The 249964-nt window shown below is 42.4% G+C and overlaps 1 protein-coding gene across 1 annotated transcript; it reads left to right on the plus strand.

Annotated features, from left to right (window-relative positions):
- The first annotated feature begins 79319 nt into the window (after positions 1–79319).
- ubap2l (ubiquitin associated protein 2-like) lies at positions 79320–240643 on the plus strand. The gene is given in 30 exon segments (XM_060904950.1): positions 79320–79499; positions 83050–83182; positions 109197–109274; positions 113969–114079; positions 117257–117431; positions 126517–126612; positions 134341–134386; positions 150861–150967; positions 159528–159587; positions 159691–159743; positions 159828–159913; positions 165061–165241; positions 176181–176382; positions 176686–177002; positions 186470–186645; positions 189905–190025; positions 191474–191513; positions 195026–195218; positions 195300–195366; positions 198996–199329; positions 203319–203407; positions 203534–203587; positions 215368–215449; positions 219743–219963; positions 220080–220185; positions 221092–221229; positions 235199–235224; positions 235226–235267; positions 235383–235580; positions 238845–240643. Coding segments are annotated over 29 exon segments (3585 nt in total). The 5' UTR covers positions 79320–79499; positions 83050–83092; the 3' UTR covers positions 238941–240643.
- The last annotated feature ends 9321 nt before the right edge of the window (positions 240644–249964 follow it).

A 249964-nucleotide genomic window follows, 5' to 3' on the forward strand; every position in this document is an offset into this window, starting at 1 on the left:
CGAGGGCCTTTCTGTGCGGAGTTTGCATGTTCTCCCCGTGTCCGCGTGGGTTTCCTCCAGGTGCTCCGGTTTCCCCCACAGTCCAAAGACATGCAGGTTAGGTTAACTGGTGACTCTAAATTGAGCGTAGGTGTGAATGTGAGTGTGAATGGTTGTCTGTGTCTATGTGTCAGCCCTGTGATGACCTGGCGACTTGTCCAGGGTGTACCCCGCCTTTCGCCCGTAGTCAGCTGGGATAGGCTCCAGCTTGCCTGCAACCCTGTAGAAGGATAAAGCGGCTACAGATAATGTGATGTGATGTGACTATTACTTATTCTACTTTACTGTATCTGTAAATGTGATTACTCATATTTCAAGCAGTATTTCTCAAGCCCTAAATAAATGAAAAATATTTGAGATATTTTTCATGATCTGGCCCTCATTAGAAGCTAATTGAATATCCCTGGTCGAGACTATCCTGGTACTCAATCCAGAAGTGAAAATAAAAGGTTTCGCTGCAGATACTGACCACCATTCGCAACCATACATAAAACCATGTTCTAGGTGCTGGTTGCTAGATGGCACGGTGATGTGATTTGACCTTGATTCTGTTCCTGGCATCCTGGAATTGGAAAATGAAGAGGCGTGCTATGAAGTGTTTTCATTTCAAATCAAATTTTGCCCCTTGCATATTTGACAACGTAAAAAACAGCAATTTTAATAAATGTTGAATTGTGCCTAAATCAGCCCTAGATGCCACTAGAATGCATCACTTGAAGTCTCCAATTTCAAAATTTTCCAGGGGAGTATGCTCCCGGAGCTCCTTAGCAGCCTTTGACACCCTCCAGGCCGCGCCAGCCCTTACGGATATATCATCTCATTATCTCTAGCTGCTTTATCCTGTTCTACAGGGTCGCAGGCAAGCTGGAGCCTATCCCAGCTGACTACGGGCGAAAGGTGGGGTACACCCTGGACAAGTCGCCAGGTCATCACAGGGCCGACACATAGACACAGACAACCATTCACACTCACATTCACACCTACGGTCAATTTAGAGTCACCAGTTAACCTAACCTGCATGTCTTTGGACTGTGGGGGAAACCGGAACACCCGGAGGAAACCCACGCGGACACGGGGAGAACATGCAAACTCCGCACAGAAAGGCCCTCGCCAGCCACGGGGCTCGAACCTTCTTGCTGTGAGGCAACAGCGCTAACCACTACACCACCGTGCCACCCCAGCTTGGTGGAATGACACTGTAAAAGAGGCCCTAAAGGAAAAGAAAAGTTTGTATAAGAGCTGGGTGAAAAGCAGAAGAGATGAAGATTACATCAGCTACAGAATTGCAAGAAGGACTCGCAACCATTTAATCAAAACCTCCAAGGTAGAGGCTTGGAAGGAATACGGTGAAAAGTTGACAGTAATGTGTAGAAGTCAACCTAGAAATTTCTATAAACACGTCAAGGCCATGAGGATGTGAGAAGACACCTTCAATCCCACGATGGACAAGATGGACACCCTCTTTACAAGGAGAGCCAGATCAGTGAAAAATGGAAAGAGTATTTCCAAGACCTTTTGAACCCAGGTGGAAACCAGCATCAACAAAATGTATTTACACCAAGCTACCCTGACCATAACAAACCAACCATCATTGAATCAGAAGTAAGGCAAGCACTAAAGAAAAGCCCCAAAAACCTTGACACGGCGTCCCTGATTTCCATAAAGAACTTCAAATTTTGATTCGTCTGACCACAGAACAGTTTTCCACTTTGCCACAGTCCATTTTAAATGAGCCTTGGCCCAGAGATGTCTGTGCTTCTGGATCATGTTTAGATGCGGCTTCTTCTTTGAACTATAGAGTTTTAGCTGGCAACGGTGGATGGCACGGTGAATTGTGTTCACAGATAATGTTCTCTGGAAATATTCCTGAGTCCATTTTGTGATTTCCAATACAGAAGCATGCCTGTATGTGATGCAGTGCCGTCTAAGGGCCCGAAGATCACGGACACCCAGTATGGTTTTCCGGCTTTGACCCTTACGCACAGAGATTCTTCCAGATTCTCTGAATCTTTTGATGATATTATGCACTGTAGATGATGATATGTTCAAACTCTTTGCAATTTTACACTGTCGAACTCCTTTCTGATATTGCTCCACTATTTGTCGGCGCAGAATTAGGGGGATTGGTGATCCTCTTCCCATCTTTACTTCTGAGAGCCGCTGCCACTCCAAGATGCTCTTTTTATACCCAGTCATGTTAATGACCTATTGCCAATTGACCTAATGAGTTGCAATTTGGTCCTCCAGCCGTTCCTTTTTTGTACCTTTAACTTTTCCAGCCTCTTATTGCCCCTGTCCCAACTTTTTTGTGATGTGTTGCTGTCATGAAATTTCAAATGAGCCAATATTTGGCATGAAATTTCAAAATGTCTCACTTTTGACATTTGATATGTTGTCTATGTTCTATTGTGAATACAATATCAGTTTGAGATTTGTAAATTATTGCATTCCGTTTTTATTTACAATTTGTACTTTGTCCCAACTTTTTTGCAATTGGGGTTGTACGGTAGATATTCCTTTCTGAATACTCCTGGTGGTAGTATACGTTGGGCTTTGAGCTGGAGTAAGTGATTGGGCGTCAGTGGTTCCAAGTCATTGGGGTCATCTGAAACAGTTGTCAAAGGATGGCTGTTCAAAATGGATTCTACCTCACACCATTACAGTGACAAGACCCTCGTCATCCAAAGGTTGGTGGTTTGTGACAGACAACAAAATCCTTTTGACAATTTGGATTAGTCGGTCCCAAATGCCTCCATGATGGGCACCAGCGGGAGGACTGAATGTCTACTAGACACTTTTTTGTAAAAGACTACAAGGACTCTTGCCATTACCCATGAGCCTCGTGGTGCTGTAGCATCAGCCACCACAACGTCTCCCACACAGAAATTCCGCTTGACACGGGACCACTTCTGTCTTTCGTGCATGAGTGGAAGATACTCCTGTGTCCAGCACGTCCAGAAAATATCAGCAATGTATCTTGGAATCTACTCCACATTCCAAGACTTCAGCACTTCCCTCAACTCTTTTTTTAGCAGAGATCAAATTGGTTCCATTGTGTGACCCAAATTCTCTTAATTGACCTCTTCTTGAAATGAAGCACCTGAAAGCATTCACACAGGAGTCTGTGTCCCTGGAGTGCGCCACTTCCAAATGAACTGCCCTACTGGTGGGACAAGTGAAAAATCACACCATAGCGCTTTGCCATGCCCTACCCTCTTCTCATCTAACTCTGCCCAAAATAATTCACTCAGACATGTGAGAAAGGAGGAATGTCAGGGGCCAAATGGTCAACTGGCAGGTCAGCTATCTTTTGTTCACCTGCACATTGCCATCTGTAGGGCACGCACTCATTCATGATTTTCCTTGTCAGGGAATTTGCACAGGGAATCCAGTATTTCTTGCATAGGGTCAATAACATATGATTTCTTCCATTGTGCCCAACCTGCTGGTGGATATACCAAAGCTCATGCTTTGAAACATGATGTTCCTTAGGCAAGATGTTTTTGCTCTTCTGGCATAGCCTTTTTTTTTTGTAAATATATTTATTGCACATTTTTGATTTACAAACAGTGAACAACATAGAACAAGAAGGCACATACAAGAAAACAATAATAATAATAACAATAATAATGAAAAAAATAAAATTAAATAAATAAAACCGAGAAAAAAAAGTGTGTGTGTGTGTATATATATATATATATATATATATATATATATATATATATATATATATAAAACACACACACACACACACACACACACACACACACAGAGATACATATACATGTATGTAAAAGTCTAAATGTGTATACTAAATCAAGATAAAACTACAAGATAGATAAATCTTCAGTTCAGCTCATCATTCCAGCCATCTACTTCAATATCATTTTTCTCAAGGAAATTACAAAAAACCTTCCAGATTTTCCAAAACTTGTCAAGCTTATTTTTCGAGGTGTAGCTTATCTTTTCTAAAGCCAGGTAGAAAGACATCCCTGTTAACCATTGCGAAGTAGTACAAGGTTTATCCCTTTTCCATGAACAGGCTATACATCTTTTAGCTTCCAGAAAGCAAATATTGAGTAAGGATTTTTCATTTTTGGAGGATACAAAGTTGTCCAGGTAGATATTCAGTAAACATAACTTTGGTTTGAGAGTTACTTCTTTTCCAATGATTCGACTGGCCAGGTCCAACACTTTTTCCAAAAAGAGAGTATCAGAGGGCATTCCCACATGCAGTGGAATAAAGAGCCTTTTTGTTGCTTACATTTGATGCAAGTATCTGGGATATTGGGGATAAAACAGTGCAGCTTACTTGGGGTTATATACTGTCTGCTTATCCATTTGTATTGTAGTAATTTAGAATTTGTATTCACAGTTTGAGTTTGAGCTGTTAAACAAGCTCTGGCCCATTCTTCCTCTGTTAGATTTTCTTGCAAATCGGATCTCCATGATTGTAATTTGTTTTGTGATGACTCGTACCCCTTTTCCACCAAATCAGTTCCAGGGCTGGTTCGGGGCCAATGCTGGTGCTGGTTCACACTCGTTCAACTTCCGAGCCAGCTGAGAACCAGTTTGCTTTTCCATAGCTCGCGGGGCTAAGCGGAGCCACGTCGTTACGTCGCTGCATACGTCATTACGTCGCTGTATACGGAAGTTACGGTGCTATGTTTGCATAAACCTTGGCGCGAATATCAAAGCAAAAACAACACGGAAGAAGCAGCAGCGGCAACAACAACAACAACAACAATAATAATAAATTACTTCACGTTTGTACAGCTGCGGCTTCTCGTCGCTTAAAAATGGCGATCTTTCGCGGTCTTGTTATTGTTGTCGGTCTTAACAACTCCGCCCCCCCCCCCCCCCCCCCCCGCTGACGTAAGCGGTTCTTTCCTCTGGCCCCGTTCTGTTTCCTCTGGAAACAGAAAACCCGGTTCCAAACTAAGCACTGGCCCCGAACCAGCCCTGGAACTGCTTTGGTGGAAAAGGGGCATCTTTGGACTTACTTACAAACAAATTATAAAGAAAGAAAACCTGCCCCTTGGAGTCTGAAAATTTCATCAAAAAGTCTTCAAGAGCAGACAGTCGGGAAAGTTTCAAACTATTACACTGCCTGGCCAGTACAAAACTTCTCAATTGAAGATATTTAAAGAAGTGTTTTGAGGGTATTCCATACAAGGCCTTAAGTTCTTCGAAAGACATGAAAGTATGATTGTCTTTAAAGAGGTCAGCTATTTTAGCTACACCTCGACATGCCCAGGTTTTAAACCCGCTGTCTGCTCTTCCAGGCTGAAATTCATCATTACCAAAGATAGGAGAAAACTGTGACAACTTGGAAGTCTCTCCCAAGTAAACCAAAGCATTGTGCCAAATCATTACTGTATTTTTGAGGAAGGGGTTTTTGGTCTGTTTCAAAGGAATTCAAATTCAAAGGTATATTAATTGAGTGAGATTCTATTGAAACCCAAGCTGGGGGATGGTCTTCCACAAAATAAAATATTCCTGCTCTGATTTGAGCTGCCCAATAATACCACATAAGATCTGGTAGCTGTAATCCACCTCTATCGTAATAATAATAATAATAAGTTCAATTTATATAGCACCTTTCACAAACCCAAGGACGCTTTACAAAAGAGTTACCACCAAAAAAAATTAGGAAGAATAGTGTGAGGTAAAGAGAAAAGTTTTCAAGTTGGCTTTGAAGGAAGAGAGTGTGGAACAGTCACGAAGCGATTGTGGTAACGAATTCCAAAGTTTAGGAGCAGCAACACTAAATGATCTGCCACCCATAGATGCCAATTTAAAACGAGGAACAGTCAGAAGTCCACAGACAGAAGATCTGAGGGAGCAGGAGGGACAGTACAAATGAATTAACTCACAGAGATAGGAAGGAGCGAAACCATGAAGAGCTTTATAGGTTAACAGCAAAATTTTGTATTTGATCCAGGAGATAACTGGCAACCAATGCAGTTGCTGTAAAACAGGAGTGATGTGAGCAGTGCGCTTGGTGAGTGTGAGGATTCTTGCTGCTGAGTTTTGAATGTACTGCAGGCGATTGAGCAATGTGGCAGGGAGACCATAAAAGAGAGAATTGCAATAGTCAAGACGAGAAAAAATAAATGCATTGACCAACATATTGGCATCAGTTTCCAAAAGAAAAGGGCGGAGACGAGCAATATTGCGGAGGTGAAAGAAAGCATTCTTAGTAATTAGTTTAAGATGGGGTTCAAACGTAAGGGTGGAGTCAAAGATAACTCCAAGGTTTTTTATAACTTGGGAAGGATGAATAGACACACCATCAACATCAATAGTAAAACTGGAGAAATTCTGAACCTGTCTTTTGGTACCTACTAATAGAACCTCCGCTTTGTCAGCATTAAGTTTAAGGCAGTTCTTATACAGCCATTGCTTAAGGTCAGTGATGCAAGTCCTTAGCAGCTGAACAGAGGCTATGGAAGGGGTGATAGTGATGTAGATTTGAATATCATCAGCATAACAATGAAAGTTAAGGCCATGGTTACAAATAATCTGGCCTATAGGAGAAACATATAATATAAAAAGAAGGGGACCAAGGACAGAACCCTGAGGCACACCTTGAGCAACAGTAGCAGTGGATGATTTATGAACACCAATAGAAATAAACTGTTGCCTGTTTGCTAGATATGACTGAAACCAGGATAAAGCTAAGCCAGTAATACCAAAAGAAGATAGTCTGGAAATGAGTCTCTAATGATGTACGGTGTCAAAGGCGGCTGTGAGGTCCAAGAGAACAAGGACATTGAGATGACCAGCATCAGTTGAGAGCAGGAGGTCATTAACAACTCTCAAGAGAGCAGATTCAGTGCTATGCAGATTACGAAAGCCTGACTGAAAGGGTTCATAGAGATCATTTTGAGCAAGGAAAGTATGAAGCTGAGAGGCTACAACTCTCTCCATTACTTTAGCTAGGAAAGGGAGATTTGAAATGGGTCTGTAATTGGACAGTGAAAGAGAATCTAGACCACGTTTCTTTAGTATTGGTGTAACTGAAGCAATTTTGAGGAAGATGGGAACAGTGCCTAAAGCAAAACATTGATTAATCAAATGAGCAATATAAGGGGAGATAGCAGATACACAGGATTTAAGAAGTGCAGTGGGTGCAGGGTCCAACAAACATGAGGAGGAGGAGGACTTAGTTATAATTTCCGATACTTTAAAAGAATCAACAGGAGAGAACGCAGAGAGACAGCAGTCAGCTTTATGAGAAAGAGCTACTAGCAGGACAGAAGAATGAATTTCAGAATGAAAGTGTTGGTAAATACTGGCAATTTTATCATTGAAAAAATCCAAAAAAGCCCGACACTGAGCAGGATAACTGGGAGTGGTTGAGGAAGGAGGCTGAAGAAGTTTATTTATTGTATTAAAGTTTTGGGTCTATGATTGCCACTCTTAATGATGTTAGCATAGTAGGAGGATCGAGCAGCATTAAGAGCATCCTTATACTTTGTGATGTGTTCAGAGAAGAGGGAAAGATGAATAGTAAGGCCACTTTTCTTATAAAGGCGCTCTAGTCGCCTTCCCTTGGCCTTCAAGGCCCTAAGCTCAGAGGTGAACCAAGGAGAGGCGCGATTTGCGGAGACCTGTCTAGTTTTAAGGGGAGCGAAAGTGTTAAGTGCGTTAGATGTCATATTATTGTAAATAGCAACTGTATCATTGGGAGAGGAAACCTCAGCAAATTTACAAAAAGAAGAGAGGAGAGAGGCAGAGAAAGGATGCACATCAATAGAAGAAAGATTACAGAAAGAGACAGTAGAACGCAGAGGAAGTTTAGAAGGTGGCACACTGAGACAACACTCAATCAACCTGCGGTCAGTAAAACCTACATCAGAACCTGATACAGATACAATTTTTGTACCAGTAGAGCAAAGCAAGTCAAGTATATGTCCATGATTATGTGTGGGAAAGTCAACATGCTGAGTTAAACCAAAACATTCAAAGACAGTCAAGAGCTCCTCAGTAAAGGCGTCTGCATGCTCTTGCGACAAGGCTTTCGCAGATAGCTTTTCGCAGACAGTTGTAATTTATTGTTGAGCGGGGAGTATAGGCATGCGCGATGTTATTCACCGGCACAACGCAAGGGGGCGCGAAGTCGCTAGGAGTAGTTGGTGGGTGTGGTTAGTGGAGTGTTTATCCTCCGGTTACTTATAATGACTAGAAGTGGAGTCGTATAGATGTACGTACTTCCTCAATCAACCGCTCTTCATGCTGCTCCATCTTCGCTCGTGTTTTTAAAAATGCCGGTCGTGAAAACAAAAACCGGGAAAGTAGGGAAGCGGAAGTGCGTGTACAGCGGATGTAGAGTGGACCAATCAGAGCCCTCTTGTCTGCGACGCTGTCTGCGAGGCTTCTGCGGTGGTCACAATTTTTGGGAGGTGCGCGCAGAGCGTCTGCGAAGGTGGGGGGGCTACACAGACACTATCTGCGACACTGTCTACGAGGACTGGGTTGTCAGCATAAATTGGCCTTAAGGGAGCAACTAATATCAACATGAATGTTAAAGTCACCCAGAAGAATGACAGCAGTACAGACAGATGAGGCTACAGTTAGCAGTTCATTCAGTTCAGACAGAAAGAGAGATGGCGATGATTGATTTGGGAGGTCGATAGATTAAGAGCAGCAACATCGGTGTGGGAGTGGAGGTTTTCAAAGCCAGATATTCACAAGATGTAACATCATGAAAAACAATCTCTCTAAGTTTCAAACTACATCTGAAGACTGCAGATAGACCTCCACCCTTCCCTGTGAGACGGGGCTTTGAAAAATATGTGTATCCAGATGGAGAAGACATATTTAAATGTAAATAGTCCTCAGCCTGTTGCCATGTTTCCACCAGCAGAAGTATGTCCAGGGTCTTTTGGATAATCAGGTCATTAATGAGCGACGCTTTGTTGGTGATGGAGTGGGAGTTTAAAAGGCCAATCTTCGCAGGAAACACAGGTGACAATCCAGAGACAGCAGACCCTTGCAGTTTCCCAAGTGAGCGAAGAACACCATGATTAACTCCATGAGCATTCTTGTTGACCTTGGCAATCCAATTGTGAGTCCATATGATGGGTATGGAAGACTCCGTAGCATAATGAGCAGTTGGAGAGCGCAGAGAGCGATGAATATACCGAGGGTGGCGCGCGATTCCAATAGAGCGGCACAGATTAAATGCCGCAGAATCCAAGCGGTGCCGCGCACTAAGGCTTTTTAATTCCTCCGGTGAGTAGGTGTAAAACATGTGGGTAAAAGCCGGGCCACAAAACCAATACCCAGACTCACAGTCACGATCCAAAAACAGATGGACAGACACAGTCCAATGTAAGGTGCAAAGCCACCTAAGCCTAACACCGCTCATAAACGTAGCCAACACCAGCGGTTCCACACCCAGAGTACAGTGCAGGGAAGCAATTTGACTAACCAGCACATAAAACAGACAACAGCGTGGTGAAAGGTGGAAACTCACTCACCACAGCTGAAGTCAAGCGGGTGGAAAGAAAGCGGGGGCTCGCAGGCGGGTTAGCAACAGGTGATTGCAAAAAGATGGTGTCAAAACCAAGCAAGAAGAGTCCAAAATTAACCAAAAAGAGAAAAAATGGATAATATGTTGCCAAAAAATCAGAAGCACAGATTAAAGAGAAAAAAAAGAAGAAAGAAAAACACCGGGGAGAAGAGGCAGCAAACTTGTGCACTACGTACTCTCAACCGGAAACACGCAACCGGAAAAACCGTTGTCTCTTGTTCTACATGTAGAACAAGTCTTCCATGGTAGATATAACAATGTGAGCCTGAGCCTGGGACGCCTGTTGTTCCAAATGAAGGAGAAGAGCTTTTCAAGTGACCGAAAAAAGAAAGTGGGGGAGCAAGTGGAATAGATTGGAAAAGGTACAAATACTTTGGTAAAATTGACATTTTCAAGACATTGATACGCCCGATCATAGACATAGGTAATCTTGTCCACCTGTTTATGAGCTCTGTAACTCTATCTGTTATGGGATTGTAGTTCATTGGGACAATTTTGCCAATGGTAGGAGTAATCTTCACACCCAAATACACAAAGCCTTCCAATGAAACCAGAAAAGGAGTATGAATTGGAGGGTTGAGTCTCTCATTTCCATTCATAAATAATATTACTGATTTGGTGTTATTTATTTTGTAACCTGCAAAGACACCAAAAGTGTTTGTGAGAGAAAGTAAAGTAGGTAGAGTCTGTTTCAAGTTAGAACAAAACAGAATTACATCATCTGCATATAAAGCTATGCGATGTTCAATATTTCCTATCTTTATTCCATTCAGGTTGGTGTTTTTTCGAATTGCCATAGCAAGTGGCTCGATAGCAACCGGTGAATAACAGGGGTGAAAGGGGGCAACCCTCTTGTCCCCCGGTGCAGTTCAAAAGGTGTTGAAAATAACCCATTTGTTAAAACTACAGTCTGTGGAGCAGCATAAAGAAGTTGAATCCAACCAAGAAATTTCCCCCCTATACCAAACCTTTGCAGAGTCTCAAATAAATACAGCCACTCCACCCTGTCAAAGGCCTTCTCAGCATCCAACGACAGAATGGCAGTGTCTATACAGCCAGATTTATTAAACACTATATTAAGTACTCTACGGATATTGTGAAAGCCCTGCCTTCCCTGCACAAAGCTATTCTGGTCGGAGTGAACTATTTCCGGCAAACTCAGTTCAAGTCATCTATACTTTACAAAGAATTTTGAGATCATTATTAAGCAGTGAAATTGGTCTGTAAGACCCACACAGAGTGGGTGTCTTCCCCGGCTTCAACAACAAAGTAATTGCTGCTGTGTTGAGAGAAGAAGGAAGGTATCCACTATCCAAAGACTCCCGATACATCTCAAGCAGAGGTGGTATTAGTTTAGTTCTAAAGGTTTTATATATCTCGATGGGGATCCCGTCCGGCCCAGGGGCTTTCCTCCCCTTCATGCTACCTATAGCCGCAGACAATTCTTTGACCTCTAGGTCAAGCTCTAGAGAAGCCTGAGAGTCTTCCTTTAGGGGAACAAAGTCTAACACGTCAAGAAATTCCTTTTGTTTTTGAAAAGCTGAGGTTGAATAATCCAAACGGTATAAATTTTCATAGAAGCTTGAAAAAATCTTATTAATTTCTTTAGGGTCACTAGTTACCAAGCCTTCATCTGTTTGTATTGTATTTATTGCTCTTTCAGTTTCCATCTGTTTAATACGCCAAGCAAGGAGCTTACTTGCTTTCTCACCCTGTTCGTAACAGGACTGCTTCAGTTTCATCAAATTTTTAGTTGCCTTATTTGTAGATAAAACATTGTATTTAGCTCTTAGCTCATTAAGTTCCACAAATAAGTGTTGAGAAGGATTTGCAAAGTAGTTTGTTTCAGTATCCTTTATCTTTTTTTCCAGTTGTTCCATCTCCAATCTACACTGCTTATGTTTGAAGCTTGTGAAGCTTATCATCTGGCCCCTCAAAAAGGCCTTAAAAGCCTCCCAACGTATAGCAGCTGATGTCTGGTTTGTATTATATTCAAAATAGTAATCAATTTGTGTTCCAATAAACTCTATAAATTTTGGATCACCAAGCCAAAATGCCTCGAGACGCCATCTTGGGGAGTAATTCAAAGATTGGGGCATGTCCAGGATAAATGAAACCAAAGCATGATCTGAAATTATAATGCTATCATACCAGGAACGTGAGACAGTAGATACTAAGGAGGCAGAAACCAAAAAGTAATCAATTCTGGAGAATGTCAGACATGTACTAGAGTAGCAAGAGAAAGTTAGTTGGTCGGGATGATTCTCTCTCCAGATGTCAATTAAATTAAATTCTTTAATATACTGTAGCAACTCCTTTCTTGTCTGATTATGGGAAGAATCAATTCCAGTAGCTCTATCCATTCCAGGCTGTAGAGCACAAAGTCCCCACCTATGATAAAGTTGCCAGGTAAAATAGTCAAGGACAAAAACAGGTGTCTAAAAAAAGACAGATTATCTTCATTGGGCCCATATATATTAACCAAATTAAATCGAACTGAGAGAATTTCACACTGAATAATGAGGTATCTGCCTAATCGATCTTCATCCACACCAATAAGATGAAAAGGCACAGAATTGTGTATCAGTGTAATTACCCCACGTGACTGTGAACTGAACGAAGCTGAGAATACTCGACCAGGCCACCTCCTCCTCACTTTGATTACATCAGGGGTCAAGTGCGTCTCCTGGATAAAAACTATTTTAGCTTTTAACTGTTTGATCCTACACATAACCTCTTTTAGCTTGACAAGTTTGTTTAAACCCCTTACATTCCAAGATGTAAACTGAAGTTCAGATGACATGTTGTAGTGACAATTAAACTGACTGTAGTAAACTTGAAGTGACTGAAAACTAAAGACAAATCATAATAAAAAAATGAAATGAAAAATATGTGCCTTAGAACACTATGAACATAACTGAGTGTACATCCCCAACTAAGATACACCCATCCCTCCCACAGAACACGCATCCAAACCATGGAGCCTAACTGGTCCGCCTACGTCCACCGGGCAGCGAGGAACAGCATGCCCAACAACCGTAGCAGAGCCTCGCATGAAAAAACATTAATACAAGTACAACTACGTTTATAGCAACCAAACAGCTATTTTGCACGATTTAAACAGTGTTCAAAATAACTCCCTGTGAGGTCAGAGACCAAAGTTCAGTGACTTAAACATACCAGCCACACAATCAGGTCTCAGGTTGCCTCTTTTCCCGCGGATCCCGGGGTACAGTCTTTCAAACCTCGTACAAAATCCTTCGCTCCTGCTGCGGTATCAAAGATGTGTCGTCTCCCCTCAATGGTCACCAGGAGTTTAGCCAGGTGAATTATCCCATAGTGCAGAGACGGGATGGAGAGGGAAGCCAGCTCTTTCTTCACCGAGTTGAAGACTTTCCTCCGCCTGACCAGATCAGCAGAAATGTCGGAGAAAAACATGACTCTCTGGTTGTCGTAGAGTATTTCCCCCTTGTTCCTGGCAGCCGTCATGACCCGAGACTTGTCCGCGTAGTTTAGGAACTTCATGATTACCACTCTGGGACGCACACCAGAGCGGCCCCCTGCCTCAGCAGCATTAATGCTGGCTCTACCGATTCTGTGTGCCCTCTTTATCAAAACGGGTCGTGGAAAATTAAGCACTTCAGGAATCCACCTTTCCAGAAAGGCACACATATCAGACCCTTCTACCTTCTCTGGGAGACCAACCAGGCGAAGATTCGAGCGGCAGGCTCGGTTTTCCAAGTCGTCCACTTTTGAAACTAGCTCTTCAATAGCCGCCTTCATGGTGCTGGTCTGTGTTTTCAGTGATGCTACATCATCTTGATTGGTGCTAATTCTGTCCTCCGCTTCAGTAACACGTGATGACACTGCCTTCAGATCACTCTGTATTCCCTCAATAGCACTGAACAGGCCGTCAAACCTTAGTACAAATTCTCCTTTCATTGCACTAATGGCAATAAGAATTGGGTTTGAGCTATCCACCACAACTGAGTCTCCATTGCTAGCATTAGCATCTGCCATTCCCGAAACACCTGTAGCTTCTGCTTTAGATGATTTCTGAGTTTTTGCAGCTTGTTTCGGAGGCATTTAGGCCACGGGAGCTCCCACACATGTGCGTTCAGCACAGCACCATAACCCGGAAGTCTGGCATAGCCATTTTGCTCAGATGACTACCATCTTTTAAAATGCCATGGTCAAGCACTGGATCCAGCCTGAAGATGGAGCTTTTTTTTGTCTATGGTCTTTCCAATCCATAGGTTTGCCATTTCCCATGGGAATCCTTGATTTTGGCCAAAGTTCACAATGGCTTCTTCCGCATGTTCACGGTCCTAAACCGATAGTATTATAGGACCAGGTTTTAGCATCCTCATGGTCCCTTTCCCTTTCTGGACATGCTGGAAAAGCAATCTCTTCAAGCATCCATGCTACTAGATTTCTGAGTTTACTCCATGTTGAAAAGTAATTAAGTAGTATGGTAGTGGCAGCATCACAGTCACTTGTAACAATGGTATGTACCTCAATCAATTCTCTCCTCAACCCCGGGTCATTTGGAAGGATTGCAAGCTCAGATGGTGGCTTGGGCCAATATCGTGGTAAGTTTGTCAAGAATTTGGGTCCACTGATCCAGATGTTATTCTACAGAAACTCATCAACATTCAGTCCACATGAGGCATGATCTGCTGGGTTAATTTTGCCAGGAATGTTTCTCCATTGGTAGACATTGGATGCACCCCTAACGATGTTATGGTTTGCAACGAAAAGTGTGAAATTATCTGCTGTCATTTCTAATGTACTTCAAGGCTGTTGTACTGTCTGTCCAAAATAAAGACTGTTTCTGTCATGCTCTGCCCCAGACATCCACTCCGGAGATTACAGATCTCTCACACCAGCGCTGATCTGGATCCAGGACAGGAATTCCTTCTCACCTGCATTCACTTCCTGGTTTTCACAGCTGCTTATAAATACGCCATTCTCAGACTCATACTTTGCCAGAATGTCTTGTTTTGCTACTCTAGCCATTTCTGTGCCTCTCTGACTTCTCTTGGTTTTTCTCTCTAGCAATTTTCTCTTGTTCATGGTTTTTCCACTAGCGTATTTCTGGTTTATGGTTTTTTGCATGAAGGGTCTTTTCTTGTTCAGGGTTTTTTTGCGCTAGTGTTTTTGTCTTTGCCTGCCTCATGTTTTTGTCAAGTTGTTTGTTCTCATTTTGCTCTGACTATTTTTGCCATTTATTTTTGTCCTGTTTAACTTTTGCCACGCCCTTTCTTCCCTGTATTAAATCATCTTATTTATTAAATTACTGTCTGTTTTCTTTATTTGGATCCGAAGCTCACCATACCTCCACTCACCCTAAGAGTACGTTCTGGCCAACAGGGATCCAGCGGAACTCACCCATCTGAGAACGGCCATCCAGCAGCAAGGGACTCTCCTCGAGACCCACCAACAAGACCTACAACAAATTACCCAGAACCTCAGCACCCTGTCCAACGCACTCAACTTTCTCAACACACAGATGCAGCGCTGTCAAGCCATACCTACCCCTGCTCAGCCATCTCCTACTTCAGCTCCTGCCACCGCCTTTCTCCATGAACTGAGACTTCCAGCACCTCAGCCCTACAAGGGAGAACCAGGTACTTGCAGATTGTTTCTGCCTCAATGTTCATTGATCCTAGAGCTGCAACCTCTGGCCTTCCCCACAGCTCCTCACCGGCAAGGCCAGAGAGTGGGGAACAGCGGTCTGGGATGCCAATGCACCCTTTTGCTCCAGTTTCAAGGATTTCTCCAAGGAGATGAGGCGAACTTTTGACTGCTCTCTGTCTGGCCGGGAGGCAGCCAGAGAGCTCATGGAGCTACGGCAGGGGTCCCAGTCTACCTCGGATTACGCCATTGAGTTCCAGACATTGGTGGCTTTGTGCGGTTGGAACAAGAATGCCCAGATCGACGCATTCCTGCATGGCTTGTCCGACACCATCAAGGATGAATTGGTATCACAGGAACTGCCATCAGACCTCTCCAGCCTCATGGACCTCGACAAACACATTGACGCTTTGATCCAGCAACAGAGAAGAGGGAAGAACTGCCCCAGCTTCACCTCCTCTCCACCTCCCACTGCTTCCATCGAACCCATGCAGGTAGACCAGGTTTGGGTGTCGGCGGAGGAATGACATTGCTGGCGGAGCATGGGGGCCTGCTTCTACTGCAGTCAGCTAGGATACATCTGCCGAACCTGCCCACTAAAAGGACGAGCCCACCAGTGAATCAGGAGACCCTGGTGGGCAACGCTTGGAACCAGTCCCCCGCTAATCATCCATTACTTCCTGTCATCATTATCCGTGACAACCAGCATCACCACCTCCAGGCCCTCGTCGACTCAGGGGCGGACAGGAATCTGATCTGCTCCACCACTGCCAAGCATCTGGGAATCCCGCTACTTGCTCTCAACATCCATCTCACGGTCTTGAGGCTCAATGGCACTGGCTTGACCAGCATCACCCACCTTACCGCCCCACTCACCCTAAGGATTTCCGGTAACCACTCAGAAACCATTGAGCTTCATGTCATGAACAACTCCCACGTACCCATCGTCCTAGGATTACCATGGTTAATGCAGCACAACCCCCCACCTTAACTGGGCTGGCAACACCATCCTAGGCTGGAGCCAGTCCTGCCTAGCTTCCTGTCTGAACTCTGCTCTGCCTCCCACCAAACCACTGCAGCCTTCAGCCAGCAAGTTCCCTGACCTCTCTCACATGCCTTTGGAATATCTAGATCTCAAACTTATTTTCAGTAAGACCCAAGCAGTGTCCCTCCCTCCTCACAGACCCTATGACTGTGGAATCGACCTCCTACCCGGGACAGCGCCACCCAAAGGACAACTCTACTCTCTCCCGTCGAAAGGCAAGCCATGGAGAAGTACATCTCCAAATCTTTGGCAGCTGGGATCATCTGCCCTTCCTCCTCCCCAGCAAGGGTGGGATTCTTCCTCGTGGAAAAGGACAAGTTGCTCCACCCCTGCATTGACTATCGGGGTCTCAACGCCATCACGGTCAAGAACTGCTACCCACTACCACTCATAACCACGGCATTTGAACTACTCCAGAGAGCCATGGTATTCACCAACCTGGATCTACGCAATGCATACCATCTCATCAGGATCAGGGAGGAGGACGAGTGGAAGATGGCCTTTAACACCACCACTGGTCACTACAAGTACCTCGTGGTCCCTTTCGGCCTGACCAACACACCCGCAGACTTCCAGGCACTTAAGGGACTTCCTAAACATTTGTTTGTGTACCTGGATGACATCCTGATCATCTCCCACTCCCTGGAGGAGCATCAGGGTCACATCCGGCAGGTCCTCCAGTGCCCACTTGAGAACAAGTTGTTCGTCAAGGTGGAAAAGATCGAGTTCCAACAAGGCTCTGTCTCATTCCTGGGGTTCATCATCTCTCCAGCAAAGATCCAGATGGACCCCCTCAAGCTGGAGGCAGTCGCTGACTGGCCCACCCCATCTTCGAGACGAGAGCTCCAGCGCTTCCTGGGGTTCACCAACTTCTACAGGCGCTTCATCCGCAACTTCAGCACGGTGGCCGGACCTCTCTCAGCCCTGACCTCGACCAAGACCAAGTTCAAGTGGGGGGAGGAAGCACATAAAGCCTTTTCCAGTCTCAAACGCAGATTTACCACAACACCCATTTTCACCATACCCGATTCAACCAAGCAGTTTATCATCGAGGTCGACGCCTCCGAGTCAGGGGTCAGAACCATCCTATCCCAGAGGGCCAACGACAACAAGGTCCACCCATGCTCCTTCTCCCGCCGGCTATCCCCAGCCGAACGGAACTACGACATCAGCGACCGAGAACTACTGTCCGTGAAACTAGCCTTGGAGGAGTGGAGGCACTGGCTCGAGGGGTCCGATCTCCCTTTCCTAGTCTGGCCTGACCATAAAAACCTGGAGTACGTCAAGTCCGCCAAGCATCTCAATTCCCATCAAGCCTGTTGGTCTCTCTTTTTCTCCCAGTTCAACTTCACGGTCTCCTACCGCCCAGGCTCCAAAAACGGCAAACCCGATGCCCTGTCCAGAATGTTCTCTTTCCACCAAGAGGAGTCCAAGCCACCCGAGACCATCCTTCCTACATGCTGCCTGGTGGGAGCCGCTATGCTAGAGGTTGAGACGCTTGTGCAGAAGGCCCTGGTACAGGACCCTGGTGAAGGTAACTCCAACTACATTCCTCATAACCATCTGTTTGTTGCCTGTCCTGTGTGAACTCAGACGCTGCAGTAGGGTCATGGCTCCAAGCTGGCCTGTCATCTGGGAGCCGCCCGAACCCTGGTTCTCATCCAGCAGCGCTTTTGGTGGCCATCCATCAAGGAGGATGTCCAGGAGTTCGTAGCAGCCTGCAACACATGCTCCCTGAACAAGGCAGCCAATCGACCCCCTGCCGGCTTACTAAGACCCCTTCCAACTCCGCATCAACCTTGGTCTCATGTCGCCCTGGACTTCATCACAGGACTCCCCAACTCAGGTGGCAACACATACATCCTCACTGTTATTGCCCGTTTTTCTAAGACCGTCCGTTTCATTCCTCTGCCCAAGCTCCCATCAGCCAAAGAGACCGCAGAACTACTCGTCCACCATGTTTTCTGCCTACATGGTCTGCCTACCGACATAGTTTCTGACCAGGGTCCTCAGTTCACTGCACAGTTCTGGAGAGCCTTCTGCAAACTCATCGGGGCCACCTGTAGTCTCTCCTCAGGCTTCCACCCACAGACCAATGGCCAGGCAGAATGGGTGAACCAGGCTTCGGAGGTTGCACTCAGGTGCATGGTGTCCAGGGATGCCAGTTCTTGGAGCAAGTACCTACCCTGGATCGAATATGCACATAACACTCTCCCTTCCTCTACCACAAGTCTCTCTCCATTCCAGTGCTCACTAGGCTACCAATCACCACTGTTCCCCAGCCAAGAGGAGGAGGAGGTTGCTGCACCCTCAGCCCAGCTCTTTATACGCCGCTGCAGGAGGATGTGGGCATTGGCCCGGAGAAGACTCATTCGCTCTGCACTTGCGTCCAAGAGGCAGGCCGATAAACATCGCTCAACAAGTCATGATCTCCACGCGCCACCTGCCACTTAGGACTGTCTCTCGCAAGCTAGCACCCAGGTTCCTTGGACCCTTCCTCATCAAGAAGGTAATCAACCCATGTTCTGTTAGACTTGCATTACCACTCACCATGCGACATGTTCACCCTACCTTTCATGTATCTCAGCTTAAACCTCTGGTCTCTAGTTCTCAAATACACTGTTCTCAGACTCATACTTTGCTAGAACATCTCATTTTGCTACTCTAGCCATTTCTGTGCCTCTCTTACTTCTCATGGTTTTTCTCTCGCGATTTTCTCTTGTTCATGGTTTTTGCACTAGCGTATTTCTGGTTTATGGTTTTTTGCACTAAGGGTCTTTTCTTGTTCAGGGTTTTGTGTGAGCATGTTTGTCTTTGCCTGCCTCCTGTTTTTGTCAAGTTGTTTGTTCTCGTTTGGACCCTGTACAAGCTCACTATTGAGGGATGTTCTTTGATAAGATGCAGAGCAGTCGAAAACTACCTGCAAACTTCCTTTTTTGGGATGATGGACCCCATGGTGAGGTATGTACCAGCCCTGGTCATTCTGCAATACTAGTTGATCTTTGGGTACAAGCCCAGCATATCCACATTTCAAAATGGTGTCCATGAATAGCCTGTACACATCCTGGAAGGGCTTGTCTTTAATCAACTTCCTTTTTAAGGGACACTGCTCTTTGCTCTGCCATCTGTCTGTTTGGCATTTTGGGATCCCTTTTAAATGGCAGTGGCAACTGATAGTGTTCATCTTTAAGTTTTGCAGAGGTATCCATTATCTTCAGAAACTGCAGGTCTTCTTGAGACTTCTCAACCTTCTCATAGGTGTTCTCAGGGAAGTCATGATTGAATTGCCAGACCAGGAGCTCACTCACACTTTCTATTGAAATCTGCTTGGTGTAAACATCTGGCTTACCTTGCTTATTGAGACAAGTGTGCTCACCATGAAGGAGACCATTTGCTACCCAGCCCAGCAGGGTTTTAATTGCAAAAGGCCCATTGCCTTTGCTGTTTATTATCCTCCAAGGTTCCATAAGCTTGGGCACATTCATGCTGATTAGCAGGTCAATGTCAGTGTCAATACTCGGTAAACATACCTCTTTCAAATATGGCCATTTCTCCAAATCCTTTTGTTGTGTGATATGATCTTTACTGACCCACATTTTTTCCTGGGTGTAAACATCTGGCAACTCAGTTTTCCCCTTCCAGACTGCTTACTTCCAACCCTCTAATAACCAGGCTGTCAATGGGTTTCTCCTGGCCCATGGTGCGCAGAAAGATCTTGTGATGTCTCCCCTTTGCATTCAACCATCTACTGAGGTTTTCCATGCAAAATGTGGCAGAACTACCTGGATCAAGGTGTGTGCGCAAGTCTGAACAGTGTGATTCAAGTTACTTAACTTCACTTGAACAGGTACAATTGCCAGTGTGCAATCACTGGATCCAAAGCCTTTTCCCACTGAGCCCAGTCCACTGCTTACAGCCTTTTCAGACCTACTGGTACGGTTTTCCTTCAAGAGTTCACCATCAGGCTTCTGAATGTACAGGATGCTTGGATGTTTCTTAGAACACACCGTACAGGTGATGCATCTTTTACAACCTTTACTCATATTGCTCTTTACTAAACAGCCAAAGCAAATACCCTTCATCAACAATTCAACGTGCTCATTCTGAGACTTGGATAGCAATTCATCACATGAATCTAGGACATGTGCACCATTACAAATGGGACAAAGGTTTGAAGTAATTGACTTGTCATTCAGAGTTTGTTTTTTAACTTTTCCTGTTTGAGAATCTCAGTCCTGTCAAGTGTGTCTGGTACAGATTTTGGAACACATTCAAGGTAGGCTAAGCTCTTCCATGTCCTCCAGGTTCTGTGACAGATTACAGCATTCTTAAAGAAAGGGCGCATAACTGGATAATGCCTTTCCATCTTAAAGTTTAATGTTGCTCCAACTTAAAGTGCATATCCTGGACCTATTTATTTATTTATTTATTTATTTATTTATTTATTTTAATATGAAAGTACAAGTACGTCCCTTTACACACTCATCCAGAAAGGTAATTTTGCACAAGACCATCTGTCTACAGCAGAAAAAAATAAAACGCGTCTGGAAAAATCCCAAGGGAGTCTGGAGCCAGATTCGTGACGTCACCTGTGGAACCGCCAGCAGGCTGCGAGAGCTTGCATGGTTTCAGTGCACAGCCTGGGTAGACCAAGTTTAGCAGCTAGCGATTTTGCATTGAAATATGGAATTGTCACCTGAGCACAATGTTACTTCACCTTTGGATGAAGAATATAATGGAGATATCAGAATTGGTGCTTCATCTGTTTGGATTTGATGATGATTCAAGTAATAAAGACAATGGAGACAACACCGGGGATGTAAATAATATGGTCGTTTTCTCATAAACAAACCAGCACTGATGTAGGATTCAGAAGGAGGCGTCCCGCACGTGACGTCATGAAAATTAATGTTTGCCGGGAAATCCAAATGCCAAGTTTTTTCAGAGGCGGATGAATTCGCCTCAAATGGCTTGATTTTAACTGAATTTTTCTGGTATTGCACAAGGTAAAAAAATTGCACAAAATGCAACATATATTTGACCAAAGTTTAATATAAAATAGAATTACATTGATCTTGCTCCTGAATTTACCCGTGATATACACTTTAAGGTCTTCTCCATGTATGCACTAGTGAGCTTTATCACCAAAATGATACTCCAACAACCTTTTTGCCTCTTCATATCCCTCATGTGCATCCATGTGTAAACAACTCCTGACCAGTTCCAGTTTATCAGAAGTGTATTTTTCCAGGTAATGCAAGCGGTCTTTACTGCTGGCCTTATTTTCAATTCCATGTTTGAATGCGCATGCAGATGAAAGGTCTAAAGTTCAAAAGATTCTCCATCAAAACACAGGAATGTCCCTGGTGGGAAGTAAAGCTAGCCTTAGTTGTTGAACAATAATTTTTGAGGAGTCATTCAAGCCACTATTTGCATTTGAGTATATTGGTTGTGGTGTCGGTAGAAGTGGCTGCTGCTGCTGGTTGATGAGATGTTTCCTCTGCCCTGGATGGTTGAGAGAGCACAACGTTTTTTGTTTATGAGCTGCAAACAGCTGAAGAGGAGTTTTAGGAACCACACATATATTTGCATATTCAATTGATGTCTCTGGATTCAAATAAATTTATTTAGGCATTTTCCTTGTGCTTCCAGAGTAAGAATTCATGCCATCTTCAGGTGGCTTTGACTGAGAGACAGGTTTTGTTTCATAACCCTCTAGTTGTTTCTCATAATTCTCAATAACCTGGACTTTGGCATTTGCCACAGCTATGTCAGCATCCAAGGCACTCTGTTCCATTGCATTTTGCAGTTGCACTTTTTGCATTTCCAGAGCATGTTTCTTTGCAAGTCCAGTAACACGTCCCAGAATAGCTGCTTTTCAGCTTTTGCGCATGCTGATGACACTGAAGATGCACCAGATTTCAAAGAACATCCTGATCTGTTTGATTTCCTTGACATGTTTGAAATGTTGTCAAGGGGAGTAACAACAGGCAAAAAGCACACAAGACATAAGCTTACACCTTTAATGCAAAAAAAGAGACAAACGCTCACAAGACATAAGCACACACCCTTAATGAAAAGGGACAAAAGCTCAAAATCATTTTAATTTTATTATATACAATCTCAATATCACAATAGAAATATACTGCATATCATAGATATTGTATACAAATTTGCTCTAGGTGGATGCAGTGCCCAACTGCACTGAGAGTCTGCCAGTGAGCTTCGTTCAGCTACAAAGTCCTGGCAGAGGATCTGAAGGTGCTTCTGTAGCTCCACATGGCATTGTCAGTTGCACTTTTTGATGACCTGCCCTCTGGTATGCTGCAGTAACTGTGTGCTTATTAAAACATTGTCCTGACGGAATCCATCTACTGCAGTCCAGAAGGATGGGTATTGATGCCCGATAAGCTGCGAAAAGGAGGTATTCCAGCCCTCACAGGCATTGTCCGTCCCATCCTGTGCATTTAGATTGACTTGATACACATTCCAGATGGGTATGCCGAACCATGGTGGAATGTTCCAGATGCATAGTGGTGGTGGAGGAGCTCCAGGCTGCACGTGTCCTTGTTGAACATATCAAAAGTTTCCGGTAACATACATGGAATCGAAGTAATTGACTAACTCCTCCATCCCTTCTGATGTGTGCTCCCTCAGATATACCATACCATCCTGCACCTCGTCTTCTGGAAGAAAGGCCAGCCCATCCAGCATCCCACAGAAGTGCTTGATGTCTTCCCCAGTGCCTGAATCTTCCTCCACGTGCAATGAGACAGGTGGTAAAAGCACCCATGTTGTTACTTGAGGTCCAAGTTCCATGGCTACTGCCTGAATAACCATCAATTTGAAGTCAGTGATGACCACATGGGGGTCTGGGTAGACCTGCATGGCCTCCATCTTGTTGAGTACTGCTTGAAGCATCTGTTGGTAAATCGGTGTACTTTTCCCAGAAAGGAGCACATAGACACAGGAAATTGCAGACTCTCCAAGGTGGGCACAGATCACATAGAGTTGTTCAAAGACACATGGCATAGTTACCATCCATGAACCAAGTGTCAGCCTGGCCGAAGTGACTGAGTTGCTCCTCTGCAGCATAAACCACAACACACTGACACTGCCCAGGGAAAGGGTTGTAGATAAGGCATGGCCGTGTGTCTGCTCCACCAGTGGTAGTCCACTTGTCAGTGATGACCAGCTCTTGAGGAGTTGCTGGGTCCTTGGGTAGACATCCACGGTGCTGGCATTGAAGATCCCGCTTATATGTCTGGATCTTCCCAATGTTGGCACAGACTTCATTACTCGCTTCAAGGAGAGCCTGTGTGAGGATCTGGTTCAGCTGACTTCTTGACTGCTTGGACACTGCCTTCATGGTTGTACACAACTTGGTGACCTCAATTCTTGTTCTGTCTGCTGAATGGTTGAGGTTCACATGAGACAGAGAGTTCTGTGTCATCAGTTGGGAGTGCTCCCTTATACCCAGTTGTTCTCTACTGATTACACTGCCACCGGATCCAGTTCTTGTAGTTCCTCTTCAGGTACATGTAGCCATCCAGACAAAGGTTATCTCCCTTGTTGATTTTAATGATCTCTATGCTGATTGAGTTTAATGAGTGATTCTCAGACTGACATCCTTATATACTAACAGAACTGTAGCTCATCACTTGCAAGAGCTGCTCAAAGTACTCTTCACCTAGTAAATTAGGAACTGCTCAAATGACTCAATGTGTGAGATACCAAAGCTGTGTGTGTGTGTGTGTGTGTGTGTGTGTGTGTGTGTGTGTGTGAGATTCAAGAGGTGTGAAATGTGGTGTGATTGGTGAAGACAAATAAACACAGGTAACACCTCTAGAAGATTACCTGACTAAAACTTTGTACTTAAGTCTGATTCTAGAGGTGTGATGTGTGAAAACTTGACTTGGACATAATTTCAAAGTTTTATGTCAGTAATGCAGAGACTCAGATTGTTGGCGTGCCCGCGTCTAAGACGCACTTTTTCGAATAATGAACGCATTGTCAAGAGGGGCAGGGGTCAATATGGACGCGAGCATTTTATACCCTATTTGGAACGTTTCGTGGCGTATTACAGACCCTCCAGGATCTCGCGATGTTGCGATTTGCAACGTCAACGCAAATTCAACCAATCCCCGCGAATTCAGGGCGGTGTTGCAATTATATCCAATCACTGCAACTTTCTCGCAAATTTGACCAATCGTTGGCATCGTCTTGAGGTGATGTCGACAAACTACCTTCCGCCTTACTTCCAGTGTTGCCAGATTGAGCAGTTTCCCACCCAGTTGGGGGGTTTCAAGTGCATTTTGGCGGGTTTTGAACATATTTTGGGCTGGAAAACGTCAGCAGTATCTGGCAACACTGCTTACTTCCGTGTTTCCATTCAAAAGAAGCAGCATGTGCAAGTCAGTGTTTATGTAGGCTTAAATTCTGTTACTGAAAGTGTGTTATGTTTACAGTGAAGGACTGTGTGGACTTTATTTATTTATTTTTTTTACTTAATCCAAGAAATTAATGGATGCCAACATTTTTGCCAAAATGGTATTTTATTTTCCATTGTTTAGGCAGCTTCAGCATCATACTGTGAGATTCTGTTCAAATTGTTTTTTTTCCTTCTATGAAGCCTGAGCCATTTATTTTATTAGTTTATAATTGTTTAATTTAGTCTTCAGGTTAATAGTTAATAGTTGTTTTTAATAGTTTTTTATATTAATAGTTTTTTATATATATTTTTTTTTCTTACATGAAAGCTGAGGCATTTATATTATATTTTAAGGTAACTTCATGTTGTGCTGTGAGGTTCTCTGCACTTTAACTTTTGAACCAACAGGTGCATTTGGATAAGTAAAGCCTATTTTTCTGCATTTTTGTAGTCCTGGTAATCTTTTATATTGGTAAAGTTGTTTATAGGACCATTTCTCAGTGTCTGTTTTTTTTAATCAATAGTTTTTCAGTAATAACTTAATATTTAACATATCACTCAATTTTAATCACAAAGAGAAAATCGCAACAATTTCTCGCAACTTTCACTTCCCCCCGCAATGTAATCGCAACAAAAACCTAAAAAACACTGCAACTTTCATCGCAATTTTTTGGGAAAACCCCCGCAACATCAGACATTTTAGCCGCCACAATCACAAAAAAGGCCTGCAGAATCCTGGGGGGACTGGTATTACTTGACTTCATGGTCTCAATATCAAAAATCTTGCACAAATATGCAACTTCCAACATAATTATCTGGATATTCAACAGATTTTAGCATTCCAAGCGAGTAAAACCTGATCCAAGTCTTTCGCTAGGTGGCGTCTTACGGTCTATGTATGAATATTCGAGACAAGAAAACATGGATAAGAAAAAAAAAGAAAAATACATTATTTTGTCATTCTTCGGCAGAAAGAGAGTACATTCACCTGAAAAAACTGATCCTGATACCCAAGGTAATTAGTGATACTAGATTTACAACAACTACTGCAACATCAACTACTGCAACAGCAACCACTACTACTACCACTGGTGACTACTATTACTATAGACCTACACCAAACTGAGAACAAGTTAATAAAATAAATTAGAATTTACAAGGAGGAGATAATATAGATGTGATATATAGTGGCCTGTGGTTGAATTCCAAAATCTTGCCACTGATTAAACAATATCTCAATATATTTGGTTGAAGCATTGATTTTTGTCATCTACATTGCTTCATTTGGCTTCTAATACCAAAAAAAAAACAGAATTGAGAAGAAAAAAAACAGCCCCTGGACTGCCCCAGCTGTTCATTGGGCTCGCTTCGCTCACTAGGTTCGCTTCAACTGAAGGATAATCACTGGGCCCCCCTTGTAGAAATGGGCCCCTGTTTTTTTTCCCCAGGAGGGGCCCTGTGGGCCCCTTGACCTGCAAAACAATCTGAGTCTCTGGTAATGTTTGTTATTCTTAGTATTTATACAATAAATGTCTCTTTCCAATAAATAAATAAAATTACTTTTGTGAGCTTTTGTCTCTTATTAATAAGGGTGTGAGCTTATGTCACAGAATCAATGGTTGTATCACTATCCTTAGATGGTCACAGAATCAATGGTTGTATCCCAAGATGGCGGCGCCCTGTTCGGCTGCATGGGTTTGCAACAGTTACAGTTTTCTCAATCAAAATACGCCACCTAGTAAGTCAGTAATACCGCTCAGTAAGTTTATATATAGTCGCCAACACTTGCTGAAATTACGATCATCCAGTGATTTCGGCTTCGTAGACACAACTACTCGGGAATGTTTTGTGTAGCTTTAGAGTGCTGCGCCAGCAAGACCCAGGGGCCTACGGTGCAGCGGACTCCCGTAGCAGCACAAGCCGACGGAGGAGTAAGTGGAGGCGGTGTGACCGAAGACGGAAGCACAGTTGTCGGGGGGGCTTACAGCCAAGCTAAAAGCTAACCTTTATAAAACACCACTTCCATCCGTCTTCCTCGCTAACGTTCGCTCCCTGGAGAACAAAATGGATCATCTGTAGCTGGAATTAACATCAAAACGAGAGTTGAGGAACTGCTGCACTATAATTCTGACAGAGACATGGCTTAACTCATCAATCCCGGACAGTGTTGTTAGCATCGAGGGACTAGCTATGTTTTATGCCAACAAGAGCTGCGCACTAAGTGGTAAATCCTGAGTGGGTGGTTTATGTATTTATATCAATAACGTTGTAAAAATGCTAAGTTTGTCTCAAGCCATTGCTCACTGGACATTGAACTGCTCATTGTAAACTGTAGACCATTCTATCTGTCCAGGGAGTTTATAGTTTCCATCACTGCTGTGTACGTGTCCCCCAGTGCTAACAAAAAGCAGGCTATGAGTGTTCTCTACTAGACCATCAGTGAGTTGCAATCCGCTCACACTGAGGGCTTTTTCATTGTGGCTGGGGATTTTAACCAGGCCAACATGAAGACAGTTCTCCCTCATTTTCACCAGCATGTGGATTGTGCAACCAGGGGAGTGAACACATTAGACATGGCCTACACCAACATGAAGGATGCATTCAAAGCAGCCCCCCGCCCCCACCTTGGCTCTTCTAACCATTTATCTGTTATTCTGACCCCTGCTGATCAGAGGGAAACCTACAGTGAGGCAGGTGAGGGTGTGGTCTGCGGGGGCTATGGAGGCACTACAGGACTGTTTTGAATGCACGGACTGGGACATGTTCAAGGAAGCTGCTAATTATAATGATCAAACCAACATAGATGAGTATGCTATGTTTGTGTCAGCCTACGTCAATAAACGCATGGAGGATGTCAGCAACATAAAAAGCATCACCACCCGGGCCAACCAAAAGTCCTGGATGACTTATGAGGTACGCAAAATGCTAAAGGCACAGAACATAGGCTTCAAGTCTGGTGATGAGAAGGCACTGAGAACCGCGAGAGCTAGTTTGAACCGTGCCATCAGATTAGCAAAGCGTGCTTGTAGTCAAAAAATCCAGGACTTTTTCCATGACTCCACCAACACCAGGGATATGTGGAAAGGCATACAGGCTATCACAAACTACAGGATAGCCCCTCCTGAGTGTGATGATGCAGACTTCCTAAATAAACTCAATAACTTCTTTGGGAGGTTTGAGGCACTAAATAGCACTCCTGCAGTGAAAGCTCTTCCCCACCAAGATGAAAAGGCATTCTGTCTTGATACAGCGGAGATGCAGAAGACTCTGAGAAGAGTCAACACACGAAAGGCCCCGGAACCTGATAATATTCCTGGTCGGGTGCTCAGGGAATGTGCAGACCAGCTGGCTCATGTTCTGACCAGCTGGCTCATGTTCTAACAGACATCTTCAACACCTCACTGGATCAAGCCAAAGTCCCATCATGTTTCAAGACTGCCACCATCATCCCAGTTCCAAAAAAAACTCATATCGCATCACTCAATGACTACCGGCCTGTCGCACTCACTCCCATTATGATGAAGTGCTTTGAGAGGCTGGTAAAGGAGTACATCACCTCCAGGCTCCCTCCCACATTCAACCCCTTCCAATTTGCCTACCGGTCAAACTGCTCCACTCAAGACGCCATCTCCTCCACTCTTCACCTGAGCCTTGCACACCTGGAGGAGAACACACTTGTGCAGATGCTGTTCCTGGACTTCAGTTCAGCGTTCAATACCATCATTCCACAGCATCTGGTGAACAAACTGGGTCCCCTGGGCTTCAGCACCCCCCCTGTGCAACTGGCTGCTGGACTTCCTCACTGAAAGACCACAGTCAGTGCAGGTCGAACAGAACACCTCCAGTGTCATCACCCTCAGCACAGGCTCCCCCAGGGCTGTGTCCTGAGCCCTCTGCTGTTCACTCTGATGACAAACGACTGTGTCCCCAGGGCTACCAGCAACCGCATTGTGAAGTTTACGGATGACACAACAGTGGTGGGCCTCATCACGGATGACAATGACCTGGCCTATAGAGAGCAGGTGGAGCAGCTGGTAGGCTGGTGCAGGGAAAACAACCTGATCCTGAATGTGGACAAAACTTGAGAGATCATTGTTGACTTCAGGAAAAACCAACCCAGCCACGCTCAACTTCTCATCAACAACACGACCGTGGAGGTGGTCAATAGCATCAAGTTCCTGGGGGTGCACATCACAGACAACTTCACCTGGTCTGTGAACACCGCGTCACTGGTCAAGAAGGCACAGCAATGTCTGAACTTCCTGCGTAGGATGAGGACAGCCCACCTGCCCCCACCCATCCTCACTACATTCTACAGAAGCACCATAGAGAGCGTTCTAACCAGCTGCATCTTTGTGTGGTGTGGAGGCTGCAGTGCCTCTGACTGGAAGAGTGTGAGGAGAGCAGAGAAAATCATTGGGACTTCCCTCCATTCAGGACACTGCACCAAGGCGTTGCATGTCTCAAGCCAGAAACATTATCAGTGACTCCTCACACCCTCACTATAGACTGTTCTCCCCTCTGGCCTCTGGAAAGAGGTTCCGCAGCATTCGGTGCAGGACCACCAGGTTCTGTAACAGCTTTTTCCCCCCAGGTCACCAGACTGCTGAACTCCAAACCCAAACTCTAACCTTCTATTTATAATTTGAACATTCCTAATTCCACAGGTTACTTTATACCAGAGGTCACCAACCCGTCGATCGCGATCGACTGGTCGATCTCGGAGGCTTTCCCAGTCGATCTTGGGGGATGAGGAAAGAAATTGGAAGATTATACAGAAATACACTGCAGTATATCTGACTGGCATTCATATTACATGTCTTCCGATAGGCCCACTACAGCTTTCCCCCTCTGTGTCGCAGGGTTTTTAAAGGGGTTTTAGAGGTGCGGGCCGCCCCCCTTTCTGTAATTCCCTCCCCCGTTTAATTTCTGCCGCCCCTTTACAAAAGGAAGCATGATATTGCCTATAAAACCGTGAGGATATAACCTGGCTGTCAGTGTTACTGTAGCTCTTGAAGTGTTTCCGCGGAGTGGTGGATCAGACTCGAGCCTGGCATGAACCACTCCGACGCGCTATAATGACACCAATCTATCACCAGCCAATCAGGAGACTTAATCAAACGCATCCCCCGCCCACTCGTGTCCGCGTCTGAGACGTTGAATTTTCACAGAAGGAGGGAAGAAGTTGACTGAGGTAAGACTGTGTGATAAATTAACAAATGAATAAGAGAGGAATTTCAACATATAGGGCTCAAGTTTGTTACCGTTAAATAAGCATTGCTTGTACAGTAACGTTATGTTGTTACAACGCTGACCCAGTACCGAGTACCGACTGTAGCCGCTAACAAATGCTAATTAGCTTGCTGTCAAGTTTTTCCTTTGTCGAGCTTTAAGCGTAAGGTCATGGATGTTCCTACTGCTTGTTCCTGCCGTAATATGATACGTGATATGAACCTAACTATAAGGCACTCACTGACCATGTTCAGTCACAGCCATCACATTGACTTGAGTTGCGTGATGAACTGTAACCTCTGTAGCATGACAGCAGTCACTGGTAGTAGTATCACCGCAAGTTCATATTTGTCTTTATTGTGTAGGTATGGTTAAAGAAAATCAGTTCACGTTGAATTGAAGTTGTCATTTTGTCACTTAAGTTACAATTTGTGATGTATCACTGTTGTGTTGTAATTTCAGTTGACAATTTCCATTTTATGTTGCTGTGAAATTAATTAATTTAGTGTTACAATACAAACAAGACAGTGCAACTGATGTTAACAGTTCAGCTTTCTCATTACAATATTATTAGTTGATATTAATAACAATGTGAGTCATTGGTGGTTCATTCATTCTGCTCACTACAGATATAGGCCTATATATTTTTTGTGTATAGTTAATTTCCATTGTATGTTGTACTGAAATTAAGTCATTTAGTCAGCTCTCACAAGAAATTAAAAAGTTGGACCAGGATCTTAAATCTTATTCAGTTAAAATTAGGCTAAATAAAAAGCCTCAACTTGAAACAGTCTAGTCTGGATTTCTTTTTCTGTCAACGCTTCAAGGGGTAGATCTTGCTTGCCATCTAGGCAGAGGTTAGGGATCTCGGGCATAAAAAGGTTGGTGACCACTGCTTTATACTATTGCACTTTATAATATTTTTGCTGCTGTATAATTTAATACACTTCATATTTATTTCTGTGCTGAGCCAAATTGCAACAAAATTTTGCTTGGTGTACACTTGTTGCAAACTGAATGACAAAGGTTGTCCAAGTCTAAGTGGGAGAATCAGAAGGCTCTACATCAATTGCTATTGACAGACATGTTTGTAACAATTTCAGTTAGGAGACAGGCATGCAATTAATTTCCAAACAAAGTTGAATAAGCACACAACACAGAATATACAGTTCAGTAGTAGGTTCAAAGTGGTTGCGCTCAAAATTCAACAAATACAAAAAGGTATTTACGTAAAGGCGGGTTGCAGCACAAGTGAAGCACGCAGTCCAAAGAATTCTGATTCAAATCCAAGGTAGAGGTCTGCGCGGGTCGGATTTTTTAGTCCCGCTCGCACCCGCATTGTGCAGTCCCACTCCCGCCCGCAAAGAATTATGATTTTCAGTCCCGCTCCCGCCCGCGCCCACAAAAAAATTATGATTTTCAGTCCCGCTCCCGCCCGTGCCTGCCATATTTTGTCCCGCTCCCGCCCCCGCCCGCAAATCCCGCATGATGCAGACGTTCGCGTTATTTCTCAGGAAAGTTCTTGTCTTGACACAGCGTGATGGTGCCCCGCCCCCTACTTTGAGTGGATTTGAGCATAAATATCTACAGCTCACATTTGTTATTGTTTACCTTATTTCTGAATTCAGTATGTAGTATCTCTAATAATAATAATTAGTGCTGTCAAATGATTAAAATATTTAATCGCAAATCACACATTTTCATCACATGAGAAACCATTGTAATTCTCTGATCAACATTAAAAAAGTGAATGGTCTTTTTTTTTATTGCAAAGCAAAGCTAGTAAAAGAAGTGAATTGATTTCCTGCTTGCGTTAGTCTACAACTTTAATCAGAGAGACATGTTACACAGTGACGGTAGGCTTGACTCAATGCTATCCCAGAAATCCTTCCTGTAATATGCAAATTTGGCCGCCTCTGATTGGACAGCCAAATTTGCATATTACAGGTAGGATTTCTGGGATAGCATTGAGTCAAGCCTACCGTCACTGTGTAACCTGTCTCTCTGGTTAAAGTTGTAGACTAACGCAATAAGTAAATCAATTAACTCATGGTTTTCTTGCTAGCTGGGTGTGAATTGCGAGTCATTAGGGTGATCAATGGCAAGTTTAAGATGCTATTTCTCACTCAATCCGGCAATCTGACTTTCTCTGCAAATTTAGGCATCTTAAAATGTTTTTATTAATGCCAAATAAAATATCCAGCACAAATTATATATGATAGACATAAATTAATCTCATCTCATTATCTCTAGCCGCTTTATCCTTCTACAGGGTCGCAGGCAAGCTGGAGCCTATCCCAGCTGACTACGGGCGAAAGGCGGGGTACACCCTGGACAAGTCGCCAGGTCATCACAGGGCTGACACATAGACACAGACAACCATTCACACTCACATTCACACCTACGCTCAATTTAGAGTCACCAGTTAACCTAACCTGCATGTCTTTGGACTGTGGGGGAAACCGGAGCACCCGGAGGAAACCCACGCGGACACGGGGAGAACATGCAAACTCCACACAGAAAGGCCCTCGCCGGCCCCGGGGCTCGAACCCAGGACCTTCTTGCTGTGAGGCGACAGCGCTAACCACTACACCACCGTGCCGCCCCGACATAAATTAATAATTTATAAATTTTATTTCAAGCACGTTTTTAATTAGCGGGACTGCAGCTTATCACCGCTCCCACCCACGCCGCATATGTGCACTCCCGCCCGCGCGCGCATATGTGCACTTCCGGTCCTGCCCGTGCCCGCAATGAGCTTTCAAAATTTGTCCCGCGCCGCACTGCTTTGCGGCGGGTCCCGCGGGACTCCCGCGGGAGTGCAGGGCTCTAATCCAAGGTCCAGTTTCATTCAAACAAACAAATCCAATCTCCAGCCAGTTGTCTTAAGCACTTCAAAACCAAGTTTTTTTTTTTTACAAATGTAATGGTCAAACAAAGTCCGAAAACTTTAGGTGTTGTTTAGTTGTTATGCACTTATCTCAAACACTGTGTCTGGCTGTTACTCATACGTGTGTTCAATGATGACAGAAAGAGGGCAGCTGGTCAGGCAGGCAAGGCAAGGCAAGGCTGGAAAGAGGAGGCAAGCAGGTGGCACACAGTGGAGTAAAATCCAATTGTTTGTAGAGATCCACAAAAGGGTTATTTTCCAAAGGGCAAAATCAAAGTAATTTAAGAGTTAAGTCTAATTGTTCAAGCATAGCTTTGAAGCTTAATGTTCAAGCATATCCTGGAAGCGGTTTAAAAAAAAAAAAAACTATTGTTAACTAGCATCTTCCATTGTCTAACTGAGACCAGACTGAGCTCTTCTTCTTTCGATTATTGGCGTTTCACAATATTTAATTGTATATCGTCACCTACTGTACAGGAGTGTGTGAGTTGGTCAGGCCAAGTCATTAGCATGAGGAAGAAAAAAAAAGGGAATAGGAAAGTATACAAACTAAATTCTTCCCATTAGTCCAGTGTCTGTAAGATACATCATAAGGGCTTTAATTCTCTTTCCCTGCATTCCCTCCTCCTTCAGAATGTTATGAATGTCTCCTTCTTGTTCTAACCATTTTTCCCTATGATCGTTATACTTCTTACAGCTGAAGAGAATGTGTTCTACGTCTTCCTTGACCTGACACTCAGCACAAAGCCCATCAGTTTTCCCAAGTATTTGAAGTGTGGCGTTGAGACCAGTGTGTCCTAACCTTAACCTTGTGTAGGTCACTTCCTCTTTTCTGCTAAGTCCCATGGATGTTATTCTCCTCCCCCCAACTTGCTGTTGTATATTAAAGTACTGTCTACCCTTAGTGTCAGCCTCCCATTCATCTTGCCATCTAGTTATAATCTCTGACTTAATGATAGACTCAACTTCCCTTTTCCCAAGTGGAACATGAATTTCAACATTGTCATGGTCTAATGCTTCCTTGGCAGTTTTGTCTGCTATTTCATTGCCTTTGAGTCCTGTATGAGCTGGAACCTAACAAAATTGGACAGTAAGTCCTAGACTTCTAAGTTGAGCTAACAAATGTTTCGATTCAAGAAGCAAGTCATCCCTTGCTGTTTTACCTGATGAGAAGCTTTGTAGAACTGACAGTGAGTCTGTATATATAATTGATTTTAAGGGTTTGATTTCCTCAAGGCAACGTAGAGCAGTGATTCTTTCTTCTTCTTCTTCTTTGTTGTTTAATGGGCGGGTGGCGCACAACATTTTAGGCGCATTTCCGCCCCCTACTGTCTACTGCTTCTGAGATAGAGTTTCACTTTCCCCTTAATACTAATGAGTTACATGTGTGTGGTGTAGTGTGATGCTTATTCAGATTCTGTTCAATAAACCTGATTCTTTAAGAAAAGTTAAGTGTTTTCTGTCTGATACCTGTGAGGATGTTCTGAAGACTAAGTTCCTTTCGCTGAATCCTGAGTTCATGAATTATGTGTCTCCTTTGTAATGCATACCTGCTACAGTGAATTAAAACATGCTCAACTGACTCCTGCTCATTGCACTGCGCACAGAGGCCTGATGGGTGTTTTCCAATGAGATGGAGTGATTTATTTAACTGGGTGTGACCTATCCTAAGCCGGGTGATGATTCTCTCTTCCTTTGTGCCTCCCAACGCTACCCGTCCCCTTAAACCCACTGTTTCCTGCAAGGTAAACAAATGCCTCCCCTTAACTGCCCTTTCCCAGTATCCCTGCCATTCTTTAATGAAGTACTCTTTAATGATTGATTTACTTTCGGATCTACTTAAAGCTACGTTCATTAGAGGGCTGTCAGATACCACTGCCTGCTTAGCCAGCTGGTCAGCTTCTTCATTACCTCCTATACCCCTATGTGCTGGAACCCACATAAATGAGACCTTTGAGTTTCTTTTATGAAGCCTGTACAGGGTTTCAAAAATCTCAAACTATTAAATCCTGTCTGGTAGTAGACCTGAAAGATTTAATTGCCTTCAGTGAGGAGCTTGAGTCAGAGCATATCATCACCTCCATTACTTGGACACTTTCTAGCCACTGGAGAGCTGCTAGAATTGCCAATAATTCCACTGTAAACACAGCCAGATTATTTGATGTCTTCTGTTGTACTGAGATATGCAGAGATGGGATAACAAATGCGAATCCTGTGCTACCCAACTTGGGATGTTTTGAACCATCGGTGTACACTGGTACACAAGAGCCATAAAATATTCTTAGTCTTTCATCCACGACCTGCTTTACATCTGCAGGTGGTTTGCTTGACCTTACTTTATCTAGGATACTGAAGTCCACTGAAATCGTTGGAAACAGCCATGGAGGGGTAACAGATAATGCCACACTGGGGGAGAACTGCTTCTGGGTGAAGAGCATCGTTTCTGCTATGCTACCGCTTCTCCATGCAAAACACTCTTGCTTTGCCCTCTCACTCTCCCAACACGGCTGCAGGGTGCCAACTGTGGGGTGGAGAGAAACTGAGTGCCCTCTGAGGTTCACCCAATAGTCCATCAGTTGCCTCCGCCGCAACTCTAGGGGCATTTCTCCCACTTCCACCTGAAGTGCTGCTACTGAGGACGTCCTAAACGCCCCACAGCACAGTCTCAGGGCTTGCGCCTGGATCACCTCCAACTTCTTTAGGCTCGTTATTGCCGCTGAATCATACGCCACACATCCATAGTCCAGTACAGATCTAATTAGTACTATATAAATCTTTTTCAGGGCCGACCTGCTTGGCTCCCCAGTCCACCCCCAATAGACACCTCATCACATTTAGGATTCCCTTACATTTTGTGACCACATGCAATATATGAGTGTTCCATGTTAACCTAGAGTCCATCCACATACCTAAAAACTTAAACTCTTTAACTTGCTCTATTACTTGATCATACATTCTTAGTAGTATCTCGGTGTTCCTCTTCTTTGTGAAGAGCAAAACTTTAGTTTTTTCAATCGAGAACTTAAAGCCCCATGCGTATGACCACTTCTCCACTAAATGAATGGCCTCCTGCATTTTTGATACAATATGCTTGATATTCCGCCCCCGCTTCCATAGTGCCCCATCATCTGCAAATAGTGAGCAACCAATACCATCATCAACCTGTCTGAAAACTTCATTTATCATTATAGAGAATAAAATTGGGCTAATCACACTCCCTTGGGGAGTCCCATTCTCCACTGGATATTGCCCTGACAAGGCTCCTCCTACTCTAACTTGGATAAATCTTTCAAATAAAAAATCCTTAATCCAGTTAAATGTGCATCCTGATATGCCAAGTTCACTTAACCTGATCATAAGGCCTTCCTTCCATACCATATCATATGCCTTCTCTACGTCCAGGAACACGGCTACGACTGACTCCTTGTTTGCCTGGGCTTTTCGGACATCTGTCTCCAAACATATGACCGGGTCCATGGTCCCCCTCCCCTTTCTGAACCCACTTTGATGCACTGACATCTTTCCCTTACGCTCCACATAATACACTAACCGCTCTGTAATCATTCTCTCCATTACCTTTCCCATGTGTGATGTAAGCGTAATGGGTCTATAATTACTTGGGTTGGAGGGGTCCCTACCTGGCTTCCTGATAGGGACAATAACAGCCTCCTTCCAATTTGTGGGCAAGATGCCCATCTCCCACACCTTATTATAGAATTCAAGGATCTTCATCATGGCCCTTGGTCCCAGCTGTTTGAACATGCTATAGCAAATATTGTCTTTCCCAGGAGCCGAGTTACCAGACCTCCCTATCACTCTCTTTAGCTCATCCAGGGTGAACAAGGCATCCATAGTACCCCCATTTCCCTCCCTCCATCTAAACACGTCAGGGTAAGCTGCTTTCGTTTCCCCACGTCCCCGTTTACCCAACTCTGTCAGATTGTCAGAGCTATGTATTTTAATCAGGGCCTTGGCTATCATCTCAGCCTTCTCTTCATCATTCACTGCTACTTCATCTTGTAATTTAAGTACTGTACAGGGTACTGCCTCTCTTTATGAATCCCCTTCATACTTTTAATTGCTCCCCAAACCTCCCCAACCGCTGTTGATCTGCCCATCCCATCACACAATTTTCTCCAACTTTCCCTTTTTGCCTTTCTAACCACCCCTCGTGCGATAGCTCTTGCCTTTTTATACGCCATTAATTTATCAAAAGTTAAAGCATCTCTTAAAACACCCAGTGCTATATTCCTCTCTTTGATTGCCTTACTACATTCATCCGTCCACCATGGTACTGCCTTTCTATTCATTTTTCCACTACTTTTTGGGATACACTGCTCTGCCGCCTCAATTAAAATTGTTCTTATTTCATTATCAGTGGTTTCAATGTCCTCATTAACCTTTACTTTATCAATCTCCATTTCAATTATGTATTTAAAAACACTCCAATTTGCCTTACCAAGTATCCATCTATTCCCAATCCCCCCGTGTTGCCATCCCCCTTAATAAAATTCTGCATTCTACTGGAAAGTGGTCACTACCAACTGTTGTATCCTCCCTCACCTCCCATTCACAACGGCTTGCAATGTTCCTACTCACCATAGTTAGATCAAGAGCTGACGTGTTTCCAGTGTGTACATCTATCCTGGTTTCCCGCCCATCATTAAGACAGACCAGGCCCCTCTCCTCCATCAACTGTTTTTTTTTTTTTAACAACTTTATTGGGCTACTTACAAAAAATTACATCAATAAGAAATTAACATTTACAAAAATATAAGCAATAATAAAGAAAAAAAACAAAAACTAAAATTAAAGTTAGCCCAAAAGGGTGAGCACGAACGGGAACAAGTCCCATGCTGGGTGCAACCCTTGGCCTTACAAAAGCAGTAAAATTATATAAAAATTCAATTAATATGTCTAAAACTAGTTACAACCTGTGACAGGAACAAGTTGGCGCAAGCGTCCATGTACATGGCCAGTCCGGGTCAAAGAAAGTATCCAGGTGCTTAAACATTAATTTCTTGACACTTAAAGTGAAAGAGGCAGAGCTAGAAAAGGCAATGGAAGTATCCACTGTGCTACAGACATGGTTCCATAATTTAACAATACGGTTAAAAAAAATGCCTGGTAGGTACTTGTCTTACATAGCGGCGGCTTTAGATTAAAGGAATTACTGGCTCGTGTCCTCCCGTGCGATACAAAGGTGACAAAGTTGCTTACGTCTAGATCAATCTCTTTGTACAAGCATTTAAAGAAAAATACAAGATCTTTAAGTTGATGGTCTAGTGCTAGTGGCAAGATGTTTAAAGCCACCAGCCTGTCCTTGTATGACATCTCACCTATCTTAACTTGGAGACTCCACCTAGTGGCGCGCCGCTGGACGCGCTCCACTTGTCCTTTCAAGGTGACTTTATCTGGTGACCATACTTGAGTTGCATAGCTCAGTTGAGATTTAACAAGGGACAAGTAGAGTATGCGCCTGATCGCCCTATCTGTCAGCAGCGGGCAGGTCCGTATCAATAGGCCCAGCAGCTTATTTGCCTTTGCACAGATGGAATGAATATGAGAATTCCATGTTAGATCACTAGAGATGGTGACTCCGAGATCCTTTTCTTTGCGCACCTGTTCTAGCTGAAAGATACCCAGACGGTATTCATGTACCAGGTGGGATTTCTTGTGCGTAATACTAAGTGATTTGCATTTGGATGCATTAAAGCTGATGTTATTGCGTTTAGACCAATCCTGCATGTTCATTAGAGTCGACTGTAAAGATAGACAGTCATCGGTGGATTTCACTAGCCTGTAAACTTTAGTGTCATCCGCGTAGAGAGCCACCTTAACTCCGTCAAGGGCCTCCTCGGGGAGGTCGTTGATGAAGATCGTGAACAATAAAGGGCCAAGAAGGCTTCCTTGTGGCACACCGGAAGTGACAGGTGCCCACTCCGATGCTGCCCCATCAATGACGACTCTTTGTACCCTACCCGGCAGGTAGTCAGTAAGCCAAGCAAACAAATGACCAGAAATGCCGTATACCCTCAGCTTGGTGAGAAGGACAGAATGATCGACAGTGTCGAACGCTTTCGCAAAATCCAAATATATGACGTCCATTTGAATGTTTTTATCCAGAGTCTCCCCGATAGAATGCAGCACAGCCAGCAACTGCGTTACACATGAGCGGTTTTTCAAGAAACCGTGTTGGAGTGCCATTATTAAAAGCTTCACGTGATTGTATAACCGTGAGCCAACACAGCGTTCCAAGATTTTGCCAATAATTGAAAGAAGTGAAATTGGCCGATAATTTTCAACATGTTCCTTTGAGTCCTTTTTGTGAATAGGTGTTATGTCGGCCGATTTCCATTCACAAGGAATCTTGCCCTTTGCCAGCGAATAGTTAAAAAGTGTGCATAAACTTGGCACAATTTACTCGCTACACTCCTTTAACAGGCGCACTGGAATGCCATCTGGACCTTGGGCTTTAGAGATGTCGAGTGCATTCAAGCATTCCTTGACTTCATCGATCGACACTTCAACTTCTGAAATTTCCATATCCGTCTGTATAGGAATGTTGTTTACAGAATTTGATGGAGAGCGAAAAACTGAGCTAAAATACTGATTAAGTAGCTCCGCTTTTTGTCGGGGTTTTTCGCTCGATTTGCCATTGTAAGAAATGACAGAGTTAGCTCCCGATCTCCCGCCTAGGAAGGCTTTATTATAACTCCAAAACTGTTTTGGATTGTCCGTAAATGACGCTTGAATTTTAGACAGATACTCTTGGTGTTTTCTTTGTACTAGTGTCTTTATGTTTTGACTTAAAGTCCTGAGTTTCTGCTTGCGCTCAGCTGTTTTATTGAGGCGGTATTTGCGCAGCGCAGTGTATTTCTTGCGGATAAGATGATGTACTTCTGCATCAATCCAAGGAGGCGAATTAGTATCACGCACTGTTTTCATCGGGACATAATCCTTGACAGCCATCAGGAACAAGTCTTTCCATCCCGACCAATATTCATCAATATCATCAGATACGGCTATTTCAAAGGGTGTCCGAGCCAGAGCGGCCCGCAAAGCATCAAAGTCCGCCTTTTTAAAGTCGAAAACTTGTCACGCCGTACCCTTCGCTCTCTTGAATCTTAGTTTGATAGAAAATTCAATGACAATGATCTGAGGGGAAAGTACTCTCACGAGGGTGGAGTGTAGAAACGTTCTCAATTACTTCAGGCCAGTTGGTAAGAATCAGGTCCAGCTTATTACCAGATATATGCGTCAGGCCCGGGACAAATTGCTGGAAGTAACTGTCGCCCATTAATTCACAAAAAACATTATGATCCCTTCGGTATCCAGTATTAATCGGGGCTGTTTGGTCGCCAGACCAATCTAATTCAGGAAGATTGAAGTCTCCAACAAGGATTAGGCAGGTGGATTCGCCATTCTGCTGAAGGGAAGAGTTCAAAGTAAGAATAAGCTCAGGCTCCGTGTCAGGATGATAAAAACAGTAGAGCAAGACTGGTTTATCATGGCCGTTCCTCAGCTCAACAACAACAACTTCGATTCCTTCCTCCTCCAAATCATTACGTCTGCAAACTTGAATGTCGTTTTTAATCGCTACCAGCACACCACCGCCACGGCCGACCCTGTCCTGGCGAAAGATATTGAAGCCAGGTAGCATTTCACTATTGAAAAGAGAGTCATTTAGCCAGGTTTCAGTGAGAGCAATAACATCTAATCCCCTGCCATAAACAAGTCTCTGTAGGATCATAATTTTGCAGATTTTACTCGCACAATCGCTTTCGGAGTTTACCATTGCTTTCAAGCTTCTCGTGTTCAAATACAGAACATGGAGACTCTCACTCCAGTGACCAGGTCCAGGATTGGGATGGATGCCGACGAGTCGAGTTTCACATGGGTTGAAACGTGCGACTCGATTTAGGCCATATGGGATGGTGACATTGAAAAATTTTCTTCTAAAACCTACCAGAGACGGAGTGTTGTTATCACGTAAAACTTCCAGAGTATTACTGTTCTCTGGAGCAGATAGGAGGATCAAAAGTTGGAGCAGAGGAAAAGCCCGTCCGTCCGCCATGTTGAACATGCGCACTCAAATGCCCTGCCTTTCGCCTTCTTGCTGTCAATCCAAATTTCCCCTGTTGCAGACTGTTCCATATGGGGGGGGGGAATCCCAGGAAATCATCAAATCTCCACCACATTGATGGAAATGTTCCACCACATCCCCATTTAGCTCATTTCTAGTGCCCCCCCATAAAGTGCTGTGTGCGTTAAAATCACCACATAATACAATCTTACTACCCCCCATACCCTCTATGGCCAACAGCTTAATCAAATCCAGTGCTTTGCATGGGTTGTAATAATTAATAACACTTAGCTCACCTTCTCCTGTCCAGATTTCTATTGACACATACTCTTGGTTCTTTCCTATCCCAGCTTCCTTAAATGAGACAATCTCCCTTATAAATGAGGCACACCCACCTCCACCCCCCTCTGCTCGGTCACATCTAACACCCACATATCCTCTAATTCTAAAATCTAAATTTGCTCGCAACCATGTCTCCTGAACACACACCACCTCAGGTTTACTAGGCAAAACATCAATAAATTTCTTCAGTTCCTGCCCATTGGCCAGTAGACTCCTAGCATTCCACTGTAGGATAAAAACCATTACAAGGGCTATCAAGTACCTGACTTCTCCGCTCTAGTCTGATAATACAGCTCCTTGCTTGCATCCTCCCATGTCAAATCCTTCAGCCCTAGATTACACACTGCAGCTTTCACTATAATTTGTGTCCTCTCTGATTTGGACTTCACTTCCATTGTTGAGTTCAAGACCGCCACAATAAATGTCACTAATTTCTTCAAGTCAATTATGATCTCCTGATTTAGCCTATCCGGTTCCTTCCTAGGTCCTTGGCTGTTTCGGATTGCTTCCCCACACCCTCTGATTGGTCTTACCATTCTAGCTGCCGCCGCACATGTGATCTTCCGTTGAACTCTCACCTGTTGAATTTCCTTCTGCCTTTTTAATTCATCACAACCTCTAAACGCTACACTGTGATTCCCCCCCACAGTTGCAACACAGAGGCTTCTCTCGCGCACACTTAGAGTACTCATGATCTTCCCCGCATCTAGCGCACCTGCGTTTCCCATTGCACACTTTTGCCACATGGCCAAACCTTTGGCATTTATAGCACCTTACTGGCCCAGCCACATGTTCCCGCACCTTATAGCTTAGGAAACCCAAAAACACATTCTGTGGCAATATTTCATCCTCAAATTCCAGCAGGACGCCTTCACTGTCTCTTCTTTCTCCATCCCGAGTTACTTGCATACGCTTCACCCCTCTTATTCTCCCCCCTTGCAGGTTAGCCCTTATCTCCTCCATTGGCATTTCCACTGGGACTCCCCATATTACCCCTTTTTTAAATCGGCCCCTCACACCAACATAGCTAGCACTAACCACTTTTCATTGCTCTATGGACTTCAAACCAAATGCACGTTCACTTTGTTCCCTATCTCTGCATATGATCAGCAAATTCCCGTCATTTAAGACCACTCCTCGAATAATGTCCCCCACCTCTTTCCTTAGTACCTTTGTCAGTGTGACAGGATTCATAGTTTTGAGTCCTCCCTGCTCCTCAAATCTTAAGATGACCTTAAACTCAGTGTTTGTTTCCTCTCTGCCGTGTGTGCTTGTGTTTCTTACCTTCCCTACGCTACTCTCTGCCCCGAACCCTCCACTGCCTCGTACCTGTTCCACCTGGCTTCCTGCCTGTCTGAATTCCATTGCCTCTTCATTGCCACTTGTCTCGCCTCCCCCCCACTCTGGGTCATCCGCAAGACAGATTAGCTTATCAACCGCAGCAGCGGCGTTTTTCTTTCCTTTTTTCTCCATTGAGCTATCTGTAGCTCCATCCGCATTACTTTTCCTCTTCCCCATCGTTAGGCCAGTTTGGTGTCGCTGAATCATACGCCTCAGAAAATAAACTTGCAAAAGCCTCTCTCCCACTTCCTTGTTGAAAACAAGTTTAAACCTCGCGCTCCGCAGCCAATTTCCGGCCGACCAGTGATGGAGATTCTTCTTCGGTTGAATTCCACCGCGCATGCGCCAACTCTATAGCTCTTTACACACCTGCGCAGTATCCCTGCCCGGGGTGCACCAACACTCAGTGTTCACCTAGAGCAGTGATTATTCCAGTAAGTTCTATTGAGTAAATTGATAGGAAGTTTGTCAGTCTGTACCCATAGGACCTGTGGAACTTTGGAATGTAAATTCTTCTTCTTTGGGATTTTATGGCAGCTTGCATCCTGGGTGTTGCACTACTGCCATCTCCTGTATTGGAGTAGTTCCTACTTCTTCTTCTTTAAGGTTTTATGGCAGTTGGCAAACCAACTTAAAGGTGCATTACCGCCACCGACTGGGCTGGAGTGTAGAACAGGGGCTATAAGAAGGAAAAATCCCTGATATTCTTTTAGCTAATTCTGAATCTTTCAGAAATTTGATAATGTAACAATACATCTGACTTGATGCTCTCCCTAATAAACCAGGTAAAGTGAAAACGTGACGATTAACCATTCTGAGAGATTTATAAAGCTCATTTCTTTCACGCTCATATTTCTTACATTGAAGTATTACATGCTCTACTGATTCTGGATGGCTACAGTATTCACAATTTCTGGTTGGGTGTTTGCCTATTTTGTTAAGTCCTGTATGTCCAATTCTTAATCGGGTGATCATGATGTCTTCTCTCCAACTCCTGCCCCCTGTCCTTCCAGCATTCACCTGTTTTTCAATGTTGTATAGATGTGTTCCTGTTTCACTGCCATCCCAATACTCCTGCCAGACTGACTTTGCGTAGGACTTGATGTAAATCTTAGCCTCTGCCTTACTAATTGGGATTTGCAATTCTATATTTATATTATTTAGTGATTGCTTAGCCAGCTTGTCAACCTGTTCATTTCCCTCCACACCAAACATGTGCCGGTACCCACAGAAAACTAGTTGAAATGCCCTTTGAATGTATTTTATGCAGTTATAAAGATTTCATTGATTATATCTATTCTAAATGATATAATCAATGAAATCTGATTGAATACTTTCCAATATATTACCTGATTGAATACTTTCCAATGCTGAGTAACTATCTGAGATTATGACTGTTTTGTTTATTGCATTTTCTTTAACCCATTCCAGGGCCAATAATATTGCCACCAATTCTGTTGTATACACCGTCACATTGTTGGTCACTCTTTTCTTAATATTTACTCCTTTCTTTGGGATATACACTGCTGATCCAGCACACCCTTTTTTGGGGTCTTTAGAACCATCTGTAAATATACACATGTATTTAGAAAAATAAAAATCCAAATAATTTTGTACAATTTCCCTTACTGATATATCCTTTGATTTCTTTCTTATTTCCTGATGAATATTTAAATCTACTACTGGTAATGGGAATAACCATGGTGGGACTGGTGATAATGGGACTGTTGGGCAGTACTGTAGCTGATGTAAATCAATACTCTCTGCTTTAGCATCACTTATCCATCCAAAACTTACAAAATTAGATTTATAGTGTTCCCAACAGTCTTTTGTAATACTCTTAACAGGATGGTTGTCATAATATCCCTGAAGACTGACCGAATATGTCATCAGCAATTGTAGCCTTCTTATCCTTAATGGCATCTCCCCCATTTCCACCTGCATTGAAGACACTGGGGATGTTTTAAAAGTTCTATATGGGAAATAAAAGGACGCCATGTCAAAACAAACTTGGTCACAGATCTATTCAGTGTATATCTCATTTTTTCAATTTTAAAAAAAACATATCACAAATCCATCTGCCAAAAGAAGGGGAGCAATCACTTTTCCAATTTAAAAGAATAAGCCGACGTGCCAGAAGGGAGGAGTAGGCTATACAGTTCAGTTGCGGCTTTCTGAGGGAAATATCATTTATTGATACACCAAAGAGTCCAATGAAGGGGCATGGGTGAATGGTAGCTCCACAAACTGCTGAATAAACTTCAAAAATTGAAGACCAGAATGCCGTTAGGCTAGGACATGACCAAAACATGTGGTAGAGAGTGGCAGGTGCTTGTTTACACCTATATGGGATTAACATCAGGAAAGATTTTTGACAGCTTAACCTTGGACATCTCATCTCATTATCTCTAGCCACTTTATCCTGTTCTACAGGGTCACAGGCAAGCTGGAGCCTATCCCAGCTGACTATGGGCGAAAGGCGGGGTACACCATGGACAAGTCGCCAGGTCATCGCAGGGCTGACACATAGACACAGACAACCATTCACACTCATTCACACCTACGCTCAATTTAGAGTCACCAGTTAACCTAACCTGCATGTCTTTGGACTGTGGGGGAAACCGGAGCACCCGGAGGAAACCCACGCGGACACGGGGAGAACATGCAAACTCCACACAGAAAGGCCCTCGCCGGCCACAGGGCTCGAACCCGGACTTTCTTGATGTGAGGCAACAGCGCTAACCACTACACCACCGTGCCGCCCAACCTTGGACATATGGAGCCTATGTCCAATCTTAAATTGAATGAGCCTATGCCTTGCACAGATGGAGGAAGATTGAATTCTTTGAAGTATGTCGGACCAGTGTTCTTCAGTTATGTTTGTACCCATATCCTTTTCCCAGTGATCTTTTATTATCGATAATGAGGAACCCTCCATTTCGAATATTATAGTGTACAGCTGTGATATTGTACCTTTCACCTCAAGTGGAGTTTCAAGAATAGAATAAAGTGGTGACTTTGGTGGTATTGGGGGAAACCGAGTAAAATGATTCTTTATGAAATGTAAATATCTGAAAAAATTATGTGCAGGTAAAGAGAATTTTTCTCTGACCTGATCGAAAGACATGAAAATGCCATCCCTGTATAGCATCTCAATATTAAGAACCCTATTCTTCTGCCACAGACTAAATGCATCATCTAGAAGAGAGGCCGGAAACAAGTGGTTGGCTGTGACAGGGGAATAAACTGACATGGAGGCTAGCCCATAGTGTTTTCGGAACTGACACCAGATTTTCAGGGAATAGCATACTACTGGATTCTGACAGGCCTGAGGTGAAGGAAGGGGAATAGAGGAGCACAAAAGAGCTGAGAATGAAACAGGACAGCAGGAGCTAGATATCATAATGTTAAATAATAGCGGGCTACATACACTACCTTGTGAAGTTCTGTTTTCTGTTGTGTATACTTTGGAATATTCCACACCTACCCTTACATGTATCCTTCTATGAAATAAAAAATCCAGAATCCAATTATATGCCCTGCCACTTATTCCCAAATTTTCTAATTTAATTAATAAACCTTCTTTCCATAGCATATCATAGGCTTTCTCTATATCAAAAAATACCGCTACTACTACTTCCCTATTAGTCTGTGCTTTTCTGATATCTGATTCTAAACATAATACTGAGTCCATTGTATTACGGCCCTTACGGAATCCACTCTGATGTGGAGAAAAGAGATCATTGATTTCGAGAAAGTGATTTAATCTTACTGTGATTATTCGTTCCATGGATTTGCATAATTGTGAAATTAACGCAATTGGTCTATAACTAGCAGGGTCCGATGGATCTTTCCCTGGTTTTAGTACAGGCACTATTGCTGCATGTTTCCATGCTGTTGGAAGTTGACCAGAATCCCAGATCTTGTTAAATAGTTTTGTACTTTTTCCAGTGCATTATCCAACATTTTAGCAAACATTTTATAACATATCATATCTATCCCTGGAGTAGACTGTTTAGTGGAATTAATTGCTTTTTTCAACTCAAACATATTAATAGGTAAATCCAATGGATTTCCTGAACTCTCCTTCTTTTTTAAAACTGTTGGGTGACTTTCTAAAACTTTTACTTCTGTTTTTCTCAGCCTCCTTGGTGAGATTTTCTGAGCTGTGTACTTTCCTGAATGTCTGGGCGAAGAGTTCAGCCTTTTCTGAATTATTTATCGCCACTTTATCTCCATTGATTAATACTGGTAACTCATATTTCCCTCGAATCCCTCCCATTCTTCTTATCATACCCCGTACTTCCGATAATTGCACAGTCCTTCCGATACTATTGCAGTATTCTCTCCAAAAGGTTCGTGTTTGTTTCCTGATTGTTTTCCTAACAACTGCCTGTGATCTTTTATAATCTATTAGTGAATCTTGAGAATGGGATTTTTTGAGAAGTTTAAACGCTTTATTCCTTGCTTTTACCACTTTACTACATTCGTTATTCCACCACAGTACGTTCTTATTGCTTCTAATTCCTGTACTTTTAGGTATTGTTTCCTCAGCAGAACTTATTATTTCATTTACTAATGTATCGTTATGTTCATTTATATCCATTTCTTGAGCTTTTTCCAGCTTGAGACATCTTATTATACTGATCTTTTGAAAACCTTCCCAATTTGCATTTTCCATTTTCCACCTGGGAATTCTTTTCCTACTTTCACAGCACATCTCTGTTCCAACTTTAATCAGCACTAGATAATGATCACTTCCTATTGCTGATTGTTTAACCACCCTCCATGTACCCCTACCTGCTATTCTATTTGATACAAATGTTAGGTCCAGCACTGATTCTGTATTATTTGAACTATTATATCGTGTACCTTCCCCATTATTAATACACACTAAATTGTGATTATCTATAAACTCTTCTATAACAGAGCCATTGGTATCTGTGTTGTTACTTCCCCATAGTGAGTTATGTGAATAAAAATCCCCACACCATATTACATCGTTTTGTAGTGGTCACACAATACTTTCTAACATACTCTCATTTAATTTTTCACATGGGTTATAATAATTAATTACATTTATAGAACCTCTATTTGTCCATATCTTGATTATGATTGATTCATGATTATTATTTACAAGTATAATTCTATAACTTGTTCCATTGTGTATAAATATCCGTTACCATTCTCTCTATCCCTCCTAACTGCAGTATATTCTTTTATTATGTAATCCAATTCTGATTTCAACCATGTCTCTTGTACACAAATTATGTTGGGTTTCTCTCTAAGTTTATCAGTATATTTCTTGAATTCTTGACCATTAGCTATCAAGCTTCTACCATTCCATTGCAGTATTAAGATAATTAATATGAGCTGGATCCTGTCTGGGATGATTTTGCGTCTTCATTTAAGCAGTCTCTAATTGTTTCCCATAACAGACCCTTAACCCCTAAATATTTCTCAGCTGATTTCACAATTATTTTTATCTTTTCATTACGGCTCTGTGTCTGGGCTGAACAGTTTATAATCTCATCTCATCTCATTATCTGTAGCCGCTTTATCCTTCTACAGGGTCGCAGGCAAGCTGGATCCTATCCCAGCTGACTACGGGCAAAAGGCAGGGCACACCCTGGACAAGTCGCCAGGTCATCACAGGGCTGACACATAGACACAGACAACCATTCACACTCACATTCACACCTACGCTCAATTTAGAGTCACCAGTTAACCTAACCTGCATGTCTTTGGACTGTGGGGGAAACCGGAGCACCCGGAGGAAACCCAAGTGGACAACATGCAAACTGCGCACAGAAAGGCCCTCATTGGCCACGGGGCTCGAACCCGGACCTTCTTGCTGTGAAGCGACAGCGCTAACTACTACACCACCATGCCGCCACTTTGTGCTGTTTATGGCAGATATTATAAACTGTGGGCGGCACGGTGGTGTAGTGGTTAGCGCTGTCGCCTCACAGCAAGAAGGTCCTGGGTTCGAGCCCCGGGGCCGGCGAGGGCCTTTCTGTGCGGAGTTTGCATGTTCTCCCCGTGTCCGCGTGGGTTTCCTCCGGGTGCTCCGGTTTCCCCCACAGTCCAAAGACATGCAGGTTAGGTTAACTGGTGACTCTAAATTGACCATAGGTGTGAATGCGAATGTGAATGGTTGTCTGTGTCTATGTGTCAGCCCTGTGATGACCTGGCGACTTGTCCAGGGTGTACCCCGCCTTTCGCCCGTAGTCAGCTGGGATAGGCTCCAGCTTGCCTGCGACCCTGTAGAAGGATAAAGCGGCTACAGATAATGAGATGAGATGAGATTATAAACTGTTCAGCCCAGACACAGAGCCGTAATGAAAAGATAAAAATAATTGTGAAATCAGCTGAGAAATATTTAGGGGTTAAGGGTCTGTTATGGGAAACAATTAGAGACTGCTTAAATGAAGACGCAAAATCATCCCAGACAGGATCCAGCTCATATTAATTATCTTAATACTGCAATGGAATGGTAGAAGCTTGATAGCTAATGGTCATATTGAAAAATCCACTCTTTCCTCAAATTTGGTCAAACTTCACGGCCACCCTCTTACTACCTCCCATGTCATGTATACCACATTTTGGGAATTTTCGTCCATGGGGGGCGCTGTTTTTGGCCGACGCAATTGCTCCAAGACGGGTTTTTGGGACATAATTCCATAATGCTTTTCCTTCACACCACTACCTTGTGATAGTACGTTGCTGTTGTAGACACTTATTTCTCCAACTCATAATCGCTCATGTACAGCATAGCGCCACCTACTGACATGGGAAAAACCAAAAAATTTATTCTTCAAAAATCTATATCTCATCTTCTATTTACTCAATTGTCATCAAACTTCATACGCAAACTCTTCATAGCTCACCTGACATTTATCCCAAATTTTGTGCACTTTCGCTATTATTATTAGGCCCCGAGCACCGTGCAGTGCGAGACCCTATTGTTGCCATGTGTCCAATTCTGTGCTTTGTCGCCATTGTGGGAGTAATGTCTCTTGCCGAGGACGCTGTGGAAGGTATTTCGCGGGGACGCATGCCCCCGCCCCCCTTGGCCGCTGGCGCGAGGGCCCGTCGAGGCCGCTTGCGGCTTTAATTTTATTTATTCCCATTGTTTTCTCATGTTGTTCTTTGTTTTTCAAAATACTAACAGTTGTCCACTTCTCAATATTTTTGCACTATTTACCTCTCCAATTTCCTTATTCAGGCATTTTGTAATCTGAATTTGATTCCAGTCTTTAAAAGACATGCCTTCTTGTATTAGTTTTATAAACACTTTATATTCTTCCTTTCCACTCCTTCCCGCTAAATTAAATCTATAGTCAATGGAACCAGACTTATCCTTTTCTTTCTTTTTCTTTTGCACCAAATCCCACTCTTCATAGCTCCTACCATACTTCAATTCTCCTCTCTCACTTCCTGAGCTGTCACTTCCTTCTCCCATTTCCTATCCATTCACAGCCCAGCTGTTGCCAACCGCTCGAGGCTCAGGCTCTGGTGCATACATGTCAACCTATACGGAATGTCCGTATTTTATACGGATTTGATTCAATAAACGTAGTATACGGGCGTACAAATAAAGTTATACGGATTCTTTAAAAAAACTCCAATATTTATTTAGAGCTATAATCAATTCCCACGATGATAAAAGAGCGCATAACATTTACAAATGTACTGTACACCACAGAAAGCACAAACAGCCAGTAAAGAGTCTTATGAAATCGCACGTTATCTTGTGGTAGCGAGACTGCGCTGCACTTCTGATCATGCGCACACTGCATTGCGAGAATCCCGCCAACCGGGAAGTAACATTTTGTTTGAAAAGCGTATTTCCACCTGAGCAACTTTCAGTAGCAACTGAAAAGATTCTGAATGGGCACTCCGGCAAGATCAACACAGACACTTGCTGTGACATGCAGCCTCGTGAGGTACAGTATTGGTGCGGAGTGCTAAAAAAAGCTGTCATGGAGTACAATTTAGAACATTAGAGTGACACTTTGTGTTTTTGTCAAACATTGGAGCTTTGTATTCATTCTGAAGGTTTATTGTTATTAATATTGAATAAAAAGTAACTGGGATATATCATTGTTAATTGTCATTCAAATTTTAGGTGAATTATTTTAATTTGCATTTTATAAGGGAAATACGGATTTTGGAGGTTGGTTATACAGGTTTGATTGACCAAAGGTTGACATGTATGCTGGTGACATGCGTCAACGCATTCTTCCCCTCTCTCCTCATGCCCCTACTTCTTCTTCTTTTGGGGTTAATGATGGTTGGCAAGTCAGCTTAAAGGTGCATTACCACCACCTACTGGATTGGAGTGTGGAACAGAAGATTGGCAGGGGAAAAAAAAAACTAAATTTTCTCTATTACACCTGTTTCTTTTAAAAATGTTATTAGTTGGCCATATATATGTCCTAATGCCTTACTTCAGATGTTCTCTAGTGTGAAGTTAAGCTTTATTTCTTTAAGTACTTCACTTAGTTTCTTTCTCTCTTCTTTATAGGAGTCACATTCCACTACCACATGCTGCACTGATTCTGGCTGATTGCAATGTCTGCATAACCCAGTCGGATGTTTTCCTATTATATGAAGTGTCTTGTTGAGTGCTGTATGGCCTATTCTTAGACAGGTGATGATGGTTTCCTCTCTTCTGTTTCTCCCCACCTTTCTCCCAACACCCACATCCTTTTATATATTGTAGAAATGTCTTCCTGTATCAATGGTGTCCCAGTACTCCTGCCATACTTTTTCTGTTTGACTCTTAATGATGGTTTTAGCCTCAGCTTTACATAATGGAATTTGCAGATGAAGTGTTTGTGATTTCACTGATTGTTTTGCCAATATGTCTAAGTCCTCATTTCCTTCTACCCCTGCATGAGCAGGAACCCAAATGAAACATACACTTAAACCCATTCTGTGTATTCTGTATATGAGTTTTTTCTTCTCCGTGCTCTCGCGGAAGGCGGTCGCATTTCTCTGCCTCTCCCTTCCCTTATCTTTCCTGCTTCTGCTGTCTCGTTTGTCTAGTGTCTATACTTTTGAGAGACTCTCTCCGCACTGCTCTCCAAACTAAAAACCATGGAATTGATAAACTGGTCTCTTCACGCAATTGACACAATCTTCTTGACGAGAAGCCTGGGTTCAGGGGAACCAGCCTGTCCTGACGGAACGTTCACAGCTGGTTACACGATGGATGCGTGGGAGCGGTGGTGGGTCGTGTGCCTGGCGGTTCTTTCTGTGGAGGACATTGAAGACATCTACCTATTTGGAACCATGATTACAGGACTTTTGCTGATTGGATTAGGCATTGCCCTGGTTTATCGAGGGAAACAGAAAACGGTGACAACTGTCCAAAGCCCCATAAAGCTGCCCGACGTGATTGAAGCGGTGGGCAGAGCTGTCGGCACTCAGACTGTTGCTATTCAGAACTTGAACCGTAACATGGATAACATCATGGAGAAGTTTTCAGCTTTGCAGAGGAAAACGGATTCAGAGACCAGAATGAACAATCAGAGTAGTCGTGTAAAGGAATGCGTCTACTCACCCCAAGACCAAACAATCCCAATCTTATTTGCTTTTGGCTCCCTCATGCCCCTTTTCCACCAAAGCAGTTCCAGGGCTGGTTTGGGGCCAGTGCTTAGTTTGGAACTGGGTTTTCTGTTTCCACTGACAAAGAACTGGCTCTGGGGCCAGAAAAACCGGTTCCAGGCTAGCACCAACTCTCTACTGGGCCAGAGGAAAGAACCGCTTACGTCAGCGGGGGGGGGGGCGGAGTTGTTAAGACCAACAACAATAAGACCACGAAAGATCACCATTTTTAAGCGACGAGAAGCCGCAGCTGTACAAACGCGAAGTCATCCATTATTATTATTGTTGTTGTTGCTGCTGCTGCTTCTGTGTTGTTTTTGCTTCAATATTTGTGCCAAGGTTTATGCAAACGTAGCGACGTAACTGACGTATACAGCAACGTAATGACGTATACAGCGACATAACTGACGTATACAGCGACGTAATGACGTAGCTCCGCGAGCTATGGAAAAGCAAACTGGTTCTCAGCTGGCTCACAAGTTGAACGAGTTGTGAACCAGCACCGGCTCCGAACCAGCCCTGGAACTGATTTGGTGGAAAAGGGGTATCAGACAGCACTGGCCTTGGCCAAGGCCGTTGCTGGGGAAACAATTCCCCCCGGAGGTCACTGCTGTTAGACTCTCTCATATTCCTCCCCCCTCTTCCTGCGGTCACCACTACCATCATGGCTGCAGGAACGGACAGCTGCTTGCTTGCGCTGGGTTACCTCTATCTCCTCCCCTCCCCCCTTACCCCCACCCCGATCGCCCCCTTCCCCCCCCCCCAAGTCCCGAGTTTTCGTGTTGTAAAGTATACTTGTGTTGTTTTGTGCTTATGTGCTGAGGTGTTTTTTAATGTTCCCACACTGTACTCCTCACAGGAGCATAGTGTGGGGGTTGCTTTTTTTTCTCCTCCCCTCTCCTCATGTTACTCTGCATTTTTTTTTTCATCCCTGTCTTCCTGTCCTGTCTACTCCTCCTCTGTCAATTGTCTGTGTGTATGTAAGGACAGGTTGATGGTCAATTTCGCTGGTACTTGTGACTAGTGATAATAAAGGGTTCATTCATTCATATATATTTCATTTATGATATCTTGCCTGCCTGATTTCCCTGACCTGATGCACATGAGTGTGGATAAACTATCTGTTGCTATTAGTGTATTGTTTTGGTTGTTTTCCTCTATCCATAGTAATCCTAGCATTATGGCCACAAGCTCTACTCTGTATACTGAAAGATGGTCTGTTGTTCTCCTTTTTATAGCTGTGCCATATTGTGGGATATATATACACTGCAGTACCAGTGTGTCCAGATTCAGGGTTCTTTGATCCATCTGTAAATCACACTGTCTTATCTGCAAAGTGTTGTTGTATGTAGCTTTGGACAATGTAATAAGCAGGCACTAGCTTGGACTTTTCTTTCATTTCTTTTTGTAAGTTCAGATCAACAGATGGCATCACAAACAGCCAGGAAGGGATAGCTGAAATTGGAACTGTTTTGCTGTACTGGTGACTGTATAGACCTGCTTCACCTGCCTTGACATTACCAATCCATCCAAAACTGTAAAAGTTTAATTTGTGTTCCCAGCACTCCTGCAGGACGGCCTTTGTTGGGTGCAATTCATTGTGCCCCTGTAAGTTAACCCAGTATGCCAACATAAGCTTAACTCTCCTAATATGTAATGGCATTTCTCCCATTTCTACCTGCATGGCAGCTAGTGGAGAGGTTTTGAATGCCCCGCAGCATATTCTTAGGGCCTGTGCTTGCTCTACATCTAATTTTTTAAGGTTGCTTTTTGCTGCTGACATATAGGCTACACAACCATAATCTAATGTTGGTCTCATGAGTGCCCAGTAAATGTTTAGTAATGATGACCTTGCTGCCCCCCAGTCCCAGCTTGACAAGCAACGCAGAAGATTGATTTTCTTACATTTTTCTTTCGTTTGTTCTATATGCTGTCTCCACATGAGTTTCTCATCAAAAATAACCCCAAGAAATCTAACCACTCTGACTTGCTCAGGTGTTTGACCATATAGTTTCAGCAAAAATTATGTTTGCTGCTTAGAAAAGTATATTACCTGGGACTTTGATACTGACAGCTTTAACCCCCATTTCTTTGACCATTCCTCTACTGTTTTTATTGCTGTCTGCATTTTCTTCTGAATGTATCCTAAAGTTCTACCCTAATCCAGAGGGCCCTGTCATCTGCATACAGTGCTTTCCTAATACCATATTCCACCTGCTCAAAAATGTCATTGATCATTATGTTAAATAACACCGGACTACACACACTGCCTTGTGGAGTTCCATTTTCTATTAAATACATCTTTGAATACTCCGTGCCTACTCTTACTTCTATTGTTCTGCCAAATAGAAAGTCTAACACCCAGTTATATAACCTATACCTAATTTATTCAATTTAATAAGAAGTCCTTATTTCCACAACATGTATGCTTTTTCTACATCAAACAAGACAGCTACAACTATTTCTTTATTTGTCTGGGCTTTCCTGATTTCTGATTCCAAGCATAAGACAGAGTCCAATGTGTTTCTTCCTTTACAGAATCCACTTTGACAAGGTGTGAACAGGTGTTTACTTTCTATGAAATAATTAAGCCTCTCAGCTATCATCCGCACCATTGTTTTACCTAACTGCAATGTTAACACTATTGGTCTGTAGCTTGAAGGGTCATAAGGGTCTTTTCCAGGCTTTAAAATTGGCACAATGATAGACTGCTTCCAAGTTGTTGGAATTATTCCTATTTCCCAAACCATGTTAAATAGTCTCAAATCTACATCAAGTGAACTATTATCCATATGTTCCAGCATGCTATAACTAATACCATCTTTCCCTGGGGAAGTTTGCTTTACCTTCATGATAGCTCTATTTAACTCAAATAGACTGAAGGGTAAGTCTAGACTATCACCTAATGTAGTTTTCCTCACCTCAACACCTGGATTTAATGCCAGTGTATTATCCCTAGATTGTCTAGCAGTATTTGACAGATTCTCTGAGCTATGAATTTTAACAAACATTTGTGCCAATAGCTCTGCTTTGTCTATGTTTGTAACTGCTATTTTTTTTTTATTTTGGTTTAACACTGGTATTTCATACCTTCTTATACCACTCATTTGTCTGACCATTCCCCAGATATCTGACAACTGCGTTTCCATGCCTATGCTACTGCAGTAGTGTCTCCAATATGTACGTTTTATTACTCTAATAGTTCTTCAAACTATTGCTTGTACTCTTTTATACTGAATTAATATTTCTAATGAATGATGTTTCTTTAATTGTCTGAAGACTCCATTTCTTCTTTTGACAGCTTTTCTACAATTTTCATCCCTCCAGGGAACCATCCCATTCTCTCTGCCTCCTAGTGTTAGGATTGATGGAGGTGTGGTGAAGTTAGGATCCAAGAGCTGAACACAGACAGTAATCCAATAAATAATATGATTTAATTCAGGGAAGAAAGGGTGTGGCAAAAAGGTAAACAAACAGGACAAAAAACAAATGGCAAAAATAGTCCGGAAAAAATGAGACAAACAACTTGACAAAAACATGACAGGCAAAGACAAAAACGTTAGTGCAAAAAACATGAACAAGAAAAGACCCTTAGTGCAAGAAACCATGAACCAGAAGAATGCTAGTGCAAAAACCATGAACAAGAAAAAAAGTCACTACAGAGCAAAACCATGAGCCGCAAGAGAGACACAGAAACGGCTAGAGAAGCAAACAAGACGTTCTGGCAAAGTCTGACTCTGAGAACGGCTTATTTATACACAGCAGTGAAAACCAGGAAGTGAATACGGGTGAGAAGGGATTCCTGTCCCAGATCTGGATTGGTGCTGGCGTGAGAGATCCGTAATCTCCAGAGTGGATGTCCGGGGCAGGGCATGACGCCTAGTGCCTTTGGAGTTGTTTCCTCTGCTGTCTGTATGATTGCTGTCACCATTGTTAAACTCATGTACACCAGTAATATCCTCCCTAACCAGTTCTTCACATCTTATTATATTTAATATTTGAAATTTGTCCCAGCTGGCTTTTTTGAAATTCTACCTTGGTATCCCATTGATATTTCCTGACATACTTCTGTACCAACTTTGATCACTATAGGATAATGATCACTACTGACAGGTGTTTTATTAATCACTTCCTATGTTGTGATACCTGCTATTTCCTGCGATGTTAGTATGAGGTCGATTGAACTTTCTGTGTTTTGTATACAGTTATATCTTGTGCCTCTATCATCGTTAACACACACTAATCGTTTCTCATCAATAAAATCTTCTATACTTGAACCATTAGCATCTGTATCCCTACTACTCCACAGTGTACTATGAGCATTAAAGTCCCCACACCATATTACTTTACCCTGCAGCCTTCCACCAATAATACAACCCCAATTCCAAAAAAGTTGGGACAAAGTACAAATTGTAGAGTTGAGCTGGATACTCGGCTGAAACGAGTATCCGGTACGGATAAGCACTTTTGCCAAGTACGAGTATTATACGAGTAATACGAGTCAATATCTGTGCTCGGCCTGAATGAAAATCCTCACACAGCGTCACAGCGCCCCTCCCCTACATACACCGCTCTGCTCACTCACACAGAGAACAGCTCTCTGTCTCTTTCCGTTAATGTTTCGGGTTTCTTCAGCTTCAAGTTTGTTTTTATTTCAGTTTGTACTTACGTATAACCAGTAGAGTTCTGGTAAACATGGGTTCGTTCAGACGTGGTGCTTGGTAGAAAGTGACTCGCGTTGCGTCTCTGCCTGTCGGAGATTTTTTTTTCTTTTTTTAAACGTTGGTTAAAAACAGTTTTTTTGACTTCATGCATTGAGTGACACTTTCTTGCTGTAATTCATATAAAAATGAAGGTAGTAGTGGTATAAGTATTACAAATTAAGCTACACACTCTCTCTCTCTCTCTCTCTGCCGGTCGTCGGAGTTTTTTTTTTTTTAAACCATCAGTTGGTTCTAACCGGCGGCACGGTGGCGTAGTGGTTACCGCTGTCGCCTCACAGCAAGAAGGTCCGGGTTTGAGCCCCGTGGCCGGCGAGGGCCTTTCTGTGTGGAGTTTGCATGTTCTCCCCATGTCCGCGTGGGTTTCCTCCAGGTGCTCCGGTTTTCCCCACAGTCCAAAGACATGCAGGTTAGGTTAACTGGTGACTCTAAATTGACCGTAGGTGTGAATGTGAATGATTGTCTGTGTCTATGTGTCAGCCCTGTGATGACCTGGCGACTTGTCCAGGGTGTACCCCGCCTTTCACCCGTAGTCAGCTGGGATAGGCTCCAGCTCGCCTGCGACCCTGTAGAACAGGATAAAGCGGCTAGAGATAATGAGATGAGATGAGTTGGCTCTAACCACTTTTATTTTACTTCACGCACTGAGTGTCTGACACTTTCTAGGTAGTAGTGGTATAAATAATATTACAAATTAAGCTACACACACACACACACACACACACACACTCACATACACACCTGGTGTGGAAATAAAAAAAAAATAAAAAAGAACCAAAAAATTTTTTTTAAAAATCACACTGATCATAAAAAAATTAAAAGTTAAAAAAAGAAAGTTATGTTGAGTATAAAAACTCTTGTTCATTACATTTCATTTCATAATTGCAACCGCATGTGTTGTATTCATTGTTGCAAAACTTGTTCTGTAAATAGTTCGTTTGCTATCGTGATCAAAACCATTGATCTGAAGCTCAATGCTGATGCTGTCCTGTAAATAGTTTTCTAATCAGCAATAAATATAACAACTTCTGATCAACCCATATCAATTGCATGCTTAAAATAACATACTGGTTAAAGCCCCGCCCGTTTCAAGACAACCAGACCCACTTCCGGGTTATGCCCCGCCCACTTCCGGGTTAGGCCACGCCCACTCCGAGTACGGATACGGATAATTTATATGGTTAATGGATACAGATACAGATAATGCTGTACTCGCTCATTCCTAACAAATTGTAAATAAAAACGGAATGCAATAATTTATAAATCTCAAATATTGTATTCACAATAGAACATAGACAACATATCAAATGTCGAAAGTGAGACATTTTGAAATTTCATGCCAAATACTGGCTCATTTGAAATTTCATGACAGCAACACATCTCAAAAAAGTTGGGACAGGGGCAATAAGAGGCTGGAAAAGTTAAAGGTACAAAAAAGGAACAGCTGGAGGACCAAATTGCAACTCATTAGGTCAATTGGCAATAGGTCATTAACATGACTGGGTATAAAAAGAGCATCTTGGAGTGGCAGCGGCTCTCAGAAGTAAAGATGGGAAGAGGATCACCAATCCCCCTAATTCTGCACCGACAAATAGTGGAGCAATATCAGAAAGGAGTTCGACAGTGTAAAATTGCAAAGAGTTTGAACATATCATCTACAGTGCATATCATCATCAAAAGATTCAGAGAATCTGGAAGAATCTCTGTGCGTAAGGGTCAAGGCCGGAAAACCATACTGGGTGCCCGTGATCTTCAGGCTCTTAGACAGCACTGCATCACATACAGGCATGCTTCTGTATTGGAAATGACAAAATGGGCTCAGGAATATTTCCAGAGGACATTATCTGTGAACACAATTCACCGTGCCATCCGCCGTTGCCAGCTAAAACTCTATAGTTCAAAGAAGAAGCCGTATCTAAACATGATCCAGAAGCGCAGACGTCTTCTCTGGGCCAAGGCTCATTTAAAATGGACTGTGGCAAAGTGGAAAACCGTTCTGTGGTCAGACGAATCAAAATTTGAAGTTCTTTATGGAAATCAGGGACGCTGTGTCATTCGGACTAAAGAGGAGAAGGACGACCCAAGTTGTTATCAGCGCTCAGTTCAGAAGCCTGCATCTCTGATGGTATGGGGTTGCATTAGTGCGTGTGGCATGGGCAGCTTAAACATCTGGAAAGACACCATCAATGCTGAAAGGTATATCAAGGTTCTAGAGCAACATATGCTCCCATCCAGACGACGTCTCTTTCAGGGAAGACCTTGCATTTTCCAACATGACAATGCCAAACCATATACTGCATCAATTACAGCATCATGGCTGCGTAGAAGAAGGGTCCGGGTACTGAACTGGCCAGCCTGCAGTCCAGATCTTTCACCCATAGAAAACATTTGGCGCATCATAAAACGGAAGATACGACAAAAAAGACCTAAGACAGTTGAGCAACTAGAATCCTATATTAGACAAGAATGGGTTAACACTCCTATCCCTAAACTTGAGCAACTTGTCTCCTCAGTCCCCAGACGTTTACGGACTGTTGTAAAGAGAAAAGGGGATGTCTCACAGTGGTAAACATGGCCTTGTCCCAACTTTTTTGAGATGTGTTGTTGTCATGAAATTTAAAATCACCTAATTTTTCTCTTTAAATGATACATTTTCTCAGTTTAAACATTTGATATGTCATCTATGTTCTATTCTGAATAAAATATGGAATTTTGAAACTTCCACATCATTGCATTCCGTTTTTATTTACAATGTGTACTTTGTCCCAACTTTTTTGGAATCGGGGTTGTATTTAACATGTCTTTAGTCAACCTTTTACAGTACAAGGGTTATAATAATTAATGATTGAAATCTCCTCTTGTCCTATCCAGATCTTAACCATTATTAATTCATCTTCTTTCCCTTTATTGACTACATTGTACCTCATTCCATTCTGCACAAATGTTACCACCCCTCCACCTTTACCATATTTCCTGTCATTTCTAATAGCAGTGTATCCATGTAGAATAAAATCCCATTTTGGTTTCAGCCATGTTTCCTATATGTAGATTATGTGTGGTTTATCTTGTAAATTTATTAAGAAATGTTTAACCTCCTGACCATTAGCAATGAGACTTCTTGCATTCCACTGCAGAATGATCAGTGCCATGAATCACCAAGCCTTGGTGCCTGTGAACTAGGTGGGGCCTTCCCCACTTAGCATTTCCTCAACTGCTTCCCAACACAAACCCTTAACCCCAAGATATTTTTCTGCTAACTTCACTATTATTTTGATTTTCTCAGTTTTCTTGTCTGTGTCAGAGGGCACTGCTGGCCTGTTAGGACGGGACGGGATCCATCCCACTTGGGAAGGTGCTGCTCTCATTTCCTGCAGCATAGGTCATAGTCTCAGAACAGGCCTAGTTAATTTCTGACAATCCAGAGCCAAGGCCAGGGAGCAGACAAACAGGCTAAACCGACTGTCTGTTAGCTGCACAGAGTCATCACTCAGGGTCCACTACATCGAGACTGTGTCTGTTCCCTGAGCTCAACAAAAAGTAGAAATATTCAGAGAGTTTGTTCCAGTAACCTAATCAATATAAAATTAGATCATACTGACTGTACAGTTGCTGCCAGCACCTTTGATCTAAAGGTGGGGCTATTAAATATTAGATCTCTTAGATCTACAGAGCACATTACGCCAATTCTAAGGTCCCTTTACTGGCTTCCAGTAAGCTATAGAATTGACTTTAAAGTATTGCTGCTGGTGTACAAATCTCTAAATGGTACAGGGCCCAATTATCTCTCTGATATGTCGCAGCAGCCTAACCCAATCAGATCTACCAGATCGCAGCAGCAAAATTTACTGGTAAAACCTGTTGTTAAAACAAAGTGTGGTGAAGCAGCTTTTAGCTACTATGCAGTACAGCTATGGAACCAACTCCCAGAGGACATCAAAAATGCTCCTGCTGTTGGCAGCTTCAAATCTAGACTAAAGACCAAGCTGTTTTCAGATGCTTTCTGCTAAATTATTAATATTGTCATCTTTACATGTTTTAAACTTTACTTAACTTTTACAGTCTCTGCATGTTTTAAACTTTACTTAACTTTTATTCTATTTTATTCTGCTGGGTTTTTTTACTGAACTTTTACTTCATTTTATTATTTTATTTCTACTATTGTTTAATTTTTATTATTTTTTTCTATCTTCTTCCCCATTTATTTTATGTGATTTTATTTTCTATTGTTTACTGTTTTGCTTTTACTTCTGTAAAGCACATTGAACTGCCACTGTGTATGAAATGTGCTATATAAATAAACTTACCTTGCCTTGCCTCTTACATCTAAAGCGCTAATGGTTAATGAACTCATTACTGATCAGGAGTTTAATGTACTTTGTTGAACTGAAACATGGATTAAGCCAAATGAATATATAGTATTAAATAAAGCTAGTCCTCCTGGATACAGTTATATACACCAGCCTCGTCTAATTGGTAGAGGAGTCGCGGTTATTTATAATGATTATCTAGGTGTAACACAAAAACCTGGTTATAAATTTAATACATTTGAAGTTCTTCATACTCAATGTATGTAGCCTCGAAAAATAAGTCTACCTAGTTAATTCTGTTACTTATTATTTACAGGCCCCCGGGGCCATATTCTGAGTTTCTTTCTGAATTTGCAGATTTTATCTCAGATCTGGTTATTTCTTTAGACAAAGCTTTAGTTGTAGGAGATTTTAATATTCATTTCGATAACCCAGAAGACCCTTTGAAAACAGCGTTTGTTTCCATTTTAGATTCAGTAGGGATTAATCAGAATGTCATAGGATCGACCCATAATGGTGGTCACACCCTCAATCTAATACTAACAATCGGGTTAAACGTAGAAAATATAGTCACACTTCCACAGTCTGAAGTTATCTCAGATCATTGTCTCATCTCATTCAAAATATGTCTGAGTAATAATATATGCACCTCACCACGTTACTGTATTAAACGTACATTCACGTCAACTACTGCACAGAGTTTTATAAATCATCTCCCAGAGTTATCAACTTTGATTGGGTCACTGTCAGCCCCTGCAGAACTTGATCAGGCAACTGAATGCTTAGAGTCAACGTTCCGCCATACTTTAGATAATGTGGCTCCTCTTAAATGAAAAATGGTCAGAGACAAAAAATTAGCACCCTGGTATAATGATGACACTCGCACATTAAAACAGACCACTCGAAAAGTGGAATGTAAATGGTGTCAAACAAAATTGGTAGTGTTCAAATTAGTGTGGAAGGAGAGCTTCCTGAAGTATAGAAAAGCTCTTAGTGCTGCTAGATCAACATATCTCTCCTCCCTAATAGAAGATAACAAAAATAATCCTAGATTCCTATTTAATACTGTAGCAAAATTAACCAGGAATAAGTCCACTATAGACACATGCACACCTGTAGTATGTAGTAGCAACGACTTCATGAATTTTTTTTAATGACAAAATTGAGAATATCCAACAAAAAAATTCAAACTACTAATTTAAGGTCAGACAATGTAAGTGACCCTGTAGTTAACAATATAACTGTATCAGATCAGCAATTAGAATGTTTTACTCCCCTTAGAGAAACTGAATTACTTTAATTAATCTCAGCATCAAAAGCCTCAGATTGTGTACTAGATCCCTTACCTACACGTCTATTCAAACAGATAATACCTGAAGTAATTGAACCACTTCTAAAAATAATAAATTCTTCTCTTACGATCGGCTATGTACCCAAATCCTTTAAATTAGCAGTTATCAAACCCCTGATTAAAAAACCTGACCTTGATCCCTGTCAGCTGTCCAATTATCGGCCAATATCAAACCTCCCCTTTATCTCCAAGATCCTTGAAAAAGCTGTGGCACAGCAGTTATGCTTATATTTACACAGGAATAACATCCACGAAATGTATCAGTCAGGATTTAGACCTCATCATAGCACAGAGACAGCTCTGGTTAAAGTAGTAAACGACCTACTGTTGGCGTCTGATCAGGGCTGTGTCTCGCTGCTTGTGTTGCTTGACCTTAGTGCAGCATTTGATACCATTGATCATTCCATTCTTCTGGATAGACTAGAAAATGTTGTGGGAGTTAAGGGAACGGCCCTCTCCTGGCTCAGCTCTTATTTAACTGATTGCTGTCAGTTTGTTGATGTTGATATAAATAGTGATATTTCTAGACATACTGAGGTAAAGTTTGGTGTTCCACAAGGTTCTGTCTTGGGTCCACTGCTTTTTTCTCTATATATGTTACCTCTGGGTGATATTATTCATAAACATTGTATTAGTTTCCACTGTTATGCTGATGACACACAGTTGTATGTTTCTGCAAAACCTGATGAGAGACACCAGCTTAATAGAATTGAGGAATGTGTAAAGGACATTAGACACTGGATACTTTATTAATTTCCTTCTGCTTAACTCTGACAAGACTGAAGTACTTGTACTAGGACCACATGCAGCTAGAAGTAAGTTTTCTGATTCCACAGTAACTCTGGATGGCCTTTCTGTTCCTTCACGTGCAGCAGTAAAAGACCTCGGAGTGATTATTGAGCCCAGTCTTTCATTCGAAACTCACATTGATAGCATCACCCGGATAGCTTTCTTTCATCTCAGAAATATTGCTGAGATAAGAAATTTAATGTCACTACATGACGCAGAAAAACTAGTTCATGCTTTCGTTACCTCCAGGTTGGATTATTGTAATGCCTTACTGTCTGGATGTTCCAATAAGTTCATAAACAAGCTCCAGTTAGTTCAAAATGCAGCAGCAAGAGTCCTTACGAGAACTAGAAAATATGACCACATCACCCCTGTCTTATCCACACTGCACTGGCTCCCAATCAAATTTCGTATTGATTATAAAATACTACTATTGACCTTTAAAGCACTGAATGGTCTCGCACCACAGTACCTGAGTGAACTTCTGGTCCTCTATGACCCGCCACGCCTACTTAGATCAAAAGGTGCAGGCTATCTGCTGGTACCTCATATAGTGAAGGCTACATCAGGGGGCGGAGCCTTTTCTTACAAAGCCCCATAGTTATGGAACAGCCTTCCAAGTAGTGTTCGAGAATCAGACACAGTCTCAGCGTTTAAGTCTAGGCTGAAAACATATCTGTTTAGTCAAGCCTTGTGTTAATGGTGTTTATGAGGTAAAGGTGTAGATCTGGAGGGTCCTCAGACATAGAGTGTTTTGGTAAACTGGGATGTATGGATGCTGTCAGTCCCCCACTTGCTTGCTCACTTGAGCTTGTTGACGGTGTAGTGGCTGGCTGCTTTATGTCCCGGGGCTCCCTCATGCCTGTGTTACCTTCTGGCTCTCCCCTTTTAGTTATGCTGTCATAGTTAGTTGCCGGAGTCCTTGCTTGTACTCAGTGCAATATGTATACTGTTCCTACTTATTCAGGTGACATTGGGCATACCTAACAACCTGTGTTTTCCTTCTCCCCCCCCCCCCAAATCTGTCCCTCTGAGTTACAAGTCGGTCCTGGGATCGAGATGCTGACCTCTTCTGCTCCTCGGACCTGCCTGATCCATCCTGGCGCCCTGTGTCTGGTTGGAGTCTCATCGCATTGCTCCTGTGGAGGATGGCCCCATGTGGACAGTTGAAAGTCACACCTGGAGGACGCTCTGGACTCTTACAGTAATGCTTTTATTGCTGAGGACTACAGTTAACTTTAAGACTGCAGTTGTCATGAACAGTTTTGCACTCAAGTTTCCCTCAGTGAAGAGTTTATCACATCAACGAAACTGGCTTCATGTTAAAACTGTTAATGTTATAGTCATGTTGTCTGTTGTTGCCCAAATGAGGATGGGTTCCCTTTTGAGTCTGGTTCCTCTCGAGGTTTCTTCCTCATGTCGTCTGAGGGAGTTTTTCCTTGCCACCGTCACCACAGGCTTGCTCATTGGGGATAGATTAGGGATAAAGTTAGCTCATGTTTTAAGTCGTTCAAATTCTGTAAAGCTGCTTTGCGACAATGTTTACTGTTAAAAGCGCTGTACAAATAAACTTAACTTGACTTGTTTGTGCTGAGCAGTTTATCACCTCCACCATGAATAACACAAAATCATTTATCCTTACAATCAGCGTATCCTTCTTTATTTTATCATAGCCTTCACATGGTTTTGTTTTGTAGTTTTCTGTGTTACTTTGTTTTGGTTTCTCTGTCTGACCAGACACTCTCCTTACTGCTTCTGCATATGTTATCCCTTGTGAGAGTTTCACTTTTTGCACCTCTGCTGCTCTCTTAGTGGCTTCACATCCATGATAGGCTGAGCTATGCTCCCCTCCACAGTTATAGCACTTTAACTTGGCTCCACTTTCATACTTTCTGTATTCATATTCTCCTGCACATCTTCCACATCAGTGTTTTCCTTTGCTACATGCGAGTACACAGACACTTACAAATGTATGTGTGGCAGAAGACAGCTTAAGAATAGCAAACCAAGCGAAATCAAGAGACAGGACTCAAAGTTAGTGGACATGCTAGGGTCGGGTGATTGGCAAACAGAATATCAGAGGTAAACAGAGATCGAGGAAACGAGAAACACTAGCAAAGGCCAGAATGGTAGAAAGGCAGTCAGAGCAACAACAAGGCTTGGTATGATTGGTGAACCGGAACAATACTTCGCATTGAGCGATTGTGTGACTGGTGTTTATATGCAGGGGCAGGTGATGAGGAAATGGATGTCAGCTGTGTGTTAGATGGTGGGAGACAGAGGGCACTGTGTGTTCTGGGGGTTGTAGTTTGAGCTGTCCATGTTTGTAGTCAGCTCTTCACCAGCGGGTTTACTGACACTACGTGCCCATATTTCTTGCATTTGAAGCACATCAGTGGCGGGGAAACGTAAGGCTTAACATCATAGCACATATAACCTAAACATACTTTAGCTGGCAGCTTTTCCTTGTCAATTTTTATCATCAGGGCCGTTGACAGCTTTGGCTGGGCCCGGGACAAAATAATCTGAGTGGGCCCCCCCCCAAATAATCTGAGTGCCCCCCCCCCCCCACACACACACACACATACGCGCGCACGCACATTGCCACACAGCAACCACCCACACCCAACCCCTCTTTTCACAGTCTCCATTCACTCCAACCCTTAAATAACAGGTATTCCAAGCCCATTATAACAGTCAACCATTTTATTTCAACATTTCAACATACTTACAGTTTGAACATTTCCTTAGTCTGCAACTATTCAGGTGCGAAATGCAATGCGCCGGACTTTTGCTGTGGCAAAGTCGTCAATAAGGTCATTGAAGTCCAGCTTCTTTGCAAGTTCGCGCTCTATAGAGAGCATAGCCAGCCCATTGAGCCTCTCCTGTGACATGTTTGAGCGCAGGTAGTTGATAAACCAAAATGATTGTTTACGGGATGGAACTGGGCCTCAATGAGAACGGAGTTATGGCTTTCCCAAAATCTGAACATAGAAGCATCACCACTAGTGAGGTGTACAGTGAGTTTTTCAGTGTATTTTTTGTCTTGTTTTTCATAAACGTCCTTTCCGTACTCGATTTAAAATGTTACAAAAAAAAATTGACACCCTCCCAACCACGTAACATTAGCCTATCTGACCTGGGGGCTGACACGTTTATTACGGATAAACCAAAAGGATTACAACGTTCCCTGGATATAGAACTGGACCGAGAAGATTTCAAAATCTTAACGTGTAAGCGACAACAATAAAACAGAGGTTGTTTTATTCATTTAGGGCTTATTAGGCTACTTTCATTAATTGCGCTTTTCATACAGGCCTATCATTTTTCACTTGAGCAAGGGAATTGTTTGAAGAATATCCAGTATAAGCAAAAGTTTAATGTTTTGCAACAGACTAACCTCAAAACACCCCATTTATAGCCCATTCGTTACATTAAACGCTATCTAGCTGGCAATTTCACATGCCGTCGTATCTACACGGGATGATTTCCAACAAAATAAGGTTTAATTAACAAGAGGCAGCGTTCCACGGGCTTTCAGCTAACCGGAGTCCAGCTCAGCGCAGCTCAGCAAGCGTGCCTAAAACATTTGGATATGATTGCCACATACATATACACATACAAACAGCCACTCAAATCTCCACTGCCAAGCCTCTACCTCTCCAACGCCAGATCCATGTAAACAACACAGACGATTTGGAATTACCTTATTCTATTCTATAATCGGCTGGTCAGTGCTGTACTCAATACTTAAGTGACTTACCCATCCAGTGAGGATTATTTTGTTTACAAGATGCCACATCTGAGTCGCTGACAAATCCTGAATTTCTGTAAAGATAACTGTGCAGAGATTTATAAGCACGCAGTGCTTCACCACTGAACAGCGAGGGAAAGTTAATGAGGTAATTATACACGTCCGGGTATTCCACTGACAGTTCAAAATCCGGTCGTGAAAACTCCGTCCGGTAAGCCATAAGGGTCACTAATCCGTAGATCGTTTATTTTAGACATATATCTAGTTATCTGTTCATTAGAAAAATGAGCCGTGTAGTCCGTCGGTTGAAATTGATCCATTCTGTACACGAGTGCAGCAGTATTCAGCGGTGTTTTTGACCGACAAGATGGCGGTTGTGTACTTTCCGGTCATGTTACTGCAAGATCTCTATAGTGCCGTGTTATTTGGCGCCTTAATCAAAGACCAAACCATTTCTGCATTAGGGGTGGTACGTGGGTTCTTGAATCTATTTTCAAAGACAATAAAGGCAAAAGAACCAGAAATCATTCATTGAATGCAAATATAGCACATTTTTCTCCCCCAAATCAACACATTTTGAAATGAAACAGAATGATTAATGGCATCTTCATGAGGGACCAGTTCTGGGCCCCCCCTCATGCCTGGGCCCGGGACAAAATACCCGGTTGTCCCCCCCTGTCGACGGCCCTGTTTATCATTACTGCTAAACTATCACACTTCTCCCCATTTCTTGTCGTTATCAGTCATTTTGCCTCAATCACTTTTGTCCCTACTATATTCTCTTTAATCTGGTCCACTAACGCTGCTATGGGTACCCCTGAAATGACTCCTCGTACAAACTTCTTGTCCTTGACCAATGTGCCTTGCACTATTTTGTCTTCAATTTTATTCAGTTTGATAGTCCTCCCTTGCTGAGTACTATCTCTGCAAACAGTTAAAAGTGCTCCACTTTGTAGTATCTTGGCACTCTTCACATCACCTACCAGTTTGTTTATCGCTTTGGTTAGCTGAATCGGGTTCCACTCACCGAATAACGCTCCTTCTTGAGTTAGTTTAATTATCATTTTATACTCTTCAACTTGTTTCCCTGCAGTTACCATGCTTTGATCACTGTCAGTGTCTTCAGTACTCGAATTTTTCCCTAGTTGCTTACGCTTCCTTCGTTTCTGACTATTTTTAAAAGTTGCAGTACACCAACCTTTGTCTTTCCCACCACCCTCATTCATTCCTCCTAGCTCACTTCCTGATCCATCACTACCTTCTGCCATCCTCTGTCCATTCACAATCCAGTCGCATGCCGTGACTGCCCCTTCTCCAACTCTTCTCACGATAACTCCAAATCCATAGTTCCTACTTGTCAGGGTTGTCAAGTTTCCATATCAGTCCTGTTTTCATTCTTCTTTGCATTATAATGCAATCTCCCACAGTTTTTATTAATTTAAATCCGATTGTCTAGTCTTGTAGTCCTCAGGAACCTAAATAGCTCTTTTTTACCCTGCACATTGTCTCCACATTCCAATATATATTTACACTGAGTGCAGAATTATTAGGCAAGTTGTATTTTTGAGGATTAGTTTTATTATTGAACAACAACTATGTTCTCAATCAACCAAAAAGTCTCATAAATATCAAAGCTGAATATGTATGGAAGTTAGAGTGGGGCATTTTTAGTTTTGGCCATTTTAGGAGAATATGTATGTGTTCAGGTAACTTTCACTGTGCAGAATTATTAGGCAACTTAATAAAAACCAAATATGTAGCCATTTCACTTATTTATTTTCACCAGGTACACTGATATGACAACTCCAGATTTGCAAATAAACATATCTGACATTCAAACACAAAACAAAAACAAATCAGTGACCAATATAGCCACCCTTCTTCATGAGGACACTCAAAAGCCTTCCATCCATAGATTCAGTCAATTTCTTTATCTGTTCACGACCAACATTGTGTGCAGCAGCAACCACGGCCTCCCAGACGCTGTTCAGAGAGGTGTACTGTTTTCCCTCTTTGTAGACCTCACGTTTTATAATGGACCACAGGTTCTCTATGGGGTTTAGGTCAGGTGAACAAGGGGGCCATGTCATTATTTTTTCACCTTTCAGGCCTTTACTGGCTAGCCATGCAGTGGAGTATTTGGACGCATGAGATGGAGCGTGAAAATCATGTTCTTCTTGAAAGATGCTGACTTTTTCCTATACCACTGCTTGAAGAAGGTTTCTTCCAGGAACTGGCAGTAGGTCTGGGAGTTGAGTTTGAGTCCATCCTCAACTCGAAAAGGTCCAACAAGCTCATCTTTGATGATACCAGCCCACAGCAGTACTCCACCTCCACCTTGCTGGCGTCTGAGTCGGAGTGGAGCTCTGTGCCCATTACTGATCCAGCCACAGGCCCATTCATCTGGCCCATCAAGAGTCACTCTCATCTCATCAGACCACAGCACCTTAGAAAAATCAGTCTTAAGATATTTCTTGGCCCAGTCTTGACGTTTTATCTTGTGTGCCTTACTCAGTGGTGGTCGTTTTTCAGCCTTCCTTACCTTGGCCATGTCCCTCAGTATTGCACACCTTGTACTCTTTGACACTCCAGGAATGTTGCAACTCTGGAATATGGTAGAACTGGATGCTAATGGCTGCTTGTTAGCTTCACGCTTGATTTTCCGTAGATCATGTGCAGTTATTTTGCGCCTTTTTTTTTTTCCACACGCTTCTTTCGACCCTGTTGACTATTTGCAATGAAACGCTTGATTGTTCGGTGATCACATTTCAACATCTTCGCAATTTCAAGAGTGCTGCATCCGTCTGCAAGACATCTCACAATTTTATACTTTTCAAAGTCTGTCAGATCTCTCTTCTGACCCATTTTGCCAGAGGAAAAGAGGTTGCCTAATAATTATGCACACCTGATATAGGGTGTTGATGTCATTAGACCACACCCCCTCTCATTACACAGATGCACAGCACCTGATATACTTAATTGGTAGTAGGCTTTCAAGCCTAAACAGCTTGGAGTGGGACAACATGCATTAAAAGGATGTTGTGGTCAAAATACTCACTTGCCTAATAATTCTGCACTCAGTGTAATGCTATTTTCTACTCTTCCTACCTCCTGTAATTCATTCATAATTTCTTGTCTGGGTTGTGAATACTTCCTACATGATGTAAGAACATGTTCAACTGTTTCCCTCTTGCAACCACATGATTAAAATTTGCTACGTCATGAGCATCCACCATGATGGTGGATATACAAAGCAACTAGGATGACAGCCGTTGAAAGTGTGTCTGTAAACAGTGCTGAATTTTCTCAGTATTACCACGATTTGAACAGTCCAGCAAAGATTCAATACAAAGAGAATATAGATATGCGTGGTTTTGATCCATATTATTTAAAAAAGTCTGATTTTTCTGAGGATAAGACGCTTCTACTGACCAAGTACCCAGATCAGTTTGGAAATCTTAAATTTATGGAAGTTTTGAAATAATATTACTTTATTTCAGTTAAAATTAGCTGACCTGGTATTAATTTCTGAGCTTCAACCATGGTGTCTTGGATGTCTTGGAACTCCACAAGCGAGCTACCACATGCAGCTTCCGCAAATTCAGCTGTCTTCCTCCTCCTTTGAGCTCTTTAGTGTCATTCAACTGCTGCACAATCAAGTCTGACCTTGGCCGAAACATAGCCCATTTTCTGAGTGGGTGCCCAGTCTGGATTGTTTCTATCATACAATTTTGCTGGCACTCCTAGAAGCGAAATGGTAATACACATGTTAAAATTATAACAATAAACTAGTGAACCACGACAAGGGAATGCTCATTTTATAGCAAAATTCTAGCAACATGAAATAAAATTCTTCCATGATATTATTGAGAAAGATTTTGAATCTTACCTGAGATAAAATGATTACTGCAAACATGAGCTGTTTTGGTTTTAGCCTCCATTAGATCAGCCCTGCTGATGTTGTTCAGCTGTGTTCGTCTCCTCTCCGTACTAAGGCTCAGAGTTTCCTCACCCTTTTTACAAATCATGGACGGAACTCTAAAAAATGGGAACGTACCATGGCCACGAGTACTGTTGTGACCACAACTATATACAGCACAAAGATATGACATAGCTAAAAGAACACTTAAAGAAGTGGAAAAACAAAGATTTGCGCACATGTGGCTATATTTTGTATGGAATGTCGCTTGACCCCATATTATATCCACCAACATGGCCGACATCTGGGTTTCTATTTTGCTTTGACGTCACTTGCAAGTCAAGGATAGACTGAGCACATGGAGGACACCATCTTTTACCTGAACAGGTGACCTAAGGCTATGTCAAAATAAAAGTTCCAAGCTAAGTGCTAGTAAATCCATCCATTATCTCAGCTCATCTCATCTCATCTCATTATCTCTAGCCGCTTTATCCTGTTCTACAGGGTCCAGGCAAGCTGGAGCCTATCCCAGCTGACTACGGGCGAAAGGCGGGGTACACCCTGGACAAGTCGCCAGGTCATCACAGGGCTGACACATAGACACAGACAACCATTCACACTCACATTCACACCTACGCTCAATTTAGAGTCACCAGTTAACCTAACCTGCATGTCTTTGGACTGTGGGGGAAACCGGAGCACCCGGAGGAAACCCACGCGGACACGGGGAGAACATGCAAACTCCGCACAGAAAGGCCCTCGCCGGCCACGGGGCTCGAACCCGGACCTTCTTGCTGTGAGGCGACAGCGCTAACCACTACACCACCGTGCCGCCCCCATCCATTATCTGTAGCCGCTTATCCTGTACAGGGTCGCAGGCAAGCTGGAGCCTATCCCAGCTGACTATGGGCAAGAGGCAGGGTACACCCTGGACAAATCGCCAGGTCATTGCAGGGCTAACACACAGAGACAAACAACCATTCACACCTACGGTCAATTTAGAGCCACCAATTAACCTAATCTGCATGTCTTTGGACTGTGGGGGAAACTGCAGCACCCGGAGGAAACCCACGCAGACAACATGCAAACTCCACAAAGAAAGGCCCTCGTCAGCCGCTGGGCTTGAACCCAGGCCCTTCTTGCTGTGAGGCGACAGTGCTAACCACTACGCCACTGTGCCGCCATGCCAGTAAATCTTAAAGCAAAAATATGAGTCTCTAAACCAAAGCAAGTTTAAACTGAATTTGGCTCCTACAGTGATCACGTCATGAAAGGTTTGTTAATTCCTCTGATTTATTTATTTTGGATTCCCAAATCACTTTTCTTGCCATTTTCCATTATTTTATGATATTTTGAAGTTCAGGAGATTCTTGAGTCTTTAGATGTGTTTTTGTTTATTGTTTGATCATGGTTTCCATATTGTAAACAAATGTGTATATAATACACATAATACCCAGGTCTTTCAAAGGGTTTATGTAGATCTTTGTGAATTATTTACCTGGAAGAGAAGATCAGGGAGGATTGAGAATCAAGCAGCCGTGGTTTTCTTACACCCGATACTAAAACTTGTAGCATCCTCGCAAACATTGCAAAGACACATACAAAAAGCCCCAAAATTCCTACTTACCAGGGCATAATTGATGGAGGATTTATCTTGTAGTGTGTTTAACCCAGCCACATATAAAAAGTTGAACGCCTCCAGGTTTTCATCTCTTTGGCCATGTAAAATGATGTCTGCAGCATCAGGTAGTTTGAGATGTCAGGGAACTCAATGGATGAATGATTTTCCTTTTCCAACTCATAGGAAAACTCCTTCTTTGTTAATGTGTAAGGCTCTATCCCACTGAGTGGTTTCTATATCCACTTCTTTTAAGTGTACTTCTTGGTTTTAATAACTTGCTTGTTTGCTGTACACAAACATGACAATAAGTTCTTGTGTTAATGGACCAGACTCCACTTTTGGATCATTATTTTGGGTGACCAGACATCCCTGTTTTCCAGGGACAGTCCCTGTTCTTGGTGGTCTGTCCCCGGCTGGAGCTGTCCCCGGAAATGTCCCCATTTTTGACCATGACCAACAGACCCGGAGGAAAAAAAAACCCGCACAGATTGAAACATCTACCAGATTTCCGCGGACGCCTCGCGTATTGTTTTGTGGATTACTTTAAGATGGGCTCAAGGTGATAGCAGAGATGTTCTAGAACGGTGTTTCTCAACCACAGGGCCACTTTTTTTTAAGTTGAAACTAATTTTTACTCATAGTAGGGTACAATTGCTGGGTTGTATCCAACGTCACATCTGCCTCATTAAGCTGCAGTCACACTACCGCTCGCGCTGTTTTGTGATGGGTTATCAATGAAAATGAGGCATTTTGGCAGCGATGCATGGCAATATACAAGTGAGCTGGAAGTTGTGGTCACACAGCAGGTGAACACTTTACTGTTACACTTTTGCACACTTGAGTCTGGTGCAGCTTGAGCGGCCGCACTCACGGAGCACGTTGTGCGCACTTGGGACCATTATGGGAAACACTTGACACTGATTTGAGTGCAATCAGCACGTGCAGATACGGATGCTGTTTCCATGGAGGCTTTGCCAGGTATCATCATTGTCATGTTTGGTTTTAGCCATGTTTATAATGGTGTTTAAATACTCTGCTTTATGACTCTGCTGTTTTGCTTTTATTTTTGTAAATACCACGCCTGCTAATAAACACTCTTCCTCCGCTTGGCCCCATCTACTGCCATCTATCTTGTAGTGTCCTGATCCCCAGATCTTTAACCCAGCCATATATAAAAAGTTGTACTCCTCCATGCTCTTCCAGGTTTTCATCTGTCTGTCTGTGTAGAACGATGTCTGCAGCACCAGGTAGTTTGAGACGTCGGAGAACTCGACGGATGGATAATTTTCCAACTCATAGAAAAAAATCCTTCTTTGTAAATGTGTAAGGATCTATCCCATTGAGTGGTTTCTATATCCGCTTCTTTTGAGTGTACAGTACATATTGGCTTTAATAGCTTGTTTGTTTGCTGTACACAAACATGGCAATAAGTTCTTGTGTTAATCGACCAGACTCCACTTTTGGATCATTAATCCCTTTTGACTGAGAATGCCCTGCATGCATGGGTTTATGTTGGCTTCTGGCACATCCTTAATACAATACCTACAATTAAAAAATTTGTTTTTATTGTATTTATTTAATTTCTGGGCTCCCATCTGTAACAGGGAGTGATGTTGCATCCCATTAATACACTTTACAATAGATTATTAGATTCTAATAGAATAGATGAGCCAAAATAATTGGGGATCTTTTTTAATGGGCCCTGACTCATTACAAGTATGAACAGGTGGGTCTTACAGTAGAAAACGTTAAGAACCCCTGTTCCAGAACACTTCTGGTGATAGCCTTTCCAGTATTTTGATTGGTGGAGCTAAGGAACAACTTTTTAGTGGAGCACTAGAATCTTTGCCTCAACTAAAGTCACTTGACAGATCGCTTCATCTGTTCCTGGACAGGTGAACCATAGTCTTTTTTTGTAGTCCTAAGTGACATTGTTTTTCATCTATGTTATTTAGCCTTTAAATGTGTAAGCTACATTTTGCGATGTTGTATATGACATAACATTGCTTGTCACACTGTACTGAGAGGTAGCGGTTGACGTAACAAACTGTAGCCTACTGCAGCCATTGCTAGCAGGAGAAAGCTCAGTGCAGCACCAATCAGTCAGCTGAAGTTACTAGATGTAGCGTAGCTGTAACAGAAATCCAGCTGAGGTAAAATTGTAACAGTTCAATAGCATACGCTAACTCAGCAGCTCTCAGCCTTTTTTCAGTCATGGCACCCTTCAGAAGTAGGCAAATTCTCAAGGCACCCCCATATAAAATATACGCAGTCACGCTGACCCCGGCAGTGACATAAAACGGAAGATGCAACAAAAAAGACCCAAGACAGTTGAGCAACTAGAATCCTACATTAGACAAGAATGGGTTAACATTCCTATCCCTAAACTTGAGCAACTTGTCTCCTCAGTCCCCAGACGTTTACAGACTGTTGTAAAGAGAAAAGGGGATGTCTCACAGTGGTAAACATGGCCTTGTCCCAACTTTTTTGAGATGTGTTGTTGTCATGAAATTTAAAATCACCTAATTTTTCTCTTTAAATGATACATTTTCTCAGTTTAAACATTTGATATGTCATCTATGTTCTATTCTGAATAAAATATGGAACTTTGGAACTTCCACATCATTGCATTCCGTTTTTATTTACAATTTGTACTTTGTCCCAACTTTTTTGGAATTGGGGATGTACATATATATATATATATATATATATATATATATATATATATATATATATATATATATGGGTCTGTCTCAGAAACTGGGTACTGTGGGGTACCCCACAGTCAATAAACTATATGGTTTTGAATGGTGATGTTGGTTTTAATTTGAAATAAAATGATGAAAGAAATAATACAGATAAAACTAAATCTTTGATGTGAATATTCAGAATTTGGCAAAAATTCTGCAAATTTGTGGAAAAATGGCAGCTTGATCTGGGAAATGATAAATGGTTGACTACATCGCGTTCCCTTAAAAAGGTTGTAGTCCACTGAAAAGTTTACAGTTATCACTAATTGCATTTTAAGTTGTAACTTTATACACCTAAGGATTGGTGCGCTCACAGAATAATCATAATCGTAATACGTTGTAAAACATCATGCAAAATATTTGATCACTGTCATAACTCCATTTTCCGCATACCCAAAACCAATACGATCGTGTGTTTTGATCTAAACGGAAAGCCTCAGGGTCAAGTTCACGACCTCATCAAAAGTAGTAACTTAAAATCACTATGCCAAATAAAAATTTAGTTATAAATCTGTAATTTTGTTTTTTAAAACGAAAGCTGAAAGTTAGGTATAGAATATGTTTCTTACAGAATATGTTACGACGGTAGCTGGTCTTGTATGAATTTCTGAGCTATAAAATGAGTCGTGGTCTATTTTTTACCGTAGCGTGTTATTTGTGTGTGGGGAAGGACACGCATTAACAATTTGCATGTGTAGAATGGAATTTTCCACTCCAACAGTTAGAAGTTGATCGTGCTTCCATTTGCGGTCTTTCTGTTACGCGGGTGATCTGTTCGGACGTTATCACTGAAAAAGTGAGTTTTGACAGTTTTATTTTGTTTTAGTCTTGTAGTATAAGGCAATAAAATGTTTCTTTATCATCTTACTTTCATATTTCGTCGTGTTTGTGTATTTTTGGCCAATATTTTGCAACCATGGTCAATTTAGATCAAACTTTTGATAGAATCTACGGCCAGTCATTTTGCCCCGCCCCCGCCTTGCGTCCGGTGCGGTAGTGATGTCCCGTTGCTCGCGCGCCGCAGCAGAGACCCGCGCGACCTTCAGCCGGTACAGTCGCTGTTCTTTTACGACCGCTGTTATTCTCATCTTTCTGGTGTGTTCTTGATTTTTCCATTGTGTCCTATTTCGCCATATCAAATACCCAAAATGTATCATATTATTCATATTTAAGTGAATAATCAATTCAGCCATCATAACTTGGCACGGTGGTGTAGTGGTTAGCGCTGTTGCCTCACAGCAAGAAGGTCCAGTTTCAAGCCCTGTGGCCGGCGAGGGCCTTTCTGTGTGGAGTTTGCATGTTCTCCCCATGTCCCCAAAGACATGCAGGTTAGGTTAACTGGTGACTCTAAATTGAGCGTAGGTGTGAATGTGAGTGTGAATGGTTGTCTGTGTCTATGTGTCAGCCCTGTGATGACCTGGCGACTTGTCCAGGGTGTACCCCGCCTTTCGCCCATAGTCAGCTGGAATAGGCTCCAGCTTGCCTGCGACCCTGTAGAACAGGATAAAGCGGCTACAGATAATGAGATGAGATATACAGGTAGTCATCGACTTACGACTGCGTTTGGTTACGACTGACCGGTCATAAACCAATCTGGTCGTAAGTCGGCCATGTTAAATGAACGTAAGTACAACCCCAATTCCAAAAAAGTTGGGACAAAGTACAAATTGTAAATAAAAACGGAATGCAATGATGTGGAAGTTTCAAAATTTCATATTTTATTCAGAATAGAACATAGATGACATATCAAATGTTTAAACTGAGAAAATGTATCATTTAAAGAGAAAAATTAGGTGATTTTAAATTTCATGACAACAACACATCTCAAAAAAAAGTTGGGACAAGGCCATGTTTACCACTGTGAGACATCCCCTTTTCTCTTTACAACAGTCTGTAAACGTCTGGGGACTGAGGAGACAAGTTGCTCAAGTTTAGGGATAGGAATGTTAACCCATTCTTGTCTAATGTAGGATTCTAGTTGCTCAACTGTCTTGGGTCTTTTTTGTCGTATCTTCCGTTTTATGATGCGCCAAATGTTTTCTATGGGTGAAAGATCTGGACTGCAGGCTGGCCAGTTCAGTACCCGGACCCTTCTTCTACGCAGCCATGATGCTGTAATTGATGCAGTATGTGGTTTGGCATTGTCATGTTGGAAAATGCAAGGTCTTCCCTGAAAGAGACGTCGTCTGGATGGGAGCATATGTTGCTCTAGAACCTGGATATACCTTTCAGCATTGATGGTGTCTTTCCAGATGTGTAAGCTGCCCATGCCACACGCACTAATGCAACCCCATACCATCAGAGATGCAGGCTTCTGAACTGAGTGCTGATAACAACTCGGGTCGTCCTTCTCCTCTTTAGTCTGAATGACACGGCGTCCCTGATTTCCATAAAGAACTTCACATTTTGATTCGTCTGACCACAGAACAGTTTTCCACTTTGCCACAGTCCATTTTAAATGAGCCTTGGCCCAGAGAAGACGTCTGCGCTTCTGGATCATGTTTAGATACGGCTTCTTCTTTCAACTATAGAGTTTTAGCTGGCAACGGCGGATGGCACGGTGAATTGTGTTCACAGATAATGTTCTCTGGAAATATTCCTGAGCCCATTTTGTGATTTCCAATACAGAAGCATGCCTGTATGTGATGCAGTGGCGTCTAAGGGCCCGAAGATCACGGGCACCCAGTATGGTTTTCCGGCCTTGACCCTTACGCACAGAGATTCTTCCAGATTCTCTGAATCTTTTGATGATATTATGCACTGTAGATGATGATATGTTCAGACTCTTTGCAATTTTACACTGTCGAACTCCTTTCTGATATTGCTCCACTATTTGTCGGCACAGAATTAGGGGGATTGGTGATCCTCTTCCCATCTTTACTTCTGAGAGCCGCTGCCACTCCAAGATGCTCTTTTTATACCCAGTCATGTTAATGACCTATTGCCAATTGACCTAATGAGTTGCAATTTGGTCCTCCAGCTGTTCCTTTTTTGTACCTTTAACTTTTCCAGCCTCTTATTGCCCCTGTCCCAACTTTTTTGAGATGTGTTGCTGTCATGAAATTTCAAATGAGCCAATATTTGGCATGAAATTTCAAAATGTCTCACTTTCGACATTTGATATGTTGTCTATGTTCTATTGTGAATACAATATCAGTTTTTGAGATTTGTAAATTATTGCATTCCATTTTTATTTACAATTTGTACTTTGTCCCAACTTTTTTGGAATCGGGATTGTATATCATCTCATCTCATTATCTCTAGCCGCTTTATCCTGTTCTACAGGGTCGCAGGCGAGCTGAGCCTATCCCAGCTGACTACGGGTGAAAGGCGGGGTACACCCTGGACAAGTCGCCAGGTCATCACAGGGCTGACACATAGACACAGACAACCATTCACACTCACATTCACACCTACGCTCAATTTAGAGTCACCAGTTAACCTAACCTGCATGTCTTTGGACTGTGGGGGAAACCGGAGCACCCGGAGGAAACCCATGCGGACATGGGGAGAACATGCAAACTCCGCACAGAAAGGCCCTCGCCAGCCCTGGGGCTCGAACCCAGGACCTTCTTGCTGTGAGGCGACAGCGCTAACCACTACACCACCGTGCCGCCTTCCTAGATCATATTTTGTCAATTCAACCTCCTTCGCTACAGACAGATCAAAACCTTTAATGTTGTTATCTTAAATCTTTGGTGTGTTAGCACTGATCCACCTCGCCAGCTCTGTGCCGCTTTCTTGGAATAAATTGTGTCTGATGTTTAAAGTTATTTATCATGTCAGAAGGGCCACGTTTCAGTCACGTGGTCGAGGGTCTCTTGTGTTGAAGCTGCTGCGCTGTGCCGTGTCACGTGACTGCGCGAGCTGTGGCGCTGTGTCAGTGTGGGAACAGAAACAGGTAAAAATCCGCTTCATTGTCTGTGCGAGTCGGTTCGGCCTCGGATTTGGTTAAAGGGCGAATCGGTTTCGGATTTCGGAAATTTCTGGAGTTTATTTTTAGAGTGATTAGGAGGTAAACTCAGCAGTGGCCTCTTCTTTGGTCAGCGTTTTCGTAAAAATCTTCTGAGACCTCAGTTTGGTTTCTGGTCAGTACATCGCCTGTTGTTTATTTTTGTGATTTGCGGCCTTCGGGCCTGAGCGCAGCCTCGGTGTTGAGTTTGTAGGCGAAGCGGAAAACGTGCTTCAGTCACGGGGGGCGGTACTGTGTCAGTGCCGCGAAAGTAGCTCACGGCTAACGCGAGACCAACAGATTTCGATAACGTTTTGCTATGAGAATTTAGCCTCGATGTGGATTATTGCAGTGATAAAGCAAGCGTTTGTCTCTGATAGCGGCAGTCTCTCTCTCTCTCCTTGCTGTGCCGGTCGGCCATGAGGCTGAAGCCCCCTGCTGCTTTAGGTAGCTTCGCTTAGCTTAGCTTCGCTTAGCTTAGCTTGCCAGCCTACCTGTTCGCTTCGGGAGGATTTAAGTATTGCATAATACGTTGAAATCTTTGAAGACAAAGGAACGCATTTCAGCTAAGTGAAAAACAAGACTATTATCGTAATATCAATAATAATGACAATCTGGTTAGCAACATAACTAGAGTCTTGGCAACTTTAGGGGAGTTAATGATACAGGAAGCTAAGTGAATATTAGCCCGGTGTGTGCTGCCGAGCGGAAATCAAATATTCATGAATAATGGCGTCGCTTTGTAAATAATGTAAATAAAGCTGCTCGCTACTCCGGGCGTGTTGAGCAGTGTCCGGGCCTCCGAGGTTCCACTGAGCCCGGGTTTAAACTCCCGGGGAAAGTGCAGCACACAGGCTGAGGGAGATGACGTGAGCTAAGCTAGTTAGCTGGTTAGGCTTTAAGTGTGTAAGGTTAACGGGCTGTACAGGCAGGTTTGAGAAGTTGCAGGCAGTTCGGTGTCTCCTGAGGAAGTGAAGGAAAGCGATTCACCGGCTCACACTTCATTCAGTTCGGATTTTTATTTATTTATTTTGTAAACTCCTGAATATTATTATTATTGCCGTTATATGTGAATCATCTTATATAATCCATGTCGGAGAGTTCCATCCGCTTGTGTAGACATTAAAGGTCGTGGCTTGTCTTGGTTTGTGTTCATTAGCATCCGGGGCTGTTTTGTAATTAAAGACTGATTCATTAAATTAATCCCGGCGTCCATCTTTCGGCCTGTTGGCGCGTTTTAACCCGGGCGCGAGCGGAGGTCCAGTCCTAAACCCCTTCCTGTGTGGACATTAGTGCACTACGTGCGGTGTGGAATCCTTTTAAACCTTAGGGAGCCTACACCGGGATGAGGTGCCGGTTGGGTTGCAGCCACCTGTACAGTATGGCTGTTAGAAGCCGACCTGATTTTGTGTACATGAGTTTTTATAAAGCGTGTTGTATTGTGTACTTGGTAATGCGTTTTGTTTAGGCTCTGCGTGTTCCTCTGCAAATGTTTTTTTTTTCCTTCTAAATTTAATCAATTTTGTTCCCAAAAGATACTTATTGTGGTGCTTGATAACATCACTTACAATTACCCTGTCCACACTAGGGATTTTGTACCGATACGAAACTACTTTCGTACCGCAACACCTGTCCACACTAGCAACTATGGACCCTTTTCAGTCACGTGACCTTCGTAAACGCGACCGCCATTTTGGACATGTAGTGGACTTCGGTTTGAATGCGAGGAAGGCGACGAACATAAAAGAAAAAGGAGCGAGATGCAGAAAACGAGCAATTCCAGCGTTATGGACGTGACACTTGAACTCAAAATGGCAACAAATGACCCAGTGCATGTTTTATTGTCTCCCAGTATTTAAACAGGTGTTGCATATTTTAAGGCTGTACCATACTGGAGAAGTGATAGAACAAGAACAATTCCCATAGTACATCTAGGGCATGCCAGGAAACGCCAATAAAAGATGCGTTATGGATGTGACAGAAAAAGTATCACTTTTCTTGGGTGACTGTACATTTTTATCAAACTCTGTGAAATCGTAAACCTAATGTCGAAATGGAGATATCCGTTTGATAGAGGGGTCCAAGGTGAATATTAAAAAATCTTTGTTTAAAATATTTTGTATTTCATGCAGAGTTTCGGAAGGAAAAGTCAGCGTTATGGATGTGACGAAATTCCGTTATGGATGTGACGCGTCTGAAATAGACATGGCATATGTTTAGAAAATCAGCAATTTAACCACCATAACCCTTTGAAAAACTCTCTAAATATCAGCTAAAACTATCAAAGTTCTTAAATAATATTTAGGATGGCTATTGTTTTGCTGTTTTGTGGATTTTAGCATACATTTCTGTGGCTTGTGGCAATAATATAGAATTGTACATGATCAAAGTTGATTTTAGCTTGGGGTTTACATTATAAGAAAGAAAGACTGACAGTGACATATTAGGTTGGTTACAAATTGGTTCAACTTATTCACATCTGTAAAATACAGGCCTAGGTGATATCTCTGGGAGTGGTTTTGATGTATTACATGTTGCTTTAATTTTGCATGGTGAGGTTGACATTTACATGGAATTGCCCATTTACTAGTTTACTGTAATTATGATCTGGCAGCTATTTACACCGGATCCAGTGTAAATAGCTGCCGGAGCCAACGTCCGGCCGGGCCGCGAGCGAGCGCGCTCCGGAACCTCGGACGTTGGCTCCGGCGGCTATTTCCACTGGATCCGGTGTAAATAGCTGCCAGATCATAATTACAGTAAACTAGAATGGAATGTTAACAGCAATGTAATGCCTTTTCTGGCTAATTTTATTCGTCTTACCTCCAACAAAGTGGTCACTACACAAGCGCTGGTATGCCGCTATCCATCTTCTCCGTCGGTCAGCATCTACCGGGATCCGATAAAATGATAACCCTTGCCTTGTTTGTTGATGGTTACTACATCCAGGTGCACAACAACATAGTGGCATGATGGAAGTCTTGCTGAAAATAAACACTTTCTTTGCTGCCGTTCCTCAATGCTGGCTGTGGTAAACTACTGGTCGTACACGTCCAAAATGGCGGCCATGTTTGTCGTGACGTCACGTGAAAAGGGTCCATACCGGTACTGGAGCGGTATAACTGTATCGGTACGAAACCCACAAATGTATGGGTTTCGTATCGGTGCTGCAGTGTGGACAGATGAAGCGGTTCTGTATCGATACAAATATCATGCGCAAAGTCACACACCTCAATCGATGTCTTCGCTGAATAAAATAGTGAAGAACTGAGATTCGTTTTCTTTGTTTTTCTTTCTCAACTGCCTCGCACGTTTTATACGATTCGACTGAATAAATGACCACCAGAAATACAGACTGTACATTGACAACAAAAAGCACACACGTGTTGTTTCATCCGCCATATTCTCGGGAGGAAGTTACTCGGTAACCACGGAAACATTTCACGCACGCGCATTTCAACTACCGTGAAAGAAAACCGCAAACATTTCTCGCTAGTGTGGACAGATGCACTAAACTGTACCGGTATACTTTGTATCGATACAGTTATACCACTTTCATACCGGTATATATGTGAACACAGCAAATGTTGTGAAAGTAATGGAGTCTGCATGAAATGTCATCTGGAGTGTGTGTGTGTTTCCCTTTACTAATTCAAAACCTCTTCCTGTTTTTCTTTCCTTTACAGGTGTTTATTCCTTTGTAAATACTCTTATTTGTATATACTGTAAATGATGACATCGGTAGGAGGCAACCGGAACCGGGCTAACTGGGAGCAGACACAGACACAGAGCCAGTCACAGCACAAGCAGAGGCCTCAGGTAAGTGTGTGTAACTTTTTGATTTGTGCTCATGTCCCTTGTTGCCAAAACCTCTGTATAGAGATTAGGGTTGGGCGGTATTACGGTAAGAAGGTATCCCGAGGTATCCAAAAGTACCAACGGTATCGGTCTCATTACCGTCATTTAAAAAAAAAAATATAATATCTAAATAAATATGGAGTACATGAGGTCATAATATAAAATAATAAATTGAAGATCATCCCGAATAACTGTGTGATCGTATTTTCACTAATTCTGTCAATTTCCTAAAGAAGTTCTCATTGCGTGCAGGGTTGTTTGTCGTTACCATGGCAACCCTGCGTGACATTTGGAGTCTGACAGAAAGCTTCGCAAGAGACTGAGACCGCGGTTGAAAGATGGCAAGTCAAGATAACGAGTTAGTGGCAAAAAAAAAAAAACACAACATCGGCAGTGTGGCAGTATTTTGGTTTCAAACCAAACGAAAAAGAAGAGCCAGCAATAATGTAAATGACCGTGCAAAATCGAAAAAAATCTAATATGTCCCCTAAGGCACACCATAGCCTGGGGTACTCCACTTCCACGAGATCTCTCCAATGAGTTGTGTTTTGAGTAGGTTACATGAGTAACAACAAGGTAAAATAATATAACGTATGACATTTGGGATGTGGGTAATAAACGTTTGAAATGTCATCTACTGAAGAAACGGAAGAAAACATCGTAGCGTAAACTGTTCGGTTTCTGGTGGGAATTAGCAATGCGCTTGCTGTCTTTGTTGGGTGTGTTAAACCGTATGGATTTAAGTGGAATAATTGTAAGGAGTTATGTGATCAAGACAACGTTTTAAGCAAGGTAAGGCCATTTGATTATTAATTTCCCCGCCATGGCATGACGTGGGCCCATATGATTTTGCCTTGTGCAGCTATCACGCATTTGAATTAGGTTCGCCTCATTTGCGCTGAAGAATATGGTTTATCGCGCAGTCTAAACAGACTTGGGTGTTGGTTGATTCTTTTCTTTTTTTATTTCCCATGCTTGAAAGGGTATGATCCTGCTGATCGTGTACTTTTTTTTTTGATGGAGTAGGTGAAATAGTGCTGCAAATGGCGTTTCAACGCAGACATGTGTAAACGACAGTTGAATGCTATTTTCAAGATGAAGGAAGAGTTGCGTGATGCTTTGAAATATCTCTTAATCCATTCATCAATGCACAAAATTCGCTTTGCTGCTTAATCCATACCACAATGCACATAATTCGCTATGCTGCTTTTAAATAGTACATTTGAGGCATAGGCGCAGGTCTGGACAAGGTCCGCCGGTATAGGCGCACGTTACACAGTAGGCCGAAACAAAATATTATTTTTTTCTCGGTAATACCGTATACCCCGGGAAAACACAGACAGTTTAAAGGTATCAAAATTTGGATACCGCCCAACCCTAATAGAGATCTTGCAGTCACGTGACCGGAAAGTACACAGCCGCCATCTTGTCGGTAAAAAACACCGCTGAATACTGCTGCACTCGTGTACAGAATGGATCAATTTCAACCGACGGACTACACGGCTCATTTTTCTAATGAACAGATAACTAGATATATGTCTAAAATAAACGATCTACAGATTTGTGACCCTTATGGCTTTCCGGACGGAGTTTTCACGACCGGATTTTGAACTGCCAGCGGAATACCCGGACGTGTATAATTACCTCATTAACTTTCCCTCGCTGATCAGTGGTGAAGCACTGCGTGCTTATAAATCTCTGGACAGTTATCTTTACAGAAATTCAGGATTTGTCAGCGACTCAGATGTGGCATCTTGTAAACAAGAATCCTCACTGGACGGGTAAGTCACTTAAGTATTGAGTATAGCACTGACCAGCCGATTATAGAATAGAATAAGGTAATTCCAGCTGTAATTCCAAATCGTCCGTCTTGTTTACATGGATCTGGCGTTGGAGAGGTAGAGGCTTGGCAGTGGAGATTTGAGTAGCTGTTTTCTGAGCTTAGTCAACAGGCCGGTTCTGCAGCCTCGCTTTTGCTTCCGCTCCCGGCGCCGCCTCCTTCGCTTTGCTTCCGATAACAATCCACGGAGACCCCGCTGGTCTCGCTATCTCGTCCGGAATGTTGTGCATGCGATGGAAATCGCTACAAACCGTCATTTTCTGCTGGAAACCAATGTCCAGTAAGTCCATATGGTTGTAGTGGATATTGAAGTCCGGTACAGACGAACAACACGCAAAAATACACACAAAAAACATAAAAAACGTGCACAGGTAGGGAGAGCTTGTAGCCGCAGCCGTTGTAGTAGAATTGTGTATATAGTAGGTTTTTCCAGAAGAAAAGGTAGAAGTAGAACCAGAAGTAGAAGGCGGAAATATGGCGTTTGACCGACAAGATGGCGTCTGTCACAATCTGGATCGGCTGTGACGTCACATGCAAGTGCTCCATAGTGTGAGATTTCTCGTCTAAAGACAGTGCACTCTAGAAATCTTAAAAGACAACCAAATGCTGTTCTGAGAGAGTACGGAATACCCATAATGCACTAGCAACATCTGGAGGATCTGTATCCTGAAGATGAACGTTGTTGCATTTCCAGGATGTTTCGAAAAGACACGGCATCATACCCCTGCAGGAAGATTGACAGGTGTTGTGTGAATCACAGGTTGTGTTCCCTGGTGTTTATCTGTTAGGGTTTATATAGACTAGTCCACTAATAGATTCACAACTTGCTTTTGTCAGCTCAGATGAAGACTCCCAAACCTTTTGGCCAAACGACCTCAAATGGAGATTATATATTGTCTGTGAGGTCTTGATCACTGTACTTTTTTTAATAACTTCCAGAGTTGCTGTACTGCTGCTGTAATGTTTTATGATGTGTAAGATGTTAAAAACCAAAGCACTGGATTAGTGTTATGGGTAGCTAGTTCGGGCTGTGGTTGGATGTGAAGCAGAGGATTCTGGTTTAAATGTGAAATTCTCTAGATGGCACATCAGAGTCAAAACATCCCTGTCCATCGGGTTTCCAAGTCAGACTGGTTTAATGCACGGTGAAGTTAAGTACACCAAGAGCTCTGTCTCTTTAAATCTCTGTCATCATGATTGTTGGTATGAGCCATGTCTTAGATCTAAATTTCCTACTAATCTAGGAAATCCAGAAGGCTGGTACACAAAACGAAGCTTTGAGCAGGTTTGAAGGCGACGCAAGGAAAGGTTTTTCAAACTCAAACGCTTCCTGTAATGGTGATGATACACGGGGCGACTTTTTGGGCAATGTTGCCGAGCAATGTTGCTGGCAACGGGCAACTAGGTGAGACACAGGGCAACTTTTCAGGGCAACAACAGTTAGCAACAGCAGTTTACAGTTAGCTAAAAAAAGTCGATGTCTTAATTTTTGCTGTGACCATTTAATCAAGCTGTCTGTTGTTTTTTAGAGCTTTGGTGAGGTAAATTCCTCCATATAGAATATTAAAATAACTTACCGGCGTAAAAACAGATGAGGAGTCTCTCCATCTCTTCACTCCACTGACACTGAGCGGCCGCCATATTTGTTTGAAATTTCTGATCCGAACCTCACTGGAGGTCACATGACTCGATACTCGCGTTCTGATTGGCTTATCTCAAAAAGTTGCCAGAGATGGGGGTGTCGTGGCTCAGGTGGCTAAGGCGCCATACCATAAATCCGGGGACCCGGGTTCGATTCCGACCCGAGGTCATTTCCCGATCCCTCCCCGTCTCTCTCCCGCTCATTTCCTGTCCTGTCTCTACACTGTCCTATCCAATAAAGGTGAAAAAAGCCCAAAAAATATCTTTAAAAAAAAAAACGTTGCCAGAGATTATCAAAACCATTCAGAAAAAACAATGTTGCCCAATCTCAATAGAAAAGAGTCAAAACGCAATTGCCCAGCAACATTGCTCAGCAACATTGCCCAAAAAGTTGCCCCGTGTATCATCACCATAATAGGAATATTCACATGCAAAGTCCATCTTCATGGTGAGAATTGTAATGTTAATTTGTGGACTAAATTGTAACCCCCCCCCACACACACAGAGGTGGGGTTTACATTAGACCGTATGAGCGGATCATCAGATTAACGTTTTTAAAAACGATTCGCGTGCACACAGCAACGCCAAAACACGGATGCGCTAATCACATGACTAATTAGACGGCACGCAAGTTGAAATGTAATGTGTAAATTTCTCCTCAGCGGCTCGGCTCCGCAGGCATCCTGCGCTCCAAATCACTCCGCCCTGAACAGCGAGTGCCCTCTGGAGGGTGCGCACTCCAGCCCCGCACAGCTCACAGAGCGCGCGAGTGAAGCGCACGAGCAGTGATTCGGGACTGAGCCGCTGTGCGTGAGATCCCAGTGCATATCGGGCATGCGCAAGTCACTCACCACTTGCAAGTGGAAGGATGGCAAGCCTAAAGACAATCATAACTACACAATGGGCAGTATTTGCATCAGTATTTGCATCAGTATTTTCATACTTTTATACTCTTTAATGAAAGGTGATACAAGGCGGAAGTCTGCGCCGTTTTTCAGCAGTCGCGTCACATGACCAACGCCAGCGAATCAGGAGGGTGGATGTCACAGTGACGTTGTCCAATGATGACGCCAGCTAGAGCTCAGCACAGCGTATCTGCGTATTCTCAATGTTTACACAGCACCGGATCAGATACGAACTGGGTTGAATACGTGGACCCTGGCGGATTCCCGTTTCCCGGCGTTTTAATGTGAACGGACAGTGCATCCGCGAAGAAAACGAGACAGATACGGTCTAATGTAAACTTGGCCAGAGACTGCTGAAGTTGAACATGGCATTTCAGCTCCTGGGTCATTCGCAGCCTGGAGAACCATCACAGATGCTGCTGTAAATGTAGTGAACTCTATCTGTTGGTGAGGTGCAGGGTGTGCTCTGTTGTCAGACATGAGCTTCTGCGCTGTGCACTCTGTTTAGGAATTGGTGATTTCAGCTCCTCTCGGACATCCCTAGGAGTCCGTTTTTAAGAATTATGTCCCTAAATAGTGTAGTAATACAAATGTTTATTGCATATATCTCATTCTCATCTCATTATCTGTAGCCGCTTTATCCTGTTCTACAGGGTCGCAGGCAAGCTGGAGCCTATCCCAGCTGACTACGGGCGAAAGGCGGGGTACACCCTGGACAAGTCACCAGGTCATCACAGGGCTGACACATAGACACAGACAACCATTCACACTCACATTCACACCTACGCTCAATTTAGAGTCACCAGTTAACCTAACCTGCATGTCTTTGGACTGTGGGGGAAACCGGAGCACCCGGAGGAAACCCACGCGGACACGGGGAGAACATGCAAACTCCACACAGAAAGGCCCTCGCCGGCCACGGGGCTCGAACCCAGACCTTCTTGCTGTGAGGCGACAGCGCTAACCACTACACCACCGTGCCGCCCATTTATTGCATATATTTATTTGTTAATTGCTGGCATGCTCTTTGCTGCGGTTTATTGATGCTTAACTGTGCTAATTAAATGGTCTCAAACTGGTGATATCTGGAAAATTTTCGCTTTAGCTGTAAAGAGATAAATTTTTTTTTTTTTAAATACTGTTTGGCTAGTAAATTTAATAATCGTGAATCATGCTGTCTTCTAGCCTTGCAAGCCAGACTAAATGTGAATATTTAGTCTGGCCTCGCTCGTAGACATTTCTGAAGGGTGTAGGAGGAACAACCCGCTGTCTTTCAAACTGTCTCTGTGCGTATAGGCCAACGCTCTGACCAATCAGCGCAGCAGTGACTGTGACGTAGTCAGAGCGACAGAAAGCAGTGGGGGAGGCCTTGAAATAAATAATTTTTCAAAATGCGTATTAACTAATAAACAGGCTCTAGATATTAAGAAGTTTGGAGATAATGACCACAAGTTTGGAGTCTGTACCACATACTTAACTCTTAATTTTTTTTTCAAGGGTTTGCTTAAACTGTTTGAGAGTTTTTATTTAGTGGTGTTTGGTGAAATAATTTCCCTTAAATTTAAAATAACGGGAAAATAAGAAAAGTAATGTTTCAAAGCTGTTTATTAATTCTTCGTACTGCACAAACTAGCCCCATCCTTTTGGCTACGAGCGGAGCCAGCTGGTAGATCAGACTTTTGCCATAGCCGGTCGGCAAAACGGCGAAAACGTCCTTCTTGAAAAGGAATGAGCGGAGAGCCTCTTCCTGCTCATGTTTCAACCAAAACTCCAAGTCTAATTCTTCTAAAACTGATTCCAAAGCGGAGTCAAACGCGCGCTGTTCTCTAGCCGTAGCCATCTTTCCTGTAGCGTTTTCTCCAGCGTCGCGCAGCTTTGTCGTCACTCCTGCAAAAGCCCGCCCAAAGAATCCAAACAAAAACCTTGCGTTGTGATTGGCGGGCACGATTTGATGCCCGGGGTGTTTTGTTGATATGGTGCGAGGCTAGACCCACTCGCTAGGCAACAAGGCTGACGGCAAACAATCGATTAATCGTTGGTCGACCAAAAAAATATTAGCCGACCAAAATTCCATTGGTCGATTGGTCGCAGGGAAAAAAGCCGCGTCTTGTCAAAGGGCTGAAGGGCTTTTAATTTGACGGGCATGATAAAGGAAGTCGTGACACTAATTTACTGTTGGTGATTTTTTTTTTTTTTTTTTTTAACACGGGCAGACAGCATGTCTGGAAGGAGCTCTAAAATATGGGATCATTTCGAAAAGAACAAAGATGACCCAAAGAGGGTTACGTGCAGAGTTTGCAAAAAAACATTCGCCTTTCATTCTTCCACGACGAACATGCTTTACCACCTCAACCATGTAAGTAGCCTACTAGCCTAGCTAGCCTACCCCTTGTGTCTGTAAATCTGCACTGTTTCAGTTAGGCTAGGCCTATTTATTCGTTTATTTATGTTATTTTAGGCCTATTCATTGAGTTTTTATTTCATCAGGGCTGCCGTTGGTCTGTTTATTTGCACTAAGACTTTCAAAAAAGTGTTTCAGATTTGTCGATTGCCGGTTGTTAATTATCTAATTTTAATTTTAATATCTTCATTTTCAAAAGAAACGAAAATATATATTTTTTTTAATTAGTTTAAGGCTGTATTTTGTTTTATTTTGTTACAATCATCTTTCATGAACAGTGTGTGTGTGGCACGTGTTTTAAATAAATATTCATCAGAATATATAGAATATCTTTAAATACAGTTCCAGAAGAAATGTCTGCTTGCTAAGTCATAGCTAGCTTTGTCTTGCGTTTCCATTAACAGCCACTCAGCAGTTAGCTGTCTAGATTGTTCCTCAGAAAACATGATCTGTAACTTTTTTTTTTTCCCCCACTTTGTAGCTCAAACCCACATGGTGTAGCTCTGAGTATAGAGATACCAAACCATGACACATGTTTACTGTGATTTTTTTTTATATTTTATTTTGGTGCAGGCCCACCACTAACACAAGGCTGTAGTGTATATACAGCTCCCCTGTGTTTAGCCATGGTTTAAAATATGTAGTGTTGGTGTGTGTTTCTGTTCAGGGCCCTCTGAGTGAGGCGCTCTCGCTTCCTTCGAACTCTGCCGTGGTTCGATTCCAGTGAGAAAGTGTTTTGATCTGACTTGATCCAAACATGCCATGTGTCCTGGAGATATGAACAGAGGGAGGAAATGAACGCTGAACGTGACTGTAGAACACCAAAATGACGTCAGCAGGCTGACGTGATAACGGCCACATTAAGATTAAGGCCCAATCCCAATTCTAATTTCTACCCCTCCCCCTTCCCCTTGGCCCTTCCCCTTGAAACTGAGCTACAAGGGATAGGGCTTGAAATTCAACCCCTACGTATTGGGATAGCCCTTCAACGATCGCATACGTCATCGCGTACCTCCGTCAGCGTTTACGTTAGCAAAACGCGACCAAATGCGTCATTGGCTGCGACCAGCCGCTACAGTCAGAGCCAGAACCAGAAATCTCTGCTGGCAGGGTGTGATTTGTTAACTAACACCACTGAATGGGATATCTTTGGCGCTTCGTGCACCACATCCGACAGAATGAGGTGTCAGAACACTCATGTAAACAATAAAAGCGAGAATAACAGAACAAAACGTATGCAGTCAAGCAACCGAAAACAATACTCACTCCCAAAGCTTTTTAGCAGCAGCTTGGATTTCAGAAATCGCTGCTCATTCTCAGCTCGAAAGCGAATCAAGCGGCGTGTTTCCTCTGGATAACAACTTAAAACACGTAAATAATGGAGAAAATACATTTATGACAATCTTTCGCCGCGGGAACCGCCATCTTTCTGAAATCCGCATGAAATCTCGCTGAAATCCGCATGGCATTGTGGGAAATCACTCAAACCCCTTCGTTTGGAGTCAGCTCCAGGAAAATCTCCGTTTGGAGGGGTACAGAAGCCCTACCCCTTCCCCTACCCCTCCGCGTTAACTGGGATTGGGATACCCCTACCCCTTCACGTGAACGCGCAAAATGGAGGGGAAGGGCCAAGGGGTTGGTCCAAGGGGTGAAATGGGATTCGGCCTTAAACTTGTCCACTTTCACGTGTCCTGTCGTTTTAGTTGCATGTTTTTATAGAGACGAGTCATTCCACTACGCTGTAGAATGGAGGAGGCCAGGAAGTGTTGCATGCTAGCAGTAAATTCTTTATAAAGGGTGACTTCATGGTGGAAAATGGTTGCTTTTAAAATGCTTACCGACCATGTTAGTGGGGGTTATGTCAATAATGATGATCGTGTGGATTATTAGCTTGTTCAACCAATCACACTTGCATCTGGAGCAGTTACTGTCCAGTTTCATCACACATGGTTCCTCTTATGCTGGAAGAGTACCTACCCTGACGTAGGAGCTACAGCATTCTAAAAAACTTGGTCCTCAGTTCCTGCAGTAAAGACCCACAAAAAGGGGAACTTTCTCCAATAGTTTCATTCACAGAAAGTTCCTCTGCTCTGAAAGTGCCTCCAGCAGTCTGTTCTGTGTACTGAAATAATCAAGATTAGCTTAAGCTAGTGGTATACTTTTAAAGGACCACAGGTTGGTCTTGTGGTTAGCATGTCTGCCTCTCAACCAGGAGATCACAAGTTCTTCTCACGGTCAGGTCATACCGAAGACCATCATCATAAAAATGGTCCCTTCTGCCATCTGGTGAGGTGCTGCAGTACAGGTGTGAGGAGGGGGTCAAACTCTGTTACCAGAGGGCCATAGAAACCGAGCTCGGCACCACCTGATGCACCTTCAGGGCATGGTTGGCACCGGGAAGACCAGGTCTTGGCATGAGAGGGACTTTTGACTTTGATGCTTTTCATTTGGTTGTTTAAAGTTTGCCACTGATGTTGGCCCTGCCTCCTTCCTCCTGCTTGCAAAAATGTAGTAGAAGTGTCTTAGGTGAGCAGATTTTCTATTTGGTGGAGCTTATTTTATTTGTTTTAAACTTTCAGGGAAACAATGTTTTCATGTTGTGTCAACACAGCACACGCTATTTGAGGAATAATTTTCGGACATGAATCGCTGATCTTTTCCGAATCAGGAACACTCAGGTGTGTGTGCAGTATTGTAGTTGAGTCACTAAACCTAGAGTCCGAGTCCAGTCTCGAGTCCTCAGTGTTCAAGTCCGTGTTAAGTTCGAGTCATTTAAAGAAAATTTCAAGTTGAGTCTGAGAACAAGACTCCAACCGCACCATTTGATGGTGGCTGTTGCTGCCTTTATGTGAAACCATTGCTGTGTTCACATCAGGGCTTTGAACCGGTTCAAGGAACGAAAACGAAAACCGGGAACTTTTTCTATTTCACATGGAACAGAAACGAAACCAGAAACTTTATTATTTTTTATGTTCCGGAACAGAAACGCTTATTAAAAATAATGGTAACCGGTTAATATCGGTTTTTATTTCGTTCCTCAAAGTTTCCGTAGCCTACAAATAAAAGCCATTCTCCTCCTGCGCAAGTTTCTATGACCCGCTGGGGTTCACTTCCTGTGTGACGATCGCTGACTGAATGGAGAGAGCGGGAGGGTGGACTGCTATCATGTCTCCATTACTGAGTGTCTGAGCAAAGAAGAGCCTGAACGTTGCAACCTCCCTATTGGCTGTTTGTAAAAATGTATCAGTTGTTGCCCCTCCCACGGGAATCATCGCGGGCTCGAGAGACGAGACCTGACGAGTTAGTTCGTTGGTAGCAGAACAAAATGTCTGGACACAAATCGGGTTTTCAGAAAAGGAAAGAAAATAAACGGAGGGTTGAAAATACAAAAAAGGAGGCAGAAAATGCAAAACGAGTTTTAAGGTAGGACAAATGGTTAGTTTTCTGAGGCAGCCAGCCGTGGCTGCCTGCAGGCTTATTTATTATAGCCCATTTAGTTAAAATAGTTGATATAAAATGTTTATAGTTATAGTTATGTGATGGTTGTCCGGATTTAGACTGGTGTTTTTTTGGGGGGGGGGTTTGCGCGATGTTGCACCCGGGTCCAGATTAGGGCAGAACCGGCCCTGGCTACATTTCAGGTGTAGTTTGTTTTATGTATGTATGTACTTGCATAGATGTGTACTTGGTCTTCCAATATGGCGCCTAACAAAATCTCGCGGCGCGGTGACGTCATGCGGTAGCCCTCTATAGGGCCTGACTAGCCTTTGGTAACACACTAAACGAATTCTCTTTCATTTTTGGCACTTTTTCTGTTTGTGTAGATGGGAAGACATACTGAGAATCCAAATCGCCAACATTTGAAATAATAATAATTGTTTTGAATTATTTCTTGTCTTATTTAATGAAGGTTGTAATAGAATTAGCCTACATTTGGCTTAAGCTGGATGAGACAGAGACATCATTTTATAGCCATTTGTTAAACAGCTGACAGGGAACGTAATTAACCGTTCCGGGAACGAAATTTTTTTGTTCTAACCGGTTCGGGAACGTCTATTTAATGGTGGAACCCAAAACCGGAAACGTTAAAATTCCGTTTCTGTTCGGAACGAACCAATAGGAAAAAAATTCTGGTTCAAAGCCCTGGTTCAAATATATACCGGTACGAAAGTGCTATAACTGTATCGGTACAAAGTATACCGGTACAGTTTAGTGCATCTGTCCACACTAGCGAGAAATGTTTGCGGTTTTCTTTCACGGTAGTTGAAATGCGCGAAATGTTTCCGTGGTTACCGAGTAACTTCCTTCCGAGAATATGGCGGATGAAACAGCGTGTGTGTGCTTTTTGTTGTCAGTGTACAGTCTGTATTTCTGGTGGTCATTTATTCAGTCGAATCGTATAAAACGCGCGAGGCAGTTGAGAGAGAGAGAGAGAGAGAGAGAAAGAGAGAAACAAACAGAAAACGAATCTCCGTTCTTCACTATTTTATTCGGCGAAGACATCGATTGAGGTGTGTGACTTTGCGCTTACGCATTATATTTGTATCGATACAGAACCGCTTCATCTGTCCACACTACAGCGAAGCGCTACAGTACCGATACTGTACCAGTACGAAACCCATACATTTGTGGGTTTCGTACCGATACAGTTATACCGCTACAGTACCGGTATAGTTGCTAGTGGCAGATTCTACCATAACAGAGGCCAGTTAAGTCCCATCTCCTTAAATTGCTGAATTGATTATTTTGATCATTCTATTAAGTTTTTCTAGTGGCATTTGGGGTCTTGGACATTCACAGTAAATTTTAGGACAGTAGTCCTGGTAACTAACTAATAAAAGCCTGACGTAACAGACATGCTAAATGACAATAGAAACACATCGGTTTCTATCATCAAAATCTGACAGACAAGCTAACGTCTACCATCATATTCTGACAGACGCTCTAGATGACAATAGCAACAAAACTGTTTCTTACATTATTAATCTGACAAATTTAGTAATATTAAATACCTCATCATTCGAACCAAATAAAATATTGAAATAAAAAAGAGAAAATTTATTTTCAAAATTGAAATGTCAACAATAATTGTCAGAACAGTGACGATAGACACGACTGTGTCACTTTCGCAGGGAAATAACACATTGAAATGGCCTGTCGGCTGAAAGGGTCGCAAGTGGCCCCGATTTATCTCAACTAACGATAGTTTTCTGGAGGAAAACTTTAAATATGAATGCACAAATATATTCTCAATGTTTCTATCGTCAGGATAGCTGACTGAAAATCTTACCTTGATTTATTTGATGAAATCTAGCTGTCAGAACTCCAAGTCTTGCCCGGAAGTAAATGTCTGCCGTCACAAAAATCACGCGCAGTAGAATTTCCTCTTTGCGTCAGTCAACATGTGCGTGGCGAGGGCTTGAATTTTGCTATCGTCAGGTGCATTTGACTGACAGACTGACGATAGCATTTTTAAAAAAAAATAACTGTGGGCTTCTCTCGTGAACGAAATAGATTAACAGCGAAAAAACTATTTCAACTCTATCTGTTGACACCCAAAAAATGATAAAGCCTGCTTCCACACGATAACTACCAAAGATCCATAATGGCCGAGTCTATCGTCAGGTCATCTGACAGAAATTCACTGACGATAGCAACAGGGATAATGAAAGGGATTTTTAAAATGGGAGTTATGTCTGTCAGATATGTCAAAGAAATAGAACTTTTATTCTTTAAAAATCTTTTATTGATATACTCAGTGTATTTTTAAATGACGTGCTGTTTTAGAAGACCAAATACCATATTTTCAATCTTGAAAATATTACCTCACTGAAAAAAGGACAAGAAAAATTTATTTTGTGGGGAAGTGATTAATGGATCCAGTTACAGTAGAATCTGCCTAGTGTGGACAGGTGTTGCGGTACGAAAGTAGTTTCGTATCAGTACAAAATCCCTAGTGTGGACAGGGTACATGTCTGCTACTGTGTTGGACTTATGTTATTACTTGACTGCCCCATTTTAGTTAATAGACTACAGATAAAAAGCTTGTTCATTGCTCAGCAAGCCCTGCTATCAACAGGGCAAATAACATGAGAGAGGGTTAACAGGAGTTAGTTCATCGGTCAGCAAGCAAGCCCTGCTGTCAACAGAGCAATGACCATGGCGCGTCTCTTACTTCTCTGGGTGGAGTCTTGCCAAATGACGATTGAAGTTCGAGGTTGTCCCAGTCATCTCCTTGGTAGCTCTTCTACATATGGAACACAGCGGTGCGCCCCCTACACACACACCACACACACAAAAGTCTGTATAAGCAAAGCGGACAAACCTAGGGGCGTTCTCTCCAGGTGTTTTAGCACCATTAATGTCAGGCTACGTTTACATTAGACCGTATCTGTCTCGTTTTCTTCGCGGATGCACTGTCCGTTTACATTAAACCCCCTGGAAAAGCCAGGAAACGGGAATCCGCCAGCGTCCACGTATTCGATCCAGATCGTGTCAGCTCCGGTGCTGTGTAAACATTGAGATACGCGGATACGCTGTGCTGAGCTCTAGCTGGCGTCTCATTGGACAACGTCACTGTGACATCCACCTTCCTGATTCGCTGGCGTTGGTCATGTGACGCGACTGCTGAAAAACGGCGCGGACTTCCGCCTTGTATCACCTTTCATTAAAGAGTATAAAAGTATGAAAATACTGCAAATACTGATGCAAATACTGCCCATTGTGTAGTTATGATTGTCTTTAGGCTTGCCATCCTTCCACTTGCAAGTGGTAAGTGATCTGCGCTGGGATCTCACACACAGCGGCTCAGTCCCGAATCGTGGCTCGTGCACTTCACTCGCGCGCTGTGTGAGCTGCGCAGGGCCGGAGTGCGCACCCTCCAGAGGGCACTCGCTGTTCAGGGCGGAGTGATTTGGAGCTCAGGATGCCTGCGGAGCCGAGCGTATCCGTGTATTAGGCTTGCCATCCTTCTACTTGCAAGTGGTGAGCCTTGCGCATGCCCTAAATGCACTGGGATCATGTTACGCGCCATCTAAAGTCATGTGATTAGCGTATCCGCGTGTTGGCGTTGCTGTGTGCACGGCTAACGGTTTTAGTGTAAACGCGAATTGTTTTAAGAACGTTAATCTGATGATCCGCTGATTCGACGTAATGTAAACGTAGCCTTAGTTTGTTCCTGACCATGATGTATGAACCGGCGAGTGTGCATTCCCTTGCACAAAATTAGTATAAAAATTAATGTAGACATAAAGATCTTATGGCAAAAAAAGAAATCAGTCCTCCTAGCCTATTTACGAGTCCGAATGTAGTTATTGCACGAGTCCAAGTTTGAGTCATCAGCGCTCAAGTTCAAGTGAAGTCACAAGTCCTTAAAATAGGGCACGAGTCGGACTCCAGCACTACAAACCTGGGTGTACGGATGCATGGATTAAACGGAGTACAACCTAAAGCTATCATTCACCCTCAGTGTGTCCCTGTGCAGCTGAACATATCCACAGATGTCCAGCTTGAAAAAGTGTGACGAACCAGTTATACCTTGAGGTTAAGCCGCAGCTGCTCTCTTCCCAAAGCCACGCCTTTTCCCGTTCAACACTATTACAGCTCAGTGTCTAAAAGCCGTGCTCCTAAAGTTTCCATGTGGCTGGATTAACCATGGTTTCAAGAAGAGCGGCTGGATTAAATGCAGTGTTAAAACGACTGGTCACACTTTTTTTTTTTTTTTTTTTTCTGAGCAGTTTTGCCGGGTTTTTATCGCACATCCCTCAAACGTTTCCGGTTTGATTTGTTGCATCTCCTCCACGTCAAGGTTCAACATGTGTGCAGATATGAGAGACTTTTCTGCTCACCATGGTTGTAAAGAGTGACCGAGTTACTTCCTGTCAGCTTAGACATGTCTGCTGATTCTCCTCTGAGCTCAAATCAACAAGGTGGTGCTTCTGCGAACACATGATTAGCTGATTTAGAGAAATGGTGTCCAGATGTTCATGATCAACTGTAGTAATCCAGTGCAGGCGTTGTTGGGTAGTCACGAGCTCACTTGCTTAACTTGGTTCAGTGAATGTTATGGAGAAGGTTGTGTATAGACCCTTTTCAGTCACGTGACCTTCGTAAACGCGACCACCATTTTGGACATGTAGCGGACTTCGGCTCGAATTGGTTTGAATGCGAGGAAGGCGACAAACGGAGAACATACAAGAAAAAGGAGCGAGATGCAGAAAACACCTTCGCTATCCAGCGACGTAGGGCATTTACAGGGCGAGCAGAGGGAGAAATAACAGTAACGACACATTAGCAACGCCGTACAGAAATAACGGTTTATGGCACAGACCCTTTCGGTTCTCGCTCATCTAGCTGCTACAATGACTGCTTAGACTGCAACAATAATACCTAACACACATTTAAGTATCCGTCGTAAAGACGTGAAACTCGTCGAGTGACGAGTGCGTTCATTGATAAGCTAACACAATCTAAAAGTAGACATACCATCACACTGCCCTGGCGCTGTGTACAGTTTACCTTCTACGGTTTGTGCACTCACTATTTGCCATTACTTTCTCCAACCGTTGTTACAGATTACAGGGAACGGCCTGGATTTAAGAGACAAATACATGTTCCTCTTGTTTTGAACACTTATTTGTAGGCAGTGCTTAATTTGTAAAGTGGGAGGTCCCGGGGCGCAGAGGATGAGCGGCTCCGGTGCAGAAAAAAGGAGGGGGGGAGGGGGGGGCGCGGCGCTGCGCTTCTGGGCATGTTTTGTAATAACACTGCAAATTAAGTTCATCTGCAGATATTTTGTGGATGTCGTTTCATGAGAGAAATCACCAACAAGACAGATATCAAAATCAGACATTAACACTAAATAAACTTGCATTTTTTAATTTAATTATTTATTTATTTATTTTTTTTGTTACATAGTCAAAAGAGGTGTCGGATCACCGGATCCAGTGTAAATAGCTGCCGGAGCCAACGCCCGAGGTTCCGGAGCGCGCTCCGGCTTGCTCCCCCTCAAATTAAGCGCTGTTTGTAGGACACTGCCTCTGATCTGTCCTACAGTCTACCAACAGCAAAGGAACACAACGCTAGCTAATGTCGTTAGCTAATAGCTACTACAGAAGAACAAAGAGGTTACAATGGGTTATTTTAGCCTATTTGGTTACACACTCGCCGCCACAGAATGTTAACATCAATGTAATGCCTTTCCTGGCTAATTTTATTCGTCTTACCTCCAACAAAGTGGTCACTACACAAGCGCTGGTATGCCGAGGGCTGCCAATCTTTCCTGTTTATGGCCGCTATCCATCTTCTCCGTCGGGATCCGATAAAATGATAACCCTTGCCTTGTTTGTTGATGGTTACTACATCCAGGTGCACAACAATATAGTGGCATGATGGAAGTCTTGCTGAAAATAAACACTTTCTTTGCTGCCGTTCCTCAATGCTGGCTGTGGTAAACTACCGGTCGTACACGTCCAAAATGGCAGCCGCGTTTGTCGTGACATCACGTGAAAAGGGTCTATAGGTTGATGCAGCTGAAAGAGGTGTGATGGGGTAAACTTAAACATCCCAGTCTTTTCTCGTTTTTGTTTGTGTGCTGATGTGTCCTGATGTTTATGTACGTCTCGGTGTGTCGGATAGCAGTCCTCGAAAAAAATCTCCCAGCTTTACTTGCCCAATGGGAAGCAGCACCCGGAACATACTTGCCCGAAAAACAATTACACTTCCCAGAGCTTCATTTTATTTCGGAGAGGACAGAATGCAGCTGATTTATATAATATATATAAAACCCCGATTCCAAAAAAGTTGGGACAAAGTACAAATTGTAAATAAAAACGGAATGCAATGATGTGGAAGTTTCAAAGTTCCATATTTTATTCAGAATAGAACATAGATGACATATCAAATGTTTAAACTGAGAAAATGTATCATTTAAAGAGAAAAATTAGGTGATTTTAAATTTCATGACAACAACACATCTCAAAAAAGTTGGGACAAGGCCATGTTTACCACTGTGAGACATCCCCTTTTCTCTTTACAACAGTCTGTAAACGTCTGGGGACTGAGGAGACAAGTTGCTCAAGTTTAGGGACAGGAATGTTAACCCATTCTTGTCTAATGTAGGATTCTAGTTGCTCAACTGTCTTAGGTCTTTTTTGTCGTATCTTCCGTTTTATGATGCGCCAAATGTTTTCTATTTGTGAAAGATTTGGACTGCAGGCTGGCCAGTTCAGTACCCGGACCCTTCTTCTACGCAGCCATGATGCTGTAATTGATGCAGTATGTGGTTTGGCATTGTCATGTTGGAAAATGCAAGGTCTTCCCTGAAAGAGACGTCGTCTGGATGGGAGCATATGTTGCTCTAGAACCTGGATATACCTTTCAGCATTGATGGTGTCTTTCCAGATGTGTAAGCTGCCCATGCCACACGCACTAATGCAACCCCATACCATCAGAGATGCAGGCTTTTGAACTGAGCGCTGATAACAACTCGGGTCGTCCTTCTCCTCTTTAGTCCGAATGACACGGCGTCCCTGATTTCCATAAAGAACTTCACATTTTGATTCGTCTGACCACAGAACAGTTTTCCACTTTGCCACAGTCCATTTTAAATGAGCCTTGGCCCAGAGAAGACGTCTGCGCTTCTGGATCATGTTTAGATACGGCTTCTTCTTTGAACTATAGAGTTTTAGCTGGCAACGGCGGATGGCACGGTGAATTGTGTTCACAGATAATGTTCTCTGGAAATATTCCTGAGCCCATTTTGTGATTTCCAATACAGAAGCATGCCTGTATGTGATGCAGTGCCGTCTAAGGGCCCGAAGATCACGGGCACCCAGTATGGTTTTCTGGCCTTGACCCTTACGCACAGAGATTCTTCCAGATTCTCTGAATCTTTTGATGATATTATGCACTGTAGATGATGATATGTTCAAACTCTTTGCAGTTTTACACTGTTGAACTCCTTTCTGATATTGCTCCACTATTTGTCGGTGCAGAATTAGGGGGATTGGTGATCCTCTTCCCATCTTTACTTCTGAGAGCCGCTGCCACTCCAAGATGCTCTTTTTATACCCAGTCATGTTAATGACCTATTGCCAATTGACCTAATGAGTTGCAATTTGGTCCTCCAGCTGTTCCTTTTTTGTACCTTTAACTTTTCCAGCCTCTTATTGCCCCTGTCCCAACTTTTTTGAGATGTGTTGCTGTGATGAAATTTCAAATGAGCCAATATTTGGCATGAAGTTTCAAAATGTCTCACTTTCGATATTTGATATGTTGTCTATGTTCTATTGTGAATACAATATCAGTTTTTGAGATTTGTAAATTATTGCATTCCGTTTTTATTTACAATTTGTACTTTTGTCCCAACTTTTTTGGAATCGGGGTTGTAAATCAAATCACCATTTTTGTATTTTCTTTAATTTTCTGCTCAAAATATGAACATTACAAATGAGTAGTTCCTTCCTAATTAACAAAAATAGCTTAAGCCTTCAAGTTTCACAGAACCAAAACAAACTGGATGCACATTCTTTTGTTCAAATGAATAAACTGAAAAATAAAAACTGTATACCATTTGTTCATCATTTGTGCAAATTCTAGCAGCTTTCAAATAAACATAAAAGACATATTGACGTGTAAACCTTATGCTGCAAGGAGAAAAAAAGTGCAATCCTGTACGTCAGTGCGTTTAAGGTTTTGTGTAACACTTTGTTGTATGTCCGATTTTAAATATCCAAAATACCTCCACGCAACCGAAGATCTCTGGCCCTTCTTTTCAACGATGTCCTCCAGGGCAGCGCTCTGACTTTCCTGTTCAGAACTCCGGTCAGTCGGCTTCTCGCTCATTTTTATAATCGCTTTGTTTCACGCTTTGTTGGAGAAACGCCGCGCTCCTGCAAACTTCACCACAGCCATGCTGTGCGTTGCTGCTACACGTGTGTGTGTTTGTGTGTGCACGCAACCTAACTTGACGTGGCTCTCTTCCAACTGATTGGTTACGTGCGGTACTGTTTAGTTATGATTGGCTATTCGCGTGTCTGTCAAAACTTCGGACGAAGTAATTTTATTGAAGGCGTAGGCTTATCGTAGGCATATCGTACGTGTCTAATTTCTAATCGTAGAGATTTTATATCGTGAATAACATCGTAATCGTAAAATCGCCCAGCCCTACTTTCACTCCGGATAAAATTAAAATAAAGTCTTGCAGTATTGTTTGAAAGTCTAGAGCAAGATGTTTTATTTTACAAATAACACTTCAGATATTGTTTTAACAATAATAAGCATCGCTGTATAAATGATGGAGTGCAGATAGCTGTGTAAGTGAATGTCTCTGGGGTTGCTGAGACATGGACGAGTGGGAATAAGATCCAGCCCTCAGTTCAAGTCAAAGCCCTTTGAGTGTAAATGCTTTGGCTTTCACAACATTCTGTTCCCCAAAGCTGATGTCAGGAAAGTCTTTCCACACAGGTTTTCTTGCTTCTGTAGTTTTTAAAACTGTTCTTTTGTGTTGGGACTTTTCGGGCAAAAAAAAAAAAAGTATATTCCAACATATAGCCAACACTAGGCCACAAATCTGCACCATCACTCCAGTCATTTCAAGGAATTTTGCACGGATCAGAACCGATACAGGGCTCAACATGAGCACTTGCCCGACGGCTAGGGCTGGGCGATTTTACGATTACGATGTTATTCACGATATAAAATCTCTACGATTAGAAATTAGACACGTACAATATGCCTACGATAAGCCTACGCCTTCAATAAAATTACTTCGTCCGAAGTTTTGACAGACACGCGAATAGCCAATCATAACTAAACAGTACCGCACGTAACCAATCAGTTGGAAGAGAGCCACGTCAAGTTAGGTTGCGTGCGCACACAAACACACACACGTGTAGCAGCAACGCACAGCATGGCTGTGGTGAAGTTTGCAGGAGCGCGGCGTTTCTCCAACAAAGCGATTATAAAAATGAGCGAGAAGCCGACTGAGCGGAGTTCTGAACAGGAAAGTCAGAGCGCTGCCCTGGAGGGCATCGTTGAAAAGAAGGGCCAGAGATCTTCGGTTGCGTGGAGGTATTTTGGATATTTAAAATCGGACATACAACAAAGTGTTACACAAAACCTTAAACGCACTGACGTACAGGATTGCACTTTTTTCTCCTTGCAGCATAAGGTTTACACGTCAATATGTCTTTTATGTTTATTTGAAAGCTGCTAGAATTTGCACAAATGATTAACAATGGTGTATATAGTTTTTATTTTTCAGTTTCAATTTATTCATTTGAACAAAAAGAACAAAAGAATGTGCATCCAGTTTGTTTTGGTTCTGTGAAACTTGAAGGCTTGTTAAGCTATTTTTGTTAATTAGGAAGGAACTACTAATTTGTAATGTTCATATTTTGAGCAGAAAATTAAAGAAAATACAAAAATGGTGATTTGATTTATATCGTGATGTATATCGTTATCGAAAAATTTTGAAAAAATATATCGTGATATAATTTTTTCTCATATCGCCCAGCCCTACCGATGGCCCGGCGGTGTTTGTCTTTCGGGCCACTAAATTTGGCCAAACAGTGGCCCGGGCAGGCCAGTACGTTTTCGATACAAATTTTATTACTCATATTTTACTCAGAATTGTGAAGAAATTGTTCGTAAAATGCACCTTTTCGATACGAGGTCCGCCATCTTTGTTTTCGTCACGCTCCGTTCCACTCTGCAGCAGGAGTGTGTCGTCTTCGTGCATCTTCGGAAATGTTCGGCGCTGTTCGAAAGCGTCATTTTGGCGGGAAAATATCATCTTGTAGACGAAGACGGTTGCGGCAAGGAGACCATCAGAACGGTGAAATTCAAATAGAAATATGTTCAAACTCCACGCTCCCCAACCTGGCCAAAGGCCAGGTAAACAGTTTAAATACGATCGTGCATAAATTAACTATCAGGTGTTAACGAACGGCTTCATTTTGAACTCGGCAGCCAATCGGAGCGCGCGACGTCACGCTCGGTTTAAAACTTGCCAAATCGTAAAACAGCATTTCAACACACGCGCTTTAGCTTCAGATGGTGTAAAATCGTTCAGACTTTGTATATTAATATCAAAATTTCAGGATACACTGCCAAGAAATATGGCTACACGTGGATCAACTTTTAGTGATTGAAGTATAAATGTTGGTTGCTATGACTGAAATAGAACAGATAAAATAATGTGGTAAATTAGATCTGATCCCATATATTATATTTTTTTCAAATATCCAAAGATGATGATAATCTATCAAAATAGCCAAACTAGGTCTACATTAGTTAATTACAACAAAAATAATAATTATTCTGACCCTCCCTGGTACAACCAGACCATGCTAAACCCAGTATACCTCCAGTTGCTAGGGTATCTGCTGTTGCCATGGCAACAGTTTATGCAAATGAGCTGAATTTGCAAAAATTTACTACTAGTTTCCCCAAGGACATATATCCTGAAAATTTGGTGTTTATATCTTGTCTTATTAAAAAAAATGCAACATTTCACCCCTTTTTGGCTCACCTGAGCATACCTGTTAATTAGCTAATTAACAGGTAATTAGGGTTATAAATCACCCCCAAGCAGGTAAGGCTTTGCAAAAATCTCACTAGATTATTCCCCAAAGTCCACCCTTTCAGGAAATGTATGGTTTGTCAATGATTCTCATGATATTTTATTCAGGAATAAAACTTCTTCATGGGCAATAAAAATGCCCATTTAAATCCAGCATAAGGGTGAGTACGCCACCCTCCCCTCTCATCCAGACTTGGGACTGGCCTGTGTGTGTCTTGTGGCTATTAAATAAAGGTGTATTTAAAAAGTTCATTGTACTTCTATTTCTATAAGAATATCTACAGTGGTGAGAATTCAATATCTATAATGTTGAGAATATATGAGCCAAAGTTGAAACCATGACAAAAAAGGAAAATATGTCTCCATCACACAGGGTGGGGTACAGGCAAAGCTTATTCTATAAACAAGTTAGTTGCATGGTGAGGCAAAACGTAGCTTATTCTAAAACTTATACAAACAGTTCATGTAAAACAGTAATCAACAGCATGTGTTAAACGAACAAAGAACAAAGGAAATTTTTAAATGTAACTAAGAAATTGATAGAACAAGAAATGCAAACAATAAAATATCAATGTGAACAAAAAATAAAGATATAATAATGTTAGCAAAATATGAATAATCTTATTTTCATTAATTTCACCTTAAAATGCACGAATATGAATTGAAAAATCAAAATTTTCCAGGGGAGGACCCCCCTCTTTGTGCAAGCACCTGTGGTGCTTGCAGTGGCTGCCTGTGGCAGGCATGGTTCGGGCACTGTGCGCATTCAGGCCACCACATTTTCCATTTGGGCCAGTAACTTTTCAGTTCCACTGGCCCAATGGGCCACGAGTGGTAAATGCTTAAAGTGCTGATGACACGTTTTTGACATCTTTGGCGATGTTTTAGAACATAAAAAGTAATTCCCGATGATCCATATATTAATTCACGAAGGCGCCTATTTTACAAGTTATGATGATAAACGCGGCTATTTGGGCAAATTTGACGGGGCTGCAGCACCCAGGAGACGGAGGAGGAGGAGCTATATGACGTCAGCGAAAGAACCTTCCTCCTAACTTACCAGTTTATTGTTGATGCAACAGGTGTTCAGTTTGTCATTATTAGTATTTTTTTTATTTATATATAAATATAAATAAAAAATAATAAAATTAGTTATTATGCCTTCGCGTTGTGTTGCCGGCTTTTGCTCCAAAACCCACAAGGATGGGGTAAGTTTATTCAAGTTTCCCAGAGATCCCGAGCTGCATGCGAAGTGGGTGAAGCAAGTCAGGCGCACTCGTGACAAGTGGGAGCCCTCACCAACATCCGTCCTGTGCTCTGAACACTTCGATTTGGATTGTTTTGACACCCTTCCCAGCTTAAAGGAATCTCTTGGGTGTTCAGTTCATCACAAACGTGTGTTACTACCATCAGCAGTGCCTACACAGTGTTGCCAGATTGGGAGGTTTCCCGCCCAGTTGAGAGGTTTCAAGTGCATTTTGGTGGGTTTTGAACATATTTTGGGCTGGAAAACGTCAGCAGTATGTGTTGCCAGATACTGCTTAAGTTTTCCAGCCCAAAATATGTTCAAAACCCACCAAAATGCACTTGAAACCGCTCAACTGGGCGGGAAAAATCCCAATCTGGCAACACTGCCAGTATTCCGGAGGGGGTCTACTAGTAGCTATGCCGGATCCAAAGACAGTCCTCCTGTCAGAACATGTGTTGTGGAACGACATAAGATAAAGGTACGTAGAGCTATAGATTCTACATGATAATCATAAATGTAATCATAAAGTCGGCGTGATATCAGTCATGTATTTGCTTGTGAAAGCTTGCGGCTTTCATGTGACTGCCGCCTAGCAACGAGAGGCAAAGGGTAAAGAGGGTAGGCTATCATAGATTCTATTTGGAAGAGATCAACACAATTCTAGACTCCCAGAAGAGGAAGAGCTAGCACTAGAGAGTTCACCGGCGTTTTCATGCGCCATTTCCATTGAGTAGAACCAGAGTAGAACAGCCAGTGAAGCGCAGCGTGTTCTCCCGCTGACGTCACAACATGGCCGCGAGCCACGGACCCAGTTTTCTTGCGCTGTGCAATTAAAAGTTGGATATTCGTGTAACAGCTTCTTTTCATGTAATTATAACGGAAATCTAACGTTTGCCATGTTGTATAGTTTATTTAAGAAATTGCATACAGTCATGTTCGTGTCATCAGCACTTTTAATGTCTAGGCCTGTGATGATAAACTCTAATTTCCGTGTAGATCTATCCTTCGCTTCTTTTTGACTAAGATTGTCCAAGTAATCTGGTAGTAGAGCTTTTTTAGCTGTAGTTTTCTTCGGACGACAGCAACGGACACCGGACATCTCTGCTTGGCCATCTCCGCTTACTGAAGTATGTGAACTGCCAATCAGTGGGTCCTGTATGTATTTACAATTTTTATATGAGTTACAATCAATGGACGACACCCTTTGTCAGCTGTCCACCAATCACAGGCTCTTGTGCCACGATGGTGGTATTTTGATAAATATTTAGAAAATAAAAATTATATTATGAAACCATCAAAAACAAATTAAAAAATCGTAATATAAAAACATACTGGTTCGAGGTAAGGAACACTTTTTTTATTCAGTGATGTTGTTTATTATTAACGCCAATCGTGATTATAAAAGTTTCAAGTTTGACACCTGCCTGCTTCAACCATGCTGCTGGCACATGATGTCCTTGATACTTGTTGCCCTTAGCCAACTGGTATAATTCCATCGTTACTTGAGCCCAGCGCTCGAAACTAACGGTGTCCCGGCGTCCCGGGGACCATAAAAAATGTCATCGGGACACAAAATTATCATATCTGGGACAATCCCGGGACAATGGAAAAAAATAGATCTAGAAAAAAAGTTCTACATTAATATTATTTACAAAGCCGTAACACATACGTAGACATTCACCTAATTTGTCAATTTTAAAACGTTAACAGCGAAAAATACATAGTAGCTACACTTTCGATGCGCCTGCATCCGTAGGCTACAGAGCAGCGCATTCTGTTCTAGAATCTTCGGCCGGAGTCCGCATTATATGGACTTGGAATGGAATTGCTACCGCACACGCTGCGCCGACTCTTGCCAGAACAAAAATGCTGAAGTGGTTGAAGCGGACCGACCGCGGGGAAGAAACTGAAAGCCCAGACATAACGTCTCCGGGACCTTCAGGATCCAAAGTGTCCTCGCCTGGTCTGCAGGCAACGCTAGCAACTGAATGAACTGAATGAACACTGTTAGACACGTTATAAAATACAACAGGAATGATGTGGATGATATTGACGGAAGATACCGTTCAACAGAATAAGTGAGTTTTCTTGGTGTCTTTCTAGTTCAGAAAGTTTAGTCAGTCAGCAGCACAACTAGGCTCGGACCTGGCACTATGCTGATGTTGCTAACATTTGCACCCACGTTTCGGCAGCGAAAGTTCATAAAAATGGATAACGGTAATGGATAACGGAAAGTTCATAAAATGGATAACGGAAAGTTCATAAAAATGGATAACGGTAATGGATAATGGAAAGTTCATAAAATGGATAACGGAAAGTTCATAAAAATTGATAACGGTAATGGTGAAAATTATAAGTTGGCCTTATAAGTGCCAACAGATATTCAAGGTATAAGTAGATGAAATGAACATAAAAGGGGTCTTATTTTCAACTAAAGTGTACTGCAGATGTAGGGAGTTGAAACATTTTCTGAATGAGCTAGTTGGCCCCTTTAAATAAACGGGTATCTATTCATACAGTGAGATCGCCAAAGTTTAATAAACTGAAAATGCAATAACTGTAATTTTGAAGTAGATGATGTATAGGACATGTGTCGCTTGTGTCTTGTGACTTATTGTAAAAATGATATAAAGGGTTCAAAATCGCATAGTTACAAATATAATAGTAACTTCATATGATAATATTAACCACTGGTTATTTCAGAGAGGAAAAAACTGGGGACACTATTGCTTCCATTCGGGACAATACAACACAGAATTCGGGACCACTGGGGGACACAGAAAAAAAGTTAATTTCGAGCCCTGCTTGAGCCCCTCTGAGCTGAGCTTTTCTAGTACACTCGAACACACGCATACTTCGAATTATAACCAAAAACAAGGAAATTTCCATGATTTCCTCAAAATATTTGTACTTGTATATTTTGTGTTGAACTTTTTAATGCCTTTCCCGTGAAACGAGATGAGCTACTTTAGACTGGTTCCCTGCTCTCTTGGCGCCTGTGTTGCTTAGGTTGCCAGCACTAACATTTTTTTTGTCCTTCCCATTAGTTTTACTCGTCCTTGCACAGACTTTAGTCGTCTGGGATGATCGGACATGAGATTTTTCGAGTGTGGGATAGTTATCCTGGATTGCATGTCTTTGATGCACGTTCTGTTCTTGCACCATGTGTTCGAGTGATTGTGTTGCATCCACAGTCTTTCCAACACTGGCATTTTGTTTGCACAGAAAACGGCCATCGTTTAATCCACTGTGTGTTGGATGGAGTGGTGACCTATAAAGTGTAGGTCCTGAAGTACATCTCTGTGTTTCAAACTTCTTTAGCATGTTTTTTTATCACTCTGTCCCCTTCCTCCAGGCCACCGCTGAGCAGATCCGACTCGCGCAGATGATCTCGGACCACAACGATGCTGACTTTGAGGAAAAGGTCAAGCAGGTCAGGAGCATTTTTAAATCTCTTTGTGTAAAATCACACCTGAATTTCAGCTCCGGAAGGAACTGGTGTGATGAGGAGCAGCTGAAATCCCACTTAGTGCCACTCAGATGATATATATTATATTTATTATATTATATTTATTATATTATATTTATTATATATATATATATTTTTTTTTCTTTTCATGCCTTAGATTAAACAGACCTCACTGGACAGATTCTGTAATCTTGGGGGGGGGGGGTTGCTCTGATGTCTGCTCATTATAATACAATCCCAGAGTCAGCATACATCTAGTGATGGTTTTAACTTAAAAATACTAGGCGATTAGAGAACGTATGAGCTCAGTATTGTGATAATTTATGGCACGATACTCTGGATAATGCTTGATAGTTTTCTACTGTCTGAGTCTTTAACACCTGTAAAATGTCTGCTCCTTTTTGCAAATCCACCTTGTTAATGTTGTTGGCAGTAGGCTGCTCAGTCATGAACTGTCCTGTTCATACCCGGCACACTGGAAACCCCTTCATAGGCTCCCTCTGTAGTGATGAAGGGAACAGCGTGTGCAAGATAAACTATAGAGCTGTTACCGGATGCTTTCTCTCAGTGTCCGTCTGGGTCCGAGAGCAACGTAAAGCTCTAACATTCAGGTCACTCAACTAAGATCATTCAGAATGAAGAAAACGTGAATGTTTGTGTTTTAAAGGTGCAATAGCTGACCAGTTTATTTGTAGTAATAACCAGGAAGATATAAAACGTGAAAAGATTAAAGCCAATGGTTTTCTTTAACTGTAAAATGCGTTCCACAGACAATAAATAAGGGTTGTTTTACAATCAGGGTACGCAAGCTAAAAATCACATTTAACACTCATTATCTTCAATATCAAAAGGCTTGGCGAAATAAACTTGTTGTAGCCCTGTGATAGCTCTATTTACCATGCAAAACAAATTTGGTGATAACGTTATTTTTGGTCATAGACATGATCATTCTATACTTTTTCTAGTATTCTAACATGGAGAGACAGAATATCAAAACGAAAATCCAGAAAATAACTCTTTTAATTGATTTTGTATTTCATTGAGGGAAATAAGTATTTGATCCCTCTAGCCAAAAGCACTTGATACTTGGTGGCAAAGCCTTTGTTTGCAAGCACAGCCGACAGACGTTTGTTGTAGTTAACCACAAGGTTAGCGCACACATCAGGGGGAATTTTGGCCCACTCTTCTTTGCAGATCCTCTCTAAATCATTAAGGTTGGTGGGCTGTCGCTTGGCAACTCGGACCTTCAGCTCCCTCCATAGATTTTTGATTGGATTGAGGTCCGGAGACTGGCTGGGCCACTCCATGACCTTAATGTAGTTCTTCTTGAGCCACTCCTTTGTTGCCTTTGCTGTATGCTTCTGGTCGTTGTCATGTTGGAAGACCCGACCACGGCCCATTTTCAACTTCCTGGCAGAGGGGAGGAGGTTGTCCCTCAGGACTGCACGGTACATGGCTCCATCCATCTTCCCACTGATGCGGTGAAGTAGCCCTGTGCCCTTGGCAGAGAAACACCCCCAAAACATAATGCTTCCACCTCCATGCTTGACGGTGGGCACAGTGTTCCTGGGGTCAGAGGCAGCATTTTTCTTCGAGTAGAGTTTAGGCCAAATAGTTCAATTTTGGTCTCGTCTGACCACAGAACCTTCTCCCAGTCACTTTGTACATCTTTGAGGTGATCATTGGCATACTTTAGGTGGGCCTCCACATGTGCCTTCTTAAGCAGGAGTACCTTTCGGGCACTGCAGGATTTTAATCCATTGCGGCGCAAAGTGTTGCCAATTGTTTTCCTGGTGACTGTGGTCCCAGCTGCCTTGAGGTCATTCACTAACTCCCGCTCTGTGGTTGCAGGCCGATTTCTCACCGTTCTCATGATCATTGCCACCCCACGAGGTGAAATCTTCTGTAGAGCACCAGACCGAGGTCTATCGATGGCCATGTTATACTTCTTAAATTTTCTCACAATTGCACCACTGGTTGTTACTTTAATCCCCAGCATCTTGCTAATGTTTTTGTAGCCCATTCCAGATTTGTGCAGGTCAACAATCCTGTGTCTGAGGTCCTGAGAGAGTTCTTTGGTCTTACCCATGTTGGAGAGTTTGGAATCTGATTGTCTGATTCTGTGAACAGGTGTCTTTCATACAGGTGATTAGTTCGAACCGGTGTCTTCAATTCAGGTAACAAGTTGATTGGGCGTGTCTAACTGGTCTGTGAAAGCCAGAACTCCTAATGCATACTAGGGGATCAAATACTTTATTTTCCCTCAATGAAATACAAATCAATTAATATATATTCTTTAAAGTTATTTTCTGGATTTTCTTTTTGATATTCTGTCTCTCCATGTTAGAATACATCTACCATTAAAAGTATAGAATGATCATGTCTTTATTAGTGGGCAAAGCAACAAAATCAGCAAGGGATCAAATACTTTTTACTCTCACTGTAGCTCCAAAAGGGATGCACTTAAATCATTCTTTATACCATAAAACACATATTTGGTTCCATATCATTAGAAACATAGTTAAGTTTTAATGTTGAATGGCAGTAAGTTTTCAGACTATTTTGATCAAATTAGAATGCAATTGTGTCAAAACAAGTGTCCTCTCCGAGACAGCTAATTTTTCAATATAAAATAACACATCTCAAATGATTTTCATCCTAAAATGTGGTCAAGATATTGGGACATAAATATTAGAGACAACGAACACAAAGCTTACAGCCTTATATTTAAAAGCACTGTGGAAGTCGTGGATTCTGAATTGTCAAAAAAAAAAACCCCGTCCTCTCCGAGAATCACTTCATTTGTTTCTCCCAGCCCTGCTTAAAGCTACACTTCATCTTCTTTATCTTATAGCAGATTACACAAAACTACCATACACACGTCAAAAAATGACCTGAAATCTGTTCTTTAACTTGTCCTTCACTTAAACTGGTACGAGAACCAGTTTGAATCAATTTGAATTTTGGACCCCTGTGACAAACTTTGTCCCCTGATTGTAAAACAACCCCTAACCAAAGTAATGCCACCTCAGTATGGGTTTATTTTAAATTTGTCTAAATATTTTGGAGCTTTCTGTTCCTGAACTTTACTCATTAGGTCTGGGTTTACTTTTGTGCTTGGCCCCCTTAATATAACATTTTGATGATATGGGTTGATTTTTCAAAACTCTAACAAAATAATAAATAAATCACAGATCCCCCAGCAATCCTTCATGGATCTCTGGGATTCCCTGGACTCCACTTTGAGAGGTACTGGTTTAAGGTGTGGCCTCAGCAGGAGTGTATTAAGTAGGCCGAACTAGGGATGGCGAAAACTAAAAAAAAATCTTGACCGACCACCGAGCCTCATTAGCCGGTTAAAGTCGGTTAACCTATGAGTTTAAACAGGGATGCAAATGGCGCGCCTTTTGGCGGATGCCGCCTTTTTCACGGCTGAATCGTGCCGATCCGTTTTTTTTTTTGGATTTGGAGTGTCTGAATAATTTCATCAGAGTAAATTCTGTATTAAAATTACTAAATAAGCAAATGCCGTTACAGTTCATGAAACATAGGAAGTATGAGAAGACGACAGTAAATCAGAAAGCTGCGCACGTTTTCGCGGAAGCTGTGCAAATGTGCGCAGCTTTCTGATTTACTGTCGTCTTCTCATACTTCCTATGTTTCATGAACTGTAACGGCATTTGCTTATTTAGTAATTTTAATACAGAATTTACTCTGATGAAATTATTCAGACACTCCAACGCGCCCCCCCCCCCCCCCCCCCCCAAAAATCGGATCTGCACGATTCGGCCGTGAAAAAGTTGGCATCTGCGCCTTTAGTTTGTGTGGAGAGATATGATCTGCAATAACATGCATTGTTGGCTACAGACCGAAACATACTTTCAGAATGCACTGGCCAAGGCAGGACTAAACTCGATGTGCCTTCTAATAATTAAAAAAAAAAAAAAAATAGTAATTTGTAAGCTAAAAAGCCTGTGTCTACACTTTTTTTTTTTCTTCTTCTTTCGCCAAGTGGCAACTGTCTTCAACTGGGGTGGGAGGGTGGGACATGACTGAATGGGTGTTTCTGATTTGTCAGCTGTCGTCCTTACACCGCATAGCATGCCCCAAGCGTTTACAACACAGAATTCCAGGGTCTCCGCTCCAAAATCGGCAGCTTCAAAATGATTTATTTATTTTTAACCAACAACCAAAAAAAAATTAACCGGTTGACATTGATTCGGTCAACCACCGGTCAAACGGTCATCGGTTAACATCCCTAGGCGGAATCCCTTTAGAAGACTGACTTCTTGTCCAGAATGCTTGGTGTTTGGCTGGGCTTCCTGTCAAGCATTTTATAGATGCAGCCCACTGTAGATCCTGGAGGTGGGCACAAGGATTTAAAAAAAAGTCAAACCCACTCCGTTAACTTTAACAATGTATGAAACCTGCCTTTGTTTTTTGTTGCTGAGCAGTATGAAAATATTTTGTGTCTAGTTAACAGTATAATGTCTGTGTTCATTAACTATAACGGATTTTAGAGATGTGGGTTTTTTGTTTGTTTTTTTTGGTAGTGGTTTTCTAAGGACAGTTAGAACCTAGTACAACTTTGTGTGCGCGTGCATGTTCACTAATTTTAACGTGAGTTGTTGAACCATGGTCTCTTCTGTCATGTCCAGTTAGTTGACATCACTGGGAAGGACCAAGACGAGTCCATGATAGCGCTGCATGATTGCAACGGAGATGTGAACAGAGCCATCAACGTGCTGCTGGAGGGTAGCCCTGACACCGTGAGTGCTCATCACCAGCTCCTCCTTCCACACTTCCAGCAGTTTTTCTTACTTCAATATTGCCTTCTAAAAGCACTCTACAATCTATTACGGAGTTGTTTTTATACACACAACTCTGTCTGAAGAGCTGAAGTGTTATTTTCTGTCTCCTGCAGTTGTGTGCGCGCAAAAGAGACTGTAGAGTGACCTCACACTAGGGATCGACCGATGTGTTTTTTTTTTTTTTTTTTTTTTTTTTTTTTTTCAGGGCCGATACCGATTATTATGGAATTGGGATGCCGATAACCGATATGTGCAACGGATAAATCTAAACATTATAATTCACATGAAATTAAACATAGCACACACTGACCCAGACCTTCATATCCATGAAATGTATGTTTAATTGTAAAATTGAACATGAAATTTTGTGCAGGGAGATGCCAGCAGCATTTGTACAATAAAGTCAAACATTAGTTCGAATAAAATGAGAAATAAAATAATAATAAAATATTCACCAATAAAAAAATAAATCCCTCCCTACTATATTCCAGCTCACCATTTTCAGTGGAAAATAAATGAAAATACACTCTGGATTCTTTTACACTAAGAACCAAGTAAGACTTACCGACTTCAAGTAGTTTTTAAATAATAAATCAAGTGTAGGGAGCTGCCTGCAGCATTTTTTAAAAAGTAAAATCAAACATAAAGTCGGCTATCGCTCCCTATTATGTAACAACTTAACAAGTAACCATCTACATTCTAATGCTTTTAATGCCCAAGCCTAATATTCCCAATTTAGGAGGATTATATTGTAGTGAAGGAAGCATTACATGTAGTTTCAGCGAGACTAGTTGGTTGTAGGCTAATTCAAGTGCTTCCTTCCGTAAGCTAAGTTTGCCTGGCTACACAGATGCAAATGGACAATTTTAACGAGTAGTAGATGAAGAATGTAAACATGTAATGATGTTGTGCTTTTGCAACTTGTGTGTTTGTGACTTATTGCGGCAAAAGCAGCGTGTCCTTACCTTGAAGTGGGATCTGCTTCTGCCCGAGTGCCCATATGGCCGGCTTGAAACAGTTCACAGCGTTTAGCTACGCGTGTCGATTGGCTATATCTCTTGTGCCAGACAAATCATATGTTATGGTGGGCGGGACCGTGTTCTTGAACTCAGAGAGGCGAGTGCAGGAAAGGACGTGCAGTGACAGTCGCGTTAGGAACGAAATGGCTGCAAAAAGGCATGTTATCGGCATATCGGTGGAAATTATGGCCGATACCGATAACCCTAAAAATGCAGAATATCGGCCAGGCCGATTATCGGTCGACCCCTACTTCACACGTCCCATGATTCATAGCACGGCTGCCATTTTTGTGTGTCGAACAATATGCACGGTCCCAAAAGTCAGGACCCCGTGAGAGAAGCTACCTGTATTTATTATTTACAACATGCGCTCTACATGTTCACCATTACACTGCAGACATTTTCTCACTTTTCCTGCGGCATCTGTTTTTTTTTTTTTGGTTCCTCGTTTTTCAGATACCCTGTATGATGTATACCATCCCAATTATTTAAAAAAAAAAGCTGTTGGTTGTTAAGGTTCATACCTGTGTTGTCATTAGGGGTGTTCACACGGCAACTTTTACTCCGGTGTAGCACCGGGGCTGCCCCGGTAGAGCGTTCACACGGTACAAAGTTATACCGGTGTCGCCCCTGAAAGCTGCTTAAACCGGTGCAAATCTAACCCTGCTCGGGAGGTGGTTTAAGAAATTTACTCCAGAGTAAATGCTAGTTTGCGGGGCGGCACCAATATAAAACGGGCCGTCTGAACGCTACAGGGGTAGACTCGCTACGCGTCAGGAGAGTTGATTACATACGGGCATCGCATAATTTGCGCTTCCAAAATGGCGAATATCAACAACAACAGAACTGCGTGTCTTCCAGTGTTGCCAGATTGGGCGGTTTTAAGTGCATTTTGGCGGATTTGAACATATTTTGGGCTGGAAAACGTCAGCAGTATCTGGCAACACTGGTGTCTTCATCCACATTGTTTTCCCGGCGCTTGGTGATGCCATGACAACCGGGAAAAGGAAATACATTTTCACGCATGCGCATATTTCATTTCCGCATTATTACTATCGTATAGCACGGTCGCAAAAACTGCCGTGTGAACGCAAGTGGGGCTGCACCGGCGCGAACACGCTTCTCTCTAGTAAGCAGGTTTGTGACGTGTGAACGCTCCACAAAATTTACACCGGTGTAAGATATATCGCAACAAAATACATCGGTGCAGCATCGATGCAAATATGTGCCGTGTGAACACCCCTATTGTGAGCTGAAATGATTGAGATGGTAAAATGATCTCTGTGTAGATGGCGATGAATGCTGTGGAGTTGAAACGTATATATTTGCGAAGAGTTTTGAGCCCTTAGTGTTCCAAAGTTAGATTTTATTTAGCTGATGTTTTATATTTTTTGCTTTTGTTTTTTAATTTGTGTCCAATGTTCTGTTGAAATGCTGACCTGCTGTCCCAGTCGACCCCAAAATGTGAAAGAAATGCAAATCCTTTCATAAACTATTGCACACTGCTTTGCCTCATCATCTGCCTATTGATTGAGCCACAGAATGGCAGGCACTCCTGGTGAGCAGGAACCTGTAAACTGAAATCTGTTCATGCGTGCCATATGATGAACTCCTCTTGAATATTGTCATGAGTCATGTGATCTGTTTGACTGGTAACTACTTGGGTAGAGTGAGCGAACGGTGGGTTTTTTTTTTCTTTTTTTTAAAATCGTTTAAGTATTAAAAGTTTAGTTGTTTTTATCTAAGTGCTGGCTTAAAGAGAGAGGTTTGGGGAAAAAGTCTTGTTTTTCATTAAAAGGTTGTAATTATCATATGGAAATATTGCGTATGAAGACTGCTCACACTGGAAACCCCTCCATACGCTGTCTGTAGTGATGAAGGGGACGGCATGTGTTCGAGCTGCTGCTGCTGCTGCTGGATACTCGATGTCAGTGTCCAACAGCAACGTAAAACTCCGATATGCAATGTAGATTCCTTTCTTTGAAACTTAAGTCAAACGGGTTGGATGAAAGGATTGTACACAGCATGTGCACGCTTAATAACCAGTCCTTGATTAGCTGATGCAGTTTTGTACTCAAGGTTGGGCCTTGTTTAAAGATTTCTCTTGTGCCCACAGGATTCATGGGAAATGGTTGGAAAGAAAAAGGGGGTGTCGGGACAGAAGGAAATTGCACAGACAGATGGAGGTGAAGAAGGGAAGGAGAATCGAGAGCGAGGAGGAGAGAGAGACGTAGCACGTCGTAGAGGTGGGGCTCCGAGGAGGGGGCGTGGAACCAGCCGTGGACGAGAATGTGAGTAGAGAGGGTTTTTTAAATAAGACACAAGTCTCCAGAAAAAAAAAAAAAACCCTGAAAACTATTTTACTTCTTGAAAGAACCAGATCCTGATCTTTGTATAGAAACTTGTGCCCCTGTCATGTTTAGCAGAACCCAAGCGCACTTACAGCTGCTGGATGACACTTTATGATAGGAGTATGATTTTTTTTTTTTAAATTAAATTCACTCCCACTGCAAGAACCTGAACACCTCCGGTGTAGCGTTGGGCAGTGTATTACGGTATTTTTTTTTTTTTTTTGAGCATTAATTAAGCATAGTCGAGATTTTTGGAAGGAGGTTCGGGTTTGCGAGAGTAGAAAACTGTAATTCATAGAAATATGATGGTCTTAAACTAAGAAATTTAAAGTTTCTTGATCTTAAAAGCATCGTGGATTCCTAAAAGTTATTTAAAAAAAAATTCTATATTTGTTTTTGTTTTCCATTCAGTATTTGGGACCAAAATCTTTCCCCCTACTCTTAAAGGAGATACACAGAGCCTTTATTTTTAAATGAATTTCTGAGTGGATAGCATCTCCATCCTTGACGTCACAGCAGGAACCGGTTTTAAGGCCGAGGCCTTTTACAGCTATAGACCCAAGTCATATAAATAAAAATTTATGGTGAAAGTAAGACATACCGTTACTGACTTGCTCAACTGAGGCCCTGTCCACACGGCAACGGATTCAGGTGAATCCGATAAAATTGTTTATCGTTTCGGCCTGGCGTCCACACGGCACCGGCGTTTTGGGTGCCCCAAAACGAAATCTTTTGAGAACGGGTTCCAGAGTGAAAAAATCTGGCAACGGCGCCGTTGCGAAGTCGTCTGGATGAGTAGAACGGATTTGTTTACGATGACGTCACAACCACATGACTGTCAGTGCTTCACGCCGGGTAGAAGTGTAACGAACTCGATGCGAGTTGTCAACAAATCCTATAACTTGGTTCATGAAACGCGCTTACAAAATATTTTCACTGTGAATATTTGTGTAATGGTGCAGAGAGAGAGAGAGAGAGAGAGAGAGAGAATAGCCCTTAGGGCAGAGTCTTTAGTCCAAACACTGCGGAAGCAGTACCAAACCGCACACCGCCCGTGCGCTTTCCAAAAACAATCCTGCCAGCAAACGTAGGAAAAAAAAGGAGCAATCTCGCCTCTTCCGATGTTGGTTTAAGTCCGACAATACATTCCTCAAAAAGGGCGTAGAAGAACAAAGTAATCCATCAGCGTGTAGCATTCAATTTATTCCGGACCATTAAAGAATTCTGGAGGATATCAGAATGTTGGCGTACCGGCTTCCATCTACCCCTGTTCATTCCTCTTTCCACGTCTCCATTCAAAAAACGAGCACGTGATTTAAAGGGACTATAGCCATAGGGCAGGGAGTGAGAAGGTGTGCGCGTGTGACAGTGACAGGGAAGAACCTAGGCTCATGCTCGCCCTGAATTTCTCTTCAAGTGAAGGCAGAAGAACGTTCAGCGCCTGGCCAGGCTTTCTATGTATTAATTTACATAGACGTTTTAATATGAAATTTAAATAAGTGTCTTAGACAATAGATACTATTTTACGCTACTGACTAATAATCAAAACTTTGCGGCTAATGCTACAGAAGAAGGGGTTTATGCGCATGCGTCTACTTCTATTGTTCTGGTGTCTCCGATGGGACCGTCTTACAGCGCACGTAGAGGTGTGGCATGTGTATTGCATCGTTTTCAGCAAGCGTTGCCATATGGACCTGATATTTTACTGATCCGTTGTCCATGTGGACGTGATATTTAAAAAAAAAAAAAAAAAAATCTTGTTGTGGTGTGGATGTAGCCTAAGACTGATTTGACTTCACTGATTGTGGGTTGACTCTCATTAAAACAGGATGGGTGCTATAACTTATGCAACATACATGTACATGCATGCATTTTCATTGATGAAATGTAAAAGGCTCATTAAATAATCAGATGAACTGAGAATCACATTCTGAAGCAAATTAAATAATCTTATACCGTTAACTTAAACACACAATACAAGTTACATGGATTAATCTAAATGCAGGTAAACTTTTTTTTTTTTAAAATATATCCAAAGGAGTCCGAGCTTACCTGTCTGTGCTCTCGCTTCTTGAAGGCCGATTTTGGTTTTGAAACAATCTGACTGACTTTCAGTTCTCTGTTCATTCACTTCTTCCATGTAAGGGCGAGATGGCAGCAATATCCAGTTTAGAAATAAGACAGCTGCTCCACTCATTCACTTTTCTTCATACTGTGTACTCTGCCATTACTGCTGGGCTCAGGCGATTACTAAAACCCGCGACGGAACGGGATGCCACCGGTTTTAGCAACAACTGCAGGGAGGGCACTGCCCGAGCGATATGTCCCGTTCCGGCTCAGGTTTTAGCAACAACCCTCGGCACACTGGTGCAACTGAACTCACTTTCCTTTTAAATAAATACCGTATTTTCTGGACTATAGAGCGCACCTGTATATAAGCCGCATCCGCTCTATTTTTAAAAAAAAATAATTAAAAAAAAAGATATACAAGCCGCACCGGGCTATAAGCCGCAGATATCTATGTTGAAAAATGAGATATTTACTGCATGTACAGAACGATTTTGTACTGTAAATGTACATGTATGTACCTGAACAGATTCTTTCCGAACAGTGCCTTTTAACACGGCAGCAACTTTGCTGATTAAAACGGAACAGAACCAAGAGAAAATAACCGGTATTTATTTACCTTCATTTCTCCTGTGTTTGAAACCACAAGTCACTTTAATCATCTTCGCTGGATTTGAAAATAATTACCAGTTAGTAATTTGTCGTGCGTGTTCTATCTGCTAAAGATCTGCTAATTCTTCTTTGCATTGATTTTTCGTCTATCTTATTTTTGATTCTACTTCCGGTTAGAGCGCCCCTAGCGGTGGAAGAAAAATCCACAGAATAGCCGCACCTTTGTATAAGCCGCATGGTTCAAAACCTAGGAAAAAAGTAGCGGCTTATAGTCCAGAAAATACGGTAATACTTGTAGTTTTCTTTAATTGTTGGTACTGCACCCTCTTTTTCAATCCGGGCTTATAGCCAACACCTCCAACAGATCAGAAGTCTCGTACGAGTCCTCAGTAAAATGTGCAGAGCAGAGGAGAGACCACTTCATAGCAGCCCAACGTGCCCGTGAACTTCTCACAAAACGCGTCCAAATCTTTGCGGTTTGAACATTCTCGGGCCATGAATGCAACATAAATCCAGCTTCTGTTGTATTGCTGCACCGGCCAAAAACACATCTACGTGGCATGGCGATAAATTAGCTCAAAATGGAGGATCGGAGTTGCAGTCAGTTCTGTGTTTTAGTATAGCGGAAGTGGCCACGAGACCGATAGACTTCCTGTTGTGACGTTACGGACGTCAAGGTCATTCACTCAGACCACTACAAATCATTTTAATCGTAAAAATGACTATTAGATTTAATGTTAACGCTTAAAACTATTCCTGTGCCATTCTTGAGGTCTCAAGGCATTTATAAACGAAAGTGAGGCCATGGCTCTGCGTGTATGCTTTAACTAAAATGGCAAGGTTTTTATTTCAGTTTTGAACTTTTTTTCCAAGATTATTCATGTTTCAATATCCGCTTCATCCGTTTGAGTCTGCCAGTGAGAAGGTGAGAGAAAACAAGGAGTCTAAAGACACTTGCATCTAAGACGGAAGCTTCTTGAAACGTCTTTGAACGTTCCACAACTTTCCCAGTCTTTTGTTGACTCTCTCCCATCTTTTTTGGAATATGTTGCAGGCATCAAATTCAGAATAAGTGTGTTTTATTTTAAAAAAAAAAAGTCTATTTTGAACATTAAATGTCTGAAATGCATTGTGGTGTGGGTGGGTGTTTTTTCCTTAAATTTTAGAGTCCCAACCTTTTTTTTATTAATCAGGGTTGTAGCAGTGTGTGCGCTGATTCTTAACATCTAAAATTCAACTGGCAAGTTTCATAAAACATGCATTAAGAAAAGCATTTTAAAATGTTAGTTGATAATTTCTGCCTAATGTTATGTGTTCGGAATGAAAGCCAGTTGTGAGTGATGCTCCATGCAGGCTAGGGTGCATCAGTTGCCCCCTAAAAATGAAAAGTTCCTCCGATCGTGATGCATTTTTGTTTTTTTGTTCCTTTTGGTAAGAAAACACACTGGGTGAAATATTTTGACAAAATTCAAAAGTTTAACGGTGGCACCAGGAGCTCAAAGTTATGGGAAAAGCTGGTATTTTATGACTTTGATGACAATTTCGATCACTTTTTTCATGAAACATTATGGCACCTTATAGAGTATACCAAATATCTTAGATACACATTTTTAGTCCATATTCTAAATATATTATCAAGCACAGTTTGAGTTTTAGCTGTTCATTGAATCATTGTTCAACTACCGTATTTATCCTAATAAACGCGCCCGGGCGCGATGCAAAACATGAAGGGGGAGCCAGGCCCAGCGCCAGGAACAGTTTACTAAGGGGGCAATTAGAAATCGCAAGGGGGCAAATATTTTTTCATATAGTGTGTAGTAGTGATGGCGGTCTGACAACGTGTTTCAAACAGTTAACTGCGCCAACCACAAAACCACGGCCCCGAAGGTTGCTTTAGTCCGGGAAAATCATGTGGCATATTACCAGGGCAGTTGCGCTTTATCAACCCCTGTGCCCACCTGTTAACCCTCTTCTCCAATTTTCTCACGGACACGCGTTACAACCGGAAAGATGGCAAACATAAAACAACACACACAAACCTACAGGCAAGTCCTTTACATTTAAAATGCATACAAATAGCTCCGCGGCATGAAAACAAAACGTCAGTGCGAGTCTAAGGTACTTGGCTCGGTGGCCAAAATAATATTTTAAAAAATCAACAGACGCGGCTGCACCAGTAATAGCCTTCCTGACTCGCACCGAGTCAACGCTAACCACTTAATCCACGATCCCAGTTTAGGCGTGTAGGGGACTAAACACTCTGAAGTGATGAATTTCACCCCCGCTGCATGGGGGGTGACGTCAACGACACATATTCTTACGCTATTTGCGAACAAAGCGGACCATATATGAACACATACACCAACATAAACGGAGATAAACTTAGCCTACAAAGAAAGAAAATGGATTCACAATATTGTGATTGAATTCGTTTAATTCGGAAGGGGAAAGACTACTCCCGTAAACTGACTGCATATTACAGGATATTGCAGAGACAGTGCACTTGTAAGTGTACATGTAAACCCCCCGCCCGCCCGCACGACCCCGCCCCTTGTCCTTATCACAGGTCTGTGTGCGCGCGGCTGTGTCAGCATTTCACACATACACCCACAATAACTAGTCCCCAGTAGTTAGGATTGATACACATGTCTAAAACAGGGTTAATATTAAATTCAGACTTTTTGAAATAATCCTACCTTAATACAGTTGAATTCTACGATTGCAACGTAAGAATCATAACCAATCAGATTTGTTCTACCGTGCCAGTTTTAGTAGTGATTTATGTGAAATGTATTTTTGTGCAATGCGCAACCACTTAATATTTCGTATTTGAAAATGTAAATTATTAATACGTCTATAATACATTATATTTTCATAAGAAGAAAATTAAGTGATCTGAGCCTCCGTTGAGGGGGCGGGGCTGTAGCCATGAGGGGGCGATGCCCCCTTTCGCCCCCCCCATGGCGCCGGGCCTGGGGGGAGCGTCAATTTCGACCCTTAAATGACAAAAATCGAACATGACAAAATCATCGGAATTTAAAACATTTATTTTGAAACACATGAAAATACAGTTATATGTCCAAAAAGTCAATTAAACAATGTCCAGCTCGCTTATAAGGATAACATTGGTAAGTAAACTATTTGTAGTGACGTCACAATTCAAATTCTAACAGAAAACGAGAGCGCCCGAAAGGGAAAGCCGAGCCGAGCCGCCTCACAGCTGTAATGCAAATTGCTTTCCTCCTCAGTATACAAGCGCGCTTGCATGTCAGGGAAAAAGAAACTACCACTGCTGCCTATGTAGTGCCCTATTTATACAAATAGGAGTCATTCAGGATTCAGCGATGACATGGAGCAAAAACATGGCTGAATCCTGAATGACTCCTATTTGTATAAATAGGGCACTACATAGGCAGCAGTGGTAGTTTCTTTTTCCCTGACATGGAAGCGCGCTTGTATACTGAGGAGGAAAGCAATTTGCATTACAGCTGTGAGGCGGCTCGGCTCGGCTTTCCCTTTCGGGCGCTCTCGTTTTCTGTTAGAATTTGGTAAAGAAAAAAAATAATACCCCAATGGAAAAACCGTTTAAACAGTCTAACACATCAAACACTCAACAAAACAACTTTTGTGGGATAATTTGGTTGATATTCTAGCAAGAAGACAATAACAGAAAGGTACAAGCATCTATTCCACTGCTTTTAAATTAAGAAAACGCGCAGAAAATGTCGAGGGTAGTAAAATGACTCTACAAGTGCAATCACGTGCAATCATTCCTGTAACTGGACTCACTGGATACTCTCCATCCTGAAATTAACTAGATCACACGTGGTTTTATGTCTCTGAAAATGGAAAACAAAATACGTTGTGTTAAAACGATATAGTACTATAACGACACATCGTTGTAGTAAAGCTATAGATTCTTATATAATTATCGTTTTACATTGTCACTCGCAATATTGAGATGTTGTCATACGGTAAGATTTTATGTTCCTTAACAACTCCTATCAAAAACAATCGTATTCTCTATTTGTTACAAAATAATTTTCAACACGTTCGCACCCGTATTGATATCCGCAGCAGAGTGAATGTCCGTATTTTATACCGTCCATGTTTACTAACGCGATTTCCGGTAAAAAAAAAAAATCAGCGGTGAAATTGAACGTCTCTGTTGTGGTTTGTTGGATTTAAAGTTTGTTAAATGACGAAAATGGTTGGTAAATACTATTCTAGCTCTGAAAATCGTGGAGGCGCGTCAAATAGGCAGGGCGCTTCTATAAGGATAAATACGGTACTTTTAAACAATACAAATGTATTATGAATCGCATTAATGCTTCTCAATCCCTTGCAAAGGTTCTTAACATGATCTCTGGCTCACAGGAAATGGAGTCCAACATTGTGATTCAAACCTCACGTGAAAACATAAAATGAGCGTTTTTTGGCAAAAAATGAACCTCATGGTGCCACCGTTAGACTTTTGAATATGGTCAAAAAATTTTACAGGATGTCCTTAGTGGTGAAAAGGAACAACCGAACAAAAATACATCAGATTTTATGAAAGTGAGGGCAGCTGATGCGCCCTAATGCAGGCCGCTGACGGCGTATTGAGTGCCCAGACTTCTCATTTCCATGCTGTCTGAATATGTATGTGCTGGTCTGTCTTGGAAGCAATAAATTTAAGGCTACGTTCACACTGCAGGCTGAAGTGACTCAAATCCGATCTTTTCGCCCATATGTGACCTGCATCCGATCTTTTATTGACAATATGAACGACACAGATCCGATTTTTTTCAAATCCGACCCAGGCCGTTTGGATATGTGGTCCTAATTCCGATCCCTATCCGCTCTTTTCATATGCGACTTCAGTCTGAACCGCCAGGTCGCATTCATCCGACTTACACGTCATCAACAAGCCACAAACGTCACTATTCTGCGCTGAAGTAGGCGGCGGGTCTCTCAAAAAAGTTACAACAACATGGCGCATAATCACGGGCGCAGATAGAGGGTGGGATGAGTCATATTTAAATTCACCTCGTTCGGTCCCCCCCACTTATAGGGAGGAAAAAACGTCTATGCTGTCTTTCTTTGCATAAGGCAAACCTCACGGAAAAATCAAAAGACTAATTACCATTCGGTTTATTGAGGTGCACAGCAGTACATACATAGTTGCAACAACTTGCATAAAACAAAACAAAGACTGATTCGGTTGGTTGAGCTGCGCAGACTGCACAGGTTGCGAGCTCGAGCTTGGTTGCTATGGTTACTAACAACAAGTTTGACAGGCATATCGGGGTTGGGGTTGGTTTGCTGGCAGCTTTGTCCCCCCCAGTTTTTTGTTCCCCCCCAGTTCAAAAAACGTATCTGCGCCCCTGCGCATGACATCAATGCGAGGGACGCTTCGGGCTGTGAAGGTTCTGAATCTTCTCAATGGAAGGACGCAGAGGTTAGGGAGCTGGTTTCCATTTGGGGGGATACAGCTATTCAAGCTAGATTGGATGGGTCATACCGCAACCGGGAGGTTTTACTTCCGTAAACACTGGCCATGCTCACTGCGTGTGACGTCGTCGTATCCTGCAATGCGCATGCGGAACACTTTTAGGTCACTTTTCGTTCATACTGAGGATCACATACAAGTCGCATATATTTGTTAATGTGAACGATTTCACAAAAAAATCGGATTTCACAAAAAAATCGGAATTGAGCATTAAGCCTTGCAGTGTGAACGTAGCGAAAGAAAACGTCCAGATTTAGTGGCCGGGTAGTGCTGAGAGGTTTACAGGTTTACTCCAAGTGAGAGTGATGCGAGCGGTTTAATTCTGAGGGATATTGAGAAGTCATGTAAGAGTTTTTTTTTTAATATATAAATGTTTAGAAATGAACTTCAAGATTTAAAAAAACAAAACACTAAATTGGTGTAAGATATGGGGAGTCGCATTCACTCTTTTTCACTGAGTAAATCCCTGATCCATTTTACTGCACTTAGTGGGATTATTTATTTAATTTGGAATAAATCCCATTATTTGCTGCATTTTTATGCTCTATATTTCTGAGCGGCTAAATCACGTGGCTGAAGGATGCACATTCATTAACCTCCTAGGGCCTAGCGGTCACATACGTGGACAGCACTTTTTAGAAATTCAGAACAAGAATCCACATATGTGGACCTACTTTTTCTCAAAAAGTACATCTTATCAAAGATGATGCTTAGTTTTTATTCTAATCAGGTTCTAATAAGCCCAAATAGCAAAAAGAAATAAAAAATGCATGTTAAAAAAACAGCTTGGGTCTTAGGAGGTTAATGCTGTCATCCTCCACTCATCACTCTTTCTCTGTCTGTGCTTGTGTGTAGTTCGTGGGCAGGAGAATGGCCTGGATGGTGCAAAATCGGGTGGAGTGGCGGGCAGAGGGACGGAGCGTGGCCGCCGAGGACGAGGGAGAGGGAGAGGTGGGTTTGAATTAGGGTTTGAATTTCCTGCATTAACACTGATCTATATAAGGAATTGTTCATCTATGGCGGTACGTTTGGTGTTTGAGCTTGCTGTGTAAAAAGTTTAAAAAAAAATAAAGCAAAACCCTGCTTATGTAACTGTGGTTCCGTGAAGGACTCCGTAGACTAGAAGTAATCATCACGTGCGCTCTCGTTGCGTGAGAACAGGTATAAACTTCAGTCTGTGGGTATACGAGTGAGTGCCTGTGCCGTGACATTCTCACTATCTGTTCTCGCCTTTCCAAGTGTCCGGACATGCTGGTGTTTTTCTGCTCCTTCATAGAACCTTGGTTACATACGTTTACCAGTGTTCCATCTCAGTCCTCACAGACTGTCGGGAGCAGATCAGTGGAGGACTTTAGAGCTGCGACGACAGACTCTTGATAGTAATTGACTGAAACGAACAGTCGATTATTTGGACTATATATATATCACCCAATTATTAAAACTCTTTAGAAGCTGATGGCTAAATGATTTAGTTTGAGGGAGTTTTATGCACGTGTTAACAAAACACAATAAAATGAATACTTCATTCAAAAATTCAACCTTTTTAAATTAAAGGGAAAGGCAACTTTTGTACAAAATCACCACAAATAGATAGATAAATACCGTATTTTCTGGACTATAGAGCGCACCTGTATATAAGCCGCATCCGCTCTATTTTTAAAAAAAAATTAAAAAAAAAGATATACAAGCCGCACCGGGCTATAAGCCGCAGATATCCATGTTGAAAAATGAGATATTTACTGCATGTACAGAACGATTTTGTACTGTAAATGTACATGTATGTACCTGAACAGATTCTTTCCGAACAGTGCCTTTTAACACGGCAGCAACTTTGCTGATTAAAACGGAGCAGAACCAAGAGAAAATAACCGGGATTTATTTACCTTCATTTCTCCTGTGTTTGAAACCACAAGTCACTTTAATCATCTTCGCTGGATTTGAAAATAATTACCAGTTAGTAATTTGTCGTGCGTGTTCTATCTGCTAAAGATCTGCTAATTCTTCTTTGCATTGATTTTTTGTCTATCTTATTTTTGATTCTACTTCCGGTTAGAGCGCCCCTAGCGGTGGAAGAAAAATCCACAGAATAGCCGCACCTTTGTATAAGCCGCATGGTTCAAAACCTAGGAAAAAAGTAGCGGCTTATAGTCCAGAAAATACGGTATATAAAGTAATCGATCATGGAATTTATAGAGAAAGAACAGACCGCATAACAGTATCTTTTAACTTTTAATAATACGGGCTTGCGCTGAGCTCAGCGAAGACGCGTTCCGCCTTATTGATCTACTGCGTGACGTCATGCGGCCCACCACTGAAAAGAACTCTTCAGTGCTTCATGGTAATAAGGTAAAAAACCAGTACAATCGCTTCTTCAAAGTTTCACCAAATGGTTTTATTTATGCAACTTAAAGCTCATAATACTGTAGAACTTTGGTTGAGTAAAAACACGGAGCAAAAACATGGCTGAATCCTGAATGACTCCTATTTGGATTTGTCCTACCAAGCCTACTGCGCATGCGTGAAGCGGCTCGGCTCGGTTTTCCCTTTCGGGCGCTCTCGTTTTCTGTTAGAATTTGGTAAAGAAAAAAAATAAATAAATATTATTTACCAGCTTACCGGGTCCATGAACATAAATCTGACAGCTGACAAGGTCGGGATATAAACAAATCGAATACAAACCACCCGCCGGGACTCCGAATCACAGTGATCTGTCTGTAAACACTGTTTTCATGGGCCCAGTGACGTCACAGATCAGAGGGAGGCGCATTAACGAAAGATTCTGATTGGTTTATAGTTGCCCACAATCTCAAAATGGCTGACTCCTCCAACTTCGACTCCTCTGTGTCAATTCATGATTTCAAAGTTAAAAATATTTTTTCATGTTCGATATATAATGGAAATAATTAACAGAATTGATTACGTATATGTTTTTCTCCTATTACACACCTGGTTTTGTACAAAAGTTGCCTTTTCCTTTAACTTTTCTGCTGATTCAAAAGAGAAATAAAAAAAAAATCCAATATTCATTTTTCCTGTCAATTTAAAAACAAGGCTAAGTAGTAGCAATAAAATAAAACCTCAGTTTTCCCTTAAAGCCTAGGTCACAACCGGACGCACGATTTTTTTTTTTTTTTTTTTGGCCGTGTGATTTTTGGCGTTTCCCAACTTGCTGTTTTTTTTTTTTGTTTGTTTGTTTGTTTTTCAACCTGAAAAAAACATAAGCGCCTGTAGAGTTTGTTTGACACGACAAAGAACCTCTGCGGCCAGTCTGCGGCTCGAAAATCAGCACGTCACTCGCGCGCCCTCCGTGCGTTTCTTACGTTTTTTGCACGTAGACCGGCCGTAGGAGCACGTACGGCTGGTTGTGACCGAGGCGTAATCAAGGAAATTTAGATGGTGGTTTGATTTACACAGTGAGGACAGAAACGTGTATTCGGTGCTTTGTGCGTTCTGCTGTCTAAACTGTTACAACTAAATTAGGTTACAATCACAGTTCTGTACTGAAATGGAAGAAAGTCAACATCTCCACATTCTCTTGAGACTTGCCGTCACTTCACCCATCACGCAAACCAAATCCAAAACTAAAATCCGTTGACTAGTTAACCACCTTTCCTCAAAAGACCCTCACTCTCTTGATGTCATTTCTGTGGGGGGAGTTGTATTGGGGCAGGTCCGTTATATCTTTTATTTTGAAAAATTTTTTTCAAATTAATTAATTTTTTGGCAGACATAAAAGGTGCTCCCATAATGCTTGTAGGTTTTACTTCTATAAAAATATTTTGAAAGATGTCAACACTCAAACTGCCTGAAAGGGGCAGCAGTAATGATGCCAGTGTTTATCTGAAAAGTCCTGAGAGTTTTCAATTTGAAGCGCTCAGAGCGGCTGCACAAAAACGGTGAAGCGCTGTAATAAGATGCTGGACGCAGCACTTTTTCTCGAGGTGGCTGCATGTGGCAAAATGCGCGCTCTCCTCACTAGGAGCAATTGCAAAAAAAATGCTCAGATTAAAATGCCGTGTGGACATGCCAGCAGGACTGGGTTGGTTTTAATCAGGGCTTTGAACCAGAATTTTTTTCCTATTGGTTCGTTCCGAACAGAAACGGAATTTTAACGTTTCCGGTTTTGGGTTCCACCATTAAATAGACGTTCCCGAACCGGTTAGAACAAAAAAATTTCGTTCCCGGAACGGTTAATTACGTTCCCTGTCAGCTGTTTAACAAATGGCTATAAAATTATGTCTCTGTCTCATCCAGCTTAAGCCAAATGTAGGCTAATTCTATTACAACCTTCATTAAATAAGACAAGAAATAATTCAAAACAATTATTATTTCAAATGTTGGCGATTTGGATTCTCAGTACGTCTTCCCATCTACACAAACAGAAAAAGTGCCAAAAATGAAAGAGAATTCGTTTAGTGTGTTACCAAAGGCTAGTCAGGCCCTATAGAGGGCTACCGCATGACGTCACCCGCGCCGCGAGATTTTGTTAGGCGCCATATTGGAAGACCAAGTACACATCTATGCAAGTACATACATACATAAAACAAACTACACCTGAAATGTAGCCAGGGCCGGTTCTGCCCTAATCTGGACCCGGGTGCAACATCGCGCAACCCCCACCCCAAAAAAAAACACCAGTCTAAATCAGGACAACCATCACATAACTATAACTATAAACATTTTATATCAACTATTTTAACTAAATGGGCTATAATAAATAAGCCTGCAGGCAGCCACGGCGGGCTGCCTCAGAAAACTAACCATTTGTCCTACCTTAAAACTCGTTTAGCATTTTCTGCCTCCTTTTTTGTATTTTCGACCCTCCGTTTATTTTCTTTCCTTTTCTGAAAACCCGATTTGTGTCCAGACATTTTGTTCTGCTACCAACGAACTAACTCGTCAGGTCTCGTCTCTCGAGCCCGCGATGATTCCCGTGGGAGGGGCAACAACTGATACATTTTTACAAACAGCCAATAGGGAGGTTGCATCGTTCAGGCTCTTCTTTGCTCAGACACTCAGTAATGGAGACGTGATAGTAGTCCACCTTCCCGCTCTCTCCATTCAGTCAGCAACCGTCACACAGGAAGTGAACCCCAGCGGGTCAGAGAAACTTGCGCAGGAGAAGAATGGCTTTTTTATTTGTAGGCTACGGAAACTTTGAGGAACGAAATAAAAACCGGTATTAACCGGTTACCATTATTTTTAATAAGCGTTTCTGTTCCGGAACATAAAAAATAATAAAGTTTCTGGTTTCGTTTCTGTTCCATGTGAAATAGAAAAGGTTCCCGGTTTTCGTTCCTTGAACCGGTTCAAAGCCCTGCTTTTAAACAGGATGGAGGCGTTTTGTTATCCTTAAGAGGAGTACTGTGATCCTGGTCTCGCTTTAATGGACTGCGTCTGAGCTTCCGGTAGCGAGCGAGCTAGCGTAGGTACAGCCTCTGTACACGTCGTGGTCACGAGACTGACCGCAAGGGCAACTGCAACAAGCACTTGGAATAAAGATCAAATATTTTATTAATGAGGTGTGAGAGATGCATAAAGATGCCTTCCTCTGATTTATGCACTGATTGCAGATCCTGGGCAAATGGATCATAATTTACTGCAGATCTACTTTAGCAATATTCTTCTTCTTCTTCTTCTTCTGGCTGCTCCCGATTAGGGGTCGCCACAGTGGATCTTTCGTCTCCATTGCTCCCCGTCTTCCGCATCCTTCTCTGGCACTTTCGTGTCCTCTCTCACCACATCCATGTCAGTGTTTTCCCCCCAGAAAAAAATTAAAGCCCTAAATTCTGGCATGATAATACACAGACAATTGAACGCCAGCGGCGCGAAATGAAATGAAACTAGGGGGGTGTGGGGGCATTCTGGTTTCGTTTCTGTTCCATGTGAAATAGAAAAAGTTCCCGGTTTTCGTTCCTTGAACCGGTTCAAAGCCCTGATTAAAATCAGTCGGCTTTGACCGTCTGGTGCGGGACGACATCGGCAGCCAATGAGATCGCTTATAATGAATCAGAAACTTCCAGAATGTCTGACGTTTTCTTTCGATATTTTTATTGGACGGTTTGAACACGTGATCTTGACACAGCCAACAGATTAGTTTGTTTACATCATACCACGCGGTCATATTACTTTGACAGAATCGACACAAATGTCAATCAGTATGTAAACGGATCTGTTATTTGCTCTGTGTATCGAGTTACTTGTGGGTAGGAAATTTAACGTATCGGTATAAATCTAAGCGTATCGGATTTTAACTAAAGCGACTAAGCGTATCGGCAGGCAGAGCGAGCGTATCGGGCCCGACACGCTAAAACGCTTTGGGGAAAACCATGCACGTATCTCCTCTTTGGCCTTCCTCGTTTTCGTTTGCCTGGCAGCTCCATCCTCAACATTCTCCTTCCAACATGCTCTGCATCTCTTCTCAGGATGTGCCCATACCATCTCAGCCTCACCTCTCTTCGCTTAATTCCCAAGCTCTCCACATGTGCTCGTTCCTTATCCTGTCCAACCGCGTCACTCCCATCGCGAACCTCAACTCCGCCACCTCCAACTTTGCCTCCTGCCTCTTCGTTAAGGGCAATATTACATGGCGTATATAACTCAAGTCTGGAAATGTTATGCTGCTGAAAGAATGACGGAGGATTTAATCTTTTCATTGTTAAATATAAGCAGAGAGACCTTTGTGCGGATTTTGTAATGATTAATCCCATGATAATGTAGGAAACTCTCAAAGTAAAATCTGAGCAACATAGTGATAATTCAGAATACTAAAATAAAGCTTTTGCACTGTTGAAGATCATGTTAATTATGAATATTTGGTGAAGATTAGGGTGCATCAGTTGCCCCCTAAAAATGAAAAGTTCCTCCGATCGTGATGCATTTTTGTTTTTATGTTCCTTTTGGTAAGAAAACACACTGGGTGAAATATATTTTTGACAAAATTCAAAAGTTTAACGGTGGCACCAGGAGCTCAAAGTTATGGAAAAAGCTGCTATTTTATGACAAAATTTCGATCATTTTTCATGAAACATTATGGCACCTTATAGAGTATACCAAATATCTTAGATACACGCTTTTAGTACATATTCTAAATATTATCAAGCACAGTTTGAGTTTTAGCTGTTCATTGAATCATTGTTCAGCTACTTTTAAACAATACAAATGTATTATGAATCACATTAATGCTTCTCAGGGCCCGTTTACACGAGGACGCTGTCGGGTAAAAGCGACTAAATATTTTATCAGAAGTGCCTTTCGTTTACACGGGGACGGCGTTTCCGAGGCTGAAAAACGGATAAAATTGAAAACGCCTTCCAGAGTGGATAAGTTAAAAACGGCCCCCGTTGCATATCCGTCTAAACTACCCAATACGCCAAACTCTGCTCGGATCTGCTCACGTCGGGTACGCGTTTACGTCATACATATGTCATACACTGTACATGCCAGCCCGGGAAGTAAGAAAGTCAGTAAAAAAGTAAGAGCATGTCTGATTACATCGATCCAACGGACCTTCAAGCTGCTCTGTGTTTTAATGCAGTAGATGTGTTTTCCTGCTCACCCACCCGGCTGGAGCTCCTCAGTTTGGTGTCGCCAAGTTACACACACACGCACGCGCGCGCCGCCTATTCAAGCCGCTCGTGAAACCATAAACCCGAGACTGAAAACAAAACTAGCAGCCGAACGGGTTTATTTTGCTGAGATGGACACTGCCTTTTCTCTTCTTCACCGAAACAAGAGTGAGTGTTACTTAATAAAGGCAGATTAAAAGAGTTTCGGTTTGCTCCTGCTCCTCCCTCGAGCACTACAGTACCTCAGCCGGACCGGTGTTCTGTAAAGTTATCCTAGCAAGTTCTCATACAGACCGTTTTATTATTCAAAACAAGTCATTACAAATTATTTGACTCGGCCAAAGACTCGACCAACACGCACAAAACATAAAAATCGGCAAATGCGTGAAATTCTCACCGATTTTCTATCAGCCCAGTTGATCGGTGGGACAAAACTGTTGAATTTTCCTCCCCTCCTGGGTTTCGCGCATGCGTAGTAGGCTTGGTAGGATAACTTGACAGAACAGCGGTGCAGATCAGACAAGACAGAAGACGTTGCGCATGCGTGCAGACATAGCGGAGACATTTATGCGTCACCGTATAGACGCAGATTTCCTCCTTGAAAACGATCGTGTAGACGCGGAAAAAAGTGAGAACGAAAACGGACTTTTGCGTTTGTTTTATACCGTCCCCGTGTAAAGTGGGCCTCAATCCCTTGCAAAGGTTCTTAACATGATCTCTGGCTCACAGGAAATCAATAAATGGAGTCCAACATTGTGATTCAAACCTTACGCGAAAACATTAAGCGTTTTTTGGCAAAAAATGAACCTCACGGTGCCACCGTTAGACTTTTGAATATGGTCAAAACATTTTACAGGATGTCTTTATTGGTGAAAAGGAACACCCGAACAAAAATGCATCAGATTTTATGAAGGTGAGGGCAACTGATGCACCCTAGTGAAGATGTCAAGGGTGGTTCCCCCCCTCCACCCATAAAGTTGTCCTGCCTGTTTCATGCAGTGTGTTCAAGTGTGTAATGTTCATGCAAATGGTTTTTGCAAATTAGTCAAGATAAACTGTTCTGTACTGGATTCCAAACCTGTGCTGTCTTACCGATGTCTGAATCCTTTAGGTGGTGCTGGTAGGAGAGGCGGAAGGTTTTCAGCTCAGGGCATGGGGTAAGTGTTCACCATGTTCACCTTCAGATCACTCCTCATACCGAGAAACGCCAGAACTCATCACTATAGACTCTTAAACCCTTTGGTGACTGACCCCTTGAAAATGGTTCCTCCAGGAACCATGACATTTCAGTTGTCAAGACAACGGAAAAACTAAAATACAAATACAAGAGCATTTTGTTTTGTGCACAAGAGCATTGTGACGTATCTTTCTGTTTTTGTATTTTAGTTTTTCCGTTGTCTTGACAACTGAAACGTCATCGTTCCTGGAGGAGCCATTTTCAAGGGGTCAGTCACCAAAGGGTTAAATAAGGACCAACACGGAGCAGGACAGGACTTTTTTTTTGTGTGCGCGCGCGTGCGCACGTGGGTATTCCACTTGTATCACAGTGCTTCATTTATTAATGAATGATGTGTTGTACTTTTCAATGGTTTATAGCTCGATTTAATGTTGTGGAACATCTGAGAGACAAGTTAGTTCCTGTTCTCACTGGTTAAACAGGGTGGTCGCAGGTCCTTAAAAAGTCTTAAATTTAATTTTCCTAAAATAAGGCCATTAAATTGTCTTAAATTTCAAACCCCGTGGTCTTAAATTTTCAATCTTAAATTTATGGAGATTTTACTCAGTCATATCGTTAAAATGTGGTACGCTTTGGATGGGGAAACAGTTTAATCGTTTTTGATGCTCACAGTTATACCGCGCAGGCTCTGAATCCACCGGTTGCTAGACACACGCGTGCTTGACAACCACTCAGTGCCTGATCTGTTGATGGAGGGTCGTCCGAGCCACAATGGGTAAATGTAAATTTAATGATAACTGGCTGCAAGATGCAAAATACTCGTGGTGGCTGAAAGCTGTACCCAAAGATGCCAGCGAGGCATACTGGAAGACTTTTAAGTTGGGCACAGTGGGGATAAGAGCGGTGGACTCTCATATGAAGAGCGCCAAGCACGTTGCTTTTGCTAAAGGCTGCGAGCATCAGCCTCAAATATCCGACTTCAGCGCTGCCACCACTAACGGTCGTGGAGAAGAGGATAGATCTGCGAGATGGAAGAGAATATTGTGTGTGTGAGAGAGAGAGAGAGAATATATTCTATTGCGTGCATGTGAGAGAATAGTATTGTTTGTGTGTGGCTATCGTTCCAAGTGTTTTAAGAAGTGCAAGTGAGCGTACCTTTCAAGTGAGTGAGCTGAAGTTTCAGGTGTGCGTGCATTCACATTGTTTAACTGTTTGTTTTCTGCATTGTTGTTTGACCAAAGATGGAATTGAACAATTCTGCTTGCAATGTGACTCCCCAAGCAGAGAAAATAATAATTTAAAAAAACTGTTGCATTGGATTGTGTGTGACTTCATTCACATTTTCACATTGGATTCAAACGTTGTGACTAGGGATGTTAACCGATGACCGGTTGACCGGTGGTTGACCGAATCAACATCAACCAGTTAATTTTTTTTTTTTTTTGGTTGTCGGTGAAAAAAAAAAAAAATCGTTTTGGAGCGGAGAACCTGGAATTCTGTGTTGTAAATGCTTGGGCCATGCCATGCAGTGTAAGGACGACAGCTGACAAATCAGAAACACCCATTCAGTCATGTCCCGCCCCAGTTAAAGACAGCTGACAAATCAGAAACACCCATTCAGTCATGTCCCGCCCCAGTTAAAGACAGCTGACAAATCAGAAACACCCATTCAGTCATGTCCCGCCCCAGTTAAAGACAGCTGACAAATCAGAAACACCCATTCAGTCATGTCCCGCCCCAGTTAAAGACAGCTGACAAATCAGAAACACCCATTCAGTCATGTCCCGCCCCAGTTAAAGACAGCTGACAAATCAGAAACACCCATTCAGTCATGTCCCGCCCTCCTGCCCCAGTTAAAGACAGCTGACAAATCAAACACCCATTCAGTCGTGTCCCGCCCCAGTTAAAGACAGCTGACAAATCAGACACCCATTCAGTCGTGTCCCGCCCCAGTTAAAGACAGCTGACAAATCAGAAACACCCATTCAGTCATGTCCCGCCCCAGTTGAACAGAGCTGCCACTCGGTGAAAGAAGAAAGTGTAGACACAGGCTTTTTAACTTACAAATTACTATTCTTTTTTTTTTTTTAATTATTATTAGAAGGCACATGGAGTTTAGTCCTGCCTTGGCCAGTGCATTCTGAAAGTATGTTTCGGTCTGTAGCCAACAATGCATGTTATTGCAGATCACATCTCTCCACACAAACTAAAGGCGCAGATGCCGACTTTTTTTCACGGCTTTTTCATGGACTGTAACGGCATTTGCTTATGTAGTAATTTTAATACAGAATTTACTCTGATGAAATTATTCAGACACTCCAACGCCGCGCCCCCCCCCCCCCCCCCCCCCCCCCCAGCGCTCGAAACTAACGGTGTCCCGACGTCCCGGGGACCATAAAAAATGTCATCGGGACACAAAATTATCATATCTGGGACAATCCCGGGACAATGGAAAAAATAGATCTAGACAAAAAGTTCTACATTAATATTATTTACAAAGCCGTAACACATACGTAGACATTCACCTAATTTGTCAATTTTAATTTTAAAACGTTAACAGCGAAAAGTACATAGTAGCTACACTTTCGATGCACCTGCATCCGTAGGCTACAGAGCAGCGCATTCTGTTCTAGAATCTTCGGCCGGAGTCCGCATTATATGGACTTGGAATGGAATTGCTACCGCACACGCTGCGCCGACTCTTACCAGAACAAAAATGCTGAAGTGGTTGAAGCGGACCGACCGCGGGGAAGAAACTGAAAGCCCAGACATAACGTCTCCGGGACCCTCAGGATCCAAAGTGTCCTCGCCTGGTCTGCAGGCAACGCTAGCAACTGAATGAACTTAATGAACACTGTTAGACACGTTATAAAATACAACAGGAATGATGTGGATGATATTGACGGAAGATACCGTTCAACAGAATAAGTGAGTTTTCTTGGTGTCTTTCTAGTTCAGAAAGTTTAGTCAGTCAGCAGCACAGCTAGGCTCGGACCTGCCACTATGCTGATGGTGCTAACGTTTGCACCCACGTTTCGGCAGCGAAAGTTCATAAAATGGATAACGGAAAGTTCATAAAATGGATAACGGAAAGTTCATAAAATGGATAACGGAAAGTTCATAAAATGGATAACGGTAATGGTGAAAATTATAAGTTGGCCTTATAAGTGCCAACAGATATTCAAGGTATAAGTAGATGAAATGAACGTAAAAGGGGTCTTATTTTCAACTAAAGTGTACTGCAGATGTAGGGAGTTGAAACATTTTCTGAATGAGCTAGTTGGCCCCTTTAAATAAACGGGTATCTATTCATACAGTGAGATCGCCAAAGTTTAATAAACTGAAAATGCAATAACTGTAATTTTGAAGTAGATGATGTATAGGACATGTGTCGCTTGTGTCTTGTGACTTATTGTAAAAATGATATAAAGGGTTCAAAATCGCATAGTTACAAATATAATAGTAACTTCATATGATAATATTAACCACTGGTTATTTCAGAGAGGAAAAAAATGGGGACACTATTGCTTCCATTCGGGACAATATAACACAGAATTCGGGACCACTGGGGGACACACAGAAAAAAAGTTAATTTCGAGCCCTGCCCCCCCCCCCCCCCCCCCCCCCCCCAAAAAAAATTTGAATCTGCACGAGCCGTGAAAAAGGCGCACCGTTTGCATCCCTGTTTAAACTCCTAGGTTAACCGACTTTAACCGGCTAATGAGGCTCGGTGGTCGGTCAAGATTTTTTTTTTTTTTTTTTTTAAGTTTTCGCCATCCCTAGTTGTGACTGCATTCTGATCGTCGCATAGTTACAAGTTTATCCGATCCTTATATTGCGTTCTGAGTGTGTGAATGCCTGTCGAGGAAAAGAAATGAAGTACTTCTACTAGAATAGTGTTTTCTGGTGAATGTTTACAAGAACAATAAGTTACATTAAATTATATAGTTTTTTTTTTTTTTTTTTTTCAAAAGAGTACGTTTTTGTGTGACTTTAGATTTGGTCTTAATTTTTTTTGGAACATGGTATGAAAAAGTCTTAAATTTAACTTGGACAAACCTGTAGACACCCTGGTTAAAGTACAGTGTGTGTGTGTGTGTGTGTGTGTGTGTGTGTGTGTTACAAAGCCCATACACTGGAGACTCCTTCCATAACTATTACCTTAACAACTCAGTCACCACATCAACATTGTTAAGCATTCTATTAAAATTATTATAGAAGCCTTTACACGCCAGGAGTCGGTGTGTTTTGTGCCGTTAAGTCACGCACTGTTTTTTCCAAACTGATGTTTGTCATAACTTTCACTGAATGTGGATATTATGCAGTGAAAGTGACGTTTTTTGCATCAAGGTCACTCCCACACTGAAAATAAAGGCATCAACCAATCATTCTGTGGAACAGATCACGTGATGTAGGAGACGGACAGTAAAAACGGCCTCCGATGTGGCAGCGAGCCTCGGCTATACGCCAGCGTCGCTCTCATCCGGGAGCTGAGCGGCTGTGTTTCTCTAGTTTTATTCCTATCTTTCGTTGAGAGCATGGGCTTTCACACAGAGAGCAGTATTTATTCATTTCACATTAACGTTTCCCTGTCCTCTCTTCAATAGCCCCTGCTCGCACTCCCACTGCTCTGTGTGCTTGCGAATCTTCTCTCAGATTTCTCCATGTTATTTAAACAGCACCTTGAGTGTTGCTTTTTTTCTTGTCCAACATCCCATCTGGGATGGGACACGACGTACTGAAGTCGTGTCGGGCTCCGTGTGCAAACTTCCTGTGCGGAAACTTTGCATGCACGTTTTTCACTTTTTTTTTTTTTTTTTTTTTCTCTCTCATCGCAGCTTGCATCCGTTGTGTAAAGGCCCACAGTCTTAGTTTATGTTGAATTTGCTTTTCTGTGTCTCTAGTAATCTTAAAGCTAGACGGCCTTTTGATTTCATAAAATCGGTGAAATTTGGTTCCCTCTGAAATTTGGTCATTGTGATGTATGTTTACTTCTGCAATATCTCAGGAATAAAACAGAAAAGGCCGTTCTGTGGCTGGGAAGTCATTTCATTTGATGGGATTCCTTAGCAAATAATGTGCATGAAATCGCTTGCTTCGCACAGCCAAGCAGACCGAGGAAGTCCGTGTGCGCATGTGCAGGTTTACCTTTTCCTCCTTCTTTTGGGTTTTACGGGAGCTGGTATCCAGTGTTGCATTACTGCCATCTACAGGTTTACCTTGACCATGCGCTGGCAGTTACATCATTCTGTCACTAAACGAATAGCTGATCACGCAGGTGCTCGCTGACCGTCGATATTTATTTATTAGTTTGGTCCTGTTTCCTTTCCTTCGCAACATAATGCATAGCTGCCAACTACTACGAATGAATCGTATTTATTACGATTTGTCGTTTTGATTACGAAAATACGAATTTACTACAAAATACGATTCTGCCAATTTTCATGGGTCATTTTCAAAGTCTATCACCGGTGGGATTCGTATTTGAACCCGTTGTCTTTCAAACTGTCTCTGTGCGTACAGGCCAACGCTCTGACCAATCAGCACAACAGTGACTGTGACGTAGTCAGAGCGACAGAAAGCAGTGGGGGAGGGTAAACCATAGATATATAAACATAGACGCCGCATTCTGCGTAGAATCATACGTCATCCTCGCCGCCATATTGGATGTGGTAAAGTGGAGATTCTTCAACCGTCTCTGGTATAGCGTCTAGACCAGGGGTCACCAAACTTTTTTCTCTGGGGGCCACATTGTCATTCCTGACTGTGATGGGAGGGCCGGGGTCGGGTCAGCTATATAACATAGAATTGTATGACCCAGACAAATATGACCACCAGCAGGCCTCATTGTGTAGTAGAGATTACTAGCCTGGCACAGCCATCCCCGCTACTGTATCCCCGCTACTGTATCCCCACTACTATATCAACACTCCTGTATCCCCGCTACTAGATCCACACTCCTGTATCCCCACTACTATATCAACACTCCTGTATCCCCGCTACTAGATCCACACTCCTGTATCCCCGCTACTAGATCCACACTCCTGTATCCCCGCTACTAGATCCACACTCCTGTATCCCCGCTACTAGATCCACACTCCTGTATCCCCGCTACTAGATCCACGCTACTGTATCCCCGCTACTAGATCCACGCTACTAGATCCACACTCCTGTATCCCCGCTACTGTATCCCCGCTACTAGATCCACACTCCTGTATCCCCGCTACTAGATCCTCGCTCCTGTATCCTCGCTCCTGTATCCTCGCTCCTGTATCCCCACTACTATATCAACACTACTGTATCCCCGCTACTAGATCCACACTCCTGTATCCCCGCTACTAGATCCACACTCCTGTATCCCCGCTACTAGATCCACACTCCTGTATCCCCGCTACTGTATCCCCGCTACTGTATCCCCGCTACTGTATCCCCGCTACTGTATCCCCGCTACTAGATCCACACTCCTGTATCCCCGCTACTAGATCCTCGCTCCTGTATCCTCGCTCCTGTATCCTCGCTCCTGTATCCCCGCTACTATATCAACACTTGATTCCTGGCACATATTTGTTTATCTTTACTAGTGGTTTGCAAAAGTAGTAATCGAGTCTTCACACATTTTAATTTGAAATACCACTGATATTCCATTTATTTATTTTCTAATAAAAATAACATCAAAGCTGTCAAGGTAAGAAACATCTGCCTATTTGAGGTGATTGACACTGGCAAAGGTGAGTGGAAAATTATAAATTGTAGGTAGGCCTGTTGATATTATTAATAATAATAATTGTGTGCAGCACTTAAAGGTCAAATAAATAGGCCTATAAAATAAATACATTTTAAAAAATAGTGAAATTATAATAATATGATCAATAGAGCAATAGATCACAGCAGTTGTGCTGTGTCCTGCACGTCATTGCTCTCATCCATGGCCAAAGCAAAAAACTCGAATTCTGACGCTCTCTCATTCAGCTGGTCATACACGTTGTCCCCCAAATCTTCGGTTCGCCTGGTCATAGTAGGTGCGGAGAGACTCGCTGCGTTGAGCGCATCCTTCTTGTCGGGACACACCTCCTCGGCCACAGCAAGCATGCATACTTTAACAAAGTCGCCATCAGTAAACGGCTTTCCATGGGCAGCTAGTAGGTGAGCTACCTTATAGCTAGCTCGGACAGCAGCCTGGTTGATCTGGGTTTGGCGAAGAAATACATTCTGTTGTGCAGCCAGTCCGCATTTCATCCTCCGAATCCTGTCTTCTCTTGTTTGCCCTCGCAAACTAGCATTTCATAGTGACGACGCAGATTATATTCTTTGAAAACCGGCACGCTTTCTTTACATGCAAGACAAACTGCACGGTCCTTACACTGAACGAAAAAATAATCGGTGGTCCACTGTTCTTTAAAAACTCTGCACTCTGTCAGCTTTTCGCTGACCGCTAGCCATTTTGCTGTCCTGACAGTTCTCTGCGCGTGCACTGCCCGTCACTGCTTGATCGCGAGCATATGACGAAAATTCGGAAAATATGAATAGTTCATTTTATAACTAAATATCAATTTTAATTGATAAAATCAAAAAAATGCAAGATGCAGACATGTTGTTGTTGTTATTATTATTTGCCAAAAAGCAATTTAAAAAAATAGGCCATGACCACTTTTGGGGATTGCCTCATAGGGCCGGTTCAAGTGATGGGGGGCAGAGGGGCTGGGGGGCCGGTCAAAGGGGGGTGGCGGGCCGGATCGGGCCCGCGGGCCGTAGTTTGGTGACCCCTGGTCTAGACAGTAGCTGAGAATAAAGATGCCTCATTCATGTGCTGCGTTTAACTGTACCAACAGGTTTACCGTCCAAACGAGATCACATGGGATTACCTTTCACAGGTGAGACTGGAAAAATACTTTTCAATACTGTTCCTTCAGTCTTCAGTTTCCCAGCTCATCTCCACCGGGGGGGTGTAGAGTTATAAGCGGTGAGAATTAGATAATACAGTGCCACACTATAGTACGATTCGCACGGGATAAGTATTACCTATGGACCTCTGGTAATTTGCGATTACCCCCGCACCTCTGTGTTATTGTGTGGCGCATTCGGACGGGATAAGCAAAAGTCTGTAATTCACTGAATTTACAGACATTGTGACCGGATGTGTCATAAGTTCACAGCATCCTGTTTCATAGACAGAAGAGATGGGATTTATGGCTCTTTGATGGGATCCGCATCTTTGTGATCCATTCTTTGAAAAGAGCCGTTCAAAAGACTGGCTCATTCGGCTCTTTTTTTAAAATATTTATTCAGTTTTAAGAAGACAGCGTCTAAAGAAGCCAGATCCCTCTGCTTAGACAGTGACATCAATATTTCTAGACATCCCTTTTATATAAAGCAACCTAGACTTACATTATTGTAACCCCTAAACACTCATAAATAACCATTAAAAAACAATGAGGGCTTCAATGAATGTCCATGCAGAACGGCTATTCTGTAAAAAAAAAAAAAAAAAGAACCCACTCAAGAACAGTTATCAAGAACGCAAGAATATTTTATAGAAAAACACTTGTTTTACAAAAATATTTAAGTCTGAGATACAAAATAGATACAACTACAATAAATATAACAAGAACTAGTTATCACACAAGAACATTTTAATAGAAAAAAACAAACTTTCTATATTAAAAATATTAAAATTGTAACAAAAATAGATACAACTAAACAGTCAGATAAATAGTTATAACAAGAACACAAGATTATTTTAATAGGAAAAAACAAACTATTAATGCAAAAAATATATTAGAAAAATAGATACAACTAGACAAACGGATAAATAAATAAAATACACAAAAATAGAACGAACAAAATGACGATAGAATAAATTAAATGAACGTCCGTGCAAAGTAGTTTTCCCACAATATTATCATTAATATCACACAACATTATAAACTATATACAAAACAATTTGAACTACAACCCCGATTCCAAAAAAGTTGGGACAAAGTACAAATTGTAAATAAAAACGGAATGCAGTGATGTGGAAGTTTCAAAATTCCATATTTTATTCAGAATAGAACATAGATGACATATCAAATGTTTAAACTGAGAAAATGCATCATTTAAAGAGAAAAATTAGGTGATTTTTAAATTTCATGACAACACATCTCAAAAAAGTTGGGACAAGGCCATGTTTCCCACTGTGAGACATCCCCTTTTCTCTTTACAACAGTCTGTAAACGTCTGGGGACTGAGGAGACAAGTTGCTCAAGTTTAGGGATAGGAATGTTAACCCATTCTTGTCTAATGTAGGATTCTAGTTGCTCAACTGTCTTGGGTCTTTTTTGTCGTATCTTCCGTTTTATGATGCGCCAAATGTTTTCTATGGGTGAAAGATCTGGACTGCAGGCTGGCCAGTTCAGTACCCGGACCCTTCTTCTACGCAGCCATGATGCTGTAATTGATGCAGTATGTGGTTTGGCATTGTCATGTTGGAAAATGCAAGGTCTTCCCTGAAAGAGACGTCGTCTGGATGGGAGCATATGTTGCTCTAGAACCTGGATATACCTTTCAGCATTGATGGTGTCTTTCCAGATGTGTAAGCTGCCCATGCCACACGCACTAATGCAACCCCATACCATCAGAGATGCAGGCTTCTGAACTGAGCGCTGATAACAACTTGGGTCGTCCTTCTCCTCTTTAGTCCGAATGACACGGCGTCCCTGATTTCCATAAAGAACTTCACATTTTGATTCGTCTGGCCACAGAACAGTTTTCCACTTTGCCACAGTCCATTTTAAATGAGCCTTGGCCCAGAGAAGACGTCTGCGCTTCTGGATCATGTTTAGATACGGCTTCTTCTTTGAACTACAGAGTTTTAGCTGGCAACGGTGGATGGCACGGTGAATTGTGTTCACAGATAATGTTCTCTGGAAATATTCCTGAGCCCATTTTGTGATTTCCAATACAGAAGCATGCCTGTATGTGATGCAGTGCCGTCTAAGGGCCCGAAGATCACAGGCACCCAGTATGGTTTTCCAGCCTTGACCCTTACGCACAGAGATTCTTCCAGATTCTCTGAATCTTTTGATGATATTATGCACTGTAGATGATGATATGTTCAAACTCTTTGCAATTTTACACTGTCGAACTCCTTTCTGATATTGCTCCACTATTTGTCGGCGCAGAATTAGGGGGATTGGTGATCCTCTTCCCATCTTTACTTCTGAGAGCCGCTGCCACTCCAAGATGCTCTTTTTATACCCAGTCATGTTAATGACCTATTGCCAATTGACCTAATGAGTTGCAATTTGGTCCTCCAGCTGTTCCTTTTTTGTACCTTTAACTTTTCCAGCCTCTTATTGCCCCGTCCCAACTTTTTTGAGATGTGTTGCTGTCATGAAATTTCAAATGAGCCAATATTTGGCATGAAATTTCAAAATGTCTCACTTTCGACATTTGATATGTTGTCTATGTTCTATTGTGAATACAATATCAGTTTTTGAGATTTTGTAAATTATTGCATTCCATTTTTATTGGCAATTTATACTTTGTCCCAACTTTTTTGGAATCGGGGTTGTATTAGGCAAACAGATAAAACTTGAATAAATAAAAGGCAAATGCTGTTTAGCCTACTTCTTGTCCTTGGGCAAAAGCTTTATCTGAAACACAGTACAGAAAAAGAACGACAGAAAGAACGGCTCCCCCAGCTCGAGACTCGGTTCTCATCGTTCATGCCTAGGAGCCGTTCAAAAGAATCGGTTCGTTCGCGAACGTCACAACACTAGTAGACAGGAGTTCAAAATGCTTATCTGGTTCAAATACGGGATAGGCCTACTACCACTTGCCCTTGAAATGCTGTTTATCAAAATTTCGCCCGTATCCTCCATTATTCACTCCAGAAAAGTACAAGAGACACGCGTTTAATAATTACAAACACAGACAAACGTGCGCATTCACACGGGACTTGTATTACCACTGGACGTCTGTGTTTTGCCGAAACACAGTAGGTAATTCGCGGCGGAATTATTACTTGGCAAATTACGGACATGGCGCATTCGCACGGGACTAAGAACTCAGACATTCTCTGTAATTATTCCGAATTACCAGAGGTCCACAGGTAATACTTATCCCGTGCGAATGGGGCTTAAGATGAACGTTTTTGAACATATGATGAATGTTTTTAATAGGGATGGGAATCTTCATCAACACGATACGATACGCATCTCGATGCACTGCCAACGATTCGATACATTAACGGTTCATGAAATTACTAATGGTAAGATGCGATACGATTTTCCAACCTACTGCGATACAGTGCGATACTGTACGATTTCATTTTAACACAATGCGATGCAGTGAGATTCGATACGATGCGATGCAGAAGAAAATTATACCATGGAATACATAGTATTTCTCAAGTACTGGCACTTAAAGCATCACCACTGGCTGTGCCTTTTTATTTTAAAAAAACAGGAATTACACAATTTCAAAATTCAGACCTGAATAATGAACAATTAACTTTCTGCCACATTTTTATGTTAACCTAAGCAGCTCAGGCTGCGTTAAGTTTTTGAAAGAGGTTTAATAAAGAATTAGATTTATACTAATAATAAAGAAAAAAGCCATGAGATTTTAGGATGGTGGATCCCATCCAATATAATAACTAGTAAATTAACAAAAAATTAACCTTACTTTGTCGTACAGAGCAGGAATTATCCTGTCAGTGAAAATCTTCCTGTCAGGTATGCTATATCTTGGCTCCACGACTTCAAGGAGGTATTTGAAAGCCTTGCTCCCGGTTATGCTGTAAGGTAGCATGTCTTTGTATATAAAGAAGGATATGGCTTCTGTTATGGCTTTCGATTGAGCAGAATTACTAGACAGTGGGGGTTGAAAAAACTGTGGGCCTACCACTACTTTGCTCACCAGGTGCATTAGTAGCACTACTGCTAGCTGAAGTCGACGATACATTCAAGTCGTGTCGCCGCTTCAGGCGAGTAGTTAAGTTGGTGGTGCTCCCTGTGTATTTAATCGCCGCACGGCACAGTTTGCATATCGCAGTAGATTTGTCCAGCTCTCCACCTCGCTTGTAAAAGCCGAAACTTTTCCAAACTATTGATTTAAAGCCAACCGGTGAATGTATTACTTCAGATTCTTCCACGTTTCGCTGGCCGCCTCTGACTCAAAATCTGACCGCTGTTCCTCTGCTATTTGCTTGGCCCGCCTCTTCGCGCGAGACGAGAGTTGGGCTGAATCAGCCAATGACGGCTGCATAGATAACTCAACCCAGAAACAGGCCAGTTTTTAAAAAGTTAAATAATAGATATTATTCGGGTCGTATCGATGCAGATATTTTAGTCGCGATGCATCTCGATCCCATTTGAATTTTTAACTGATTCAGACGTTTGCCAACCGATGCAACCGCATCGTATGGTTCGCATCGATTCCCCGATGCAAATTGGTGAATCTTCCCAACCCTAGTTTTTAACCTTTCTGAATGTGAAGGAATCAGTGATGTGTTTTGTTTTGGGATGGCGTTAGAACCTGGCCGAACTCAGTTTGGCGCTCATTCAGCTCACTTTATTCAGCGAGAGTAGGTCTGTGTGGTGACTCAATAAATAAAACAGCACATTTTTATTTTCATTCACTATTTCCAGTTTTTCCACTATTTCCATCATTTATCATATTCAGTCTTGTAGGTTGGTTATTGTGGCCTCAGGTTTTGGGAGCTTGCTACGGTATGCTGCCTGATTAGCTTACCTGAGCTATCTATCGTGGATCTGTCGCTAGTTTGCAGTGTACAGGGGATTTCGCACACTATTTATAACCATCACATTAAAAGTTATATATGTTGTTTTGATGCCTGTTTGTTTCCCAAATATATCCGTGTGTGTGTCTTAATGGGTGAATAAAAGGCATCGAGTTAAATATTATTGTAGAAAGGGGCTTTATGAAGTTCAGTCCATTTACTTGCATTGGTTTACGGGGAAGATTTGCCACATCCAATATGGCGGACACTCTGACGTATCCCAGCAACGGGCCACCAGCTCAATGCGGCGTCTATGTTTATATGTCTATGGGGTAAACAAACAGCATGTGGAGAGGGACACCATTGGAGCGTCGAGTGTTTTGGTGAAGATTCAGCGATCATGGAATGAGCGGAGAGCCTCTTCCTGCTCATGTTTCAACGAAAACTCCTAATTCTTCTAAAACTGATTCCAAAGCGGAGTCAAACGAGCGCTGTTCACTAGCACTTTCTCCAGCGTCGCGCAGCCTTGTCGTCACTCCTGCAAAAGCCCGCCCAAAGAATCCAAACTAAAACCTTGTGTCGTGATTGGCGGGCACGATCTGATGCCCGGGGTGTGGTGTTGATTCTGTTCTGTTTGATTTGTAGTCATGTGAAGAAGCAAGTTGAAATTGACACTTTTTTTTGAGCCGTTTCACTTTGTGCCAACCATGTTTTGAGACATTATGTTTGGTGTTGATTACAAGAGGTTCCTTTTATGTTTGATCTGTGCCAAATTGCTTTGATGATATGTATTCTAGTTCCAGGTAAATTTGTTTCCATTGTTGAAAATAACTATGCAAATTAATGTAAGATAATAGTTTAGTTTGTAGAATAAATTTTGTCAAACTATTTTGTTTTGGTGTGACTTTTCAGGGTAGTTTTGCTAGAAAGCTTTGGCGGTGTAACGATATGCGTATCGACCCCCCCCCCCCCCCCCCCCCCCCCCCCCCAAGACTCAGTACCCAACCTTGTATTACTATTTACAATTTCAGAATGTTGGCTGCTATGATAATGGCTTCTCACTTTGCGTTACTGTAGTTGGTCTTTCATGTTTCATTTGCATCCTCCGTTTTTTCTTCACTGTTTCAAATTTGTGCCCCACAGTGCCTTGCGTGACTGGGGAAAGCCCACCACGTGATGCATGACGTAGTATCTTGACTTGGGTCACAGTAAAGCAAGAAAAAATGCAGCAGAGAATTTAGGGCTGCATGGCTCTAAATTCTAGGGCTGTAACGATATGCAAATCGAAATCGCGATACGCAGAGCCACGATCCGTATCGCGATACAAGAAGGCAGAATCGCGGTACACCCTTTCAAACTTCTCCTCAGCCCAAAAACAGAGGCGCTTCCAAACTTCAATTTATGAATACTTTACTTTTTATTTAAATTACATTTTAAACTTACTTAAATTACTTTTATTTTTTATATCTATTAGTAAGTCGTTTTTTCGCCGACCTGCGACAATCTTCTGCGAGTCACGCAACGTCCACACTCGCCACTGGCAGAGCATTCGTTTCTTTTAAGCGGTCGCCATTCTGGTTGCGACACGGGGAGCGAATCTGTAAACAAGCAGCTCATTGGCTGGCTAGGTGTGCCACAAGCCAATCACAATCACTTGACCGGAAAGGCATGCAGTGTTGCCAGATTGGGCGGGTTTAGGTGCTTTTTGGCTGGTTTTGAACATATGTTGGGGTGGAAAACGTTAGCAATATCTGGCAACACTGAAGGCATGTCTGCTTGGGCGGAAGCCTTCTGCGGCAGTTACATTTTGGCACGCGAGCAATGTTTCACCATAAAAATTCCGTAATTTCCATCTGTTTTCCGCGATCACAGAAAATCATTGGCCCTATGAGAGTGAGACAGCCACCCCCCCCAAAAAAAATCTTAACGGATTTACACGATTTGGAAAAATGACTTTTTCAGAACCGAAAAAACCAGAGCTTCCGGCTCAACAGTATTATTTTGAGAAATAAAACAATCTTTGGATATACATTGGTTCATTTTTGCATACATATTACTCATTCTCTGTAGCGGTCTGAATTATTTGTTATTAAATAGTTAATGTAAGTAAATGTTAAGTCAAATTTACTACTTTAAAAAAACATTTAAAAAAAAAAATCGTGGGCGTATCGAGTCGTGGGTCAAAAATCGCGATACGAATCGAATCGTGAGTTGGGTGTATCGTTACAGCCCTACTAAATTCATTCATTGTTCTGTTTAAAAATGAATAAAATACGAAGTCTGAGGTTCAAATTCAGTAGCTTTCAGTCCACTAAAGAAAAATAATTGGGTGTCGGGGAAAATTCTTGAAAAATTTGAACGGCAGTCTACCTGTAGTTTCAGTTTGTAGTTTCAGATTTACCTTTCGGATGGTTTGTGGTTTTTTGTTAATGCCTCCTTTTTCTATGTTTAGGTGATTTTTGAGTTAAAGAACAAAAAACAAGTTTCGGTATGCCGCAGCAGGAGATGTTGTACCGTATTTTCTGGACTATAGAGCGCACCTGTATATAAGCCCCATCCGCTCTATTTTTTAAAAAAAATTAAAAAAAAGATATACAAGCCGCACCGGGCTATAAGCCGCAGATATCTATGTTGAAAAATGAGATATTTACTGCATGTACAGAACGATTTTGTACTGTAAATGTACATGTATGTACCTGAACAGATTCTTTCCGAACAGTGCCTTTTAACACGGCAGCAACTTTGCTGATTAAAACGGAACAGAACCAAGAGAAAATAACCGGTATTTATTTACCTTCATTTCTCCTGTGTTTGAAACCACAAGGCACTTTAATCATCTTCGCTGGATTTGAAAATAATTACCAGTTAGTAATTTGTCGTGCGTGTTCTATCTGCTAAAGATCTGCTAATTCTTCTTTGCATTGATTTTTCGTCGATCTTATTTTTGATTCTACTTCCGGTTAGAGCGCCCCTAGTGGTGGAAGAAAAATCCACAGAATAGCCGCACCTTTGTATAAGCCGCATGGTTCAAAACCTAGGAAAAAAGTAGCGGCTTATAGTCCAGAAAATACGGTACATGATGGAGATTTTTATGCATTTGAAGATTTCTTGTCTACTCGTGTTGAGTTAAAATAAGGCTGGTTAGGGCTTTCGGAAATGGCCTCTTGTTCTTTCTGATCTTTTCTGATTTAATCCTCTCGACGTGATGTTACCCTGCCAGTCGTGTCCAGTGACATTTACTCCAAATATATTCAGACCTACCAGTCTTTCCTATGTTTTGCGTCACTAGTGTCACGATTTAACGTCAGTTATCACTCAGGATATGGTTATAACGATGCAGTCTGATCACGATTCGATTCACGCTACAGGCTTCAGTTCGATTCTCACAATGTTTTGAACAAAATTTAAATAACGAATAATTGACACTTTTTGTTCCTCAAACAAACGGGTACCAACTTGTCTGTGTAAAAAATTTTATATTCAGATTTAATATTGCAAATGAAATGTGCTATATGTTCACCATATCTTGAAAATAAATGTAGAAATTCTCCCAAAAAGTTTGAAAATGGTGTTTCTTCTCTCACCAGGCCCTCAGTGCCCTGACTGTACCCACACCCTTGCTACAGTCTCCTGTATTTATTCTCTGAAATGTATCTGTAGTGCACTTTCAGTGCTTTTTGAGATGTTTATATTCCCCTGAAAGCTTTTTTCCCCTCTCTCTCTGTTGCAGTACATTTAATCCAGCAGATTATGCTGAGCCAGCACAGACTGAGGAGAGCTATGCTATGGGAAGCACTTGGAGCAACACGGGCAACTTGGAACCAGAAGATGGAGCCAGTTAGTATCCCTCCATTACTCTCTCTTTTAATACACTGCCTGGCCAAAGTCACATTCTGGTATTTCACCGCACCGCCTTTAGCTTTGATTATGGCACATTTTCACTTTGGTATTGTTTAGCAGCATTATGCAACATCTCAGCATTTATTCCCCTCCAGAGTTGCATTAATTTTTTCCCTAAGAGCTTGTCTTGATTATCAGAGGGTCGAGCCACTCTGTAAATTCTTCAGCATCCCAAATATTCTCAGTGGGGTTAAGGTCAGGACTCCTTTTTTTTGGGGGGGGGGGGTTAATTCATATGTAAAATGATTCCTCCTGCTCCCTGAACCACTCTGACTATTTGAGCCCTACTTTTATTCCAGTGTTGTCAGGGAAGGAAAATCCATCGATCTAAACCTGGCAGGGATGATTTTTTTCCGCGAATTCACAGAATTCCGCTTTTTTCACCTCAAAACTTGAAGAAAAATTTTTTTCCGATTTTTCCCTCATCCACATTCGTATCCTATTCGTTCCGACTTTGTTTGAAAGATGGCAGCCTCGGATTTGCATCTTTACGCTCGATCACGGAGGCTGCCATCTTTCAACTCTTTGTTTGAAGCGAGCTTACGTACAGCTATCTAACAAGCGCGTTCATTGGTTGTTACAGAGCGATGAGCCAATCACGTACCTCGTTACGTCATTGAGATGAAACGAGGTACGTGATTGGCTCATCGCTCTGTAACAACCAATGAACGCGCTTGTTAGATAGCTGTACGTAAGCTCGCTTCAAACAGAGTTGAAAGATGGCAGCCTCCGTGATCGAGCGTAAAGATGCAAATCCGAGGCTGCCATCTTTCAAACAAAGTGTTAGCTATCAAAACAAAAATACTAAAAGTACACGAGGACGCAAAAGTAGAGGCAACAAAGGTGACAAATAATGCCACACCTAAAATTTATTTAAAAAAACCTACCTACCCGGTATTTTGTGTGATAAAAATAAAATAAAAGACCTACCTACCTACCCTATTTTTTTTTCAAGATGTAATAGGAAACAAACAATTATTTTTTTTCTTGGCCTAATCTAGGTCGTGTAGCTCGATTCCGAGAAATCAAGTTCGGTTTCAGCCGAATTAAGGTGTTTACATGGCATTTTGAACTTCGATTTCAGTCGAGCAACGGCAGGAATTCGATTCTCTCTATGTGCATGTAGACGCACTGATGATTTTTAAAAGTACGATTGTGACATGCATACTGTATGTAGTATAATATACATAGATACTGTAGCTGAACTTGTGCTGAATACAGTGTCGTATGATTTTGAAAATACTGCTAGGATTTGTTGACATTGACGACAAAACCAGAGCATACTAAAATCAGGAGTGCCAGAAAATACCCTCAGACCCCAGAGGGTTAAATTGGAACTCTTCATGCACTTCAGACTGAGCTATGCGCTGTGCTGTTTCTCCCTACATGGCACTGTGGTTATGAACTCGAAGTGCTTCCGGGCACCAGCTCGCACCGTTTCATGTGTGTACAAACGCATGCACAAGCGGTGAAGGAAAACTAGCACAGAAAGAGCCTCACCGCAACAGCATGCACACACGTGCTTTCTGGATACCGTAAATCCTCTAATACTGGCCTGTATTCCATTACTGGCCAGGACTCTAATATTGGCCGGTCTCGCTGTCGGAGGAGGTAAATAATGGCCGGACTCTAATACAGGCCGGGGCTATAACCAACGATGTTTCCGAGATCATAGTGGCCTTACACAATCGCTCCGATCTGAAAGACAATTGTGATCAGTGGCGCCGCCAGGCGTATGGCCGTACGCACTAGGCGTACCTTGGGGAGAGGTATTTTTTTTAAATTATAATTGTTACCTGAATGCTTTGGCAATGCAACATAAGAGAGAGAGAGACGTGTGTGTGCCGGCGCATTTGTGTGCTTCAGGAGTGGGCGGGGTGTGCGTGACCAAGAAAGCTCATTGGTCAATGCAGATATACTTTTCTTGCACCACTGAGGTTCTCTCCAGTTTTGAGAAACGGAGACAGACAATCGTCAGTAGTCAGAGCTTGTGCGAGAATTTATTGAGAAGCGAGTCAAAAATGAGTAAACGAACCCTGAAACAAACGAGCTTGTTTCAGACTTTTACGAAAAAGTCCAAAAGCAGTGATCCAGGGGTGTCATCTGCTTGCCAGTCCTCTCCAGTATCAGCTAGTAACACGGCACCGGCAGCTTCCACTCCTCCGCAACCGAGCAGCAGTACGCTGCAGCTGGATGCGAGCTCAGTTCCTTTGAGGGAATTGCCTTCATCTACCTCTGAGTTTGAAACTAGCCATACATCCAGTGAATTTCATATAAGAACACCTACATCTCCCCATGTCCCTTACGATCAGAAGTAGATGGTTGCTCCACCTTGCTGACAAATGAGCCATCAGATAGCTTTACTAATGAGCCACGAGTCAGCCCGCTATCACTGACATCAGATTTATCAGACATAGGGAAACTTCAACCAGATGCCTTAAAATGTGCACCGGACTCTGTAAAGCTCAATGTCCTACAGAACCGCTTCAAACCAGACAGAGGGTGGGTGGCTCCTTCTACTCTGATTTTCGGTAAACTCAGAAAAATACCCGAGGAGTTTTTCAGCGAGTCTCTGTACCCCACGTTGCGCTACAGTGTGTGTCAGAGTCGTGCGTGCGGTAGTGCTGAGCAAGTTCACTAGATTCTAATCGAGGCTATAAAGAGTTTATTGTTTATTGTCGTGTGTAGTTCACATATGTTGTTCAAATATCAGCCTGTGTTCATGTAAGGCTATTGTTCAATTTCAAGTTAAAGTTCTATCGTTGTTTTGTGTATAAGCCTATAGATCGACTCTTCATAGAAACTGCAGCACGCAAGCGTTTTTTTTTTTTTTTTTGGGGGGGGGGGGATTACACCGCTAGTGCGTACCTTACAGTTCAACCCTGCAGGCGCCCCTGATTGTGATTACCGGTAGGTCTGGTGGTAACCAGGCAACCAAGCATCAACCTATTTTATAGGTTCAAATAGACACAAAATCTCGTTTTTATTCATTCCACTGGTAGTCTGTTTTGCTCAAATAGAAATAGAGGCCTGCCTCTAATTCTGGCCTCCTTCCAATAATGGCCTGGACCAAGATGCACTTGAGTGAAATAAAGGCCCCGGCTTATATTAGAGGATTTACGGTATCCACCATCTCTCATACAGCGTCTGCAAGCACTGATCTGAGAGAAAATGAAATGAATGCACAGACGGTGCACCCAAGAGGAGCGCCAGTGTGTGTGTGCGTCCCCGTTTCCAGCCTGCGAGTTAATTGTTCTGCATCTCTCCTGGGTTGTGGTCCAGGTCCTATCGGAGTTGTCATGACCAGGAGTTAACCTGTGTTGACTCACTTGGTTTGAATTGACAAAAGAAGTGTTGAATGTTTGGTTAAGTAACCCAGGTCTGACCCTGACCTTTGGTTTTGGAAGCGGTATGATTTTGCTCCGATTCTTACCCTAACCAACCCAGCCGACGCGAGTCTGAAGATTAAAGTAGGACGAGGCACGAATCTGACCGTCTCTCACGTCTTCCCACTCCGATAGAACCCTTTAACCTGGAGGCCCTGTCCGCCGTCATGTTTGTAATAACTAGAAACGATCGTGTGAAGCAAATATCTTTTGCCCTCAGACCCCTGTATTGTGGTAGCCTGGGAAATCCCATGCTGCTTTGCACAATCGTTCCGATCTGAAAAGACAGCATGGAAACTCTGGTCTAAAGGCTCGCCTGAGTTAGGGAGCCAATCAGAGAGTGGGGAGGGGTGGAAAGACGGTGACGCGTACTATTTGACAAACGGAAGCTTGTAGTTTATTCGGGACTGTTTACGGATCACATTTAACATGGCGGCGAGTAGGGATGGGACATGATTTTCGAATAGTCGAATATTCGTGACGAGTTCGAATAATGAATAGTAATTTCGAATGCCGTTTTGGCTTGCGTTACATTCCACTAAAAAAAAAAATGAGAGCGGAAAGGCGTTTCCTTGTTCCTAACATACTCTGTTGCATTAATTCGGCCAGAGGGTGCCGCTGTCGTACAGTAAAGGTAGTCAAATGCCAGCAGCGCACGCAAGGTCGCATACATTGCCTCATTTTTGGATCCCAGACACAAACACCTGAGGTTCGCAACTGACGAGGTGAGAAACACAGTGCAGGCCGAGGTGAGAAACCTTCTGTCCATGGCAGATGATGAAGAGGCCGGAGAGGCGGCGGAATCGCATGAAGGGCCCAGCGAACCGAAACATTCCTGAAAGGATGGCCCATTAACAGCAGCAATTGCCGTCATATTTGGCGAGGATTACAGCACAGAGAGGGCAACATGCGTGACTGAACTGACTCAGTACTGCCAGGATACATGCCCACCGCTCCACACTGACCCGATGACATGGTGGAAAGACAATCAACAGAAATACCCTCGCCTGGCAAAGTTGGCCAGCGCCTACCTGTGTGTGCCTGCAACGTCCGTGCCATCGGAGCGTGTGTTCTCCGCAGCCGGTCTAATTGTCAATAGGCTGCGTACCCGTCTCCATCCCGACCACGTCGACATGTTAATTTTTTTGAACAAAAATATGTCTTAAGTTTATTCTGCTCTGACTGTTCGAATGCTTTCATTATCGTTTCCTAAACGGGCAGTTTCACCCACGGTTCCTTCCAGCAGATGAAAATAGTCGTGGCTGCATAGAAATGTACAATAAAATTGGAAGCCTATATTATTGTTTGATACTGTAGGCTATGTGAGGTGAATGGAAGTTTGTTTTTTGATGACTCATTAAACCGTTACCACTTTCACCCTGTCTGTCATGTGTGCGCGCGTTTGGGTGGGGCGGGCGGGGTTCTGTCGATTTTCGAATCGAATTTCGAATATCTTTTAGCGAATTTCGAATCGTGTTTTTGATCAAAAGTCACATCCCTAGCAGCGAGCGATACGAACCAAACTTTCGATCAAGCTTTAGACACTGTTCTGAATAGTGTTTTCCTATTTTTGTTTTGCCTTCTCTTTCTCTTTCCTTCTCTTCGTCGCTCTAACTACGTCACCGGGTACAACTGCCGTGATTGGCCATGGGCTACGTATACGCCAAATGATAGACATTCGCAACGTCCAATAAACGGCCGTTGACCATCGTAAACCACACCTCCCCTACGAGAAATTCAGTAGGCGGATTCCAGACCATATTTCACTTGTGATATGGTCTGGTGTTAACCAGACTAGTATTGTGGCAGGTGTTGCACCAGTGTTCTCACTTGGTGTTGAGCTCTACCTGTAAAGCCTGGTTTATACACCGAGAGGGGGGATAACGGGTAAATATGGGTGGACGTACTAGTGTTTGTGTGCTCCGTGTTAGGTGAACGCTGATTGGTTAGCAGAGAGGTTTGTCAATTGCATACATGTTTTCGTTGAATGATTGGACAGTTCAGATCTGTGACGGATTGGTGACGTTTCCAGGGTGAACCCCACCCCTTGCCGAAGTCAGCTAGGATTGACTCCAGCTCTGACATACAAGCGGTACAAATAACGGATGGATCAGCAATTCTTCCACCAGTTTATTTAAATTGAGATGAATATTGTTTTGAGTAATAAAGTACATATGAAGTCAAAACAATTAAAAAAAAACTTTCCCCCTCATCACATCCAAAGATTTACGTCTTCTGTAGACGTGCTCCAGAACTGCTTTCTGAACTCGTCTTCTGTTCTATAGCTTGTGTACAAAAGATCAGACCGTGAAACAGATGAATAAATGCTTTTATTAAAACTCTAGTTTAAACACACTGGGCTCGGTTTCTGAGCCCGGTGTTTAACAAAATATAAAGTGTGACACTTTTTACCAGCAGTAGTTGATGACCAGTTTAATCCTGCAGGATCACACATTTTACTTCCTCTGACTATAGACCCTTTTCACTCACGTGACTTTCGTAAACGCGACCGCCATTTTGGACATGAAGAAATAACGGTTTATGGCACAGACCCTTTCGGTTCTCGCTCATCTAGCTGGCGGGAGCGGGACAAAATATGGCAGGCGGGAGCGGGACTGAAAATCATAATTCTTTGCGGGCGGGAGTGGGACTGCACAATGCGGGCGGGAGCGGGACTGAAAAATCCAACCCGCGCAGACCTCTACTTTCCGGTCACGTGACTGCAAGATCTCTATAGTAGCATGTAAGATGTACTGCACAAAGGACTTGTGTAATATCTAGTATAGTTGGTATTTATTCAATAGAATATTTAGGTTTTTTTTTTTTTTTTTTTATTTACTTGTAAACTTTGGTATTTTGGGTTACCAGATTATGTGCAATAATTGTGGCGGTTATATTGAGGTTATCCAGTGGAATTAAATGAAATTTCATTCATATATGCGTTTTTGAATGTACAGGTGAGTGACTGACTGTTCTCCATCTGTCTCTGAATACAGATGAAGTGGAGCACGTGTGAGAATCCACTGGGTTTTCCTCAGTCCTGTTTGTTTTTTAAAACAACGTTATGCCTTGCGATATCTATCTTCTGTTTATTGTTCCTACAGTGAAGGGTCATTCCATGTCAATTCACACAAATGCCCAAAACCTCCCCAGTGACACCTTCAATTTGCCTTTTTATTTTCTTAGTGCCTTACTTTTCGGATTTTTCAGTAAATATGCAGAAACGGTACCATATACAAATGCTTAGTTTATATTGAAGGAGTTGGATAATCAAAGTTTTTATTGGCTTAAAAGTTTGATAAAAGGTGTCTGTTGATAGGGTTAAAGGCTAATTCCAGTCATCATGTGCCCACATGGCCAACTAATGGCCTGAAGTAGGACGTACCAAACGGTAATTTTGTCCTGAAGCCATATTTGGGGCCCTCCTGTACCCCCACCAAAGCTCTGAGTGCCCTGAAACTCTCTAAGTACACAGTAGAGTTCCCAAATATGATGATAAATCAGTTTAAACCCTATCAACACAAAAACTTTCCAAGATATGGACCCCTGAAATGTCAAATTTGTCATTAAAAAAAATCCACTTTTAAGGGGTTAATATCTCTAAAGTTAGTAAACTTGTGCTATTTTTAGGTGCAGAATCTGATAGACAGGGCCAGAATACATAGATATAGCAATTTACAGGTCTCTATCCCCCTTAGAACAAAATATATGGGCTTCCAAAAATGCTTGCAAATTTAGGCTGCGTTCACACTGCAGGCTGAAGTGACTCAAATCCGATCTTTTCGCCCATATGTGACCTGTATCCGATCTTTTATTGACAATATGAACGACACAGATCCGATTTTTTTCAAATCCGACCCAGGCCGTTTGGATATGTGGTCCTAATTCCGATTCCTATCCGCTCTTTTCATATGCGACTTCAGTCTGAACCGCCAGGTCGCATTCATCCGACTTACACGTCATCAACAAGCCACAAACGTCACTATTCTGCGCTGAAGTAGGCGGCGGGTCTCTCAAAAAAGTTACAACAACATGGCGCATAATCACGGGCGCAGATAGAGGGGGGGACTCGTCCCACCCAGATTTAAATTCACCTCGTTCGGTCCCCCCCACTTATAGGGAGGAAAAAACGTCTATGCTGTCTTTCTTTGCATAAGGCAAACCTCACGGAAAAATCAAAAGACTAATTACCATTCGGTTTATTGAGGTGCACAGCAGTGTATACATAGTTGCAACAACTCACATAAAACAAAACAAAGACTGATATTCGGTTGGTTGAGCTGCGCAGACTGCACAGGTTGCGAGCTCGAGCTTGGTTGCTATGGTTACTAACAAGTTTGACAGGCATATCGGGGTTGGGGTTGGTTTGCTGGCAGCTTTGTCCCCCCCAGTTCAAAAAACGTATCTGCGCCCCTGCGCATGACATCAATGCGAGGGACGCTTCGGGCTGTGAAGGTTCTGAATCTTCTCAATGGAAGGACGCAGAGGTTAGGGAGCTGATTTCCATTTGGGGGGATGCAGCTATTCAAGCTAGATTGGATGGGTCATACCGCAACCGGGCGGTTTTACTTCCGTAAACACTGGCCATGCTCACTGCGTGTGACGTCGTCGTATCCTGCAATGCGCATGCGGAACACTTTTAGGTCGCTTTTCGTTCATACTGAGGATCACATACAAGTCGCATATATTTGTTAATGTGAACGACCTCACAAAAAAATCAGAATTGAGCATTAAGCCTTGCAGTGTGAACGTAGCGTAAGTGTACAATTCCCGGACTCCAAAAGTGGGCGTGGCGCCCAAACTTTGAAGGGTCAAAATTCAAAAACCGTTCCAGCTAGGAAGCTAAAATTTTGGATTCTTTCTTTTGACATCATAAGGCACTAATAAAATAAATATCGTGTAAATTGAAGCGGTGTCACTGGGGAGGGTGTGTAAAATGACATGGAAAGACCCTGAAGTGTTTATGTCTCATCTTCACCGCGTAATTCTGTCGATTCTGGTGTGGTTCATAGGTGTGACGGCACCTTACTGAGGTGCACGCCGGTGTTACCTGCATGCATGAAGACTTTGTGCTATGCGAATGTCTGTTTTGATTTGTTCTGTTTTTGTAGGACTCGAGTTTTCTGGAGGAGAAGGAACAAATTATGCACGGAAGTTCGACTCTGCTCCTGGTACATATCCCCGCCACCTTTTTGTTTTTAATGAAGACTTTTGTGTAATAATCAGACTTTCTGCAGATCCTGTAATTTGGTGGTTGTCTCTTCTCCCCCCCAGGTGCATGGCGAACTCCTACAGAAGAGTGGGGCACTGAGGACTGGACTGAGGATGTAAGAAATACTCTTTTTATATAAATTTTTCGTTTTATTGTCACGTTAACACACATTGACCCTCCTGTCTGGATGCGTCTTCAGTTGTCCGAGACGAAGATCTTCACTGCTTCTAGTGTGGTGTCCATGCCCATGCCTCAAGAGAACGTCACCATAACAGCTGGGCAGAGGTATGCTGTGATTTTTAAGCGCAAGCTTCCATCAGTAGGCTTTATCTATTATTTATTACTGTTTTGCGGGCAGTTTGTGAGTAAACTGCTTGATCCTGATGTACACTGTGTATTGTAGAAATGCCTTTGAGAATCATGCCATGTACACACGTAGCCGGGTATTTTTAAAACCGAACATTTTCCCCCCCTCCGTTTATAAAAATGTTTTATCCACACCACCTCGTCTTCGAAAAAAATCCCTTCCACACATAACCGAACATCTGCGTTTTCAATCACATTCATAAGCATTCCAAACCTGTAGATGGTTATTTCCCCAAATCCTACCCCCCTAATCACATCGCCTGTGCTCTTGGAGCAGTAGTTGGGCTTCTAAAATTAAACATGTAAATAGCACCTGCACAATAATTAACGCTTTCAAGGCACTACTCTGATCCATTACTCTTTAGCTAGCCGCACACTACGCCGATTTTCAGCGTACCGAGCCAACTGAAGTCGCGAGTCAGGCGTAAAGACTAGTTTCCGATGGTACCGACTCATCTCACAGCCGATTCGAAAAACTAATCGGGAGCCAGACTGATCGGCGAGAGTCACTAGCAATAGCCAATCATATCTTTCGCATATAACACGTGACATCATTAAACACAATTTCTAGCGCGAGAAATACGTGTTGGTAGCACCTAATGCAGGTATATACTGTAATTCCATAGACTGAAGCTTTATCCATAGACACAGTGGGCTGGAAAGCCACTCTGCTCAAGTTGTGTGGCTGAATTCCAAATCGCTTTAACTCCCCTATATAAGTGCACTATTTAAGGTTGGGAATAATAGCTCATGCAGCCTAGATAGTGCGCTACATATTCCGTGTTGTCATTTGTAATTCAGCCTGTAGCATCTTCAAGTGTTGGATTTAACAGTAACTATATCCAATAGCCAATCACAAAGCTATTGTCACGTGTCGCTTCAATCGCGACTGCACTCGTCAACAGTCGGGGGATATGTGCGTGCCCTGTCGGGAGTCGGCTCTGAAATGGGTCGGTTCGGTACCGCGTGGATCGCCGTGGTGTGCGGCTAGCTTAAGTCCATGCTTAATCTGGCTTCTGCAGTAAACAAAGGTCGCACGTTTGACGTCAGGGCAGATTTGTTGTCATTTTTTTGGCGCAGATTGTGACGTTCTAAAACGCAAAACTCCGGTTATCTCTGTCTACACGAAAAGGCATACACGGAGTTTTCAAAAATCTTCACTTTGCCCGGAGTTTTTTTTAAATATTCGTTTTTGATGCGTTTTCATGTGGATGACAGGCCAAAACGTAGAAAAATATCTTCGATTTAGCAGATACCCGGCTACGTGTGGACGGGGTCTCAGTGTGATTATTTTTGCCCCATTACCCAGCCCTGGCTTGCAATATTGGACATGTATGATTTCAGAGCCTAATCTAGGGCGCGTAATACGCGATAATATGCGTTTTTTTTTTATCTGTCTGTCGCACATCCACTTTTTGGGCGTGAGAGCGATATCGCGTATCTATTCATTTTGTCGCGCGTTTATAAGTAGAGATCGTGTAGTCGTGTTTTACTGAATCTTGTGCGCATCAATTTGTCAGCACCAGCTAGCAAGCACTGCGGTAAATGCAGCTTTGTTTACACACCTATCGGAAAGGACCGAAGTATTCCGAATGGTTTATTTAGCGGGTAAAACAGTTTTGTGAACTATTATATCATTGGTCACTGAACCGGAAGACAGTGCATCTCAACCAATCGTGTGAAGTGTTTTTTAAAAATACCCAAAAGCACATGGCATACCGTTCTGTCTCATCCAAACAACATTCAGAGCCTCCAGGATTTCGCAATTTGCAACATCAACGCAAATTCAACCAATCCCCGCGAATTCAGGGCGGTGTTGCAATTCTATCCAGTCACCGCAACTTTCCTGCAAATTTGACCAATCGTTGGCGTCGTCTTGCAGTGACGTCGACAAACTACTTTCCGCCTTACTTCCGTGTATACGTTCAAGAGAAGCAGCATGTGCCGCGCAGTGTTGCCAGATTGGGCGGTTTTAAGTGCATTTTGGCGGGTTTTGAACATATTTAGGCTGGAAAACGTCAGCAGTATCTGGCAACATTGCATGAATAGGCTTAAATTCTGTTACTGAAAGTGTTATGTTTACAGTGAAGGACTGCGCACTTTTTTTTTTTTTTTTTTAACTTAATACAAGAAATTAATGGATGCCAACATTTTTGCCAAAATGGTATTGTATTTTCCATTGTTTAGGCAGCTTCAGCATCATACTGTGAGATTCTGTTCAAATTTGGGTTTTTTTTCTTCTATGAAGCCTGAGCCATTTATTTTATTAGTTTATAATTATTGTTTAGTTTAGTCTTCAGGAGAGACTGCCTGCACACAGTACTAGTATTAAGTGTTTTTTTTCTTACATGAAAGCTGAGGCATTTATATTATATTTTAAAAGGATAGTTCGGGATTTTTGACATGAATCTGTATGGCATCCCCATCAGTAGTGTCGTGCAAACACACTGACTTACCCCTGACAGCATCCTGTGAGTCCAGTTCTGGTCCAGACGAAAGTAGTCCAGCAAGTTTGTTGGGGTCACGAAAGTAAAACGTTTTTCGTCTCAAAACAGTATGTGTTCAAAAGAGTGATATATTTGCATCACAAAACCGTTGCCAAATAAAAAGTCAGACCTCGAAATCGCTTGGCACTATTTTCTCTCCCTTCTTATCACTGCGCGCTGCTGCCAGGCGACAGCCACGGCTGTTTCATTCATTGTTTACTAGTGATGGGAATTTCGGCTCTTTTGGCCCTTCTTACTACAAGGAGCCGGCTCTTTTGGAAGATTTTTTTATAATTATTTCTCATGACTTGTACATTCACATCGAGTACACATATCAATGCAAATTAACACGAAGGGATTTACTAGACCAATTTATATCTGGAACTATTTTCAGCCACAGCACAGGCAAAGCACCGCTGCAGGCGCAAAGACACCGCGCAGCGCCTGAAAACGGGTGCGCAGCGCCTTCCTTTTCCTACCTATTCCTTTAATTGCTGCAATTAACTAGTTAATTCTGATTCTATTTCTCCTCTCAGTTAGGGCTGCACTATATATCGAAAAAGTATCGATATCGCGATATCATAGTTTGCGATACACATACCGCAAAAATTACTTAAATTTCGATAAAAGGCACATTTTTCTGTGCCGTCCAATCACATTTGAATGTCAACAAGCGCCGCGGGATAACTCCGCCCCCTATTGCAAAACAAGTAAAAGCCTCGTGGTGATGGTGGGAGCGGTAGCTAGTGTGGTGAGACAAACTTGTGTGAGGAGGAACTGGTTTCGCAAAAAAAAAATGCACGTCTGCTATTTGGAAGTACTTTGGATTCAGGAGGGATGACGTACTGCAAACTCAGGTACTTTGCAAGACATGTACCTGTAAAACAGTGGTGGGGCGGCTCACTGGGACAAACACTGCTGTACAGCAGCATAAAAACATAAAACCGCACTCTCTCTCACTCTCTCACACACACACACCACTGCTCTCTCACCCGCATGTGTTATTAACAGATTGTGTTTGAGTTTATGGTGAATCTGTGTCGCTAACCTTCATCTCCCGGGAGCCGCTGAAATTGCCATTTTGAATGCTTTATGTTAATGTAATGTAGTTTTCAGTTTTTTGTTTACTTCAACTTAAGACATTTTCTGCTGCGCTCACAAAAATTAAGAGATTTAAAGATGATTGATGGACACCATTGCAGGTGTAGCCATGTTTTTCCAATAAAAAATAATGTTGGAATGGAAGCGATGCATTGGGTGTTTTTTTTAAAATGCTAGATACAGGGCAGAACGGCGAGTAGAGGTAAGAAAAACAGTATATATTTAATTATCGTGATACATATCGATATCAAGATATTCAGTCATGTTATCGAATATCGCATATTTTTCTGATATCGTGCAGCCCTACTCTCAGTTATAATCTGTCCTGCTTTTGAAAAGATCCTCTCTGGGGGGACAGATGCTGCCACTATACACATCCTCCGTGCCATCACGTGTGTAAGCCGTGGACAGAGTGCAGCCTTGGTCTCCCACCAGCTTAGCGGGTCTGCGTTTCGCTGTCACCTGGCGGCAGCGCGCAGTGATAAGAAGGGAGAGAAAATAGTGCCAAGCGATTTCGAGGTCTGACTTTTTATTTGCCAACGGTTTTGTGATGCAAATATATCACTCTTTTGAACACATACTGTTTTGAGACGAAAAACGTTTTACTTTCGTGACCCCAACAAACTTGCCGGACTACTTTCGTCTGGACCAAAACTGGACTCGCAGGATGCTGTCGGGGGTAAGTCAGTGTGTTTGCACGACACTATTGATGGGGATGCCATACAGATTCATGTCAAAAATCCCGAACTATCCCTTTAAGGGAACTTCATGTTGTGCTGTGAGGTTCTCTGCACTTTAACTTTTGAACCAACAGGTGCATTTGGATCAGTAAAGCCTATTTTTCTGCGTTTTTGTAGTTCTGGTAATCTTACACATTCTACATGATTGCTAGTTTTTTTTTTTTTTGAGTAATTTGTTTAATTTTTCTTGTTGAAAGTTCAATTTAGTATTATGTTGTTAATGATATTGTAAAAGTAAAGATTAATAAAACTCTTCTGTTTATAGATGTACTCTTGAAAATATCTACCAATGTATTACTTATTTTTCTGCCCCCGCTAACTGGAACAAATGAGGGATATTTTTACCCATGTTAATATTTTCTGTCCCCTGTTTCTACAACTAGTGAGGGATCTGTCCCCTGTTTTCAAATTCCTAGATTAGGCTCTGTGATTTTTATAGCAAGCAAAATGTATAAATAGGTTTAAAAGCTACATAAAGGTTTCTGATGCAGTCATTGCACTTCTGAAGCCGTTTTGTTAATGTGGTTGACTAGAAGGCCTCTGAGCATCATGGTGCACCTTTTAATAAAAACAGCTGGTTGTGTTTTGAGAGTTAACGGTTTATACAACACAGCCTGTTATGGATTACATGTTGGGCTGCAGTAGTAGGAGCATCTAGATTTAAATAAATGCACCAAAATGAAAGTAAGCATGTAGGAATAAACTTTTGCCAGCTCATAAGTGTGTGTCTCCAATACAGGATCGATTTAGCAGTACTATTGGGGAAAACACCACCCTCTTCCTCTTCTGAGACGGAGTCTGCTCCACTAGATACTCCTCAGCCCCCATCTCTATCCCAGTCTCTGGTTTTTAGCAACTCCAAGCAATCGGTCTCACTCTCTCAGCCCTCCTCCAGCACCTCATATAATCAGCACAGCATGGTAAGAAAGCGAGCTTTTAAAATATTGGTGGGGGGGCAGATTTCCTGCAGCTGTATTACTAGATGCTGTTGTAATCTGTAATTACATTTAATCACAGTGGACTCTGCGTCGGGGAAGCTACAGTACAATAGTACCTTGTTAAGCTACAAGCTGAACTACCAGCGAGCTGCAACTAAAGTCAACGAAGAAAAAAAGTAGCTAACTGCGCTAAAGCTACTTTATCGTTTGGTAGTGTCATTTCATAGTGTAGCAACATTGCTATTTTAATTTGCATGTAAATGCAGATGGTCTTTTTTTTCTATTTGTAAACTGCGCTTAGTGAGAAGCAGTTAATGTTACTGAACTGTAAATTAACAGACGGGGCAGATTTAATTTTGGTTCTGGAAATATCTCGCTAGTTAAGAGAACCCATTTTTAAATTACAGCTATGAAGATCATGAATTGTTAGTTTATAATTGAAAATAAGGAGCTCACACAACCAAGAGATCCATCTCCGAAAGTCAGTGTCTATGCAGAATGGACGGTTTCATGGAGGCCGCCATTGGTTAAAATCAATCAGAAACCCCCCCCCCAAATCATTTCCAGCAATGCTCTGACGGCGTTTGGGTGCAAGACACGGAAGCTCCGCGTAGTGAGTAAGACTTGAAGCTGCCCCAGCTGGAGATTATTTCATTACAAGTTTTTATATGAAAAAAAAAATTGAAATTCCGTTTCTCTAACACACAAGTGGAGGGGGAAGCTAATCCTGACAAATAGCTGATCATCTCCTATGTGGCTGAATGGGGGAGGTAACTTTTCATATTTGTATCCCCAGTATAAGTAGTGCTGCCATGACGGCCTCATTCTGCAGACTGTAACTCTGCTAGACGACCTACAAACAGAGCTGCATACAATCTGACTTATCTAAATATGTTGAAGAGGCAAGTGCGTGAGTTTTTACACGTTCCTGGCAGCATAAGCATTCGTTAGCACACTTAGCATGCTCTCAATTCATTCATGAAAAACTTCATCAAGCCGTCACCAGGCTAGCCTACCTACCGTAATTACTGTAGTAGACAGTCCAATCCCTGCGGCAACGCAGAAAGAGCGTAAACAAACGCTGCTTTACGCAGCTCGTGTGCTCGGAGCATTTCGAAGAGAATTTTCACTCTAACAACTCTGATACACCGGCGTTAGGAATACCGAACAAGCCAGATGTGGTTCCCACAATTTTCAGCCAAGAAATGGACAAGACAAATGAGAACACGTAGTAGTCCGCAAAAGAGAAGTTCAAAGGGTGAGAAAACTTATGGCTTCCCTAAGTTTTTATTAAGCATGATATTGAGTTCTTTTGGGCATAAACATAATAAATGCTGATGCAGCTAAGTGGCTTGATGTAGAGGTCTGCGCGGGTCGGATTTTTCAGTCCCGCTCCCGCCCACGCCCGCGTTGTGCAGTCCCACCCGCTCCCGCAAAGAATTATGATTTTCAGTCCCGCCCGCGCCTGCCATATTTTGTCCCGCTCCCGCCCGCAAATCCCGCATGATGCAGACGTTTGTGTTATTTCTCAGGAAAGTTCTTGTCTTGACAGAGCGTGATGGTGCCCCGCCCCCTACTTTGAGTGGATTTGAGCATAAATATCTACAGCTCACGTTCACGTTTGTTATTATTTACCTTGTTTCTGAATTCGGAATGTTGAAATGGCAGCATGTAGACCTGATGATGATGATGATGATGATGATTTAAGTAGGCTAATCGTTTAAGTATGTGCTCTCCCGTGGTGCGTCTCCTATGAATAATTAGTGTGAAAGGAGAGATGGATCGCACTCTTGAACTTATTCTTTTAGTTACATTTCTTTTCAGTTGTTTTTAGCAGCAGAAGGAGACAAACGTTTCGGCTGTTGCCTTCGTCAGTGTCTCTAATAATAATAATAAACAATAAAAAAAGACAGGCGAGCACGTAATTCCAAGTGGAAATTTGGTATATTTATTGTTCAGCCATACAAAACATTAGGCTAACCCAGTTTACATTTGTAAAGCATTTCTAACTAGAATATCCTAGTATGTCAGAACCTTTTGGCAAGCAAAGGGCAGCTGATTTCCCTCCGCGTCGTACACGAGTGAGAATGATTTCCAAATGTCCGATTTCAGGACTCTTGACTTTTTAACGGTAAATGTACCTCTTTTTTTTAAAGCAGCACTTACTTTTGAAGCACTGTGAGCTTCAGTAGAGGAGCTCTGCTCTTCTGCCATGATCGGAGATCTCAAACACGGAAGAGGAAAGGAATCGGAAACGTACGAGAGATATTTATCCTCTCCTGGATCAGAATCAGAATTCTGATGACCAGCTCATCTAAGGCTACGTTTACATTAGACCGTATCTGTCTCGTTTTCTTCGCGGATGCACTGTCCGTTTACATTAAACCACCTGGAAACGCCGGGAAACGGGAATCCGCCAGCGTCCACGTATTCAATCTAGATTGTGTCTGGTCCGGTGCTGTGTAAACATTGAGATACACGGATACGCTGTGCTGAGCTCTAGCTGGTGTCCTCATTGGACAACGTCACTGTGACATCCACCTTCCTGATTCGCTGGCGTTGGTCATGTGACGCGACTGCTGAAAAACGGCGCGGACTTCCGCCTTGTATCACCTTTCATTAAAGAGTATAAAAGTATGAAAATACTGCAAATACTGATGCAAATACTGCCCATTGTGTAGTTATGATTGTCTTTAGGCTTGCCATCCTTCCACTTGCAAGTGGTAAGTGATATGCGCTGGGATCACACACACAGCGGCTCAGTCCCGAATCACAGCTTGTGCACTTCACTCGCGCGCTCTGTGAGCTGCGCAGGGCCGGAGTGCGCACCCTCCAGAGGGCACTCGCTGTTCAGGGCGGAGTGATTTGGAGCGCAGGATGCCTGCGGAGCCGAGCGTATCCGTGTATTGGCGTTGCTGTGTGCACGGCTAACGGTTTTAGTGTAAACGCGAATCGTTTTAAGAACGTTAATCTGATGATCCGCTGATTCGACGTAATGTAAACGTAGCCTAAGGTGTCATTGAGGCATCATGTTAGTGTGGGTCACTGGAGGCTGGGTGTGAACGGCGAGTCATTAGAGTGATCAAAGGATTGCCCGTTAGGGTGATCAGTGGCAATCTGACGCTCTCTGCAAATTTAGGCATCTTAAAATGTTTTTATTAATGCCAAATAAAATATCCAGCACAAATTATATATGATAGACATAAAATTTATAAATTATTAATTTATTTTAAACACGTTTTTAGTTGGCGGGACTGCAGCTCATCACCGCTCCCGCCCGCGCCCGCATTGTGCACTCCTGCCCACGCCCGCAATGAGCTTTGAAAATTTGTCCCGCGCTGCACTGCTTTGCGGCGGGTCCCGCGGGACTCCTGCGGGAGTGCAGGGCTCTAGCTTGATGTTTGTTGGTTGCCTTGCTTTGATTTGGTGTCAGAAAAGCCTTGGTAATGACTAACTAAAACAGCTCTATAAATATTGTTCTCTTGTGTGTAACCAATTGATCATGTTTTATCATGATCATCGTTATTCGTGTCATTGTCCAAAACACTTGAGGAAATCGGTGAAGAAATGTTGCTGGCACTATGGTCCATTTTGTCGAATATGGCCGTGTTTCGTAAGTGACGTCACACTTTTCGGAGTTCTTTTAAGTATACAGGAATTTTTGTGGAATAGCCGACCCTGATCAGTGCAGTCTAGTCAAACTAGGGCTGTCCTAAATCATCATTCTTTAAACGATTAATCTAGCGGGGTTTTTTTTTTTTTTTTGATTATTTGACTAATCTAACGACTAATATTTTGATTAATGTAATTTTATTGCAATTATTTTCCAGTTAGTTATTTAATATAACAATTTGCCCCATCCAACACACACACACACACACACACACACACACACACAAAAAAAAACTCTGAAATTTTAACATTTATTAAAACATTTCTTAAAGTGCTGATGACACGTTTTTGACATCTTTGGCGATGTTTTATAACATAAAAAGTAATTCCCGATGATCCATATATTAATTCACGAAGGCGCCTATTTTACAAGTTATGATGATAAACGCGGCTATTTGGGCAAATTTGACGGGGCTGCAGCACCCAGGAGACGAAGGAGGAGGAGGAGCTATATGACGTCAGCGAAAGAACCTTCCTCCTAACTTACCAGTTTATTGTTGATGCGGCAGGTGTTCAGTTTGTCATTATTAGTATTATTATTATACATTATTTTATATTTTAATTATGCCTTCGCGTTGTGTTGCTGGTTTTTGCTCCAAAACCCACAAGGATGGGGTAAGTTTATTCAAGTTTCCCAGAGATCCCGAGCTGCATGTGAAGTGGGTGAAGCAAGTCAGGCGCACTCGTGACAAGTGGGAGCCCTCACCAACATCCGTCCTGTGCTCTGAACACTTCGATTTGGATTGTTTTGACACCCTTCCCAGCTTAAAGGAATCTCTTGGGTGTTCAGTTCATCACAAACGTGTGTTACTACCATCAGCAGTGCCTACACAGTGTTGCCAGATTGGGAGGTTTCCCGCCCAGTTGAGAGGTTTCAAGTGCATTTTGGTGGGTTTTGAACATATTTTGGGCTGGAAAACGTCAGCAGTATGTGTTGCCAGATACTACTGACGTTTTCCAGCCCAAAATATGTTTAAAACCCACCAAAATGCACTTGAAACCGCCCAACTGGGCGGGAAAAATCCCAATCTGGCAACACTGCCAGTATTCCGGAGGGGGTCTACTAGTAGCTATGCCGGATCCAAAGACAGTCCTCCGGTCAGAACATGTGTTGTGGAACGACATAAGATAAAGGTACGTAGAGCTATAGATTCTACATGATAATCATAAATGTAATCATAAAGTCGGCGTGATATCAGTCATGTATTTGCTTGTGAAAGCTTGCGGCTTTCATGTGACTGCCGCCTAGCAACGAGAGGCAAAGGGTAAAGAGGGTAGGCTATCATAGATTCTATTCGGAAGAGATCAACACAATTCTAGACTCCCAGAAGAGGAAGAGCTAGCACTAGAGAGTTCACCAGCGTTTTCATGCGCCATTTCCATTGAGTAGAACCAGAGTAGAACAGCCAGTGAACCGCAGCGTGTTCTCCCGCTGACGTCACAACATGGCCGCGAGCCACGGACCCAGTTTTCTTGCGCTGTGCAATTAAAAGTTGGATATTCGCGTAACAACAGCTTCTTTTCACGTAATTATAACAGAAATCTAACATGTTTGCCATGTTGTATAGTTTATTTAAGAAGTTGCATAGAGTCATGTTCGTGTCATCAGCACTTTAAACACCACACTGAGCATTATTCTTTAACAAAGCACTTTCCAAACTCAAAAAGCAAGACCTTTTGGTGAGATTTTGGATGTGACATTTTTGAAGGCAGCTTTCACTTTCTCTGTGATGGCCAAGTACTTCTCTATTAAATCCATGACGTGATGATGGAGGGAAGTGGGTGAAATGTTATCATGTCACGGAAGCCTTCACCTTCCACAGTGGAGAGGGGTCTCATGTGCTTTACGATCATCTGTAAAATGCTGTCAGTAAGGTCTGCAGCTATCTGGGGATCGCAGGGATTTGAGGTCCTTTTTTGGGGGGGGGAATTCCCCACACTGCTTTCTGTTCCTAAAAAGATTAATATGATGCACGTGAATAATGAAGATGGCAAATTTCAAACCTGATATTATAATTTCTAAACTATTGCTGTTATGTCATGCACCTATTCAGAGATATTGGTCCTCAAATTCAATAGGATTTCTATCTCTAGGGTTAAGTTAAATCAGTGCAATATTTTTTACTTAATAAATTGCTTCAGTAGGCCTAGCTGCTAAAAGATGGAATGATTTCAAAACTAGAGATATATATATATATATTTTTTATCATCACTGGCGAAGGGTTACATCAGTGAGCAAGGAAGCTACATTCTGTGAAAGTAGTTGTAAACGATAATTTGGCTCACTCACTCATGGAATAAGTAAACAGAAAGAAAACGTAAAACGGCGTTCTTAACATCAGCTACAGTAGCGGTGCAGAATTTAATATGGTATAAAAAAAAAATTATACAAATCAATGGATTGACTATGGTAACGTTTCCAAGCTTGGGTGGAGAAGGGGCAAAGAAAGTAAACAGAACTTACGGAGTTTTGCTGCCATCTTGACTCACTGCACCAGCGTGTTTCTTCATGTGCTCGTGCGTGACTGTCGTGCTAGAGTGATATGCCAGATGCACTTTGCGGAGTCTGCAGACGACCCCACTGTTGGTGTCAAGATTAAAGTATTCCCAAACTTTGGATGACCGTGTGCGAGCCTTTTTTGCCACGTGTTGCTCCACGCACTCCGTTGACGCAGCCATGTTGCTCAAGTAGATTACACAGACGCAAATTATTCACGTAATCAATTACATCAACACGTCGTCCCAGCCCTTGCTCTGCGTTTCTCATCTCATTATCTGTAGCCGCTTTATCCTGTTCTACAGGGTCGCAGGCAAGCTGGAGCCTATCCCAGCTGACTACGGGCGAAAGGCGGGGTACACCCTGGACAAGTCGCCAGGTCATCACAGGGCTGACACATAGACACAGACAACCATTCACACTCACATTCACACCTACGCTCAATTTAGAGTCACCAGTTAACCTAACCTGCATGTCTTTGGACTGTGGGGGAAACCGGAGCACCCGGAGGAAACCCACGCGGAGAACATGCAAACTCCACATAGAAAGGCCCTCGCCGGCCACGGGGCTCGAACCCGGACCTTCTTGCTGTGAGGCGACAGCGCTAACCACTACACCACCGTGCCGCCCTCTGCGTTTGTATCCAGTTAAACCAGAGACTATTGATATAAACGGTCCTATTTGAAAGTTCCGGTTTTGTTCTATGAACATTTACCCTATGTGGTTTTACACAACGTGTCGACACCTAATGCCGCTTTTCCACTACAAACGCGGCTGAGTCGAGCTGAGCGGGGCTGTTGGAGTTGCATTTCGACTACAACCGCGCTGAACCGTGCTGGCTGGAAGTGGGTGGACACATTGGGTGGAGTTAGCGAAAGTGGGTGGACGTCAGGTGATGTCGTTAAGCGGCGCAAACAGTGACATCAGTGAGCTTTTAAGCGGTAGTCTCACAACCCGAATAGTAAACAATAAACATGGAGGACATGGAGTCGTTAGTGTTGCTGGTCTTGGTGCTGTGGCTTGTTGTCACCGACAACGCCAACAGATACTGGCAAGAGCGTATAGATGAGGCGAGGCGCATAAGGCTCCAGAAATTCTCGTAATTCGTAATTCTTCTCCTTCCGGGTTTGCGGTGTTTACAGATCCCAGCGCGCTCGCGGGGCGTGTGTGGGCATGTGAGGACACTCCTCCTCACCAATCAGTGCACAGGGGAGTGTCTGCTCACGCCCCCAGCCTCACTCGGCACGGCTTGGCTCGCTTCAGCCCCACTCCAAAACCGTGTGAGTTTTGGGGGCTAAGCAGGGCTGAAGCGAGCCGAGTCGTGCTGGTTTTTGGTAGTCGAAACGCGAGCCGTGTCGGGCTGAAGTGAGCTGAAAAAGGGTAGTGGAAAAGGGCCATAAAATTCCACGTCGAATAATTTTTATAATCGACAATGTCGATTACGTCGGATAATCGTCCCAGCCCTAAGTCAAACATGTGATACTTTAAAGAAACCGGTGAAACAGTTTTTATGGAGTAAATTCCAAACCCTGTGTGTTTTTTTTTTTTTTTTTTTTTTTTTTTTTTTTTGGTGTATAACTAATTTTTAATCATTGTGGTAGCCTGACAAGCCAGACTAAATGTGAATATTTAGTCTGGTCTCGGTTGTAGACATTTCCGAAGGGTGTGGGAGGAACAACCCGTTGTCTTTCAAACGGTCTCTGTGTGTATAGGCCAACGCTCTGACCAATCAGCGCAGCAGTGACTGTGACGTAGTCAGAGCGACAGAAAGCAGTAGGGTTTCACTTAGCCCCGTCCTTTTGGCTACGAGCGGAGCCAGCTGGTAGATCAGACTTTTGCCATAGCCAGTCGGCAAAACGGCGAAAACGTCCTCCTTGAAAAGGAATGAGCGGAGAGCCTCTTCCTGCTCATGTTTCAACGAAAACTCCAAGTCTAATTCTTCTAAAACTGATTCCAAAGAGGAGTCAAACGCGCGCTGTTCACTAGCCGTAGCCATCTTTCCTGTTGTGCTTTCTCTAGTGTCACGCAGCTTTGTCGTCACTCCTGCAAAAGCCCGCCCAAAGAATCCAAACAAAAACCTTGCGTTGTGATTGGCGGGCACGATTTGATGCCCGCGGTGTGTTGTTGATATGGTCCGAGGCTAGACCCACTCGTAGGCAAAAAATATTTTTGGCCGCTAGGCGGGTGGGTCTAGTTTACTAGGCTATCATTTTGGTGCCATTTTTGTAATCTAGTTGTACTGATAATTAGTTAGCATATTTTTTTTGTTTGACTTTTTTTCATAATTGTGTTCTACAATTTGTCAATTTATTATTGTCTATTTTGTTTCCTGCTGTCATCAAGAGGACCACATTTGGAAATAAGTGTATTTTATACTTTGTTAGCTCAGTGCTATTTATACTGTATCTTTTACATGTATGAATTTTACCAAATAAATCCATACCATAGGGCAATTCCATGTAAATGTCAACCTCACCATGCAAAAATAAAGCAACATGTGTAATACATCAAAACCACTCCCAGAGATCTCACCTAGGCCTGTATTTTACAGATGTGAATAAGTTGAACCAATTTGTCACAAGAATTGTTCCCTTCGCCTTAATGTGTCAGTCTTTCTTTCTTATAATGTAAAACCCAAGCTAAAATCAACTTTGATCATGTACAATTCTATATTATTGCCACAAGCCACAGAAATGTATGCTAAAATCCACAAAACAGCAAAACAATAGCCATCCTAAGTATTATTTAAGAACTTTGATAGTTTTAGCTGATATTTAGAGTTTTTCAAAGGGTTATGGTGGTTACCGTATTTTCTGGACTATAAGCCGCTACTTTTTTCCTAGGTTTTGAACCATGCGGCTTATACAAAGGTGCGTCTATTCTGTGGATTTTTCTTCCACCGCTAGGGGCGCTCTAACCGGAAGTAGAATCAAAAATAAGATAGACGAAAAATCAATGCAAAGAAGAATTAGCAGATCTTTAGCAGATAGAACACGCACGACAAATTACTAACTGGTAATTATTTTCAAATCCAGCGAAGATGATTAAAGTGCCTTGTGGTTTCAAACACAGGAGAAATGAAGGTAAATAAATCCCGGTTATTTTCTCTTGGTTCTGTTCCGTTTTAATCAGCAAAGTTGCTGCCGTGTTAAAAGGCACTGTTCGGAAAGAATCTGTTCAGGTACATACATGTACATTTACAGTACAAAATCGTTCTGTACATGCAGTAAATATCTCATTTTTCAACATAGATATCTGCGGCTTATAGCCCGGTGCGGCTTGTATATCTTTTTTTTTTTTTTTTAAATAGAGCGGATGCGGCTTATATGCAGGTGCGCTCTATAGTCCAGAAAATACGGTAAATTGCTGATTTTCTAAACATACGCCATGTCTATTTCAGACGCGTCACATCCATAACGGAATTTCGTCACCTCCATAACGCTGACTTTTCCTTCCGAAACTCTGCATGAAATACAAAATGTTTTAAACAAAGATTTTTTAATATTCACCTTGGACCCCTCTATCAAACGGATCTCTCCATTTCGACATTAGGTTTACGATTTCAGAGTTTGATAAAAATGTACAGTCACCCAAGAAAAGTGATACTTTTTCTGTCACATCCATAACGCATCTTTTATTGGCGTTTTCCGGAATGCCCTAGACGTACTATGGGAATTGTTCTTGTTCTATCACTTCTCCAGTATGGTACAGCCTTAAAATATGCAACACCTGTTTAAATACTGGGAGACAATAAAACATGCACTGGGTCATTTGCTGCCATTTTGAGTTCAAGTGTCACGTCCATAACGCTGGAATTGCTCTATACCAGCAGCTCGGGTGTTTCTGGCAATATTTCCGCCGTTTTCTGTACAAGTGCATCGTCCTGTAATATTCACATGAATCCTGTATAGTAAAGCAGTGTTTGTTTTACTCTCGTTCTGCGTTGCCACGGCGGTTGCACTGCCTACTACGGTAATTACGGTAGGCTAGCCTGGGGATGCCTTGATGAAGTTTTTCATGAGAGTCGAGAGCATGCCGAGTCGTATAAACACAGTTTCAGCCTCGTTTTACAGATAGAGTTCAGGTTTGTCCGTAAGTCAGGGTTGCAGCTCATTAATACACCATTTCAGATGTAGAGTGAAAGAAAAAAAATCGACATTGTCACCTTAGTAGACCTTTCGCTTTGCCCCTTCAGTACTGAAGTATACGCTCAGCCTTGCGCCCTAACGGCATCACGCATCGCCCTGCAACAGGCAACATGGCAGCCTCCTGGTGGCATTAGAGTAGCGATACAAAAATGCTTACAACTTTCTTATAAATGGTCAAACATGCCTGACACTTTTTTTTTTTTTCCCCCTTATGGGCTGTCAATATTGCATGCATGTATTTACTTTGCATTTTCTATTCCTTTCATGTTAACGAGGGTGCCGTAATGCTTGTACTGTTAAATAGTTAAGAGTTTTCTGCTATATGACTAATGCTTGATATTTCACATTGGTTAATGTATTAGTCTCAGTCACACCTGAGGTCAGGACGTGTTCTTGTGTGTAAATTTGTGCGCACGAGTAGGATACAAACCTTTTTTTTTTTTCAAAATTTATCAATACCAAATTACTTGTGTAAACATTTTGTACAGAAGATTTACGCACACATCCGTTTCACTCCAGCTTGATGAAATAAATTCCGGTGAGGTTAAGTGTGCTGTCAGGTTTGTTGCTTGTCCACCAAAACACGGCGTATTTTTAACCCTAGGTGAGCATGCTCAGTAAGGGTTTTGGTGAAGTGGGAGACTCTAAAGGCACCAGTGGAAACTCTACCAGTGGCTCCCAGTTCCTGGAGCAGTTTAAGACGGCGCAGGCTCTGGCTCAGCTGGCAGCGCAGCATTCTCAGAGCGGCCCGCCCAGCACAGGCCCCTCCAGCTGGGAGTCTAATCCTGCTCCCCTGACACAGTATGGTACGAGAGCTTGTTTTTCACAGGTCTAGTGACTTTTTTTTAAGTGTGCTGCTGATGTGAATGTTAATATGAGTTGGTATACTCCATGCAGTGCTGTTGTTGTGCCCAGTAATCCCACCACCTTTCCACCAAAAATGTTCAGTGATACTGAAGTAATCTGCTCTAACCAGGGAAATATATGTTGTGTGCACTCGGTGGTTTAGCTTAACCTGTTACTTTTGAAAATGATTGTATGCTGTAAAGTTTTTGTCTTTAACAATCATTGGAGCTTTGGCCTTTCCTCTGTTCTCGTCACGTATGCAGACATGAAGTCTCAGACAGACGTAGCGGGGCACAGTCCCTTCACCAAGCGGCAGCCGTACCAACCCACCACCTCCACCGCGTCCTCCATGATGGACACCTTCCTGCAGGAGAAAGGTCCTACCTCCTCCACTCCCTCTTCTCAGCCCACCCCTTCCACCTCTTTGGCCCAAACGGTCTCTGCTCAGAAGCCTTCAGGCCCTGCAGTAAGCCAGCAGCAGATACCTTCGGGTCCTTCTGAGCCTCAGGCTTCCAGTCCTCTGCCCCTACAGCAGCATAAGCTCAAGCATCAAAAGAAGAGAACGTCCATCACTACTAAGGCAAGAATTTCACCTTCCTTTACAGCAGATTGGAAAGTTGAACATGCTTGACCTTTAATGATGCTGTAGATTCTGAAGATCCTCAATGAACCTAACTAAGTCACTGCGAAGCCAAGTGAAGGAATTTCCACAAATAATCACAGCCATGCTGATATTCAGTACGAACAAATGTCGATGATCGACCCTGTGTCTGAAATCGCTCACTCGTTCACTACTCCCTATATAGGGAATTACTATACAGAGGACTATATAGTGAGCTCATTGGTAAAATGAAGAAAAAAAAAACGCTTTCGGACACTAGTGTCGCACCGGTATTTGTCATTTACTTTCGCGTAATTAAAACGTGCCAGATCAGTCGGCTGGTGGGTTTTCAAAATAATAAATACATATTATACTGAGCGTATTTCCCACATTAATCAATACAAAGTACCTGCAGCTTTCAGGGTTTTTTTTTAATCGAGGCTGAATACTTTCTTCTTTGCCGCTGTCTTTTATTAAATCAAATTTGAGACTTTTTTTAGTGCGACTGCAATGCATGATTGGATATGTTGCTTTGGTTAGTGACCATCGTTGTACGCTATTTTTGTGATGCATTGTGGGATACTTTGGATGCACTATATAGGGTGTAAATGATCCTCACTAAGGTTTTGGACAGCACTACAAAATGGCGTTCCCGCTATATAGCGCCATTTGTAGTGAGTAGGGAGCGATTTTGAACACTGGTAGAGTCCCTAACATTTCAGACATAGTTTGGCCAAACATTTTCGCTCAATTAACAAAAAGGCTTCCCAAAGGAACCAAACCTAAATAGCTTAAAAATACTAAAGTGTAACGTCAAGTGCACACAGCACAACTTTGGAAATCTCCAAATCGCTGAACGTTTCACACAACACAACTCGGTTGCGGTCGCTTGTTTCAGCGCTCGAAACTAACGGTGTCCCGACGTCCCGGGGACCATAAAAAATGTCATCGGGACACAAAATTATCATATCTGGGACAATCCCGGGACAATGGGGAAAAAAATAGATCTAGAAAAAAAGTTCTACATTAATATTATTTACAAAGCCGTAACACATACGTAGACATTCACCTAATTTGTCAATTTTAATTTTAAAACGTTAACAGCGAAAAATACATAGTAGCTACACTTTCGACGCACCTGCATCAGTAGGCTACAGAGCAGCGCATTCTGTTCTAGAATCTTCGGCCGGAGTCCGCATTATATGGACTTGGAATGGAATTGCTACCGCACACGCTGCGCCGACTCTTGCCAGAACAAAAATGCTGAAGTGGTTGAAGCGGACCGACCGCGGGGAAGAAACTGAAAGCCCAGACTTAACGGCCGAATCCCATTTCACCCCTTGGACCAACCCCTTGGCCCTTCCCCTCCATTTTGCGCGTTCATGTGAAGGTGTAGGGGTATCCCAATCCCAGTTAACGTGGAGGGGTAGGGGAAGGGGTAGGGCTTCTGTACCCCTCCAAACGGAGATTTTCCTGGAGCTGACTCCGAACGAAGGGGTTTGAGTGATTTCCCACAATGCCATGCGGATTTCAGCGAGATTTCATGCGGATTTCAGAAAGATGGTGGTTCCCGCGGCGAAAGATTGTCATAAATGTATTTTCTCCATTATTTACGTGTTTTAAGTTGTTATCCAGAGGAAACACGCCGCTTGATTCGCTTTCGAGCTGAGAATGAGCAGCGATTTCTGAAATCCAAGTTGCTGCTAAAAAGCTTTGGGAGTGAGTATTGTTTTCGGTTGCTTGACTGCGTACGTTTTGTTCTGTTATTCTCGCTTTTATTGTTTACATGAGTGTTCTGACACCTCATTCTGTCGGATGTGGTGCACGAAGCGCCAAAGATATCCCATTCAGCGGTGTTAGTTAACAAATCACACCCTGCCAGCAGAGATTTCTGGTTCTGGCTCTGACTGTAGCGGCTGATCGCAGCCAGTGACGCATTTGGTCGCGTTTTGCTAACGTAAACGCTGACGGAGGTACGCGATGACGTATGCGATCGTTGAAGGGCTATCCCAATACGTAGGGGTTGAATTTCAAGCCCTATCCCTTGTAGCTCAGTTTCAAGGGGAAGGGCCAAGGGGGAGGGGGAGGGGTAGAAATTAGAATTGGGATTGGGCCAACATCTCCGGGACCTTCAGGATCCAAAGTGTCATCGCCTGGTCTGCAGGCAACGCTAGCAACTGAATGAACTTAATGAACACTGTTAGACACGTTATAAAATACAACAGGAATGATGTGGATGATATTGACGGAAGATACCGTTCAACAGAATAAGTGAGTTTTCTTGGTGTCTTTCTAGTTCACAAAGTTTAGTCAGTCAGCAGCACAACTAGGCTCGGACCTGGCACTATGCTGATGTTGCTAACATTTGCACCCGGCAGCGAAAGTTCATAAAATGGATAACGGTAATGGATAACGGAAAGTTCATAAAAATGGATAACGGTAATGGATAACGGAAAGTTCATAAAAATGGATAACGGTAATGGATAACGGAAAGTTCATAAAAATGGATAACGGTAATGGATAACGGAAAGTTCATAAAATGGATAACGGTAATGGATAACGGAAAGTTCATAAAAATGGATAACGGAAAGTTCATAAAAATGGATAACGGTAATGGATAACGGAAAGTTCATAAAAATGGATAACGGTAATGGATAACGGAAAGTTCATAAAAATGGATAACGGTAATGGATAACGGAAAGTTCATAAAAATGGATAACGGTAATGGATGACGGAAAGTTCATAAAAATGGATAACGGTAATGGATAACGGAAAGTTCATAAAAATGGATAACGGTAATGGATAACGGAAAGTTCATAAAATGGATAACGGAAAGTTCATAAAAATGGATAACGGAAAGTTCATAAAAATGGATAACGGTAATGGATAACGGAAAGTTCATAAAAATGGATAACGGTAATGGATAACGGAAAGTTCATAAAAATGGATAACGGTAATGGATAACGGAAAGTTCATAAAAATGGATAACGGTAATGGATAACGGAAAGTTCATAAAAATGGGTAATGGATAACGGAAAGTTCATAAAAATGGGTAATGGATAACGGAAAGTTCATAAAAATGGGTAATGGATAACGGAAAGTTCATAAAAATGGGTAATGGATAACGGAAAGTTCATAAAAATGGGTAATGGATAACGGAAAGTTCATAAAAATGGGTAATGGATAACGGAAAGTTCATAAAAATGGGTAATGGATAACGGAAAGTTCATAAAAATGGGTAATGGATAACGGAAAGTTCATAAAAATGGGTAATGGATAACGGAAAGTTCATAAAAATGGGTAATGGATAACGGAAAGTTCATAAAAATGGGTAATGGATAACGGAAAGTTCATAAAAATGGGTAATGGATAACGGAAAGTTCATAAAAATGGGTAATGGATAACGGAAAGTTCATAAAAATGGGTAATGGATAACGGAAAGTTCATAAAAATGGGTAACGGTAATGGTGAAAATTATAAGTTGGCCTTATAAGTGCCAACAGATATTCAAGGTATAAGTAGATGAAATGAACATAAAAGGGGTCTTATTTTCAACTAAAGTGTACTGCAGATGTAGGGAGTTGAAACATTTTCTGAATGAGCTAGTTGGCCCCTTTAAATAAACGGGTATCTATTCATACAGTGAGATCGCCAAAGTTTAATAAACTGAAAATGCAATAACTGTAATTTTGAAGTAGATGATGTATAGGACATGTGTCGCTTGTGTCTTGTGACTTATTGTAAAAATGATATAAAGGGTTCAAAATCGCATAGTTACAAATATAATAGTAACTTCATATGATAATATTAACCACTGGTTATTTCAGAGAGGGAAAAAAATGGGGACACTATTGCTTCCATTCGGGACAATACAACACAGAATTCGGGACCACTGGGGGACACAGAAAAAAAGTTAATTTCGAGCCCTGGGTTGTTTCATGTAGGACAGTGTACACCATATGCGCTCAGTCAGATGAGGCTCATGCACTACACCATCTTTCCTCTGAAGAGATCCCTCTGAAGCGCTCTTCATCAGCAAATCCCACTTTTTCATAAAAATGCGAGCGCTGTCTATCATGTGACGGTCACTTCTTTGTACAGAAATGAGAATGTGGAGGAAATCTATCAGTCGGAGAGATGTGGCGCGGTGTGTAGTGACAGAAATGTAGACATTTTTACTGCCTGTAGCCAGGAATTGCGTCCTGTTTGTTTTTGTAGTTCTTAACCCTTTCATATGCAGGGATGAGAGTTTTCGGCGGATTTCCGCTTTTTCTGAGTAAAGAGCAACCTTTTTATATTATGCTAAATCCGTTGATTTTTTTTTTTAAAATTAATTTCGGGGGGTTAGGGTATGTTCCTTCATGTTGTTCAAACTTAATTAACTCCAACGACGTTTACACATTATGTGTAAGTCGCCATCTTTAGTCTCGTTTAATCTTGTTGAATGTGATGTAAAATTCGTGTCATCTACATTGTTATTGGTCAAAACATCGACGTCGAGACCATAATAGCCAATCAGAACCGTTTTTACAAAGATACCCACAGCCGTTTTCTTTTATCAACACTTGGACATGTTCGTGAGCTGCATATCAAAAATACGCTCCTCTAATCGGCGTTTTTTTTTTCAAGATGCCGAATACTATTGACAAGCGAGATGAAGCGAAGGTACGTGAAATTGATGCTGGTATAAAAAAGTTTAGCAAAGCAAAAGGAAAGCAAGAGAGGAGTGTGTGAGAGAGTAGAAGAGAGCCGGGTTAGAGCATGTAAAAACACGGGGAGCTGGCAAATGAAAGAAAAAGGAAAAAAGAGAGGACTGATGGGCTTTGGGCTTTGGCCAAGAAGCTGAAGAAGAATTCTAAATGATCTAATGAAAATTTGTTTCAAAAATAACTGGGAACTGTAAAAAGTGTGAGTAGACACATGCTTTTCCTTTTGAAGAAAACATACAAGTGATGTGGACAATAAGATAAAGACAGTCCCCATAAAATATGCATTTGTTTGATTCAATACATTGAATATATGATAATTTGAATTATAGCCGACAGTGTTGATAACTATATAACTTTAAAGTTTTAATAGACATTGTGAAGAAATCATATACAAGTAATGTGGACATTAGGAAAAGGTCAGTCTCCAGAAGAGATATAAATGTTTTTATTTAATTCAATATATTGACTATATGAAAATTTGAATTATTAATGGGACTGTGAATAACTATGGATTTTAATGGACTTTTTTTTTTTTTTTTTTAGAAAAACAAGTGATGTTGACAATGAGTAATAACCAGTCCCCATAAAATGTAGATATTATTTTGAATTAATGCAATACACATTGATTTTGATACAGATTCTGTGTTTTTATTTCAATAAGTATGAAAATGGGCATCAGGTGTTTTAATTACCGTATTTTCCGGACTATACGTCGCTCCGGAGTTTAAGTCGCATCAGCCAAAAAATGCATTATGAAGACGAAAAAAACACATATACGTCGCACCGGACTATAAGTCGCACTTTTTTGAAGGGTTATTCTATCCATAGAATCTGTGATTGTATCTGATAAGCGGCGCGTGGTTACTGCGCGACTGCATTGTTTATTTAATAAACGAACAGCTGAGCAGTGATAACGCGCCCTTTGCCCTGGAAGTAGCCTAGTCTGATTATTTTAAATATCTACTACTATCTTTAATACTATCACTATCGTTATTACTAATAGCCTATATTATTATTATAACTAATATTAGTAGCCTATTACTGATGCATTAATCAGTTTGCTTTTAGAATATTTTTACCGGTAGGGCTTATTATCGCCCCATGGCTCTTTCATCTGTGTTATTAAAGCTGTAGTCATCATCGAGGAGTGTCATTCTTCATTTTTGTCGAATTTTATTTCATCAAATCAGAGGCCAAGTAGGCTATAGGTATATCATCTCTAAAGACAGGTACGGTAGTAAAAACAACCGTCTAGTGAAAAAAAAAACAACAACCGCTTTTAAATCCCCTACTTAAATCCTTAAAAAGAGTCATTTAACTCATGTCGTGTGTGATCTGATCTCCAATGGTGAAATAAACCGGCTGTGATATGAGTAGTCTGTTATTTTAGAAGATAAATTTAATATATAATTTAATATATAGCCTAATAAAAATAATATTTTATAACATATCACGACATATTACTGTCTGTAACTGTTCGTCACTAAAGCGTTTTCTAAGTTCATAATGTCTATTTTTTTTTTTACACACACGTGCGTAAAGTTATAGTAAACCACCCCCCACCTTTTTTTTTTTTTTTTTTTTGAGTCGCCGGACCCACCCACCTCCTGCGTTCCGGGACCTCCCACTTCACAAATTAAGCACTGCCTAAAATCATTACATAACTTATTTAAATAACTATAGCCCTATCATTAATAATAAAACACAGGTCAATCAAGTTTATCAAGCTGGCGATTTCACTCCAAATCAGCAAATCCATTGAATTCCTCATCCTCGGTGTCGCTTCTGAACAACTCTGCCAACTCCAGCGGCAGACGAAGCGCCGTTTCCTCTTCTTCTGCGTGGCTGTCGTCAGACTCAGCATCAGCTCCAGTTATTCCGCGGTGAAAAAAAAAAAAAAAAACATATATACGTCGCACCGGAGTATAAGTCGCATGGCTAGCCGAACCATGAAAAAAAGTGCGACTTATAGTCCGAAAAATACGGTAACTACAGCTCAGATTGCAGGAAATGGTGTGTCAGGTCTCATTTTGAAAAAAATTTCACGGGGGGTGTCCCGCTGGACCCCCCTTATTACTTCGGGCGCCTTCAGCACCCTCAGGACATTTTTTACAGATTTTCTGCTCTTTTTTTTTTTTTTTTTTTTCCCCCCCCATCAGGACCCACTCTCATCCCTGCATATGTAATATGGACACTTGGTCAATACACTTTTGCATTAGACTTCAGTTAACACTGGATTTCATTTAAAAAAAAATACCTTTGGACATTATTTTCTGTAATTTTGATTATCATTTTAGTTTTATTTTTAAGACTGTTTAGGCAATTTTTGGTTCGAAACACATTGGGATCCCCCCAGGGGTATTACTACAAATATGGTGTGTACATTATATAAATAGAAATATTTTGAAAAATGCATGCAACTGTAAATTAAAAAAAAAAAAGAATCTAAAGAATTTGGATGGGTTTTTAAATAACTTCAAATGGTTAAGGGGTCATCCATAATTTTCATCATCACGAGCGTACAAACCATACGCGGGGGGGAGGGGGTTAATGACCAGGCGTACACTTTTTTTTTTTTTTTCTCATCTCATTATCTGTAGCCGCTTTATCCTTCTACAGGGTTGCAGGCAAGCTGGAGCCTATCCCAGCTGACTACGGGCGAAAGGCAGGGTACACCCTGGACAAGTCGCCAGGTCATCACAGGGCTGACACATAGACACAGACAACCATTCACACTCACATTCACACCTACGGTCAATTTAGAGTCACCAGTTAACCTAACCTGCATGTCTTTGGACTGTGGGGGAAACCGGAGCACCCGGAGGAAACCCACGCGGACACGGGGAGAACATGCAAACTCCGCACAGAAAGGCCCTCGCCGGCCCCGGGGCTCGAACCCAGGACCTTCTTGCTGTGAGGCGACAGCGCTAACCACTACACCACCGTGCCACCCCACACTTTTTTTTTTTTAAATGAAAAAATGTCAGTGTGCGAATCGGCGGCCGCCATGTTCAAAATTTCGCGCCACATCGATGTTGCCAGCTAGCTCTACTCACTTTCTTTCTTCAACACAACAATGGCTGACCCAGATTTTGACCGCATTTACAAATTTGTGAGTAGCAGAAATACCGCTATTCACAAGACTCCTTCAAACGAGGATGAGCAGTTTTTAAACGTTTATTGTTTCCTGCATTCATCTGAGAAGCGGCAGGAGGCAGTTAGGGCGGGGCAGGCTGCTTGGAAAGAATCAAAAACGAACGTTTCAAAGCAAGCCGAGCTGTGCCGGCAAGCGATCGTCCGGATGGAAAAAAATCAAGTCGACTTTTACATTTCGGGATTATTTCTCTCGTAAAACGGTACGTAGACTATCATATGGGTATTTTGTACTTGCGTCAGCAGTCAGTTGAATTTTATACAGTCAGTCAGCTCCCCTTAAAAAGACAGTCCCTAATTTTCAAAAATGAATCGCCTGCTTTCTATGAGAACTTCTGGACCCGTCTTGTCTTCTTTTCTTCTCTTGTGAATCTTTGTATTGTCCTGTCATCCGATTTTAATAAAAAGTAATACAAGACATGGTTTTATTTTGAATTCGTATTCCACGTAGATCCATTTTTTTTTTTTGGTCCGCTAATGTACACTTTTCTTTGGGGGGGGGGTTGCTCAAAAGTCTACTCTTTGTAGACTCATGACAATGATGAAAATTATGGATGACCCCTAACTGCGTAATGCCAAATAAGTTCTTATCTAAGTGATTTCTATACTGGCATTCTGCCCTTGCGTTCTTACACCGATGGGTTATAAACTGGGTTCAGGGATGTGCTGCGCATGAGTCCAAGAGTTTGATTTCCTCTCAGGACTTTCGTTGCCCATTTCCCATCGTTGTACTTGCAGAGCTAAAGTTGAGTACTAGGCTTAAGGGTGTTTGTTGAGACAAATTGGTATTGAGGTATTTCACTCACGTGACCAAGTCATGTGATGCTGCCATTTTGGACGGCACGGCTCGAATCAGTTTGAATGCGAGGAAGGCGACAAACGAAAAACATAAAAGAAAAAGGAGCGAGATGCAGAAAACACCTTCACTATCCAGCGACGTACGGCATTTACAGGGCGAGCAGAGGGAGAGGTATTTGCAAAAATTGAGGTTGGCAGGCTTAGAGAACGACGTTTACCTGCTTCCACCAGGATTGCTCACCGACAGCTAAGGTTTGTTCAGATTTTCATTTACTTTCGGTCCTCAGGATAAACAAAATGTTATTAAATGTCATTGAAATAACTTCTTAGTCTGTTGAGACATGGCCCGTTATAAGTTTTTCCTTTACTGTATTTACTAGTTTACTGAGCGCGCTCTGGGGCTCGCTGGCCGGCTAGCTAGCTAGCGCTCCGGGGCTCGCTGGCTCAGTAAGCTTGTAAATCCAGTAAAGGAAAAACTTGAGACTGAAAGGTTTTAACAGTCATCCAAATGACTGAACGTAAATATTGCTACAGTAACATACCAGCTACTGTTGTTGACATTAGCTAGCTTGCCGTCCAAAATGGCGGACACCGGGGCATCACGTGACCCTGTGACGTCAGGTGAAATACCTCAATAGAATTTCAAAGTACAAAACTAGGAAAGTAAGAGAACAAAAAGATGAAGCGTAAATCAGCTGCATTTGCAGGAATGTACTTTCTGACCCATATTTGTTCTGCTGTAGTCATTATGCCTGGTCGTCTCTCCCCCCACCCACTGTTTAACAGATCCCTGCTTTAGCAGTGGAGATGCCGGGCTCAGCAGACATACCTGGACTCAACCTGCAGTTTGGAGCATTACAGTTTGGCTCTGAGCCTGTCCTGCCAGAATACGACACCACAGCAGTAGCCACCACAACGCCAGGCAGTGTGACTCAGAACAGCCTCTACACCAGTGCTAGCAGGTTTCACTGTTTCCCAATATATACACTTATTTGTATTGTTCCATCTCTGTGTATTACAGTGAGCTGAATGGTCTTGCCTCTAGAACCATAATGCAGGACAGCAGGGGCATGTGTGCGTACAGCAAGTGTGCATGGTATGAAGTGTAGTACAGTGAAACACGAGCGCCTAAATACGTGGTATACACTAATATATAAATAAATGAGAGCGAGAGAGGTGTACAGTGCTGCATCAGCTTAAAGTGGATGGTTGAACTCGGCGGACTGACCAGGCGACACCTGACGGTGTTTAATATGAAGTTGGCTCGCTCTGTAATCTCGGCTTATTTCACCTTATTATTTTGACGATTTTGGTTTCCTCGCTGGAACCATTCTTAAGAAATAAAGAATCCTCGTACTTGTACTCACTCACAAGCCAGAGGGCACTTAGCCAAATTTTAAGCTGTGAATGATGGAACATGTAGCCTTGTGCGTGAAGCAGAGCATTTTTTTTTTTTTAAGGATTTTCCACTAGGAGACCAACTGGTCTGGGCAATACAACCACAGGCCCCAGAGTCCATGCGGCTGGTTCACCAATCACCATACAGACAAACACACTACAGTCAGTGCGTTTACATGCACGTCGAGAAAATCGAATTTCTGCCATAGCTCGACTGAAATCGAAGTTCTAAATGCCATGGAAACGCCTTAGCTCGGCTGAAATCGAACCGAACTGGATTTCTCATAATCGAGCTACGCGACCTAGATTATGCGATTGTAGCCGAGCTACTTAGTGCATGTAAACCCTATCGAGCTACGTAGTCGAGCTACTTACTTCAGCACTGCCCCTTCCGGAAGTGACGAGACCACAAGCGGGAAACACAACAGCCTCGGTCGGCATGACAACAGTAGTAGAAACGTGCACTTCTGGAGCAATGAGGAGATAGAGTTCATGCTCATTCAGCTTAAGGAGTTGAGAATAAATATATATATATATATATATATATATATATATATATATATATATATATATATATATATATATATATATATATTAGTGCTGTCAAGCGATTAAAATATTTAATCGCGATTAATGTCGCGTCTGTCATAGTTAACTCGCGATTAATCGCAATAAAAAAAACATTGTAATTCTCTTATCAGCATTAAAAAAAGTGAATGGGCTTGCTTTGTACCAATTTTTTTTTTTTTTTTTTTAATTGCAAAACATAACACGTCTTGACACAGCCACTACAAAGTGAAACCTAAGCCGAGCACCGGCGCGGGGCTAGCAAGAGAATCATGAGTGAAGTGATCTACTGCTTGAGTGTCTACAACTCTAATCAGAGAGATAGGTTACACAGTGACGGTAGCCTTGACATGCTTGATTATAATATAAAGTACACTATTATATTAACTTGAAGTTGTTCGTTGATAAATATTGCATTGAATCTGATCTTTACTGTTTCAGCTCACTTAACACATATTTTGTACTTTTACACTTTCTGCCTGTTGATGCGTCGCGCTGTCCAATCAGAGGCGGCCAAATTTGCATATTACAGGAAGGATTTCTGGGATAGCATTGAGTTTACAGTTCAGAGGGATCTGGCTTCTTTAGACGCTGTCTTCTTAAAACTGAATAAATATTTAAAAAGAGCCAAATTAGCCAGTCTTTTGAACGGCTCTTTTCAAAGAACGGATCACAAGGATGCGGATCCCATCAAAGAGCCATAAATCCCATCTCTACTATCGCGCCCTGCCCGCGCTGGTTCTTTGGGGGGGGAGGGCAGAGGACTCTGGCTGTGCGGGGCGTGGCATTACAGTCTAGCTGCTATCGGTTTTCTAAGCAAAGTCTCTGTTCCAAGTTCCTGGCAGTTTCAAAAGCTTATGAAAAACCTACATCATGTCACAGCGTTAATCTCACGATAAAATTATCGCCGTTAAAATTGAGTCAAGTTAACGCGTTAATAACGTGACATTTTTGACAGCACTTTATCGATGTTGCTGTCCTCGTTGTCGTTCTGTTTGTGAACACGGAACTGATAACTTTTGTTTATACTCTTGAATAGCTCTTCTTCATGACGACAACCGGAAGTGTACCAACACGATGGGGCGTGTAGCGCCACCTGTGGCTCAGGTGCACAATGTACCTCACACAATAGCTTGATTTCCTTGTGTGCATGTAGGATTGGATTTCTCTGGCACCCCTGCTGGGACCCTTAGCTCGATTACCGACAGTAGCTCGATTTGGGATGTGCATGTAAACGCACTGACTGACTACACAGCTATCAAGAGCAATTACCAAGCACAAATGTGATGTCAAAGATACTCAAAGTTACACAGTAATGACATCGGATTCTGACATCAGGCATCTCAGTAACCAAATTTTAGTTTTGTTTTTCTTAACCAACATAATCTTGTGTGTATATCTTATAACATAGATCTTCGTTTTCCTTGTTAAATGTATACTTACATGGTACTTGGTTAATTAATTGCAACTGATTGAACCAAATGATGAGACGTAACTTGGTTTAAAATTTGGTCTCCCAGTGAAGCTGGTTTGGCATTGACTAGGAGACCAAATCTGGCCACTGGGAGACCATTTGGTCTCCCAGTAACTATGTTAAAAAATGCTCTGGCGTGAAGGGTCCAGACTACTGGCTCCAAGATCATTCCAGGGTAGGACTGTCCACGAAGAGATCAATATGGGAACATTACTTAATTTACCACTCTTTTATTTATCCATTTTCCTTCAGCCAGCACGGTATTTTAGAACTGGAACATGTCAACTCTAACATGCTGTCAGTAACATGTTTAACAATAAAGCCTGGTCTTTGTCTTAATCTTTATCGCTCTGCACTAGTTTTCCATCGGCACGTTTCTTTACTGTTCTGGACTCGGGCCGAGGGTATCCTTTGACATGAATGTGGTCTTGCATGCACTCAAGTGTCCCTTAATTTTTACTGCAGCCTTCTTTTTAGTATCATTTATGCATGTAAGATTTTTTTTTCCCCTTCTGTGCATAAACCTATTTAAGTTGTTTGCACTTAATGTGTGCGTTTATCACGGACATGTCACTCCACTCATGTCTTCTAAATGCAGAAGTTCAGTGGAATAATTGACTGATTTTTGGTCTTATTTTAGATACTTTGTTGGTCATAGCCTAATTAAAGAGAGTGTAATGTTGAAGTAGCTGCTATCGTTATTCTGCATGATCTAGGAAGATGGTTGAGGGCTAAAACCTCACTTTGTTCAACCTGACGACGTAATCCTAATTGTTTGTTAGTGAGCAGGCTCCTGCTCTGTCTAATGCCACTCCGATGGAGCTGTATGAGCAGAGAGCAAGTCAGACCCGGCGCTACCCACCCTCTGTTTCCTCATCTCCACAGAAAGACTTGCAGCCCAAGGTGAGACATCTTGATTAATCTTGTATTGAATAATCAGGCCATTATTAAAAAATGTTCTGTTTCCGGTCCACCGGCCGGGTGAGTGCCGTTTGTGCAGTTGAAAATTTATTTTTTTTTTAACGCCGGTTTTTCGACGTTTTTTTCGGGTTCGTAAATCTAAAATCGAACTTGACATTTCTGCATTCCCAGGGCTTTCCACTAAGGCTCATACTAGCCAGCCATGACAAATAAGTAGCCAGGGGGGCGGGGGGTAAACACAAAATAAACTCCTGTGCACGCAGTTCCCAGGATTAGATGTATTTTCCACAGACCGTTTATTTATTCACTTTACTCAAATACAAAGTAAAATGGCAGTAAATCTTCTTTCTTTTCTTGCGTATTGCATCATGAGGCGTTCCTGGCTTGTAAATCTCTTATTTTCGGTGCATGAGACATTCACGCAGCTGAGCATGCTATGAATTAACAATGACAGCGGTGTGCAGTGGCGGCTACACAATTACACACTCGGCCAACATTTCTCCATTTGTGTATGAAAATACACTCCAACCACTCAGTTTGGGTTCATTTACAACCAACGGTGTCTTTTGATGCCAGCACGTAATTGAACGAGAGAAGGCTGGTTTACCGGAGACAAAATAAGCGTCATCTCTGCTTCTGTTCCCTCCGACGGCCCCGACACACTACTGCCTCCGCCGAGTGCGCGCGCACTCTGAACTGAATCAGCTCTGCGCATGCGCCGTGCGGCACAAAAAAAACGGCAGCCACCATGAAGGAAGGAGATCCGGAGTTTTCAATTTTGCTTAAGTGTGAAATCGCAAAACGGTATTCTAGCGAACAACAAAATAGTAAAGATTCAGAAAAACAAATCGTGTAATTTCATCCGAACTAGGCCTAACGGTCAATTTAGAACTACAAAAAGTCCATGTGTCGGACATTTTAAGTACCTTTGTACAAGTTTCAGTTGATTAAACTGTCATTTTATTAAATGTGTTTGCTTTTGTAATAAAAAAGGACTGAAAGAAAAAGCAAACACAGCATTGCGATTTCTTATCCATCCATATATTATAAATAAATAAATCCCTCCCTCCCGACTGAATTTTTTTGCTCACCCGGTGGACAGGAAACAGATTTTTTTTTTTTTTTTTAAAGGATGGCCCCAGTATCGTCTGTTACTCTGCACACATCTACTGTCAAAAGCATAGTTTTACACATGTTTTCCTGAAGATTTAATCCACGTTTTAACCAGACACAAACTGCAGCAGTGGAGCTGTTTGCTATAGGCTCTGAAGTTAATGGTGGGATTTTTACACCATGCTGGTTTTCTTGTAGATAGAGATGAGTGACTGTTCCAACCTACAAGACGGTCTACTATAATTCTTTGTTTAAAAATGAATATAATAGATTTTAAATTAATATACCTGCTTGTGCTTTTGTGTTCGTGCATACAGAATGGGTTCAGTTCAATACAGACAACGCAGTCTCTGGAAGGTAAGCCTCGACACTGCTCTGTGGATCAGTGAGCTCTTGGTATTCTAGTCGATGGGGTTAACTTTTAAACTTTGGCTTCAAATTTAATTTCATGTTTTTAATGGAAAAAATTCTATCCCTTCATGGACAGAACAAGCAGCAAGCATTCGCAACAGCGATGAATTCATGTCAGTTAAAACTGTCGCCTTCTGACAAATCACCAAGAGGCAGTCTTGTCAGGGTTTTTTTTTTTTTTTTTTCCTTCCCCCCCCCCCCCCCCCCCCCCATTCATTTTTAGTTACCCAGTAGGTATTTATCTAGATGATTTTGCTCCAGTGTGTCTGAGATGCATCGTTATCTGATCACTCAAACCAACTTTGGAGGTGGTCTGGGGTGCATGTGACCATGTACCGTATTTTCCGGACTATACGTCGCTCCGGAGTTTAAGTCGCATCAGCCAAAAAATGCATTATGAAGACGAAAAAAAATATATACGTCGCACCGGACTATAAGTCGCACTTTTTTGAAGGGTTATTCTATCCATAGAATCTGTGATTGTATCTGATAAGCGGCGCGTGGTTACTGCGCGACTGCATTGTTTATTTAATAAACGAACAGCTGAGCAGTGATAACGCGCCCTTTGCCCTGTAAGTAGCCTAGTCTGATTATTTTAAATATCTACTACTATCTTTAATACTATCACTATCGTTATTACTAATAGCCTATATTATTATTATAACTAATATTAGTAGCCTATTACTGATGCATTAATCAGTTTGCTTTTAGAATATTTTTACCGGTAGGGCTTATTATCGCCCCATGGCTCTTTCATCTGTGTTATTAAAGCTGTAGTCATCATCGAGGAGAGTCATTCTTCATTTTTGTAGAATTTTATTTCATCAAATCAGAGGTCAAGTAGGCTATAGGTATATCATCTCCAAAGACAGGTACGGTAGTAAAAACAACCGTCTAGTGGGAAAAAAAAACAACAACCGCTCAGAGAAAAAAAAACAGGCAGAAAGTGCGCCTGCCAGTTAACGTCATACAGATAAAAACATGAAACGTTATTCAGATCATTAACACCATAACATCAGAGACGAAGAATAAAGTTCATCTTGGAAGGAGAGTTATTTTTAAAAATGCAAAACAAAATCATTTATAATAGCCCAGAGAAAAACTGGCTGAATATGTACCGTAACATCAAGTTATTCAACAGCCGAAAATCAGGGCTTAATTTGAGCCGGAACAAGATCCGGAACCTCCGTTGTCGGATCCGGCAGCTATTTTCATTTCATTCGGTGTTCCAGCAGCTATTTAAATGGATCAGATCACCTCCGTGACCATCACAAAGGGAAAAAAAAATCAAACAATAAATTAAATAAATAAGTAAATAAAAATGTGTTTAGTGTTCGGTTTTGATTTTGATATCTGTTGTTGATTTCTCTCCTATGACATCCACAAAATCTATGCGAAAGGGGAAGAGGGAGGGACATGGGGTGTATACTTCCGCTCAATAGAACACCGGGTTTTTTGTAGCCATTAGCTTGCGCTGTGGAAAAAATGGCAAAAAAAACAAGAAAGCTTACGAAAATGTTTAAAATGAATTCTCCAGCTTGTTTTGTAAACCCTTTATTTCTTAACTATTACTTGAATTGATTGCACTTATGTTTGCTGGCACTGCTTTTAATGAGCAGGAGAAAAACAGGGAGAGCTTGGAAAATGACCGCAGGTTGGAATAGAACCCGGGTCCCCGGATTTATGGTACGGCGCCTTATCCACCTGAGCCACAAAGTCCCGCTGGCACTGCTTTTAAGTTAAATGAGTCATTTAACTCATGTCTTGTGTGATCTGATCTCCAATGGTGAAATAAACCGGTTGTGATATGAGTACAGTCTGTTATTTTAGAAGATAAATTTAATATATAATTTAATATATAGCCTAATAAAAAATATTTTATAACATATCACGACATATTACTGTCTGTCTGTAACTGTTCGTCACTAAAGTGTTTTCTAAGATCATAATGTCTGATATTTTTTTTTTACACACACAATAAGCGCGTGAGCGTAAAGTTATAGTAAACTACCGCCCGCCCCTTTTTTTTTTTTTTTTTTTTTTGAGTCGCTGGACCCACCCACCTCCTGCGTTCCGGGACCTCCCGCTTCACAAATTAAGCACTGCCTAAAATCATTACATAACTTATTTAAATAACTATAGGCCTATCATTAATAATAAAACACAGGTCAGTCAAGCTGACTATTTCACTGCAAATCCGTTGAATTCCTCATCCTCGGTGTCGCTTCTGAACAACTCTGCCAACTCCAGCGGCAGACAAAGTGCTGTTTCCTCTTCTGCGTGGCTGTCGTCAGACTCAGCATCAGCTCCAGTTATTCCACAGTGGAAAAAAAAAATGTATACGTCGCACCGGAGTATAAGTCGCATGGCCAGCCGAACCATGAAAAAAAGTGCGACTTATAGTCTGAAAAATACAGTAACTTTTTTTTAAATTGCACGAAAGTGTCTTGATGCATCCTGATAAAGGAATGCCAGCTGGAAAATCATTGCGAGTGTTTCTGGAAATGGTGCTGAAAAGTAGAAAACTCTTCTGCTAGCCTAATGGATAAAGGTGTTGCTGTAACAGTGGAGATGAAAGATGACTTTTTTTTAAATAAAAACCGAGGTTGCCAAGGACGACTCAATGGAATATGAATGTCCCAGAAACAAATTTGCATGAAATAAACCCTGCTAATATACTTTTATTCCCATTTAAAACCAGACATGATCAAGTGGTGTATATCAGGTGTCTGATTAGGTGTTCAAGCCTCACCCATGTGTGGTGTTTTTTTTTTTTTTTTTTTTTTAAGGATGAACCGCTGACATGCCATTTTTCTAAGACATTGTTGACAAGCAAGCATCTTTTACTTTGCTGTCCTCATTTAAATGCCATAAAGGAACGTTTTTATTCTCAAAATACTTTGTTTTTAAGAAGGTGCCACCACAAGTGTTAAGCCTAGGTCACAACCGGACGTATGATTTTTTTTTTTTTTTTTTTGGCGTTTCCCAAATCGCGGGTTTTGTTTTTTTTTTTTTTTTCATGGAGAAAGACGCACGTTGGCCGCAAGTTTTTGTCTTGCAACCTGAAAAAAAAAACGTAAGCACCCGTAGAGTTTGACATGACAAAGAACCTCTGCGGCTCAAATCAGCACGTCACATGCGTGCCCTCCGTGCGTCTCTTGCGTTTTTTGCACGTAGACTGGCCGTAGGAGCACGTACGGCCGGTTGTGACTGAGGCTTTAGTTTCTGTCACGTGCATTTTTAAAGCAGCTCATTTAGTTATTTATAAAGTAACTAAACTCTTTTAGAAATGATGTAGCCTCAGGTGCTGACATGGTATAATGGGGCGGGGACTTCACTCATCAAGGATGCCAGTAATTCTGGAACTGTGTGCATGCACGTGTGTATTTGTAACCCTGGCTGTGTGTGTGTTGTGGGGTGTCGTTTATTTATTTATTTAATTTATTTAAAATGTCCAGCTGCAGCTGGCTCTGCAGTGTCTGTGAAGCCAGCGTCTGACTCGAACGCTCCTTCCACTGTGTCGAACATGGCCTCGCTGTCAGACCCGCCCTCAGGCCCCACCTCTCTCCTAACATCATCCAGTCAGACACCTCTTGCCACTCTTGGACATGAAGACCCCTCCCCCAATACAATTGTTCCTCCACAACACAAGTGAGAAAGTATTTCTAGTCTAAAGCATTGACTGACTGTGCAAAGAGCAGAAGGAAACTGACGTTTTATTGTGTGTCTCAGTTCCCTTTCCACGCCACAGAACAGCTTGGCTCCCTCCACAGTGCGGACTTCCAGCACAAGCATACTGGTAAGCTCTGTGGGGTTTATTTTTCATGTATGGTATTAAGGTTTTGCGGAGTGTTGGAATTTCGCTCAGTGTGCTGAAGTTGTGGGGAAATCCTGGGAAAATAACCGGGGGGGGTATATAACTTTTTTTTTTTTTTTTTTTAAACCATTTACAGGGTCCTAGAAAACTGGAATACAAAGTCCCTTTATTCCCCAGAAATGATATTTGGGAAATGTATGAATATTCTGTTGAAGGATTAATACATACTTGAAACACTAGGGTGCTAAATCCATAGTTTATAGATGTTGATGGATGTTTTGAGCTGAATGCATGCTGTTTGTTTGTATAGTATTGGCAAATGCTTAATATCATGCAGCTACATGTCAAAAGCTTCAGTTAATGTTGACATCAGAGTAAAGAAAGCTCTCGGTCACTACGTTTACATGCACATAGAGAGAATCGAATTTCTGCCGTTGCTCGACTGAAATCGAAGTTCAAAATGCCATGTATACACCTTAATTCGGCTGAAATTGAACCGAACTTGATTTCTCGGAATCGAGCTACACGACCTAGTTTATGCGATTTCTGCCGAGCTACTTTGTGCATGTATACCCTATCGAGCTAGTTCCGGAAGTGACGAGTGACGAGACCACAAGCGGGAAACACAACAGCCTCGGTCGGCATGACAACAGTAGTAGCGAGCAGCAGAAGAGGTCAGGAGGAACAAACGAAGAAGAGAAAATGGCGATGTAGAGCTCTCTGAAGTGTGGGTGGAGCACAGAGGACGGCAGGACAAAGCTTCTGGTACTAATAGGCTTTTTATTGTCAGACTTTTCAGTTTAACAGCCTACTTTTATTCTTGAGAGAAAAAAACATGCGCGTGTGCGCTGTGTTCTAGTCCCGGGATGAGCTGTCCCCTCTGCTCTCCCTCTGCCTCCTTAAATAGGGCGCGGTTACTGGGAAGACACACAAACACAGGTTAATTACCGTCAGGTGAAGTGATTCTGCCACTCACCTTCCCTGGCTCCGCCCTCCTGTCACAGACCGGCGCTTGACCACGCCCCCACTGCCACAGGCAAGCAGAAACGTGCACTTCTGGAGCAATGAGGAGACAGAGTTCATGCTCATTCAGCTTAAGGAGTTGAATATATTAAAATTCATGGACGGGAGAAAAACGCGCAATGGAGAACACGGAACTGATAACTTTGTTTACACTCTTGAATAGCTCTTCATGACGACAACCGGAAGTGTACCAACACGATGGGGCGTGTTGCGCCACCTGTGGCTCGGGTGCACAATGCACCTCACACAATAGCCCGATTTCATTGTGTGCATGTAGGATTGGATTTCTCTGGGACCTTCAGCTCGATTACCGACAGCAGCTCGATTTGGATGTGCATGTAAACGTAGTCAGTGACTTTAACTGTGGCAGGGTTGTTGGTTCCATGTGGTCTGAGGCCATCCTTAAAAAAAAAAAATCCGTTTCCTGTCCACCGGGTGAGCAAAAAAATGTTCAGTAGGGAGGGAGGGATATTATCTGAATATCAACTGACACTTGGACAAAAACAGTTTTTAATTCTGTCCAGCCAACCTGCATTAGTTCCGTAAACGCGTTTTTGTTCAGTTCCGTTCTCATTTTGAATAGATCTATTAGGTTCTCCTACAGATCTGTCAGGGTCATTCACAAAGTAGGTAATGAATTTCGCATAACAAAACTCAAAAGCTGTTTGTAACGTCTCGGATGGATCAAGCTCAAACGAATTTTCCAGTAACGGTTTGTGATGGTCCGACACACGGACTTTTTGTAGTTCTAAATCGAGCGTTAGGCCGAGTTCGGATGAAATTACACTATTAAAATGATCACTGAATGATTTGTTTTTCTGAATCTTGACTATTTTGTCGTTCGCTAGAATACCATTTTGCGATTTCACACTTAAGCAAATGTTTGAAAACTCCGGATCTCCTTCCTTCATGGTGGCTGCCATTTTTTTTGTGCCGCACAGCGCATGCGCAGAGCTGATTCGAGTCTATATTCTGCGCGGAATGCGTAAATGTCAAGTTCGATTTTAGATTTACGAACCCGAAAAACCGGCGTTTTAAAAAAAAAAAAAAAATTTCAACCGCACAAACGGCACTAACCCGGCCGGTGGACCGGAAACGGAGCGTTTTTTAATAATGGCCTGAGTATTTCTGTAACTGCTGATCTGAGGTTTTCAGACAGAATGATGTGAAAAAAGAAACGCCCTGTGAGCATCAGTACTGTGGATGGAAACACATTTTGATGTTGAGTGGTCGGAGGTGAATGATCAGATGGGTCTGAAGTTTGTAGTAGTAATCAAATCGCTCTTTAAAACCATGATGAGCAGAAAAGCATCTGGGAGCATGCGATACATTGAAGGTGGATGGGCTGCAACAGCAGAAGCCCACATTAGGTTCCTCTCCTGTCGACCAGAAACGGAAATCTGAGGCTGCAGCAGATATGGGAGAAAATTGGCAAAGAACCAGCAAAGTGTTTCCAATCTTCAGCGGTCTGGTGGATTCTGTGGGCGAGTGTGTACCCATGAGAGCCTTAGGCTACGTTCACACTGCAGGCTGAAGTGACTCAAATCCGATCTTTTCGCCCATATGTGACCTGTATCCGATCTTTTATTGACAATATGAATGACACAGATCTGATTTTTTTCAAATCCGACCCAGGCCGTTTGGATATGTGGTCCTAATTCCGATCCCTATCCGCTCTTTTCATATGCGACTTCAGTCTGAACCGCCAGGTCGCATTCATCCGACTTACACGTCATCAACAAGCCACAAACGTCACTATTCTGCGCTGAAGTAGGCGGCGGGTCTCTCAAAAAAAAGTTACAACAACATGGTGCATGACATCAATGCGAGGGACGCTTCGGGCTGTGAAGGTTCTGAATCTTCTCAATGGAAGGACGCAGAGGTTAGGGAGCTGATTTCCACTTGGGGGGATGCAGCTATTCAAGCTAGATTGGATGGGTCATACCGCAACCGGGCGGTTTTACTTCTGTAAACACTGGCCATGCTCACTGCGTGTGACGTCGTCGTATCCTGCAGTGCGCATGCGGAACACTTTTAGGTCGCTTTTCGTTCATACTGAGGATCACATACAAGTCGCATATATTTGTTAATGTGAACGACCTCACAAAAAAATCGGATTTAGCCTTGCAGTGTGAACGTAGCGTTAGGTTCCTGTTCTTCTCCTCTGATGTCTCAACACTTTTGTTAAAATCCTGTGTAAACTCGAGAGACTGGTTGTATGTGAAAATCCCAGGAGATCAGTAGTTTCAGAAATACTCTGGCACCAACAACCTTGCCGAGTCACTGAATTCACATATTAAACATCAGAAAAGGGAAATATGAACGTTAATTGACGCTTGTAACCTGTATCTGCGTTTTTAAACACAGGTTTAACTTGGTGTCCTAGTTTATGACCTCAGTGATGATTTGTGTATCATGCCTTCGATGTAGCAGTTTTAATTATGCCTGGAAACCCAGCTGGAAAATCATTAGTGCTTCAGAATGTGTGGGCTTGAACACGGGCCTGTTTTTATTTTTGTGTGCGCGCGTGCACCCCCCCAATATGTTTGTTTTTTTTGTTTTTTTTTCTTTCCTCATCTTCCTCTCAGCATCAAAATGTGGATGGAGACTCAAGCCTGCACTCGTCTTCCTTCTCCTCGGTGTCTGCGGTGGCCCCCTCTGCCGTTCCTCCTTCCTCCACAGTCTCTTCCTCTTCCTCCTCGGCCCCTGTCTCTCATAGTGCTCCTGTTCCTCCCTCCTCTTCTACAGTCGGTGCTGTTTCTGCTCAGGCCAGTCTGGGGCCAGTCAGTAGTCTCTCTATGGGCTTGAATAGTGCAGGTGGAGTCGCCTCTATTGTCCCCCCTGCTGCTGCAGCTGTGTCTTCATCAGCGGCCTCGGCTTCAGCCGCACCATCATCAGCATCACGCAGCATAGCTGCCTCAGGTAAGGGTTGGACAAGAATATGTACAACCCCGATTCCAAAAAAGTTGGGACAAAGTCCAAATTGTAAATAAAAACGGAATGCAATAATTTACAAATCTCAAACTGATATTGTATTCACAATAGAGCCTGGGTGCCCACTACGTCGATTGCGATCGACTGGTCGATCTCGAAGGCAGGGATGGTAGATCTCATGATTGATATGTAAATATTAATATATTTGTTATGAAAATAAAAAAAAAAAAAAAACGTCGTGGTCATTTTTACATGTAAACAAATTCGCGTTTTCCCTGAAGCGAAATGTCAGCCAAGCGCTGCGTCAAAAAAATTGTTACATTAGGTTACCATGACAACCAGCAAAATGAAACTGCTGGTTTCAAAGATGCAGCGCCGTGATTTAGGAAACTTCCGAAACCTCGCCTCGGAGCTGGAGATGCAAGGGAGGGCGTTTGCGCAACTTAACAGTGCGCGCTACACTGAGCAGATTGAAATTCTCCAGTCAGAGTTTGAGAAGCGATTTCAAGACTTTGCTTTGCTCGAGCCACTAGCTACATTCATGTGCCACCCATTCGGGGAAGATACTGAGGTGGATTCCCTCGCCTCAAAAGTTGCGGCACTGTTTCAGCTGAACACGTCTGCCATGGAAGACGAGATGCTGATGCTGCAGTCTGACATCGAGTTGAAGTCCAGGGCGCATGGGCCGTTTTGGAATTTACTCACGGAGGTGAAGTACCCGAACATGCGGCAATGTGCCACCTCCTTAACCGCATTGTTCGGCTCCACTTATTTGTGCGAGTCGGCCTTTTCGCATATGAAGATCATTAAGTCCAAATACCGCTCCAGTATGTCCGACGATCATCTCGAGGCCTGCTTGAGGCTCGCTACCAGCAGCTACTGTCCGGACTATGCAGCCCTCTCTGACTCCCTCCAGTGCCGATCATCATCGGATTAAGATCTGATTTAGGGCCAACATCAGTATGCTATGTATTAATGTTGTGCTGTTGCTAAGTTCCACGGTAAAAAAAAAAAAAAAGAAGGAAAAAAATATAAAAGAAGGAAAAATGTTTTTATATAAAATTGTTGTAAATGTCAAATCTCTGTCTAGCAGGCTATACAAAAGTCAATTGATGTGAACAAAAATGTTTTGGGGTTTACAATGCCTGTCTGGATGCATTTAACTTTTTTTTCTAAACATAGCCCTTTTTTTTTTTTTTTTTTTTACAGTGGGCTTGTTTCATGTTTACTTATTAGTAGTTTGCGGTTTATAAAAGTTAACAGTGATTTGAACAAAAATACGTTTAGGAGTACAAAGCTTATGCATTTAACATAATTTGAATGTAAATTTCAGTCACCTTTTTGTATGCATGTTTGCATATTATTAAACAAACTGCATATGAATGTTTATAAATCAAAACAAGTGTCATTATTATTATTATTATTAGTAGTAGTAGTAGTAGTCATAGTAGGCCTAGTAGTGGTAACAACCTAGTCCGAGTAGATCATATTAACATGGTCATTTTAAAAGTAGCTCGCAAATCAAAATATTGTGGGCACCCCTGCAATAGAACATAGACAACGTATCAAATGTCGAAAGTGAGACATTTTGAAATTTCATGCCGAATATTGGCTCATTTGAAATTTCATGACAGCAGCACATCTCAAAGTTGGGACAGGGGCAATAAGAGGCTGGAAAAGTTAAAGGTACAAAAAAGGAACAGCTGGAGGACCAAACTGCAACTCATTAGGTCAATTGGCAATAGGTCATTAACATGACTGGGTATAAAAAGAGCATCTTGGAGTGGCAGCGGCTCTCAGAAGTAAAGATGGGAAGAGGCTCACCAATCCCCCTAATTCTGCACCGACAAATAGTGGAGCAATATCAGAAAGGAGTTCGACAGTGTAAAACTGCAAAGAGTTTGAACATATCATCATCTACAGTGCATAATATCATCAAAAGATTCAGAGAATCTGGAAGAATCTCTGTGCGTAAGGGTCAAGGCCGGAAAACCATACTGGGTGCCCGTGATCTTCGGGCCCTTAGACGGCACTGCATCACATACAGGCATGCTTCTGTATTGGAAATCACAAAATGGGCTCAGGAATATTTCCAGAGAACATTATCTGTGAAAACAATTCACCGTGCCATCCGCCGCTGCCAGCTAAAACTCTATAGTTCAAAGAAGAAGCCGTATCTAAACATGATCCAGAAGCGCAGACGTCTTCTCTGGGCCAAGGCTCATTTAAAATGGACTGTGGCAAAGTGGAAAACTGTTCTGTGGTCAGACGAATCAAAATTTGAAGTTCTTTATGGAAATCAGGGACGCCGTGTCATTCGGACTAAAGAGGAGAAGGACGACCCAAGTTGTTATCAGCGCTCAGTTCAGAAGCCTGCATCTCTGATGGTATGGGGTTGCATTAGTGCGTGTGGCATGGGCAGCTTACACATCTGGAAAGACACCATCAATGCTGAAAGGTATATCCAGGTTCTAGAGCAACATATGCTCCCATCCAGACGACGTCTCTTTCAGGGAAGACCTTGCATTTTCCAACATGACAATGCCAAACCACATACTGCATCAATTACAGCATCATGGCTGCGTAGAAGAAGGGTCCGGGTACTGAACTGGCCAGCCTGCAGTCCAGATCTTTCACCCATAGAAAACATTTGGCGCATCATAAAACGGAAGATACGACAAAAAAGACCTAAGACGGTTGAGCAACTAGAATCCTACATTAGACAAGAATGGGTTAACATTCCTATCCCTAAACTTGAGCAACTTGTCTCTTCAAGGCCTCTGCATGCTCTTGCGACAAGGCTTTCGCAGATAGTTTTTCGCAGACAGTTGTAATTTATTGTTGAGCGGGGAGTAAAGGCGTGCGCGATGTTATTCACCGGCACAACGCAATGGGGCGCGAAGTCGCTAGGAGTAGTTGGTGGGTGTGGTTAGTGGAGTGTTTATCCTCCGGTTACTTATAATGACTAGAACTTTTTTTTTTTTTTTTTTTTATAATGACTAGAACTGGAGTCGTGTAGATGTACGTACTTCCTCACTTCCTTAATCAACCGCTCTTCATGCTGCTCCATCTTCGCTCGTGTTTTTAAAAATGCCGGTCGTGAAAACAAAACAAACCGGGAAAGTAGGGAAGCGGAAGTGCGTGTAGAGCGGATGTAGAGTGGACCAATCAGAGCCCTCTTGTCTGCGGCGCTGTCTGCGAGGCTTCTGCGGTGGTCACAATTTTTGGGAGGTGCGCGCAGAGCGTCTGCGAAGGTGGGGGGGGCTACGCAGACACTGTCTGCGAGGACTAGGTTGTCAGCATAAATTGGCCTTCAGTCCCCAGACGTTTACAGACTGTTGTAAAGAGAAAAGGGGATGTCTCACAGTGGGAAACATGGCCTTGTCCCAACTTTTTTGAGGTGTTGTTGTCATGAAATTTAAAATCACCTAATTTCTCTCTTTAAATGATACATTTTCTCAGTTTAAACATTTGATATGTCATCTATGTTCTATTCTGAATAAAATATGGAATTTTGAAACTTCCACATCATTGCATTCCGTTTTTATTTACAATTTGTACTTTGTCCCAACTTTTTTGGAATCGGGGTTGTAATCTAACTACAAATTCAGTATATTGCCGTGACTTAAAATATTATTAAATCTTGTAATATAAAAATTTATATAATTTTGTCTTTCATTGTTCTGTCCATGTCCTGTCACTACTCTTGATTCCGTATAATGTTTAAAGTAGCCCCTTTGCTCAGTAGTAAAATAATCTGTTGGGTCAAAATTAGGTGGTCATGGCATGATTTGCAGTTTACAAAAGCAGAGATCTAGACAAGTACACACTGCTTAATCATGATTTCACGAGGATGCACGGCTTAGCCAGCCGTTTGTCTTTCTTCTGATAGCACGTTTAAAGCACCAGAATCAAGTTAACCCCCAGCCTCCACTGTAGTCTCATTTTGTAATGTTTGTGGTCTTACTGGTGTTCAGGGAAAGCGCCTCCAAACCTGCCTCCTGGAGTGCCTCCTCTCCTGCCCAACCCCTATATCATGGCTCCTGGCCTGCTCCATGCATACCCGGTGAGGATTTTCTACTAAACTGCGCAGAAATGTTTTTTCTGTATTTCTTAAATGTTCATCTCAGTTTTATCTGCATTTGTGCGCTGAGTGTTTCATGCATGTTCTCCTGTCTGGTCTGTATCTAAGCCCCAGGTGTATGGGTACGACGATCTGCAGATGCTCCAGACTAGGATACCACTGGTAAGTTCAACAGCAGCTCTGTTTCATCTTTCCTCATGGTCAGGAGTGAGATCCCAATCATGTATAGACCCTTTTCAGTCACGTGACCTTCGTAAACGCGACCGCCATTTTGGACATGTAGTGGACTTCGGCTCGAATCAGTTTGAACGCGAGGAAGGCGACAAACGAAAAACATAAAAGAAAAAGGAGCGAGATGCAGAAAACACCTTCACTATCCAGCGACGTAGGGCATTTACAGGGCGAGCAGAGGGAGAGGGATTTGCAAAAATTGAGGTTAGCAGGCTTAGAGAACGACGTTTACCTGCTTCCACCAGGATTGTTCACTGACGTACGGAAGTACACGAAGCCCTCGTCTTTACCTGACTTCGGCCCACATGATCTGTATACCTATGTCGTTAAAAACCCATCGCCATACACATACACGCCAACGTCCGAGGTTCCGGAGCGCGGTCCGGCTTGCTCCAGGAGTGCTCCGGCCAAGGTTCCGGCGCGCGCTGCTTAATTTGAGGGAGAGCAAGCCGGAGCGCGCTCCGGAACCTCGGACGTTGGCTCCGGCAGCTATTTATACTGGATCCGGTGTAAATAGCTGCCGGATCATAATTACAGTAAACTAGTAAATACAGTAAAGGAAAAACTTGAGACTGAAAGGTTTTAACAGTCATCCAAATGACTGAACTTAAACATTGCTACAGTAATGCTGCATTCATGTGCTATGGGAAGATGATATTTTCCAGTTGGGAAGTGGTATTTACCAGTGTGTTGTGTTCACATGCTTTTGTTGTTGTTGACAAATTAAAGATGGTGGACCAGATTCAAGTTAGCAATAGTTAGTTAGCTATCGTTAGCAATAGCGTCTGCTCTGGATAGGTAAAAACAAACCATAACACATTTTTAAAGGAAACAGATTTCTAGCGTATTATATTACACTTGTTAATGACGCAACATTGCATAGACACAAAAACTACCCACTAGTACTAGTAAAAAAAAAAAAAAACTTTAGTAGCGTACAGTGCTTAACATTCAAGTGTCTTGTACCGCTCGCCGCCATGTTGAAAAGGTTAAAGTTCATCTCATCTCGGCAACTCGTGTATCAAAATTTTCTACGAGTTGCCCAGTGGAAAATACCACAAGAGGGGGCATTCATATGTGCTTTCCATGTCGGCGTTTGGTATTTACCATAATTCCCATAGCACATGAACGCAGCATAACATACTAGCTACTTGTTGACATTAGCTAGTCAACAATAGCTACTACAGAAGAACAAAGAGGTTACAATGGGTTATTTTAGCCTATTTGGTTACACACTCGCCGCCACAGAATGTTAACAGCAATGTAATGCCTTTCCTGGCTAATTTTATTCGTCTTACCTCCAACAAAGTGGTCACTACACAAGCGCTGGTATGCCGAGGGCTGCCAATCTTTCCTGTTTATGGCCGCTATCCATCTTCTCCGTCGGGATCCGATAAAATGATAAACCTTGCCTTGTTTGTTGATGGTTACTACATCCAGGTGCACAACAATATAGTGGCATGATGGAAGTCTTGCTGAAAATAAACACTTTCTTTGCTGCCGTTCCTCAATGCTGGCTGTGGTAAACTACTGGTAGTACACATCCAAAATGGCGGCCGTGTTTGTCGTGACGTCACGTGAAAAGGGTCCATACTTGTCTATAAACAACATGCTGAGACCTTGAACTTCAAAGTTAATTGTGTGGCAGTGCTAACTGTATGTACCATGATGGTGCACATCTGCCCCATGTGCTGCTATGCAGGTAACCTGTTAGTAAGCGTCCATGTGTAACGATGATGGAGTAGGGTGATAAGGCTGGGAGTCTCGTCGGCATGTCTGGAATCTGATGTAGCTCAGCTGGAGTAGTTGATCTTATAAATGCTCAGTTGAAGCTTGAGGTTCTCCTTGGAGCCGGGCAGTAGACACTTATGGCTGCATCTGGCAGAGACATTATTACGGTCTTCAGAGGTGGTCTAGGATGCATATGATGACACTTTGTAGCGTGAATGCGAAAGTGTTTTTAGGACATCCCAGACAGCAATGAAGTATCTCCTCCTAATCAACTACATCATTGCCCTAGCTGGGGAATACGTAATCGTTACAAGGCTGTCTGGAAATCATGCTGAACGATGGAGCACTCCACCGCTAGGCTAACTGGGAAATGTGATTTACAGGTCTTATAAAACGTCATAGGGTCACTTCGTGATACGGTTGACAGTTTTGACATGTGCGCACATTGCTTTAAAAACTGTATCCAGGTGAAATTCCAGGGTTTCCACATGTCCTGGAAAACAGTTGAGCAGTTTTCCAGTCATGAAAAATGAGAGAAAAGTAAAATGTCCTGGAAAGTTTTGTGTCGTGCTGGAAAATTATTACTGATAACTTAGGCTACAACGGCAACGAGATTTTATTAAAAAAAATATCGCGTCCACATGGGCAACGGATCAGTAAAATATCAGGTACATATGGCAACGCAACGTTTGCTGAAAACGATGCAATACACATGCCACACCTCTAGGGGCGCTGTAAGACGGTCCCATCGGAGACACCGGAACAATAGAAGTAGACGCATGCGCATAAACCCCTTCTTCTACCCGGCGTGAAGCACTCACAGGAACAAACACACAACAACAAGAAGAAGAAGATGGCTGCGACTACGCGAGGAAATCATGCCTTCTGTGTGTACAAATTAGTTTTATTAGTGTGCATAGTTTTATATAACTTAATTTTCTTATTGTGTGTGAACATTTTGAAAAGCAGTCTCGTCTCATCTCATCTCATTATCTGTAGCCGCTTTATCCTGTTCTACAGGGTCGCAGGCAAGCTGGAGCCTATCCCAGCTGACTACGGGCGAAAGGCGGGGTACACCCTGGACAAGTCGCCAGGTCATCACAGGGCTGACACATAGACACAGACAACCATTCACACTCACATTCACACCTACGCTCAATTTAGAGTCACCAGTTAACCTAACCTGCATGTCTTTGGACTGTGGGGGAAACCGGAGCACCCGGAGGAAACCCACGCGGACACGGGGAGAACATGCAAACTCCACACAGAAAGGCCCTCGCCGGCCCCGGGGCTCGAACCCGGACCTTCTTGCTGTGAGGCGACAGCACTAACCACTACACCACCGTGCCGCCCCTGCTGGCTGGTAACTGTGGTAATCTTAAGTGTATAGATTGACATTTCTTTCTGACTTGGGTCGAATAAAGTTAAATCAGTTTGACGGTGACCGTGCTTGTTTTGCCCGCAGAGGTTCATGATTCAGGTCTAAGAGCAACGGTGTCAAATATGTGTTGGGCATTGTTGAGAGAGTTGGATAATAAGGTTAAGCTGGGGTTAAAACAGTGAATGGGAGTCAAATACTGGCTATCTAGTTTTCCTTTAATTTTTCGAACACTGTCTCCATTTGCAATGCCGCACTGTTGATGTAAAACAAGAAAATAGGACCCATAGCATAGGTCACATGACATGAAATGTTGAACTTTGTCATGGTAGCTCATACCGGCTGTGATTTTTTTTTTTATAGCATTGTTAAACACTTGATGTTAAAAAGTAGCCTATGGTGGCTAGGTTTAAAAAATAATCCTGGCAAAGCTGACTCTCTAGCTTTGAATCAGCATATGTTTAGCTATGTAAAGGTTTTTTTTTTTTTCTCAATAGGAAAAAATGTAGACTAGCCGGTTTGTTTTCAGGCTGTTCATTTATTGGTGTTCAGGTAGCAGTGGTTAGAAGAAGCCTTTGTCACATGCACACTCGCACAGTGAAATTCATGCTCTGCATTTAACCCATCTGAAGCAGTGAACATGCGCGCACACCCAGAGCAGTGGGCAGCCATACTACAGCACCCGGGGAGGGGTTAGGCACCTTGCTCAAGGCCACCTCAGCCCAAGGCTGCCCCATGTTAACCTAACTGCAGGTCTTTTGAGCTGTGGGGCATAGATGCAAATGGCGTGCCTTTTGGTGGATGCCGCCTTTTTCACGGCTGTCTGGGGGACTTGTGTGAATCGCGCAGATCCGAGGATTTTTTTTTGGGGGGGGGGTTGGAGTATCTGATTATAATTTCATCATAGTAAATTCTGTATTAAAATTACTAAAGCAAATGCCGTTACAGTCCATGAAACGTAGGAAGTATAAGCATGAGAAGAAAACAGTAAATCAGAAAGCTGTGCACGTAAAGCCAACTTGCGGTGGAGTGATGGAAATCCTTGCGCGTGCAGTGAAGCACTAGCCTGGGCCCGCCCATCCTAAGTGTGACACAACACAGGGGGCTGTTGCGAACTTAATCTGGCAAGGCAAGCTATCTCCAGCTCTTCCAAGCTCCCGAAAAATCGGGAGCCAATCAACTTTGAGCGTCTCCAACGGCCCTGGGTAGAGGCGTGTTCAAGGCAGTGACGTAGTAGAACTGCGACCGGAAGCCATAGATTGTTTATAGAATCTATGCCGGAAGCGCTTCATTCACTAGAAACATTACGAACATGGAGCAGCGGCAAGCCTTTGACACAGCGGTAGATGCTGTATTGAAAGCATTCAACGGGAAGTTCTCATTGAAAACGGAGCAAAGAGCAGCCCTGGAGGTATTTATTGAAAGGAAGGACGTTTTCGCCTTGCTCCCGACCGGCTTCGGTAAGAGTTTAATCTACCAGTTAGCCCCGTCGCGTCACATACGTCAGAGGAAAGAGTGATGTGATTGGTTTAAGCTTCGTCACAGCCTTTTCTGGCTTCGACCAGTAGCAAACTGAGGCGTTTCAGGGAGGCGGGTCAACCACGCGCTTTGGGAAACGGTTGGGCTTAATATCCATGCCAGACCCAATGCTCGCAGAGCTTTGAAGTTGCGTTAGCCAGACTAGTGAAGTGCAGCCAGCAGCAGATAATGGCGCACAGCCAATTGGCTTTACGTGCGCAGCTTTCTGATTTACTGTTTTCTTCTCATACTTATACTATGTTTCATGGACTGTAACGGCATTTGCATATTTAGTAATTTTAATACAGAATTTACTTTGATGAAATTATAATCAGACACTCCAACACGCATCCGCCAAAAGACGCGCCGTTTGCGTCTATGGTGGGGGGAAAACCGTAGGAAACCCACGCAGACATGGGGAGAACATGCAAACTCCACACAGAAAGGCCCCCTGTCGGCCACTGGGCTCGAACCTAGAACCTTCTTGCTGTGAGGTGACAGTGCTAACCACTACACCACCGTGCCGCCCAATATAATTTTATAATGCTGTAGAAATGAAAGTACATTTAACAGTATTAAAACAAGGTAAGAAATAACAAGTAAAAATAATCTCCGTAAGAAAAGAGTTGTAAGTAATGCCTGTGTGTGTGTATATACTGAAATGTTTCTCTTATACTTGTCCTGTAATTACAGAAGTCAGAGAATGTCAAGGCAGTGCAAATTTAAGGATGACTGGAAGGAAGACTCCCAGTTCAGGGACTGGCTAGGGGAAGTATCAGGAAATGTGAAGAGGGCTGCTTGCAAATTTTGTCAGAGGACTTTTGATGTTGGCAACATGGGCCTCTCAGCACTCAAAAATCACGCACGAGGGCAAGGCCATGTAAAAGTCGCTTCACAGTTTAAAAAATGACCTTTACTAACCCATTTCATGAGTATGACACATTCAGAAGACGCAGGAGAGGGCAGCAGCTCTTCACCAAACCAAGAGCCACAAACAGCTTGTACAAGTGAACAGGGAAATGGTTCAGGAGGAGCACAAGGCAGTTTAGGGTCCCCTCCACCCCAAAAAAAAAAGTCAGGGTGTGCTTGAGGTTATCAAGATAGTCATGTCACATTTACTCCTTCAACTCCAGCTGTGATGCGTCAGCCATTTTTGGTCAGATGTTCCCAGACAGTGAAATTGCCAAATGGCTTTCGTGTGGTGCAACAAAATGGGCTTGCCTTATGTTTTTGCTTGTGTCCATATTTCAAAGGAAAAACTGGTCAAAGATGTAAGAAAAGTACAGTGCTATGTAGTGTCCTTTGATGAATGCCTCAATAAAGTGACTGAGAGAGAACAGATGGATGGATGGATGGATGATGTGCGGTACTGGAGTGAACGTAAAGGGAAGGTAGCTGTGCATTATTTTGATTGAGTTCATGGGTTACACTCAAGCACAGAAGCTTTTGGAGAAAATCAAGAGAACCATCACCACTTGATCCTAAAAAGCTCTGGCAGGTCTCAGTGGATGGCCCTATGGTTAACTGGAAGTTTGTGAGGATGTTCCAAGAGGACAAGAGCCAGGTGGACCCAGATGCACCAGAGAGAATCAGTCTGGGAAGTTGTGGTTTGCATGTTCATGGACTATTTCAAAGTGGAGAGAAAGAAACTGGTTGGAAGGTGGAGGATGTACCGAGAGAGCTCTTTGGCAGTTGTTTCATGACTCACCAGCAAGGCAAGATGACTTCATTGAAGTCACTAAAACAACATTTCCTCTGAAGTTCTGTGTTCATCGACGGGTGAAAGATTTAGCAGTTGCAAAGCGGACAATAGAAGTGTGGCCAACAGTGCAGGAGTACATCAGCAGCCACAAGAAACTTCCAAGAAGTAAAGTGCCGTCATCTGCATCCTACAACCCCGATTCCAAAAAAGTTGGGACAAAGTACAAATTGTAAATAAAAACGGAATGCAATGATGAAGTTTCAAAATTCCATATTTTATTCAGAATAGAACATAGATGACATATCAAATGTTTAAACTGAGAAAATGTATCATTTAAAGAGAAAAATTAGGTGATTTTTAAATTTCATGACAACAACACATCTCAAAGTTGGGACGAGGCCATGTTTCCCACTGTGAGACATCCCCTTTTCTCTTTACAACAGTCTGTAAACGTCTGGGGACTGAGGAGACAAGTTGCTCAAGTTTAGGGATAGGAATGTTAACCCGTTCTTGTCTAATGTAGGATTCTAGTTGCTCAACTGTCTTGGGTCTTTTTTGTCGTATCTTCCGTTTTATGATGCGCCAAATGTTTTCTATGGGTGAAAGATCTGGACTGCAGGCTGGCCAGTTCAGTACCCGGACCCTTCTTCTACGCAGCCATGATGCTGTAATTGATGCAGTATGTGGTTTGGCATTGTCATGTTGGAAAATGCAAGGTCTTCCCTGAAAGAGACGTCGTCTGGATGGGAGCATATGTTGCTCTAGAACCTGGATATACCTTTCAGCATTGATGCTGTCTTTCCAGATGTGTAAGCTGCCCATGCCACACGCACTAATGCAACCCCATACCATCAGAGATGCAGGCTTCTGAACTGAGCGCTGATAACAACTCGGGTCGTCCTTCTCCTCTTTAGTCTGAATGACACGGCGTCCCTGATTTCCATAAAGAACTTCACATTTTGATTCGTCTGACCGCAGAACAGTTTTCCACTTTGCCACAGTCCATTTTAAATGAGCCTTGGCCCAGAGAAGACGTCTGCGCTTCTGGATCGTGTTTAGATACGGCTTCTTCTTTGAACTATAGAGTTTTAGCTGGCAACGGCGGATGGCACGGTGAATTGTGTTCACAGATAATGTTCTCTGGAAATATTCCTGAGCCCATTTTGTGATTTCCAATACAGAAGCATGCCTGTATGTGATGCAGTGCCGTCTAAGGGCCCGAAGATCACGGGCACCCAGTATGGTTTTCCGGCCTTGACCCTTACGCACAGAGATTCTTCCAGATTCTCTGAATCTTTTGATGATATTATGCACTGTAGATGATGATATGTTCAAACTCTGCAATTTTACACTGTTGAACTCCTTTCTGATATTGCTCCACTATTTGTCAACGCAGAATTAGGGGGATTGGTGATCCTCTTCCCATCTTTACTTCTGAGAGCCGCTGCCACTCCAAGATGCTCTTTTTATACCCAGTCATGTTAATGACCTATTGCCAATTGACCTAATGAGTTGCAATTTGGTCCTCCAGCTGTTCCTTTTTTGTACCTTTAACTTTTCCAGCCTCTTATTGCCCCGTCCCAACTTTTTTGAGATGTGTTGCTGTCATGAAATTTCAAATGAGCCAATATTTGGCATGAAATTTCAAAATGTCTCACTTTCGACATTTGGTATGTTGTCTATTTGAGATTTGTAAATTATTGCATTCCGTTTTTATTTACAATTTGTACTTTGTCCCAACTTTTTTGGAATCGGGGTTGTACTATACAGTAAGAGAGGCCACTGATGACCCTCTTTTCTGTCTAAGCTCCAGTTTTTTGTATTTCTTGGAAGACAGCTGAAGCCTTTCTTGGAGACATTCCAGACAGGTGCTCCTATGGTGCCTTTTTTTTTTTTTTTTTTTTAAAGCAAATGAGCTCCAGTCCACCCTGAGAAGCTTGCTGTTTTGTTTTATCAAAAGAGAAGAACTGGAGAAGGTTGCACCTACAAGACAAAACGATCCATGTGCCACTCAGGCAGCTGGACATGGGATTTGCCACAAAGCAAGCTTTGAAGAAGGCACCAGAAAAGCCAGTGAAATACACAGGTTTTCAAGAACGTACGTGTCTGCTTCCTTGTTATGACCTGCAGGAAAATCATGGAGAGAAGCCCTCTTATGTACCCAGCAGTGCAGCACCTGAGCTCCCTTGACCCTATGATCATGGTAACAGAAGCTGAAATTGCAATAGCAGTGTGTTGAGAAACTCCTACAGGTTCTTCTCGATGCCCGTTGGCTCCCTGCCTTGGAGTTTGAGACAGTTCTTGCTCAGTATAAAGCCTAGTCATTGCATGTCGATGCAAACCATAAAGAAGAGTTCCAAGATTTTGTTTATATCTTCAGGCTTGATGAACTTCTTAAGATTAGTCAGTGGCCGAGCAGAGTATGCAGCATTATGGGACCTAATGAAATGTCTTGTCACACTGTCCCATGGACAAGCTGCGAGATATGCTTGTAGAAAACCCTGAAGGAGAGGACACTTGGTCCAGGATGTAATGGCTGGGCATGCTGCAGATGAAGCCCTGCTAAAGGAGCTCATACAACATTGCAAAGGAGCAAGAATGAGGTATGTACAGTACCTGGAGGATGAGGAAAAAAAATGGCTAGAGGTGACAAAGAACCTCCATGATGAGGGAGGAAGAGTCAAAGCAAAATGGCAAAAAAAAAAAAAAATCCTAGCATTCAAACAGTGGCGAAAGAGGCTGATGAAATGGCAGTCAGGGCGGGCAGGACTTTACATTGCTCTCAAAATGCCCAGGTCAGGTGGCAGAAAGACGCACGCTGCGACCTGTGATCGGTCGGGTGGCGAATGATCGCAGGTGTTTTGCATCAAATTCCTCGTTGTGGTCAGACATATTGCAGGACGCAGTTGTTTGTCTGTTTTAAATAAAAGCTGTTACGGCAGGACGCAACCAGTCGGAAGCAGACGCAGGTTGACGCAGCACACAAACCTTTAAAAAAAAAAAAAAAAGGCCTTAAGACTGCTCACAGGTTGTTGTAAACTGTTTGCAGGTGCAGTCTGCGTCTACCTGCGATGCATCGCAGCCATCTCTAAAGACTTGTCTTCCCCCGCGTCTAGCTGCCATTACCTGCTTCAACCTGCAATTGGTCGCTCAAGCGTTGCACGACTGCCTCCCTCTGCATGCGTCAACCTGCTATTCGCACCAATTAGAAGCGAATCGCAGCTGAAATGTGAACAGATCATGATCCACTTGCATCATCCTGCCTCCACTAAAGACGCTGCCATTTATCTGCGTCGACGCAAGACCGGATTTTATCGCAGGTAGACGCAAGTAGTTGAAATCTCGTTGCAGCCTGCTGTCTGACCTAGGCAAAAATCAAATGCTTTTCGCACAAGTATTGCAGAGAAAAGGGAAGAACTGGCAGCTCTGGCAAAATCCGTGGAAAACCTGCAGGACCGTGTCAAGAGACCACACTGAACTCAACTGGGGTGTTTTTTTTTTGAGTTGAACTTTTGTGGCCACAGACATTTGAATTTTGTCAAGTTCTATTTTGGCCAACTTGTTTGAGCTTCCTGATTTTATTTTGAGGAAGGCAGGTGCCAGATACTTTAGTGCTGACTTTTAATTTTATACTTGGCCTGACTTTATTTTTTGGAGGAAGAGCCAGGAAAAGTAAGCGAGAAAAGAACACTGAAGTAAGAATTGACCTAAACATCATTTGTAAATCGGTAATGCTAATAAATTTAGTGTTTGCAGTCTATCCTTTTGTCATAGGTTTTTAGGTGAATTCATACAGTAGATATGTTTAGTCATAAACTGCGCATCTTTTTAAATGAGAACTTCCACAGAGAGAAACATTAGCGAATGTTGCATTCCCTGTCTGTCATACCAGCTAGATCACTGAAAGTCCTGGAAAACTTTTTTTTTTAAAGGACCCATGGCATGGTGGTTTGTTGATGCTTTAAACGGGCTCGTGGAGGTTTCCGGATGTTATATCCGCAGCCTTTCTCGAAATGAACCCTCAGCACGTAGATATAGCCTCCTGGGAGAAAGCCCCATTTCAGCGCTTTTCCCAGTGCGTCGTTTTGCTAATGAGAAGCATGGAGGCGGGGAAGGGTAGAGGGTGGGGGCGGGTCTTATCATTAATATTCATGAGATGTAAACGTGTTACCTCTGATTGGCTAACAGCACTGTGATGCTACCTCCAGTGGGTCAGAACAAGCGGATGTGGGTGTCTTACTATGGCGAGAGAGAAGGAACAAACCGCGAAGGGAAAAATACCGCACGCTGATGTCATTAAGGTGCGACGTGAGGAAATAAAATAAATTCAACAAATGTTTGGGTTTTTACTGAACAAACAAATAAAATCAACAAGTGACCTTAAAAAAAAAGAATGTGGGTGTCTTTGTAAAAACTGTTTTGATTGGCTATTATAACAGAGCATGCTGCATGCTTTTTGGTTTTGTAGCGCAGAGTACCTGGCGAACTGCAGGAAGCGGTTAGCTGCACAGCTAATGTAGCCATTGCAAGGCTAACATGGCACCGATTTTAAAACACGGCAAAACGACTTAAGTTATACACTTACTTGTTCGGTGTTTGTTGCTGTTGCGGCAGGGATGCTTGGTATGGACCCAGGCTTCAGTGACAGTTGATGTGCAAAACCTGCCCTGTACTGTCCCAAGTTGTGGAAACATTCCTCAGGAAAATGCTTCCGACAAACATACACCGTCTTAGGTAGACTCGACGGCGTATTATTGAAGTAAATAAAATTAAGCCACTGCGTCTTCAGGGGCTCTCCCGTCGGCAGTAAAAACAGACTCTTTTCTGTGTTGTTACATCCATGTACAGCGCAATTTCCATGTTTCTCTCGCTTAGGTGATGCCATGTTGTGTCCTCTATGGTCTCCTCACTACAACTGGGCGGGCAATTCATACAGTGGGTGGGAATCCAGAGGGGGGGCGTGGGGATCATCTCCCTTGCTGACGTAGTAAAGGGAAGAGTTTATCAACGCGCCGTTTTGACGCGCCATTCTCAAATGTTGGGCATAGTTTGGTTTACACATTATGAAATTTCTAGCCACTGGGGTGACTTAAGAAGGTCAGAGGAACTCATTTTAACGTTAAAAAAACTCAAAGTGAAAATTTCATGCTATGGGACCTTTAAAATGAGTGGGAACTCTGAATTCACCACCCTTGGTGAATTCATGAATACATGCTTCACCCACCATAATTACAGACATAACTAGTGTTGTGTGTTCATTCTGTGGGATAAGTTTCACTCGGGTGAAATATCGATGTGGGTCCTAATACAGCATATTTATAAAATGTCTGTTTTGAGGAGTAGATGCAATTTCTAAGCTTCTTTCTTCCCCTCTGTTTGTAGGATTACTATAGCATTCCATTTGCTACCCCAACGACAGCACTGACGGGCAGAGATGGCAGCTTGACCAGCAACCCGTATTCTGGTGAGACTGTCTCTGTAGTGGCAGTGATTTAATAGAAAGCCCAAAACTCATGCGTTTGCAGAAACACTAGTGCGCACAGTCTCAGTACTTTTTGATATAATTTGAATATCACTGTGTGGCTCATAAGTCACTACCGTATTTTCCGGACTATACGTCGCTCCGGAGTTTAAGTCGCATCAGCCAAAAAATGCATTATGAAGACGAAAAAAACACACATATGTCGCACCAGACTATAAGTCGCACTTTTTTGAAGGGTTATTCTATCCATAGAATCTGTGATTGTATCTGATAAGCGGCGCGTGGTTACTGCGCGACTGCATTGTTTATTTAATAAACGAACAGCTGAGCAGTGATAACGCGCCCTTTGCCCTGTAAGTAGCCTAGTCTGATTATTTTAAATATCTACTACTATCTTTAATACTATCACTATCGTTATTACTAATAGCCTATATTATTATTATAACTAATATTAGTAGCCTATTACTGATGCATTAATCAGTTTGCTTTTAGAATATTTTTACCGGTAGGGCTTATTATCGCCCCATGGCTCTTTCATCTGTGTTATTAAAGCTGTAGTCATCATCGAGGAGTGTCATTCTTCATTTTTGTCGAATTTTATTTCATCAAATCAGAGGTCAAGTAGGCTATAGGTATATCATCTCCAAAGACAGGTACGGTAGTAAAAACAACCGTCTAGTGAAAAAAAAAAAACAACAACCGCTTTTAAATCCCCTACTTAAATCCTTAAAATGAGTCATTTAACTCATGTCTTGTGTGATCTGATCTCCAATGGTGAAATAAACCGGTTGTGATGAGTACAGTCTGTTATTTTAGAAGATAAATGTAATATATAATTTAATATATAGACTAATAAAAATTAATATTTTATAATATAATATTGCGACATATTACTGTCTGTAACTGTTTGTCGCTAAAGCGTTTTCTAAGATCATAATGTCTTATTATTATTATTATTATTATTATTATTATTTTACACACACAATAAGCGCATGTGTGTAAAGTTAGTAAACCACATCCCGCCTTTTTTTTTTTTTTTTGGAGTCGCCGGACCCACCCACCTCCTGCGTTCTGGGACCTCCCACTTCACAAATTAAGCACTGCCTAAAATCACTACATAACTTATTTAAATAACTATAGGCCTATCATTAATAATAAAACACAGGTCAATCAAGCTGATGATTTCACTCCAAATCAGCAAATCCATTGAATTCCTCATCCTCGGTGTCGCTTCTGAACAACTCTGCCAACTCCAGCGGCAGACGAAGCGCCGTTTCCTCTTCTTCTGCGTGGCTGTCGTCAGACTCAGCATCAGCTCCAGTTATTCCGCGGTGAAAAAAAAAAAACATATATACGTCGCACCGGAGTATAAGTCGCATGGCCAGCCGAACCATGAAAAAAAAGTGCAACTTATAGTCCGAAAAATACGGTAAAAACCAAAGCCTCCATAATTTGTGTACATCTGAGGGATGAGACATTCACTAGCGGTCATGTCAGAACCAAACATCCTTTTTGTCGGGCTGTAAAATGTCAAACTGTAGAATGCTTACCGATTTCATGCACAGTGACTAAACGCACTGTCCTTTTAAAGTCTGCTGTCGTTGCGATTGTCATGAGCTGTGTCTCAAATTGAAAACCTTACATTCAAAAGTGTTTTACTAATCTTGAAAATCCAGAAGACTGGTGTACAAAACGAAGCTTTCCATTTTGTCAGTTTGAAGGTGACCCCAGAGGTTTTTAAAATATTAAGATCGTTCACTAATTGTTACTCAGTAGCGGTCTAGAATAGTGTGAATTATGTGATTGAGACTATGCTAGATTGTTTAGTGGGGGTAGATGGACGTGGGGAAGTTGCTGATTTTCTACATTAGTGCAGTGTCCGGACGGTTAAAAGACTAAAATGGCACGTACACGTCTTTATTAATTTAAATGTGGCTTGTTTTGAAGGCCGCTCCCAATAACATCAAAATATTAGCACACAGTCTTCATAATCTGTGACATTTTCTAATTTATGAAATTGAATAAAACAAGTGGAGGTTGTTTTTAGTTTTTGTTGCCATTATGATGTATGCGGTCAGATAATGGGGGAGCCCCAATTGTCTCTTGACCCCTACCATTCATTCACCACTAGGCATCGTGTGATGACAAATTTATGATTCCAATTGATGAAATAGTCGTGATCAGGTTGCGTAATGCTAATTTTTTCCTAGCTGTAATTGTGTTTAGATAGCAGAGGGTGCAGTAATGTGTAATAAAGGGAATACACGTGATTCCACCATAGGTGGAAGTAACCGCTCTAACGCAGTGAAAACGCCCAAAAACAGATGTAAAACATGAGCTGTTGTGTGATTTGTACAAATAGATTTAACAAGAAATCAGAGCTCTCTTTAGATTGCTGAAAGATAAAGAAAAGAGAAGCAAATGGAGGCAGAACAAATGTTCATAAAAGTTTAAGAAAAGGAATATTTTGTTAACATTTTCATTTTTAATAAAAGCAATGTTTTAGTTGGACTATAATTTACTCCCAGCATTTACAAATGTAGGTAAATGATTGTTGGTTATTAAGGGGGGGAAACCAACCTGTTTTGTGGTTTGTCGTCCCCCCCCCCCCCCCCCCCCCCTAAAATTTTCATTTATTTATTTTCAAAAAATATCATGGGGAAAATTGAATCATGAACCCAATATTGAGAATTGACTTGAATCATGAATTGGGTGACTTGTGATATGCCTGTTCTCCACATATAGTCTCGTGTACAACCCCGATTCCAAAAAAGTCGGGACAAAGTACAAATTGTAAATAAAAACGGAATGCAATAATTTACAAATCTCAAATAGACAACATATCAAATGTCGAAAGTGAGACATTTTGAAAGTTCATGCCAAATATTGGCTCATTTGAAATTTCATGACAGCAACACATCTCAAAAAAGTTGGGACAGGGGCAATAAGAGGCTGGAAAAGTTAAAGGTACAAAAAAGGAACAGCTGGAGGACCAAACTGCAACTCATTAGGTCAATTGGCAATAGGTCATTAACATGACTGGGTATAAAAAGAGCATCTTGGAGTGGCAGCGGCTCTCAGAAGTAAAGATGGGAAGAGGATCACCAATCCCCCTAATTCTGCGTTGACAAATAGTGGAGCAATATCAGAAAGGAGTTCGACAGTGTAAAATTGCAAAGAGTTTGAACATATCATCATCTACAGTGCATAATATCATCAAAAGATTCAGAGAATCTGGAAGAATCTCTGTGCGTAAGGGTCAAGGCCGGAAAACCATACTGGGTGCCCGTGATCTTCGGGCCCTTAGACGGCACTGCATCACATACAGGCATGCTTCTGTATTGGAAATCACAAAATGGGCTCAGGAATATTTCCAGAGAACATTATCTGTGAACACAATTGACCGTGCCATCCGCCGTCGCCAGCTAAAACTCTATAGTTCAAAGAAGAAGCCGTATCTAAACACGATCCAGAAGCGCAGACGTCTTCTCTGGGCCAAGGCTCATTTAAAATGGACTGTGGCAAAGTGGAAAACTGTTCTGTGGTCAGACGAATCAAAATTTGAAGTTCTTTATGGAAATCAGGGACGCCGTGTCATTCGGACTAAAGAGGAGAAGGACGACCCGAGTTGTTATCAGCGCTCAGTTCAGAAGCCTGCATCTCTGATGGTATGGGGTTGCATTAGTGCGTGCGGCATGGGCAGCTTACACATCTGGAAAGACACCATCAATGCTGAAAGGTATATCCAGGTTCTAGAGCAACATATGCTCCCATCCAGACGACGTCTCTTTCAGGGAAGACCTTGCATTTTCCAACATGACAATGCCAAACCACATACTGCATCAATTACAGCATCATGGCTGCGTAGAAGAAGGGTCCGGGTACTGAACTGGCCAGCCTGCAGTCCAGATCTTTCACCCATAGAAAACATCTGGCGCATCATAAAACGGAAGATACGACAAAAAAGACCCAAGACAGTTGAGCAACTAGACAAGAATGGGTTAACATTCCTATCCCTAAACTTGAGCAGCTTGTCTCCTCAGTCCCCAGACGTTTACAGACTGTTGTAAAGAGAAAAGGGGATGTCTCACAGTGGTAAACATGGCCTTGTCCCAACTTTTTTGAGATGTGGTGTTGTCATGAAATTTAAAATCACCCAATTTTTATAATAAATAATGATGGCAGGTCCTACAACCCCGATTCCAAAAAAGTTGGAATCGGGGTTGTAGGACCTGCCATCATTATTTATTATAGCTGTCCTCTTTTGGTCCATAGCTGGTGAGCTGACAAAGTTTGGTCGTGGGGACACATCATCTCCAGCTCCGGCCACCACACTGGCTCAGGCCCAGCAGAGTCAGACTCAAACTCATCATACCACACAGCAGCCATTCCTCAACCCAGCTCTACCCCCTGGCTACAGCTACACCAGTCTGCCCTACTACACAGGTGTGCCTGGCCTGCCCAACACTTTCCAGTATGGACCTGCCATGTTCCCGGTGAGAGTTACTTAGCTTCTTACCTGTAAGCACACCCCTGATCTAGTGAAATCTCAGTAAGATGCGTTTAGCACTGTGTGTGTTGTCAATGATGACTACTTCATATGTTTACTCAGGTAGCACCTACTTCCTCCAAACAGCATGGTGTGAATGTTGGTGTCAATGCTTCAGCCACAGCCTTCCAACAGGCGAGTGGATATGGATCCCATGGATACAGCACTGGTAAGAAGATACTCACATGTGCTTATGTGTCCTCAGCCACATGATCTAAATCCATGTACGACTTCTTCAAGTGGCCTTTACCAGCTGTGTGATTTGAGAACTAGTCAGTGTGTTTCAGGAGTTGTGTAACTGCGGGACGCTACCTGAACAGGAAGTGTGTGCACGCATGCTGGGTGTGGAGCGTCCAGTAGACTTGTCCTCTTTCCACATTTTAAATCTTGAAACTACCACTGTCATGCCCATTTACTTGATCAAATTTTTTTTTTTTTTTTTGGATAAACATACCATTCATGTAATTCACTGTTGAGGTTTCTTGGACGTGTGCAAAACGAAAGAACGAGCAGAAAGTCTGTTCCTGCCTTAGATTTGTCCAGGTCAGGTGTGTGGCTAGTCTTTTTTTTTTTTTTTCCCAGCTGTAGCTGCCTGGTTTGGTGAGGTTCGGTGAACTCTTGCCAGCAGTAGTGATGTTGGGGTGGTAAGGTCAGGGGTGGGTTCGCTTTCAGGTGGTGGGACATCACATGCTTATTCGTATGCTTCCTGCTTTTCACTCTCCACTTCGGTTCACCTTGTGTTTGGTTTAGAAGGCTACTTCTCACCTTGGCATTGCTTTCATTTACCTCGTGTTGACGCTTTTCCTACCTGCCGTATTTCCACGTCCTGCTGTATTTCTCTTTTACCAGTACGTGTTTCCACATCTTGCTAGCCTTTTGCTTTTTTTACTCTCGTACGTTTTCCCTCCTTTCTTGACATCCACTGATTTATAATCTCTTTGCTTCTAACCCAGCAGTTTTGCTTGTTGCTTTCTTTTACTGCCTTTTCCTCCTCCCACTCCATCCTTCTTCGTGCCTTGCCTGGTGTGTGTTTCTAATGCTGTGGGGCTGTGGCTGTGTGTGTGCCCGTTTGCAGGCTATGAGGATTTGGGCCAGGCTTCAGCAGGGAGCGGGGATTTCTGTAAGGGTGGCTACGGCAATGCTGTGGCTGCTGCTGCTGCCGCTGCTTCTGCTCAAAACAAACCGGCCAGCTCAGTCACCGCGCCCGGAGTGGGTGAGTGCACACGCACGCCAGATGCCCTCTTTCTCCTCTATCTTTATTTCATTTCCTATTTTCATTTGTCCGATCACTAGCACTAACCTCACAGGGGAAACTCTGAGCCATGGCATGCCACCCCAATGTTCGCCCTGCACTCCTGACCTGCTTGATAATTAGGATGCACTGATTTTTACAAAGTTCTCCATTCCGCTAACAAAAGCAGAGCGGAGTTCGTGTCTGTCTGCTCTTGTTCTTGACAGGAATGTTGCCGGTCTTCACCTGCAAAGTTAAAGTTAAGGTGGTGATGGGGAAGCAGGTTGCGGTATCGAATAGATCTCGTGCTGTGTATGGAAGAAAGAGAGAATTATGAAAAAAATCTCCCCACCAGCCCCAGTGTCTGCAGCTGAGGGGTGAGGGTCTTGCTCGGAGTTAAATGGGAGAACGTGGAAGGCAAATTTAAAACCTTGCGATAGAATCCTGTTCGTGTTCCTTTGGTGGTTTTCAGTCAGTTTGTTGCTTTTGCATGCACCTAGCATCAAATCTGTGTTTGCGAGATTAGACTACACACTGCGAACTGTTTAAATTATAGTTAGTGAACCTAATCACACAGCCAGCATGCTAGCGACGTTTACATGCAGTCTGATGAAGGAATTTGGACTGAATTAAATATTAAAGTATAGATCGTTACAAATTCAGTTAGTTCAGGGCTCTCAATCACTTTAAGTAATGGGGCACGTTACACTTACTCCAATGTAAAGACCAAATCAATTTAATAAACCAGCAAGATGTCAGCAGCCGCTCTTAATGTGGTGTTCAGAATTTATTCACGTGTAAAAACAAGTTGTGATTGGATAAGTATTCACACTTGCTTTAACAAGCGTTCATTTTGAACGTGGTTCCAGCGTCAGTGACGTTTTTAGGTCAGTCTGAGAGTTGATTACTGTTTTGCCCCCTATTGCAGTGTAATTCCATTAACATTTGTGACGCCTCACCGAATCCAGGGACGCATGTCGGCCGAAACGAATCCGAGATGATCGCAAAAGAAGCATTTTTTTTTTTCGAAATTTGTGATTTTTGTTTTTTTCCATCATGTGCAAGTTGAGATCTTGAAGAATGCAATCAGTATTTCAGATAATGGATTGTTTTGTTGGAAAAGCATACATTTTTTGTTGCAAATTGTCTCGTTTTTGTCAGGATTGTAGCCTGCTGGGGGGTGTGGGTAAATTACCATATGGGCCATTCACATGATTTAAGTTTTTTTTTTTTTTTTTTTTTTTCGCGAATCAGCTGTATGATACGAGCTGAGCTCGTGGCTACTTAAGCTGCATACAGGCATGTAATTTCACTATGGAATGAGTTACTAAACGGAGCGCAGAGGAGCTGAAACACCGCGAAGCAAACAGACACGGTTTTTACATCGGAGATAACCATTTCTAGCAAAAAAAAACAACCAAAAGGAAGCTAGGATTACATTCCATCGGAGGCATTGGTGTGTGCAAGGCGCCGTTTCTCTTTCTGACGGGGTGAGTTTATTAATCTAAGGCTGTGGTTATTTTTGCATGTAACGGAGTGTGTTGTGGTTTGGTTAAGCCTAGGTCACAACCGGACGTACAATTTTTTGGCCGTGTGATTTTTGGCGTTTCCCAAATCGCTGCGTTTTTTTTGTTGTTGTTCGTGGAGAAAGCCGCGCGTTGGCCGTAAGTTTGTCTTGCAACCTGAAAAAAAAAAAGCGTAAGCGCCCGGAGAGTTCGTTTGACATGACAAAGAACCTCTGCGACCGGTCTGCGGCTCGAAAATCAGCACATCACACGCGCGCTCTCGTGCGTTTCATGCGTTTTTTGCATGTAGACCGGCCGTAGGAGCACGTACCGTACGGCCGGTTGTGACCGAGGCTTTACATGAAACTAGCGTTGTGTTAGTTGTCATCATCGTGCTATCTTTCTTTCTTACGGTGTGAGTAATTTTTCAACCACAAAACGTTAAAGTATACTTTAGGACTTATTTTTGTACTTCATAATTGTGTTGGGCATACTTTGCATGGAAGGAAAATTGACGTGGTTATCTTTTGTTTACATGAAAGTAGCATCGTGCTAGCTCGTAGGGGGTAGGGCTTTCCTTAATGTCATGCAGATGAGCAGCATTATGTGCCCGCCCTGCACCCAGAGTAGCTGAGATGGAAAACTTTGAGGGCGATTTTCTCCCTTTTCTGTTTTAAGAAGTATACACTTTCAAAAGGCCACACATTCTTCAAATATTGTCAGATCTCCACATGGAAGGCATCATTGGAAAGCTTAGAAACTGTACTTTCTGAATCTGTCAATAACTCAAAATGCCCCCGGGCCGACATGTGTCCCTGGATTCTGGATTTGGGCACATTTGTGAAGGTCCACTTGGACAACGTTCGTTGTTAATAACTGTCTGAATAAGCAACTAAGATGACCAAACTACAACAATTATTACTAGTGATGTAGTTCATTAGTACTAATATAGACCCTTTTCAGTCACGTGACCTTCGTAAACGCGTCCACCATTTTGGACATGTAGCGGACTTCGGCTCGAATTGGTTTGAATGCGAGGAAGGCGACAAACGGAGAACATACAAGAAAAAAGAGCGAGATGCAGAAAACACCTTCGCTATCCAGTGACGTAGGGCATTTACAGGGCGAGCAGAGGGAGAAATAACAACAGTAACGACACATTAGCAACGCCGTACAGAAATAAAGGTTTATGGCACAGACCCTTTCGGTTCTCGCTCATCTAGCTGCTACAATGACTGCTTAGACTGCAACAATAATACCTAACACACATTTAAGTATCCGTCGTAAAGACGTGAAACTCGTCGAGTGACGAGTGTGTTCATTGATAAGCTAACACAATCTAAAAGTAGACATACCATCACACTGCCCTGGCGCTGTGTACAGTTTACCTTCTACGGTTTGTGCACTCACTATTTGCCATTACTTTCTCCAACCGTTGTTACAGATTACAGGGAACGGCCTGGATTTAAGAGACAAATACATGTTCCTCTTGTTTTGAACACTTATTTGTAGGCAGTGCTTAATTTGTAAAGTGGGAGGTCCCGGAGCGCAGAGGATGAGCGGCTCCGGTGCGGAAAAAAGGGGGGGGGGGCGCGGGGCTGCGCTTCTGGGCATGTTTTGTAATAACACTGCAAATTAAGTTCATCTGCAGATATTTTGTGGATGTCGTTTCATGAGAGAAATCACCAACAAGACAGATATCAAAATCAGACATTAACACTAAATAAACTTGCATTTTTTTATTTAATTATTTGGGGTTTTTTTTGTTACATAGTCAAAAGAGGTGTCGGATCACCGGATCCAGTGTAAATAGCTGCCGGAGCCAACGCCCGAGGTTCCGGAGCGCGCTCCGGCTTGCTCCCCCTCAAATTAAGCGCTGTTTGTAGGACACTGCCTCTGATCTGTCCTACAGTCTACCAACAGCAAAGGAACACAACGCTAGCTAATGTCGTTAGCTAATAGCTACTACAGAAGAACAAGGAGGTTACAATGGGTTATTTTAGCCTATTTGGTTACACACTCGCCGCCACAGAATGTTAACAGCAATGTAATGCCTTTTCTGGCTAATTTTATTCGTCTTACCTCCAACAAAGTGGTCACTACACAAGCGCTGGTATGCCGAGGGCTGCCAATCTTTCCTGTTTATGGCCGCTATCCATCTTCTCCGTCGGGATCCGATAAAATGATAACCCTTGCCTTGTTTGTTGATGGTTACTACATCCAGGTGCACAACAATATAGTGGCATGATGGAAGTCTTGCTGAAAATAAACACTTTCTTTGCTGCCGTTCCTCAATGCTGGCTGTGGTAAACTACTGGTAGTACACATCCAAAATGGCGGCCGCGTTTGTCGTGACGTCACGTGAAAAGGGTCTATAGAACATAAGACAACAGGTGTATTTTTAGCAGGTTTTCTTCTGAACGTACCTTCATAAACATGAGCATTTCAGGGCTAATTGTAGGGCTTTTTTTTTTTTTTAAAGATTTTTTGGGGGGGGCTTTTTCTACCTTTATTGGATAGGACGGTGTAGAGACAGGAAATGAGCGGGAGAGAGACGGGGAGGGATTGGGAAATGACCTCAGGTTGGAATCGAACCCGGGTCCCCGGATTTATGGTATGGCGCCTGAGCCACGACGCCCCCGTAGGGCTGTTCTTTTATATTTTGTTTGTGTGTGTGTATATATATATATATATATATATATATATATATATATATATATATATATATATAAAAAACACTTTGGGTAAAGTCTTCATTTTAAGGAGAATGTTAAGGAGATGTGGTAGTTGACATTAGGATGGTTTACTTTTTGTTTTCCTGTTTTAGAAATGCATCAGCCCGTTCTCCCAGACATCCTATCATCATCTCTGGCTCAGGGAAGGGCTTCTTCTGTTTTGCTAAACCCAAACTGTTCTAAACAAGCGGTCATTTGCATGCTTTCTGCAAGACCATGGTGTAGCACATCATTCACCTTTTCATATTCCATTTATACAGTACTTTTAAGGCGTCTGCATGCTCTTGCGACAAGGCTTTCGCAGATAGCTTTTTGCAGACAGTTGTAATTTATTGTTGAGCGGGGAGTAAAGGCGTGCGCGATGTTATTCACCGCCACAACGCAAGGGGGCGCGAAATCGCTAGGAGTAGTTGGTGGGTGTGGTTAGTGGAGTGTTTATCCTCCGGTTACTTATAATGACTAACTTTTTTTTTTTTATAATGACTAGAAGTGGAGTCGTATAGATGTACGTACTTCCTCGATCAACCGCTCTTCGTGCTGCTCCATCTTCACTCGTGTTTTTAAAAATGCCGGTCGTGAAAACAAACCAAACCGGGAAAGTAGGGAAGCGGAAGTGCGTGTACAGCGGATGTAGAGTGGACCAATCAGAGCCCTCTTGTCTGCGGCGCTGTCTGCAAGGCTTCTGTGGTGGTCACAATTTTTGGGAGGTGCGCGCAGAGCGTCTGCGAAGGTGGGGGGGCTACGCAGACACTGTCTGCGACGCTATCTGCGAGGACTGGGTTGTCAGCATAAATTGGCCTTTAGGCGTTAGGATTAATCTCATCTCATCTCATTATCTCTAGCCGCTTTATCCTTCTACAGGGTCGCAGGCAAGCTGGAGCCTATCCCAGCTGACTACGGGCGAAAGGCGGGGTACACCCTGGACAAGTCGCCAGGTCATCACAGGGCTGACACATAGACACAGACAACCATTCACACTCACATTCACACCTACGCTCAATTTAGAGTCACCAGTTAACCTAACCTGCATGTCTTTGGACTGTGGGGGAAACCGGAGCACCCGGAGGAAACCCACGGGGAGAACATGCAAACTCCACACAGAAAGGCCCTCGCCGGCCCCGGGGCTCGAACCCAGGACCTTCTTGCTGTGAGGCGACAGCGCTAACCACTACACCACCGTGCCGCCCCGTTAGGATTAATGGTCAGCTAAAAAAAAAAAGAATAGTTGTGCAACCCTTTTTGCACATCTGTATCTGTTTTCCAGTGAGATTTTAAGAACTTTCTTCTGTGGTCCGAGCATGTCTGTAGTTTCTCATCTTTTCTTGCTTGCTGTCAGCTTCCTTTTCCACACAATTGTCGGTCTGAGTGCAGGACAGTGGTGGTGTGCAGTTGCTACACTACAGGACTCGTGTGAAAATGGATGTGCCGGGGGTATTTTTTTTTTAAGATTGAAAGTGATCGATCGATCTTTGGTATGAGATCTCCACTCTGCCTGGTTTATGGTCCTTATGTATTCAGTTTATCTCTGAGGTGGATGTCTGAGCTTGGAGTAGCATTGTTGAACTCGATGCATTCAAACCAAGAAGTGAAGGGCGGGGGAGGACCAGACCCCTCCATGTTTTCTCTTTTTTGTTAGCAAGCCAGCTAACTGTTACCCTGTCCACACTAGGGATTTTGTACTGATACGATACTACTTTCGTACCGCAACACCTGTCCACACTAGCAACTATACCGGTACTGTAGCGGTATAACTGTATCGGTACAAAACCCACAAATGTATGGGTTTCGTACCGGTATAGTATCGGTACTGTAGCGCTTCGCTGTAGTGTGGACAGATGAAGCGGCTCTGTATCGATACAAATATAATGCGCAAAGTCACACACCTCAATCGATGTCTTCGCTGAATAAAATAGTGAAGAACGGAGATTCGTTTGTTTCTTTCTCAACTGCCTCGCGCGTTTTATACGATTCGACTGAATAAATGACCACCAGAAATACAGACTGTACACTGACAACAAAAAGCACACACGCGTTGTTTCATCCGTACGGAAGCCGAGAGAGGCCCTTCATATAATCCTTTTTTTTTTTTTTTTTTTTAATTCACCTTGTTATCCCGAGATAACGACATAATTAATTCAGGATCTCGAGTAAACAGCTGAGAAATGGTTCATTCAGGTGCGCCAAGAGACTTGTGATATGCGACTTTGGGGCTATTTCTCATTCTGTATAGACGCAACTTTGGTCATTAGAATGTCTGGAATAATCGATCACCTAATAAGGCAATATTTTGATCAGGGGTTGACACAGGGAGAGATTGCATTAAGTCTTTTAATAAGGGATAATTTCAAAATGAGTCCGCGGCACCTCCGCAGAAGACTGGCCCGGCTTCGTCTCTACCGACGGAGATACAGTGATCCAGCTGAGATCATGAAATAATTTTGTTTTCTCGAGATCTCGAAATAACGGATGCCATATATTCTCGGAAGGAAGTTACTCGGTAACCACGGAAACATTTCGCGCACGCGCATTTCAACTACCGTGAAAGAAAACCACAAACATTTCTCGCTAGTGTGGACAGATGCACTAAACTGTACCGGTATACTTTGTATCGATACAGTTATACCACTTTCGTACCGGTATAAGTGTGAACACAGCATGTGTGAGATTTTGTGTATTTTCCTCTGCAAAACTGAGAACTGTAGTCAGTGGGAGACGTCTACTTGTTAAATCTGTGTGATTTGATCTGAAGCTAATACTTGTTTATTTACACTGGAACTCGTTTAAAGGTAAGAAGTACTGCGTTGTCGCTTGCTGAACTCAGGATTGAGACTCTTGTTTCTGAGGAGGAATTCCAAGTTGAGGGGTCCTTGTGCCCACGGAATAAAGAGTTTGTGTAGGATCTGCAGTCAGCTGAATTTGCACATCTTGCACTGAAGACAAACATGACTTGGATTTCACAGGAAACTCTATAGGGCCTTGTTTCAGAAAATTCCTCCATAGTGTAGAGGTAAACGGAACACAGGATTATAGGCCTAGTGCACTAATTAGCTGTGTAACTGATTATTACATTAGAATTAAAATGGTACAAACGTACATTGTATTTGCTGTAATGTCCATCAAGAGTGTTTATCCCTTTCGGACATAATGTGTACAATTGCAGGGCTTTCCACAAGCGCCGGCTGCCGGCCATACAGCCGACTACACAATTAAGTCCAGCCGGCTACTTTAATGACTTATTTTTGTAGCCCACAGGCTCTAAATATTAATTTTCGATTTTAATAAAATTAAATGTTTATCTAACGGACTGACAATAATGTCAAACTGAACCGCACTCATTTAAGTTGCAATTTGCGCTGTTTGTACCGATAATAACCACAAATTCCCCGCAGACTTCGTTGATCAAGGGAGAGTAACTCATCCGCGGCCCCGACATGCGGGGTGTGTGCGCGCACACTCGGTGGAGGCAGTAGTGTGTCGGGGCCGTCGGAGGCGACATCGGAGGGAACAGAAGCAGAGATGACGCTTATTTTGTCTCCGGTAAACCAGCCTTCTCTCGTTCAGTTACGTGCTGGCATCAAAAGACACCGTTGGTTGTAAATGAACCCAAACTGAGTGGTTGGAGTGTATTTTCATACACAAATGGAGAAATGTTGGCTGAGTGTGTAATTGTGTCGCCCCACTGCAGACCGTTGTCGTTGTTAATTCATAGCATGCTCAGCTGCGTGAATGTGTCATGCACCGAAAATAAGAGATTTACAAGCCAGGAACGCCTCATGATGCAATATGTGACCTTGTATAGCCTATAGAGATCTTGCAGTCACGTGACTGGAAAGTACACAACCGCCATCTTGTCGGTCAACAGCACAGCTGAATACTGCTGCACTCGTGTACAGAATGGATCAATTTCAACCGACGGACTACACGGCTCATTTTTCTAATGAACAGATAACTAGATATACGTCTAAAATAAACGATCTACAGATTAGTGACCCTTATGGCTTTCCGGACGGAGTTTTCACGACCGGATTTTGAACTGCCAGCGGAATACCCGGACGTGTATGATTACCTCATCAACTTTCCCTCGCTATTCAGTGGTGAAGCACTGTGTGCTTATAAATCTCTGGACAGTTATCTCTACAGAAATTCAGGATTTGTCAGCGACTCAGATGTGGCATCTTGTAAACAAGAAAATGATCCTCACTGGATGGGTAAGTAAGTATTGAGTATAGCACTGACCAGCCGATTATAGAATAGAATAAGGTAATTCCAGCTGTAATTCCAAATCGTCCGTCTTGTTTACATGGATCTGGCGTTGGAGAGGTAGAGGCTTGGCAGTGGAGATTTGAGTAGCTGTTTTCTGAGCTTAGTCAACAGGCCGGCTCTGCAGCCTCGCTTTTGCTTCCGCTCCCGGCGCCGCCTCCTTCGCTTTGCTTCCGATAAGAATCCACGGAGACCCCGCTGGTCTCGCTATCTCGTCCGGAATGTTGTGCATGCGATGGAAATCGCTACAAACCGTCATTTTCTGCTGGAAACCAATGTCCAGTAAGTCCATACGGTTGTATTGAAGTCCGGTACAGACGAACAACACGCAAAAATACACACAAAAAACATAAAAACCGTGCACAGGTAGGGAGAGCTTGTAGCCGCAGCCGTTGTAGTAGAATTGTATATAGTAGGTTTTTCCAGAAGAAAAGGTAGAAGTAAAAGCAGAAGTAGAAGGCGGAATATGGCGTTTGACCTACAAGATGGTGTCTGTCACAATCTGGATCGGCTGTGACGTCACATGCAAGCTCTCTATTACTGATTTACTTTCGGTGCGCAAATCAGTTTTCATTGGTGCATTAGCGTCTGGCATACACTAATGAATAAAAAAGATGCAATATGTTGTTGTAATAATAAAGCAAATGTCTGAGAAATTAATATAGCTTGTCTATTATGTAGGCATACTTAGGCTAATAATAATAATATGAATGGTTTTTGAATAATGCTCTCCTGCAATAAATAAATGGTCTGTGGAAAATACATTTAATCCTGGGAACTGCGTGCACAGGAGTTTTTGTGTTTACTCCCCCCCGGCTGGCTACTTATTTGTCATGGCTGGCCAGTATGAGCCTTAGTGCCTCTGCATGCTCTTGCGACAAGGCTTTCGCAGATAGCTTTTCGCAGACAGTTGTAATTTATAGTTGAGCGGGGAGTAATAGGCGTGCGCGATGTTATTCACCGCCACAACGCAAGGGGGCGCGAAGTCGCTAGGAGTAGTTGGTGGGTGTGGTTAGTCGAGTGTTTATCCTCCGGTTACTTATAATGACTAGAAGTGGAGTCGTATAGATGTACGTACTTCCTCGATCAACCGCTCTTCGTGCTGCTCCATCTTCACTCGTGTTTTTAAAAATGGCGGTAGTGAAAACAAACCAAACCGGGAAAGTAGGGAAGCGGAAGTGCGTGTACAGCGGATGTAGAGTGGACCAAATCAGAGCCCTCTTGTCTGCGAGGCTTCTGCGGTGGTCACAATTTTTGGGAGGTGCGCGCAGAGCGTCTGCGAAGGTGGGGGGGGGCTACGCAGACGCCATCTGCGAGGACTGCATTGTCAGCATAAATTGGCCTTTAGTGGAAAGCCCTGCAATTGTACACATGAAGTGCCATAGCATTTTTCCTTGTGTCCGAAGAGGTTATTTATTATATCGATGGCTTTTGGAAGTGTTACAACCAAATTGTAGCTGAGATTAATATTACTTCTTGTGGTTCACTAACCTGTTGTAGTTCATTAACATTTTTCTATACGCATATAATCTGCTGTTGTGTGGAGGGGGGGTCTTTTTTTTTTTTTTTTTTTTTGCTGCATTGTACAGCTCTGAATGGAAACCAAGAGCTAATTAGTTTGATATTTCTCACAATCTGTGTTTAAATCACTGAGGTCCTGCCCCAGATTATCACCTACTGTTTTATGCATCAATATAGGTTCCTTAACCCTTTGATGCAAAACATATGCACAACATGGGTCAAAAATGACCCGCATTCATTTTCCAGGTTATTTCATGCTGACTGAGGGCCCGTTTACACGAGGACGCTGTCGGGTAAAAACGACTAAATATTTTATCAGAAGTGCCTTTCGTTTACACGAGGACGGCGTTTCCGAGGCTGAAAAACGGATAAAATTGAAAACGCCTTCCAGAGTGGATAAGTTAAAAACGGCCCCCGTTGCATATCCGTCTAAACTACCCAATACGCCAAACTCTGCTCGGATCTGCTCACGTCGGGTACGCGTTTACGTCATACACTGTACATGCCAGTCCGGGAAGTAAGAAAGTCAGTAAAAAAGTAAGAGCATGTCTGATTACATCGATCTAACGGACCTCCAAGCTGCTCTGTGTTTTAATGCAGTAGATGCGTTTTCCTGCTCATCAGTTTGGTGTCGCTAAGTTACGCACGCACGCGCGCCGCCTATTCAAGCCGCTCGTGAAACCATAAACCCGAGACTGAAAACAAAACTAGCAGCCGAACGGATTTATTTTGCTGAGATGGACACTGCCTTTTCTCTTCTTCACCGAAACAAGAGTGAGTGTTACTTAATAAAGGCAGATTAAAAGAGTTTCGGTTTGCTCCTGCTCCTCCCTCGAGCACTACAGTACCTCAGCCGGACCGGTGTTCTGTAAAGTTATCCTAGCAAGTTCTCATACAGACCATTTTATTATTCAAAACAAGTCATTACAAATTATTTGACTCGGCCAAAGACTCGACCAACACGCACAAAACATAAAAATCGGCAAATGCGTGAAATTCTCACCGATTTTCTATCAGCCCAGCTGATCGGTGGGACAAAACTGTTGAATTTTCCTCCCCTCCTGGGTTTCGCGCATGCGTAGTAGGCTTGGTAGGATAACTTGACAGAACAGCGGCACAGATGTGCAGATCAGACAAGACAGAAGACGTTGCGCATGCGTGCAGACATAGCGGAGACATTTATGCGTCACCGTATAGACGCAGATTTCCTCCTTGAAAACGGTCGTGTAGACGCGGAAAAAAGTCAGAACGAAAACGGACTTTTGCGTTTTTGTTTTATACCGTCCCTGTGTAAAGTGGGCCTGAGTTTTTCTTTGCTCTATCTTTTGAAATCAATTTATTTTATGATTGAATATTCCAAGTATTCTTTAAATATCTTGTTTTTAATTACCACAAATCATTAATTTAATCTTTTCTTTCCTATTTTATGAACAAAAATACACTTTTTTATATATTACTACACATGGGTCATCCAAGTGTGATTTAAAATTAAATGTCTTTATACTATAATAATTTTTCAAGTAATTACTTTAGCAGTGAATGGGGCCAGTTATTTATTTATTAACTATGTCGTTAGCTAAGCCAACTACAATAAAATTAGCTAACTAAAGTAGAATATGTCGACAGCTCGGTAGCTAATAGTAATTACTCGTAACTTTCTGACAAGTAATCTACTCACTCTCAAGGGAACCTAAACATAATTAATTTTTTTCTAAAGTAATGTTAGAACAATTGAAAAACATTACTTCCATGTATGAGATGGGCAAAGGGCGCTGTGCTGAGCTGTGAAATGTCTGACACAAGCACAATTCACAGTTCCCACCAAACGCTGGAGTAAATGCATGCGGGTCGGTTCTGACCCATGTGTGTAAACTTGATGTAGAATTACAAAAGCTGTGCTTGTTCATAACTTAAAGGAAAAATAAAAATGATTTGTGCGAAACAAAAACAAGATATTTACTGCATATTTGGAAAAGTAAATGACAAAATGAATTTATTTGAAAAGTAGATCATAGAAACTCTCAGCCGTACATGAAATAACCTGGAAAATGAATGCAGGTCGTTTTTGACCCATGTTGTGCATTAGAAGGGTAGTGATACAAAAAGGGTTTTTATTCAAAAAGTAAGAAAGGAAAAAATAAAATAAGGATGTATGATGATCAAGAACAAGTTAATTGAGGAACACCTTGAATACTGAATGATGGAATTAATTTATTGCAAAGATATAGAAGATAAAAACTCAGCCGGGTCACTTTTGACCCATCAAAGGGTTAAAGGAGAGCTGAAGGCAAATTATCAAAATTCTATTTCTCATTTTATTAAATATAGGAATGTATTTTTGATCGCTATTTTGTCGCTGCTATAGCAAATGAGTGTTTGAAATCTGCTCTGTAATATCAGTCCATACGTCAAAGCGATGGCCATAAACGAGATTTGTTGAGACCTGTGCAAGACATCGTAGGACGGAAGTAAAATGTACAGCGGAAATCAAAGTGACCAACATCTGCCAGCGTTGTCAAAAGACGCGCGCGCCCTCTTTCGAATGCTGGCATAATCAAGCTGGAAGTTTTGTTTGTTTTGATGGCAATCAGGAAAGTTTGAAAAAAGTAGGCAGTAATCGTCATTTAAACTCGTTTTTGTGCAATATTTAGGTTGGGGGAAAACAGTTTTCAAAATGGTAGCACTGACGCTTCACGTTTCGAAGTCTCGCACAAGTCTCGTGAAGATCGTGTGGATAAGCGACGCCTGCCGTGGACCAAACGAACTAAATTCAACATGGCTAAGAACCGAGTAGGCCAATTAAGTATAATATTTAATCGCAATTAGTTGCCAATACACGATTAAATAAAGCTGTGCTTATAGGATTTAACATAATAAATAATAATGTTACATTTATATAGCGCCTTTCAAGAAACCCAAGGACGCTTTACAATATAGACAAGGGAAAAAACATGAAAAATAATAAATAAAAAAAAAGTAAAAAGTCCACCAAGTAGGGTCAGGATGTAATTCCCGTGGTGTAGCAGCCACAGTCCCACCAAAAGGCGCACGAAAACAAGTCCCACATCTCCAGCACCGCCACCGTGACGCCGTCAGCAACATCGCTCGAACACCACGCCATGGATCCACAAAGCGAGCACAGAAGCACCGCCACGCAGAGCGCTGGTATGTCCCAAACCGCCTGCACAGCCGCCGCGACACCACCGAGCAACATCGCTCAGAACATCACACAAAGCATTAAAGCGCAGACAACCACGATGTAAAATGAGCAACGAGCTCACTGCAATCCACAGCTGGGAGCGCAGGCATCACCCACGGCGAAACAAGGCCTGGAGGGAACCGACACCCAAAACTAGGTCCGGAGCTACACCACCGCCGGCGGACAAAACACTCAAACATCAAGCTACACAAACGCACAGAAAAAATAAATAAATGAAAAGAAAGAAAGAAAAGAAAGTTCTGGTGAGAAGCGGCAGCCAGAACGCGCACGACGTACTCGGAAACGAAAAAAAAAAATCACACATCACTAGTGCATGAATTTAACATGTGAATTATGTTAAAAATGCACTTTTTGTGGTAACAAATCAGAACTTTTCCTCCTGAATGTGAAATCAGCTTGTTAAAGGCCGTGGGCATTTCTGATCAAACATGGGGCTGTAATTACACGATATGGCCCAATAGTATGTGCTCCCCTGACCATGACACTCGTCATCGACTGCATCCCAGGCCTCCTTGTCCAAAATCAGTACCTGACCTCTCATGCTCTTGGAGCTGAATGAACATGCATCCCACAGCCACGCCCCAAAATCTAGTGGAAAGCCTTCCCAAAAGAGTGGGGCTCATTATAACAGTAACAGTTAAATGTTGTAGATTCTGTCCTCTGTAATTTCTCATCCTGAGCTGCAATTGTTGTCTGTCTTTTTCTGTCAGGAGTCTCGGTTACATCCAGCAACACGGGGTGTCCCTGACATTTCAGGGTCTGTTTACACGAAGACACAGGTGAGCGAGTATTTATCGTAAAAGCCTTAATAGGGTCAGAGTTTATATGGAAGAGTTCTTCACATGCTTATGTGCTCTCCCCCCCCCCCCCCCCCCCCCCCCCCCCCCTGTGTAGTCTTTTGAGAAGCAGGGTTACCATGCGGCAGCAGCACCGGGCGCATCGTTCAGTGTGCCATCAGCACTGGGCAGTGGAGGCCCCATCAACCCCCCGGCTGCAGCACCCTATGCCCCCGCACCCTTCATGCACATCCTCACTCCTCATCAGCAGCCGCACACTCAGATGCTGCACCACCACCTACAGCAGGATGCCCAGGTCAGCACCAGCCATCGTCCCGATCAGTACACGCCAGCCGTTTCATACTCATTATATAAACACCTGCGTGACAAACATTAGACGCAGCAATTCATCTCAACATCAGTAGTTCATCTCTTTGTCGCTTGTGGTTGTAAAGCAAGCGCAACTACTCTCACTCGTGAGATTATACACAGTTGTATTCAAAAAATAGCAGTGCGTTTTTAAAAAAAAAAAAAATTAATTGCTGCTTTTTCCATATTTCAAATGTTCTTTTACAGGAAGCAAAGAAAAGGAATATTAATGTCTCATCTCATTATCTGTAGCCGCTTTATCCTTCTACAGGGTCGCAGGCAAGCTGGAGCCTATCCCAGCTGACTACGGGTGAAAGGCGGGGTACACCCTGGACAAGTCGCCAGGTCATCACAGGGCTGACACATAGACACAGACAACCATTCACACTCACATTCACACCTACGCTCAATTTAGAGTCACCAGTTAACCTAACCTGCATGTCTTTGGACTGTGGGGGAAACCGGAGCACCCGGAGGAAACCCACGCGGACACGGGGAGAACATGCAAACTCCGCACAGAAAGGCCTTCGCCGGCCCCGGGGCTCGAACCCGGACCTTCTTGCTGTGAGGCGACAGCGCTAACCACTACACCACCGTGCCGCCCCGGAATATTAATGTGCTCAAAAGAATACCACTGACACTTCTCTTCAAACTGAACTAATATTTTGTTGCATAAGCATCGTTTTTGATAACTGCTGTGCATCTGTGTTGCACTGAGTTGAGTCAACCAACTTCTGGCACCTGTAAACAGGTATTTCAGCCCAGGATGAACAAACTACATTCCACAGTTCCTGTGAATGTTTGGGTTTTGATTCAGAAACTGCATTTTTATTGTCCCCCAACGTTTCCAATGGGGTTGAGGTCAGGGGATTGAGCTGGCCACTCCATTACTTCAGTTCTTTTTGTCTGGAATCAAGATGCTGCTTGCCTACTTGTGTTTTGGGGTCGTTGTCTGGTTGAACACCCATTTCAGCGGCTTTCCTCTTCAGCATACAGCAGCGTAATCTCCAAGTATTTTGATGTATTCAAACTGCTCCATGATCCCTGGTATACAGTGGCATGCACGGACATTTTGGGGGGCAAGTGCTGTGGGGGGAAAAGGGCACTTTTTTGCGCATGTGGAACACCTTATTATAAAAGTCTGAGATTTAACCCTCCTCTTGTGTTCGGGTCGCCACTGACCCGTTTTAGTTTTTAAAGGTGTAAAACAACCACTTACCGTATTTTCTGGACTATAAGCCGCTACTTTTTTCCTAGGTTTTGAACCATGCGGCTTATACAAAGGTGCGGCTATTCTGTGGATTTTTCTTCCACCGCTAGGGGCGCTCTAACCGGAAGTAGAATCAAAAATAAGATAGACGAAAAATCAATGCAAAGAAGAATTAGCAGATAGAACACGCACGACAAATTACTAACTGGTAATTATTTTCAAATCCAGCGAAGATGATTAAAGTGACTTGTGGTTTCAAACACAGGAGAAATGAAGGTCAATAAATCCCGGTTATTTTCTCTTGGTTCTGTTCCGTTTTAATCAGCAAAGTTGCTGCCGTGTTAAAAGGCACTGTTCGGAAAGAATCTGTTCAGGTACATACATGTACATTTACAGTACAAAATCGTTCTGTACATGCAGTAAATATCTCATTTTTCAACATAGATATCTGCGGCGGGCGGCACGGTGGTGTAGTGGTTAGCGCTGTCGCCTCACAGCAAGAAGGTCCTGGGTTCGAGCCCCGGGGCCGGCGAGGGCCTTTCTGTGTGGAGTTTGCATGTTCTCCCCGTGTCCGCGTGGGTTTCCTCCGGGTGCTCCGGTTTCCCCCACAGTCCAAAGACATGCAGGTTAGGTTAACTGGTGACTCTAAATTGAGCGTAGGTGTGAATGTGAGTGTGAATGGTTGTCTGTGTCTATGTGTCAGCCCTGTGATGACCTGGCGACTTGTCCAGGGTGTACCCCGCCTTTCGCCCGTAGTCAGCTGGGATAGGCTCCAGCTCGCCTGCGACCCTGTAGAACAGGATAAAGCGGCTACAGATAATGAGATGAATGAGATATCTGCGGCTTATAGCCCGGTGCGGCTTGTATATCTTTTTTTTTTTTTTTTTTTTTTTTTTTAAATAGAGCGGATGCGGCTTATATACAGGTGCGCTCTATAGTCCAGAAAATACGGTAACGTTAATTTATTACATCAAGGCTTTTTGACTTTGCCAGGAATCTCTAGTTGAACAAAATAGAAAAAGAAATTTTTGTTTTCCTAAATCTGAAAATGGTCTAGCAAAAAATATAATACTTATGTGCAGTTGTTTCTGTATGCGACGGGCTACTTCACGACAAAATAATTACAGCTTGGGCTTAGAGGGCAGACAGTACATTTTCACTCGATTCATGTGTTACCTGGCTGGTGGGGCAGGGGAAGAGCTGACTGACTGCCCGATGTGTTGTCTGCGCTACGACAAGGCCGTGGCTTCCAGGACGCTATGCTGCTGCAACCTCACATTGAATGCACTGCACGCTTGTTCACGTGACAGAGCAAGAGAGACAGAGGTGCGGTGTGTGTGCGGAGGAGGCACACATCGGGACATTATTTTCACACACGCTTTTAATGCCACGGCTTTTCTAAAAGATCATGTCGACATTGGCCTCAGTAAACTGTAAAAAAAAAAATAAAAATTCAAAAGGGCACTTTTTTGGGCAGAGGGGCAGGTGCTTGAGCACCACCTCGTGTCTATCTGTGCACACCACTGCTGGTATATAATAAATAGGCCCAACGTTGTAGTATTTTAAAAATAAAAAACATATCCCCGTACCATGGTTTTTATGCTACACTGTCTTCACAGTGTACTGTGGCTTGAACTCTGTACCCAGGAGTCCTCTGACGTACTGACCACTAGACCCGAAAAGAACAATTTTATTCTCTTCAGTCCACAGAATGTTGTACCTTTTTTTTTTTTTTCTTTTCTCTTTGGACCAGTCAGTGTGTTCCTTGATAAATTTTAACCAGTTCTTCACATGCTTTTTTTTTTTTTTTCTTTCAACAATGGTGCTTCATGGGGGTTTCTTCAATCAGATGTCTTCTGACTAACCGTAATTGGTTAATTTTAGATCATCTTTGACCTTTCTGGAGGCGATATAAAGTGCTTATATAAAATTGTCTCCCTACAATAGTGCTGAAAACCTCTGATCATGTTTTTCTGTCTGTGCTATTCCCTTTTTCCTCAGACTGGCTCCGGACAGCGAAGTCAAAACGCTTCCATCCAACAGAAGTCCCAGATCAACAAGTCTTCTTACAACAGCTACAACTGGGGGGGCAATTAACTTGCCCTTGATTTTTTTTTTTTTTTTCAAATCTGGTCTACAAAAAAAGGCTGAAATTAGGGGACCCTTCTCTTCCACCCTGAATCATCTGAGGCACCATTTTATTCACTTCCTCCTGTCCAGTTACCCTTCAGTACTCCTCCATACCCATGGTGGTACTCGACTAAAGCAGTCGCAGTGTGTGTGTGTTTGGGAGGGGTGACGACTGGCGAAGGAGTGTTGAAGGGGAAACTCCCAGCCAAGCATTGAGTGTTTGCAGTTTGTTTTGAGTTTAAGTAATAATACTCATCGCCTCACCTTTCATTCTGTCATTGTGTGTAATATAGAGCTATTTTCTAAAGGAGTGTTTTTGTAACTGGTGGAAGAGAAGTTGGGATTATGGTTTGGTGGGGAGTCTCCTGCCCCTAGTTGCACCCTGCTTGATTTAACCCAAGAAATGTTTCAAACGTTATACATGAGGGCACAAAGATATGGCCGATGTTCCAGGTGTGGGGGGAATGCGAGTTTTCTAGAAGCCCTTTGTTTCTCATGCTTAAATGAGTCTGTAATAAGGGTGTAAATGGATTCCATTTTGTTTGAACCCCTTCAGTCATCTCCAAATTATTGTACAGGCTTGGCAAATGAAGACGATGCTGTTCATGTGCATATCCATGTTCTTTATATTAAATAAGTTTTTGGAATCCCCGCCCCCCGCCACCCCCCAAAAAAAGGAAAGGGGGGGAGGGGTTGTTTACGCTTTGCTCTTCTTGGAGAGGTGGGCGTATACGTACATCACCTTGTATGTGCAGGTGTGTACTCCACACCATTTCCTCCTCAAATATTAAATGTGGCAATGTTCTGCACCCTTTCTCATATTTTATTGATTTTTCTGTTGGTTAGAAAAGTATGAATGGATAGATTTGTATTCAGTTTCCTTTTTTCAGTGGCTTTTTCTTTTTGTACTGTGCGTTTTAAAAAAAAAAATAAATAAATGGATAAATTGTCCTGTACATACATATACATATATAAAACAAGTACTGTAGTCCATGTTTGTTTGATGGCTTTCCCCCTCCTGAATCCTTTACACATAGACTTAACGTTTGTTTCATATTTTTTTTATTTTGTAATATATATAAATAAATATTAAGTAAATAAACAAGAAAAAGACATTTTCATCATTTTGGATGTGAATGTCTTTTTTAAGAAAACCGTTTTGGATGTCATGTCTTCTGTATTTTGTGTGTTTTTGAACTAAACTGGAAAACCGAGGGCGAATGGAATTTCAGCTGAGAAATGTGTGGTGATCTTGGAAAACCAGCCCGATGTCACTGTGGCTGAAAATCAGTGGGGGGGGGTGTGATCAAAATGGTTATTCGGTCATGACGCTTCTTCTTTGAGAAATGGAAAAATGTAACCTATAAAAATTAATTGTATACAAATATTTCACTAAAATTGTGACTCTTAACCTTTCGCTGTCCTTTACGAAAAGTCACCGGGCAGCATTTAGAGACTGATTTGGATGTTGAAGCAAAGTGGTTACACATTTCCCATTGTAAACTTTTTTTTTTTTTAATATAAAAGTGTCAACGTGGTGTTTTTCTGTAAGTAGGTTAGCTTGTAAGTGTAGAAGATGGTGAGGGTCTTGCTTCTCGGTTAAATTACAACTGACGGTTTTCCTAAAGAATCAGAATATTGTTGTAATAAATATAATTTACTTCTACAAATGTTGGCTCTTTTTGATATAAAATTATTTTAAACCTTGAATGACTGCTGGATGAAAAGGACTTCTGGAAAGCCTGCCAGTCTGTGGCCTTTGGGAAAAGGCTGGTATGACAGATTTTACGGTCATATTTATTATTTAGAACTAAAGACGAGTCAATTTTCTCCTATTTCACATTTTGGGCAGAGTTTAAATTACTGTAATGTATGACTGAGCACTATGTGGCCAAACAAAAGTATAGACACCTGACCTGACCACACCCTATATGGTTCTTCTCTCCAACTGTTGCCACACCATTGGAAGTACACAGTTGTATTTGGTGTCAAATGTCAGGAACCAATGGGAATATGTTGAACAACGATGATATAGCAGGAAAACTGAGAAAATGTATAAAGCAAGGGTATCATAGAGAGCGTATAATGTAAATCATAAATGCAAGATTAAGTACATGTCACTTTATTCTTGTTGGTTCCAGTGTTTTCCAACACGCTGTGTCTGTTTGCTGTAACATTATTATTTCCCTTCACTGGAGCCAAAAGGTCCAAACCTGTTCCAGCATGACCATGCCCCTGTAAGTGAAGTGATCTCCATGAAGAACTCGAGTGTCCTGCACAGAGCCCTGATTGAACTCCACCCCACCCCACTGAACACCTTTGGGATGACCTGGAGCCTCAATGTCCCAACATCAGTGTCTGATCTCACTAATGCTCTTGTAGCTGAAAGAACATTAACTCCGCACAGCCACACCCCAAAATCTAGTGGAAAGCCTTCCCAGAAAAATACAGCTAATTATAACAGTAAAGGAGAACTAGACTGCATTTCCGCAGAGAAAATGCAGTGTGCTTGCTGAGCTGTAGCAGAACAGCTAGCATGTTAACAGTTAACATACTAACGTTAAAAGTTAGCATATTAACATGTTAATGCTAACATGCTAATAGATAACATGCTAACAGCTAGCATATTAACATGCTATTTGTTAAAATTCTAACACTTTAAGGCTAATATGTTGACAGCTATCATGTTAACAGCTAACATGCTAATGGCTAGTATGTTAACTTTTAGCATGCTAACACACTGAGGGTGACATGTTAACAGCTAACATGCGAACTCCATGTTACCATGCTAATCCTAACATGTTAATAGCTTTCATGGTAACATGCTAATAGTGAACATGTTAACAACTTGCGAGCTAACAGCAGGCATGACATCGTAATGGGTAACATGCTAACAGCTAGCATGGTAACACGTGAATGCTTATATGCTAATTGCTATCGTGTGTGCATGTAAGTATTCCTAATAAAGTGGCCATTGAGTTGAAGTTGATTTGCTGTCAAAGTCTCAAATGAGCAGATCCTTGCCAAATGCATCATCACCTATGGGGGAAGGGAGGAACGACTCAGTCAAGCTTCCATTGATTAGCGGCAAAATGGAGAAAAAATGGATGATGAAAGGCGAGACAAAGACGAGTGCGGGTCAGAACCGATATCATGTGTGTGATGGTGATTTGGCCTGAGGTGCCGTATGAAGTTTGATGGATGTGTGGTGAAGTGTTACTGAGCAAAACTCCATTCATTTGAATGGGGCCAAAAATCAATGGAAGCCTATGGAGGTAAAAAGAGATGCGTGAAAACCAAGGAAAAGACGAGTGCAGGTCTCAGATGAGGGGATGGATCTGTGCGGGGACTTGGCCTGAGGCATCAAGTGAAGTTTTTTGAAGTTTAGTCACTTGGTTAAAAAAATTGATGGAGAGTGAAAGTTTTTCTCCTGAAACACCATTCATTTTCAGTGGGGCCAAAAATCAATGCAAGCCTATGGAGGAAAAAAGGATGAGCAAAAAGAAAGGAAAAATATGAGTGCGGGTCAGAACCGATTGCATGTATGTGTCGGGGGAGTTGGCCTGAAGTATCACATGAGGTTTGGTGCATTTGCGATGGAGCGTGTCTGAGTAGGATGATTCGATTCATGAGCCCTATTTATTCTTTATGGGGAAAAGAAAAACGACAAGAACAAGAGAACGGGCGTGTTGATCCAAAAGCTGTATACAAGCACACTACACCACTTCGGGCCAGATGTCTCAGAGTTGGAACGGTGTCTCTATCTCAAACGCCCTAGGAGGAGTAGTGGATCCAAAAAACGTGTCAGAATAAGTAAACTTAAGAACAATAGCGTGCTTGCCTTCGGCTGCTGTGCGCTTGAGCAAGCGCACGAATAAATCCTTAATGCAAGTGGTTTTTGAACAGAATATCCAATAAACCCATACAGGTGTGGTCAGGTGTTCATACACTTGGCTTTGTAGTGTATGTGTAGTTTCAGTGATTTAACATTGTTGTACTTAAAGAACAGAAAAGTAAAACATTGTTTCAGCTATTCAAACTGAAGAATGAGGAGATCCCCACATCACAGGTCTGTAAGTACCATCATCTGTGGATGCACCATCCTCAAACACCCACTGGGTATTTGGTCTCCATTTAATGTGATAGTGTGATGTGTTTGAAATTATTTTTATTATAATCAGAACATCTGGCTGTGGTTTTAATACTAGGGGAGTAAATAAGGGGCCATCAGATTTCCAGCCTCGCCCCTAGATCCAGCAGTGTGAAGAAGAGCCTGCTGTGTTGAGGAGGTAAACTGAGTCTCCAGTCAGGGTTTCAACATCATCCTGAGTAGGTTTCAGAGTCCAGCTGAGACTGCAAAGAAGGAGGAGGTGTTTGTGTTGCGTCCTCAGTTTTGTGGGAACATTACTGACAAACTGGATTGTTTTAGCAGTACTACTTCCTATGGTAGGGGTGGCACAGTGGTGTAGTGGTTAGCGCTGTCGCCTCACAGCAAGAAGGTCCAGGTTTGAGCCCCGTGGCCGGCGAGGGCCTTTCTGTGTGGAGTTTGCATGTTCTCCCCGTGTCCGCGGTTTCCCCCACAGTCCAAAGACATGCAGGTTAGGTTAACTGGTGACTCTAAATTGACCGTAGGTGTGAATGAGAGTGTGAATGGTTGTCTGTGTCTATGTGTCAGCCCTGTGATGACCTGGCAACTTGTCCAGGGTGAACCCCGCCTTTCGCCCGTAGTCAGCTGGGATAGGCTCCAGCTTGCCTGCGACCCTGTAGAACAGGATAAAGCGGCTAGAGATGATGAGATGAGATGAGACTTGGTGCAGATTTCAATTAATTTGAAGTAGGAAACTGGAATTACGTCATTTTTGACTTCTGAAAAAAACCATGGACGCCTCCATGCAGCTAGCGGCTGACTGTAACGAATGATATACAATCACTTCCTCAAAACATATTATAGATTTAATGAGTCAATATGTCTGTACGTTGATTAATCTGAAGCTCATACTATGAAGTATATACAGTGAAACTAAAGTTTTTTTTTTTTATTGCAAATGTTCAGGTATACAAACATTTAGGCATACAAATATGTTGCATGAGTGAACAAAAATGTTCAAGGCACAAGATAAAACAAAACACTCCCATTCACTCATACATTCACACAGTTGTATAATTACCACTAGAGATCTTCAAATATTTTCAAATGATCAAATGCATTCAAGAGTGACATTGCTTTTTTGCATTTCATACACTTTAAGGCAGTGAGAGAGTTTTCTACAAGACGTTTTTTTGAACACAGTGAAAATAGGCTTTACTTTTTCCATTTTGAGCAGTGAATGAAATATTTCGAGAGCAATAGTAAATTATTTATAACATAGTCCGCTTGTGAATCCTTCAGATTCGTCCCAAATATTATGTTGTCCAGGGTAAGTGTGTCCTGTAGCTGGATTTTAGAAGAAAGCCAGTCCAAAAAGTCCTCCCAAAATGTTTTTGTGTAAATACATTGAAAGAAAAGATGGTCCGTAGTTTCAATATCTGATTCACAGAAAATACAGTTGTTATCAATACTGTCAATATTGAACCTCACTCTTAGCATTTCACTGGATGGATAAATCTCATTCAAAATCTTAAAATGCACTTCCTTCACCTTTGGACTTACAGGAAATTTTAGATATTGGGTTCTCCATTTTTTAACCACTACTTCAGAGAACTTCCGAAAGATGGAATTTCTATTTGAACGTATTGGGTATAGATTATTATTCAAATGATTACGCAGGATTTAGTGTGGTATCTCTTTGTTAAGAAAGTCTTGAATGAATGAATGAATGAATGAACCCTTTATTGTCACTAGTCACAAGTACCAGTGAAATTAGCCGTCAACCCGTCCGTACATATACATATACATACAATTGACTCAGGGGGAGTAGACAGGACAGGAAGACAGGGATGAAACATACAGTAGTAATATGAGGGGAGAGGAAGAGAAAAAAAGCAACCCCCACACTATGCTCCTGGGGGGAGTACAGTGTGGGAACATTAAAAAAAAAAAACAGTACACTTTACACATGACTCGGGACTTGAGGGGGAAGGGGGTGAGGGAGAGGGCAGAGGTATAGGTACCCAGCGCAAACAAGCAGTCCGGTTCTGCAGCCAGACGGCGCTTACCAACTTGTCACACTGGGGGTAGCAGTGACCGCGGGAAGAGGGGGGAGGAATACGACAGAGTCTAACAGCAGTGACCTCCAGGGGGGAATTGTTGCCCAGCAATGGCCTTGGCCAAGGCCAGCGCTGTCTGAGGGAGCCAAAAGCAGATAAGATTGGGATTGTTTGGTCTTGGGGCGAGTAAATGCATTCCTTTACACGACTACTCTGTTTGTCCATTCTGGTCTCCGAATCGAATCAAATCCATTTTCCTTTGCAAAGCCAAAAGCTTCTCCATGATGTTATCCATGTTGCGGTTCAAGTTCTGAATAGCCACAGTCTGAGTGCCGACAGCTCTGCCCACCACTTCAATCATGTTGGGCAGCTTTATGGGGCTTTGAAGAGCTGTCACCGTTTTCTGATTTCCTCGATAAACCAGGGCAATGCCTAATCCAATCAGCAAAAGTCCTGTAATCATGGTTCCAAATAGGTAGATGTCTTCAATGTCCTCCACAGAAAGAACCGCCAGGCACACGACCTGCCACCGCTCCCACGCATCCATCGGGTAGCCAGCTGCGAATGTTCCGGCAGGACAGGCTGGTTCCCCTGAACCCAGGCTTCTCGTCGAGAAGATTGTGTCAATTGCGTGAAGAGACCAGTTTATTAATTCCATGGTTTTTAGTTTGGAGAGCAGTGCAGAGAGAGTCTCTCAAAAGTATAGACACTAGACAGACGAGACAGGTCTTGTTCCATGATGTAGAGTATTGGAAGGTTAGGAGGAAGCAAACTCTCCAGATCAATGTTTTGTACAAGTTGTTTGACTGGTTGAGGAATTGCTTTGCATATTTTATTAAATTCAGCTTTTTTGTAGGTCATATTATGAATGGAGCAGAAGTTTTCATGTAACAGCCAGTTTCCCTGATTATCCATAAGGCGAGATATTAACCAAATACCTTTATCCATCCAGTGTTGCAAAAAGAGAGATTTTCCATTCCACAGAACATATCTATTATTTCAAATCAGTGTTTGATGTGGTGTAAAGTTGTGGTTGTACATAAGTTTCCAGCATAACAGAACCTGCTTGTGAAAGGACGCCAACTTGACTGGTAGTTTTTCTATTTTAAAATCACATTTAAGGACAAACTCAGTACCTCCCATTTTTTTTTCAAATAAACCTCTGGAAAGACAAAACCAAATATTTCTGTCTAGCAGAAAAGATTTTAACCATTTTATTTTTAAGACAGCATTTAGACATTCAAAGTCAACTGCTTGTATACCACCTTCTTTATATTCTTTTATAATTTCAGATTTTTTGATATATTGAGCTTGGTTTTTCCAAATGTAGTTGAAGTGAAACTAAAAAGTTTTTTTTTTAATTAAACAAAGGAAAATGCACAAACTCTCAGGGAGGATATGGATTAAAATTAAATATTAGGGGATACATGTAAGAGAGAAAACAAAACAAACAAACAAAAAAAACAAATAAGGTGCATGTAAATTACATTTCAAATTAGGCAATTAAATGAACATATAACGGAGCAGAGACACAAAAGGAAAAGGATTCATAAATTACAATAGCAGATAACGAGCAATGTCTATACTTGTTTTTCTTGCAATTTTACAGTCTATTTTTCTGAGAGACAAGAAAAACATTTTAAAGTCATTAATACAACTCCGATTCCAAAAAAGTTGGGACAAAGTACAAATTGTAAATAAAAACGGAATGCAGTGATGTGGAAGTTTCAAAATTCCATATTTTATTCAGAATAGAACATAGATGACATATCAAATGTTTAAACTGAGAAAATGTATCATTTAAAGAGAAAAATTAGGTGATTTTTAAATTTCATGACAACAACACATCTCAAAAAAGTTGGGACAAGGCCATGTTTACCACTGTGAGACATCCCCTTTTCTCTTTACAACAGTCTGTAAACGTCTGGGGACTGAGGAGACAAGTTGCTCAAGTTTAGGGATAGGAATGTTAACCCATTCTTGTCTAATGTAGGATTCTAGTTGCTCAACTGTCTTAGGTCTTTTTTGTCGTATCTTCCATTTTATGATGCGCCAGATGTTTTCTATGGGTGAAAGATCTGGACTGCAGGCTGGCCAGTTCAGTACCCGGACCCTTCTTCTATGCAGCCATGATGCTGTAATTGATGCAGTATGTGGTTTGGCATTGTCATGTTGGAAAATGCAAGGTCTTCCCTGAAAGAGACGTCGTCTGGATGGGAGCATATGTTGCTCTAGAACCTGGATATACCTTTCAGCATTGACGGTGTCTTTCCAGATGTGTAAGCTGCCCATGCCACACGCACTAATGCAACCCTATACCATCAGAGATGCAGGCTTCTGAACTGAGCGCTGATAACAACTTGGGTCGTCCTTCTCCTCTTTAGTCCGAATGACACGGCGTCCCTGATTTCCATAAAGAACTTCAAATTTTGATTCGTCTGACCACAGAACAGTTTTCCACTTTGCCACAGTCCATTTTAAATGAGTCTTGGCCCAGAGAAGACGTCTGCGCTTCTGGATCATGCTTAGATACGGCTTCTTCTTTGAACTATAGAGTTTTAGCTGGCGAATGCGGATGGCACAGTGAATTGTGTTCACAGATAATGTTCTCTGGAAATATTCCTGAGCCCATTTTGTGATTTCCAATACAGAAGCATGCCTGTATGTGATGCAGTGCCATCTAAGGGCCCGAAGATCACGGGCACCCAGTATGGTTTTCTGGCCTTGACCCTTACGCACAGAGATTCTTCCAGATTCTCTGAACCTTTTGATGATATTATGCACTGTAGATGATGATATGTTCAAACTCTTTGCAATTTTACACTGTCGAACTCCTTTCTGATATTGCTCCACTCTTTGTCGGCGCAGAATTAGGGGGATTGGTGATCCTCTTCCCATCTTTACTTCTGAGAGCCGCTGCCACTCCAAGATGCTCTTTTTATACCCAGTCATGTTAATGACCTATTGCCAATTGACCTAATGAGTTGCAATTTGGTCCTCCAGCTGTTCCTTTTTTGTACCTTTAACTTTTCCAGCCTTTTATTGCCCCTGTCCCAACTTTTTTGAGATGTGTTGCTGTCATGAAATTTCAAAATGTCTCACTTTCGACATTTGATATGTTGTCTATATTCTATTGTGAATACAATATCAGTTTTTGAGATTTGTAAATTCTTGCATTCCGTTTTTATTTACAATTTGTACTTTGTCCCAACTTTTTTGGAATCGGGGTTGTAAATCCAGGGAAGGAGTAGGGTGACCAGACGTCCCGGTTTTACTGGGACAGTCCCGATTTGGGGTTGTGTGTCCCGAGTCCCGATAAAAGTCTGTTGGGACATGGATATGTCCCGGTTTTCGCCACTCGCGACGTTTGCAACTGAGCAGCGTGGGAATCATTAGCGGAGAAATGTCTGCATTTACTATTTTGGTGAATTGACAGGATTCGCAAACTTTCCTGGTTACTGCCCCCTGGCCCTGTGGCATGGGTGTTTATTTAGCCACATTATTCCAGACAACAGAATGTGTTGCCATGCAACAATAAAATAAACATTAACTGGCGCGAATGTTCTTTGTCTAGCAGCTAGCAGCAGTAATGCTGCAGCAATTATGCCGAAAAGAAAATGTACCTTTTCCAAAGATTTACAGGGCACCTACCCCTTCCTCTGAGAGGTGCAGAACAATGCGCACGAAGCCGACTGCACACACTGTAAGTGCTTTGTTGGGTAGCCTATGTTGCAAATGCTGTGCGCTCCTGTGGGGGCTTTCCTCGGGCTGTCGCCCCTCTCCTCCTTTATTGCTGTTTTGTTTGAGTGTATATTTTACGGAAGCCGAGAGAGGCCCTTCATATAATCTTTTTTTATTCACCTTGTTATCCCAAGATAACGACATAATTAATTCAGGATCTCGAGAAAACAACACAACTAATTCGAGATCTCGAGAAAACAAAACCGTTATTCCGAGATCTCGAGAAAACAAAACTGTTATTTCGAGATCTCGAGAAAACAAAACAATTATTTCATGATCTCAGCTGGATCACTGTATCTCCGTCGGTAGAGACGAAGCCGGGACAGTCTTCTGCGGAGGTGCCGTGGACTAATTTTGAAATTATCCCTTATTAAAAGACTTAATGCAATCTCTCCCTGTGCCAACCCCTGATCAAAATATTGCCTTATTAGGTGATCAATTATTCCAGACATTCTAATGACCAAAGTTGCGTCTATACAGAATGAGAAATAGCCCCAAAGTCGCATATCACAAGTCTCTTGGCGCACCTGAATGAACCATCTCTCAGCTGTTTTCTCGAGATCACGGAATAACGGTTTTGTTTTCTCGAGATCTCGAATTAGTTGTGTTGTTTTCTCGAGATCCTGAATTAATTATGTCGTTATCTCGGGATAACAAGGTGAATAAAAAAAGGATTATATGAAGGGCCTCTCTCGGCTTCCGTAGTATATATTCTCAAATCACTTGTCTCTTTTTTGTTTCTGTTTAACATACCATTCTGACAGTTTGGCCATATTGCTGTGTTGAACAGCTTGTTGCACCTTCCATTAAAGTGTTCACTTTTGTCCACATCTTCTTGCTTTATTCATTCAGTTGTGGGGAATGGTTAGTAAGGTTGATTCTGACCTAGGCTATGTTGAGGTCACATATCTACTTTTTAAGTTCATGCTATAGTGCATACAATTTTAGAGATATAGCCTACATGTGCATATGCATTCTTCTTGGTGTTCTCACAAACAGGTGAAATAAATCAGTTTAAATTTGGCCTATGGACATAGCCTGGCCTATTCTCAGCCATTACAAAATCTCAGTGGCGTGCACAGATAGACACGAGGTGGTGCTCT

The sequence above is a fragment of the Neoarius graeffei genome, chromosome 22 (genome assembly GCF_027579695.1).
Source record: "Neoarius graeffei isolate fNeoGra1 chromosome 22, fNeoGra1.pri, whole genome shotgun sequence".
In the NCBI taxonomy this organism is placed as follows: Eukaryota; Metazoa; Chordata; class Actinopteri; order Siluriformes; family Ariidae; genus Neoarius; species Neoarius graeffei.